The 288,358-nt window shown below is 47.1% G+C and overlaps 1 protein-coding gene across 3 annotated transcripts; it reads left to right on the top strand.

Moving 5' to 3' along the window:
• The first annotated feature begins 45,970 nt into the window (after window positions 1–45,970).
• LOC119437102 (LIM homeobox transcription factor 1-beta) lies at window positions 45,971–277,341 on the top strand. 3 transcript variants are annotated; one of them, XM_037704174.2, is made up of 9 exons: window positions 45,971–46,316; window positions 137,052–137,203; window positions 159,084–159,393; window positions 255,894–256,198; window positions 257,158–257,345; window positions 264,358–264,435; window positions 268,212–268,374; window positions 270,152–270,244; window positions 274,905–277,341. In XM_037704174.2, exons 1-9 carry the CDS (start codon window positions 46,273–46,275, stop codon window positions 275,153–275,155), a joined length of 1,584 nt encoding a protein of 527 aa, XP_037560102.1. In that variant the 5' UTR covers window positions 45,971–46,272; the 3' UTR covers window positions 275,156–277,341. The 3 variants fall into 3 exon arrangements, with proteins under 3 accessions (XP_037560102.1, XP_049516245.1, XP_049516247.1); XM_049660288.1 differs by lacking the exon at window positions 45,971–46,316 and adding an exon at window positions 132,459–132,560; XM_049660290.1 differs by lacking the exon at window positions 45,971–46,316 and adding an exon at window positions 136,555–136,651.
• Window positions 277,342–288,358: the final 11,017 nt, after the last annotated feature.

Below are 288,358 nucleotides of genomic sequence, written 5' to 3'. Positions count from 1 at the left end.
GTTTGTTCTCTGATCCACACCACTCTCTTCCTGTCTCTTAACGTTAGTCCTAAGATTTTTCGTTCCATCGCTCTTTGTGCGATCCTTAACTTGTTCTCGAGCTTCTTTGTTAACCTCCATGTTTCTTCCCCGTATGTTAGCACCGGTAGAATACAATTATTGTACACTTTTCTTTTCAACGACAGTGGTAAGCTCCCAGTCAGGATTTGGCAATGCCTGCCGTATGCCGTCTTGCGGTAAGTGAAGTATAAATTAAATTGTCTGATCAGAAGAGAGTGAGACGTATTGAGGACAACAGAGTGGCAGCAAGGGTGCTTAAATGGCCCCTAAACCAGCTCAGATATTCTTTTAACATTTCAGCGACTACTAGCCAGCGCACTTCAAAACTTTAGACTTTAAGCCCACCACGCATACGATCTGAGTGACTTTTCTGTAACTTCAACAATATGAATCACCTTTTCTTCATTTGACCTCACATCGCCACCGCGCCCTCCCTCACCACAACACGTGGGGGCAGATGAGGGTGAGGAAGGCCATCGTGAGAGCTCGCCCTCGTGAGGGTGCCCATGTCTGATCATGAACATCATAAAGACTGCGAGAGCTCCTACCAAGCTAGAGGGAAATTTGGCCAAGGTCTTCACCATTGAAAGAACTTGCTAGTTCACGGTAATGCTGTCCTGGATGACAAGCGCAGAACTGTATACTCGACGAACAAAGTACAATTTTGAGCCTCACATGAAACCTGTATATGCGCTAAGCCTATCACTTCGCATAGCCAGGTATATGCTTGTAAATAACTGTTTCGATGTTTTTAGGATTCTATCGCCAACATCAGGTCCTCTGATGCTCGTCTGGGCGGTTCTAGATTCTAGACGTAGTACGTCTTTGGTAAGTTAACTTGTCCAAAGGAAAGCGTAAACAAATAATTTCGGATAAGAAAGGCTTATTTTTATTACACCAAAGAGCATATATTCAAAAATACATCTGTGAACAATTCAGGAAAATTGTAAGACTGAAGAAAAAAATGTCCGTGGTTTAGGACCATGCTGTTGGTCTGTTGATGGCACATAGGCTTGATAAAATTTCAACCAGTATTATCAAGCCTATATGTTATGTGTGTCTCCCATTACAGAAGCATAGCGCGACATATACAGTTCCTATAAAAATTTGCAAGGTCACCACAACCGTGGCTGTAGCGAGCATGGTCTGCAATCGCGCTTCTGTTATCGCTGTCTGCAAGGATACAGAGTGTGAGTGGGATGCTCACGCTTGCTCTCGAGTCCCCATGATAATGTACAGGGTGCTTTTTTTAGGCAATACAGATGTTTATTAAAAGGCTATAAGCACAGCGAACGTGGCTTTTTGCAGAGGAGTTCCTAGGCGAGGTGGACATACTTTGCGGCTAATAACGTGAGCTTCAGAATACTAATTAAGAAAAATTCTTAATTGACTTTTTATTAATGCCTGAGTGGCAGTGTTTAAATGGCCAATTTGAAGGCAGTATATTCTAAAGCGCCCTAATTTTTTTTTATCTTGAACGTCGCACCTAATTCGAGACAGTTATCATCGAATTTCAACGATAAATCCAGGCAATATCGGAACCGAGCGCCGTGGGAGCGCAAAAATGGCGGCCCCGCTATCATATCAGACCGAAATACCTCGTGACGACAAGCGCGAGGAAGTTTGAAACCGAACGGCTCGGCCAGTCGCGGCAGCTACCGGCGGCGCGCTCTCATTCAAACTTTACCCGACATTTCTTATCGCGGCGTCGGCGTGTGACGCGCAGCCCTGCGACGGCTTCGTCCTTCTTACACGTTTTATGCTCCATGAAGGCCGGCTTTTAGAGTTTTGGTGGAAGAAATCTGGCAAGAAATGAGGACGGGATCATTACAGACAAAGGTAACTTGTCGAGATAAAGCAGAGATATGGGCAGAATGCTAGATTACGATATGGTAACACGTAGAGAGAGAGATAAACGGGGTGGTAAATGCGGGAAGGTTAACCCGAAAAGATTCTGATTTGCTGCCCTTCACTGGGGGAGGGGTTAGGGGAAATGAAAGACGGAAAGAATAGCGGAGAGAAAAAGCAATGTCAGCAATGTCACAAAAAAGTATATCGAGTAGGTTGGGAACATTCGTGATAACTATAGTCTCTCTAATAGGCCACTCAAACGCAAAAATTTCAAGAGTGCCTTGACTGATTTGTGGTGTGACGACCGTATAAGGCCGGCGTTCCAGGACTGTATGCTCCGAAAACGACCGGTCGTCAAGACGCGCTAGCGCGGTCACGAGTGACTGTCTGTGTGCTCTGTATCGAGGACAACGACAAAGAACGTGTTCGATCGTTTCCATGCTGCCGCAGAGTCACACGCAGCACTAGCTTCCCTTTTCATGCAGAAAGCAAGAAATTTTGTAAAAGTGACGCCAAACCATAGTTGGTAAACCGTTGTCTCAGGTCGGGATAGTCCACGTGGAGGTCGAAGTCGAAGACAGGGGTCCAGTCGATGCAGACGTGTGCGCTGAAAACTAGGTGTGTTCCACAACGATTGTCGTGGAACACACCTTGTGGAGCAAATCAAACTTTTGCTGATCTTGCTGCCCGAAAAATACAGCGATCATACCCATTCCTACACTGCAGAACCGCCGCGAATGGTTCTGCAGGATCAGTGATATTTCCTGCGAAAGTCATCACCTTGAAGTTCAAGATGTCACACCATACGACATCGACAGCCGCGGAGTTTGCTGCTCTTCGTAGCGCACTTCGCATAATTAGTGAGGAACCACCTTTAAAATGGAGTGTTTTCAGTGACTTCAAGGCAGCTCTACATTGCTTGCTTTCCGCCTTACGCAGTCGACCCTACGAACAACTAGTTCTAGAAATTCGAGAGCTCCTTCATCGCCTCGTCGAGCAAGGACACGACATCACAATTCGGTGGCTCCCTAGCCACTGTGGCGTAATAGACAACGAACATGCCGATGAAGCTGCTCTCTCTGCTCATGAAAACGGTGTGCAGGAACCAATCCCGCTGTCAAGAACAGATGCCGCAGTGAAACTTCGAGTGCTTGCAAACTTTGCCACACAATCGTTGTGGTAACACGTAAGTCACTCACACAGGCTAGTGCGACTGCTTGTCGCCACCCCGATTCAAGGGAGATGCATTCGATAATAATAATCATTGTCATCGTCCTCGTCGGGCCAAGCATTCCATGTTGTCACCGTCAAAAAACTTTTCCGCTACCAGACGGCACACAAACCCCTATTCCAGTACTGCGCACACCAAATTCGGTGCCTGTTGTAGGGTCGCATTCATGTTAACTCTTTGTTGCGTGAAACATAATGGCCGGCGCAAACGGTGCATATACTCGTACGCGTATGTCACTCCTTTTCTAACGTTGCGCATCCGAAAACGACAGCAAATATATTTTTGCTAGGTGTCAAAAGAGTTTTCTACCAAGATCGATCCAAATTGGTCGCGAAGCTTCGGGCGAAAAGTGATTCAGAACAAATTGTCACCGACATCACCAAGGGCGGTTATGGAAGCAGCGACTGAAGTGCGACTATGTGAGGAGGGAAGAAACATTCGGAACTAAAAGAAAAAAAAAACGTTTCTTAATTAAAACGAGACACATTTTGTTTCATTCAAAGAAAAAAAATTCCTAACAAATTTATAAACTCGTGGTGAGAAAAGAGAACTCTATTTTAATTTATCATTATCAATAAATACCCTTTTGCAGCGCCCACAATAAGAGGGGGCGTTGACGCCGCTATCACTTGCAATGCTATGTAGCGCTTGAAGTGTGCAGGAAGGCGCGCTCGTAAAGTTCACCTGTTAAGGCTGATTCACACTACACGGACACGAGTGTGATTTTGGTCTGCTGACTGATTACGCGAGCAGCTTACAGGACAGAAAATGCTGTGTGGCCAGTGGTTTAAAGGAAAGAAAACGCTGTCGACAACAGTCGGCAGAACAAAGCCGGTGCCGTACAGCCTAGTGTGAATCAGCCTTTACAATACGCCCCTCTCGCGCGTTGTGTTGTTTTGCTTATTGAGGTTTATCTGAATTAGGTGGCGCGGGTGGTTTCATCGTTTCACAACCTGTTCAGTCAAAAGTAGTGAGCTACGACTGTTAGATAACTGATTACTTTAGCTGTTCTCTTGCGGCTGCGCTGGCCGCCGGGCTCGGCGTCCGACGATGGGACCAGCCCTCTACACCCAAAGCTTTCGTCGGCCTCCAAAGAAAGTATGTTCTTTGCAGAGGTGCGATTTCGACACCTGGATGGCTGACATTTTGCTGCATCGCTTTCCGCTCTGAAAGCTCGAAAGGCCTATCAAGTCGAATGGCGGGGCATTTGAATGTACAGCTCTAATGGCACGCCATCAAAACAAATTTCGCGTCTTTGAGAACAAAATGACGTCATTTCTGTTTTAAGCGAATATCATCTCACATTATTTTTTTTTTCGCCGGGAGTGTTATCTCGTCACACAGATGGCGCTAAGCCCCATGAACCGCTGATGAACCGCCATGGTTTGGACGTATGAGCCATGGTTTGGACGTAAGCTTCACTACCAGGTACCTTGTTTGTACAGGGTGTTTCAGTTAACTTGGGCCAAACTTTAAAAATATGCAAATGGCTACGTAGCTATAAACAGAGCCAAGGTAATGTTGTTTGCCGTCGCTTGGAGATACTCAGACTATTTTTTGTATTCCGCCTAATTAGATGATTATTCTTAATTAATAATCAGCTTCTCAATTATTATAATTAGATGAAAAGTGTCAATGAGAACATTGTAGAGCAACATGAGAAACACCCGATACAGCTTTCTGTTGCTCAATACGTTCAACATAAAAGTGTTTTTCCGAGCGTGAAGAAGCCCGCGAATACTCGCAAACTTGTCGCGCAACCGGCCGCTCGAGGCACTTCGCGTATTGACCCTTTTCGCGAAGCAGTTTGTTTTAGAAAAACGAGATGGCGCTCACGGCTGCGCGCCATACGTCTCCTCAGCGACCGCGCATGAATACGAAACCATTACCGCTTCTACCTTGCTTCTGTGTGATCAGCTGTCGGAAATGCAACTGTGTTTTCGCCAACACACTGTGGATCTTGTGGATTGAAGACGTGTGCAGTAGTTGGCTGCAAAAATAATAACTGCAGGCATGTTAAGGAATGGAAGGAACCTGTGTGGCCAAGTTCGCGGACCGCTGTTCCAACTGTCCGAACGTGTTACCGGCACTTCGAGATGTACGGCTTTCTTCGAGGATACAGAAATTTGCTCATCCGCCAGCCTTGTATCGCTAACCTTCAAAGAAAGGGCTTCATCCCCAGAACGTCATCAAGAGTGAGTACCGCTCGTTAAGGGAGTAGCGCCGCTTCCTGCCATAGTAAGTTTCACGCACGTTATCTATACACATGTGTCCCAATAGGCAGGAAAACTTACGCCGACTCTATCACCGACGTATCAAGAATAAGTGAATGGGCGCTCACTTGAATATATGCCTACTGTATACGCACAATAAATGACGGACTACACCGATGGCGCACGAATGGTCGAAGCTGAATATTTCGGGACGGTCCACAAGAGTGAGCGAGTTACTAGCTGTAATATATATTTGCTACAAGGTATTACAATGTACAAAACAGCTACGTCTCAAGCCTTGTGCGCAGCAAGAACAAATCTATCAGAACTATCAGCGATAAGGCCGAAAAAAATCCTGATTGGATTCATGAGCGGAATGTTTGGATAGCTGGGAATACATATTTAGCCCTGCTTTTAGCACCGCTTTTAGGAACGGCGCTGCTTGCGCCGTTTGGACATAGCTTAATCAGCTTCGAAAGCGCTTGTGCATGTTCTCTGAAGCTGTGATCAAAGCTTCGTGTCCTCTACCTAGTCACCGTCTACGATATCTCCGAAAACAGAGGTTTTCTAAGCCGCGCCGGCGTCATACAGTTCCATTGTAAACAAGGAGGCAACGGAGGCAGTTGAGGCAAGCAATGGACGCGTCACCACGTGATCAAACATGGCAGCGCCACTGGATCGCCGCGAAAAGGGTCAATATTCGCGGGCATCTTTCACGCTCGGAAAAAACGCCTTTATGTAGCACGTATTGAGCAACCGAAAGCTGTATCGGTAGTTTCTCATGTTGCTCTACAATTTTCTCATTGACACTTTTCATCTAATGATAATATTTGAAAAGTTGAATGATTAATTCAGACTAATCATCTAATTAGGCGGATTGCAGAAAATAGTCTGAGTATCTCCAAGCGCCGGCAAACAACATTACCTTGGTTCTGTCCAGCTACGTGGCCATTTGCATATTTTTAACGTTTGGCCCAAGTTGACAGAAAAACCCTGTATATGGGTGGTTTTGCGTTGGGTGGTGCTATTCAGGCACGCGTGCAGCCACCTGTGCGCGCCACAAATGATACCGCGCCGCGTATCACATGGCCGGCCCTTCGAGTCAACTTTGCTATCACGGAGATATCGCTTCGATTGCAAGCAGCATGAACAAAAATCTGGTACTTTAGCGAATGGGTGGTGCCTTTCGCGAGCCGCTATCACTGGCTCGATGCCAGCGGAGAATGTATCGGTGCAGGCGCTTGATTAGAATCAGCAAACCACGTTTGACAAAGGCCTCAAGTCGTCATGAAATCTGCGCCACCGGATGTGGGGAGAGTGTACCCTGAAGGCTGATTCACACTAGGCCGACATGGCACCGACTTTGGTCTGCCGACTGTTGGCGATAGTGTTTTCCTTCCTTTAAACCGTTGGCCACAGCGACTTTCGTCCTGTAAACTGCCCGCGTCATCAGTCGGCAGAAAAAAATCGCACTCGTGTCGGCGTAGTGTGAATCAGCCTTAAGGTAGCAACCGTCTTTGTCGGCCGACAGATCCGCCAGTTGCTCTGCTGGCGCGCGTTAAAGGGACCATAAACATAACCACTAAATCCGTTTAGACTGATAAAATATTCTTTCAAAACTACATTTTCGTTAAGTTCGCGGTAAGAGGTTGAATGCTATGAGAGACAATGATGGCTAAACGTTTTATTATTATTATTTTTTTTTTGCGCCGCAACCTCAGCGCCGGTACGTCAGTCTGACGTCACAAATATCAAAATACCTTCCTCGTTAAATCTTTGATTCCTTTAGAACACAACGCAGTTAATATTTAGCAACCGTTAACTAGAACCAAGCAGTCAAACTCCACGTCTTGAGGGCTAGTTGCTGCGGGAACTTCATGGCGTCGATAGCCACCCGTATTTCGTTGTTGCCTCTTTTTTTTTTCTTTGGTTTTGCGGCGAGATACTCAGTATGCGTATCGCAGAGTATAGGGCTAGTTTTTTGCACGACAAACATGAAGGTATTCACAACCCGCTACTGACAGTCACGTATGGGCTATAGTCAGTAAGCTTTAGTTTATTTTCTTTCCATTACCGCAATGATGCAGAAAATTATGCCGGAAAACATTGTTGATTAACCAAATGATAGATGCAATTAACCTCGAAAGCTTTTTCGACCTTCAGTTATAAAACGTAAGCTATTATTAGGACATTGGTTAGAGAGACGAAAAAAAAAACCCACACCAACAATTCGTACGGCTCTAAATTATTTACTGCGACTCGGCCAGCTCTCACGACGACATCGCCACCTTAATTCTCAAAAACTTGTTTCCACTAAGTCGTCTGCGTCCGCGCTTATGTGTTGCCTGCGCTGGCGCGTGTGTCGGACTTTCATGCCGAACCGATAATTTCCTCATAAATGTATTTCTAATGGATGTCCACGTAAAAGATGGTTATGATGTTGATCGACTTGCGACCCGATTGGTACCACATCTTGGTGAAGTACTTGTCCTTGCCACCCTTCTAGCGCAGGATTCGCTTGTCAAAGAAAACATTTTCCATGGAAATGCGAATAGCGTATTTTATGCTGCCCCTTGCCTGTGTGTCATTGTGCTACCATTGTTACTAATCACTAGATTTCATATGTGGTGATTTGTTTATTGAGTCAATGTGTCGATCATTGTTAGTGTAACGAGCTCGATGATGATGAACGGTGATGGTACTTGTGCATGCCAATTGTCTTATCTGTAAAAAATACAATGACAGAATAAAAACTGACGGTACCTGAATGACTTGGGCCTCCAGCTGCATATTGCCGTGAGGAGGGTAAAATTTTGTTTCTCTTCGCCATCTCGCTTGGCTGAACATGAGGATAAGGAGGTAGCCTGACGACGATGGTGCCGTAAGGGAAAGTATATAGTCGCAGACACAGAAAACAGTTCCCAGCTTTCAAGTGCTGTCGCAGTAAAACGTTTAGGATGCTTATGCTACACGCCAGCAGTCTACTTGATGCAGCAAAAGAGTGGGGGACAGCGCTTCATTTCGCTGAAGTCGGGCTCATCCATTTAAGTTGAAAGTTCCCGTTCCCAGGACACCAGCGGTGTCCAAGGCGCCAGTCTTGAATAGCGCGACTTGTAGCAGCGTCAAAGGATCGTATTTGTGGCTTATACAAGGTGGCACAACATGCATAACCAATGTGATATCCGAGATCATTTGTCCTTCATAACAGTGCCGCTACCCTCACCTCGATTCCACGACGGGATAACAAGGATAAGTAGCGTCACCACGTTGCTTCCAAAAGCAAGGCCATCGTAAAACAAGGGTTTGGGGTGCGTGTAGGTAGGCTCACTCACAGAATTAGTGCTGGGGTGGTTCTCGCTCGCTGCACCCTATTTTCCTGTATTCTATCTTCTGGATGTAAAAAACGTTGGATTCGTCAGTTTGTGATGGAGCCAGGTGATTGTGGGATACGCCTCTGATAAGGCAACACCGACGAAACATCCCATGCATGACAATGTTGCTATTTGGCCTTGATGGTCCATGAGGGGGGTAAACATAGCGCGTTGCAGAGAAGAACAAACAAACAAACTACTAAACAGAAAAACAATAAACAAACAAACAAGAATGGCCCCAAGAATGCCAAGGTAACTCATTCTTTGTTTAGACTTGTCTCCGGCGTGCTTCGTTTGCTGTCTGTAAACGAAGCGCGACAATGGTCCTGTGACTGACGCACTAGAAGGAAGTCGTAGATAAAGATTACATTGGGGTTTCAACGAGTTACGTCATTAACGGTCACGAAGAAAGAAGGAAGCAGCGAACACTGACCCCAACCACGATAAACACGGCAAGACAAAGGGCTAATAACAATAATAATCGTCCCTGGCATCGGCGAGCTTGAAAGAAGCGTGGTTTCTATGGGAGAGCGTTGGCTTCTCGGAAACAAGCGAAGGCACAGGAGGAAATGTTCTGAGGAACTAGGATTTTACGCACTCAGCCGTAACATGCACGAGCAATGGTGAATTTAGCGGCCGAAAATCTTTTCCAACTTGCATGTTAAAGGTTTGTAGCATTGAAGACCAAAACTTAAAGATATTTTTTCGCAGACTAAAACGACTTCTCAAGTGCGGTTCGAGCTGGAATGTTTTATGGGTTTCAGAAAGTTCCAACTCTCCACTTTGAACTTTTCAAAACGACGAAGTGGTTGTTACAAAATTGCTCTTTTCGTGTCAGTCGGAAAGACAAGTGCAGACAGTTATATACAGGGTGTCTCAACTATCACGCACCAAGAATTAAAAATATTCAAATGTCACGTAGCTGAACAGAATGAAGCTAATGTTGTTTGCCGTCGCTTGGAGATACTCAGGTATTTTTTTCGCATTCCGCCTAATTACATAATTATTCCTAATTAGTCAACTTCCCAATTATTATAATTAGATGAAAAGTGTCAATGAGAAAATTGTATAGAAACATTAAAAACTCCCGATACAGCTTTCTGTTGCTCAGAACGTGCTGCATAAAAGTGTTTTTCCGAGCGTGAAAGACGCCCGCGAACACACGGAAGGTGCCTCGAGCGGCCAGTCGCGCAGCAATTTTGCGCGTATTCGCAGGCTCCTTTACGCTCGGAAATGCGTGTAGGGGCACAAGGGTACCAAAATGACCTCGCCCCCCCCCCCCCCCCCCCGCCCTCCCTTCCTGCGGGTGGTGTCTGGGACTGCCCTGTGCCACTCGAGCTCGCCGCCCTCGTAGGTGGTTGTGGTTTCTGTGCTTGCACTCCCCACGAGGACGGACGTGTTACGCCCTGGTCAAAGTGGTTGGATATTCCTCTCTCTTGCTGCCCGAGTCTCTTCACGCTATTTCTGGACTCCGCCTGTCGAACGCAGGGGCACCATAGCCGAGCAAGCTTGAAACGTGTGCAACAAATTTATGCACTTGTAGGCCTTATAACTTCTGACGAGCACCAGTTTTAGCTTGGTGAATTCAACCTACTAGGACATAGTGAGCTCTCTCAAATGCCGGCCACTCCCGCAGGGATCAACAAACGTACTACCGAGCTGTATGCCTTCTCTGAACGCCGAGAAAGAGGTTACCGTTAGCTTCGATTGCCGTCGTGCACGGCGCGACAGCGGCAGCAACTGTGCACGCGGCACATGCATGATGGAGTAATGGCTTGTTTCCACCACACAACGATAGCAAAGTATAAGGCACGTGGGTAGCGCGGTTGCAAAGGTACGAGTGATAATAGCATAACGCGTTTTCGTAATATGCGGCTTTGTCAAGCGACCTCTCCTGGCCCAGTTTAAAGACGTTCTCACGAACCTCTGAACGAACCGAGGCGCTCTTTAGGACGTGAACAAGCTGTTTCGATGACCTAAGATCAGACTCGCTCATTTATTCACTGCTACTCGTTGCGAAGGCCGATGTAGCAGCGAGTGTCAGAGAGGGTCAAAACGTCGCAATGTCATTCTCCCACTTACTGGGTAGTGACGTCACGACACAGTATCTTCCTGAAAAACGAAGTGAGGCTTGGAGCCTATTTTCCTAGGATTTAGAGGTCTGGGGGGGGGGGGGGGGGGGGGGGGCTTCATTTAATGCAAGAAAATGAGTAGTCGAAAATACCATGTCGGTATACCTTTAGAGAACCTCCTGCTGTTCAGATAAGGACAGACTAATTAAGGGGGTCCCGACTATTTTTAGTTTTCTGCGAAAGTTTTATATTAGGTGGGAAAATGCCTCTGTAGAGTGGGATCAACCTTCGTTTTGCGAAACTTTGCCGGGTTATCATGCAAAAGGATTCTTAATTCACTAAAAGTGGAAAAGAGCGTTTTAACGACTTGCAGATTTTACAAATTCGAAGGCCTATCACTCTAAAATTGACGCATTGTACCTCACAAAAATTGTTTCGGTAAATTTACACCACTAGAACTATTGGCTCACGGGAAGGTAAATTTATGGCCCCCACACGATGTCTTTGGAATATTGCCAAACTTTGGCTTTTGAGCAACTGCCTCCGACTGACCCCGACATCATGAGGTGTTTTTTTTTTTTTTTTGGGGGGGGGGGGGGAGGGCTTTTAGCTAAGGCGATGGAGCTGGAAGTTATTTCTGACAAAGCTTCAAAAGGCTTTCTCGCAAACTAAAAAAGATAAGTATGCAACTACACCATAGATTTAATTCGTAATTAGATCCCCAAAACGCCAATATCTCAAAAATAGCGAGAATTTGAACATTTCATAGACGTTTCGAAAAAAAAGGATCCTTGCCAATTTTTATGACAATTTTGTAGAATACCCACCCATGACTGGCAAGTCAAGTACGGTGAAAATATTTTGCAATATTTTATTTAAGTGAGAAAATTAAACCTATTTTAATACACATGTATAGTGATCCCAACGATGTCTCTAATATAAAAAAATCAGTCATGTTGAATTCTGAACTCACTCTTTTTGTTGCAGTAATGAAGAGTGGCTCAGATTGTGTCTTTCTTACCACTTTTCAGCCATGAATTGAGTTGAGCTTGAGTTTTCAGGCCTCCTGCATCCGTATTCCTACTACGGTATACGTTGAGGTAGCAAGCACACAAGAGCATGTACAGCAAGTTTTTTAAGTCTAGTCGGGTGAACCTATCTCTGTCATTGATCTATAATTATATCTGCTATCTGAAATGCTCCCCCTGTACATGAACGATGCACCAGCCTAGTGGGAAAGCGCGATGACGCTATTGCAGTGGATGAGCCAGCTCGGTATGTTCAGATAAGGACAGTAGCAAAACGGGTCACATAAACATACTGTGGGTGACATAAATTTAACTTCCCGTGGCCCAGTACTACTAGTGTTGTAAATTTACCGAAAAAAGTTTGGCGGGGTACAATGCGTGAATTTTAGACTGATAGGCCTTCGAAATTGTAAAGTCTGGAAGTCATTAAAACGCTCTTTGCCACCTTTAGTGAAATAATATATTTTTTTTCAGGAAATCCGCGAAAAGAAGGTTTATTCCTTTCTACAGAGACTATTTCCCATCTCATATAAAACCATCGCTGACAACTAAAAACAGTCTGGACATTCCTTAGTCTCTCCTTATATGAGCACACCCGTCGGTGAAAACCGATCTGGAGCACACCCAGATTAAACATCACTCCCACTACTGTGCATCTGATAGTTCCTGTGTGTGTTTGAGATGTTTACCATCGATAAAACGGTAAAACAGCGATGCACTGAAGCCAGATTTTATAGGGCGTCAAAGCAAATCGCACAGTATATATATATATATATATATATATATATATATATATATTGCGATCCCACCTAACTTTGTTGTATCTTTATTAGTTTGTATTCACTGTGCAGGCGGCGACACCGAGTATAGTATAGAAACATACTTAACCTCCTAATACCCCTTGTACAATACATTGCACATTTGGTTGGTTGGTACAGCATTTTTCGACATTCACTCGGAAGCGATTACGCAAAATATTCGTTCTGGGTATGAACTACGCTGCATGCGTAACTATAGAGAAGTGGTTTACTCATATTCTTGTCAACCGCTCTCAATAAATTTTACACTAAGTTGATCTAGACCTCTGTGTCGTCCCCGACGGCAGAAATCAACCTTGATCTGCGTTTCGAATTCACTGAGATTGCGTGAAAACACCGGACGTGGCAGCAACATGTCAATGTATTACATGTAGTTCCAACTTCATCTCTGTGTTTAGGCAATGAAATGCAGTTTTTGCCACAGCAAACATGAGGAGATGATGGAGATAGTTATCATTTTCACGTACATGGCGACGCGTCTTTTGGCATTCAACTATGGTATTTAATTTTAAAAATTGTTTTTCACCTTCGTAACATACCAGTAGACAATAAAAACCACCTTGAACAGCCATGAGATGTCCCATAACTGTATTGGGGTCTCGAGAGGGTAACGTGAAATTTCTAATGCTTTCATTTTATGGCATTGTTTCGCTGTTGCCGAATACTATAGAAGCTGCTTATTTTTGACTTGATAAGAGCAACGTCTTTGGGGAAGAGTATAGGAACGGTGAACAGTGAAGTGCGTATGAAGTGGCGTTACACACGACCGCCACCGGAATCGGTCTCCTATCGATTGCTGCCGCGAATGCTATCCAGCCTCTAAGGTTCTTTTGATGATCATCGTTTCATCATCTCGAACTGAAAGCACGTGCTCCTTCTGACTATATTGATACTTGCCACCGCATCCTCGTAATCGCATGATCGACTGCAGGGTTACAAGCCGGCTAGTCCTACAAATGACAAGCTCTTCAACTGGTGGGCTTCCACACCTGCACACACTGTCGCACTTTATCTCTGCACTGCGCCGTACCTGACACGTTCAGTTTATACGCCTCGTTCCAGTCACTCATTGATAAGCGATATTTGTCTGCTAGTGTGCAATGAGCGATCAAGTGGGGTAACTTCGCTTGCCAGAGCGGCCTCCCGGAATAGTCTTCGGGAGACGTCTGAACCTTTCGAAATGCAGGAGATTTCCAGGAAGGAATGACAAAAGGCTCTCATCAACGCCTTGTTTTTTACTTTCGAAAAGTTTCTGGCTAATAAGAGATCAAGCAACAGAAAGCGGAATTTCTTGATCCGTGCGACCATGGCCAATAGTAAGTGGCCCTGCCTGTAGAAAGAAGGAAAAAGGAAGGCAGGAAGGAAGGAAGGAAGGACGGACGAACGGACGGACGGACGGACGGACGGACGGACGGAAGGACAAGGAGGTCAGGGAGGTCAGCCGGTTCTCAGACCGGTAGAGAGAATGCGTGAGAGCTAAGAAGCCAGCAAAAACGCGGAGCAGAACAAATTAGCTAACTTCGAATTACTGTCGAAGTACGGTTTCTTGAACTGTCTTGGGCACTCCCAAGAGTTAGCCGTATTGTCTTCACTAGCGTAGCCTTTGCCGTAAATGCTGCAATGACCAGCGGGCTGCGCCCAGGGCATCATCTTGCACAACTACTGGAGCAGTTTTGACATCACTGGTGAAGCCATAAGCTTTCATTGGGTGGCACGACGCACGGGGAACCGGCATATGCATTAAAGAATTGCTGTGGCTTGATTCCGTTTGTTGCTTTCAATCTTCAGTCCAAAATGAGGCACTTAAAGAGCCCAGCCTGGGACGGGCGGCGCTGCGGACGCTACTGTGCTTGCCGTACTAATCGATTGCATAGATATTTCAACGGCTTGGAATAAACCTTCATGAACAGCATTTATAAATATTATGAGAGCTTACGACAACGTGGACCGAGAATTGCTATGCGATCTTCTCAAGGATGAGGGCATAGATGACTATGTCATGGAGCTGCTCGGGGTGATGTATACGGAGGGACAAACGTGTACAAATCGCATGGGAAGGCAGGAGAGGCACAGAATTAGTAGAATTTCACCGAAGACTGAAACAAGGATATGAGGATTGAAACTGTCTCCGTTGTTGTTCACGCTTTAGTTAAAGGCGTAGAAAGACGACTGAGAACAGTGGATTAGGTTTTTAACGCGACAGCGTTAAGGGCCCCGTGTAGCATCAAATCCGGCGTCGGCAACCGGCGTGCGATGTCGGTGGGTGGCGGAGAAAATCATCCCCAACCACGCAGACCCTCAGAATATATTTAGGTACATGTATGTGCCACGCCTTCGTATATGACATGCGGTATATGCGGGTTATATTGCCACACCATTCTATCATTAACGTTGCTCATACCTTGTCTTGCATTATTGGCAAAGCTATTCCTCGGACTTTTGAGAATGACAATCCACAAACAAATGCCATGAAACAAAACACCCAGAGCGCATGCCTTTTATGTTAAATCTTCTCAGACTGTAATAACAAAAGTACGAAACAAAAACGGGAACCTGAAAATTATGCATTTTTTTGACGCGGCTGTGCAATATCTCCGGGATCGCCCCACGCAAGAGGCCGCGTTTCTACCAGAAAGCTCGCCTTCGTGCATAGCGTTCGCCGCCAGTGTTTCCCGGAAAACCATTACGGTTGCTTAAGCTGCAGTTGTCGGGAAGCGTGAGAAGCAGTCAGGGATATTCGAATTCTATCGCGTTCCACTCTTAAAAGCGAAGCTTAAGCGTCCTCCAATTTTTTATTTATCGTACCTATGTAATGAGCATATGGTGCAACAGAGGGTATGTGAACGACATAATGCTTCTCGCGGATGATGTAGGAGATTTATAGCTACTTGCGTATACGTGTGGCAAAAAAGCGGCATATCTAGGCCTGAATTTTAGCACAGAGAAATTGATAATATTGACATTTAATGCAGACGTGGTGTGAAGTCAACAGCAAATCATTAGCATAGTCAAGCAATATAAATGCCTGGGTGTATACTTACGAAGGAAATTATCATCATCATCAGCCTGTTTTTTTGTCCACTGCAGGACGAAGGCCTCTCCCTGCGATCTCCAATTACCCCTGTCTTGTGTTAGCTGATTTCAATCTAATTCCACTTCTTACGAAGGAAATATCTACGAAGGACCTACGAAAGAAATTCCAACTTGGAAATCCACCAAGATAACCTTCAAGGTAAATACACCTGGTAGCGAAGCTTCCATAGAAGCCCATAGGTTCAAAAAATGGCGGTTCATCGGCGGTTCATGGGGCTTAGCGCCATCTGTGTGAGGAGGGAACACTTCCGGCGGAAGAAAAAATAATGTGACGCCATATCCGTTAAAAACAGAAGTGACGTCATTTTGTTCTCAGGCGCGAAATTTGTTTTCGGGGGTCTGCCATTAGAGCTGTATATTCAAATGACCCGCCATTCGACGTGATGGGCGTTTCGAGCTTTCAGGGCGAAAACCGATGCAAGTTCAACCATACGGGTGTCGAAACCGCACCCTTGCGCAGAACATACTTTGTTTGGAAGCCGACGAATGCTTTGGGCGAAGAATGGTCGTCTTTTCGTCGGACAGCAAGCCCGTCGGCCAGCGCTGTTCCACGAAAACAACTAAAGTGAACAATTATCTGGCGGTCACAACTCACTACTTTTGACTGACCAGGTTAAGAAACAATGAAACTACACGCGTCACCAAATTCAGACAAACGTCGACAGGCAAAGCAACACAACATACGAGAGGGGCGTATTGTAATAGGTGAACTTTACGAGCGCGCCTTTCTGCCAACTTCAAGAGCTGCATTGCATTGCAAGTGATAGCGGCGTCAACGCCTACCGCAATCGGTGGGCGCTGAAAAAAAGGTATTTATTGATAATGATCAAGTAAAATAGAGTTGTTTATATACGCCATGCCTATATAAATTTCATTAGGAATTTTATTTTCGCTGAATGAATCTAACTGTGTCGCTTTAATTAAAAAACGCTTTTTTCTTTCACAATGTTTGTTCCCTCCAAACATAGTCGCTCGTCAATCGCTGCTCCCATAACCACCCTTGCTGATTTCGGTGACTATTCGTTCTGAACCGCTTTTCGCCCGAAGCTTCGCGACCATTTGGATCGACCTTGTAACCTTAGGCTAAAGGGGAAGCGGAATGCATGCAGCTGTAATGAAAGCGCAATAAATATGAGGTGGCGTGAGGAATCTGAAAATAATTAATGGTGCAAGCACTAACGTGCGCAGGTGGACTTCTGTGCTTAATATCAGAGATCTTGTCGGGGTTGGAAGTTAACCAAATGTCCTTGAGCCGATTAGCATCGGAAGCCCACGGTAAAACCACAATTCAGGCAATGCAGGGTGAGATCAGTTGGGCCTTTTTTAATGTCACAGAAGCGCAGACCAAAATTTGTTTTGAAGAAAGAGTTAGGAACATGGACGAAAAGAAAAGGGTGGCTAAAGCGCACAACCACAAAAGCGTCTACAAGGTCAAGAAAGTTGGCAACCAAGTACGGGGTAATTGAAAGTTCAAATAGACAACCCGGAGTCATCCAGGATGAAGTGAGAGAAACAGAGACGGAAAATTGGATGCAAGGGAACGAAACAAAAAAAAAATTCCACGAATATTTACAAATACTGCAAGAATGAAATCAGGAGAGAAAATCTGTACTTGTGGTCCGAGCTAGCTGCCTGAGGACAAAAACGTACCATAGCAAACATCCCCAACAGGATGAGGTATGTGCCTGCTGTAGCAAAAGGTCTGAAGATAACTCACCACATCGTCATGGAATGCCAAGGTATTCACCCACAAGAAGCGTAGGGAACGGCAGTCTTAAGAAGCGCTGGGATTTAGATTACTTTAGATTTAGATCAAGTATTAACTGGTCAGCGGTCGAGATAAAGAAGAGACGTCTAGAGTATTGGTGCAAGAAAAGCAGGGAAAACACAGCCGGATAGTTACAGGCATAGGTCCCAGACCCGAGTATCGCAGCATTGAGTAACCATGCACGCACAATCCTGTGGGCAAGATGTTCCCACGTTACAACAGAGCCCTTCTCTGCCGAGCGCACATCGAATGAGTCTTAGTGTCGTGCATCTGTGTGATAAGAATCACAGAGTTCGTCGGATGCGCCTTAGAGGTGGTCTATCGTATTCCGCTGTCATGCGGTGAGATGCTACGTAGGCCAAACCGGAATATGTATACAGGGTGTCGCAGCTATCACGCAGCACGATTAAAGAAAAAGAGGAAGGGCGTTACGCGAAGCAAACCAAGTGCGTATTGTTTCCAGTACAGTGGAGTAGCCGCAAGTAACTTTTTCGTTAGTGAGATTTAATTAGGTAATTGTAATTAATTATCTAACTCGAGAAGTACTGTCCTAATTATCAAAGTGTCAATGAGAAAGATGTAGAGCAACATGAAAAACTCCCGATACAGCTTTCTGTTGCTCAGTACGTGCTATATAAATGTGCTTTTCCAAGCGTGAAAGACGCCCGCGAATACACGCAAAGTGCCTCGAGCGGCCAGTCGCGCGGCAATTCTGCGTGTATTCGCGAGCTTCTTTCACACCCGGAAAAACAGATTTATGTAGCACGTATTGAGGTGTATCGGGAGTTTTTCATGTTGCTCTACAATTTTCTCATTGACACTTTGATAATTAGGGCAGTACTTCTCGAGTTAGATAATTAATAACGATTAGCTAATTAAATCTCAGTAACGAAAAAATTACTGGCGGCTACTCCACTGTATTGGAAACAATGCGCACTTGGTTTGCTTCGCGTAACGCCGTTCCTCTTTTTTTAAATCGTGCTGCGTGATAGCTGGGAAACCCTGTATATCAATGAGCGCTGAAGAGAACACAGGAATAAGGTACAAAGTGTATCAGGTGACAATTTTCTTGCTTTGCATTGCAAAACGTGTCCATTGTGCCTTCTTCTAGATGACACCGCTATTATAGACAGGGATAAGCGCGAGTCTGTAAGATTAATAATAGAAACTGAGCAAATTCTCTCGGCCGCTGACCAATGTACCAGCAAACTGTCGCTCTGTTTGTCCGCGAGAGAGTTAGATTATTTGCGCACGCCATAAAATGCTGACCGCATTTGCAATGCACCATTTATGTTTCTTGGTGCTTTGTTGATATACAAGTTTTAGATTGTTCTCATGCCGTCATGTACGTATCTTCAAGGTTTAATACGCTGTACACGTGGTTTCTTTGGTGTATAAGTACGACCGATTCCGGAAATAAATTTCGTTGCAGATAGTTAGCGCTTGTTTTCGTCTTCGTTTCTTGTTGTGTCCGTGTTTTGCTGCGCTATCCAGATACCATTCCACGATGTCCCGGTCACTCTTTTTTTGCGTCAAAGCATAAAACAACGTTTGCTTTAAAAATATAAGTGGAACAGTTGTTCATATTTACCGCAAGTTTCACGGCGCATATCTAGAAACCGTTACCATCATCAGTATTTTCTCCAAGTGGATATGCCTTGAAAACCTATAGGTATTGAAAACCTGCCGGGTACATTTCCCAAATTGCAATATGAACTTAAAGTAAATAATTTAGAAGTTAATCAGTGAATTTCTGTAATTATTAAAATATGCATTTTCATTTCTCGTGTGAGTAATGTCCGTCGCTTCGAGCAATCAAAATCACGGGCTGCAATTCTGCCACAGGCGATTTTTACACATCCTGTATGATGTAAAAAAATTGTCGCAGTTTCACCCGAAAGGCGAAGCATCAATTGCGATAGAAAATTAGTAGAGAACTATACGGAGTAAGGATAGTAGTTTTATCAGCCGTATAAACTTGGACATGCAGCAGCAGCAACGCGCAGAACTGTTGTGGGCGCCATCGGCGTTTTGCCCGCGTTCGTACCGAACGCGCGCGGAGTTGGTGACTGTTGCCGGTGCCTCTGGGGGCGTCTCGGAGGTTTTCGACGAGATCAGAACGGGACACTCGTCGACCAGCGTCGGAAGTCTTATCCACCTTCTCGCCTCGCAACGTTTTTATATAAATACGCATTTGGTGCCGCAGCTACACGTCGCCTCCCCTCCCTCCCTCCCATCCCCCCACGGCCTTTCGCTCGATAGAAGGCGCGTTTGCTCTATATATATATGGTGATTGTAGAGGAGGAAAGAGACGTTTAATTCTGCAGCCCTTCAGGGAGCACGGCGCAGAACGCGCGTTTGCTCTCCGCCTTGCGTTCGCTCCCCGTGAAAGCGCGCGTCCCTCGCTCCCTTTCACTCGCACATACAGCATCCTGCGCGCAGCGACGATTTTATCGCCTTTGACGTCATACGGAACCTCACGGCGACGGCGACGCCGACGGCAGAAATCCGCTTTGGAGTGTCCATATAATTGCTATCGCAATAAAAACAAGAAGAAAACAGCAACTGTATATCGAACAATTAGCAACATCTGCGTTTAACGGCCAAAAATTTCTGTCTATACCAGAATATACATGGACTGCACTAAGCGTAGAAGAATTAAGCAGCAGCTCTTATCACCTATGAAGGCCGCTTAAAAGTACTTCCAGGAGTGAGAGAGAAGGAGGTATAAGAGAAAAACTCAAAGGTCGGATTTCTAAGAGATGTGTGCAAATCTGAAAGCCTGCCATGTACAGGCGATCAAGGCGTTGCTGCGGTACGCTGACTGTAAGGAGGAGGTAGCCTAAGTGCATGTTTTCATCTTATTGGACATAGTAGTTCTCGCCAAATTTAAGTGCTGAATGTTGCGCTGCATGTGCGTTTTTTATGAAATGAAAATAAAAAGAAAGAGATGTAGTTACCCTATAATGGTGACGGCTACTCCTTTTCGCATAGATAGCTTGCTTGAATGATAATGTCACCAGTTACGTTTAATTGGAATAATGAAAATTAATTGAATTACAGTCATCGTTACCGAGTAAACTAAGTAATCGTTAAATTACAAATTTACCACAAAAGGTAATTGATTACAAGTACTTAATTACATGTAATTCGTTACAAGTCAGGGCTGGACTGGCGGCAGTGCGCGGTGCGTATCGCCGCGTTCTGTGCACTGCAACGTTAGTTCTCCAGCGAGTACCCTCGCTGGTACTACTACTACTGTCTGGATCCGACTGGTGCGTGTAACTGTTCCCTAGTTGGCTGTTGCTATCGATGGGGCGCTAAAAAATTAGCGTAGCTTGCACTGGAGGCGCAATGCTAGAGACAGCGGAGCTGATGGGCACCTAGCTAGTCCTGGCTTTTGGGCTAGGCTAAGCACTACCAAGTCATCCCCATCATTTTGCGGAATATATTGATTATTGTCGATTATCGATTAGGTATTGATTCGCTATCGATTGGCTATCGCAAGGTATTGGCCACGTATTTGGGCTAGGCTAAGCACTACCAAGTCACCCCCAGCATTTTCCGGAATTTATTGATTATTTGTCGATTATCGACTATCTATTGATTCGCTAATGATTGGCTATTGATTGGCTATCGCAAGGTATTGGCCACGTATTTGGGCTAGGCTATGCACTACCAAGTCACCCCTAGCATTTTCCGGAATTTATTGATTATTTGTCGATTATCGACTACCTATTGATTGGCTAATGATTGGCTATCGATTGGCTTTCGCAAGGTACGTATTGGCCACGTATTTGGGCTAGGCTATGCACTACCAAGTCATCCCCAGCATTTTCCGGAATTTATTGATTATTGATCCATTATTGATTAGATATTTATTGGCTATCAATGACTGACTAAGCTTAAGTAGTCCCATGCATACTTAGCTAGGCATAGACAGGCTCGCGTCGCTAGTTCACAGGAGTATGTGCCATTGCGCTTGGACCCTTTCTGCCCGGCCGCCAGGATCGGCCCACATTTTTTCCGACGCATCACGGACTTACGGCCGGCTTAAACTCCTGACACACGGGCAAAAGTAAAGTCCTTTGCAGGAAACCCCTTTTGTTACTCCGAAGGACCCTTTGCAGAAAGGTTTTGCGCCGATGACACACGGCACCGCACTAACTTCTTTAGGTGGTTCCACAGATAAACGCCGAAAAAAAAAACATAAAAAGAAAAACAAAACGCGTTGCTTGTTCAAGCAGCAAGAGAGAAAACATTTACAAAAAGCTGCTCATGTAGGTTACATTTAGTGATTGTAGAACCTATAAACGCTTTTTTTCCCATTTTTGATGGCTTTTAATGCGCATATTCGGAATTCAACATGACGGCGCTAGCGACGTGGTGCGATCTTTTGAGAGTATAGCTAGAGTAAATCGTTACTGTTTGGCAAATCGCATTACCGCTAAAGATTAACACATTTTCCAAAGTAAAAAAAAATGACAGCAGATCCACGAGGTGAATGATGATGAGTGGGCGAAGCTCCGGAGGGAATCATCGGATCTCCCGCTTAAGGGGACGCTTGCACAAACGCGTTAGAAACGTGCAGTACTCTCTAGTAAGGGGGAGCGGCCACAGCGTCTTACGCAGCCATTTACACATGCCGGAATCTGCACCGCGTTTGCCGACGCCATCACATGACTGCTGAGAGAGTATACCCCCCGTATTCATAAACGCTCCTCGACTTGAACTTGACTTGCTACCGCTTTGGGCAGCGCGTTCGAAACGCGTTGAAGGTAAGGTGGAGAGGCCACAGCGTCTTACACCAGCTTCTTACACGGGCCGTAACGCGCTAGCACAAACGCGTTAGAAACGCGCTAGAAACGCGGCCTTTCGTTAATGTTGGGTATTTATAGCCATCGTGGTGCGTTTGTCCATGTCCGCTTCGTGGCGTAGTGGGCTAACGCCGCGCGCTTGGAAGCGAGGAGTCCCTGGTTCGATTCCGCGCTACGGACACAACTTCGGAATTTTTTTCTCATTTTTCTCAGACTGGTTACACACTACTACTACCACTACGACGGGGACGGAACGGGTGCCGCCATAAGGAGCTTCGCCCCTAAAAAAAACTTACGGGGCACCGTAGTTATATAACACGTTTTCGCCTACTGATGAGTTGTGCACGCTGTATGCGACAGTACACCTTTCCGCTCGAAAAGTAGATGCCCGATCTTCTTTCCCGCAAAGGAACTTTGCCGGGAGGGAGATACTTCTTTGTCGTGTGTCACTGCGCTTGAACGTCTTTCCGGTAGATGTCCCCTTACCTAAAGGACTCTAGAGTGCCCGTGTGTCAGGGGTATTAAACAGCTCCACTGTTAAAAAGGATTTACTGTTGCACCGGGCGTGTTAGGCAGCGACTAACTGCTGCATCAATTGCTATACGGCCTGCTGGCGCTGCTTCCCGTGTTGACCAAAGTGATCCATGGCCTGTTGCTGTCGTTGCTGCCTGCAGAGCTGTCAGCATCTGCTCCCAGGTTACGTCGGACTGGGCAGGTTTTTGTAGCTCGTTTTCGCCAGCCTGACAATGAAGCATCTCGTGTGGGATTGCGACGACCTGGTACTCTATGGGCACCGCTCACTGTTCAGATGGCGCTACGACATTTCATGTTTCGCCAGTATTGCCGACGCCGGCCGCTAGAGAGGCGATGAAAATGATACGCCATTCCGAACGACAACGGCTTCCTTATCGTCGCTCGTTTGAGAGGTATGCCCTGCGCTTTGACGATATCAAGCTCACAATTGTTCCCGCTGCTCATATCGATTGTGAACGCGTGCTATCATAGGCAGAGCACGCGCACTTTGATATTTTCACAACTCGGACAGTCTTCTTTCGTGATAAGCGATCGAAAGTGTCATGGCGAATGTATACAGCGTCTCTCCAGTTTTGCTGGTTTTGACACTGGCCGTCCCAAAGCTTTACTTGTAGTGGCACATAGATCGCGCGCAAACTGCAATGCACGCTGCCTTTTGCGACAACTCCGACATTCTATCGTAGTAATGTGTTATCGCATGAAGATTAGACAAGGTAAATACACCTGTTAGCGAAGCTTCCATAGAAGCCCATACGTTCAAAACACGGCGGCTTATCGGCGGTTCATGGGGCTTAGTGCCATCTGTGTGAGGAGGGAACACTTCAGGCGAAAAAAAAATAATTTGACGTCATACCCGTTAAAAAGAGAAGTGACGTCATTTTGTTCTCATAGGCGCAAAATTTGTTTTCGGAGGCCTCCCATTAGAGCTGTACATTCAAATGCCCCGCCATATTCGACTTGATGGGCGTTCCGAGCTTTCAGCACGGAAAGCGATGCAGGAAAAGGTCAGCCGTACGGGTGTAGAAATCGCATCGCTGCACACAACATACTTTCTTTGGAGGCCGACGAACAATTTGGGCTGTAGATTGCGTAGAGTGCTCGTCCTTTCGTCGGACGCCAAGACCGTCGGCCAGCGCTGTCGCACGAAAACAACTAAAGTAAACAAGTATCTGGCGGTCGCAACTCACAACTTTTGACTGCACAGGTTAAGAAACAATAAAACTACCCGCGTCACCTACTTCAGACAAACGTCGATATGCAAAACAACACAACATGTGAGGGGGGGGGGGGGGGGGCGTATTGTAACAGGGTAACTTTACGAGCGCGCCTTTCCACACACTCCAAGAGCTGCATTGCATTGCAACTGATAGCGGCGTCAACGCCCACCGCTATCGATGGGCGCTCTCACGGTGGGTGTAAAAAATAGGTATTTATTGATAATTATCGAGTACAGTAGAGTTGTATCTTCTTTTCTCGCCATGCGTATATAAAATGGATTAGGAATTTTATTTTCGTTGAATGATTCTAACTGCGTCTCGCTTTAATAAAAAAACGTGTTTTCCAGTGTTTATTCCCTGCAAACATAGTCGCGCTTCAATCGCTGCTCCCATAACCACCCTTGCTGATGTCGGTGACAATTGGTTCTGAACCGCTTTTCGCCCGAAGCTTCGCGACCTATGTGGATCGACCTTGGATTAGATTTCAGCCCCACCGCAAGCCAACATTACTCCTGTCCAGCAATCGCTCTCAGATTTCGCCCGTGAAGCAGGAATCCTCGCAAGGATGTAATTTTACGCCTTTTTCATATTTACCCTTTCCACAACATAGAAGAGTATGCCATCAACTTTAATTCAAATTACCCTTTTCGATATAACATAAGCCAGCGTGATATCAACTTCCATAATCAAGTTTTTTCATTCCATTCCTCACCAGAGGTGCAGTTTCAGACAGCACCAACACCCTCTGCTTTTGACACAGCTATGGCCCATGTTGTCAAATACAGAATGCGATGCGACTTCTACAGAATGCAAGAACGATGTACAGAATGCGATATGACTTCTTGGCGGCAACCTCAAGAAGGCTGTAGTCTGACGTTATTAAGTGCGTCAGACTACTCGTGAACGAAAACGTGTTAGTGACAGCGAAGTACTTATCGCAAGTTAAAGACAAGATCAGTTACAGCGCCAAACTTGGTACACGTTTAACTCGTCACCAGGGCCTCACAAGCAACCTTGCTTAGCCCTTCAATGGACGCAACAAGAGAACGGGTGGCTTTGTGTCTAAAGCATTACGAGTGTGAGCTTGTGCTTACCGCTTGATTGTTCCCTAAAAGTCAAATCTGAAAGCTGACAGGCATATTGTACGGTGCAAAAACGCTTAACCTTGCACTCGGCCGCGCAACGCTTGAAACAGCGAAGCTGGGCGATCGTAGCCCAGCATTTTCCGGAAATGCGCCCGAACTTTTCATCTTATTACTCATGATTGAAGCGTGCTCAAACAGTTGAAGAAGAAGAAAGACAGAATTTGTAGTAAAGGGGCAGGGGGTCAGGGGAGAATAAAGAAGAAGTTAGTAATGGCGACGTGAAGAGTACTTTGTCTGTTTATTATGTGCGGGCTTGTTACATAATTTGGCGCAGCCGACGACAAGAACCAATATGTGGGTGACTTTCTGTTCAACAAGCTGGTGTTGACACCAATAGAAAGAACTTCATCTGATGAGCTAGCGACAGTTCTTCGAGCCATATCAATTCAACAACAGCAAATTTCGCAGCAAAGCTCCTAAAGCTTTCCTATAGCTTTACTTTCGGAGTTTAGCGAAGTCCATGTGAATAACTTGATATGGTACGCTCGAGTGCGGCGGTAATGTCATCTGTTGGGTTGGTTGCTTGAACAGTGACATTTCCTTTCTAAGCCGAAAGATGTTTGACAACGTTAAAGTTGTAGTGTCAGACAACGGACCTGCCTTTCGGAGCCATCACCTTAAGCAATGGGCCGAGCGACGTGGAGTTACGGTCAGGTTCACAGCACCGTATCACCCAGCAGCTAATGGGCTAGCTGAGCGAGCTATTCGGGACATTAAACAGTACATAAATATGTATCCAGACTTCCCTGGTGGATGGAAGTGCTGCCTTGAAGCGGCGGTAGCTCATCATAACCGATCCTATACAACAGCTCTGGGATGCACACCGCTCTTTGCTGCTACCGGGAACCCAACCTATCTACCAGCCGACACGTCTCTAGGAATTCAAGCAGCGCTGCAACTGACAGAAGAGTGAAGAAATGAAGAGAGCGAAGTTAAGTACCGTGAAAGAATGAAAAGGAACTTTGACAAAAGACAAAACACAACCATACCAAGAATAGAGGTTGGAGATTTGGTGCTAGTAAGAAAAGGGCTGTCGAACTCATGCTCAAATCACAGAGGACCATTCTCTGTTGTCAAAACAGCAAGCCAACAGGGAATCTTAAAGACCGTCTGGTATGTAGGCCCCAATGGCACCGTTGAATCAGCCTCTATAGCAAGCGTTTTTAAATACCATCCCAGGAGGGATGAAAACAATGGCGGGGAGAGTGAAGCGTGCTTAAGCAGTTGAAGAAGAAGAAAGACATAATTTGTAGTAAAGGGGCAGGGGGTCAGGGGAGAATAAAGAAGAAGTTAGTAATGGCGACGTGAAGAGTACTTTGTCTGTTTATTATGTGCGGGCTTGTTACAATGATTACGATAATAGAGAGTTTTAGAATAGGGGCCCCAAACGTTTTGGGGCCCCAAAGAAATATCGATACGCAAACTGCGTTTGGGTTTTGCGTCGGGCGCGCTATTTCACCGATTTAGCGGCAGCCGCAATAGCGGCCCACAAAGCTTTGTGTCAACAAACATGGCGGCCCCCATCGAAGCCACGGCTCTCACCGAGCACCAAACTAGGCTCGATTCGTGGTAACGCGTGAAATTCGTAAGCTATAAGTGACTGCGTTTATCGCTTTCTCTCAACTAACGTCTGTAATGAAGACTGATTCATTAGACACCGCTGATTCCAAATTCGATTGTCAATTTCATGGCTCGTAGGCCTAACATGGATTAGCTTGGCTCGTGAAGGCACGTAAAGTTGATTACTCTAAATTAAGCGCTACAAAGCGCTTGCTGTTATTAGAATAGCCTCTAAAATTTTATTAAACGATAAAGCGCGAAAGTCAAAATTACTCTTCTTATCATACAATGGTATAGTTTATCTTAATATTTGTAATAGTTTCTCTTTGACACCGTAGTGGCGCTGCAAGCGCAAGACGCTATTCGCAAACGCAAAGCCCTATCCTAAAGCTCTTCACTCCTGCATGCCCCAACACTAACACCAGCAAAGCTCTTTGGCGCCCCAAACTTTTGGGGCCCCTATTCTAAAACTCTCTAATTTCTTTTCGCGCGTTGTGGACTTACAGCTGTCACTGCGCTTTGCATAGCGCAGCTTGCAACACCGACACCGCGTTGCAATGTTGACACCGCGTCCTACCGCGTTGCATTACCGACAACGCGTTGCAGCAGACCCGCTCCATGAATGCGTCTCTCTCTTTCTCGCTCTCATAGCGCGCAAAACCTCTTCTCCACCTCACAGAGCACGAGCGTGCGAACGCGCCAGTTGTGGACGAAGACGACGACGCTCGAACGCAATCACATAGTTCGCATAAATGCATGTTCTGCAAGCCAGGCTGTATAGGCTAGTGGTTGGATGGTCTTGGCAGGCCATCTTGGCAGGACGAACCTTTTATAAATTTTGTGTCTGAAGCAATACGCGATGTTAAACTGGATGGTAACAATCACATAGGTGTAGACTGGGAACTACTAAAACAAAGCTTTAAAATAAAGGCAATTGAAAGAAGCAGCGTGCTAAAATACCGAGAAAAGATGGGAGAGAGCACGTTGAAAGCAACATTGCAGAAAATAACTGCGCTGGAGAACAAACAGCCTTGTCTGCTTAAAGATGGCCTAATCAAGATCAAACAACTAGAGTCTCTATGCCTACGGAAAAGTACCGCCATCATTTGAACAACGCCGCTTCTCTCTCTCCTGTATCTCCAATTGGACGATGACAGCACACGCTTTCACTTATTTATATTTTGTTTTTGTTTTTCCGCCTCACAGCCAAGTTGAAAGTACTCTGCGTGCCCGGCCGGAAAGCTTCAACGGAGGCTTTTGAGGGGCGCCACCGTCGACTTGCTTTCGCAAGCAAAAAGCAAAGAAACAAACAACAAGCGTTTTAGGAAAGGAGACGGTGGAGGAGAGAGTAGATGGCAGTACTTTTACTTTATAGGAACTTTAAAAACACCAGCTGGAGCAATTCGAGGAGCACCGCTATCGCGGCGCGCTCGTTCGAGCCAGAGCAGAAGCATGGGCCGTGGGTGAAACGCCCACGAAATGCGCGCTAGGTATCGAGAAGATGCATGCACGCCGCAACGAAATAGAAGTGATTGAAGAGAATGACCAAGAACAGAGTGACCGAGAGAACATCGCATGTGCTTTTAACCAATATTACGAGCGGCTCTTTCCATACGAGCCGGTGTATATCGAAGGGTACAGAGAAAACTATCTGTCACGTATGCATCAACTATCAGCCAAAATGAAGTCACTTCTGGAAGCACCCATTACCCGTGTGGAAATTGAAAACGCTATAGGTAACCGGAGTCCTAATAAGTCGCCAGGTCCGGATGGTCTTAGTGCAGCTTTTTATAAAACATTCAAGAACGATTTGGTGCCTTTGTTGAAAGCGGTGTATGACGAGGTATTTGCGAACAACACATTACCACCGTCATTTTCGAAAGCACATACAGTCCTTATTCCTACGACGGACCAGAAAGCAATGCTGAGACTGGTCACATCATACAGGTCCATTTCATTAACCAACACGGATTACAAAGTTTTAATGAAAGTTCTTGCAGGTCATTAAGGATCTTGTAGGACCACACCAGACTTGTGGTATAAAGGGATGCACTATCGCCACAAATACAGGGTGCTTCAGCGAACACTTTCAAAAATCCTTAAAGGTTGCCTGTGGCAGATAGCACAATTCTAGTTCATGAGTTGGTGTACTCGAAGAGGCGGACATTACTTGCCGCTAGAAATTGAAATGCATAATCAATTAATTAACAAAAATTGACTAATTAAGCTTCTAACTAATTACATGATGGCCCATATAGCAATTTACAAATTGTAGCCGTGGAGTTCGCAAGGCGGATCCACTTGGAACGAATTCTCAGGATGACACCAGTTTCGAGATATTATTTCCCGAACTATGCGGAGAAATGCATTGGCGTTTTAGTTAGTTTCTTAATAAAACGTCGCTTTATACATTGAAGCATAAAACTAACTGGAACGCGAATGCATTGCTCCGCGAAGTTCAAGAATTATTATCTCGAAACTGGTGTCATCCTGAGAACTATTTCCAAGTAGATCCGCCTTGCGAACTCCACGGCTACAATCTGTAAATTGCAATATGGGCCATCAGGTAATTAGTTAAAACTTAATTAGTTAATTCTTGATTAGTCGATTATGCATTTCAATTTTTTGTGCAAGTAATGTCCGCCTCTTCGAGTAGACCAGCTCATTAACTAGAATTGGGCTATCTGAGATCCCACAGGCAACCTTAAATAAAATATGAAAGTGTTCGCTGAAACACCCTGTATACACACGATGAGAGGCGTGTTGGAATGCTGTGACGATTATCAGTATGCCGTTGCCATTCTGCAGATATATTTAGAAAAGGCTTTTGATTTTGTCCCGCATGATATTTTGTTGTTAGTTCTTGAACATGGGAATGGAGGAACAATCATCGCTGATGGAGTAGCTGTGGCGTACCGGAACTGCTCAACACGGCTGATTATTATTAAGACAATGGGGGCCCCCATTAAAATAGAGCGTTAATTCCGTTCGTCAGGGATGTCCACTGAGCCCGCTTTTGTATGCCATCTATCTAGAAAGCTTTTGTTTGACAATCATTCAGAACAGTAGCATAAGGGGCTTCAAACTCATGGAAGCCGAAGTGAAACTCTTAGCATATGCAGATGATGTAGCGGTGTGCTGTACATCGAAAGATAGCACTACAGAAGTAATCACCATTGTTAAACATTTTGGAAACACTACAGGGAGCACTGCAAAGTGGAGCAAGTGTCTTAGGTTTTTGGCATGGTGAATGGCAGTCAACACCGGAAACGTTCGCCAACATTAGATGGATTAAATCGCCAACTGAATACTTGGGCGTACCACTCGAACATTACCGTCGTATAGAGGACTACTGGCTCGAAGAACTTAAGCGAATCAAGGAAAAAACAAATTGGAAAGGCACTCATCTGTCAATGTTTACGAAAGCCACTGTGTACAACTTGTTTTTAATAAGCTAGATATGGTACGTAATGCAAGTTTTCTGTTGTTATCGCATAAATGTGCAAAAGATTCACAGAGTTCTTGCTGTGTTCATTTGGGCATCATAATGGGAGAGATGTAGCCGTATGAACTGGTTTAAGCGAGTCAAAGACTGGGGCCTAGGCCGGTCACATCTTTTTGTGAAATAGCTAGTGAACAGGTTTACTTTCTTTCGAGACGCACGTGACCCCTTTCTGCGCACAATGTGCCAGTTGCGACTGAGCAAGCATCTGCCGGCTTATGTGGTAAGCAATTTAAGTATGCCTGGTGCTCTTCGAGGGTACCTTAGGGAAGTAGTTGACAGTGTCCGTTTTCTGTCCGTACGCTTTTCTAATGATTACCTTTTTTTTGGCGTCACGGAAGAAATTATGCAGGGATACACTGACATGCCATAAACAGTGGAGGACAGGGCCATGACGTTTTAAAGCGTGTTAAAAAATGCAGGTGCTGCCAGGTACAAAATCTTTTTGCTTTAAGTTACATACCGAGACTTTGCCGGTACGAGCCTTTTTACAAGAGAAGGGTCTTTATTTACCCTTTACCCTGGGGGGGCAAAGGGCCTTATATGTAAACAACTGGAAACAATTGACCACGTTTTTTTTTTGCATTGTTGGGAAGGGGTTTATTTTTGGGACGTTCTTGGAGGAAGAGGAAGTTACAAATGAGCGCGGACGCGGCTGCGTCCGTCCAACGCTGCCGCTTAATTATGTCGGCATCCAGAAAATTCACACAAAAGTCGGCGTTTCGAGGTCTCTGCATACGTGGCCGCGCCGGAAAACACTTGCAAAAGGGTCATCAGGAACGTTGACCCCTCGATAGAAGAGCATGCCCTCAAAAGCATGATTGTAAATCAAAGGAACCCGACCGCTATTGAAGTCAAGAGAATCAAAAACACGCATGTCGTTGTGATCTTCTTCGATGGACGTCGAGTCGCAAACAACGCCATGTGCGGAACAGACCTATTGCCATGTTCGCTTTACAAACGACAAGTCGACGTTTGTCACGCCTGCGGCCGGGTCGGGCACAGGGCCGACGTATGCCCCAGCAGCAGAGAAGAGAGAAGTAAATGCCACAACTGCGGAGAAGCACTCCCAAACGGCGCTGCAGAAGAACACAACTGCACCCCGAAATGCAAGCGGACGAGGTTAACGACCCTGTGGCCATGCAGCAGGAGCCGGCTCCATCCCCAAGCAGCGCTTCCGCTCCAGAGGGCGCTCCCAATCCAGAGGGCACTCCCAATCCAGAGGGCGCTCCCAATCCAGACGTCGCTCCCAATCTAGAGGGCGCTCCTGCTCCAGGGGCCGATCCCGGTCGAGATCCAGCTCCAGGCGGCCCGGCAAGAAAACGACCTGGGCCGACATGGTCGGCAACAAGGGCTCTGCACCGCCAACTTCAAAGCCAGGTAAGGCACAGTCAGAGCACGTGGCAGACCCGCGAATACACACACTAGAGCGGGAAAACAAAGCACTCAAACAGGAACTAGCTGAACTCAGGGCAACCCTAGCGAGGCTAGAAGGACGTATCTTAACAACACACCGACACCCACCCCTCAATCTTCCTGGACCGTGGTCGCATCGTGTAGCACACACAAACGCAGGGCCGTCCTCATCCAAACCGATGACGACACATCCGACATGGACGGCTTTATGTCTGATGCCAGCGAGGCTCCTTCTAACGCCTCGGTCAGTGACAAAAAGCCAAGAAGCGCAGCAAGAAGAAGAGCAAGTACAACGCATTTCAATCGGCAATTACTGAAATTAAGGAGGCACTCACATAAATCTGCGGCAGACTAGACCGCCTAGAAAGACCAATCGCTCATTCCAAAACCACGAAAACAATCCCCACGCTGGACACAGGGCCCATGTCGGCTCTGGGACCCCACCTGCGCCGCCCGCACCCTCCAAGCCACCAGGTCCAATGCGTGATCCCAGCATAAGGGGGGCCATGCCAAACCAGTACAATGGATAATGCACCGCAATATTTCAAGATATGGCAATGGAACTGTAACTCATTCAACAAAAAGAAAGCTAACCTAAGGCAATTCGTCAGATCATGTAAAGAAAAACCACACGTCATCATTCTACAAGAGTGCGGGGCGGAAAAGAACATTCAAAACTTGTCCTTCTCGGGGTACAGGGTTTCCAGGCCAACCCTGGACCCCGAGTTCAAACAAGCCAGGGGAATTGCCACTCTCATCCGCAAAGACGTCAGCTTTGTGGAAAGGGACACCCCGACATACACGAAAGGCCTGGAATCCATGCTCACAGAAATCATTCCCAGTCGGGCCCGAAAGACCAACCTTTACATATTAAACGTCTACAGTTCCTTGACTGACAGACTCAGGAACTTTAACAAACTTCTTACATCGGCCGCGTCGCAAGCCAAGGATAGGCCGCTGATCGTTGCCGGAGACTTCAACGCGCACATCACCGTCTGGGGCTACGCCACCAATGACAGGAAAGGGATTAACCTTGCCGAGTACGCGGACACCCTAGGCATGAAACTCATCACGGACTCAAGGTTCCCGTCGCGCAGAAGCAACTCGGTTCCGAGGGACACCACCTCGGACCTGACGTTCCTCGGAAACGCGGACGGGTCGTGGGACAACCTGCAAGAGGACCTTGGGAGGGACCATTACATCCTAGAAATCAACGTCTGCATCACACCCACTTCTCCCAAGACGTACGTACACCTACGTCGACTGGCACCCCTTCAGAAGAATCAGGGGTAATGAGGACAGACAAGGAGAAACCTTCGAAGAGCTCCTGGAAAATCTGAAAGTTACGGTAGCCAACGCCACTAAATAAATAAGGACGGAACTGGAGGTTCCAGCCATGGACTCCAGACTCACACACCTCCTGGAGGCCAAGAACGCGCTAAGAGAAAGGTGGAAACAGCATAAGCTGAACAGGAGGCTGAGGTCTAAATTAACGAAAATGAACAAAGAGATCGAAGAGCACTCCAGAAAGTTGAATGCGCAGCAATGGGACGAGGTGTGTAATGAGGCGGACGGTAAAATGAGAAGGGGCAGCAAGTGGAGCCTTCTCAAGAACCATCGCTGACAGCAACAAACCGACCAAGAGTAATGCCCGACTAACGATCGAAAGGCTCGTTCATCTTCACACGAAAGAAGGCACGAGTCCGCGGGACTTTGCTGATGCCTGACACACATCTCCCTGCCGGTAGAGCGCAAATCTGTCCCGTGGGACGACCCGACACGTGAGTACAAGGGGACACCTCAACTCTCGCTGGATTGTCCTTTCGAAGTCTCGGAGATTGTGCACGCCCTTCACGGCCTAAATGGACGCTCGGCCCCCGGCCCAGATGGACTCACAAACAAACTACTCAGAAATCTAGATGACAAAGCCATACAAATCATTACGAGCAAAATTAACGAGGTATGGGATGAAGGCCGGGTGCCGGACGAATGGCGAACTGGCAACGTAGTCCTCATCCCCAAACCCGCAAAACCGCTCCATGCAGAGAATCTGAGGCCCATCTCCCTTACGTCGTGCCTCGGGAAGGTCGCGGGACATGCCATTCACAATAGGATTGGAGAGCACATTGAAGAAAACGGCCTATTCCGCCACAATCTCATAGGCTTCAGAAAATCACTATCCACGCAAGACGCCATGCTACTCATCAGGAGCGCCGTCATAGACAACAAATCCAGTGATGGAAAAGGCATCCTGGCGCTATACCCAACCGAGGCCTTTGACACGGTCAGACACAAACACATCTTCAACGAAATCTCCACTTTAGATCTCGGAGTAAACTTCCACAACTTTGTAAGATCGTTTTTGGATAACCGAACGGCCACTATAAACGTCGGACAAATCAGAAGCAGAAAGCACAGGCTAGGTAACATCGGCACCGAGCAAGGGTCAGTGCTTTCGCCGCTTCATTTTAACATCGCAATGCACGATCTCTCAAACAAACTCTCGAAAGTCCCGGAGGTAGGGCACGCGATTTACGCGGACGACATCACCATTTGGTCCACGAGCAGCCCGCTAGGCACTCTGGAGCAGAACCTACAGCAAGCACTGGACACCACGGAAGCTTTCCTTACAAACACGGGACTGAAGCTCTCCCCCAGCAAATCAGAGCTCCTCCTGTGCAAACAAGGCCCCAGGCAGAGACAGCCCCTTAGCTCCCTCCCCGTTCACCTACACACCACGGACGGAGGAAAGATCCCCAGGTGTAACACAATCAAGGTCCTGGGCATGATCATTGGGGCTTACAGCAATGACAACGCGGAGGCACTAAAACGCATCGCAAAGAGCACCCTAAACTTCACCAGGGTCATATCACGGGTCGCCAGCACAAGGGACGGACTAAAGGAGGACAACCTCATGAAAGCATTTCACGCCTTCCTCATCAGCCACGTAAGGTCCCTGTATTTTTCAAAGGTAGCGCAAACTCTCCTCTCCGCGCCGTTTCCTCCTCGCCCAGTGAGCGAAGTGCGCGGCCGCTACCGCCCGCTTGATATCGTATGGCATGCGGAGCGTTGAAGCGCTTGCTTGAAACGCGACTGTTCTGGGCGAATTTTCACAAGGCTATTCGTACGTGAGATGTCTACGTAAGATATGTAGTACCTTCAATTATTAGTAGAATCTGCATTGCTCAGACGAGGAAAACGAAGGGTACAACAAGTTAAACGCAATCCTAAGCAGTCTTTACTACTGCTGATTGTTTTTGGGAATCGAATGGTGTTCTGTTTACCTGACGCATTTACGAAAACAAAGAGGTACATCAAACTATGCACACACAACACGGCGGAGACATTTATGTTCTAAATACCCTCAATATGCTTTTTTTTATTTCCAAGATGCATCCGCGCGCTTTTCTTTCCCCGTCAGTTATATGCTTTGATTCCCGTGTGTGCGCGCGCTTTCTGAGTTTTGCTCTTTAAATGTCGACTCTTTCATTATGCTCATTTTATTAGAAGTCATGCTGGTATTATTATTGCCAAAATGTGCCCTTTTGTTCGCCGCAGAGCATAAACCGGGACATTTTTTTTACTCAGTTGTTGGCAGATGGTGAACTCGCGAACGCACGCACCTTACCGCGTTCATCACTAACTGGGTGAGAACAGCGATCAGAAACCCCCTTAGTAATGACCTCCCTCGGTGGGAGTCAAATATCTTTCTTCCGATACGGTGGAGCCATATCGCTCGCCGTTTGAGGCTTCCTTTGCCACGAAGAACCGCAAAAAGCTTGCCCCCCTTGGCAATGCTATTCGAACATCCAACAGCACAGCAAGTCGGCATCGTGCTGCAGCCAAGCGCGTCTTCAAAAATATAAAAAGCCTACGCTCACGCACAGCGCCCATGTGTCCCGGTGTTTCTACGCTCACTAATGGCGCCGTTTTCCCGCGATAACGAAAGCCGCGCGGGTTATTCGTCACGTGTCAAGCCTCGTCCAATGGGAGAGCGGAAAACGGCGAAGAAGTCAGGAGAGGGGTAGAGGGCGGGGAAGAAATTCTCCTTTCCTATTTGAACAATGGTTTGCGCTACCTTTGGAACATACAGGGACCTTACAGCCACGTAACCTACGCCGCCCCCTTCCTCAACTGGAAGAAGACGGAGCTGAACAAAATCGACACACTAATCTGAACAGGAATGAAAAAGGTCCTAAGCCTCCCTAGAAACACTAGCATGGAGCGACTCCTTCAATTGGGGCTACACAACACGGCAACCGAACTCTTTGAGGCACAGCGAAACGCCCAAATTAGTCGGCTCTCGCTCACAAGGATGGGCATCGAGATTTTACAAGAGGCAGGCATACAGCCCCTCTTCGTGCCACCAGAGAAGTCGCAACTATGCACAAACGCTAAGAGGGCAATAACTGTTGATCAAATCAGAAGAAACATACACCCGACCCACAACGAAGGGCGGAGAAAAGCTAGAGCCAAGGCAATCCTAGACAACATCAAACGTAACGAAGCGTAGGTCCTCTTCGTTGACGCGGCCAGATATTGGAATCGCGGCGCCTACGCGGTCTTTGTGGTGGACACCCATGGCTCACTCGTCAACGCAGCCACGGTAGTTACCAACTTCACTCACGAAGCCGAAGAAATGGCTATCGCGGTGGCCCTTCGAAGCTGCAAAGGAGCCTCCGTCATTTACTCGGACTCAAGAACAGCCATTATGACCTTCTCGGTGGCCTTCATCTCTATGAAAGCAGCTAAGGTTGTCAACAAAATCTTCTTCCAAGAAATGGGAGGAGACAACCTCACGTCTCTACACATCACATGGTTCCCGGCCCACATGGGCAACATTTCCGGAGCTCGTGACTGTAATCCGAACGAGCGGGCACACCAACTGGCGCGAGAACTCACATTCCGCGTCTGCGGTCCGCCCCCTCGCTTCAGCCCAGCCTGGAGGAACCTAGACAACAAAGACCCGCTCGTGTCATACCAAGAAGCACGAAGAAATTTTCCTCCTCCTCCTCACCCAAAGCTCAAAAAAGTACAGGCCGTCACTTACAGACAGTTGCAGACTAGAACATACATCACACCAACAACTCTAAGCAGGATCAATCCTGACTTTCCTACTGAATGCCCACACTGCGGCCACGAATACAACTTCGAACACATGCTCTGGCTGTGCACTGCCAACGCGGGCACGGACTTTCCTGACCTGTACTCCTGGGACTCCGCGCTCAGAAGCACACAGCTCATCGCTCCACTCAAGGCTGTTCAGAAGGCCCGGGTCATCGCCGAATGACTTTGTCTACTGGCCCCGACCTGGGTGGAGCCGCCGGATTGATTGGCGGGGCCTCCGGCCCCGCTTTAATTATTTCTCTTCAGGACCTAAATAAAGTTCGTACTCACTCACTGGGACGTTCTTCAAAGAACACTACAGAAAGAATTGCCCTTAAATCTATTAGGTATTAGATTTTTGACTGTAGAAAATGAGGACGGACTGCCTCCACACGTCATTATGCTAATGGGCCTCCACTGTTTGTGGCGGGTTCGAATGGCTGTTTCTTTTTTTTTGTGAGCCTGACCGAAGGCCTGCACGACTACTTTTCCGGGAGGGTGTTTCCAAATTCATCGACGTAATTAAAGATCAAGAATGCCCCCCGGATTGGCTGACGAGAACTGAGCCCCTCGCAACTTTAAAAGAATTTTAAACCTGACATGACAGTGCCCAGCCCTGCGCCTCTATTTTTTCAATGCCAGTGCAATCGCTCGCTCCGCAATGGGAGCCGTTGGTGTGCCTTAGTTCATTGAGTTGCCGCGGTGTGACGCTACCCAGAGGGTACGAGTAAAATCCCTATATAAGAAAAGTACCGCCATCCTTTGATAAACGCCGCTTCTCTCTCTCCTGTATCTCCGATTGGACGATGATAGCGCGCGCTTTTCACTTCTTTATATTTTCTTTTTTTCCGCCTCAGAGCCATGTTGAAAGTCCTCTGCGCAGCCGCAGTCGCCGGCGGCGGCGGCGGCGCGCGCCCGGCCTGAAAGCTTCAACGTGGACTTTCTAGGTGCGCCACCGTCGACTTGGCTTTCGCAAGCAAAAAGTAAAGAAAAAAGCAAGCGCTTTAGGAGAGGAGGCGGCGGAGGATAGAGTAGATGGCGGTACTTTTCTTATATAGGGATTTTAGGTACGAGTGCTTGCGCACGCGTGCATCTGAGCCACTGAGCGTGCGCCGCTGCTGTTCCGGTAGAGGTGACCTAGAATAATAGGGGAGTGTCCAAAGTGCCGGCTCCGGAGAGGACCTTTTTCTGTGAACTGCCGCGCCGCGCCGCTGCGACTCCGACCCGTAAGGACCCGTGGGCTTTTCGCGCTCACGAAGCGCGCGGGAAGCGAGGGTCGTCTGCTACGCGCTGTAGTTTTTTTGGGTTCAGTTCCCACGCAAAGCACTTAGTCTATTTAACTTCAACAGTGTAGTGCTGCATGGAGCTCACCCATCTTTGAGCGTTGTCTTTGTGCTTGGGCAGCAAGAGAATGCAAAAACTAACGCGTCAAACTCATCAGCGCGGCCTAGCTCCGGTACTAGAGTTCGGGAACGGTAATGCGGTAACTGTGCGTGCGTAGAAACGCGCTAAATGAGCTCGCGCAAGGAAAGAACGTAAAAAACGGTATTCGCATGGGTACGCGGGCAATAGCACCATGCTTGCAGGAATAAGAGTAACGAAAAAAGTAAATTACTCGCGAAGTCAAGTGAAATACTTACGCGCGTGCAGTGACCGCTTCGCTCACCACTACGCGCTTTTCAGTCGCGGTCAGTAGTAGTTTAGAGCCATATGCATATGTACATATTCATGAATTTTTTAGCCCCGACAATACTTTATTATGAACAGAGCACAGTAAGAAGGTGTAAGGGAAATAAGAGAAGGAGCAGAGACGGCCCTAACGCCGCAATATTGTTGGCTTATTTCGCTTCAGAGATAGCGTACACGAACAATTGTTGCTGTACTCTATCTCTTCAATACAAACTTCGCGCACGATGTACTTTAAGGTTCACCGTGAGCGAAGCTCGTTTCAAATTCAGACATTCTAAAGAAAAGCCATTCCAGCCAATAGGTAAACAAACATAAAAAAGTTGAACAAATATATATTTTTCTACATTGAAATGCATAGATAGCTACTACTGGCCTAGCCATTTACTCATTTGTTATGCAAAAGTTATTGCTGCCATATCCTTGTTTTAATAATCCGTGAATCCTCTCTGAAATTACCAACGTGTAACTTCTCATGATATCAAAGTTATTGCTTAACGTGTGATTTTTTACGTAAACAAGCATTCATGGCGCGTGACGATGTTTGTGCTTGCATGATATTGAGTGGAAAATCGTCTTGAATATTACCGTCTTTGATCCACTAAAAATATCGCTATTGATTCTACATATCCCTAAAATAGTTACCTTCAATAACAGTAAAACAGGAAAAGTTTATGTTCTGGTGATAAGTTGCGTCTTTCACTACTCAACTACAAGTACGTAATTATTGATCAGTAAGTATATTTGCATGCTGTGTACGAACCAGCGAGAATACGCAATAAATATTCCTAAAGTTACTTTCATGATAAAATTCGCTTAGTGTTTGCGCTGTGGCAGCACAAGAAGGCGAAAGACGAATGGCACATCCGTAATGCATCACGTTCGTTTTCTGACGTTCGCTCGTAATTATGAAATGAGGTGTACGTACACAATGTTTCACTGTTAGCGTTTCATTTATATTGGTTTGTCTTGTTTTTTTTTTGCGCGTATATTTCTCGCGTACCCTTTACCTACACGCCGTGTAGCTTAGTGGCTTTGGTAGGTTGGACTGCTAAGCTCGAGGACGCAGGTTCGATTCCCGGCCACAGCGGCTTACATTTCGATGGAGGCGAAATGCATAAAACACCCGTGTACATAGATATAGGTGCACGTTAAAGAACCCCAGGTGGTCGAAATTACCGGAGCCCTCCAAAACGGCGTCTCTCATAGCCATATTGTGATTTTTGGATGTAAAACCCCAGAAATTATTACTATTATTACCCTTTACCTGTGCTCTCAGTTCTTCATAATATATGGGTAAGTTCGACACGTCGAGATCGAGATTGGCATTCAACCCATTCTTATCGTCACACCCACACCATCAGAGAGATTTCTGGACGAAAAATGCGGGTTTGCACCGCACGTTATATTGTTGTCGTTAATCACGACGTGAATGCAAGTATGTCAAGTTACTAATGCCATGACCCATCAGTCATCTTAGTCACACGTACATTTGTGCCTTTCCACGTTATACGTATATATACGAAGTGAACGAGACGCGAGAGTTACGCGGTTTGTATTTATTTTTGGTACCGCGGCCCCGCCGACGGGCACATTCCGCTTCCCAAGAGCCCGTTAAGGATTTCGCCTTAATACAGAAACAGCAGAGCGCGCGAGGAAGTCTTGTAAAACAAATCAAATGCATGAAATAAACGAAAGGTAACGATAGGGTGTAAAAGCGTTAGCATGAGCTAGCCATATCTGCCACGTTCTCCTGGTTATCATCGCGATCTCCAGCTTATTTTACATAACTAAATGAAGTAAGCGCGCGGAATCCGTTACTCAAACTGCCGCGTAAGCGCGGATCAAGCGAGCTAGAAGGATATAGACAATTCACAGCCGGCAAGCGCGTTCTCTGTGCGGTGAGTCACTGATGTATTACCTTGCGGTGACGTGGTACTTAATATATCCCAAATCATCGCGATGTTGGCTAATAGCAACCAAAATATCAGGCTCGTAGCAGACGTCCGCCACCTTGGCGCGGCTTCCGCAGCGGAGAAAGCCCACGGGTCCGGTACAGCAGCGCCGCGGCGCGGGAGTTCACAAGAAAAGGTCCTCGCTCCTCCCATGCATTCGCGCGGCGCTTTGGACACTCTCCAATATTCTAGGTCACTCTAGTTCTGGAGGAGATGCGATAGACATTCACGCGTCTGTCAGGGTTACTTCCTCTGACTTCCGTCGTGAGGCGCCACCCAGAGGGTACTCTCGCCCACGACTACGCGCAAACGCTAGCCGACGGGGGAGAGCAGGAAAGGGCAATTGGAGAGGGTGGTGAACCGTTGGATTGGCCGCATCTGGCTGGCATTGAAAAAATAGAGGAGGCGCTGGCCAGCCAAAATGTGGCTGACCGCACAACATGTATGCTTGCAAGTTTGAAAGTATGTTTTATGCATAATTATGCATTGCTTTCTTTGGCAAAAATTGATGCAATTGGTGTTTGCAAAGTGAAAGTTCCGGCAATAAAGAAAAAAAAGGCCTAGTGGTTACGACGCTTGCCTTGGGACCGTGGGTACGCGGGTTCGAATCCCGGCTCGGCAAGAAAGTTTATTTTCTTTTATTTCTTGGTAGTTTCTTGATACGAACCACAAACCACAAATTACGGCTGGCTTCAACAGCTTCGCTGTTAAAAAGTGGGGCGTGTGTATGTTGTCACGTTGTAGCAACGGTGAAGAAACAAACACACGCAGAAGTGCGAGTTTATATCACAACTCTTTATTGGGACGAACTTGTGCCCAGAATGACAAGCGACGGTCGTCGCAGAGTCGTCGTATCTACTCTCACGTGTGAAGCGCGTTTGCTATTTATAGACGTTAGACCGGCCTCCTTATCTATAGAATTGGCAGCAACGTTCAAGGAACTTAACATGCAGGCGTGCCTTGCGCCCATCAACAACGTGATAACAGTTGTAATCCGGTGAAAACGACCATTGACAAAAAGTGAAACAACGAGGCGAGGCAATATGTCCCACTATCCGCCGAGGTCATATTCATCGAGGAAGGCGTTACGTGCCTTCGTTAACCACTCCTACCTCCTCGTGGCTTCCTGTAAAATGATCAGAAGTATCCTTTGTACACTACTGGAAAACTGAGTAGCACTAAAGGACGAGACCAGACATCAGAACGACAACACACTGTCCTTGTAGTTCCGCGCTACTCAGTTATTCCAGAGTGTGGCAGCTCAATTAGCTCGATTTACTGCTTGTGTACACTATACACGCATATATTTTGCATATTTTCTTGGTGATTATCAAGCATTCTTCGCACCCGAATCGTCTTCCAGAGATTCCCACTATCGCAACAGTTCTCAGAAAACAGATTCGTCTTAGAAAGCCTCAAAGGCTATGTATTTCTCAAATATAGCGCTGGGATGTATGCGTGGCGCTAATAAATGAAGGATACATTGTTGGTATCTGCGGGCAGGGCAAATTGAGATATCTAATCCCTACGAAAACTGTAAAAGCACACTGTTGTCATAAAAGCACGTCCAAGTATCTACAATATTGAATATGGGGGAAATTGGCTTGGTATTTTCCCGTGTCCTTACTCTAGTGCAAGAAAAAAAAATTGGCACACTTAGCTGTAGTTGACGTCTACGTAATGTGAAGTATTAATTATTTGTGGAGAACGGTTGTATGAACAATGTAACTGTTGTGTAGCGAACGGTTATGCAGATAATATATGCTGTATAATGTTTATATGCATAATAAGTGAGACAACGTTTCTAATGGCAAGATATAAGATTGAAAGATAACTAAAACCGAGGGGCACGTACCCAGTGGCACATACCCAATGCACATACCTAGTTGCCCCGGGCAGACTTGTACGTACTGAATTACATGTAATTAATTTCTTGTAATCAATTCAATTTATTGGCAGTTTTGTAGCTGAACGATTACTTTGTTTACCTTATAACGTTCAATGCAACTCAAATACCTTTACCGGTAAGAAATTACATGTAACGAATTACTTTATTGACGAGACAAGCTGTAACAAATGACGCAGATTTGAGAAACTGAATTGGACGAAAACTACAGAACGCGCGAGATCGTGCCATGCAGGACGATCTGAGTTGCCCTGGATGGCGTTGCCGAACACTCTCAGGGCTAGCTCTAGTACACCTAAATACTCAAGTTAGTTGCCGGATTGATGGCCATTGCTGTATAGCACCATTGGCAGTGCATCGCACGCGTAATGCGAAGGCTGTAGGTTCGGTCTCCACCGGCGACAAGTTTTCTTTTCGTGCACTTTCATTTCCCCTTTCCTTCATAATCTCTTACATTTCAATTTCTACCACAGCTTGGCTTTATTGCCACCTGTCTTTATATGGTCGTGATTAACAAAAATCGAGCCCCTCTATTTCCCTTCTCTCTCGTTCACACACACACGCACACACACACACACACACACACGTGTGTGTGTGTGTACATACATACACGCTTTTCTAAGCTCTCCCATCCCCTGGTTACCTGTACCACGTGACCGGCTTCCATACTTTACACACTAAGTTTCCACTTTGACATTCCTAATGCTAACACACTTAAAGATGAAGTAAGCAGTAAGACGCAACCTTGCCGCCTTTTTCATGCAAATGGAACTAAAGGACAAAAAAACTGCCAGCCCTTCCACTGGGGTGGAGATGGAAGACCAGCGAAGCTGTACTATGGTGGGAATTATGTATTTACAATTGTGACTATTAAGATGTGATGGTGTAATTGGTTATTTGAACTAATAAAGAATGAGAAATATATATGATCCGGTGGTTCTAATTTATTTAGTGGCCACAGGGACCATGGCCTTATGGTCGCTACGGTACACCGCCATAGGGTATACGGCAAAGGTTGGCACGTTCTTGATAAACACGTCACCAACGCCGCGCGCGTTCGGCGCGAACGCGGGCAAAACACCGCCGCCGTCGACAACCGTTCTGCACGTTGCTGGTGCTGCTCCCCTCCCTCCCGTCCCCCACGGCCTTTCGCGCGACGGAAGAAGTCGCGTTTGCTCTCCGCCGCTCGTTCGCTCCCCGTGAAAGCACGCGTCCCTCGCGCGCTTTCGCTCGCACATACAGCATACGGCCAATGAGAGTTTTTTACACGCGGACACGGCCATTTTAGACTGAGCCCTTAACAGCGTTTGCTCTCCGCCGTGCGTTCCCTCCCCGTGAAGTGCGCGTACCTCGCGCGCTTTCACTCGCACATAGAGCATACGGCCAATTAGAGTTTTTTTTCTACACGCGGACACGACCATAACAGAGACTGAGCCCTTAACAGCTTCGCTGTAAAAATTTCTGACGAGGTCCAGTAACGTAGACGCACAGAGAATTTCAATCGTAGTTGTACGATAGTACCGCTACGGCTCAGTGAAGTTGGCCTGAAAAGTGGGACCGATATGCCCCAGTATCCATCAAAGGGTTGAGCTGTAAACCATTGACGAATGCCTCCCCGTCACTTCCCACCTTTATCTATCGTGGCCCATCGTGGCTGCTTTTGGATGCGCATACACACATGAGTTCAATGCATTCAACACATGATATTCAATACATTCAGCGCAACGCTAATGGAATTTTCATATTGGTAATTATTACTACTTCTGTTTACGACTACTGGCAGTGATTTCGTGCTGGTAGTTCTAAATGTATACTCGACGCCGTTATCATGAGGTGCACATTCGGCGCGACTATGATGCATTTCATGATGCTACATTTCAGGCAGAATATTTGCATTTAAGAATAATTGAAATCAAATAACTAATTACGACTAACAGCCGAGGCGAATATATTGCCGCAAATATCAAGGAGCAATATCATTACCTTCGTAAGGTGTTCTAGTAGCGCAAGCGAGCACAGACAAAAGAACAGACGAATGCACACGTGCAATGTTGTATTGCCGTTGTTGCGTTTTTTTTTTCTTTTTTGTTCGGGAGGATTTGTGTCCGTGTTCATGCTTTGCCTACTAGGACGCCTTACGATGCCACATTAACAAGCCCACATTGCATCTCGTCGACGCTTTACCTTGCCAGGTATTCAACAATAATGCCCAAACAATTGCGATTTTGAAAGTAAGAAGAAAACTCCGCCATCAATTTACGCATTGTGACGCTTTACAACGAAACTGACCGTTTCAAGCATGGCGGAATGATGGCAAACCGAGCGCGCACCGCAACTTCTGCGAGAGCTCACGGCGGGGACCGACTGAAGCGATTCCAACAATTTACAACTATGGCTTCCAATATAGAGCATGTGATTTCGGAGGCCAGGTTGCAACACGAAACGTTCGTGGATCTCCGCTAGGGGAGTGGGCGGTGATGACTTGTAAAGGGAAACTTCAGCTTGAAAGCAAATTGTGTCTGCTAAAGACCCGTTAAATTAGGGTGGGCGTCACAATAGCAGGGTGTCCTACTTATCAACTGACAAGTAAACCGCGACCGAGAAAACCGAACAAAACGGGAAGGGAAAAAAAAAAACGGATCGGGAGAATAGGAAAGCGCATCTACCCACGAGTTCGGGGACATCGCTAGCAGAAACAAGATAGCAAAAACGAGTGTTTATCTTTAATGTAAAAAAAAATGGTAAAAGAATAGCTTAATTTCCAAATATTTCGCGAATGTCTCCAAACGCTTGCACAGTGCTCATTACTGTTTCCATAAAATTGTCTAAACATTAGCGCAGAACTTTCTCAGCTATGGAAGCGAACTCGATCGTAAGATCAATCGCGAGGAATGTCGTGTGAGGTTATATTTTTACCGGGTGGCAAATTTGCTCCAGCAGGTGACCACCCCCTGGTTCTCAATTTCCTTGAGTATAGAAGATGTTGCGTCCGCGTGAGGAATTCTCGTTGCCAAGTGTCTATAATGGCTTTTTGCTCATGACCACAAACATTCTTGGGATGTGAAGAAAGATTTGATTTTCTATTTTAGCATTTACATTTTGCTTTAGTGCCCCTTTCAGTTTAGAAAGGAAAGTTACGTCTAGCTGGCTCAGTGCAGGTAACCCACTGCCGGTCTCACAGCACACACGGCGACTTGTGAAATGTGCTGGCGACTTCTACCACGTATAGTTCTTCCGATAAGATTATCAGGTGCAGTGGAAGGGCCTTTCGCTCTCCCAAGTGAAAATAAAAAAAATCATAGATATAATGACGTCAATTGAAACCACCTGAACCAGCAAGATCTGTTAAGCAGACCCTTTGCACGCGGCCTCACAAAAAACGGGAAGGTGTGAGCGTCAACGAAATCGCACATTCGGATGCGCTATGATATCACGCCATGTCATACCGATAATAATGCGTGGTACATAGCCAGAATGGTGCTCACACGGACAGCGGCGAAGGTGCCGATAAGACACTCTGGCAGGGACACAGAGAAGAGCGGGAAGGAAACGCTGTAGCAAAATCTGATAGCATAGCGGCCCCGATAACGGTTCCGTATCGCTCCGAGTCCTTTTGTCTGCTTGGTGTATGTGTGTTATACGTGCCCGTGTGCGTGTTTTCAGGCGCAGGTAGTGCGCAATGGACAACCGCTGAATATGATACGCGCTCTTTCGCAGCGACGTATCTCGACGCAACAGCGGGTTGTGGCTGTGCCAGAAGAGCAAGTTGAGCTGCGTCTGTGCTTCTCACTGCGTCGCAAGCCAGCAGCACAGCACGTGCCGCGATGCTGCGCGTGTGACGAGGCCGCGCTGCCGGCTGCGGTGCACTGAGACATCTGCATGCTTCTTGGCTTCTCTCTTCCAGCGTCACAACGAATCTCATCATGTGCATCGAAAACATCAATAGACACGTACTGGAAATACAAAGGTGAGTCCTACTCCTCTAGAGACCTGATGGCGTCCATCCTTACAATGCCTAGCTGTGAAGTCTTTGTATACCAGGGCATGAGTACATCAAGATTCCTTATTATCCAGCAGTTACGAGTCTTTTTAAAGAGCAGTGGTGACCCATTATTTGAGGTTTGGTAAGCTCTCAGCGCTTGGTAACCTTTATGTTTGAATTGCTCCGTCAATGCGAACGCAAAAGTGGTATTCAATGTAAGATCACAGAAGTTGTTCAAGGCGAATTTCTATTCTTTTCGGGCGCTGTAAAATTCTTGCTTGCGATAGTTGCGAATACTCGTGCCGCGGTAGCGGTTCGCAAAAACCGACGACATTTAATACGCGCGATAGAGAGCAAAGCAGGAAGGAAGCCAATTTTGGGTCACTTATTACCTACGACTAGTTGTTAAAGATTGAAGGTTCTAGTGCACAGATGAACAGAACTATCTCCGTCAAGTTGTGTCGACACATTCCGTCCTTGTTCCCGCAATATCCATTCACAGAGGCGAGGCGTTGTATACTGTACAAATAATTTGCGCGTATGAAAACGCAGTGGCTCCGTAGCATTGTAAGTTTGAGGAAACGCCGACTGTGTTTACTTTGTCTGCCTAGTTATTATACCCGTTGCGAACAGCGCGACGCACGAGAAACAGACGACACGATGCTCGTTATGTCTGCGCACTTGCATGTATGCCCGTGTCTCGTAATATATACAGCATGATGGGAGTTCCAGCGTGGCTCAAAGAAGGTTTAGCCTTTCAAACTTGGCCGGTAATAGCTATGCCTGAGCGGCGCTAACGAGTGCGCAGAGTTGATTCCACAAGTGTCCAGAAACCCTGTGCGGAGAGGGAATGCAATTTAAAGGCGTAATGTTTGGTGCACTAGGGCTGCTGCTTCGCCAACGACTGTTGCCGTATATGCTGCAGCCATGCAATTCGTGTTCACCTTCAAGAGTGAGATTGGCGACGGAAATATCTTGCCACATTGTGTTCAGTGACAGTGAGGCATCATGCGGCCGTGGCAGAAGCATTACAAGATGTCAAACGTTGTCGCGTTATTATGTATCTACCGCGTCTCCCGCCTCAGCCGCCACCAGCCTCACAGCACGACCATCAGACCCTCACGTCTTAGTGCGAGAAATCGCAGGTTAAGAACACTTAAGAGCATTGTGGGCAAGCGAGTAAGCCGCGCGAGAAAACAAGTAATGCGGCCACACGGGACAAAAGTCGGACGGCACAACACAGCGTTTGCGTTCTGCCGCTGAAAGAATAGTGCAATGAACAACGTTTAGGAATGAAAGCCTTTGTTATCGGGAACTCGAACTTCTTGAATGCCCTTGTGGCGCTTGGCATTCAGGAAGCGCTAGTGCTAGAGCAGCGTCGTATTACGACGAAGTGGTAGCACTCCACGCTATGGTGCATGTGGTTATGCCAGGTGCTTCTGCGAACATTTTAACCAATTTTAGATAACCACCTGAGGCACATAGCACAATTCTAATCCTTGAGCTAGATTTCTCAAAGGGCGAGACACTATTTGCATGAAAAATTGAAATACATAATGATTAATTCACAAAAAAAATCCCTACTTAAGTTTCGATCTACTTACCTTGCGGCACATATTGCCATTTACAAATTCTAGCCGGGGATTTCGCAAGGGGGATTCACTTAGAATGAATTCTCAGGATTACACGCACCAGTTTCGGGATATTTGTTTCCTAACTTTGCGAAGAAATACATCTTCGGTCCAGTTACTTTTGGGCTTCAATGCATAAAACGGCGTTTTGTTAAAAACATTCAGTGGATATTTAGCGAAAAGGCGAGATAAATGCGTAAGCATTACGTCGCGCCTTCTTTAAGTCCGGTATTAATGATTTAAACCGCGTTCACCACATTGCAAAGGGATGCCAGGAGCTCACTCGACGCATGTCCTTCCTGTCTTAGTAACATTTTGTAGCGGGCTAGTACGTTCATCTTCAGGACTATACTCAAACAGCACGACTGATATAAGGACACACAGAGACACATATACCACAGAACAAGCGCCTCTTCGTGGAACAAAGTGGAACTGACGGTGGTCCGGAGCAGACCACCGTTCGCTGCACTAGACACTCCTAATGCTAACGCATGAAAGAGTGAGTGGAACGACAGTGCATTTTTTACCACAAGTTTGATGGCACATGTCTCGAAAATGGTGTCATACACATAAATATTTTCAAGTGGATATGCCTTGCTGTCTCACCGGCTACAATTGGTACACTGCAATGTGTGCCGTAAGGTAATTAGTTATAAACCTTATAAGTGACTTTTTTTAATTCCTTGATTATAGATTTTGATTTAGCGTGAAAGTAGTGTCCACCTCTTCGAGGAGATCAGCTCAAGGACTAGAATTGTGCTATCTGCCACAGGCGATTTTTAACCTTTGCCTATTGTATTCGCAGAAAAACATGGTATATCGAAATCCAGCATTGAGTAGACACAAGCGAAGTTGTATGAAAAACAGGATAGGAAAGACTACGAAGCCGCAGTATATAATTTGTAGAGCTTTGCAAATTAGTTATGTAGAAGATGATTCGCTTTTTAACGCGTCGCCTCTTCCGTATGTGCTTCGGTCGCTGTGTGAAACGGCAGCTTTTCTTTTTTTTGATTATGTCAGCATTTAAAATGCTCGAAAGAAATTTGATGTGCCCTTCCGTCCTTTCCGTGACGCTGTCGTCGCCGAGTCAACTCCTCCTGTTCCTCAGATTCACCCTCGTGATATGGCGAAGAAAAGCAAAACTATGCCCACCATCATGCACTGCTGGGATGTGCCAACCACCGCTAACGGCCGGGTGTGCTAACCACTAAGGTTGACAACGCAACGTTCCCGCTTGTCAATTTCTGTGGGGCCTTGACCGGACATACTAACTCCGAAGGTGGTAGCGTCTGTTGGAAGTCCACAGCAGGAAATATGCTTTAGAGGGACGAGGATGACAATATTGTTCGCGTCGCGTAGAAGTTGTTATTGAGAAGGGGGCGATGGCCGCTCCGAGAACCTGCTGCTGATGCAGTAAGTGAGTTGGAAGTCGAAGGAGCCACTAAAGTGCGCAGATTTTTTAAACAGATGTTTGTAGCATTCAGCAAATCAAAACTTGCTTCCTGTATATACAGGGTGTTTCAGCAAACACTTTCAAAAATTTTTAAAGGTTAAAGATAGCACAATTCTAGTTCATGAGCTGGTAAACTCGAAAAGGCGGACATTACTTGCACAAAAAATTGAAATTCATAATCGACTAATTAACAACAATTCACTAATTAAGTTTCTAACTAATTATCTTATGGCTCATATTGGCATTTACAAATTATAGCCGCGGAGTTCGCAAGGCGGATCCACTTGGAACGAATTCTCAGGATGGCACCAGTTTCGAGATATTAATTCCCGAACTTGGCGGAGAAATGCAATGGCGTTCCAGTTACTTTCTTAACGAAACGTCGTTTTATGGATTGACGCACACAAGTAACTGGAACGCCAATGCATTTCACCGCAAAGTTCGGGAACTAATACCTCGAAACTGGTGTCATCCTTAGAATTCGTTCCAAGTGGATCCGCCTTGCGAACTCCGCGGCTACAATTTCCAAATTGCAATGTGGGCCACACGCTAATTAGTTAAAAACTTTACTAGTAAATTTTTGTTATTTTTGTTAATTGGTCGATTATGCACTTAAATTTTTTGGTGCAAGTAATGTGAGCCTCCTCGAGTAGACCAGCTCATGAACTAGAATTGAGCTATCTGCCACAGGCAACCTTTGAAACATTTTTGACAGTGTTCGCTGAAACACCCGGTATAGGGACAGTGCGGCTGCCTGACGTCTTTAAGCAGTTAATTAAAGAATTTAGAATTTTCTAATCTGTATGCACCTGCTACAGATAACAGAAATGGGATGAATTTAGAACTTTTACGGCCGGAATACATAGAAACGCGCTTTTATTTGCGGCATTTTCTTTTTCGTGACTTGTCTTGTGCAACCCGAGAACAAGGACTTGTCTTTTTCAAGGCCTTGAAAAAGACAAATCGACTTGTCGAAACGTTGGCTCCTGCTCTCACCTTGTTCTCGCATTGCTCATCGTCTTGAATTTCCATCTCACCCATTCTCTTATGGGAATCTTGTCTCTCATTATCTCTCTTTTCTATTTACACGATAAAATAAAGATATGAAGGTTAGAGATTTGGGCATGTTGGTAGTTCATGTTTAAAATAAGAACAGCCCGACAGACGGGGACAAACGAATAAAGACACACACACAGCGCTGTTGTGCGTCTTTCTTCGTTTGTCTCTGTCTCTCGCGTTGTTCTTATTTAAAAAATGAACACTTTGGCGCGGAAATGCGGCGCCGGCTACTCATCGTCTCACGAATAGGAAGTTTTCTGCACAAATGCTCGTCTACATTTACGCACATAGTTGGTGTATTGTAGTAGAAAAAACGTCTTTGTTGACGGGATGGCCGTGAAAATATCCCCATGCTCATTTATTCACAGCAGGGAGTCCCAACCGGCCTCCTAGATGTCAGAGAGGAGCGTGCGATATGTGTTGCCGTTCAGCTAAGTCTGTAGGCAGCTTTTTCATCTTTCGCATGGGAGGCACGGGGACGTCTAGTACTTGCAGTCGCTGAGCAAGTCCACAGTAAGTGTGATGTGTTCCCGTTACCATCATCATGGTCGCAGAGGGAGAAGCTAATGGTCGAGTTGCTGGTTTCAGTGGCGCTGTATACACTGAAACCAGCAACTCGACCATGAAAACAGCAGGGCAACGTTAAAATGCGTCTCCCAAAACAGTGTGAATAAAATCATTCGTATTATGTGTAGCGACACCGCTAAGCGAAATACCGGGCGACAGCGCAGATAAAAGGCACTGACATGGTAAAAATACATTTTATGTGAGAATTTGTTCAAGATGGTGTGCTGTATCCGCATTCATTAACAGGGCCCAACGTTCACCCTGTTTCTTACGAATGCCATTAATGACAGTATCAGTCGGTGTCTTAGTGTATAATAATGTGTGACTTCTATATTTTGTTGCTCCCAAGTGCTTTTATATAAGAGGATACAGTCATATGTGGTTCCAAATGAATGCATTTTCTTTAAAAAATTTGAGCAAAATTAATTTTGCCTACGCAAATGCCTTGGCGAATACGCAAAAAAATATGCAGTTTGTTCCATGTTAAAACGCAGTTTTTACATTGATGTCTGCCATTAAGACAAATTGTCATTGACGGTCACTTCTGAAACATTTATTGCAGGGCTTTTGTTAGTTTTAAATGAGGAATTCTGTTTTTTTTTTCCTATCAATTCAGTCCGAGCACTTCGACATACTCAATGAAACTTTGCACGACTGCATGGCCGTGCTGACCCGTACATATTTATCTTGATAATATATTATTGTTATTATTATTATTATTATTATTATTATTATTATTATTATTATTATTATTATTATTATTATTATTGATAACTTTCAAAAGATGTCCTGCTTCGTGCCTTCTCTTGAGTCTTCTTTCTAGCTGGGCTAGCTCCTCCCCGGTCTTCTTGTAGTTTCTCATTGAATGTTCACTCCAGGCCGTGGCCTGGTGTTCAAGCTCTGTCACTGCATTGTGTGACCATTGGAACGGGGTGATCATTTTTTTAGTTTTGCAAAAGTTTTAAAAATCGCCTGTGGTAGGTAGCATAATTCTTGTCCTTCAGCTGGATTATTCGAAGAGGCGGATTTTACTAGCACGAGAAATCAAAACACATATTCAACTAATAATTGAAATTTTCTAATTAGCTTCTTACTTAATTACTGCGGCACACATTGCAATTTACGAGTTGTAGCAAGTGAGTTTGCAAGGCATGTCCATTTGAAATGAATTTCCAGGACGACACCAGTTTCGACATATTGTTTCCCAAAGTGTTGGACGAAATACATGGGCGTTCCAGTTACTTTTGTGCTTCAGTGCCTAAAGAGCGTTTCGTTAAAAAGTAAGTGGAACAACAGTACATTTTTACGGCGAGTTGGATGGCGCATATCTACAAACTGGTGTCATTCTGGAAATTTCTTCCAATTGGATACGCCTTGCAACCGCACCGGCTACAGTTCGTGAATCGCAATATGTGCCATAAAGTAATGATTAAAGAAGTTAATTGGTAATTTTTTGTTACTTAGTTGAATATGTGTTTTGATTTCTGGCGCAAGTAATGTCCGCCTCTCTGAATAATCCAAATCCAGCTGAAGGACTAGAATAACGACATCTGCAACGGGCGACTGTTTTTTTTAATTCCGTAAAAATTGAAAATGATCACCCCGTATGTCTGTACTCTGTCTCTCCATTTTGTCCTGTTGCAGGATTGCTGCTCATTATGTACCCGTATATCCCGTTCTTTCTTTTAATGCGTTAGCCACCTCATGGTACTTCACGCGCTTTCTGGGGGCTATCTATGTATGTGTCAATGTATGTTTGTATCTAACCGTTTTCACAACAACCTGCGTCACTGGGTGGTCCATGGACGAATGAGTAGCGCATCGGGCTACTAGTGCCGAGGTAACAGGGTTAGAAACCAACCATCGGACCAACTTGGGTCACTGAGTACGTGGCAGTGTGTTGCTTTTCAACGAACCCCTTTCCCGCCAACGCTTTAGCGAGCTGCGCCATTAAATTACCGGGTATGTTCCGTTCTTCAATGAACCTCTTGCCGACTTGAGTCATTGAGTATGTGCCGCCGAGTGTGCGGCAAGCGAGGGAACAGTTATAAGCGTTCGCAGTGATCGGCGCGCAACGCTTCTCGTCTCGGAGGCCACGTGCGGTCTTCTCGGCAGTGCCACTAGAGGGCGCAGCGTGTCCACAAAGAAGCACCACAGGGGAGCCCGGTTGCCGCATGACGCGTTTCGCAGCGTTCGCACTCACCGGCGCGCCATGCATTTCGGAGGCCACGCACAGGCTTCGAGGTGGTTGCGCTAGATGCCACCGATTCGTCTTAGGGAAGCGCGAAAGAGGAGCGTCGCATTTTGATGGGGGCGAAATGCAAAAAAAAAAAGAAAAATTAGCGTAGCTTGCACTGGAGGCGCAATGCTAAAGAGACAGCGGAGCTGATGGGCACCTAGCTAGTCCTGGCTTTTGGGCTAGGCTAAGCACTACCAAGTCATCCCCAGCATTTTGCGGAATATTTTGATTATTCATTCGATCATCGATCCATTAGCTGTCAATTGGCTATCGCAAGGTATTGGCCACGTATTTGGGCTAGGCTATGCACTGCCAAGTCAAGCCCAGCATTTACCGGAATTTATTTATTATTGAATGATTATCGATTAGCTATTGATTGGCTATCGATGACTGACTAAGCTTAAGTAGTCCCAACCATGCTTAACTAGACATAGCCAGGCTCAGCTTCGCTAGCTCAGAGGGGTATGTGCCATTGCGCTTGGACCCTTTCTGCACTGCCGCCAGGATCGGCCTACATTTTCTGTTTACGACAGACAGATTACGCTCGGCAGAAACAGCTCCGCTGTTAAAAAAAATTCGGCGGCACCCATCTCACGATGTCTGTCGACAGTAATGTGTTAGCATTAAATCAATGTAGTGACACAACGTATTGCCACCGTCGAAAAAAGTTTTTTTTTTTTTTTATGAGGCGTATAACACAGCGGGACTCCTATCGATATAAGGGCAATTCGGCAAGGAACATTATTTTATTAAAGAAAACTGCTCAAGGTAACAAAATTGTTTTTGTTCAGTGTATGCATAAAACGTATTACAACAAGTGGGCGAAATCTCGTGCTCAAAATATTGATTTATAGGGGCGGAGATAATGTCCCTTTAATCAGCAAAAACAGTGTTTTCTAGAAATCGCCTTTAAGTGTTCAGTTGTAACGCATCAAGCCAAAAAACCTGGAGGGTCTCAATAGCTCGTATCATTTACCAGTCATTCCTTTGCAATATATTTCCTGGTAATAACTATAGCTTTTCTCTTTGGATTGCTTTGATTAATTGAGCGGGACACCAGCGATCTTCTTGGGGGCCCACCGTCGTGAGCGGGGCTTGACCACGTTGTTGACGCAGGGTAACATATTGTTTCCGTAGAATTTGCGTTTTTTCGCACGATATAATATATCAGTGGTTGCCTAGTAACTGTGGCACACATGGCAATGATCAAGCGGACGGGGGCGTCAACTGCATTGCCATTCCTCTTTCGAGAGCCGACGCAGCGAAGAAAACTTTCCAGGCTTACGCTTTAACCTAACATTGGTTCAGTGCAATTCATCCGACTCACAAGTGCCCACCTTCATACCATGGACCCTAATTTACGGCTCTGTATTCCGCCTGACCTTCGACGACGTGACTGCATCCTTCAAGTCCGTCTATGGCTTGGAGTAGCTTTTTCAGATGCATACTCCTTTCTCATCGGAATGGCGGATAGCCTACTTTAGGACTTCTGCGGGTGCAGCGAAACGATCGCGCACCCTCTTTGCGAGTGCCCTCGTTTCAACCCGAAGAGAGCAGCCCTCTCAGTCACGCTAGAGCAACTGCATAAGCGCCCACTTACGGAAAACAACATTCTTGTACACTAGCCTACACGAACATTAGCGCGAGCCGCTATGAAGGCACTGCTGCGTTATTTAAAAGAAACCGGACTCTGTGACAAGTTGTGACTGCACTGTGTGACGTAGAACGTAATAGAGACACGTTGACGCTGTGTGTGTGTGTGTGCGCGCGCGCGTGGTGAGTGTGCCTGTGTGTGTGCGCGTGTGTGTGTGCATGGTGTGTGTGTGTGTGTGTGTGTTGTGTGTGTGTGTGTGTGTGTGTGTGTGTGTGTGTACGTGTGTGTACGTGTGTGTGCGTTAGCGTGTGTGTGTGCGTGTGTGTGTACGTGTGTGCGCGTTAGCGTGTGTATATATGTGTGTGTGTGTACGTGTGTGTGCGTGTGTGTGCGTTAGCGTGTGTATGTGCGTGTGTGTGTGTTTTCTATTCGTAATCCTTTTCTCTCATTGCATACCTTTCGCCCTCCACCAGTACAGGGTAGCCAACGGGAGATATTCTCTGGTTAACCTCCCTGTCTTTCCTTTGCCTGTCTTTCTCTCTCTCGTGCGCGCGCTTTTACCTCAGGTTAATGAGTCATCTTCTGAGCGGTAAAAAAAAAGTAAATTCCAGAATTTTACGCGCCAAACCACGATCTGATTATGAGTATTGGAGGACTCCGGATTAATTTCGGCCACCTGGGATTCTTTAACGTGCACCCAGTGAACGGCAAACGGGCGTTTTTGCATTTCTCCCCAATCGAAATGCGGCCAACGCGGCCGGGATTAGATCCCGCGACCTCGTGCTCAGAAGCACAACGCCAAAGCCACTATGCAACCACGGTGGGTCTTCTGAGTGGTGCACGTGAATACGACCATTCTGTTTGTATTAAAATGTTTTAAATAACTTATACTACGCGATGAACAAGATTGGTGATGCACAAACAAGCGGGCTGCCGCCAACGGTCAGTAATGTCATTTTCGGTGAAGCTAAAATCAGTTACGAAGCCACAACTATTAATGGTAAGAGCAAAAAGAAACAACAACTTTTACATTTTTTCAGCTCTTTTGGACAAGTTGTGTCAAATCGGTACCAAGCCAAACTGAATCTGGTAGGGGAAAGGTAACTTTGGCGCCATGTTTGAAGCACTTCTATAGTTCTCTTTTCGACATGAAGTTTGAAGCAAATATTCTTCAATAAATAAAGTATTTTTTTAATATCAGAATTGAAAAACTGCTTTTTGAAAGTAATTGTATACCATGCATCGCCCCTTAATGCCTGTGTTGGGCTCGGTATATAATTAGCTCATACACTGAACTGTCTGCGTTCGTGCACTTGAGCCAATGCGCCATATTCCCTTTTCGCTAGGAAATGCAAAGCGCTTGATCGCAGCTAGATACTGCGGTCTTTGCTTTTATTCGGCAGCAGCCGTGAAATGTATACTTATTCGGGCACCGAAAAATGGTGGAAACGGCATTATTTGTCAACAACGCTCGCTCGATAGCAAGAGATCTCAATGACCTCACCGTTGACTGTCATGTGAAAAGTGTGCCGCAGAATTAACCGTGCATGGAAGTGGCACTCCCAGACGACGCTGCTCTAGTGGAGCACTCGATCTCGTCCTTTCGTATATTGCGCGACCACGCGCTTCCCGGCAATCGGCTTCAGGAAGAGCGCGCTTGTCTGCCCGAGCGACAGTCACTGTTACAGTGCGGCAAAAGGCGTCCCGCTCATTTCGCGTCTGCATGCAACTGCTACACACCGCTTACACGACTGAAAAAAAAAACGCAGGCAACGACGCGAAACTCATGCAAACAAACCGTAAAAACGGCCGAGCTATCTTCGTTTCCACGCTCCTGTTGCGACCAGCGCCTCCTACGCTTTTTCATCGCTCTGGTGGCTCTCTCGTCTTTGTTGCATCGACCCAGGAAGGAAGGAAAGAGTGGAGAAGGAAAGGCAGGGAGGTTAACCAGTTCAGCACAACCGCTTTGCTACCCTAAACATGGGAGCGGGATGAGGGGGAATGAAAGATGGCATCGACCCAGGGATGCCACACTGCCCATTATTCTACCACGCTGCAACGCAGATGTGCACAATCGCCGGGTGAATAAGCAAAGCACTTACAAAGTGCAAGTAACGAAGATTCCACCTTGGGCCCTATGTGGGAAAAAGGTAGAATAAAAAAAATACTTTTTTTCACGTCACATCAAGCGCACCAGGGAAGCGAAATAAATAACGAAAGGAAGAAAGAAAAAATTTGGAGGACGCTTAACCTTCCCCTTTAAGAGTGGAACGCGCTAGCATTCAACTGCTTGTCACACTTCCAGGCAACTGCAGCTTTCTTTTTTTTTCTTTTTTTCTCTCCACCTTCGCCTTCGCGCGCGGCTGCCGCGGAGGCGAGTGCCATCTGGATGGTGGGCGAAATGCGAAAACACTCGTGTACTTAGATTTAGGTGCACGTTAAAGAACCCCACGTGGTCCAAATTTCCGGAGTCCCCCACTGTACGGCGTGCCTCATAATCAGATCGTGCTTTTGGCGCGTAAAACCCCATAATTTAATTTAATTTAATTTAATTTAATTTAAAATCTGGATGGTGTTGTTGCAAGGAACCGAGCGGGCGCCGCTGTACTAATGGTAGAAACGCTGGAAAAGGGGTTTGTATTTTAGTTTCCGCGTAGCAGAATTATGTTTTCTCCTATATTCAAATTGCAGTCCGACGCTATCATGTCTGTAGGTTATGTTTTAAGTTGTACTTTACGATTTTTCTATTGCATTTTACTTCGAGTAATTCAATTAGTTCGGAATCGCCTCTGCGCCACGCGGAGGGCTTACGTGGTTGAGGTTCGGAATGATTTTTCGCCCAACGACGGTCGGCGCCGACACCCGATTTTTTTTTTTTTTTGCGACAATCTTTTTTTTTCGGCAATATTTTAACGCTCTCGCGTTCAAAGATTGCCGGTTCGCCGCCAGGGAGGCGAAGCATCAATTGAGATAGTAAGGCTTAACGTTGCGGTGGAGCTCCTCGCGCGGTGTTCTGACCATACGCGAAGGCGACATGGCACGACGCAGCACGCGAGGCAACTGCTGCAGTGCAGAAGGTGCAGCGCCGTGTCATATACGATACCAGGCGTGTGACAATAACGCTCGCGCCGCGATGAGGAACGCCGGCCGCGGTGTTCGGTGAAAGGATTAGCTGGATTTAGCTTGGCGCTTGCCGTCCGTTCCGCTCCGACCGGTGTATGCACCTGCGGTGTGGTACACACGCATCAGCAGGAGCGCTAATGTGTGCGCGCACAACACTCGTGCTAATAGAGTGTCTTAGCTGAGCGCTTGCTGTCCGCTCCGCTCAGACCGGCATATACAAGCAAATGCCGCACAACCGCTTAGCGGGTACGCTATTGCGCTTGCGCACAACGCTCATACCGGCAGCGGAACGCCTCGCTCCGCTACACAGCCGACTGAGCGGAGCGTGACAGCGTGTCTACTTGGCCTCTTCGTCGTTTTGCAGCCGAGTTGATAGCGCGTCGCTCACGTCTCGGCAAGACGCGCTTATCAAATGCGAAATATACGCAGTTCCCTGCAGTATACCAGAGCGTGAAACGTGAGCGGAGCGGAGCGTAAGCGGCACTCTGCTAAAACTAATAGCAGGCTGCCCTGGATCTGGGTGCAGAACCGACGGAGCGGAGCGTGTCCGCGCGTCCACTTGGCTTCGCCGTTTTGGCAGTCGAACTCACAGCGCGCGCCTCTGGGAGCCTTCTATGCCTCCCCGTGCGGGCCGCGCATGCGCCGTCGCATTTAGGACAGCAGATGGCGCCGAAGGCGCCTCGAATTTCCATGTAGTTACTATCGCAATAAAGAAGGAAGGAACATAGGCAAAAAGGAGTAGCCGTCACCATTATAGGGTGACTCCGTCTCTTTCTTTTATTGCGATAGCAATTATATGGACACTCAAAAGCAGATTTCTGCCGTCGGCGTCGCCGTCGCCGTCGGCGTCGCCGTCGCCGTCGCCGTCGCCGTGAGGTTCCGTATGACGTCATTTGGAGATGAAATCGTCGCCGGTGGTAAGTGGTTCTTGAGGGAAAGGGAAAGGTTGGCGCTATCTTCTGCAGCCCTTCAGGGAGCACGGCTCAGCGCCAACGGGGAGGGGTAAGTGGGAGCGAAAGAAGGGATAGAGTGGAGACGCCATGGCTGGGCGAAGCAAAACCGGCAGGCATAGGCGGCACGTATCAGGCCGAGATGGAAGGCCTTGGCGTGCCGCAGAGTCTGCAGGGTTGTTGTGCCAGGCCGGTCAGGCCCGGGGTGGAGTGGGAGACCGTGAGGCCTTCCCGCTTGTAGAAATGTCCTTAGAGGCGTGCGGAGAGCCCTGACGAGTCAAGGAACTCCACGACGCCTCGAAGTGCAGAAAGGTGCTGTCGGCCGGGGAAGAGGAGATCTTCCTCCTTGCCACAGGGGAGGCCCAGGCGGCGGAACTCCTGCAGGAGTGGGCCCCGCTGCTGGAGGTACGCCGGGCAGGCCAGCAGGAGATGTTCGATCGTCTCCGGCTCCCCGCAGGAGCTGCAGGCCGGGGACGTCGCTCGTCCCAGTCGGTAGCTGCGTGCTGCCGTCCAGCTGCAGCCGATGCGGAGCCGGAGAAGGAGCGAGGTCTCCCTGCGAGCCAGGCCTCGCTGGGGGAGTGGTCGTGGGGGGCATCCCAGTGCCACCCGTTTGTCTGGGTGGTGGGTCGCCAGGTGTCGCCGCAGCCTCAGTCCTGTGAAGTCGCCCTCCGTCACGGCCCGACTGAGGGGCACAGTGGTGTGGTGGGCGTCCTTCGCCAGGGTGTCGGCTGCCTCGTTGCCCGGGATCCCTACGTGGGCGGGGATCCAGTGCAGGGACACCGGGTGGCCTGCGTCCTGCAGCGCTGTCAGCCGGGTAGACAGCAGTGCGACTCCAAGGCTGGCGCTTTCTGGCCTCTGCAGGCCGAGGAGGGCTGCCCTGGAGTCGCAGAGGATGGCCGCTGGTACCCCAGGAAGCTCCTCAGAGAGTAGGTCGACGGCCAGGTGGAGGCCTGCCACCTCCGCTGCAGACGAGCTGGCGTGTCTGGGCAGTCGACACTGCCTGCTCTTCTGCAGGGCTGGTGCCGTGCAGGCCGCCGTGGCAGAGCCGGTGTCCGGTACCACCGAACCGTCGACGTACACCAGGAGGTGGTCTCCGAGGGTCTCGTCCAGGAGGCAGGCGGCCGTCTGCTGCAGGGCGCAAGCGGGTGAGCGCCTCTTCGAAATCCCGGGCAGCTCCGTGGCGATGGGGACAGGAGGCCTCTGCGGTGGGGGCAGCTGTACCGCATTCGGCGGTGGGTTGCCAACCACCTCCTCGTAGAGGCGGCACAGCTGACCCATCCTTGAGGAAGGCCGGGACTGGAGGCGACGCAGCAGGCCTCTGCCATCAGGAGCATGGTGGAGGCGGTCGACGTGCCTCAGCCCCTGCTGCAGGAAGAGGAGCGACAGGGGCCATGCTCCAGCCTCCGCAAGGGTAGCGGCAATCTGGGAGCTCCGGGGGACGCCCAGGCAGAGTCGGATGGCCGCCCGGTGCTGCAGCTCCAACTTTTCGAGGCGGCGTGGCGGCAGCGCCACCAGCGGGAGGGCGTACCGCAGGCGTGATGTGGCCGCCGCCTCGTAGAGCCGCAGGGCCCACTTCACCGAGCAGCCCTCTCCATGAGCAAGGAGCTGCGACACGGCCTTGCGGACCCTGATGGTCTGGGTCTGCATGGCCCCGACTGCCGGTCGCCAGGTTAGCCGGTGGTCGATGCGCAGCCCAAGGTACGACACAGTCGTACTCCATGGGATGCGCACGCCTTCCAGCTGCAGCCGGGGAGCTGAGCGCCGTGCCGCTGCTCTCGGGTGGACGAGGAGGGCCACCGTCTTCCCCGTCGAAACCGAGAGTCCGATGCTTCCCAGGTAGGCGGCCGTGGTGTCCAGGGCTCTCTGGAGGGCCAGGCACACGTGGCGGCTTGACTGTGGCGGTCCCCGCACCCACAGGGCGATGTCATCCGCGTAGATGGAGCACTCCACCTTGTAGTGAGGGTCGGTCGGCAGTGCAGCAGGCAACCGGGCCAGGGCGAGGTTGAAGAGAAACGGGCTCACCACTGACCCTTGTGGTACGCCTGCTGCGACCGGACGGGGAGTGCTCCTTGCATAGCCCACGCGGACCCTGAGGGTGCGGTCGTTCAGGAACGATGACAGGAACCGCCGCAGGTTGCCGCCAATGCCCAGGAGGTCCAGAGCCTGCTGGACGACCGCATGTGGGAGGCCATCGAACGCCCCCTTGACGTCGATGAGGAGGAGCATGGCGAGGTCTCCGCTGGCCCTGGCGTCCTCCAGGGTGGAGACGACGTCTGCGATGGAGTCCGCAGTGCACCTTCGGCGCCGGAAGCCTGTCTGCTGGTCCGCGAGGAACCCGCAGGCGCGGGCCACCCATTCGAGCCGTGCCAGAGCAATGGCCTCCATCACCTTGCAGGCAGCGGAGGTGAGAGAGACCGGTCGGTATGAGGACAGCTCGTTAGCCGGCTTATTGCTCTTCAGAATGGGGGCCACGATGGCTGTGCGCCAGGCCTCCGGCACCTGTCCTGACCACCAGATGTTGTTGTAGCAGTCGAGCAGGCGTCGTTGCTCACTGGTGGCCAGGTTGCGGAGCATCTGGAGTGTCACTCCGTCTGCTCCCGGTGCACTGCGACGCTTGCCCCTCCTCAGGGCCATCTGCAGCTCGTGGAGAGTCAGTGGGTCCTGGCAGATGGCCGCGATCTGGCTGGTCGCCCACTCCGGATGCAGCTCCAGCAGGCAGGTAGGCGGATTGGCAGGGGGAAGTCCGACCGGCAGGATGGCCGCAGCGAGGGCAGCCGGGGGGGCGAAGTGGTCCGCTAGCAACTCCGCCAGGGCCGCCTCGCTGATGCCCAGCGAGATAGCCACCGCGAGGACGGGGTGGCGGTTGACCTTCCTGCCGGTCAGGGACTTTAGGAGGCGCCAGGCCAGGGGGCCCTTGGAGCGGTTCTCGATGGTGGCGCAGAGGCTCCCCCAGCTCTGGCTCCTTCTGCGCCTGGCCTGTCGTCTGCAGCGGGCATCCGCTCTCCTGTATTCGGTCCAGTGCTCTGCATTGCCCGTCCGGATTGCTCGGCGCTCCACGCGTCGCCTGGACGCACGGAGGTTGAGCAGGAGCAGATCCGGGACAGGAGTATCGGGCAGAGCAGAGCACTGGACTGTGGCTGCCTGGGCGCACTCCATGATGGCACTCAGGAGGTCACAGCCATCTTCCAACTCACTGCAGCGCTTCCTGAACAGGGACCAGTCTGTGACGTGGTATGTTCGTGACCTCGGCCTTCTCCCACACCCGGGGGTGATCAAGATGGGGAAGTGATCAGATCCCCAAGTGTCGGGAGTTGTAGCCCAGTCATAGGAGCGCTGCTCGGTGGTGAGGGAGAGGTCGATGGCTGTGCTCACCCCACGGCGGACGTACGTGGGTCCTCCTCTGTTGAGTACCACCAGGCCTGCTCGGCTGATGGCGTTGCAGAGGTCCCTGCCTCGGCGGGTGCAACCTGCGGCTGCCCCAGTCGGTGTGGTGGGCGTTGAAGTCACCGCACAGGACTGCATGTCCGCCGAGGCGTGCTGCAAGCCGCACCAGGCTGGAGGGGTCCCACTGTTGTCCAGGACGAACGTAGACGCTCGCCACAGTCGTGTCCTGTCTGTCAAGGCGTACCGTGACAGCACAGCACTCCATGGCGCCGCCTACGACGTCCGAGACTGGGGTCACCGAGTGGGCCAGGCTGCTGCGGACGTAGATGGCAGTCCTCGGCTTCCCCTTCTTGTGGGCACCCTGCAGGCAGGGAGCGTCCGTGCAGCTCTGCGTCGAGCAGGTGGTGGCGCCAGAGTAGCCCGTGTATCCCGGCAGCCGCAGGTCCTCGGCCACAGTGTACACCTCCTGCAGTGCGAGGACGTCGAAATCACACCGCAGGAGGTGCGCGCACAGCTCTGCATGCCGCCGCCGCAGTGAGTTGGTGTTCCATTGGAGAACACTCGGGCGGCGACGGCATTTCCCAGCTGTGGCTGGTGAGGGATCAGCCATGCTGGTTGACTGTGGTCGGGACTGCCACTGCCTGCAGGCAGATGGCTCGGAGGGGGCTCTCGGCACGTCGCCGCGCGCCGAACGCTGTATGTGCGAGTGAAAGGGCGCGAGGGGCGCGTCTTTCACGGGGAGTGAACGCACGGCGGAGAACAAACGCGCGTTCTGCGCCGTGCTCGCTTAAGGGCTGCAGAAGTAGGCGTCTCTTTTCTCCTTTACAATCACCATATATGTAGAGCAAACGCGCCTTCTTCGGACGCGCGAGAGGCCGTGGGGGAGGGGGAGGGAAGGGAGGCGACGTTTAGCTGCGGCACCAAGTGCCTATTTATATCAGAGGCTCCAGCAACAGTCACCAACGCCGCACGCATTTTGAGCTAACGCGGGCAAAACGCCGATGGCGTCGACAACAGTTCTGCGTGTTGTTGCTACCAAAGCCGCTCACCTTACTTCGTATGACATTGCTGTGTTGCTATCGCATTCATTGCTTCGCCCTTAGGGCGAAACTGTGACATTTTTATTTTCGTTAACAAAAAAAAAAGACAATAGAGAGAATGTTACTGGCTCCCTGTATTGAGCCCGCGCATCAATTAATGCTGGGTTCAATACAACATTTAAGTTGTATCCCCGTAATTAAAGACACAGAGAGTGGCGCCCGGCCGGTGCCGTATAGCCTAGATAGTTATCGCTGCAGTGCAAATTTACTCCGCTTCTTTCGTATATGACTTAAATCGGTTTCCGTGTGTTCAAATGTCATTTCCTATGCACTCAACATGCGTTTGCCGCAGGTTTTTCTGTGCGACATGTTTGCGCCTGCTGTCTTTGTAAAAGCGGGCTGTCAGGCACGCTGATCAAATCACACTATGGGGTTTTACGCCCCAAAGCAACACAATGCTACTCATGACACCAGCGCAGGGTTCCGGATTAATATAGATCACCTGCAACGTGCACCCATATCTAAGTATAGGAGCGCTTTTGCATTCCGCCTTCATTGGTATGCGGCCACCGAGGCTGGTAATTGAACCGCTGACCTCGTGCTTCGCAGAAAAAAGAAAGCGCCATAACCACCCCGCACCGGGTGCTGATGTTGATTGTCACCGAAATGAGTAATACGGCATTTAGATTCCTACAACTGCTAGCGCAGGGCTGCTTCTGCTGCTGTTGTGATTAGATGAAAAACTATGAAATCATGCATGCGGACGTGGCCATGTATACTCTTTTAAATCCGAACACTGTATGGAACGCAATTTTTCTTTTCATTTTTTATGTTGTTGTCGTTGTTGTTGTCCTTAACGTTGTCTCTAACAGTGAAAACAAATGCAGGCATAACAACGCTACTATGTAGAATTACCTCGTCAAAAAAAATAAAAAATTAAAGGAATCACAGATTAGCGACGAAGTGAACGATGCGACAAAGCAATCGCAACGCAGTTAGTGAGAGACGGCTGCAGGAGACGCGAAGCGCCGTTAACAGCAATACATGCGATGTTGATGCTTTGAACTTCGTCGCTTCTGGTTAGTAAACATATCCCTAATGGCTCGTTCTCACTTTCCACATCCCATGCCCGTAATTGGGAAATCTGCGTCCGACAGCTGCGACACGACCGCTATTCCACCAAACGTTCATGTGAGTCCATATAGGAGAACGAGTGGTCGTACACCGTATGCCTTTCAACTCCGTGAACGGATGCTAAGACATTTCTCCTTGCCAGACGTAGGTGACGGTGCAATATAGCAGCACGTCCTGACGCGCTGAATGAAATATTCTGTACTACTTTTAAAGCGTGCGCCAAAGCTAAAAGGAAAGAGAAACAGAGCTTTTAGTTTGTGCATAGCTGCAGTGGTGTTCAGAACGCCTGGCTACGTATGCAGCGCTTCCCTAAACGAAAGACGGGCTCTACTGCAAAGCAGGGCGGGCGAGTGTTGACGTCCGGGAAGCGCTTACACAGCCATGCGATGTTTCATTGGCTAGTTGCTTGAGAAAGTCTCCGACTGACGAGGGAGGCGGCAACACTTTGCAGAACCATGACCACTCGGATTCGAACGAATGCTCAAGTGCTCAAGGGTTCAAGTAACGGAGCAAGTGAAACCGATCGATTGCATGCCTCACGGAACGACGAGTCTCGTACGCCATCGTTTGGGCCGCGTCGCGTGGAACCGCTCACATTAGCAACTATAATATGCCCCAACGTGCGTCTTTAGGGTAATAATTATGACATTTCTTTCCCTCTAGTCATTTATTTCATAGACTACCGACCATACAACTGTGAATACAGAGAGCTTAAGAAGCTTGTATCAAGGAGAGCAAATGTTCGGGGTTCCTATTGAGCCGTACCCATGGTGGCGCAGTATTCTTATGCGACGGCTTTCACCTGCCGCACCTGATCGTGCCGGAAAGGTTGTGAGCACCTATAGGTTTACAACGCCAGGGGGCGACCAAAGTTCGCCGTGCAGTGGATATCATCTAGACTATGCAGGCACTGAAGCTCAGTAAATATGTTTACCGAAAGTATTGCCAAGACCACTGCAAATGTTACCTCGGTTCGCTTAACGCATGTCCAGCGTCTTGTTTTTGTGGTCTCGAAGAGACGGGCAACGATTAACCGGATAACCGGACACGTTCCACCGATATCTTTTTTTTTTTGTAAATAACAAGGCCACGCCATTCATGCTCATAAAAAAGTTACTCATTTTTCCCGTGTGTTCCACGTATCATACCTTAAAACATGCCCAGAATTGAAAGCTTACGTCCGGCGTTCTTCTATGAAAAAGAGAGAGAGAGAAAGACAGAGCTATCAAATCCGTCTCACCTAGATGTAATTTTAAATGATGAGAAGAGGATTAGTGTTGCTTGCTTCACCTCTCTCCTAAATATCCAGTGTTCTCGTGGGAATAAAATGTGTACTCGCGCTTGTGCGTGGGTCAATTTGGGGCTTCAGTCCTGCTAAGTAACAGTTTACGTTCTTCATCAAATTCAGAACAATTTTACAAATAATGGTTGACGTCACCGAGTACTTGACAGTGAACACACGACGCTGATGCGCTAATTTCTATCTTGCACCACCATGTTGTAATTTGCGCTAGCCCACAGATGTCATAAAGGACATATACGGTATGTCGGTCGTACGTATCTTTAGCCAAAGACCATTTTTAATGAATGCTGAATATATTGAAAGGTGACGATTCCGTTTGGTCGATACTATTATTTTTACTATATATCCCTCATGACCACCTTATGCTGGTGATAACGTGGGCTGAGCGCCACACGCATCACCGACGAAGCGCAAAAAGCAATAAAATTTAAAAAATCTCGCAGTTTCACCCGAAAGGCGAAGCATGCATCAACTGCGATAGAAAATCAGTAGAGAGCTATACGGAGTAAGGATAGTAGTTTTATCAGGTGTATAAACTTGGAAATGCAGCAGCACCAGCAACGCGCAGAACTGTTGTCGACGCCGTCGGCGTTTTGCCCGCGTTCGCAACGAACGCGCGCGGCGTTGATGACTGTTGCCGGTGCCTCTGGGGGCGGCTCAGAGGTTTTAGACGAGATCAGAACGGGACACTCGTCGAGCAGCGTCGGAAGTCTTTAGCACCTTCTGGCCTCGCAACGTTTTTATATAAATAGGCATTTGGTGCCGCAGCTACACGTCGCCTCCCCTCCCTCCCTCCCGCTACCCCACGACCTTTCGCGCGACGGAAGAAGCCGCGTTTTCTATATATATATATATATATATATATATATATATATATATATATATATAGTAGTTCATTAATAACGTCCGACAAGAAGACGCGGCCTCGGTCGCTGAGCAGCTCTCGCGGTGCGCCGTGCCGTAAAATGAAATGCCGTAAGAGGAACGCTGCGACATCGCGAGCAGCAGCCGAAGCAAGAGCAGCAGTTTCGGCGTATCTTGTTAGGTGGTCTACTGCGACAATTATCCAACGATTGCCGTGAGCAGTGCATGGAAGGGGCCCATAAAGGTCGATCCCGACTCGGTCAAAAGGACGTGCAGGACACGGTAAAGGTTGCAGTGGGCCTGGCGTATGAGGAGTTGTCTTGCGTCGCTGACAGGCTGCACATGACCGAATGTATTTGCGCACATAAGAATACATGCCTCTCCAGTAGTACCGCTGGCGGAGCCGCTCGTACGTTTTCAGGACGCCAGCATGTGCTTGTTGTGGGTCGGCGTGGAAATAAGTGCATATGTCGGAACCACGGAGCAAGAAACCTTTAGGAGTGGAAACTCCGCCAGTTGCGGCGACCAGATAATGTCACAAGCCCGCGGAGCCACTATCATGCTGGCGGCACCTGGCGGCCGAGAAAGAAATTACCGCCGTCTTGGTTGCAACCGGTCACGTGTGTTTCTCTCGTTCGCGGCCGCGCGCGTTGCTCCCGTTCGGCCGCGCGCCTCACAACTTCTACTGAGGGCACTCACGCATCCCACCTGCATTCCATCTTAGGCTAGCAATTTCCGAACAAGGGTACACTGCACGTATCAGCGCTGTTAGTATTACGGCCCTCGAACAGACATCGACAAGAACAGTTACTGTTTGACTTAAAGGCCCACAAAAACAACGCTACGGCGTGCACGCTGAAGCGAACGCCGAACGCCTGTGTCGTCTACTTTGAGTGCGGGAGACACGGGCGCCGCCGAAGAGAACGCGCCCGAGCGGCACCACCGATCCACCGGGCTGCTGCTTGCATGACGTGCCGCAAGGCGCCGCCACTGCATGCGCCCCCGTCGGCGCATAATGATGTGACGTTATCTGGTCGCACGCGAGCGCACACGCTGACGGGAGTTTCTACTCCTAAATAATCTTCCTCCGTGGTCGGAACGCAAATGGCGAGGGATGACGAGCAGCCATTTGCGACCGTCTGGCTGATAGTTCCGGCGGTACAAGATGGCGTTCCGCAGCACAAAATGGGTGGCTTGGCGGCGAAGGGCTCGAGGGCATGTATCCGTTGAAGAAGTAGTTAGAATGTCAATGAGAGACGCAATCCACGGATCCTTTCTCTGTTCAGAAGGCATGTCAGAAACAGTAAGCGCAGCAACCGGGCAGTCCGTGGATGCGGGTTGCGTGTCGTCGGATCGCACGGGTGACCGGGAGAGGGCATCCGCGTCAGAATGTTGACGCCCGGAGCGATAGATGACGCGAATGTCAAATTCCTGGAGTCGAAGAGCCCAACGTCCAAGACGCCCCGACGGGCTCTTTCAGTGACGCAAGCCAGCACAGCGCGTGGTGGTCTGTCACAACGTCAAAGGGATGGCCATACAAGTAAGGGCGAAATTTGCTTAAAGCCCAAACTATAGCCAAACACTCTTTTTCTGTTACAGAGTAATTGGTTTCTGCCTTTGTGAGGGCGCGACTAGCGTAGGCAACCACATATTCCGGGAAGCCAGGCTTGCGTTGCGCAAGGACGGCTCCAAGACCAACGCCGCTGGCGTCCGTGTGAACTTCGGTCGGAGCACTCGGGTCGTAGTGACGGAGAATGGGCGGTGAGGTAAGTAGACGACGCAGAGTGATGAAGGCTTGTTCACATGCCGGAGTCCAATCACGAAGGTCACCAGGCCCAGCCAGGAGCTTCGTCAGAGGTGCGACGATGCAGGCGAAATTGCGCACAAAGCGATGAAAATAAGAGCAGAGACCGACAAAACTTCTGAGCTCTTTCACTGTAGTCGGCCGCGGAAATTCTGCGACAGCACGAAGCTTGTCAGGGTCGGGGCGGACGCCGTCTTTGGAAACGACGTGACCAAGTATGGTCAACTGGCGGGCAGCGAATCGGCACTTTTTCAAGTTAAGTTGAAGGCCGGCGGTGGCAAGGCAAGTCAGAACTTCGCGTAGACGAGTGAGGTGAGTGGTGAAATCAGGGGAGAAAACTACTACGTCGTCTAAGTAGCACAAACACGTCTTCCATTTGAGGTCTCGCAAAAGATTGTCCATCATTCTTTCGAATGTCGCTGGTGCATTGCATAGGCCGAATGGCATCACCGTAAATTCATACAGGCCGTCAGGCGTAATGAAAGCTGTCTTCGAGCGGTCGGACTCATCCATCGGGACTTGCCAATAACCCGATCGCAAGTCCAAAGAAGAAAAGAATTCGGCACCATGTAGACAATCCAGGGCGTCATCTATACGCGGTAGAGGGTAGACATCTTTTCGTGTAATCTTGTTTAGGCGACGATAGTCCACACAGAAACGAATCGAGCCATCTTTTTTCTTAACCAGTACCACGGGAGACGACCAAGGACTACATGAAGGTCTGATAACGCCACGTTCAAGCATGTCCGAAACTTGCTCAGTAATGACACGACGCTCGGTGGATGACACACGGTACGGTCGCTGGCGTAATGGTGCGTGTCGCCCTGTATCAATGTGGTGAGAAACGGTACTTGTGCGGCCTAATGACACTTGGTTCAAGTCAAAAGAGGCGTGAAAGTCAGTTAAAAGGGTAAGTAGGTGCTCACGTTGTGTCGGGTCGAGGTCATCAGCAATAGAGCGACAAAAAACATCTGGTGAGATCCGGTCAGATGGGACATGGGGCGTCAGTGCTGTTACGTTAGTTGTAGCCTGGTCGTCGGCAGCAGGGAAAGACACAATAACGTCGTCGTCCACAGTCTGGATGGTGCGAATAGTCTCGCCATAGCGCAAAGCCAAAACGTGCGAATTTGGGTTAGAAACCAGTATTTCCGCAGCACCATGGTGAACCGTGAGGAGGGCGAAAGGCAATGATATAGGGTGGCGGCGACTCAAGATGGCAGCGGGTTTGAACAAGACCGTCGCGTCGGCAAGCGATGTGCATGAAAGAGGGACAAATACAGCGCTGTGTGGAGGAAGGTCAGTATCTGAAGCTACACAGATCCTGCTAACATCAGGAACTTGCAAGTCGTGAGTTGGCAAATCGCACAGAACGGAGAACTGAACCTCAGCACGTGCACAGTCAATAACGGCATGATGGCGCGACAGAAAATCCCAGCCGAGAATCACATCGTGGGAGCAACAGGTTAGCACAAAGAATTCAATCGAGTACAAAATGTCTCGAATCAGCACCCTGGCAGTGCACATAGCGACGGGCTGAACTTGTTGAGCGGTGGCTGTTCGAAGCGGTATTACCGAAGGCGTCATGGTCACTTTACGTAATAAACGGCAAAACTTTTCGCTAATCACGGATATGGCGGCACCTGTATCGACGAGCGCAAAAGATTTGATGCCATCCACTGGCACTTCAATAACGTTAGCGGGGGAGAAGCGAGGACTTCGATTTTCCGACGACGACGCAGTTCGTGCCTCAGGAACTGCGGAAATCAGTTTTCCGCCTCAGTACTGGCGCTGGGCCGACGACGCATAGGTGAGAGGGAGCGGCGGCGAGGGGAAGGCGAGCGACGAGCACCAAAGGACTGGTACTCCGCAGCTGGTACGTCAGCAGCAACGTAGACTTCCGGTGGCGGCTGTTGTGGCATACGAAATGGTCGGAATCCGTAGTTGGGGGCTCGCGTGGTGCCCATGAAGGCCGGGAAACGCCGGCGGCAGAAGCGCGCTACATGTCCCGGGGTGCCGCAGGCGTAGCATATGGGGCGGTTATCAGCAGTGCGCCAAGGATTTGTATCCTGCTGTTTTGCACCGAAGAAGTGAGCCGCCGGCTGCCGAGGCAATGGCGCAGGAGAGAACAGCGGCGGGCGAGGCGCTGAAGGCGGAGGAGAGAACACCGGTATGCGAGGAGCCCGTGCAGCCGCCTCAGCATACGTCAGAGGTGCGGCCACGGGAGCCGGCTGAGACGAAGATGGAAGAGCTTCGGTCACTTGCTCTTGAATCATCTGCCGGATCGCTGGAGCCAAAGAGTGAGAAGGCTTCTCCGTGGTCGGCAAAATGGAGAGCTGTCGCGCAACCTCCTCCCGCACAAATTCTTTTATCTGAGTCAGCAAAGTTGTCTGGTTGTCGCCAATAACCAATGCTGCTAGCGAATCTTCCGTGGGTGGTGGGCGTCGAGCTAAGATGCGTTGTTTCCGTAGCTCGTCAAAACTTTGGCACAAGTTGATGACGTCAGCCACAGTACGCGGATCCTTCGCTAACAACATTTGAAAGGCGTCCTCATCAATGCCTTTCATAATGTGTTTTATCTTGTCCTGTTCAGCCATTGACGAATTCACCCGCCTACACAGGTCAATGACATCTTCGATATAGCTGGTGAACGTTTCACCGTGAAGTTGCGCGCGCCCACGTAGGCGTTGTTCAGCGCGAAGCTTGCGCACAGCGGGACGCCCGAACACTTCTGCAAAACTGGTCTTGAATGCAGTCCATGTGGTGAAATCGTGTTCGTGGTTTCGGAACCAGAGGTTCGCGACGCCGGTAAGGTAAAACAACACGTTATGCAACTTGCTGGCGTCGTCCCACTTATTGTGCCGGCTTACCAGCTCGTACGATGACAACCAATCCTCCACGTCATGATCATCGGTGCCGCTAAAGACGGCAGGATCACGCTGGCGCAACACACCAGAAACGATGACCGCTGGAGGCTGAGGTGTATCTTCCTGGGCGGTGTCGTCAGGCATGGTCGTAGCAGTGGGGAGCGTCCGGCTTCGGAGTTCCAGTTTTCGAGGTTACCCAGGACTTCCACCAAATGAAAGGGGGATTTATTGAGACTCGTCCGAGGGATCGCAAGTAGCTTTGTAGGCAGTCCTAGCTGTTGGCATCCGTAGCTCGAGCTCGGGTCTCGCGCCGAAGCGATGGCAATGCCCACGGCGCCTACATGCATATTCCCCACTACAATATATATATATATATATATATATATATATATATATATATATATATATATAACCTCCACGTAATGCGGAGGTTGCGGGTTCGGCTCCCGCCGGCGACAAGTTATCTTTTCGTCCACTTTCATTTCTCTTTTCTTCATTATTTTCTACATTCCAATTTCAAGTACACTTCATTTCCCCAATGCTTTCCTTGGCTTCGTTCTCTGTTGGCTTAATGTGGTTATGACTAATAAAAATCGAGCCCCTCGGTTCCCATTCTTCTTTCGTATTTCATTACGAGGGTCTCGAATCTGACAGCCTTGATGTCATTAGGTAGCATGCGAGGGTTTATTAGCCACGTGCCTGCTCTCCCAAGATCACGTGTATCGTGACGCCATCGGGCTAAAAAGGATGTTCCACATCCGCCCACCATGGTTCTGAGTGGCGCTGGCTAACACTCCTAGGGCTAGATCTAGTAAACATAAATACCCAAGTTAGTGGACGAATTGATGGCCGTCGCTGTAGCACAATTGGTAGTGCAGCGCATGCGTAATGCGGAGGTTGCGGGTGCGGCTCCCGCCGGCGACAAGTTATCTTTTCGTCCACTTTCCATTTCCCTTTTCTTCATTATTTTCTACATTCCAATTTCAAGTACACTTCATTTCCCCAATGCTTTCCTTGGCTTCGTTCTCTGTTGGCTTAATGTGGTTATGACTAATAAAAATCGAGCCCCTCGGTTCCCATTCTTCTTTCGTATTTCATTACGAGGGTCTCGAATCTGACAGCCTTGATGTCATTAGGGTAGCATGCGAGGGTTTATTAGCCACGTGCCTGCTCTCCCAAGATCACGTGTATCGTGACGCCATCGGGCTAAAAAGGATGTTCCACATCCGCCCACCATGGTTCTGAGTGGCGCTGAGACGGCGTCCATCGCGCGCTTTCACTCGCACATACAGCATACAGCGCGCAGCGACGATTTCATCGCCGTTGACGTCATACGGAACCTCACGGTGACGGCGACGCCAACGGCAGAAATCCACTTTGAGTGTCCATGTAATTGCTATCGCAATAATAAAATTGTTAAGTTGGCCCGTCCGAAAAAAGAGGCAGATTTTAGGCCTTTGCATAGTTCGTAAAAACATCGCTGCTCAAAGACGAGGGCCGTTCAGTGCTTATCTTTGTCCCACCTGCGATCAAAATGCGGTACCATCTCGCCCGAACCGCCATCTTGTTGAATCACTGCTCCAATCATGCGGTATAATATCTGAGTGTATTCCATTATCCCGATAATTTCTCATTTATCTCCAGTTTCCACTTAAGTGGAGTGTACATACTGCATAGTCCCGAAGTGAAGTGATAGCGGCTGTGGCTGGCACATGCGAAGCAGAAGCACTCTGTGGAAAACGGTGGATATGGCCTGTGCCTGCGAAAGCAATGTTCAATCAAGCGCTCATGTTGTCATCGATGTGAATCATGCGAACTTTCATTAGAGCTATAACACGAACAGGAAGAAATTACGTCGTGCGGCTCCGTCATTCATAACACTGCACGATAACGCATTTCCCGTGACACCGTGCAGCCGCGTATAGCCGGCATGACAATCTCGATTTTTCGCGGCGGTCCGAACGGCAGAAAAACAAAAGCAGGATAATGCCGTTATGTCGTTATTAAGCAGTACGAGGTTGCACGTATACCGTGCACCCAGTGCTGGCAAAATAAATATCGCTCTTATTTCTTCTTTCTTGTTCGTCATAAACTATGCCAAGTATACGTGGCAACTTGTCTGTACTGTCTGGTGGAGCGTCCTTAGGCTAATGAATTAACTGTGTATTTTAATGTCAGTGCTGCTCGTACAAGGAAGCCATATTAGAGTGGACGTTCCGTTTCTTGCGGCAAAGCACGGAGAGACATTGGCTTCTCGTTTTCCCGAATCTTTGAATTTGAGACAACAAGCCGCGCTACCTAGCAGATGCCCGATGAAAAAAAATGAAAAAAAAAGTTTCTGGGCAATTTGTCTTTGTATTCGTTTTTTTTGACAATTATTATTGACAAGACTAAATAAGGAGATGATAGTGCCGAGAGACCATGCCGCGGCTACTCCTTCTAGCGTGAGACATAACAATATTTCACAAGCAACAGACATCGCTAATACAAAACAAATACATCATGAGATGGCAAAAACACAACAAACCGTCAGATAATCAAATTTAACAATTAAAAAAAAGAAAAATGCTTAAACAGACTCAAGCACTTTAGGTACTTAAAACGCAAATAACACAAGATAGAAAAATTTGTACACATTACTGATCTAAAATGAAAATGAACTACAACCTACAATGTCATTATCAGCAGACAAAAACGCTATTAATTTCTTATTTTAGCATTGGCCAACAATGTCACTCAAGGAGTTTTTGGAATCGAGTGATTTTTGGCTAATGATTCCTGTCAGACGACGCATACTGCAATGGCCACCTCTTGCTCCACCCGAGCGTCTTTCACAATATCACTGTGGTATTTCACCACATGTCTATGCAAACCAGTATCTCTTGGGAATGCTAGAAGAAGACTTGAAGCTTCTTTGCGGGATATTATTGATCTTTCTGGCAACACAAGGTGTTGCAGGCACGCATACGGAAAGCCCTTCTGTTGTAGGTTCCCCACAAGAGCGACCCTTTAATCTCGGTATTTTGGGCATGAACCACACATGGTTCCGGTCCCGTCGCATGCAGCACAGTTCGGAGAATCGATACGCCCCGTCTTAAATAACCATGCTGATGTACGAGCAGACCCTGTCCTTATTCGATATATATATAGAGAGAAACAACTTTATTGAAATAAAGATCGTGCTTGGTTACTGTGGGTGGAGCCCCTCTTCCAGGGCCCCACTGGCTATTGCGGCGCGCCGGGCCTGGTCGAGGGTCGCCAATTGGCTTCCCAAGTCCAGTTCGGAGAGTCGCGCCTCCCACGACCAATTGCTAAGTGTATCGTTAAGTAGCGGCGAGACGGCGTCTGCCGGACGCTGCGTGCATTGGTAAGGGATGTGTTCTATATAGTGTCGGGGTGGAGTCGCACGATGGACATCTGTCGCTGTGTTTTTTTGGGAAACATTTTGTGGAGTCTATGTAAGTGTGGGTAGGTGTTATATCGAATAAGGTGAGACAGCGACTCCTCCTTATTCGATATAGGAATGATGCTTCCTGTGGATGAAATTACTTGGTTACGCAGGGCATATATTGTGGAACCAAAAGCGACCCTAAATGACTACAGACGTCAGATTCTTTAACTTGATTACTGATTGGGGCCTTTACTTTAGTGATTTTCGCTTGTAGTCTCTTTTCTAGTGATTTTGGAAGTTCGCCTTGCAGCAATTTTATCTTTTACGTTACAACAAGCGACGCTTCCCTCGCAACGGGTCCATTTACATGTGTGTACGGCACACAAGGGCTTCAGCAGTTTTTTTTTTCTTTTACTTCAAATTCTGATCTTCTTTCAGCAACCATTTATTTAATGCTCTTGGAAAGCTAGTTATAAAGCAACCATTCATTCTTGGAAAGCTTGCTCGCCACCAGGTTCTAAATATGTTGAGACGCTGTTCATGCGTTTTTTAGTGACAATTAGGGATCTTGTGTATAAAAATCGAGCCATTGTTCTTGATAGTTGAAGGTCTTTTTTGTTCTAGTGAGTATAGGCGGGGTACCTCATTACACCGAAACAAATATTCCTATTTTAAATAAATGCGTCTGTGTTTGACTATACGATTTTGGATTCGATATTCGATGTTTACTATTCGTATTCGAAAAAAGTTAGATTCACTCACCTCTATTATTTAATTATTAATTAACTAATTCATTGACTCACAGATTTTTTTTCTGCTTGGGAACAGTAGCCAAAACATTCGGGCATATCTTGTTGATTGGCGTCTAAGGCAGCGAAGAGCTGCCTTGTGAAACCTACAGATTCATTTCGTTGCATCTGCGGATCGTTCATTACACGCTGACCGTAACAGACGAGGCGGAACGCATTCCACATTGAAACCTGTGCAGACGCTGAAGCTACTGAGAGCAGCGAGCCCGTTCTTGGCCAATCTCGCAGAATGGCTATCTGCCATTGTGAGACAAGGGAGCATAGACTCCTTAAATGACTTTCATGTGCGTCGCACTGCACTGTGCATACACCCCTTATCAACATCCTATATATACATCCTCGACATGCATCATACATGGCCTCCATCCTCGTGACACTAACAGCGAACAGGCGACGATGCCGTGCCATCCGCTACGGCTGGTATACCTCACTAATTCAAACATGCTTCTTTAGATTACAACATTGCGTCACATCTGCGTGTTTATTATTGTTATTAAGCATGAAAACATATGTAAACAGCACGCATACACCGACGGAAAGAGAAACTAACTGGCAATGCCTGATTTTTTTTTCATGCGATTGGTATTTTTAGGTTACTTCATGCACTTTCCTAGGGCCAACTGTCTGTCTGTCTATCTATCTATCTATCTATCTATCTATCTATCTATCTATCTATCTATCTATCTATCTATCTATCTATCTATCTATACATCTATATATATAATCTATATATATATATATATATATATATATATATATATATATAGCTAGCTTCGCATATTCGGCAGCATCATGCTGCCGCACGTTAAAAATTATTCATTTTTACTCTTTCTTCGGCGGCTACCACCTTTTTGGTGCGGATAAACAAAATGCTACTTGTAACGTTAATTTTGACGAGGAAGTGCGAGTGCGGTCTCTGTATTTTCGCGCTCATTTCTTTGCTTAAATAACTAAATGCCAGAGTTTTATGTGCCAGAACTACGATCTGATTATGAGACATGTCAAAGTGGGGGACTCCGGATTAATTTTGACAACCTGGGGTTTATTTATAGGCACCTAATGTAAACACACGAGAGGTTTCTTTTTTTTTTGCGTTTCGCCCCATCAAAATGTGGCCGCCGCGGTCGATATCGAACCCGCCACCTCGAGCTCAGCAGCACAACGCCATAGTCCCCAGGCAACCGTGGCGGGTCCATTTCTTTCCTTACGCGAAACTGGCAAAATGTAGGCTCGCTTGACCATTCGTTACAGCATTCTCCCGCGTTGACAGACTTGCAGCCTGTATACATGCAAAATCATGGCCGATGGGCTGCATAGTCTATAGGTCACTGGGAACAGTATACAGACTTAAGTCTAGAGACCCCATTAATGTGGTATACATCAATACTGACCCCTATTAGAACAGAACTCTATTTCTGCATGTCATGATGCGTCTCTTCTCGTCTTAATCAGTGCAGCAGTTCTCTAAGGGAAAACATTGTAATTTTTGTATCATACAAAACTGATTCTCTTGTGCAATGCGTTCAGTGCTCCTTAATAGCTTCCTCCATCCCAGGCAGTGTTATGTATCATGCTTCACAAAGCCATCTTTAGTTCCATCATGTATTGGCCATTAAAAAAACAAATACTAGGACGTGCAAAGGGGAGGGGTCGGTATTCTATTCGAACTGAGAGAACTCCAATTCGAACTGGCGACGGCATTTGGCGGCGGCGCATTTCGCTGTATTGTTGAAACGCTGACAACGTTTCGATAAAATACTTGCGTTACGTTGTGCAGGCAGCGACAGACTAGCCGTTGGATTTTACTTCAAGCAGTCGTTTTTGTCCGTCCATGAGCTACTTCTAGCCGACATGACCGCGCCGCAACCTCAGCGGTGACTCAATCCACCATTCGGTTATCACTTTCAATATTTCGCCAACACCTAAGGATATAAAGCCGCATCATTTGTCTCTTTCTATCATATTTGATTTCCTTCACTCCTTACCCCAGCGCACGGTAGCCAGCCGGTCTATACACTGACTAACCTCCCTGTCTTTTTCTCTGTCTCTCTTTTAAAAATGAAAACTGTCGCAGCATACATCCTAATTTTTTATTTTACTTCTGACAAAGCTAAAATGTCCAAAAACAGAAGCACTTCTCCACATTTTAGTCGTTACTGTTGCGAATGCCAGGGCGCTTTTCCTCACACTAATTAAGCAACACTAATGCGACGGGGCTTTCTTATCTACTCGTCCCTTCGGTGAGGGGGACAATAAATCGGCGAGTAGCCGTTGGAGCCAGTTCATTATTTATCTTAAATTCAATATATATATATATATATATATATATATATATATATATATATATGTGTGTGTGTGTGTGTGTGTGTGTGTGTGTGTGTGTGTGTGTGTGTGTGTGTGTGTGTGTGTGTGTGTGTGTGTGTGTGTGTGTGTGTGTGTGTGTTTAAAGTTCCCGCTGCAATAACATTTTCACAGAAAAGCTCCGGAGTGGGCTAAAGCAATTACCACGATTTTGCAACCTTTGTCAGGAAGGTTCTAGGGCTGAAGTCATAAAACATAATTTACTCAACTTACAAACTAATGGCTCTATAAGTCTTGGCAAAGTACTCCCCTCGGCTAGCCGCACACAGCTGCCACCGTTTCTGCATAGGTATTATGGCAGTAAACAGAAAAAAACTTCGTCCGATGTGCTCTTCGGATGAAGCTGCTGTTTCGACAGCAATCGAAACAGCAGTTTCGATTGCTGTGATATTACGGTCGATGTCGCGGTTGATAGATACATCAGACAAAGGCATAGTAGAAAAATTGATTTTGCTCAAGTTGATTCTGAGAATAAGCTTCAGCTGCTGAGAGAGGCTGCCGCTTGAGGGCCGCCAGTGTAGACGCTCTTCACATGGGCACCGCGCCAAACTGCTCCAAAGAGTGCAAAATCATGTATCCCGGCAGCAATCGACCAACATCGGATTCCGGACCACCCCTGGATCCCGTGGAGACCAAAATTCTGAAGGTGGGCCCATTTCCGCCAAAATTATCAACTCTCCAAAATCCGAAATGCCACGGTGAGGCTTAGCTGCGCAAGTCCCAGCATTGAGCACGGCAGCCGCCGCCGTCGCCGACCTCCGGCGAGCACGGTAGCCGACGCCACGAGACGGGGAACGCGGACGCAAGCCCGACGCCCCCGCCAATGTCAAGTATGGATGGGGTAGAAGTGACAGGCGAAGACATCACGTCAGAGTGATGCAGGAGCCAGGTTGGCTGAACGTGCACGTAAAAAAGAGTACCAAGAAAGCTGCCGAGGTCGCAGAGAGAGTCGCCATTGCCGAGCGCGGGCGCGGAATCTCCAAGGTAGCGCCGTGCATGCGCAAACCGACAGCGCCGCGTAAGCCCCAGTTGCCACCGGAAGACCTCAAGGTCGTGCTGCGCCCTCGCGGAGGCTTCGATGCGACGAAGCTACCCACCGTCGCTGTGCACGATGGCGCGCTGCGTGCGGCTGAAATCACTTACGACAAGGCGAGCGGAGACACGCTACGCGTCAACTTCAGACAAAGTACGCTCACAATGAGCACTCCGAGCAAAGAAAATGCTGTACTCTACAGCAAGATTACCACCATAAGGATCAATCCAAATGACTATGAAACGGTGGCGTACGTTACTGCGCCAGAAGACACCAGCAAGGGGGTTATTCATGGGATACCGGAAGAGGAAACGCAAGAGGACATAGAAAAAAGTCTCGTGAACGAGCGCAACCCCGTCATCCTCGACGCGCGAAGGATGGGAAAGACGAACATTATCATCATAGCGTTCGAAGGCCAACACGTCCCCCACTACGTCTTTTACAGAGGCGCCGAATATCGGTGCCCGCTGTACAAGAAAAAAACATGAAGTGTGCCAGCTCTGCGGGCGCCTCGGGCACAGAGGTGACGTGTGCCCAAATCCCAAGAATATGCGATGCCGGGGCTGCCGCGCAGCTAACCCCGGAGAAGACCACAAATGTACGCTACGTTGCGAGCTCTGTGGCAAGGAACACCAGACTGGAGACAAGAAGTGTAAGGAACTCTTCCGCTCACTCTACATCATGAAGAAGAGGTAATGGGAGCAGCAACTGGAGCGACAGAGCCGGCCGACGGAGCGAGAAGTCAGCGCCGCCCCCGGCCGCAGCAGGAGCCGCTCGAGGTCGTTTCCACGCTTGGGGGCAGTGCGGCAGGGGAGATCCCACTCAAAGTCCAAGCCGTGGCACGGTGCGAGATCGAAGTCACGCGACCAGCCACGATGGGGCCAGCAGCCGTCACCGAGGACGACGCTGGGGAACACGCCAGACTCACAAGTAGGCCATGGGCGGACAGGGTTGCCCAAAAAGCACACGTTAAAGATGACGGCAGGTCCGCCTTAGAATCTAAATTGACTCAAATCCAGGAAATGCTCAATCAGGTTTTAACAGAAAACAGACAGCTAAAGTCAGAGATCGCACAGCTTAAAGCTGAAAAAGCTGGTGTTCGTAGTAGAACACCGTCTATTAGTAGCGCTGGGACTCATACCCCTGTTCCTACGCAGAGAGAACCCACAGTAACTGCACCGCCACAGAAAAGAAGGGCAGAAGAGGCCCCAGATGGTCAAGGCGCACTTTTTGAAAAGCTAATGGAAACGGTGCAGGCAAACTTTGACAAACTCCATGTCAAAATCGACAGAATTGAACAAAGAACAACCGCATTGGAAAACTCATTTGCAGAACTCAGACCGGCTGCACGGCCGATTAAAGCTAAGCCATACCAGCGGCCACCCGAAAAGACCGCTTGAACACCATCCAACTCGCATTATAAATGGCTCCAAAAACCACCAGTTATAAAATTTGGCAATGAAACTGCCGCGGGTTTCGCCGAAAACGGGGGAATCTGCAGCAGTTCCTCGAATATTGGCAGAATTCTAAAAAAGAAGAGTCACCCGACGTCATTGCCTTGCAAGAGACCGGCGGACCGGCAAAATTAATGGGACATAAATAATTTGCCTCTAGTGGCGCCGACTCTCGTGTTACGACCCTGGTGAAGCGCAACTTAACCGTTGTTGTACATGATGTCGCGGCGCCTAACACGGAACACGTCCTCATTGAAATTATACCAACCAAGAAAAGTGAGCGCAGCCTCTTTGTGCTAAACGTATACAGTTCGCCGAGAGAGCGACAACGGTTCGGGCCCCTGTTGCGCAAAACATTAGACATAATGAAGCATAACACCTCGCCCAACGCACTACCTTACTAAAGCATAACACCACCATCGTTGTTGGGGATTTCAATGCCCCGCATCCGACATGGGGTTATCGTAAAGACACCTTTAAGGGGCGAAGCCTGTGGGCGGATGCGCAGCAGATGGGTCTCACTTTAATGACCGACCCCCAACAGCCCACGCGCACGGGTAACAGCGTGTGCATGGACACAACACCCGAACTCACATTCACAAAGAATACACACGAACCCCAGTGGGTTAACACACAAGAAAATTTGGGCAGTGAACACTTTATCATATCCACAACACTACACACAGGGCCAGCTAAAAAGCAGGGGCGAAAGCTTGCAATGGTAGAATGGGACACTTTCAGGCAGATACAACACGAAGACGATGACACTGACACAGAGTCCACCATCATTGACATTGATCGACACCTCAAAATTACATAGAGCCGTCAAGGAAGCCACTAAGGAGATCCCCGAGGAAGCCGGTCTAGAGGCAGCTGACAGCAAACTCCTCCATCTGTGGGAAGCGCGCAGCAGCCTACAGGAACGGTGGAAGAAGCAACGGCATAACCGCAATTTGAGACGGCGAATTGCGAGGCTCGATAGGGACATCGAGGACCACGCCAATCGCTTATCCCGGCAACAGTGGGAATCCACTTGCAGTAGCATGGAGGGCCAGCTGGGGCTGAGTAAGACGTGGAATCTCCTTCGATGTCTCTTAGGCCCGGACAACACTCACACAGTGCAGAGACAAAACCTTACCAAAATCATATATGGTTACCCAGGGACCACCGAGGAAATATTAAATGAAATTATAAATCGATATATTGGCAATAAACAGAAAGAGACACAGAAAGACTACATAGGTAAGGCGAACCCCTCTTTAGATGAGTACATTACAGAAGCTGAAGTGAGGGCGGAAATTATGCAGTTACGCACGAAATCGGCGCCAGGGCCAGATGGTATCACGAACAAAATTCTACGAAATTTGAATGATGAATCGATCACGATCATCACTAAATATATGAATAAGTGCTGGGCAGAGGGATCAATACCGCAGCAGTGGAAAACTGCACACGTGGTGATGATCCCGAAACCTGGCAAGAAACTCCAAATTGAAAATCTCCGGCCTATTTCTTTAACATCGTGTGTCGCGAAGCTGATGGAGCACGTAATCCGTACGCGTCTCCAAAATTAAATGGAAGACCGCGGGCTGTACCCTATCTCTATGATTGGGTTCATACCGCAACTCTCAACGCAGGACGTCCTGCTCCAAATTAAGCGTCAGATCCTCGACGCTAGGGGCCGGGGTACAGGACTTAAAGCCATCTTGGGCTTGGACCTCACGAAAGCCTTTGATAACATAAAACACAGTGCGATTCTGAGAATCTCCGGGATTTGGTGGTGGGCCACAAGGCCTACACCTGCATTCGGTACTTTCTCTCTAAGCGCACTGCCAAAATCACCCTCGGGGATATTCAATCAGAAAATATAGAGTTGGGAAGTAGGGGTACACCACAGGGCTCGGTCTTTCCTTTTCTGTTTAACGTAGCAATGATCGGCTTGCCAAAAATTCAAAGTAAGATCAGGGGCCTCAATCACGCTCTCTATGCCGACGACATCACTCTTTGGGTGACGGGCGGCAGCGAGGCGGAGATTGAGGACACATTACAACACGCAGTGAGGGCAGTCGAGAGCTATGCTACAGAGAGGGGACTTAACTGCTCGCTGCAGAAGTCTGAGTTACTACTGGTGTACCCCACCACAAAAAAAAAAAAAAAAAAAACCAGTACGGAGGACAACCCAACATAACACTCACGGCGAACGGGGGCCTGATACCCGTAGTGGAGCAACTCAAAGTACTCGGACTCCGGGTGCATGCGGAGGGGAGGAATACGGAGACCCTCAAAACTCTAGAGATCAGCACACACCAAACAATACGATTAATTAAGAGAATAGCCAATAGACGGTATGGCATGAGGGAGGCCAACCTGGTTCGCCTGGTGCAGGCCTTCGTCATTAGCCGTATCGTCTATGTGGCACCTTACCTAACATTTGGAGCCGCAGAAAATAAGAAGCTTGAAGCCCTCATTAGGAGGGCATATAAGCAAGCGATTGGCGTGCTCCTCACTACACCAACTGACAAACTGTTAGAGCTAGGTATACATAACACTTTAGACGAATTAATAGAGGCGCACACAATATCTCAATATAACAGGCTGACACTAAGTCCAACGGGACGACACATACTTAGCAAACTACACATACATCATGAAGAACGGCACGGAACTAAAAAAGACATCCCTAATCGAATAAGGAAGGATCTTCGTACCCCCCCCCCCCCCCCCCAATACCAAAAAACATGCACCCGGAGTATCACAGAGAGCGCCGGGAGGATATATAGGGCTCGTTATGTTGAGCACAATTATCAGGCCGTGGAGGACGTGGTCTATGTGGACGCCGCAGAATATAGGAATCAGGTGAGTATGTCTATGGTCGTGGTAGACACGGAAGGGGAGCCCCTCGTCAGCGGGACCGTCACCACAGACAACCCTGTAACAGCAGAGGAGGCAGCGATCGCATTGGCAATTGCATCGACAAAATCAAAATTCATTATCAGTCACTCAAATATCGCTGTCTTAAACTTCGCCAGGGGCCGCATCTCCATGGAGGCGCTCAAAATTTTAAAATCATATAGTGACCAGCGACGGCGCGGGACGCTCCATGTCATTTGGGCACCCGCGCACTGCTCGCTTCCTGGTAACGAGGCGGCTCACACAGTAGCTCAAGGACTTACTCGCCGAGCAAGTGAGCCAGCCCAGCCAGGGGCCAGAGGAGATCGAATGGTCACATATAAAGAAATTACTGATCACTATCGGCTGGGCCGGGCCCGGTATCCCCGGCTCACCCTAAATTAACTAAGAAACAGGCAGTTGTGTGGAGGCTCCTCCAGACCAACATGTATCCAAGCCCAGTGTCCTGCAGCCGGTTTTATGCCGGAAATTATACAGAATTATGTAAAATATGTAGTAATAGAGTGGACCTGCCACACATCTTGTGGGCATGTCCCCAGGCAGAACCATTCGAGGGCCGCCAAATAAAAAATCAAGGGCAATGGGCAGCCCTGCTGCTCAGCTCAGACCACCACGAGCAAGATTGGGCGACCCGACTGGCCGAGAGAGCTGCCGAGATACAAGATATCTCAGCCGTCTCCTAGGTGGAGCGTCCTCGACCCCCCCCCCCCCCCCCCCTCTTTTGTAAACAATAAAGTGGTTTTCTCTTCTCTTCTCAGCTGCTGAGCTTTCTTAACTGCAGCAAGCAAGGGCAAATAACAACAGCAAACAAGGCCAAATAACAGCGGACGGGCGCTATACACTAAACTGCGCTGCGCTAACCAAAACGTATCTGTTATCACCTTTAGATCGTCTGTTAAATCGATTGTCTGTAAGGTTATGCGAATACAAGTCTTTCCTGAAAATGTAACAAAGTTCGCGCCCTAGTTCTTACAGCCTTGTGTTTGAAAACTTGTAAGTAAGCTTTGGTCCAGTCTTAAACGCAACAACTAACCATGTAATCGACGTAGCTGGAACATTTATCAAACTTCATCAAAAACGCAGCTTAAAACACGCGTCAAGCTGACATCCTTGCATCAAAGATAGATTGTAGGTCTTCGTGCCATATCTGGGCGATAATCTATAGCGGAATATTGTCTGGGTGTTTACCCTTTAACATTAGACCATAAAAGTCTACCGTAACATAAGACCATTGATCTATATATATGAGACTATGAAAAATTCGTTGCGCATGAAGAAAGTCGTTTTGATCTTTCTGTGAGATCCATGGCTCGATTCGAAGAACCAGTGTAATCACTGAAGTACACTTTCGCCTTGGCGTTAAGTCGCTTCCCTATATCTCCTTCCTCATTCGCATCATCGGTAGTATAGTGTGTCACGTGTTCAGCCTGTCTTATCGCCACAAACCTCCGTTGATGGCAACGGCGTGATGGCAAGGGTTCACGTGAGCTCAGTTTTCGACTTTTATCGTTCGTATCAAGGACAATTCAGATATACAAGTGTGTGTGTGTATGTTGCGTAAGCATTGGCAATAAAGGCACAGCATCGAATGATATAGGCTTCAAGGATCGCGAGTCACATGCCACGAGACGCTTGTTCGTGGGCATGTTGATATACCAACGTGTTGGGCTGTGTGTGTGCCTTTGTTTTTGTATGCTTAGTTTAGTACGAAATAGGAAACCACGTGATCAGCTCCTCTTTCTCCAGACTTACAGTGTTGTAGCTGAGTCTACATATATTTGTACAAAGAGCCCTTTGGTCAGCTCCCCGGCCTTCGAATCGTGCGGGGTCGCAGCACTGCATGGTATACAGGGATTTTCGTTTTAGCTGCACCAAATTTTAAAACATTGCCTATGGCAGATAGCACAATTATAATCCTTGATCTAAACTACTTCATGAGGCGGCCATTACTTCCACGAGAAATCGAAATGCCTAATTGTATAATTAACACAATTACATTAATTAACCTTCTAATTAATTATTTTACGGCACATCTTTCAATCTACGAATTATAGCCGCTGAGCTCTCAAGGCGTATCCACTTGGAACGAATTCTCAGGACTGAACCAGTTTCTAGATATTCATTTTCAAAGTTCCCGACGAAATGCATTGCTGTTCCAGTTAACTTTTGTGCTTCAATGCATAAAACAGCGTTTTTATCAAAAGGTTAACTGGAACGCCCATGCATTTCGTCGGACACATTGAAAATTATTATCTCGAAACTGGTTCAGTCCTGAGAACTCGTTCCAAGTGGATACGCCTTGCGAACTCAGCGGCTATAATTCGTAGATTGAAAGATGTGCCGTAAAATAATTAATTTAAAGTTAATTAGCGTAAACGTGTTAATTATTCAATTGGGCGTTTTCATTTCTCTTGGAAGTAATGGCCGCCTCATCGAGTAGTTTAGATCAAGGATTATAGTCGTGCTATCTGCCACAGGCAATTTTAAAAAATTTGGAGCAGCTAAAATGAAACACCCTGTATATAGTCATTCATAACGCCTCGATCTGTGACGCTTCGGCTTCTCCAAAGCGAGGATATTACATTCCAATTGGTTGGAGATGGGTATCTAACATCCCTTAATGCACTTTGAAGTCGCATGTGTCCACTCCACAAGGGCTGAAGTCATTTTATACCCTCTCGTTTCATCATGTTGCAAAAAGCGTTACATGTTACTTTTTTCAATAAGGAAAATGCACTGATAAAAAAGGGAGAATTTACTATGTAGCATGGGCTCGTTAGCATGAGTGAGAGGAACTGACCCAAATTTGCGGTGTGTGACGTACAAATATGTACAAATGTTACAGGCCATCGAGGCAGTATATTGTGGCTACAGCAAAATCTAGATGACCGAGATTTGAAGTCGTTTCATAACACAAATTGGTTTACATCATTTACCCGCCGCGGTATAGTTCAGTGGACCTGGCGCTTTGTTGTCAAGTCGAAGGTCATTGGCTTGATTCCCGGCAGCAACGGCCGTATATATTCTGATCAGACGTTAAGCGCTAAAAAACGTTCCTGTTCCGAGCTTTTAGACTGCGTCAAGCCCCAGGAGGTCAAAGTTAACTCAAAGCCCTCCACGACGACGTCTTTAAGCCTCTGTGTCACTTCGGGATATGAAATGTGATCACTCAATCAACCTTTCGCATTTCGTTTGGCGCTAACGTGCTGCCACACACCTATATACTCTCGCACGATATTCGCCCGACAAAGCTTGAGCAAAGTTGTTGCACTTGAAGTTTTGAACGCAGGCATCATTTGCTGACTTAGGACTCAAGCCCTCCTGCTTGACCACGCAATTTCATTGCGACGATGAATACTATAATGCAAAAAGAAAGTCGTGTACGCCCCGTTATCGTTGTTAGTATAGTGGTAAATAACTTTATTGAGCGGATGGCCTTATGGCCTGCTATAATAGGGGATGGAGTAAAATATTGCCACGCTCATCTGTTCACAACAGGGAGTCCAAACCACCCTTGCACATGTAAGATAGGAGAGTGTGATACGAGGTGCCGTTCAGTGCATATCTGCAGACCTTTCTCGTCGTGAATGATCACTTTGGGTCCGAAAACATGTCCGCTAAAAGGCGTGCGTTTGTGCGTGCGTGTGTGAGCGATTAAGCCCGATCAGACTACAGACGTGTCTTTTTTTTCCTTTACATATACTCTTGAATAGTTCAACGGAATAAGAACTTTGTCGTTCCCCTCATGCAAGCTAGCGGTTTGAAACGTTTGGCGCGTGCGTCGCATAGCGACAATTTACCTATATAGACGTGAGTGTGCGCCAGTTTTACCCATTCGTCTCAGTGGCAGCTGGCGCTTTGAGACGCCATATATGGCATTGCACCTCCTTCGGGATCGGCCCTGTTCGAACCATGCTGCCGCGAGCCCCTGCAACTGTTGCGTCTACTTCCGTAGCGCGATGTGCCTGTGAATGTTTCCTCGTTCCCTCGACGTTGATGTATCACGCTTTGTACTCCAGGTGGCGTTAGGCGTTCCCGCAATGTATTGTCCCTATAGTATATGCTGAGCATATACAAGGATCGTACCTCAATCGCAGCGTTCGCGCAGAGCCCGCAAATTCCCGTTGTAGGCAGGTGTTAGAGAGTGACGTCGCGCGTTCCCTCCCCCGCTCTCTCTCGCACACAGCAGCGTCCGGTTCAGCGCCGCGCGCGTGTGTGGGGTGTTTCCTCGTTCTCATTGCGCTCATGTACCGTGTTTTGTTTACTCGAGATGGCTTTGCGTGTTCTACAACAGATGATGTTGGGGAGGTTCCCGTCACAGTCATGCTGTATAAGATCGAATGCTTAGAAGGTATGCGTTAGTCTGCTTTTGATGGCCCGCTAGCGAGTACAACAGCAGATATAAAGTACAGACAAACCGAAACGTTTAAACATTTCATCAGATGCGTTCAGCGGCAAAAAGAAAGAACATAAAAGACATATATTTCCACAATGCCTGGGGTATGCGTAATATTTTGTTTTACTTATCTTCTTATGCCCTCAGGAACACTTTGAGGAGGAAGCGGTTTACAAGGTCTCATGCATGGCTAACGCATTCTGAAGCTCAATCACAGTCACCAACACAAGGTGTTGGTAATTGTGAACGCGTCAAGACGTAACGCACACACATACATACGTACTTACATGCGTGCGTACCAGGGTTGGGCATTCATTAAATATATAAACCAATTAATTGGAACCTTTTAATTGATTAACTTTTTAAGTGCATTTACGTAACAGAGACTGGAGTTTTCTTCTGCTGTCTTCAAACGTGCAAGATTTGCTGTTGTCCTTGAGAGACCCACAGGCGCCGTCTTACTCGGAACATTGTCGATCAGTTTGTCTTTCCGGCCTTCCCTTCTGCGCAAGTGAAGCGGAAACGTCGCTACTGTCACTTGCCTGATTTCGCTCATGTGTACCGAACCGATTAATCGTGAATAAAACATTGGTCGATCAATCGGAAGGTTAATCGATCAATCGCCCTGCCCAGTACACACTTATACGTATACGATTCATACGGATGTAACACATATCTACCATAACTATGTACATACGCAGTATATTTACCACTACCAACGTAGTAATTGGGGCAGAGCAATTGCTAAGCCAACAGGGAACCACCTAGTCAGGGAACATTTCGTAATGTATAATTGATAATGCAGTTCTTCAGCTTCATCAGAGTCATTACCCTGGCCTACACCACCAGAAAACAAAAAATAACTCACGTCTTCTTCACCGTCATTTCTCGTAGACACAAAATCCTACCTGAAACTGCTGGCAATACGTACAAAATCCACATATTTTGCTCGCGCAAAGCTCGTATGTTCATTTTTTTCATTTGTTAGTAGGCTCTATCAAGATATTCTCTGTGTGTTGTAATTAATAGATTCGGTAACGCGATGCGCACTTTCCGAAGTCGGCTCTACATTCCAGTGACAAGCCTATATCGACTGCACTGACTATTAAGGTTTCTCGGACATCCCCAGTAAAGAAACCTTTAAAAAATAACGGTTATAAAAATATTAACGATTTACTTTTGGGCACTAGTAGGTTTGGTGATTTGTAGTATTTGCATTCCTCTTTATTGCAATCCGGTTGGGAGTCTTCGCTTTCATTGCAATGGGTCATGCTGCCTAAGAAACTTTTGTAAACCTCAATTCTTAGTTGGCGCGTTACTTATTCAGTGTTAAAAAACTTTAATGTATAGCGTGTTTTCTATGGAGATGTTAACTGGATGTGTCTTGACTGCCCACCTTTTACAGAGATTAATAAAAAAAAAAGAAGGCAAGTTACATTGGCACCAAAACAAGGTTTTCATACCCAGATCAAACAGCGAACAAAACGTGCGATTTATATATAGTAGTCACTCCCAAAGTCACAGTTCTGAATGCGCGCACCCTATAATATGCCCATTATCAAACCAGCTTTGATGCATGCTATATAAGGCCTATCAATGCACAAACAGGCATGCTTTCGTGTCCCCAGGTACTCACAGTAGATAGCACTGGGAACAGAAATGCGATAAGCCTTTGCAAGCGTGAGCATGCGGAAGTAGAATGTCCTCACCCAAGCGGCCGCGAGTGCCGGATTGAAATAAAATATGGAAACATTAACTTTTGCCTTATCGACTTCCGCTCTTTGTTAATACCAAAGCAACGTGGATGTCGGTAACAGGATGCTGAAGTTCTTCGAGCGCGTACACATTTATCATTGACATTGCAGAGGACTTGATGGTTGACCTTGACGGTGGAGGTCTTACCGCGGCTTTATGCACAAAAATCTATAACAGAAAACCTGCTATCTGAAAAATGTGAGGGGTATATTCGTAACAGCAACAAAAAAGACAGCATTTCGGCTCAGTGTTTATCGTCCTCTTCATTATTCACGAGAAATTCAGTCCCGCATAATGTTTCCCTATCCGGCTATATGCTAACGATATACCGAAAGTCTCGTGGTATCAAAATCTGGCGAGCGCCTTTCCTAGCTCCGTCAGAGCTAGCCTGCGTATGAGGACAGCTGGCAATGGTGATCGTCGTGGAGTGCGTGAGTTCACTTTCTTTTACGCGCAGATTTTGCAGCCGGGTGCAATGGCACTCTTGCGACTGCACACCTATACATCGCACTCGGTATACAAGTGCTAAATCTTGTTTGTTCTAGCCGTTCAGGGACGACTATAGAAGAAGCTCTGGTGGCTTGCTCATTGATTCGAGCGGCAGCAGAACGATACAGACCAGCCTTTCGTCGTAGGAGAGACAATGCGTGGACTGCTCGTATTCGAAGCGGCAGATCGTGCGCTCTACAGCAGTTATAGGTATGGATGCGCTGGCTCCTTTCCGATTCGCACGAATGCGAGCGAACGTTCTATCCCTACGTTTTTCTTTCCCCGCTGGCAGCGAAAGAACCGCCGTTCGCAACTTCTTTTTTTTTTTTTTTTACTTTCCTGCTCCTCCCATCCTCACACGCGCACACATACAAACAGTGCAGCCTTGCCGTCACAGCACGTGCCTCTAGATCCACTGACAACTGAGGGAAAGCGAAGAAAGACCCCGTCCCCTCCTCCGTTTTCTTTTTTTGTTCTCCTCTCCCGAAGAGCACTCACCCAGTGCTGCCGCGCCCTCCCATTGGCTGACTTCTCCGTGCGACAAGAGCCAATGAGCGCTTGGAAGTTTGGTAAGAGAGGGAGTGAAAAGGGGGGAAAGGGGCGGTGCTCTGACGAACTTCATTCTTTTTTTTTCTTCACCCCGGATCGCGCGCCACGCGTTTCGCGCGGCAGGAGCCAGGCTGCCCAGCCTCAGCTTCTTCTACTCTCACCCTCCGGTGGTCGCTCTCATCGCGCGGCAACCTCCTTCCCCATATCCAGCTATTCTCTTCCCTATTTGCTCCTCCTTCGCGTCCCGTTTCTCCTCTCTCGGCGGGCGCTCTCGACTGCTACCACCGCGTCGTTCCCATCCTCTCGCGCTCCCAGTATTCTCGCATCCTTTTCCCTTCTTTTTATATGTTTCTTAATTTGGACGGCGGATTTCTCGATCCCGACTTTTCGAGACTGGTGCATCCCGCGTTCCCCAATTGCGCGTGTCCCACCGTAAGCCGCGATCATGGCGCTCCGACGTCCCAGCCCGAGTCTGCACGACCATGAGGTGTCGCCGTGACCAGGCACCAGCCCCAGCCGAGCGCCCCGTGGGCTGCCCCTGCGAATCGCCGTCCCGCCGTGTCTACCCTGCCGCGACACTGTTTCCCGCTCTGCCGTGACTGCTGCTGCCGCTGTCGCCAGTGCGGTCCAATCCGGCCCGCCGCACGCCCCACCATATCCGAGCGAACGCGCGCCCCGCGACACGTTCTGCTCGGCTCGACTACCGCCGGAATAATCTGCCACGCTTCCTCGTCAACCGTCTTGCTCCCTGCGCCGAGCCAAGGTAATCGTAATCTGAAACCATTCCTTCGCCTGTGGTGTGTAATTCTCGAGTTCGATGTGTTTGAGAAAAATCAGGAGCGCGTCGGGCTGATGACAGGGAAACCCGCACGTTCACTGTACTGCCGTTGCCCCGTGACAAGGGAACAAGGACTTTGTGCAATGGCCAACATTTGCTCGGAGCAGCATAAGCCTGCAATATACGAGTGGGCTCATGTTGCACCGGCGGCTGCCGCTGCACGCACGTGTTACCTGCGATCAGTGCCACCTACGGGCTCTTCAGATAACTTCGGGGCACTCCTTCCTTGCAGACTGCAGTGAATCAAATGATGCATATGTGTGCTTCGAATTCTTCTCAGCGAGGGTGACACGTAATCATTACCCGTTTGTCTTTTGACTGTCCTTCCGCAGTGTTCAACGAACAAACCTTCTACTGTGCGGTGTTATTGTCCAGGCGTAGCCGAATGCTGCAAGTTTAGATGTTCTGGCAGCCATTCTTTTTGGCCCGAATCTGTTTCATTATTATCACCTTCCACCACATCTATCGGCTGGCTCTGTTGATAATGTGGACAGCGTGCCGCTCGAACACATCTATCGGCTGGCTCTGTTGATAATGTGGACAGCGTGCCGCTCGAACGTATTGAGAAAGGGCAAAAAGCAGCAGATTGGATTGTAATTGGGAAGTAGGGTGGTTGCATCATTCCGTCCCATAAGATAGCGCTGCGAAGCAATAACACTCAGTTACAGACAGAGACCATGCTCCATCCTCGCCGTCGCGTTCAAGCGTACATGTTACAGAAACGTAATTTTGAGCGATACGATCGTTTCTCGCTCTTGATTTAAACCTCGAATCGTCGTGTTAACCGTGATGCGTGCTTTCCTGGGCAGGGCGTGCTCATTTGTGAGCATGCTTATTCCCCTCTGGATGAAGGTAAGGTGGAACATAAACGCAGAAGGCGTTTCTAAGAAAACTGCACATAATTGGCCGTTTTTTTTTTTTCTTTTTGCTTCCCCGTTCCATTTCGCGCCTCCCCTAACGTTGCCTAATTGAAATGCAGAAAAGTAACTGGATTTGCCTCTAAATGCACCTAGACAATCGCTAGACACAAATTGACATAGCTAAAGAAGCAGCTGAATAATCTGCTTTCGTGATAACTTTATTTTCACATTTATAATGTTCTTGCAGATTTCTTAACGTCGCGCCTTCTGTCTTTTGTGCCCCTTTTTATACATTGCGCAAAAGAAAATGCTAATTACATTGCATTCGATTCCATATTTTGCAACTGACTTCTGTCACAGAAAAAAAAAAGTACGCAATCACCCACACATACCACATTCTCGGACTTTTCGCAGCCACAGGTCAGGGCTGAGAATAGGTAAATTATATTACTTCTGGCACTATCCTCTCGGCTGTGCGAGAGACAGGATGAAAAAAAAAATGTTGTCCTTGGTGACTAAATGATATTACCAGCTCCTCAAATACTTTACTGATGGGTAGAAAAAATACACTTTTCGATGCCTCCTGCCTATTACTGAGTGGTGCATGTGTAACGTTCTTATATAGTGAACCCGCATGTGTTACCGCTATGCGGGCATAGCGCAAAGAGATGCACATTTTATCATTTTATTCACTGCATGTCTAACCCACCATGTAACGACGTTCGGGTTAACAGTACAAATGAATAAAAACAAGAGTCATGTTTCCAATATAGCCCCCATAGTGGTTCATGTTTTTCGGTGGTTTAGTAAAGGTGCTTACAGTGCGAACACGAATATCACTCTAAGCAATATTATTGTCCGAAGAACATATATTTAAAACTGTGCAGGAGCCTATAGCTACCGACCTTTAACTTAATTTGGCAAGCATTAAGATGTTGTTTTTGTCTCTATAAATACGGCATGTAAGCTCAAGCCACTCTGTCGAAGAAATATCCTGTCGGATGAACGCGCACTATCGTCGAAGACTATATAGTGTTGCTTCTAACTGTTCAATCTGCGGACTTGTGTGCTACCGAGCGCGGACGTTTTAATGATATTGAAAAGCCTCAACAATACTGCAACTTCGTATAATGCTGATTTACAAGGAAACATTTTCATTTTCTGCCCCGATAAGTTCAGTCTAGCCTGGTGCTTGCCTATTAAAATTATATTACAAGGGCTCCATTGCCTCCATATATAGCTAGCTGTCAAGCTCATTTTATGCGCATGATGCATTATTAGATAAAAATTTGTACAGAAAGTCGCACATGAACTCGAAAACTAGCAAGCAGAGTATATAAATTAAGACAACACCAAAAAATACGAACGAAGTTAAATTTCTGCCGAGAGAAACGCAGAATACGTCGCATATAGTATATACTCTATCCTTGCGAGCGGACGCATTGAAGACGAGTCGCGCTGTGAGATTCGAAATTATTTAACCGGGAGACTCAATAAGATAGCCCTGTGGAAGCACTTGGAAACAAGTTGTGTCATTAGGTAAGAAACATATAAGGGCTGCACGGCACGACTAGATTTTGCAAAGATAACCTGTAGCTATACTTGTAGCTGAATCACATTTCTTGCGGATATAGGTCAGTCCAAAAAGTCGCTGGATCTCGCTAGATAACTTCTAGCGCCGTCCAAAGTTCAAAAGTGGCTGCAGTAAGTAACGCATTACTGCGTGTATAATAGGATGCACACTCTCGCAGTATCTCACTGCACACTCTCACACTATCTGCCACTATAATAACTGCTGAATCGCAAACCTTCCTTCATCTCGGTAATGATTTATTGCTGTGTCGTGCACGGTAGCGCTCACCGCGTCAACTATCTGTTCATGCTCTCAATTTATGTTGTTTGTGCTCGCGCGCCTCATTTGGCACATTTGCTGTCAGCGTTAATGTTCGAAAGTAAACGTCTAAGCATCGACAATGGCGCAGAGTCCATCTTCACTTCATTCTTCTCATTTTTTTTCTTTGATAGGTCGACATGGCGATGACCATTAAACCAAGGCTACCGTTGCGCAACGGCTCACAGTAATTCCGAGACAGCAGAAGATTATGTCCCCATTACAGCGGTCACTGTGCTACCACTGAAGTAATATAGCACTGCTCAGCTTTTACATTTTAAGAGAAGCTATATGTTATCTTCCACTTTCAAGAAATACACTTGACTGTGCGCGGCACCCTTTCTGTACCTTTCGAGGAAGTGGAAGCTTTCACGGCGGTACTGTATACGGCTTTCAGATTATCGTGCACGCATACTGCAGTGATAAAAAAAGAAGAAGAAAAAACGGAGCTAATGTGATACTTGCCCGAATTGTCAATTCAGCTAAGAGAACCAGTGTTCCTTTCCGTCAGTGAGGCACTGAGTCGCTGAATTCTCTGGAGCAGCGTGTAGGAGCCTTTTCGCGAATTGAATTCAAAAATTGATGGGATTATATAGTCTCGTGTCCGGAAAGCTTCATTCCGATATCTGTCTCACACTGACGGAACTGCGTCCTCGTAGAACGGAAATGCTGGTCCATTATGCAACTAAGGGTAGTGCGACAAACCAGGAGGGAGAAAGAAAACCCGGAACATAGAATATACTTCGTCCTCATTTGTCGGGCTACCGTTAATTCGTAATGCATTCATATATATATATATATATATATATATATATATAGCATTGTATTCAAACGTCAACCATGCATACTGAAAAAACAGTCGCAGGTAATCGTATCGGCAATGATTCTGACATCTTCGGAGGCACTGGAACCTGAATTCACTATTTCGATCTGCACAATAAATACTCTTGAGTCGAAGATATGAGTTTTACGCCAAGGATATCACATGAACGAAAGAGGCTCCGTAGAGTCGGAAACAAAATGATGCCAACTTTCTACTACAAATGAAACTTCGCGTTGTTGCTTTCGAGGACGAAAAAGTGACTCTTACTGCTATGTAGTACTGAACTGTGCAAATTATTGCGAAGACATAGAAATTCGCAGCCAAATAACGGCGCAGTTGGAGATTGTGTTGCAGCATGACAACGCGTACGCCCGCGCCACCGGCATTATCATGAGGTTGCTGTAGTTCACAGTGGCTAAACTTAACTGCTCATCAACATCATTCTGTTCTGCGTGGAGTAAGGTTCTCTAGCCATGTAAGAGCTGCTCATGCCTATGAAAATGGACTTGCAACTGAAAAAGAAAACGAATGAAAATGCATTCTTGCAAGCGATTCCTGAATATTGCTTTGAAAGAATGCATCCAAGTGCGTAGAACGTTCTGGTGATTCCTTCGACATAGTTCGATACACTGATCCACAGATGCTTCATTTGTTGTCCAAATGTTTTTCTATTAATAAACAGCTGCATTTTTCGCACTTTGCATGATCACGTAAATGATATGATGGCACGTGTCAAAGCTGCGCAATAGAGACGGGTTATATGTAAGGGACGCGGTAGTAAATGTGTTTGTATCAATTAGGCCCCCTGGAGACCGTGCACCGAACTCGTGTGCGGGAGGGGAGGCCTTGCATTACGGCGCCACCGTAATGCGACCGCCACGGTCGTCAATTGCTGTCCTGACCTCGCGTTCAGCTGTGCAACGCCGTAGTAGCCACAGCTGTGGGGTTTTACAAGGGGAGCAGAAAATCGCACCAACGACACAAACCACGGCTCCTGCACAGCACAAGGAGATATAGTTTGCTACGTTGATCCGAGTACTCAAAGCGCCTGTCTCGCCATCCTCGCCAGCTCTGTCACGCCAGCTTCATTGAAAAATTAACAAGTGCGGATTTCAATATTCTGAGTGGTGTCTAATGTACTAATGTATCGTCATACCTGCTGGCTTACTCATTACGTTATCTTGTCCCACAGCCTTGATTCTGCTTGAAGTGAGCATGGCAGGAAGATGGGGCTCTGCAAATACATTCGATAAATGCCTGTAGCTTTCATATCTGCGTGTACAGAGGCTTTCCCTATGCACCGGTCAGTGTTATGAGGATTCCAGGAAACTCCAGCTTATGTGTGTTCTTTATGATTGTAAACTTCGTTTTCGATACAAAATTTGAAGCGACTTGGGAGAAGCTATTTATGTGAGCTGCAAGTCGTATGCCTTCAGCTTTAGAAGCGCAGCTTACCCTGACGAAGGTCACTAGTGAGCATTTCAAAGCAATCGATGGAATTAGAAGCACGCGACGGAAGAGCGGAGAAGAGGAGCAGTCTGGCCCTCCTCTTCTTCAACCAAGCCCAGACGATAACATTTTTTTTTTCGCTTTCGATTAACGCATATCCCGCAATAGTTCTGTAAATATTTATATAATAATCTAAGTGGATAAGGCGCCCTCTGTAGATATTTTTCTTATGCATGACTATGAGTTGCATTATCCTTATCTTATGGCCTCAATTTTGGCGCGGTCACTGCGAATTTTCGAACGTGTAACAGAGAGCAATCGCTCTCAATCGTGTTGATGGAAGCAGTCGCGCATCCGCACAGCCACGCTAACAGTTCAATTTGTGCACTTTTTTCTAACAGGAACAGTTATTTGAACTGTTAAAAGTGTCCCTGTTATCCCAATGTAATAAACTGTAAGGCAGGTTGTATTCAGATTGCGTAGCGTGGGTGCACACTCTGAGTTATCACCGCATAGACATTACGAGAACAGCGTAGTACGTCGTTCTTTGATGGTCAGTGTTGGATAATGGTCTCACCAGACGGCAGCTGTGCATGCTTAACTGGCGTCTGGTTACAGTAAGCATTATGCCCTCAACAGTTAACATCATATACGAAAGTTCAAATGAAGCTTAGGAGAGGTTTCCCGTTATGCAGAAAAGGTGAAGAGAGACGGAAACAGGGGAAAACGAAACTATACGAAAGCCGACCAGACGACACGCTTCCTGCCGCATTTGGAGATTTCACATGAACTCAGCAGCCCATGCAGTCATCCAAGCAAGCCTTGTCGGCCTGTCGGAGCTGAAATTATCCTGTAATTGCTCTCATGTGAGAACTAGCCAGTCGGGATGAGCAATCTTTGTGTCCAGCAGGGTTAGCCCTTCTGCACGGGACAGGTTGACTTAGTTTGACCAGCATGACGAGGTGCACGTGTACTCACGGACAGGTCGTCGGGTCGATCGATGGTTCTCAATTATCTAAAGCTCGGCTCCAGCGTTGATAAAAATGTGCAAAAGTAGGTTCGCAACGAAACGTTGATAGACCACAGATAAATTAAAGTTCGCGTAGTTAAAACAGTAGCTCAAGTTATCGGTTCCAAGTTATGCAGTGGACATAAATATAGGCTGATGATGATGATTATTATCACTCTAGTGCTCTTTCTTGGCTTGATGCAGGCCTTCTGGCCGATAAACTAAGCGAGTGAAGTAAGCTAACTTGTTTCATTTCTTTATTCCTGTTTAAGTTGCGTTTTTATGCAATTCTGTGGAGAAAGTTCATCACCTTTGGCAACGGAAAAGGATTAGCACAATTGACCGGCGATTGGAACAGCGACATTGCGATACGCGGCGCTGCAGATGACGGCACGCTGCTAGCAAGAGTACCGGGCCGCTCCTACTCCTCGCACTCGAGGCAATGTTTGTTAGTCATTTGCGGTTTGGGAAGAATTATTTTTCGTTTCGAGGGTGTTGGCCAACATACGAACGCGAGATTGAAAGGTCATGATATTGATCCGCGATCGCTCAAACGCTGTTGCAGACAACAGCCGACCTCCCCCGCGCTGCAGACATGGCAATAGCCCAGCACACTCTCTATCTGCCTATTGCTGCACAGCAACGCCGTGTACCGTAATTTCGCCGCTCCTGTCGCCAGTCGCTTGCCCTAATCGTTTTTCAGTGCCACGGTACATCGATGCTTCAGAGTTCTTTCTCGTTCTCGCTACAATAATCGTTCAACCACATTAGCAGCTTGTGTCATGCAGTGCCGCCCATTACTGCGTAGAGAGTGCATCTATAATCCAACTTAACAACGAACTTCCCCAGCAAACAGAAAAAAAAAACCTTGAACAGACGTGTTGCTAATGACTTGTCTTCCTTTCTTTCTTTGTGTGTTTTTTTTTTTTTTTTTTTTTTTGAGGGGGGGTTGGGGGGGCACTGTATTGTTCAGTTTTTGCTCAGCAAGATGAATACTGTTTTCGAGAATCTCTGATGTGTTCCCTCTGTGCACGAGATTTCTATGAGGTGCGCTACTACAACACCTCCAATTCCAATGACAAATGTAAAGGAGAGAGATTCATTCCTCCCAGACCAAAGCGACACTTTTTACTAACTGCATAACTACATCCTGTCGCAGTCAGCGCGTACTCGGGGGAATATAGGCACCGTCGGCTTCACCAGGTGGTACCACTAACGGGCAGCGTTGAGCGCGGCATGCCGCCGGTCGTTCTCACGTCCCCAACTGTTGTGCTCTCCCATCAGCGCGCGCCTCCCCGCATAGCTTCTTCCGGGGCTTGACGCCGTTCTTGTGGGGAAAACAAGCCCCCGATAATTCGTGCAAAATATTAGGCAGGGGAAACGATGCGATGCGATGCGATGGCCCCCGAAAACCCGCGAAAAGGAGTAAAAGATTTACTGGCAGCAATAACGCGGCACTGAGATATATAGCTGCGGTGGTGTGCCTCTTTGATGGCCGCTTTTCGCGCGAAATTCAAGACCCTTATTGACGTGAAGTAAAGAAGGTTACCACGCGCATTCCGCCTCTACGACATCCTTATATACCTAAACATCTGGCCTCCGCTACCTATATTGCTGTCGTAGGTTTGCCTAGTATACTGGAATTTTCCTTCCTGTATTTTTCGCCTGCTACCCTTCTGTCATTTTAATTTTGCGAGAAAATTCCCGAGCCTTTTCACCCATTGTCCCTCAGCAAGCTAAAATCCATAATTGTCTTGCTTTTCTGGATACCGTGGGATGTATGAGGGATGTGGAAATCTGGGATTTGAAAACATGGCTCGTTTTATTGCGACAACAGCTAGAGGGGTCCTGAACCACCTCTAGGGCTTGGTGAAAAAATCCGCGGGTAGCATACGCTGCTGTGAACACCTCAGCCAAATTTTGCAGTCCTAATAATAATTACGTACTTCTGGAAGAAGCCGACTATCAACTGCTCATGCTCGGCCGTGGCCGCCCGCATAGGAATTACACGTTGGTCATCCTCCTTGTCGGTGTCATAGCCGTCGGGTAGACTTGTTTTGAACACTGAACTAGCCTCGAACCAAGAGAAACTTAAGGTCAGACCACACGCACGCTTGCCAGCGCGCGCTAACACCTGGCCGCTCCTGGTTAGACTCCTTGGCAGACTTCGCTTAGTATTCAGCTATTGACGGCGTTTCAAAATGCGCAAGTTGGGTGTGGCTACTATCCACCGGTCAAGCTGGCACAGGACAAAGCCGGTCTGCACCATGTAGCACGGCCAGACTGGAGCATATGAACGCGAGCGCGCACTCAAGCCCTGTCGGGCACAAAGCAGACGCTGTGCATACGTACTACAGTTGCGGTCTGCTACGTAGCGTATAGATACCGCGACCACCGCGGGGTGCCGTGACGAGTCCGTTGGCTGAGCGCATTGCTAAGGACCATAGCACTGCGGCCCGCTGAGGACAACCGCGTTTGGAGCGTCGTAGGCGCCAAAAATCGGAAGAAAGTGGCATCTACGTGAACACCTATAATCAAATTTTGAGCTGCACGCCACGGTGACTTTCAGTACGCGGCGCGTTGTGGGGACGCCCCGCTCCGCTCCAAGTCATTGAAGAAGGAGCGGAAGCACCACGCATTGGATCATGCGTGAACTCTGATTGCGTAACTCTGCTTCTGGTGAACGCATTGAAGTACTTTTCGCGGCAAGATCTTCCTGAAATAGTCAGTTTAAACTTCAAATCAATTTCTCCACTTCGATAAAAAGTGGTTCAGGGTCCCTTGAAAAAGCTTGAAACAGTCTGCTGTGTCCATCGCGCCATTGTCGTCAAGTGAGCTCGTCATCCTCACATTCCTCTTCGCGATGTGGCGAAGAAAGAAAATACTTTGCCCCGCCATCACTGGGAATCAAAGTCAGGCTCCTGCAGCATTGTGCAGCTGGTTGCCATCTGCGTTACCCATTCTGCTATCACGCTACTTTTTTTTTTAATATGCTAGCATTATAGGCGGGCTTCACCCACTTTGGAGGTAACACGTTCCTCTCACGAAAAATAAGGGCTGATCCCGAAGGCAGTGCAGTCTAACGCCGTGTCTCAAAGAGCTAGCTGTCTCGAGGGAATAATGCGAGAAACATGCAGGTGACGCACGAGCCAGACGTTTCAAAGAGCGACTTTGGCACGAGAGAAGCACGCGTGTGATCGTGGCCCCTATAATGATTAGAGCATTAAGCGGCTGTGCAAGAACACGGAGGTTTGATCCCACCATCGGTCACGCATTTCTTTAGAGCAATATAAGCGGAGTTTACCAACTTTGAAGGTAACTCATTGAAAACTCGAGGTGTGTTGAGCGTACGTGAGCGTGTCACAGTGTGCACAAGTTTGTAAAAGATACGAGGTATACAGAAACGTCACTTTGATAAATGAGAGTGTCGAGACGTCACAATCTACAAGTATACCGGGGGTTCATTTTTAAGTTTTACGGAATTTTTAGAAATCACCTGTGGCAGGCAGCATAATTATTATCATTGAGCTGGATTATTCGATGAGGCGGACATTAGTAGCACGAGAAATCAGAACACATATTCAACTGATTAAAAATCACTAATGAACTTCTTAGTTAATTACTTTACGACACATATCGCAATTTACGAATTGTAGCCGCTGAGCTTGTCAGCCGTATCCACTTGAAATTTCCAGAATGACTCCAGTTCGGAGATATGTGCCATCAAACTCGCCGTAAAAATGCACTGTTGTTCCACTTACTCTTTTACCAAAATGCTCTTTTATACATTGAAGCACAAAAATAACTCGGAACGCCCATGTATTTCGTCCCGCACTTTGGGAAATAATACCTCGAAACTGGTGTCGCCCTGGAACAGGAAGCAACTTTATATTGTTAATTTGGCTTATAGGAGGGGTGGCTACCAGGTGATGCCTTACAGTCACCTCCTCGGCTCTTCTGATGGCCCGAAGTTGAACCTCCAGGTTCGGGTTCATCAGTATCGCTTCCCACGCTTCAGGCGAGGGAGCGGCCAGGAGATCTGGGGGAAGGGGGGGGGGGGATCTTCCCTGCAGTCCCAGATAATATGATTTAAGGAGGCTATATGGACCCACATAATGAGCATCCTGTAGATGCGAGTTAGCGCTGCTAAATACTAGCCTAGTTCATTTTTAAGCGAAGCTTTGTAGGCTCACAAGTGTCGACGGCGGTGGTGGTGGTGGTGGTGTCACGGTAAAAATTGGACCGATCCTGGTGACAGTGCAGGAAGGGTCCAAGCTCAATGGCACATACCCCTGTCATGTGGGCCGATCCTGGTGATAGTGCAGAAAGGGTCCAAGCTCAATGGCACATATTCCTGTGGGCTCGGGGACCTGTAACGCGCCCTTGAACTACCCTCGTCAGACGTGGTACCCAAAGAGACAAAATCACCAGCCTTTCGCCTGTCGAGAAAATGAGGGTAAGCGAAGCCGTCTGATTCTAGCGTAAGGGCTTCCGAAGCCCAGGCGAAACGTCAGCGAAGAGCCGCGGACCCCGAGTTGCGGTAGCGCGATGTTGAGGCCAAACGTCAGCGAAGAGCCGCCGACCCTGAGTTTAGGGCAAACGAAGCGGGATGCCTGTGACAGTGTCGTCTTGCCACAAGCTTCGCTTAGCCCCATTTTCTCGACAGGGAAAGGGCTCTGAATTTGTTTTCTTTTTTTCTCCCCTTTTTTGATATTTATTACATTGAATAGAAATGGTATATGCGCGGGTACTATATATCCAGTATTGCGAGCAAGAGATGGTCACAACCAATGACAGGAAAGCCAGCAGTGCATACAAAGAAGATCAACATCATACAAAGCCACCCTCAATCGCAGTAAAAACGAGAAAGGAGAGCTAAACACCCAATCGAAAGTGCATACCAATGCGGCTGGCATTCAGTTCGATTATAAACATCCTCCACAAATTTCCTAGCGCCGAAGATGCGCGATAGCGGCATCGTCATACGACAACGCGCCGTCGCGTAGTTTCGGCACTTGGAAAGTTGTGCGGGGTTTTGTGCATCATGGAGACTCCGAGAATAGTGGCATCTGCGCATGTATTTCGGAGGTGACAGCAGACAATACTGTTTTGGACGAAGACGAAGTTGTGGGCATCTCAAAAAAAAAAGGGGGGGGGGGGGGGAATATAGCCGTGGCCGCTGTGAGAGCCTGCTGCTGTTGCAATAAATGAGCTCAGAAGCGGAGGAATCGCTCAAGTTTGTTGGTTCAGTGTTCTTGTACCTGCACCATATTTCTTTATGTAAGAGTGCATTTGACGTTAATAAGATATTTAGCACTGTTTTTATTGCACCTATATTATAACTTAACTTAATAACTTAACGCATACCGCTAAGCTAAACGCAACGGGACCCCGAGAAATTCTTCGGCTTATTCATGAGCTCGGCTTAAATGTATAATCCTATAACGCATGCATGGATTTTCCTAATGACCTTTATTAACAGCCTTTATTTCGCTCTAGTGATTGAAAGTAAGTTTATAATCTCCATTGCAACGGACCGCAGGGCCAAGCTATATATATCTTGCTGAAGCTGAGGAGGTGGAGGCATCATTCAGTATCTAGCTGCTGGAAATATCCATACCTAAACTACGGTATCCCATACCTTAACCACAATACCCGTTGACGGGCAAATTGCTGCTGCGCGCCCGTTTAATTCAATAAACCTGGACGTTCTACAAGAACCTTCGGCGTTGAAATACGCATCCTCCTATGTAACGAAGAGGTGTTTTATATTTGGCGCCGGGAAAGTTCTTGTTAGCAAAACGTTTAGATGGACCCAAATCTGTGTTTTCTGGACTGCATATGCAGTGGTTCAAAGCGGTTAATTAAGCAGCAAGGCATCACGAAGCCAATCCATTATTTGAGTCTTAATGATGAAACCGAAATAGTGATTGTTTGGAATATTGTGCCTTATCTTCTAAGCAGATATAAAAAGCAGAGTGACCATTCGTACAGAAGAAGAGGATGATGGGGGTCGCTAGGAAGAGAAGAGTAGAACGAAGTGAATGTGGGAGGTCGTAATTAGTTAAGTTGTTAATAATGTTAAATGCTACTTTACAGGAATATTTACTGAAATCACGAACAAATGTGGTCATAACGACAGATGCCTCGCAAAACGACGAAAAAATGTGGTATTGGTATATTCAGCCCTATTCTCGAATGGTCATTTTCCCTTCGGCTTCCAAACTTTGTACCAATCCTGCAGGATGTTCAGCGCTAGTTCTGACCCTTCTTAAGTTGAACCCATCAATAAATTCTGTAGTCACTGTAACTGATTATTTGTCCTTGTGTACTTCGCTCACAGCACCTAATCTCTCTCAGGTTTTGCGAGTGCTTAAATCATTAATACCTGAACACTTAACTAATATCCATTTGGTCTGGGTACCTAGGCACAACAAACTCCTGGGGTTTTAAACTTATTGTACCCCGGGAAATGTTATCCATATCAAACGATAAGAATTGAAGTGCCTATTAGTAGGCTACACTGTCGCATACCTTCTTTAAATTTTTATTTACACAGGACTAGTCTTGCAGCCTCACCGATTCGTTTTATTTGTAGGGAAGGTGAGACTATAAAACATTTTTTTTTCTTGTCGATGATTTATTTCGAAAAGGAACCTTACAAAAACCACTCCGCCTTCTTGAACTAGATTTAACTGTTTGAAATTTACTATCCTTGAGTGTCTCTACTTTTGGGCACAGTGACGGGAGGGTTAGCGCTGCCACCCAAAATTTTATTTTAGGATCAATGAGATCTAAACTCGAAATTCAACATTTTAAGCTTCTTTTTCTTTCAACCAAATTGCATTTGAGTGTCTAATTTTTTTTGTTCTCACTGATGCGTTCTTTCATTTTCATAAAATCAGTCTCTTCAATCTCTATCTTTCGATTCTAACTTACCTGTATGAAATTTTGGCCTCTTACACTGTACGTTACTTTGACCTACCTGGTTCTTGGCCAATCCCCAAGAGTGGGTACGTGCCAGTATTTCCTAGGATCTACATCTACATGAGTTGATTACTCGGCAATATTAGTAAAGTAGCAAAACTTACATCGTGTGTTGGAACTACAGTGCAGTACAACTAACGTGGCTGAAAACGATCACTATCCGCATCTCCTCTGTCACGATACCTGTTGTACTTTGCATCATGCCGAACTTGAGTACTATTTCACACTTCGAAAACACGCAGAACTTACTTGTGGCAATATTTAGACTTTATTTAAAAGCTCGACTGGCTTGCATTCGCACCCAGACATGTTTCAAATGCGACTGGCATAACGTAAACGAAGTTTTCTAACGCACCACGCATCCGCTGTTTCCGAAATCAGCGCAGCTTCACGTAGCCGCTCCGAGCTCACGTGCTGTCCCCTTTATAGTCTGTTAGCCATTGGATCAGTTGGGTCTATTCCAAGAGAGTCTTTTTAAATGCATAAGTATTTCTATGCCTACCCAATGAGGACATCCGTCCGTCCGTCCGTCCGTCACATAAGACGATCGCTTTCAAGATAGGGCCCGCAGCTGCGAGCGAATTGACCTTCGCGCTGCCTCTCGCCTCAACGCGAACTAAGCGGCGAGAACACAGGGCACACGAAGCTATCAGCACTCGGCGCACTCTGTCCCCATAGCAGATCGCTTTCAAGATAGGGCCCGCGCGGCCGCGCCATATACGCAGCCGCCGGAGTACGGCTGCTCACGGTTGATAACGGTTCGGATCGAGAGGAGGCAGCGTCATCGACCACGTCTACGTACGAAGTCTACCAAACGTAACACTTTTCAAGTTACGTCACGTACTGTATACAGCACGCATCGGTCAGTGCTCATCTTCCACGAAGCAGTGGTATCACCCAAAGGCACCATTACATAACATGAGTGAGCGTTCCTACTACTCGCCTCTCCTTCGTCGTATCATGCTGGTCTCAGTTAACATTTCGGTGTTGCAACCACGCTTCTCCGCTTGACGATTCTTTCGTGGCGTTTCTCGAAATTATAGCAAACACAGCACATGCGACGACAAAACAGCAGGTGATTAGTAGCAAATGTTTACGCATCATTTAGATAACTCCCACTGGACATTCTGCGCGTAATTTTTTTATTGAAATGAAAATAAAAGAAATAGATTTAGTCACCATATAATGGTGATGGCTACCTCTTTTCACATAATGGTAACTATAATAAAAAATATTGTACTATAAGAAGAAAGAACGGCATAGCTTGAAAAAAATCTAAAGCAGAGTTTCTAAAAAAATAGTAAATGAAGTTCACACATACAGTCCCAGGCACACACGAACATACACAGACAAAATACGAGGAAAAGTTTCACCAAACAGTACACTGTGTCCCGACGTATACGCGTACACAAAGTCCCAAACACATACATGAGGCCGCGATGCCGTCTGAGATGAGCAGCTGCACAGATGAAGATACACAGGGGAATTCATGTACGCACAGGATACTATAGTCCAAAGGGAACTTCATCACACAAGACGCAAAAAAAAAATAACAAAAGTATGACACCCGTAATATACAAGCACACCTAGATCCAAGTAATGGAAGCGGGTTGTGGTTACATTAGCGTGTCCAGTGCGGTATTTAGTACACATTAACTATGTCTGTGCCCTCGATGACGGTCTTCATTTTTATTGTTTTAAGGTACCTCTATTCTCTCGCTCCTTTCTACAGTAGCAGTGCGGATGTCCCTTCGGTTAAAGCCCTTGCGGCACCAAAAAGAAAACAAAAAGTTGTGTTACTTTTGCGTTCTTCCTCCCAGTTGGTGCTTGCACCAGGCTGCGTGGGGCCAGTGCAAGGCGCCCATGGGGTCCTCGTCGATCTGTCGACTCGGTACGCCATGTGCGCCAACGCTAATTGACAGAAAGCAGTGCCTCGGAGATCGCAGAGCAGGCCGGAATGACAAAGCGAAGAGACCCACCAATCCGCGACCGCTTCGATCATGCCGCAGTGGAGATTCACTCGTCTTCGGTCATACATCCACAGAAGTTCGCATTAACCGAAAGGTTTTTCTTCTTCGTCTTCTCCTCCTCCTCATATTTTTTTCTTTTACGTTGAAATAATCAACCAAGTTTTTTTTTTTTCGGAAACGTTTGGCATATCCGAAGGCTTGGCTTAACCGAGTTCGGCTAATTGGGAGCCTAAGTACTGTACTTATGGCTTTGGGGCCAAGAAAAAAAAAAATTTTCTTGTGCTTTTTTTAGTCTCCAGTATCGGTCTCACATGCATTGCTAGTTTGGTCGATATTTAGCGCTCATAACGACGCACGACCCACACCAGACGGTAGCTATACCGTATACTGTTTCGCATTTACAACATTTGCTATATGTCGGGATTCTCAGCACATTCCCAAAGTCATGCACAGCGACATATCAAAGCATACAATACAAATGAACGGCTAAATTATATATGTCTCCACTTTGTGGATCAATACCAGTAGGCCTTTTACTACAATGACACGTATATAAAAAAAGGAAAGGAAAGCTTTCCAAGGACAGGACGTACAGGTGTATTTTCTAGTATCCAGGTCAGTCATATGTCCGTGTGTATGGCCGCAACCGTTTGTGCCGTTGTAGTCTTTTAGGATCACGCTTCCCATAAAGATTTGTTTGTGCGGTTCCTTGTCCGCATCTCTATATGAAGTGGTGTTTTTAAGGTAGCTAGAGAACATGGGGTCAACGCTATTATCGGAATAAAATACTTCACTGGCTGAGTAATTTCGATGGAAACAAAAAACGCAGAAAAATGTTACCTATAAGCCATGTGAACATATTTTTATATGGTATTAAGTTTTCCAGAGGCAAATGACGTATAAATACGTCATGTGTGTATAAATACGCACCTTAGCGATCTGGAAGGAATTCCCGAAATATTAAGCAGCCGATGTTTTTTTCGCGTACTCCATGCACCGCTTTCTTTTTCAGTTCGTGTCGAATAGCAGACGGTATAGTTTGCCAGCTCTACAGCAACGGCTACCGTGACAGCTCTTATTGATTTTCCAGCGGCGTTTGCTGCGTCGCCGTGGATCGCTGCTGTAGCTCTTCAGTAACTATACCCATTATACCGTTATGGCACAGGTAAAAAAATATATATAACCAGGAAATGTCTCAGAGGGTATAGACCTTACGGGATCTCCACTTCCAAATATAGATGCTTTAATAATCATCCCTGGAACAGGGACATCCATGGTGTACGACCGTAACGGGGTTGCCTCACGAAGCAGTGGTCATCATTAGCGCTGCGCTGCCAGAGATAATAATATGCCAGCACTGAGGTGAGAAATTGAGCAGTTTCAGCCGCAGGTAGTGAAAGGTGTTATAAGAAAGGAGGAGGAATAAAGTTCCACGGTTTTTCGGAGGAGATTCTTGGCACACCACCGCGATTTTTAAATGTGTAATTCCCTGGCCATTTATGCATGTGTACGTGCGTGCGTGCGTATGTGTGTGTGTGTGTGTGTGTGTGTGTGTGTGTGTGTGTGTGTGTGTGTGTGTGTGTGTGTGTGTGTGTGTGTGTGTGTGTGTGTGTGTGTGTGTGTGTGTGTGTGAATGTGTGTTTGTGCGCGTGCGTGCGTGTCTGTGTGTGTGTGTGTGTGTGTGTGTGTGTGTGTGTGTGTGTGTGTGTGTGTGTGTGTGTGAATGTGTGTTTGTGCGCGTGCGTGCGTGTGTGTGTGTGTGTGTGTGTGTGTGTGTGTGTGTGGGTGTGTGTGGGTGTGTGGGTGTGGGTGTAATGGCATTCTGCTGCCGAACACGAAGCATCAGGTTCAAATCCCGGCCACAGCGGATACATTGTTATGGGTTCGCAGTGCAAACACGCTCGTGTACTATGTATGCGTGTAAACGCGCAAAACGCTGAGGTCGCAGTCACCGACGGCGCATCAGAGCCTGAAGGAACAGGCCTCCAACAGGTCACTGCATCCGTCAGGCGAAACAATAAACCAAAAAGCGCATAACTGAGGAGTCATTTGTCCGTCCTCACAGTCACAGTCAAAACAGGAGATGTTTATCGATCGAGGCATTGTCGTGGCTGTAGATACGAGGTCGTAGCCTCGATATCTGGAATGCGTCAGGAGTGGCTATCACGGTCTTGTTAAGCGTTAAATGGGATAGCGGTTACTCTCCCCCGTTTCCCCCACTCAGAAGCCAAAAAGTAATGCCTCCGTGCATGAGCGTTAGAGTTGTCCCGAATGAATTATGCGCTGCGCAACGCTCTTGGTCCGATAACGAACTGATAACGAACTGGCACCCGCCGCAGCAGCTCAGTGGCTTTGGCGTTGTGCTGCTGATCGCGAGGTCGTGGGTTTGATTCTCGGCCCCGGTGGCTGCACTCCAAAGGGGGGCAGAAGGTAGAAAACACTCGTGTATAGCGTGCTGTGAATGCATGTTAACGAACCCCAAAGTATAGAGTTAAAATTAATCCGGAGCCCTCCACTATATACGGCGTACTTCGTAACGCAGTGTGGCAGCCTCGGTACGTTGAGCCCCCCCCCCCCCCCCCCCAATTAATAAATAAAAACAGCGTTGTGATTACAGGACTCGTTTGCGTGAGGCATTTGACTCGTGGGTGAAAAGTTTCGCGGAAGTGACAGTAAGTTGCCGCGCAGCAAGTGGCAGACGCGACAAAGAACTTCGTCGTGAATTGTGTTTGTTTGTTTTTTAGCCTTAACTTTGCCTTTGTCACACGGCGTCTTATTGTGCATTCCTCGGTATTGCGAGAGCAGCTGAAAACTGTCGCATGTAAACATCTACCAAGTCTTCTACTCAGGCATACCAACACTACAACACATTACATGGGATTGTGAATCACACCCGTTTGATAAAACACGCCACACAGTGGAGCAATGGGAGGCACAGCTAACCAGCTCAGACCTGATGGGACAACAGTCCTTCATAGAACGGGTCAAGCGGGCGGCCGAGGCCAGTGGGGCCCTGGACTAAAGGGGCTCCAATCATTCCACCAAAATGCTTTTGATCAATAAACGTTTTCTTCTTCTTCTTCTACTCAGGCAGTTATCGTATCGCACATGAACAGATTGTTAAGTACCACTGCTGGCTGCCAGCGGTATATTCTTGTCACGTACACAAAATTCTGCCAGTATACCCTGAAATGCTCCCTAAGACATACTTTCCTTTCCGGAAGCTGATTCTAGGGGAAACAACGCAGCAATTAAAAATAGCATATGCTATAGCGAGACATACACTGTGGTCTTTCGTTATTAAACATTACTTGATTTGTTGTTGGAGAGAGGTCACAGGACAATGCCGTGCTTCTATCGCGCGCACGCAAAGTTCACATTATAAAAGTGACCAAATTAACGACTAAGAAATGAACTATCGAAATTGACCAGGAACTACTCTATGAAATTGACTATAACATGATTGCGTGTTTGTAAAATAGATGTGCCCTTCGGTGTATATAAGATAGCGTCCCGAACCGACGGACTTTATGATGCACTGTCTTCTGCATGTCATTTCCACTAATGGCATACTAACTGTCCCTATGTTCCTGTTTGGTCCTCTTCTCTCTTTAATATAATTGTTTGGATGGTTCGTTCACAAATTAGACTAACGCTTAAAAAGCGTCGTTGTTCACCAAGGTCGAAGACATCAACAACCGGTGACCTGTATGCGGCCTCGAGCAGAAAACAGGCGCGGTGTCAATATTGTTGAACGTCGTTTTTAGTGAATAACTGAACACACAGGCCAACGGACCGGAAGTGCTCATAGAAAAATTGATTCTCTACGCCTATTCGCACATCACGCATGAGCGGTTCTGTTTTCTGCGGCCGAAAATGTGTCCGGAATTGTGTACGAAGCTCGAAACATGGAAGTCTTTCGAAATCGTCGAACTTTGAAGACCTCTCTGAGCGCAGAAATCTCTTTACGAAGAAACTTCGAAAACCAATGTTTCCAGTTAATCTTCCCTTTTTTTCTGGTTTGATTATTCAACTTTCAGTTTGTTGTAACAGCGCTTTTCTAAACGATCAATAAGTAAGAAAATTTATGTTTTCGTATGTCGAAGTCACAAAATTCAGCGCAGAAGATATAAACCTGTTTAGCGAGCCGGAATGCTTGAACGGTTTTGACGATCGGCGATCAAGTTTTTCAATACGGGTAGGCTTCCCGAGCTCAAAGTATTTTTCTTTTTGCTCCCTTCGCCGGTGGTGTTGCTCTTACAGTTCACCGTGAAGTCGAGCTTGGTGAAATAGGCCATTGCAAACTGCCTGGATTGCCGAATCTTCAAAGTCAAGTCTCCCCCACGTGGTGTCAAGCTGTAGCAGACTCCTCTAGAAAAAAGAAATGAAACCATTCTTGTGAATTAAGCTGCGTTGCCACTGACATATATAAATTTTACTAAGCCGTTCTGTCCAGACGTTAAAGTGAGCTTCAACTTGTATAGTATACTTCAAACTTCGACAAATGGGCAGTACTCAGTGCACTTCAACAACGCGCGTCGTTCAGTTACACCGAGTACTGCCCATAATTAGGGAAGCGAGTTACGCTTAAGCCATTACATTCAAGGCAAGAAAAAAACGTGGCCATGAATTTGGCGAACTCTTCGGAAGATGTCCAAGGGAAGTATATTTCTACTGTGTTTGCACGCCGTTCATTTGCTGCACATTGTATGTGATTCGCGTTCGATCATACACTACACGCAACCTGGGTCGTTCTTGAACTTCCTGGTGACAACTGCGATGGTCGTCATATCGTTCAACAAGGATCTCGACTTTCGCTATAAATGCCGCCGCTTAGGTTCTGCCTTACGTTGCAATGGGCCCGTGTGTTGTCGCTGCGCAACTCCCCGGTTCCGCTAGTAAATGTTTGTTTGTTGTTTGTTTCTTGTTTCTGGGAATATACAGTTAACATATCGCTCAACGGGTGCCCAGACTGTCGGTTTTTCGTCAATTCTTATTATATAATTATTAACAACAGCACGTTCAGTGATTCCTATACTGCACTCAACTCATTCACTGTGACGTACCGCACTTACGTCCCCCATCTCGCTCCAACGATTCCAAGATGTTTGAAGTTCATGAACTCTTTTGCTATATTCCACAAACTGTGCGCAGCCTTGCTCAATTCCATGGGTACCCACTTTGTTTCATAATTCTGTACAAACGGCCCCAGCTTTATGCAGGCACTAAATAGCTAAGCACTCAGTTATCGCTCAACTTGCGTGGTTCCTGTGTTGTGAGTTGTTTGTCGCATGCGCGACACAGACTCAGAAAGCGGTGGCATTATCCGTGCATTGAATTTAAAAGGCACCTGCATGCCGCTAACGGCAGGCTACGCGCAGGAGTGAACAGAGGGTTGTTTAGCTCAGCTAGAATAGAGAGTATTACAGTCCACCCCACTCAGACAGTTGAATCCGTGCAATTTCCACACGACCGCTCAGTGGGAATGCTATATAGTACGTGGTCGCAAACTCTCATGCCCGCATTGAAATTTAGAAGGTTATACCTTCGCTCCATCACGCCCCACTGTCATTGAGTGGAGCGCGATGGTGCGTCCACTTGGCGTCATTGTTCTTTTGCAGCCCATCTTACTGCGCGTCGCTTGCGTCTCTAGAAGACACGCATTATGAGAAATGAGAAATCAACGCAGTTCTCTGTAATGCCTGAAACGTGAGTGGAGCAGACCGTCAGCGGCGCTCACCTAATAACTGTCTAATATCGTGCAGCCTTACGAAGACCGGCCCGATTCATTTTAACGCGTCGGACGACTCATTAAAACTTGCAAACGCATCCTTGGTTATCGCCGGTGCTCTCGTTCACACCCGCCACGTGAAGAATACCATTCTTTGTGCTAAAGTGTCCGTTTGCGATCGCAAACATAAACGCATTCCCACGCAACCCAGAATTCTATCTTGTTCAAAGTGTTACAGTCCCCTTTCTTTTTTCGCTTCTCTGCGTTTGCGACTGGCTTCTTCTTCGGCGCCTGCACTATGGCTTCAGCAGCTATGACTCTCGTGGTCGAATGGCTTACCAGGAGATCAATGGCGAAACGTGGCCTCGCAGCTGCCACAGAGACACGCTTACGTCACTCTCCGACGCAGCTAACGGAAAACCTGAAAGCTGGCAACTAGGGCGTCACAATAGTACACTGACTGCCGACACACAATGACAGAGATGCGCGAGCAAACGAAACGATGGTGTTCCTCACACCGGTACGTTTCCTCTCACCATTTCTTTTGTCCTCCTCATTCGCTATGTGGTTTCGAGATGCTGTCTCTCTCTGACTTTAAATTCTGGGGTTTTACGTGCCAAAACCACTATCTTATTATGAGGCACGCCGTAGTGGGGGACTTTGGATTAATTTCGACCACCTGGTGTTCTTTCACGAGCATCGAATGCACGGTAAACAGGCGTTCTTTTGCATTTCGCCCCTATCGAAATGTGGCCGCTGCGATCGGGATTTGATCCATGCAGCGCTCTCGGGCTTAGCAGCGCAATGCCAAAGCCACTACGCCACCACGGCGGGTCTCTCTCTGACTTCTTTGTTCAACTACGAATGCCTTTCCTTCTATGTGAAGGACGTTTATTGAATTGAAAATGGCTTGAGCGCGTTTATAGAGAAACCGAGCAGGCGCACAGGCTGAAAATGTTTGCTCCGCATGCATTTTATGTGGTCACTATGTGACCACATAAAGGCTTCAAGTGCTATGTGCAGAATTTCAGCATACAAAAGCCTATAGTAGATGAATTGAACTTTCCTGAAGAACTTCGTGCTTTAGAAAAAGAAGTGGCGGTACGACGCGGAATCTTCGGGCTTGCGCTACATGAGCAAAAAAAAAAAAAAAAAAACAACAACAACAAAGAGATGGATGCCACCGTGTGCATGCTTTGGCGCTGTTAGAGCGAACTGAAAGGCTAAAAGCGTTATGGTATCAACGTAATAGTCAAAGTAATTCTTTATGGTAGTATGTTCGTTTGATAATATTGAATAAGTTCGCCCGACGAAAATGGCTGGCGAGGTCAGATCGGTGGCAGGCGTCAACTTTTCTGACGACGCGCGTTTGGTGTTCGCCATCGGACGAAGTTAGTCGCTTCGACGCCGATAATTCGCTCCATGTACTCCGGGCTTGAATGTTTATTGCCTGTTAGGCAATGACAGGCAAGGAGATAGTTTGGAGGGTTTGCTTCGTCTTCTTGCGTCACCGTGGCGGCTCAGTAGTTATGTTATTGTAGGGTATGCGGTTTCGATGCCCGGCCGCTACATACGGCCGCATTGCAATGGTGGCAGATCCCGAAAACTCCTGTGTTCTAGTTTTCGGTGTGAGTTGAAGAACTCGAGGTCCTCAAAAGTAATTCGTCCCCCTACTTCCGCTTCTTCACTATAGCGTCTCTAATATATCTTAAACCCGAAGACAGCTCAGTGACATAGCTACCGCATTTTTTCGAATGTAGGTCTACATTTTTTTTCTTTTTTTGAAAATGTTACCCAAACTGAGCTATCGATCTATCATCATTATCATAATCATCAGCCTATTTTTATGTACATTGCGATCTCTAATTACCCCGGTCTTGTGCTAGCTGATTCCAAATTGCGCCTGCAAATTTACTCATTTCATCACCCCGCCTAATTTTCTGCCGTCCTCCACTGCGCTTCCTTTCCCTTGGCATCCATTCTGTAACTCTTATGATCCTATCGATGTTCGCGACGAAAGAATCTCCACTTATATTCATAAACAAAGCTAGCCAACGTACCTAGCTAACGCAGTTACTCGATTGCGCCCGCCATACAGCCAGTCTCGAGATTATCCAGATTAGCGTTAAGAAATGCTGCATATCCAACGCACTCGACGGCACCGAAGATGACGTCATTTGCGGTGCTGAGGCCGTGTGTGCAGCATACAACGAGGATGATTCAAGGTAAGTACACCTGGTAGTGAAGCTTCCATAGAAGCCCATACGTTCAAAACATGGCGGTTCATCTGCGGTTCATGGGGCTTAGCGCCATCTCTGTGAGGAGGGAACACTTCCGGCGGAAGAAAAAATAATTTGACGGTCATATCCGTTAAAAACAGAAGTGACTTCATTTTGTTTTCAAAGGCGCGAAATTTGTTTCCGAAGGCCTGCCATTAGAGCTGTATATTCAAATGCCCCGCCATTCGACCTGAGGGACGTTTCAAGCTTTCAGCGCGGAAATGGATGCAGGAAAAGTTCGGCCGTACGGGTGTAGAAATCGCATCGCTGCACGGAACATACTTTCTTTGGGGGACGACGAACGCCTTCTTCTTCTTCTTTCTTGGGTTTTACGTGCCAAAACCAGTTCTGATTATGAGGCACGCCGTAGTGGAGGGCTCCGGGTTAATTTTGACCACCTGGGGTTCTTTAACGTGCACTACAACGCAAGCACACAGGCGTTTTTGCATTTCGCCTCCATCGAAATGCGGCCGCCGGGGCCGGGATTCGATCCCGCAACCTTGTGCTCAGCAGCGCAACGCCTTAGCTGACTGAGCCACCCCGGCGGGTACGACGAACGCCTTGGGCGTAGAGTGCTCGTCCTTTCGTCGGACGCCAAGCCCGTCGGCCAGCGCTGTCCCACGAAAACAACTAAAGTAAGCAACTATCTGGCGGTCGCGACTCGCTACTTTTGACTGAACAGGTTAAGAAACATTGAAACTACCCGCGTCACCAAATTCAGACAAACGCCGACAAGCAAAGCAACACAACATGTGAGGGGGGGCGTGAACTTTACGAGCGCGCCTCTTTGTCCACTTCAAGAGCTGCATTGCATTGCAAGTGATAGCGGCGTCAATCTATCGGTGGGCGCTCTTACGGTGGGCGCTGAAAAAAGGTATTTATTGATAATGATCAAGTAAATTAGAGTTGTTCTTTTTGCGCCATGCGTACATAAAATTGATTAGGAATTTTATTTTCGTTGAATGAATCTAACTGTGTCTCACTTTAATTTAAAAAAAACGTTTCTTTCTTTCCCAATGTTTGTTCCCTCCAAACATAGTCGCGCTTCAATCGCTGCTCCCATAACCACCCTTGCTGATGTCGGTGACAATTCGTCCTGAACCGCTTTTTGTCCGTAGCTTCGCGACCATTTGGATCGACCTTGTATGATTTCTCTGGCAGTTTCGACGACGATGCAGCCTCTGGCATCGACTAGAGAGATTTAGTAGCCGAGCTTACGGTAAATAATGGTGCGTTGTGTTTAAAGTTTTTGGTTTTTCTAAAAAGATATGGGTCGGCCTATATTCGAATGATATATTTTTCTCAGCGAGTTCAATATATAGGAGTCAACCTATATTCGTGTTTGACCCATCTTCGAGTAAATATGGTAGTCGCTTTTCAAGTCGCTTTTCATTACCGACTGGACTGTTGCGAACGGGGGGAAAAAAAGGACGATTAGATTTCGAAAGCAGTGCCACCAAGTACGTGGTAAGAGCAACCGTAGCCTCATGTTTCGTGTTTCCTGTGTTTTAACACAGATATGAAAGTGTATGTATCATGTGGTATGAAAGGGAAAAAAAAATAATCGCGTGGTGTGCTGGCATGTTGTTTTTATGTCAACTAGCAGTATTCAAAACGCACTTAACGGATGTTTTTCGCCGTCAGTGATGCCACAACTAGGCTTATGAGTGAACTTCGAAAATGATTGAAGGCATGGCCGGTATTTTGTAGCGATGCGTTATGCTTTATTCTATACTAGTCTTATCATCCACTGCTCACGGCCGGCTGATGCCGTTGATAACGTGAGCGGACCGTCGCTCTGACCACTGACCAAGCGCGAAAAGCGCGAAAAGGCATTAGCATCGGAAAGGCATCGCTACAAAATACCGGCCATTGTGTACTATGGTGTACAAGAGGTTCCACGAGAATGTAGCTGTGTGTTGCTTTGGGACGTTGAATTGAATCATGTAATCGACCATCAATCAGTCAATTACCTTATAATGTCAAACTTAGCGTCACGCCGATGCTACCAAAGCAGCGAAGATAGTCATCAGCGCCCGGTGTATCTGTCGATTGCATTTCATTTTCATCCGCTACGCCGACTGGGCGATCCCAGCGATAACCGTGTTGCGGTGGCCTTCAGTTCATGAAACAAAAGCCGAAGGGAACCGTAATGAAATGGAAGGTATGTCTGATTTGAAATTTTATCTCGGAACATGCTTTCGTTATTTGCTGCTGTTCTTATACGACTACCAGTTAACGTGCATCTGCCGTAATAATGTTTTGAAAATCCCGTGACTTCCCCTACGGCAGCACTAATAAACAGTAATGCTGTTGCAATACCCGAAACTGTTAAGAAAGATCCCTCGAACTGAAATGGGACTGGGAAAATATATTTTTAGTTATGCTTTATTCGGGCCACAGTCACAATAGAGCGATCTGTGTTCATGTTCTAAAGGCTTTAAACGTAGATTTTGCGCATACCACCCCTTTGTTCATCTTCAAGTTTCACAATAAGAATGAATTCTCAACATCGACCGGTACCAGTTCACGTTTGCGCAGAAACTCGATTTTACTATGGCGAGGTGCGCATACGACGTCGTTTCCTTTTCTTTCTTTTCATTTATCTTTCTTTTCTATTACTTCGTCTTTTTTTTATGAATACAGCAGGCAAGCACAAGTTCCAAGTGCTTTTTTGAATGATGCGGAACCAAGATTGGCATCTTTTGCCAAATTTCCACGAAAACAAAGCAGGCGTTCAGCGGAAAGTCTTCGGTCATAGTTGGCGGAAAAAAATCGCAGGTCCCTGTAGAATTGCTATGCGCGTCTCTCAAGGCGAGCGAACAGGTAGGTTGATGCAAATTTTGGCGTAGTTACAACAGTAGTCATAATAGCCCGAACGCAGATTTACAAGGCTGAGACTAGTACTTACGAAATGTCTGAGGCTGTACAGTAGTAAGGAACAAAACCAAATTTAGAGATGCAGGTACGCGAATGCATGTAAACGCGTTGTGTTTTTGATGCGAAAGCCTCAAATGGCCCATTGAGCGACAAAGCCGGCGCATGTCATCTGCAGGAGCGAAACGGCACTTCATTTCTCATCGGCTGCGACCCCACGTCACGACCTCACCTCGACGGAGCAGAGCGGGCGAAAGGGTACAGCTGCCGCTGCTTTAGCGCGCTAGGATTTGCGGAAGGGGAGAGGGCATTGCCGCGACGCCACGTCACACTCGCTCTCGGAAGTCTGTGTTTCCGCGCATTCCTTGTCGGCGCAAGCTCTCTCCTGCGTTCTAACTGCGCCTTGGTAAGGTCAAATCAAAACGCGCCAAGCGTCTCAACGCGCTTGCTTGCCCGCGAGGAGTTCATAACTGAAAGTACCGCTCAGCGGCGTTCCACTGGACATTAATGCTTTCACATTCACAACTCATAAGAAGGGCTTAGGTGTCCTCCGATTTTATCCATCGGGAATTAAACCACACACGCGCGCGTGCGCGCGCGCGCTCGGTCAAGCTAGGGGTTCACCTTACTTAACCCCTCCACGGAAATGCTGCCTACCATCGATAACAATGTATCGTGAAGTTTCTTATTTCTATAGTGAAGTTTCTTATTAGTTGGTAAATACGCTTTCATATCGGTTTCTCAGTTCGTTTCATGATGCTCGTGCCCAGCAAAGTTATTGCAATAGTCAAGAGAGCCGCTTTCCGAAAAGTTAAAACTACAGCTAGTTTATATTTGTTTTAATCGATTAAATTGCTCACGAATATCGGTTTATTCAATTCAGCGTACCATGTACCATTCCACATGGTAAAGACGTGATCATGAAGGTTTCGCAGCTAGCGCTTATTTCAAGCTATGTCTAATGAAAAATGTGGAAATGCTAATGCAGAAATCAGCAGGATCATTTTTTTTACGAGCAATGTGCGTGTAAGAAACTTTGGATAATGAAAAATAAGATAAAAATGAAAGGCAAATGAAAGTCGGAGCGAGTCAAGGTATATTTAAGGGAAAGAAAGAAGGAATTGAACAACACCTGCTACCTTTTATCGGCACGTTATAAGTCGGAACACGTCAATAGACTAACGAATGAATGAAATGATCAATTATATGACATTTATTTGGCCTATATATTTTAACCGACACTCGGCCCTGAACGGTACGGTAGATGAACGGCTTCATTTGCCCTGCTTTACAATACAACCGTCGATGCGCATTACTTCACCGACCTGCTTAAATTCATACTCAGTCCTTTTTTCTCTTCGTGACGAGAATTTCTCGCCGCTCCTCACGAAGAGAGAGCGACGCCCAGCTGGTTTACATGCAGTGCGGAATGAAACAAAATATAAGAACGCGGACGATCCGAAGACGCGGAGCAAGTGTCGGCGTGGTGCCAAGCTGTCTCTGCAACGCCTTCCTGTCGCCATGGCAACCCTGAAAGCCGCAGACCGAGCAGGCGCGCGCCTGCTCCGTTGTCATGGCAGCGAGTGACTTCGTTCTGCGAGGCATTCGCTGGGACTTAGAACTAGAGACAAGCACACGCGCAAGAAAGAGAAATACGAACGTAAGAGAAAAATAGAAAAAAAAAGAAAAGAAAAAACGAGAAGTATCACGCGGTTTTTCTTTAGACCTCGACGCAAAGCCCGATCGTCGGCGGCATTGAGGATTTCTCAGATCTTCCTTGCAATACTGTTAGATCATCTGAAGAAGAAGAGAACAAAAGAGAATTTCGATGCTCACGCACATCGCTGCCTTAACCCCCAACAAAGCAATCGCAAATACATGGCTGTAAAGAAAGGTCAAACAAGGTTCACAGGAAGATTACGAGTTGAAATGATCGAACAAGGCACATCTCTTGGTCAGCTACTGTTGATCTTATGAAGACTTTAATAATAATAATAATAATAATAATAATAATAATAATAATAATAATAATAATAATAATAATAATAATAATAATAATCAATCAATCAATCAATCATGTTTATTTAACGTGCCCAGGAACAACCCTAAGGTCTGAGTGCTGGCGCACACATACATTACAAACCAAAAACAAAACACTGCAGGGGAATATCATTAAAAAATAAATGATTAAAAATAAAAATTGTGAAAAGAAGAGAGTACCGAGAACAAAGCGCAAAGTAAATACAAAAGAAAAAGGAGGAGAAGGGCACTTGAACAATGCATAAAATTATAACACAAGGCAAAGCTCGGAAAAGAATGATGACAAGGAGTTATGAAAGATATCAAGATCACGAAAGTAAGCATTGTAAAGACTCTGTATCCTGTGGACGGTTGAGTGTTCGTGATGACAGGCAGGAAGATGGAAAGGTCTATGTTCTCTGGTGATCTTGCGTGGGATACGAAACATGACACAGCTGAGAAGTTCGGGGCACGTGAGGTTACCGTGAATGAGTTTGAAGAGAAACAGGAGGTCAGCGCGATTACGTCGGTCGCGAAGGGAGGGCAACGACAACAATCCAACAGTGCTAGTACAGGGTGCAATGTCCAGGTTTGCAAAGCGGTGATTATATATGCTTAGAAACTTTTTCTGGACACGATCTATAATGTCACTGTTGGATCTAGAAGAGCCATTCCAGACGACCGACGCATATTCGAGTTGAGGAAGACAGATGGTTGTGTACAATTTGCGGAACGGAGTAGGAGACTTGAATTCCCTCGATAGTCTGCATACAAAACCTAGAGAGCGCATACCCCGCATTGCAACACGTTTAATGTGCGCCGAAAAGTGTAAGGTTGCATCAAAAAGTACACCAAGATCATTGATCTCGCAGACCTTACACAACGGCACAGAATCTACAGAATAAGAAAAAGAAATACTTGCTGTTTTGCGAGTGAAAGTCATGACTTTGGTTTTAGCAGCATTCAAGGTAAGCTTATTATCCTTGCACCATTTAGAAAAGAAAAACAGGTCAGACTGCAGGGCGCGGCAGTCATCAACAGTGTGAATTTTCTTTAAAATCTTGATGTCATCGGCATATAGAAGGAAAGAAGAGTTCCGAATAACAGAAAGAACGTCATTAATAAAAATTAAAAAAAGGAGTGGTCCTAATACTGACCCTTGAGGGACGCCGCTAGTTGCCATGTAAGAAGAAGATGTTTGGCCATTGACGTTAATATAACACGATCTATCAAGAAGATAACTGCGCAAGAGGTTCACAACTGACGAGTCAATATCAAAGTGCGTAAGCTTCATCAGAAGCAGTGAGTGGCTGACTACATCAAAAGCCTTGCTGAGATCACAATAAACGGTGTCAACTTGCCCCCTTTGAAGTACCGGCGTGGAGATCTGTGTCATGAAACTTGTGAGACTTGTGATAGTGGAGCGGCCGGCCAGAAATCCATGCTGATTCGGAATGAGCGAGTTCTTCACAGCAATAATAATAATAATAATAATAATAATAATAATAATAATAATAATAATAATAATAATAATAATAATAATAATAATAACGCAGATTCAACTAGCAATGTTTGAATCTATGTTAAGCGAAGCTTTCGTGAAGCGGTTAATGAAACACTATAATGCACATTTCATTCCTGGGCCTCTGGCGCAGAGGAAACTGTCGCACGCATGTGGTCTCGCGTACCCGTGTTACGCAGTGTGCCTAATCTGATACAGGCTTGTGTTTCTTCGTTTCTTCTCGTTTATTTTAAATGTGCCGGTCACTTCCTTCCCCCGTATGTGCCATAGTGTGGAAATCACAATCATCAACACGCTGCGATCACCTCACAAGAGCTAGTTGGCGCTGGTATACGATATGTACAAGCCGCTTCTTGGCCAACCCCTTTGCGTGGGTATGTACCATAGTATGCCAATCTTATAATAGTATAAAATAGTGTAAAGGTCTTCCTCATTTTATATCTCATATCTGAGAGTTTAAAAAAATAACAGGTTTAACGTCCAGAACTGGGACAGTGTGTTATGAGGGACGCACCGCAGTTAAGGGCGGTGGGTTAATTTTCACCACCTGCGGCTCTTTAGCGTACGCCTGAAAGCGCGTTACACGAGTGTTTTCGCATTCCACCCTCAACGAAATGAGGCTGTCGGGAGTCGAACCCGCGACATTGTGCTCGGCAGTAGCAGGCCATAGTTACTAACCCGCCGCGGCGGGCAATATCGGAAAGTAGGATGAGCAATTGGTCTCATTTGTTTTACATGACGCGAGTATATTTTTATACTTCTTCCTCTTCGCTCATTCGCAAGCTATCACGATTTCCCACTGACATTGATGCCAGTAATTCACTTCAGAAAAACAAGCTTCCAGCCTGCACATATGAGTAGTGCGCTAGTTTACCTTTTTTTTTCTGTCATATTCACGTTCGTCTTCACCGCACGATTCCGCCTCACATGTATAGTTTAGGGCTTGCTTTAAAAAGGGTGTTGGGTGTTGTACAGGATGTTGTACAAAGCATCTTTGTGCAGGGTGTTAAGCCACTGACGTCTCCAGGGGTGCTATAAAACGAAATATTCGAGAAAAAAAATGGAAATTTTGCAGGCACATAGTGATAGCAGTATAGCGGATATCAGAATTTGTGCGAATGTCGCCACTGCGGCCATTATTCAACCTATTTTCATCGATTAACATTTTTTTTTCTGAATAGATGCGTTAGCGCTGACATTGCACTTGAGAAATTGAAGCTATTAAGTGCTCGAGCCAAACGGACTAAGAAGGAATCCTTGTATTATAGTTCCCGTTTCACGATAACCTACCGTGAAACCTGCGGCGAAATGCATAGGCGTTCCGCTGATTTTTCTATAGGAAGCCTTGCTTGCGCACTGCATGAACAGACCTGTGTAGAGCACCAATGTGTTTCTTCGCGGTCATTGGCGAAGAATATCCAGAAGCTGGGGCAGCGCCAGGATTCCTACTGGGTGGGCATACCGGAACACTCTTTTGTTTCAATCCTGCAGTCGGGGTAAATGCGGTAAAGTATAATGAACTTCACAAAGGCCTTAGCAGTTAGTTATTATTTTATCTGTTATCATCGCACAATTTTTTTCTGTCCACCACTGCCACGAATGTTTGCAAAAAAAAATATTTTGTCTCGTGTGCCTTACCTTTCATAATCGTCATTGAAACATCTGGCATACAATTTACCATTTGCCTCCAAAATAACCGCTAGGTCTGACATTTTGTGTGGCTTGCAGTGGTCCACCATGCATAGATGTACAGCGCAGGCATTGGGCGCGTATGAGAGCAACCGATTTTCGTTAGTTTAGTTTTCACTGCAAATGCTTCTTGCTTGTTGACTTGCAATTATGTTAGAAACCTAGGGCCACTACTCAGTTGAAGAAGTCTGCCTCTGTCATATCTATTAAAAAAAAAAAACGAATTTGAATTCCGCCAACAAACAGGATGGAATTAATTTGTTTTATTTTGGTGCATGGTGAATGGGTAATTTTCGTGCTGAATTTGCGTGAGGATACATCTACGTTCATGTAGAATTGCATTTACCGCCGTTGCTTTTGCGCTCATCGGAGATATTGAAAAAATAGTCCATGAACCCCTTAATCATGAAGAAATATTCCTGACGATACTTCCTCTTGAGCCGCGTAGAGCCAAGGCAAACTTGAGCACAAAGCTCAATAAGGCGAATGATACGAAACCTGGAATAAGCATAAAAACGGTGAAAAGTAAAGTAGACTTTTATAAGAATATCTCGGTGTGACGTTGCAAATGGCACCTCCCCCTCGGCTATGTGCAGGAGGTAGACTATTTTGAAGGCCCACAAAGTGCTAACAACGTTCGCGCGTAGTGTTAAGTGATTTTTTTAAGTAGTAAATTTTTAGTGAGAAACGGAAGGATATCAGTCGGCCATTTCAGTTATTCTTGGTGCCGTTCTGCATGCCTCTTAGTCATAGCGTGCACGTCGCAGCCCTCCCAGTCTGGAATGCGCACCCTGCACATGCCACATAATATGTCGGTGAACTCACTTTTGGTTGGCGTGTCGGACTCTTAGCTGCACCTGGTACCTGTGGCCAGTGACGTACAAAACTACTTTGCTCCGTCATTTGATGAACGCGTTGTTTGCGCAAAGTTCTTCTGTGCTTTTGTTGGATTGTGGATTTCTACCGCGGAGCCGCACATAACATGTCCACACGATCACTTCGACATGATGCTTAAGTGGAGAGCCCTAGGCCACCTGACTTCAACTTTTCGACTAGACAAGGGATTTCACGCAGTAGGTGGCGTCGACAAGTTATTTTCGCTGAAAAATGCTTGTGCATGGGATCTGATGGACACTGGAGCGTTAGTGTTCGTCAGAAAATGTTTTCACGACTGTGGCCGTTAAAGAATCACCATTACATCACTACATTATACACGGTGTTTCGAAATTTGGAAGCGCATTATTTCAAAGCTGCTTATGTCTGCCAGTTACTCAAGGACTACCTGGCTGGATGAATGAATTAATTTTTCCTTCGTTATTTGGATGTCTTAATTAGCGGGGCTTCAATCGGGCCTGTATGAAAACTAAAACTTGAATAAATCAGCGCAGTGTCACATTCAGGAGCCGAAGAACGAAACTGTGGATGCACGAAAACTGAATTATAAACATGACAATACACTCTAAAAACACTTTACACACTTTGGGGCATATATTTGTCCTATAGAACAATAAATGTCATTAGTCTGCATGGCTTGAGCTTCCTTTCTTGAAAAATCTGCACTCGCTACTTTTCTGTCAAGAATGCTGTGTCACGCTGATAACACGCATGTCGTTCGTGACCTGGAAGTACCGGACGCGCAGCGTCATAGGGAGTAGTACAGACGACGGTAATTGTTGTGGGACATAGATAAACACCCCAAAGGGCGTGCAGAGAGAGCGACAGAAGAAAGAGGAAAGGCTGGGAGGTTAACCAGAAGAGAAAATCCTGTTTGCTACCATACACTGTGAAATGGGGGAGGGGAAGTAAAGAGATAAGAAAGCAGAGAAAGAGAAAGGGAGCACAGTCACACAATCACAGCCGGTCACTATCGCCACATACTGTCACCGCACAGTAGCACTTGTAGCACAACAAACATCAGTTCAGGCTACAGCCGCTTACCCAGGCCTGCTGACCTTAAAAACTGCAACAGCGGCCTTGTCACCCTCCGTTGCGATCGCTTGTGAGGTCGGCATTCTAAAATAATTTTCTCTCTTAACGGCTTTTGATCAAAGCGCGCTACCGCGATTGCGAGCGATCGTCTCTGTAAATTGTAGCAAGAACAGTCACACAGAACGTGTTGATGAGTCTCCTCGATACCACAGTCATCATACGAGGCGTTGTCGGCCCATGTGATTCGGAAAGCAAAAGATTTCGTAAAAGCTACTCCTAGTCATATTCGACAAAGCAGGGCAGCTTCGCGTCGGTATATAGAGTCCAGCTGGGATGCGAAGGCGGAGATAGGATGCCAGGTGGTGCAGCCGGTTGCCTTGAACCCCCCCCCCCCCCCCCCTTAAGGTGTTCCACATAAAGAAGGTGATATCTCATGCGAGCATTGGAATTTTTCTAGCGGCATATGACCTTGATAACGGTATCGACTCCTTTTTGCTGCCTTGAAGAGCAGATCGAGCAGCGTTATCGGCGTGTTCGTTACCTATGACGCCGCAATGACTTCTGAGCCACTGCAATATCTGTAATATCACAAACAAAACACAAACAAATGGTACACAGAAAATAGGAACCTAAACAAAAAAAAACATTTCTTCAGCAATTTTTTGAGCATGTGGTGGGCTCAAACCCAAATTAGGGTATTCTTTTTATATTTTTTGCCACGGTATAAAAGGAAAATACTGCTAGTATTTTGTTTGAACATGATGTACTATATCGTAGTGTGGAATTGTAATCATGTTTTAAACACTCTGTTTCTGCTTTACTACTGTTTTTTTTTACTATCAGTGCATTGTACATTTGAATTTTACTTTGGTCTTGCGTTTAGTTTAATTGTAATTCTGTATTGTGTACGGTTCCTTGATTCATGATGTGTGTGAAATTGTATTTTTTCCCTTCACTGCTGCCATTTTGTTAATGGGCCCCGGACCCCGTCAAGCTGCTTCAAGGCAGCTTTTTGTCCCGGGCCTTTTTTCTCTAGGAGAAATAAAATTAATCTTGAATCTTGAAATATTAGTTGTCTAATCTCGAATGCCGGTCCTTGGTGTGGTCTTCGCCACATGGCTCATAGTAAAGAATGCAGTTCTTCCTTCTAGTCGCTGAATATTCACCATCTTCGAGGTTGTTCTTGGCTGACGAGACGGATTGCAGCGCGAAGAGCTGCAAGTTATGCAGCTGTCGATATCGTTCGGTGGCACGTCTTGAAACTGTATGACGGTGGCTCTCGCTGAGAGTATAGGGGCGCGATCTTGTACGCGTTCCAAAATGGAACAGAGGCGGTCCGTTCCATCGAGCCGCACACGGTTGGTCAATTTGAACTGTGATCCGCACACGATTGGTCAATTTGAACCGTGACGATCAAATTGACCAATCGTGTGCGGCTCGATGGAACGGACCGCCTCCGTTTAGAACGCGTACAAGATCGCACCCTAGGTTACGGGTGCAAAAGCCACTGCCGGCGTTTTAGCACTGCTAAAAATGAGTACTGTTGTTTTGCGGCTGTCCAGATGTCCAGGCTGTCCAGGGTGTCCCAGATAAAAGTAGCCAATGTTTTAAAAGAGACGGAGCGTGCTAGGAGGCTCAAACCAACTCAGTGGTGTTGAGGATCGCGTGTCCTAGTCTGCGGTAGTTTTTTTTTCCTTTTGCAAAGTCAAATAATTAGTATAAACTAATTGCCTAACTTCTTAAATATTGGCTTCACAAGGAAAGACCAATACGAAAGTTGTAGATCATACTTAAAAATGACCGACTGAGGTGCTTCCAACTAAGTACCATTGATGGAGCTTCTTGTAATTGCCTTTAAAGAAAGCCCGTGAAATACAAAAACCACGGGATAGCGCCACTATTTCAGCGCTCCCCCAGACGATCATTTTGGTCATCATGATTTCTTTTGGTCAGTTTATTTGCTCCGGTGACGTCACGATTTGAGTTTGTACAAGTGGGCACATAAGTTGAAGTGCGTTTTTAATAAGCAAATTGCAGCAGTTTTAGCTTTAGGTGCAAGCGAAACGGCGGATCTGCACTTTGATATGTGGGTATACAGGGACCTTATTTTCAACGATCCATCTATTTCTCCATTCGTCGGAAAATGAAATCGGTAGTTGCAAAATGCAGCCTCGGATATAGCTGCATGTTTTAAAAGAGCCTAACTAAAAGCGCATTGCGCTCATGCCAGTCGTAAAAGCCATAGCATGGCATGACGCACACACGTACACACACACAGAGAGAGAGAGAGAGAAAGGCCACAAGGGGAAGCTGTATTTCGTAACGAATACACCCCCCCCCCCCCCCCCTCCGATTACAAAGCGCGCATAATCATTGCGACAGACGACTCCACCTTGGAGAACGCTTGAAACGTGCACAGAAACGAGCAGCTGGGCCATCGAGCTCAGTGGACACTGCGATAAAGATTTTGTGTAGTTAGCGCACGATTAAAGATTAAACCATGCAGTACTCGCACAAAGCGCTTCGCGCGATCAAGAACTGCGCAGCGTCAAGCGTTGCGCAACTGAATGACGAGCGGCGAGCGTGAAAAGAGAGGGAAACGCGCTCGGCCACAGGATGTGCCGCATTGGCGTTTTTGCAAGTCGCAGGCGGGAAAATCTCTCACGCGCGTGCGTGGCGATGCGCACGGACTTACCGCTCATGCGAACTGCGCCCGCCGAGTGGTTCCGCAGACATCGGCGTTTTTACGCACCGTCACCGTATGTCGCGCGGACCGCCTAGGATCGCAGCGCGAAAGTGCGCATATGCGCTTGACGGCACGTAGGAAAGTGCGGCCCGCTGCGCTTCGTCATGACAGCTTTCGAGTGTGGCAGCGGCGGCAACGGGAATCCCACATTTCGGCCTGCTAATTAGCATGCCGGCGAGTCGCGCTTTCGCCGTGGCCGCAAATTCTTTTCCCGGTGCTTGGCACCTCCTTGCTGCCCCAGTCCCCTCCCCTCAATCCTGCTGCAATGCGTTGTTTAATTAGTGAGGGGAGAGTCAAAGCGCGGTGACGCTTCAGTACTACGGTTATGCGCTGTGCACACATGCAAACAGCGTGTTAATTATTTCGTAACTTTCATAACTAAGTACTTCGTAGCGCTGATATGCATCCTCAACGAACGCTTGGGCACGAGTGAAAATAAGAGCCAGCGCATTAACAATGCGAAGTCCGTTAAGTAATTTATCCCTAATTATGGTGCCATAAACTGAAGGGAGAGAGAGAGAGGTTCTTTAATGAAAACTGGAGACGTTTGCCTGACGTCATGCCTGGCATGGTATACTTCATTTGAATGTGATGATAAATGAAGTTATACAGGACGTACGATGAACGCATAACACACACAAAACACACAACACGTGGCATAAAAAAGAATCTCGTTGAGACCAGTGTGTCGCAGCAAAGCTGAAAGGCCTTCTTAATGCACTGAAGGTATCGCAGTGTCGCATGCAAATTGCTTAATCCTTCAATAGGGTTTCAGCTACTGATATGTGGGCCCTCTTCGCTCAATCTGTCTAATGTAGCACCTGGTTCATGTTTGCTTGTTGGCAATGGTTGAAGCAAAGGATAACGTTAAGTAATGTTAGACGGAAGAAGCTGCGCTGGCAAATACACATGAGCGCATGAAGCATGACTGTGAGGACTGAACGTCGTCAACAGAGGCTGCAGTGAAAATGTGGGCAGCCTTGCTTCGGCAGAGCAGGGCATCTCTGGAACAATACCGACGGGTTGGTGGCCCAGTTGAAGTAACCAGCTAACCGTCGTATTCGGAAATGCATCTTAACTTGAAATCTATGCTTGACTTTATCTAAATGGCGCCTGTAGTGAACGTGCCCAAGACGCTCATTGCGTTTCCTTCAGCAGGTTCACGACAGGCGTCATTTAGATAAATTCAAGCATGGGCTTCAAGTTGAGATGCCTTTCTAAATACGGGGGTTAATAATTGCGTCGGTAAGCACAATAATTAGTCCTATAATAGGCGCGTGAACGCAGTCCAGAGCCCGTTTGCTATAGAACGCCCATATACCAAGGGTTAAACTTACACGGGTCTATAGAATGGGGAAGTTAGTGGCAGGCATCGTCGGGGTTCGGTACCTGTAAGAGGCCTTAGGCACTATGGTCACCGGACCCTGGCCAGATGGCGTTTCATCTGTTGCAGCTTCCTACACGATCTGCCGACTCCAGCCGCTTGGGCTACGACGGAAGCGAGACGATTTTCTGAACAGATACCCGCGCGCGCCTGTTTAATGCCTTGCTTGAACTCTATATCCTTGCTCGAACCTGATAAGCAAAGCATGTTGCCCGATCCATGTCAGCGTTCGAACACATATGGCCACAAAAGGCATGGCTGGTCGAGAGCGCGCCCCTGCCCATAGCGCCCTTCTGGCAGAAGGCCGAGTCGAAAAAAAATATTTTCGAGGTTTTGTCCACGCAGTTCATGTCATGCTTGCTTCCTCCAAGCCGTTCGTTAACTAGCTGGCTAGCTTAAGGGCCTTAATTCTAGCATTTCTGAGAACCGTGTAGTAAAGAAATGCGCAAAAAGAACTTCAGCCTTGGTGGCAGTGCACTATATCCTTCAGAACACTTCTAAATTAAATTCCGGGGTTTGCGTGCCAAAACTACCATATATGATTATGAGGCACACCGTAGTGGGAGACTCCGTATTAATTTTAACCACTTGGGGTTCTTTAACGTACACAAATTGCAGGGTACACGGGTGTTTTTGAAATTCGCCCCCATTGAAACGCGGCCGCCGTGGCCGGGATTTGATTCCGTGACCTCGGGCTTAGCAGCGGAACGTCGAAGCCACTACGCCACCACGGTATGTCAGAACACTTATAAATGGCTAAGCAACAACGTTTCTAGACTTCAAGGCTGATCAACGTTTCTGCTTGCTGAATGTGTTTTATGCGCGATTCCTGTATTTACACACATGTGCTCATGCAACCTTTTCATCATGTGTTATTGTTCATTTTTTTGTTTGTCTTTTATAAGCTCTGCACCTTTTATTAAATGACTTTTACTATGCCACTTACCTCATTGGTCGAATAAAGTAACATTTATCTGATGAATCCCAATTGTAATAAGAAATATGATTATAAATTTCCTTTCGTTTTTCAATATTCATTTTTATTTTGTACAACCAGTGTCCAGGAACTTGGGACTAAAGGCAGCATATCTACCTGACGGGGTCTCGGGAACCTGTCAACGCTCGTGAGATACTGAGCAAGAAATAGTGACACAACAGCAGTGACAAGCCACGTCAATGGCGTAACCACAAGAAAACTACGTGTTTTTTTTTTTCTAAGAAGCGTGAAAATACAGAGGCAAAAGGCTGTGGTAACAAATGTGAAAGTAATAAATGACAAATAACACCAGAAAATACTGCTAAGTTTGCATGCTAACAGTGAATGTATTTGCACGCTTTTTTAAACACTTGAGCTGTTTTATCATTTTGGGATAGGTGAACAGAAAAACGGTAACTTGTTCAGGAACCACTGCGATGGCATACTGTGTTAGTTGTGACCCATACTGTGTTCTAATACGAGGAGTAACAAAATGTCAAGTTGCAAAGTTGTGAAGGTTTTGTCTTACAAACCGTGATAAACGCTACGAGGTCAGAACTGATTTGTTTACAAACACTTATTGCAAGTTTAGGTTGTATAAGATAGTTAAGGGGAAGTACTTGAGCTCTAATAAAATAAGGCAAAGTATGATCAGTTCGTTGAAGCCCATAAATACTTCAAATTCCGGGTTTCTGTAGCTTATGTAACATATGAAGGTTACTCTTTGACGTAGAACACGTAGAACAACAAAAAAAAAATGGGTTGGAGTGCATACGGCAGGCATAACCAAATCACGACTGGGAGCTTACCACTGTCGTTGAAAAGAAAACTGTACAATCATTGCATTCTACCAGTGCTAACATGTGGGGCAGAAACTTGTAGGTTAACAAAGAAGCTCGAGAACAAGTTAAGGACCGCGCAAATGGCGATGGAATGAAACATGTTAGGCGTAATGTTGAGAGACAGGAAGAGAACGGTGTTGATCATAGAGCAAACGGGGATAGCAGATATTATAATTGACATTAAGAGAGAAAAAAATGAGCTGGGCAGACCATGTAATGCGTAGGATGGATAACCGGTTGACCATTAGACTTACAGAATGGGTGCCAATGCTAGGGAAGTGCAATCGAGGGTGGCAGAAAATTAGGTGGGGTGATGAAATTCGGAAATTTGTAGGGTGAAGGTGGAATCAGGTAAAGCGCAAGAGACGAGTAATTGGATATCACTGGGAGAGGCCTTCGTCCTGCAGCGGACATAAAAATAGGCTGCTGCTGATGCTGCTGCTGATGACTATACCATAAGGCAATACTGCAAACAGAACTGTATAAGAGCGTGAATTTTAGTCGTATGGGCAGGTAATCTTTCATTTTTCTTGCGCTAAGTACTGCAAGACGCAGTACCGCTTCGGGTCCGCTTCATATCCAATGTTCGTTTCGTCCCTGTTGCGTCCTACAGCACTTAGCGCAAGAAAAATTAATGCACACCAACGAGCCCAATTCGTAGCTCTTCTTCAGGTAATCTTTATATTTTTAAGAGAAACCGAAGAATTTTGAGATGAATGGTCGCCACGTGTGCATTCTAGCTAAGATTCTCATCAAAAACAACTCCCAAAAAACTTCTGCGGTGAAACGTGCTCTAGGGCGCTGTCTTCATAATGCAGGTTGAAGAACGTATGAATTTTTTGTCTTTGCTAGAAAAACACGATACTTTGTTTTACGAAGCCGGACTCAAATCTTATCGATTTGATAATAAAGTTTACGTTCTTCTTGTTTTACGAAGGTTCAACTGCAGTCTGTGTGTAGAAAGTTGCGCGAGCCAGACGTTGCATTCTCTTTCCGAGCAGTGACTGTTTTCTCAGGCGAAAAATATGTATGTGTCTTCTGCATATTGAATGGCTTGCTGTGTTAAATGAATGTAATTTAAGTCATTTACGGCAAGCAGAAACTAGATGGGTCCCAGAACCGAACCTCACGGAACGCAATATTTGACGGCGACTGTTTGCGAACGAATTTTGTTTACTTCGATACACTGGCAGCGATTCGTCAAATAACTGTCTATAATTTGCTGAGCTATCCATTGAACTCCATACTTTGCTATTTATACAGTAAAACGCCGTGCTTAATAGAATAAAAACGCTTTCTTGAAATCAAGAAATTCAAAGCCGCCCATCTAAGTACTTTGCAATGATGTCTTGCCTGCACAAGCACGTCTTGTGATGTTTTCCTAATAATTTCGTGTATGAATACACGAAATATATTCAGCGCCAAGATATCGTGCTACATCACCAATTATCCTAACCCTTCATGTGGCGTCTTCGCCGGACTGCAAGCTGTTTCGGTGTCGTATAACGGATCGATAATGACAGAGCCCTGTTCATTCGTCCTCGAGGCGTTTGGGGCATATATGTAAGACGTTATCTCGGCAGAACTGATTGCGTCACCTCTGCAAAGAACGCACTGAATATCGGGAAGCCGCGAGGCGGAGTGGGGAACACTGAGAAGCAGGTGAGAAGTTCTCCGCTCCTGAGATTGTGCACAAACTGAAGAATAGGTGTGGCTTGGCGATATGCACCTGATCAACCGCACGAGTACTGCCTTGCAGCGGTTCTTGTTTTTCCCTCGCGCAATAAACGCCGCAAGCGGGTCATTGCCAGCCGTGGAATTCTAGAAAGGCATGCAGATAACATGATTGGTTAACTTTCGATGAGGTCATATATGTATACTGCACAACGCACGCTCTTTCTAAAAGAGCAAATGATAACTAAGATACGGGATTCCTGATAATAGAGCATCCATCAGGTCGCTTTTAACACGGATCGTATGCCTACCTCTCGCAAGCGGAAAAAAATAATAATACAAATATAAAAGAGAATGTAGCGGATATAGGCTTTGATAATGTGCGATAGCATGTTTGTTGGTTATTTTAGTGCGGTGGCCACCGGACTGATTTTTTTTTTTGCCAAACAGTAAAATGTTTTCGGTGTCATTGCCAAGGTCGGTCGACCAGCAATGAACGTGCTGCGTATATCTGGCTCAATGTGCTCCTGTGCGTTCGCTGTTTATACTGCTCACCATGAAAACGCCGTGTACTCGAGGTAGGCGCTATAGTTATCTTTCACGTGATTTTACTATAACTTGTGATGGTTGCTTGTGTGCTAATGCGGGAAAATATATTGAATTGTGGATCTGAACGGCACTAAGGAACTCACTAGTCGAGAGCAAAAACCCATGCGGAAAGGTTAAGGTTGCAGACAGCAGTGGGACGTCCTTTTTTTCCCCCCGACGTGAACGTTTATTAACACGCAATCGTGCTTCAAGTTCAACTCGCAGGCTATGATGTAGGGTTGTGGCTCCGCATTATTTTTCATGACCTAGGGTTCCTTGACGTGCACCCATACAGCACGCTACACGCGAATACACGCAAAATTGCCGCGCGACTGGCCACTCGAGGCACTTTGCGTGTATTCGCGGGCTTCATTCCTGCTCGGAAAAACACTTTTATGTAGCACGTATTGAGCAACAGAAAGCTGTATCGGGAGTTTTTCACGTTGCTCTATGCAATTTTCTCATTGACACTTTTCATCTAATTATAATATTTGAGCAGTCGATTAATTAATTAGGACTAATTGTGTGATTCAGTGGAATGCAAAAATAATCTGAGTATCTCCAAGCGATGGCAAGCAACATTACCTTGGTTCTGTCTAGCCACGTGGGAGTTGCATATTTTTAAATCTTGGTGCATGATAGTTGGGGCACCCTGTATAGTCATATCACACGAAGTCAACAAACACCAATGACACCAAGGACAGCATAGGAGAAATTACGTTCTTAATTGAATGAAAGAAATTATAAATGAATGGAAATAAAATTGAATGAGAAAAATCACGCAGAAACACTTCTGGGAGTTGTCTAAATATGCTTATACGCATTGTGCCACTCACATGCTAATCGCTACGCAGCTCGGTGTCATTATCGGTGTTATGAAACTTGATCCGGTCAGTACAAACGACAGCGCTGCAGTGGCACGAACTGGTGTGGACATCGGCGCAAGTTGCATTAATAACACAAGCAAAGTACTGCAGGTGGCGGCGCCAGGTGCGCTGATGACGTTCCGATCATTGTAAGCAGTTATCACTCTTTAGCTCCTTATCCATCCGCGTCGAACCATTATGAACCATGACCAAAAATGTTCCGCCGGTGGCTGCATATGGCACGGCCGCGCGGACGGTATCTTCAAAGGGATCCGCGATGGCGACAGAGAGTGCCAACTGCTGATAGCTTGGCGCGCTGTGTTCTCGCCGATTACTTAGCATTGAAGAGAGACGCGCGGGCCCGTATGTTGAAGGCGATCTGGGAAACGGGCAGAGTGCGGCGCGTACTGAGAGCTCCGTGAGCGCTGTGTTCTCGCCGCTTCGTTCGCGTTGAAGCTACAGGCAGCACGAAGTTAGTCTCTCGCTGCTGCGGGCTCTATTTTGAAAGCGATCGTCTTACATGACGGCCGGATGGACGGACAGACGGTTTTCTCGTTGGGTAAGCATAGAAATGCTTACGCATTTAAAACAACGGGCCGCAGGTGGGAATCGAACACATGTCTTCGCATTACGCGTGCGATGCTCTTATCAATTTAGCTACCGCGGGGCCCTTTTGCCATCCACTTTCTGGGGTATTCATGTTTATATACTTGAACTAACTCTGGGAGTGTTAGCCAGCGCCACCACTGACGGCACTTGGCGGCGAATGTGCAACATCCTTTCTGCCGCAGGCGTGAACTTTTTGGGTGAAAGCAGAAAGAGAGAGAGAGATAGATAAGGAAGGCAGCCATATAAATGCAACTGGTCAATAAATCCACGCATGCCACCTGAAGGCTTCAAAGCTGTCGCATTCGAGACCCTCGCTAAGCAAGGAACGGGTAGAAAGGAAACCGAGGGGCCTGCTTTTTACAAGCGAAGCTTGTCTATGTCTAGCCTGAACGTCCGTGTCCGTTCGCAGAAACTATCATCATCAGCAATAGCTCGAGCGTCGTCTTCTTCCACAGCTGGCTGCGTTGCCGGTCATCATTCTAGCGTAGAATTTCACTTCTCTTCTGTTGTCATAATGGGGAGGCCGCGTTTACGGGGGTATGAGCCATTGCTTAAGGGAGTACGAACCATTGATTGTCTTACTTGCCGGGCAGGTTTAATTTTGAAGCAATTTAATTTTGAGAAATCGCAAGCGGCAATGCCGGGCGGATGCTGCTAACCACGCCGCCGAGCAAACTCGAGACATCGAACGCAAGCGTTTGCGGTTCGACAACAACTTGTCCCTCATCAGTGTGATCCGCTCCGACTAACAGCAACACAATTCCTTGGAAGTGTTAAATGAACATTACGCTACTATTGGAGAAGACCTTGTTGAATTTAGAGTTTGCGGTGCATGTAAGAAATCTTTGATCAAGGAAAAACTGCCTGCGTTCAGCACTGTGAACGGGTACGTATACACTCCATTTGCTGTGATGGTGATAAGCTTCGCTTATCATCCATCTTCACGGAGTGGAAGGGCCGACCAATTTTTTTATTAGTTATATTGTAAGAAGCCAAGAAACAATGACACCAAGGACAGCACAGGGGAAATAATTGGCAGTTTCTAATTGAAACAAAGAATTATATATATATATATGTATATATATATATATATATATATATATATATATTGTCTGTTTGCTTGATAACATAGCCCATATTGGGTGACGTCTTTTGTTGTCACCTGACGATTGGTTTTTGCACTTCATTTCTGTGCATTTTTATGCTTTGTATTTTTAGATTAGGTGTTTGCAAACGCCATCTGTGTATACACGTATCAGCTGTCCTTTGAACGATTGACATGCATTTAGTTCGCACATTTTTATCGTTTATCATGTAAACATATCTCATTCGGTTGATATGCACATGTATATAAGCTGTACTGACGCCATGTATTGTATTCTGATGAAGGCCGGACCCCGGCCGAAACGTCAATAAACCGCTTCATACGCGCGTCTACTTCACTGTGAATATTTACCCGGACCCAGAATCGCTTTTTTCTGGTATATATATATATATATATATATATATATATATATATATATATATATATATTCTACGCGACATACAAATATTCTTGAATTGTAACACTTTCCACCTATAGCACGCGACACCACGTTGCGGAAACGTTAATGAAACCTGGCTGGGAGAAGTAGCTAAATTTTACCTCCTGTGCACCTTGAAGTTTAATATATAATAGGGAATATGTGCGGACCTTGTGTGCGTAGTTGTGATGAATACGCGCGCGCGTGCACGCGTGTGCGTACGTGCGCGTGCGTGCGTGCGTGCGTGCGTGCGCGCACGCGCAGAATCCTGTTACACGACATAGAGAAATGCAAGCAACGCGCATTGATCATGGCGAAAAATACTGTGACCGCTTTTATCACTACTTTTATCAATGGTACATTGAATTGCGTCAGCACCACACCGCAAGCTTACAATGTAGCTAGCAGTCTCCCGTGGTACTTCAGTCCATTCGAACACTCACGCATGCAAAATACGTATAAGCACAAGAATGAGTGCCATGTGACATCGCTTGGTACTCATGAAGCTATAACAGCGAGAGCTTCACTTTTGCTGGGGTCTACTGCTCATTACGGTAGGTTGGAATGTTCCTGATGACGCATTTTTCGTTCCTTGGTGCTTTATCGTACAGACAGTTCGTGGTTGGCACGGGAAGCAGAAAATTATCGCTTGCTGCGTCGCAGAGCGCGCATAGAGCCACCTGACTTGATGCAAGAGCTGATATGTGTGAAGCTCGGGGCTGCTTCATTCGCGCCGCCACTTTCATCGGTTGGCTTCCGCGCGCGGCTGTTTGAATCACGGATATTTAGCATTGCATATAGGCTTCCCTTTTCTTCATGACACTTACTTAAAAAGGTGCTGCATCTTTCTTTTTTTTCATGACGTAGTTATTAAATGGGTTGCACATGAAACACTATATCGCTTTAGGAATTTACTCCCGCAAGAATTTTACAGCCATAGCCATTATGGCCTCTTCAGTCAATTTTTGTGGCACGTAGCTATTTACAGCTAAATCTGCTGCAAGAATGTTTTCAAATGTTACACAGCCCATCAAAACCATGACGACATCGTTTAGAGGAGAAGCTACCCTGCTGCCATTAGATGTACGTATATTCTCACACCTTATAAGAAAGGACACGCCGATGCACCTACATGCGAGTTCGTATTACATCCCCGAAACAGGGAAATAAGGGAGAAATATATATATATATATATATATATATATATATATATATATATATATATATATATATATAGCTTTTGCGTATATGTGAATCGCCAGTCATGCTTCACGAAAAAGATTTTTTTTAACATGCTTTCGTTAACGTGTTAACGTTCCAGTAAAGCACTGGATGCCCTTTAATGGAGGGTTAGTGAAAGCGTGTTAGTTAAGCCTTCGCCTCCCTCAATCGTGCTTGGTTCAATCAAGGGTCGAAAGAGCCTTCAACCACTCAATGAACATTGTAGTGATCACTATCTTCCCGCGTTCCTGTTCCCTCGCAGTGCGCCACCAAGCGGCGTCGAGCTGGGTTCGCGCAAGAGAAAAGCCGTTCGGATGCCGAACCTGCAGCGCTGGGCTATGGACTCCGAGAACTCCAAAAGCACGGCGTCCGCCAGGGGCGCCTCGGTGCCGTCCTTCCGGGCGTCTAACACCGGTGAGGGTTTGCTCAACCTTTGTATTGTCTTTCTTCTTCGATATTGAGAGATAGAGGGAGAGGAACAAAATGTCAATTATGGAGGTATCATATAGCACGTGTTTGGATTATCGAGTGGTGCACTGTCGCAATTAGAGTAATTCACAGTGCGTTACTCGATCAAGACGACAGACACTTGCTGCTTGCTCGCCGTTCGTTCGTCCATTTGTTCCGTTCTTCGTTCATCAATTCACTCATTCCCACAATCTCATCATCACTGAGAGCGCTTTGCTAGAGCGGTATATTGAAAGCTACGGAACAAAATGCAGCAGTGATCCGCGTAACAGACATATACGAATATAATGCCGATGACGCAAGCTGCCACAAGTAATTGTGATGAGCAGAGCTGAATTTCCTTTCGCAGGGTGGGAACACCCTACGACGTGGACGACGCTTAAGAGAACGCGGTAACGAGACGTGGGTGGCTGCCAGAGAGGCGAGCTTCAGCTGTTAAATTGGGTTCTTAAATCAGAAGTACATGAAATATATGAGCGTAATTGCCTCTTCAATGTGTGTTGAACTATGTCATGGCGATGCTGCGATTTACACATACAAGGAAGACGTAAACTCGACTTAATGAAGCTAAGTTTAACATGTGTGTTTATTGAATCACAAGATGATACGCACGTGTTCTATAGTATACGCACTGCCTAACACTGCGGTTGAGCGTTCAGTTAATTGGTGCCGCAAGATCGACGTTTTCTCAGCACATTAGACAATTAAGGACGACAAACAAAAGGACACACACAGTGAGAAACTTGCTGCGGAACTTTCTTTTTTTTTCCTGAGCGATGCTATTAATGCACTTTGAACCGGGAAAACAGGAAAGAACAACACGAGTGAGTCACAAAAAAAATGCAATCTGCAGAAGACAACCCGCCACACGTGTCACGCGTTTTTTAATTATTATTTTATTGTCTGTTCTTTTTTTCTTCCGTTGCCAGTAATCGCTATTAAAATAACTCAGAGCAATGAACACTTCTCGCTGCCTATTCCTGTGGCGATGTCATTCAGATCTGTTGAAAATACCCAGCGAAGTCTTCATTTTGCGTGAGAAATCATTTTGCTGGAGAGAAGGTAACGGCGATATATGCAATTTCATTGGCTTTCAAAACATATGCGTTATACAAGCTAATAACTAGCGGCAAGGTCTCCGATTTACATATGTCTATTGTCTCGCCACCAAAAAGGTGACACTTCTTGCAATGATTCCATGCAATGTCACTTTACTCGCATGATTCTATTTATTTGTGAATGCATACAGTAGTTGCTAATGTACACACATCTTGAGATTGTACACACCTCATTTAATACTCCTTGACTAGGGGCATTTGAGGTAATCGAATAAAAAAATGAATAAAATAAAAAAATCAGATCAAATAATATTCGGTCTTCCACGCCAGATCTTTTAATAATTTTACATGCCCACGAATTATCATAACCATTTTCTTGGTTGAAAATGACTGAGCTCAAACTCGAACAGCGCTAATTGAATTGATAAATAGCTGAGACTACTGGCCTGCTTAGCAGTTCACATCCGTTGGTGGTTGGTAAGGAAAAGGCAGCCTTCGCTAAATTGTATTCATACGGGACGTTGTCCTCCACCACAATGTTCATTTCCGCCTGAGCCCGCATTTTGTAACGTTCTGTTGCATTTCCCTTTCTTCTTTTCTTATCACGCGACGCGCTTAGTCGGCGATTCCAGTGATAACGGCGGCGTGGCGGTGTACGAGTCATGTCCTAGCCAATGACGAAGAACCGAAGGTATGAAAAATGAAATATAACATTAGAAAATACCGCCCCTACCTAACAACGGACAAAACTTCTACAGACCTCGTTAAAATTTCAGCGCTGCATACCTTGCCACCGGTGCTATAGAGACCGGCACTTAGTGTGGTCCATCTATTCACAATAACCAAACCCACGAAGCAACCTTAATTGTACAGATAATTAGATTCCCAACTGTACAGAACAATACCGGAATCGGCTCAGGCGTGTTCAAAACGATGCCTATATCTCTTTGTGCTAACACAAAGCCTACGCTGGACATCCTGCAAACCCACGGCCATAGCTTGCGAGCCACGCCAACTACAGTTGTCCCTCGTCCGCTAGCGAATCGCAGTCCGTGAGGGAAGATAAGCACTATCACCAACTGCGGCTTCTTCGCACTGCACCGTGCGATAGACTGGACAAGAGATAACAAACAGCCTTTCGAAACTCCGTGCGTTCTACAGCGGAGGTCGCTTCCGGTGCCACTGATGACCTCGTACCGCTCGCCTCCGGTTGCATTCGGTTCACATTTTGCAACTCCCGGATTGCTACCGATCTGTTTGCGAGTCACTTGCTACACTTCCTTCCGACTCGTCTCCGAACTATACGCAAGATGCGTTCGCTCCGCCTTCCGCGCTCTTTGTGGCATCACTATAGCAACGTGCCTCTGCATGAACGCGGCGGTCATCACCGTCAGCTTCCCACACGCAGCGCGCCTAGTGCTATCGGCGTCAATTGTTTGCGGAGCACAGAATATGAGAGAAGGCTGAATTTTCGGGAAACCTGGGCACCAGCGTTTGGAAACGAGAATCGCAGTTTGTAGTACAATAGCATACGCTCGATAAACGCAGTGTCGCGGCTAGCGCACAGAGCTCGTTTAGAGGCTTCATGCGCGTAATAAACTTAAGTGGAGCTTTTTCTTTTTTTTTTTTTTTTTTTTTGAGGACACAACTTCCAGTGGGCTTCTGACGCCGGCGATGCAATCTCTTGAGCCCCGGATTCAGGAACGAAATATGCCAGATTCCATCCAGGAAAATGCGGTTCTATTTATTTATTTATTTATTTATTTATTTATTTATTTATTTATTTATTTATTTATTTATTTATTTATTTTCATTTATTCATTTATTTATACCGACGGTTACGGCAGCTGCCATACGTCGTTATACAGACACATAGGAATGTAGGCCTAACGGCGTTCCCATGGAAAGGTTGAAAGCAGCATACTTCCGGCTTCTCTATTTCACTTATTGCAAAAAATGCAATAGAAAGCTCACGTTGATTGAAGAGGAAAAATAAGTAATGGCGAAAGTAGACACTATTCGTGTTAACATTACCTCGCACTTGCAAGTGAAGAGAGGGCTAAATAATTCTTAAAATGAACAATTGCAACAACAACAAGTCAACGCAAGTCGCAATTCGTGCACATGCTACAAGTAGCTCATAAAAGAAACAAATACAAAAAAAAGACTTTCACAGCCATGAACGCTGGCTCTGTTTTCAAAGCCTCAAGCAGGCCACGGCTCAAGTGACAATGGGGGCTTGCTCAACAGTCTCAGTTTGTCGCGTAGCTACCGCCTTTGCTGCACAGGAAATCAGCATTCCAACAACAAATGAGCTATGTCTTCAACCCCTTCACCACAGGCGCATCATCGAGAGATGCCACGATATATTTTAAAAATAACGTGATTCTTGAGCGCTACACCCAGATGAAAGAGATGAAACGCGGCTCCCAAGTGGCGCAGTTTAGTACAGAGAGAAAACCTGAGTCCACTCTCTACAGTATATATAAAATGTATTCATCATAGTCGAACCTTATAGAGTTCATGACCTTTCCGTATAAAGTTTTTGCAATATGCTCATCAGTGGAATCAATTCCACTGTTGAGCATCAATTTGCTCAACAGTGGAATGATTCACCCTTATCCGCTGCTCGTGAGAATGTTTTACAAGGTTTCCGGCTTTTTCACTTCCGAAGTAAGGAGAATGCGGCAGGGTAACTATTGAAATGTAGTCCTATAACTGCTGGTCACTTGTTCGGTGGTCATTGGTGAAGCTTCTATAGATATGGCAAACTTCGAATAAACGTCGTATCGCTAATGCGTGGACGAATGAATACCTTGCACTGTTTTGAGCACACCAACTACCTGTGTACGCTAGATTCTTGTCGCAGTGCTCGATTTAAAGTGGACGCATTACAAGCTGGCCTCGACAATGGGCGTAACTTCGAATTTCTATTTCATCCGTTCTATCTGCAGAAGTTCCTATAGCTGGGGGTAAATCGGAGGCGGTAGCATTTCATCACATGTAGCCTCGATGAATGGTCACAATCGCCTGATAACGGGGGAATTGCAAACTCAGGCTGCAACCACTTCGGAGTGGCAACGCCTCTGTTAGCGGATGTCGGTCATGCTGTGTAAATACGACATAAAAACGGACAATAAAATAAAACCGTAATGTGATGCCTAGCTCTCGTTCCCACCACCGATGCCATTGATGTCACCAGAACATTGAAGCAAACACGGAGACTTCTTGCGATCAGTAAATGCAGCTTGTCCGGTAAGAGCGACATTTGATGAAGTACTCGTAACGAATATAGGACAGCTAACCACATTGAAGGGACGGGAAGCTGCCAGAAGGCGTCCAGAGAGATGGCCTATGAAAGTTTAACCAGATATTGCAAAATATGTAGAGAAAATGCTCTTCGCTTTTATTTTTAGTGTTTTCAAGCGGTGAGCCCTTATACGATGCGGTGATCAGGGACAATAGGAAAAAATCAGTATGATGTTTACATACGGAGGCATGGTCATCATGACGTATGTTGAAATAAACTAGCCGCTTCAGAGTTCAGTGGCTAAACGGCAGCATTTTGGAATCCGATATTATAAAGTTTCAATACCTGCGTTCAGACTATTACGCAATGCCATGAATAAAGTTAACAATCCAGAGCCGTTGTACAAATAAAACTACTCTGCATACATACATACCAAACAGTATTCTGTAACAGACCATAAGGTAACCGAGCTATGAGTGCGTTGAATAACGCGCGATTCTGAATCGTCTCTGTTGTAGAGTCCTCTGTATCATTGCTTGTTCAGATTGTCTTCCATTGTCAGTCTTCCGAAAGTATTAGAAATCAGGTGGAGCGTTCTTTCAAAGCCGTGAGATTCTCTCCTTCCAAGAATGTGGGCATGATTACCCGCGTTAACTACCTTTTTAATACCCAGGAAAAATTACAGTTAACTGCGTATTTGTTGCCAATGCTCCACACATGTCTCTAGACCAACGGTGATGTCCATAAAATACACGCCGAACAAAAAAAAAAACTAACTTCTGTGGATATGAATTGTGCGCACCATTCTCCCAATATAAGTGTTTTTAATTATATTTTAATGATTTACGAGATTCATAATGTCAATATTTCTGTATATGTGAATAGCTTCTTAGGACTTTTATTCAGGCTTCAGCAGAGGGACCACTGGGACAGCTTCCAAGAAGGCGGTACCTGTTAGCTCCTCTAGATGTCGCTCATAACATATTCTGCACGTCCAGAAGAGTTGACGCTACGACAACCAATGTTACACATCGTACCAGCTGTGTCATTGTCATGCGTGACTTATTTAAAGCACGTATGAATTCACAAATTGAAAATCTTCGTGAGAAATTTGTGCACCTGATTTATGCTATTCCTCGACCGCTGTTAGAGCCAGCCCTAATGCTTCACAATGTTTTACTTGGTCGGAAAAGTAAGAACTGAAATTTCTCAGCAACAGTGGTTTCGATTCAATTCCATTCAATTCAAGATGTATTTACAATGGCAGGCACGAAGGATACCTTTACAAGAAAACTCTAAGAATACAACTTCGCAAGGCCAAGGTGCCAGGCAGACGGAAAATACCGGACAGACGCAACAGCATACAACTCAGTCGAAGAACGAAAAGATTGTAGCTGTCCATCAGATCTATCGAACGGCTCGTACGATTTAAAACGACAGAATTAACAAAACAGGGCTTCTTCTCCCGTAAACCTTTTTTTCTCTGAGAATCCAGTTTCACCGGTGATTGATACATACTTGCAGACACATTTAGGGCCGTGCCGACGTAGTAAATAGTATATAAAGTTGGCTGAGCTGGTGTTGGTTAATTCTTGCTACAGAGCGAAAAGACGGGATGTAAACAAAGAAATGTCAAGAGAGCGCTATTTGGTCCTGCCTTGTTCTTTTTTTTTTCGAGAATGTTAAGACATGTACGAGGTTTTTTTAAACGGCTCAAGCTGTCAAAAGTCGTTGACAACGAGTGTCCTGTGGCCTCGTGGCCAGGTATCAAAGAATCCTGCGTTCAAGAACCCTGCTGGAGCATTGCCGTGAAATTATTTTCACCTTCGTTTATTTCTGTATGGCCCTTTACAAAAAATGCCTTGTTGAATTTCACCTTGATCACAATGACTCGGTGAAATTAATGAGAGCCTTGTTGTCCAGCCAATACGTTCTTGAGACACCAATAAACCGCGCAGACTCTGCAACGGGCTTGCTGTGATCTGAATAATACTACTTACAATTATTTTGCGCTCAGAAGATCTGTCAAGCAGCCAACATTATTTTCAATCGGAAAAATTTACTTTCCTGAGCGCTAGCTAAATTTTTTTTTTCTGCGTTCCTGGCGTTGTTTTCAACGTAAACAAGTTCTCATATGCGCCTTATCTGGGAAGCGCTCTGCGAACAGAATGCGCGTAGCCACATATCAGACTTCACATGTGAGACGTGGCTAGGTTTTTTTTTTGTTTTTTTTAGGTAAATTGCTACGCGAAACAGCGCAATCTTCGCAAAATTTTGCACTGAAAATACAACTATATGTATAAAGCGCCTCGCGGACTTCAAGTATCGGGACATTCGGACCTCGGCCATCTGTCAGCTCTAATGCTGTAGCTGTGCAGCTCTTCAGGCTGCTCTTGCAAAGATACCCCAGTGCGTACTTCGCAGAAGGCAACATGCACCTTGCGCGGGGTCGACGCTGAAAAAACGGCTCGGCCAAGTTTCTGGCGAAGCAGTTAAGTCGTCTCAGCAAAATCGAAAGTCGTTAGGAAGCTGGAGGAAAGGAGAGTAAAAAACGAGCGATAAATCGATGCCATGGTTTTACGTGGTCCGAAAGCAAAGGCTATACGTCCGCCTGTTCCCAGCGACAGTGCTGCTTGTTCCTGGGAGTCGTTTCATGTTCACTCTTGAAGCGTATTTAATCGTGCATGCGACTGCGTGCGTGCGCGTATGCATGTACGTACACGCACCCATATCCGTACGCATACCATTTTTTCAAGACCAGTGGCGTAGACACTGAGTAAAAGAACGCGCCACTTTGCTAAACCAGCCATCTTGAACGTGAAGAAACGGAGGAGGCAGGTGTACGCTTACCGACAGCGCTGCTTTCAGGTCACTCGATCAGTTTCCCAATGAAATGACCGTACAGGAGACAAAAGTTTTGACGTCAGCAAATTCCAGCCAGTATACAGCGAGACATCGTGCTTCATGTTACTTTCAACATGGTGAAGTACGCAGATGGTGGGTAAATAAACTGGGCACTTATACCTGTTTTTCCCGCCGGCTACGCTGTTCGCTATACTGAACGCTAACTTCGTAGTGGTTGGAGTAAACAATCAATAGATGATACTACCCCAGTGTCTGGAACACGCAGCAACTGGTGAATGATAAGTACACCTTCTCTAACGTGTCCTGTCTAAATCTGTGACCACTTCATTCAAAAGAAAAGAGGTGCATGCTTTTTACTTTCCGCAGAGTCTCACACTTTTATGGAAGCTTTTTTGCGTGCTAGCTTAGTGTTCTCGTGAGATTCCACTGACGCCTGGTAGTGGATGATTATGCGCTTTCTTAACCATTGCTTCAGTAAATCTCATGCGTGCACGGTATCTTAGTTCTCGAAGCCCCTATAGTCAAGTCCCGCTGATTTCTCGCATTTTGGCTTGCTGTTTTTGATATGTCACAGTGCAACCGATCGCATGAGCGATTGTCCGTCACCGGTCAACCGGTATAATATCAAGCACCGATAACGCACATTTACTCATAAAAACTGACAGTTCAATTTCCATTCATGCATGATATAATATGGCAAAGTGTTGCCACACCATTCGAAAACCGCTGATGAACCCAGGACCTCTAGGTAACGAGACTGGCGGTCTATCGACCTGAGACACTAGTTTGTCGGTGTCAACGTGCGGTTTGAAGAACTGCGCAACTTTGCATACCGGAAGACATGAAATAAAATAATGAAGACCACAGCAGGAGGAAGGTGACCGCTAAATTCAAGAAAAGAGTGTAATTACGGTAACTAGTGATGCAAGAGGAAGCAATGACGCAGCCAGAATCATTTCACGTTTTATTTAAAGCTGGCTAATAAGCGAACAAAGACTCCAGTTCGTCGAAAAATCCGCTGTAATGCGAAATATAAATGAAGAAAGGATTCAAAATTCCAAGTATTTCTTTATGCGTGTTTATTGCCATTTTTCGACTCCTAAATTTTAAAAGGTAATATGCTGAAGGGGGTTATACTTCTTTATTAAAGTACGTTCATATTTTTAACAGAGGTGCTAAGAGGACACGCAACCAAAAATAATAACGTACTAATTTGAGCTAGTCGGTGTGGATTGACAGTATACGGGGTGTCCCAGCTATCACGCAGCACGATTAAAAAAAAAAAAAAGAGGAACGGTGTTACGCGAAGCCAACCTAGTGCGTATTGTTTCCAGTACAGTGTAGTAGCCGCCAGTAATTTTTTCGTTACTGAGATTTAATTAGGTAATTGTAAATAATTATCTAACTCGAGAAGTACTGTCCTAATTATCAAAGTGTCAATGAGAAAGTTGTAGAGCAACATGAAAAACTCCCGATGCAGCTTTCTGTTGCTCAATACGTGCTACATAAATGTGTTTTTCCAAGTGTGAAAGAAGCCCGCGAATACACGCAGAACTGCCGCACAACTGGCCGCTCGAGGCACTTTGCGTGTATCCGCGGGCTTCTTTCATGCTCGAAAAAACACTTTTATCTAGTACGTCTTGAGCAACAGAAAGCTGTATCGGGAGTTTTTCATGTTGCTCTACAACTGTCTTATTGACGCTTTGATAATTAGGACAGTACTTCTCAAATTAGATAATGAATTACAATTATCTTATTAAATCTCAGTAATGAAAAAAATTACTGGCGGCTACTCCACTGTACTGGAAACAATAAGAACTAGGTTTGCTTCGCGTAACGCCGTTCCCATATTTTTTAATCGTGCAGCGTGATAGCTGGGACACCCTGTATAAAAACGCAGCACATGTGACAAGAAAGTACGGTGATGGCCAACGCTGATTTAGGCGCGATCACATGTCCGCCAGTTTCAATCTGCCTACTGCAGCGGCAGTGGTCTCCGTCGTGTTGGCGCCCCTGTCACAATGCTTTGACAACAACAGTCTGCAGACGATTCGGCTACCTGATGCGATTGGCGTGGAGCTTGTCGCCGTTGATTTCGATACGCATTGCCCGATATTTTATCGCTTCACAAAATGACGTTCCATGTACATGCTCGCTACAACACATCTGAGCGTACAGCTTTCTGCGTTTGAGATACCGAGTTACGGAGCGCAGAAATTCACCGGCAAAGCGCCGAATCCAGCCCAAGCACTGAAGCGCAGCGCATACGTTTACGTCGGCACGCGCGGCCACCACTCGTCATTGTCATTAAATATAGTGAAAAGAAAGCCATCTTCTCAACAAGCCACGTCAAAATGGCAAACACACATATGTGTGCGTATATTACCACCGTTTCATCACTCTGAGATGCACAGATATGATCGATGATGGCAACCTGGAGACCGTATTGTATACGCGCTGTTGCTGACGATTTAGGTAGCTGTATAGCTCTTTGCATACGCTTTATGATAAGCAGTGTTTGCGGGATTGATAGGGTATTGTTAGCGGAAACTATACAAGCATAAGCGCTCATTTACAGGACTTACGCTTTTCTTTAGAAAATTTGGATCTCAGTAACTCAGTACTGATACCGCTGACACCTGGGGTGGTATTCTCGGACGATCACTTTCGGGGATACTTTCACTTTTGCGAGATTTTCCGTGACTATATATGGCGCTGGACACGTCGGCGTCTACGAGCGACGTAGTGTCTGGCCCTGGGCTAAGACAGCATGCTTGGCACTGTGCTACGTATGCTGTCCCTCGTAGACGCCGATGCATCCGGTGCTATAGTTACGAGAAATCTCGCGAAACTGAAAATGTCCCCGAAAGTGATCGTACAAGAATATGGCTCCTGGGCAAGTTTCGTGCATTCGCATCGAAGAGGTCACTACTTATTACCCGTTTCACATAAGATGCGAACAATAGGTCCCAGAAAACAATGTTTAATCGAGACATGCAGGAAGTACAAATATGCAGGGTGTGCCATAATTACCGCCACACACTTTGATCGACAATTGTGCCTCTAATTTTTCAAGAACCCTTCACATCGTTTAATTCTTCAAACATTTCTTCAAACATTTCTTCAAACATTCCTTCAATATTTTTTTTTTCATATTTCGACCGTGTTTTATGCTGACTTGCTTATTTTTCATAAAATGACACGCCATAAATCGCATCGAGCAACAATCTCGTCGCTGAGCGCAAGACCCGACACTCTCCTTCCGAGGTCGCCAAAATTCTAAAAAATTACCTGAAGATTGTTCCAAGGGCTCTCAAACGTGGCAGCCTTAAGTAATTAGCCCTTAGTGGTCGTGCTCTCTCTGCGCCACATCCGACCAGCTACAGATAAACATCAGAAGGCTGGCTTTGGAGCTGAATGTGTCGGCAACAACAACGAGAAGATCTGTGCAAAGAGACCTCAAGGTGTTCTCCTACAAGTTACAGAGAAGGCATGGACTGACAGAGGTGCATAGATCGGAAGATGGGGAAAATGCCGGTTGCTGTTGGCACGGGCCGTGCATGGGGAACATTAGGCAACTGTCTACACCGATGAGGAAATTTTCACGGTAGAGGCCCGTCACAACACTCATAACTCTCGAGTGCTTGCTCCGACGTCAGATCTTGCTGATGCAGCCAGTTTACAGTTTTTCGAAACTTACATGCGGTGTCTGTCGTGGTTTTAGCGGGGGTAACCACCACTGGCCGCAATCCTCTTGTATTTGTGACAAAATTAAGGCGCAAAGATCGACACTCGCACGTCCGTTAAAGGTATTCTAGGGCCTCATTCGCTTCCCTCATCCCTGTCCCACTTCTGCGAGTAGTCTTGGACTTTTGCGGCAGGACGGCGCCCCAGAACACCAATCCAAGAGCAAATCAGCACCACAGCTGCGGTGTCGCGCTCTCACGCCCGACTTCATTCCAGCTGAGGAATGGCCGGCGATCTACACCTACCCAAACCCGGTGGACTTCTGTTTGTGGGCTATTCTTGAAAAAGAGGCTCCCGCCCATCAGCACAGCAGCATGGTGGCCCTGAAAGCATTGCTGGAGAAGAATTCCGCCTAGGATGCCTTGCAGGCCACGATTCAAGCGCACCCTGAACATTTAAAGGCCGGGATCAACGCGAAGAGCGGACACATTGAATAAAATGTTGTTGTTGTTCTTTTAGTTTTTGTTTGCATTCCTCATATATCGGGTAAATTCGCTACCAAAATATTAGGCGTAAGTGTTGTGACAGTATTCATGGCGCATCCTGTAAACACGCTCACCCCTGCTTCTCTGAGTGATATGCGACACAGGCGAGTGTACAGCAACGATAGCCTACCAATGTTTTCGGCCCACCATATCGGCGCTTCCTGTTTCTTGCATGCGGACCCCGCACGATGTGAGTGTTAAAAGGTGGGTGGTGGTAGTGGTCATGATGTTGAAGCAGGCGGGGTTAGCCTGGCATGCATAGCCGGCAATTGTTCCGCCTGATCCTCCTTTGAGTTGATATCAGGGGTGTGCACCAGGTATCGATGAGCCCCGTGTCTCGCAGGAAGGCTATCAGCAGTCGTTGCGCTCTCTTCCTGATTGCCGCGGGCCCTCCGGGGAAAACGACGTCTTCAAAGGTCCTGTGCGTAAGACCGCTCTTTTGCAGGCTGTCGACCATCGCTTTTCTTTATGTGTCAAACTGTGGACGTTTTTAAGTCATTGTAGCCAAAACTGAACAGTAAAACCAGTTTTCTCGATCTTACTTGCTTCGCCTTTAGCTCATATACGCCTGTATGGCGAAACAATGCGCTGAGCGGAGCGCGGTAGACCTAACCTGTTAGCTCCACTGCATAGAAGCGAAAGTGGCACACATTTGATGTCGGCGACTTGCGAGTGCGTAAGTTCGTGAATTTGAGTTTCTAAAGAACATCCCGATTTATTTTGCACACAACTAAATAATGAGGTACAAACTCAGGCATTGCAATGTCTGTGCGATGTTTTCACACAGCGGACGATTGCACAAAGACCGGTGGAATGACGGTCGGCAGGCTGGTCATGTCACCGTCTTCGGAACAGAATACCGACACTCGGCGATAACAACGAAGTCTTGCTGCCGTTGGCCGCATCGGCGTCATTGTCAATCTATCGTATGACGAAATATTCTTTCAACGGCAATGTCGTGCTTTACAATTAGTGGGCCAATTATTGGCGTTGGCGTCTTGTGGGCGCCGCTAGCTGTCGGCAACGCTGCTAGAAGTCTCAGGAGCCGCGACGTCCGATTGGAGCACGCCGGCAAGCGCCTTCCGGCGCGCTCTTAAATATCTGGCATGGGCAGATTTCCGCGCCCCCACGCGTGGCCATGCGACACCTTGTCCGCGCTCGCCTCCGGTAGGCGCAGCCGGCGCGTAGGCGGGCGCTGGCGCACGCAGAAGCCTGCTGACGCGCACTTGTGGTTAGCGCTTCATATTGGGCTTCGTACTTCCTTTGCTTCCACTGAGTGCATATTGTGCTGTTCGCAGCTTCCCTAATGTGATGTCAAAATTCAATATAAACTTCGCGTGGCTTTCATGGTTTCACTCCTCTTTTGGATGACACTGTGCCTGCATAAGCACGTTGTACGTCATCTCCTATTCTTCAATAGATCTGCCGTCCTTCTGTGTAGAAAAATGGGATAACTATCGGAGTTGAGCGTAAAACTTCAAACAAGCAAATGTTAGCGTCTCTCGGAGCTTGTAATTCTCCTCGTCGTGCAGCGGTATCATTATGTAGTCACGCCTCACCTTCCCAACAGTAGTTGTCAGTTCATAAAGGCAGTGGTAAAGAACAGAACGCACGTATTTCTATATGGCCATGTCGCTTATATGTACACGAAAGAACGTGTCCCTTCGCAGAAACGCGAAAGAACAAACATGCGCTTTGCTTTTTCTCGTGGAAACAAATATGCCGTTCCTCTCTCTAACTTGAGACTGCGGGTCTGACGTATTGACTTACGCTTCTTATGTATAGATGGGTGAATCACAAGGGTAAAATTTGCAGCGATTGTTTAGTGGTTCGTCTAATGTACGTATTCAGTGTCGCTGATTGGCTGTTACCCCGCGCAACCTTTTTTAATAGATCCATTGCTACCCTTATCGGCTGTGGGTGTATGTGCAGCTTCACCCACTTTTTCTGCATATTATTAATATTATTATTATTATTATTGTTATTATTATTATTATTGTTGTTGTTGTTGTTGTTGTTGTTGTTGTTGTTGTTGTTGTTGTTGTTGTTGTTGTTGTTGTTGTTGTTGTTGTTGTTGTTGTTGTTGTTGTTGTTGTTGTTGTTGTTGTTGTTGTTGTTGTTGTTGTTGCTATTACATTCCCATGATACTGCTAAAATAAAACATCCCATCTCACTTGCCCAGCACTATTGCAAAAATAACCGACAAAGTTGTCCGCTAGCTTCTCATATTTTGCGCGCACATTGTTTTGATTTATGACGGTGACCGTTTTTCATCTGATTGTCGCATTTGTGGATTTCTCGCTCAACGCAGGATGCATATACTGCGTTCGAATTTTCTTGAATGTTGTCGCCGGTTCTGTCACATTATATGTACCGAATAAGTCTTGTGCAATCTGATTCTGCACGCAATGCGAATGATGTTGCAGATTATCGAATGTACGCGAGCGCCAGCGATTACTTTGGAACGTACGGTGACACATGCACACATAGCAGACGTAAGTGACCCGCGAGGTCAGATTTCGAGGATGGACGACTGCGCTCGCCGCTATCGTTAGGCTTTTGAGTGCCGCGCTTGTTCTTTTCTTTTTTTTTTTTCAGGACACAAATTTGCGCATTAAAGGGTTCAATTTTTAACTCACAGTTTTGACAGTGTTTGCTTCGTTACCGTCGTTACGATGGGGAAATATATTTTCACACACCATGATCGCTTTAGGCATACGAGTTGAGCGAACGCATTTGCAAGATAAGATAGTTTTATGGCGATCTCACGAGGTTCGCAAGGAATTCTATGAGAGCCGATGCACAGGGCTCTTTAACGTCGACGATACCGTAACAATATCGCGTTTGGTCGTGCGCAAAAGTAAAAGTTTTCGGCACTCAGCAAAAGAAAGCGCATAATTTCAAAACCAAAGAAAGAAGTATTCCAACACTAAGGAAACTTAAGAAGGGCCTTGCCTTTTCACGCGCTTATTCTTCCTGGACAACGTTCGTTGTATTAAAAGAAAACCAAGGAAAGAAGCGCGTTCTTTTCACGTGGTCATGCTTCCTCAACAGCGTTCCTTCGTAACAAGCTTGCCTTGAAGGCTTCAGCTTCGACGATAGGTTCGCTCGGCTTAACCGGGCGCACGCTCATTGATTCCACGGCGGCGCAGCAGTCTTTTCTGAACGGGGAGGGGGGGGGGGGGGGGGGGAGTAAAAGCGAGGATAGAAGGAGCTCGCACACCGGAGAGAGAGAGAGGGCGCGAACGGGTGCGGGCAATCAATACACGTGGACCCTGTCCATTGTTTCCGCTTTAGGGGCGGCACTGGCTAGCGCAATGCGCCCAGCTTCATGTGACTCTAATGGTGCCACGTGCGTGCGTGAGTCGATGAGTGTGGGAGCGCACCACCCTATATATTTATATATAGATATAAATATATCGGCACGCGTGCGGAGCGAGATCTTAATCAACCCGCCATGTGCGAGCCAACGGACGTGCCTTCTCTGGGGCTTCCTAGTTGCGCTCGCGTAGGCTACGCGACACGCCTGCATGAATGTGGGCGCCATGGGGAAATTTTGAGAAGATGAAACAAAAAAGAAGTTAATAAGGCGTCAGGAAGCCCTATTTTTGATATCGGCCAGCCGCGTTGCACTCAATTTATGCATCGTTAGTCGAATAGTGGAGCTGCTAAAAAAAAGGAAACAAAAGAAAGAAAGAAAACGGTGGTCTTTGAAGGTGAATGAAAAAGAAGAGAAAAGGCTGAATGGTTTGGGCTATGAATAAGTGATTTGTGTAGGTTATGAGCGTTACTTTTTGAGGCGTCGTTATTGCTCAATGATTTCAAGTGAGGGCACATTAAGCGAGATGGAAAAGACTCCTACAATGCTGCAGCCCTCTGAAGTTTTATTGGTTTGTTGGGGCTGGCGCTTTTGCATTTTCATTTCCAAATGTTCAGGCGTGAAAACTAAATGCTTGGCGGTGTCGAGCGTTGTTGAAAAAAAAAATTTTTTTTAAGCAGCGCAAGTGCGCAATACAGCATCGCCTGAACATCGCCTTTATAGTATTGAATATCTTAGCTATGATTTCGGTATGACGAGCTGTTTCATTGCCAAATTTTTGACATGTTTGCCGCTAGTAAACAGCCGCAGCATCAACAGCCAAAAATGGAAGTGGAAGCTTGGAGAAAGTTCTCGTAACGGCTGCACTAAAAGGTTCTAGGACAAGGGGTGGGGGCTGTTTCCGACAGCCAAAAAGCCCCTGTAAAAAATCAATGTTCGAGACTCTCTAATAGAGGTATCTGATATTGCGTGACAACTCCCCCTCCCCCCCCCCCCTCCTTCTGTTGCTAATACCTTACCCATCTACTAGTGCTTACCTAATCGAACAAAAAATTAATGAACAAGGCCTTTATTTGGAGGAGAAATGGCTATGTGGCTTCGCTAGGGAATGTGGATTGTTGGGTGGGATTATGAAGGCAGTTGCACTAAAAGTGCTGAGGTCCAGTCAGGTCTGTCCAATGAGTTCGGCCTTTGTGGAGAATACCTATATTTACAACTGACGACGTTTCTGCATTTCCAAGGGATAGAGATAAGACAGTTGGAAGATCTACTCCTCGTATCTGGTGGCACCACATGCTCCGGTAAATTTCTCTCTAGTATCTTGTGAGGCGGGACAGTCACAAAGCTGGTGTTTGATGTTTGGCTTGGCTTCTCCTGTGCGGCATAGTGGTCCGGATACCCTAGACTCCTCAGGTGCGTGTGTGTCCTCTTTGGCATTGGCAGATGTGTTCCTTCTTGTGGAAGCCCGCCATCAATCCGTATCGTTGGGGATCGGTACGGTTAAATATCTATTTTTTTTTTGCTACGGATTAAATAGAAAACGAGACACATGTGGCCACAAATTACGTGTTACGAATCAGCATTGATATTCGTGTAGGCAGAAAGAAAAGAAGAGAAAAGAAACCGTTTGGGCGAGTGCTAGATGTATGGCGAACCAGTAGCCGTCGGGCTATATATAGTAACAGAGAATTCACCCCTGCTACCCTTTTCCACACACACACAAGGGAGAGAGAAAAACACGAGTTCTGCTGTCCGTTCGTTTTCCTAGTCTTTACTCTGGTTCTTGGTTTATTTTTTATCTCTTAGAATTGTCGGAACCGGGGATGGACACCTAGCCCCAACCGTGGCATGCTGATAGTTGATATTATCTAGAAGGCGTTACCTGCATGCAGGCCATCTGACACTGGCGGGTGCAATTATATGAGCCCCGACTTTTGGGATAGTTGGTTTTGCATAGCAGAAGACGGTCAAGCGAGCGCGCACAAACAAGGACAGAGGGAAGTGTAGACAACACAGAGCTAGAAAATCAACCAAAAACCAGAATAAAGACTAGAAAAACGAACGGACAGCAGGACTCGTGTTCTGCTTTTACGTACGTAGTTTTACGTATTTTAACGTACGGGAACGCAAACGTAAGGAAGACGTTCAAAGACAGGGTACCGTCTGAGGCCTTGTGACAACGTATCCAAGCCAAGACAATCCATTAGGAAGCATTCTGTTGTTGCTATGCGGACGCGTCTCGTCAGGCTTAGGGACGCCGGAATCGCCGAACGATCACAGAAACTGGACGCGCTGTGCGCTCATAAATAAAATTTCAGGTGAGTATAGAGGAAGCGAAAGCTCATTTCAATAGTTACTGGCGATCAACGAGAGTGAGCGCATAACCATCACGGAATTCACGGTCAAGCTGGAGTCATGGTTACTGCCATGTTCGACAACGCTATTTCTTAGCGTCCGTACTTTGCGTGCGTTAGCGTTGAACGCTAAATCCCGAAAAGAGCGCACGTGTGTAAGAGCTCCAGCTCCGTTTACGTACAGCGCACGCACAGTGCGCAGCACGCAACGCTAACGCTATACCAAAACTGTCTAGTATCCTCTTTATCGACGTGAGACTACAGCGCTGTATTTCTTTAAAAAAGTAAAGATCCGACGAGACCTAAGCACTTCTTATGGGTTCTGAATGCAAAAGCTATATTGTCCAATTCAAGGCCACCGAGCGGTCCTTCGACAGACGCCAGCTTTTCCACTCAATGGGCCATTTCACGTTTTCGCATCAAAAAGTGATGACAAAAGCACATGGGTTTGTCAATTCGAGTGATTCAACATGGGGTAACTGTCACTCCTGTACGCGAACTGATGCAGGCGACGTGAATAGCCGTCATTGGTGCTATATATATATATATATATATATATATATATATATATATATATATATATCAAATGCTCAAGCATCGCGTTACACCGATTCGCATAAGTACATGTTTCTGTTAACTTTCTCACTACCGACTAAAAATGTTGGAGAGTAAATGAGTAACTTTTTTAACCGTTTAATTGCACACTGTTTCAGGAGCTCGCAGAAAAACAAATTCCTGACTGGTTCCTAGTTTCCATTTCGGTATGCTTTTAATTGAGGAGTCTATCACCAAGAGCGGTGACGGGAAGGCTTTTGTAATCATTGCTAAGCATATCGGTATCGGAGATTGGACGTGAATTGGTTGCTGTGAAACCATCTCGCCTTGCGCTGGACATGCCATTTGGTAACAGGAGATGATGTCATAGTAGTTCCCCATTAAAGCGCTCGACAAAGCTACAACAGCAGCGACTCTTGCAATACGTGCCTTGATACAACAGTCGTTGCAGCGGTTATGCACACCGGGCTGCGCTCGCCGAGTGGGCGCCCATATCGCGACACGTGCACTAGTTGGAGAAGATTGTGTTCATCTGTGGGGTTAGCTCCTCGCTTCAAGCAACCTCCGAGCGACGAGCGGTGCTTTTCTGAACGGCCGAGACAAGCGAAGCGAACAGATCGGCCCCACAACGCGACCTGTGTCGCAACTTGTCGCCATCGCTCTTTCTGCCTCGAGCGACACCACTCATCATCGTCATCATCAGCCTATCTTTATGTCCACTGCATGACGAAGGCCTCTCCCTGTGATCTCCAATTACCCCTGTCTTGCGCTAGCTGATTCCAACTTGCACCTGCAAATTTCCTAACTTCATCACCCCACCTAGTTTTCTGCTGTTCTCGACTGCGCTTCCCTTCTCTTGGTACCCATTCTGTAACTCTAATGCTCCAGCGGTTATCCGTGCCTACGCATTACATGGCTTGCCCAGCCCCATTTTTTTTTCTCTTAATAGTCCATTAGAATATCGGCTATCCCAGTTTGTTCTCTGACATCACTCATACTATACAGTTAAAATCGTTTTCGACGACAGGAAGCTGAAAGGGATGTAGGCATGGATGATGGAGCAAAAAGCCGAGCTTATTGGGACGTATCCACGACCGATCGTTCCAGCCTCCTCGCTCGTGTCGCCTCTTGTCGTCTTTTCGTTCAATTTCATAAACGTAGTGTAACGTTTTTATACCGATTATGTCGCCATAACATAGCCAGCTGACCGCATTACTTCAGCTTCCTGTGTCGAGTTTTACGGAATGCTAGGTCATACGATATTGCAATACGGGTCCGTTGGCATGAGTTGAAAGATTTAGAGAATTGCGCGGCCTTTGCCCACCGCCCTGTAATACCCGTCCTGTTTCATTTCCAATGTCTCTTTGAAGTTCAACCGCAACAAGACGAACAACGCTTTCAGCGTGCTTCGAGCTGGCTCAATTGTCCACGTGCGGTTCCCCGCAAGAGCAAACACCCTCTTTTATCTCCCTAACGCCAGCTTCTCTCCAACCGCATGCCTTTGTCCCGTTGCTTTGAACCATGTCCCATCTGTAGAGAGGGAACATTTTTCCTTTCGATTTAAGCCTCGATGCGCAGATGAGAGTTCACAGTGATGCGACAAATATTACGAGCTACGGCGCGGCGCTTTCGAGTGTTCCCGAAAACTTGCGTTCTGTAATATCACAAGAAAGTCAACTTTGCAAAGTTCTCACTACTCTGGCAACCATGTTGGATCTTAAGGGGCACCGCGTATCGCTCCCAATTTTGTCCAAGCCACCGCAGAAATGGAGTCCTGCTTTGTAGCCTACCGAACTCCTAAATTCGAACTCTTATAAAGAGTGGTAAGAGTAGAGGCAGCCGCGGCGGTTATAATATGAACCACCTCGGTCTCTGATGTGGGGAACAGGAAGCGAAACCATGAGAGAGGCGGTGACCAAAAGGAACAATCGGTTTCGAAGATGATCACCGCTAGAGTCGAGAGCTTTAATAGCAACGGGCCGGGAGTGCGCGACGGTATGACAAGCAGAAAGAAGGAAGGCCGGGAAACGAGGAATGGAACTGGGATGGCGCACTATACACGTACTTGAGGTTTGCGCCTTTAGAACCCAACGCAAGCAGCCTCGCTCAGGCATGTGTTTTCCCCGTGGGAACCTCTGAGAACTCTAGTGTCGGTAGAGGGAGAGAGAGAGAGAGAGAGTGAAAAGAGCGAAAGTTTTACCTTTCCCATCCGGCCGCTTCAAGTGGACTCTTCGTCGACCCAGCGTTGTCCAGTTGTGCCCGCTCGCACGCTCCTTCTCTTCCTCTGCTCTTTGAAGTGGACGCGGGACACAAGCCGAGAGCGCAGAAGGGTCGGGCTCGAGTGGCTCATCGAGGGTGACCGGAATTCGTGTGTGCGCGGGGCGGCGGGCGGGTGCACGGCCGTTCGGCTTGTAGAAGTGTGGATCCAATAGGCCGCGCGACAGATACAGAGGCGAGCGTTCCCGAGTCTGCTGGTGTAGCTGAGTGCTTCGGTGATGCCATTTTGTCGGGCGGCCGTATAAAAAGAATATAAGCCCGTACATGTTGGACATTTATTTCCTTTGGTTGAGGTTTCCGGCGTCCTAACTTGGACGTCAGGCGGAACGACAACAGTGTAGTTTCTCTCGTGCAGTCGGGGAAATTAGATATGGGATCTTGCGATTTTCCCGATGGCTGGGAATAATGAACGCTTCCCTCGTCGTACAATAGGATAGTGGTCGCGTAAGGATGAAGCTGCTGCTTCTTTAAGGACGGGAAATGTGCACAATTTCCAGACATCTTCTTGGCGACCATCTCTGACAGGCATAAAGAGCTGAATGGACGACGAGAGTCAAAAGACCGCTGTATCCAATCAACTGAAATGAGCCTTTTACAAAGTATACAGGTACAGGATACCGCGTTCAGTCGCTTCATTGAAAGTTTTTTTTTTCTTTTCTGTCAGTTCCGTTGGCTTCTAGCATGTTTTGACAACGTTCCTTGCCTCCTCACTTAATCTATTATGCTGATAACGAGTCATCATATGACATGCACGTCCGATATGTACAGGGCCCGTATTCTCAAATTCACAGAACTTCTCTTTCCCAAGTGCCGTCAGCGATTGTTCATCGCAGCGGTGATCGCCTTATTATTACACCGATCGCCATCATGAGTGCCCGGTGCCCGAAAGCTCGCCAGTGAGCAAACTCTCTATTTTGTGAATACAGACCAAGGCTCTCTCGCTCTCTACAAACAAGCTGCCATGCATCTAGGAAGTACGCAACCGTGTATGCGCCATCTTTTTCTTTCGCCTTCGCAGGAATGCCGGAATCCCTCTATCACAACCACATAAATTTTAAAGCGGACACTGAAGCGATCACGCCAACGTGGGTAGAGAAGATAGTTTATATCACAATAACAATAACGCAAAAATGGCGTTGATTAGGACACAGCATTCGACATTATTTGCTTGAATTGATACTGCTGCTCTCACTTCTCTGGCTGCAGACGTTAAACTATGGGGTGTATTGACCACACACTGAGTTCCAGACACAATGGAACACGCTCAAGTCAGATATCAACATGATCAGTGTAGTTTTGCACTGCCTAATTCCACACCGATCAACATCGTGACTACCATACAGTGCCCCTCACCGGTTTCGACCCCATGTAAACGCGCACAATGCAAAATAATATTACTATAAACATCATACTCAATGATTCCAGTTGTGTCCTGTGAGTTAATGTTACGACGTCTTTGTACGGGCACGCCACACACACACACATGCGCAACAGTCTTCAATCTCTTCTTTGGAACATCGCCCCGTTTCCATCGTAACCCAAATGGGTACGTGAGTTACAAAACTACAATGAAAGAGAAGCCTTGTCGGCAAAAATTGCCTTTACGAGCTCCCACCCTTCGTATATATAACCGGCACCTCGTGCTCAGCCATTAAGCCTAACGAAGCTTCTTAAGTACGTGCTTTTTTTTTTTTTTTTCTACCTGCAGGAAGAAGGGGAGAGAGCTGCCGCATAAAGCTGAAATTTAAGTAGTGCTAGCACCTTACACATTACACCTCAGTTGCCCATTCAGAGTCGAATTACATTTGGGCACCAATTACACACTGCTGAAAGGACGAAATCGATGGCAGCCAAGCAGCTCGATGAAGTTCCAGGAACCTTGAATGAGCCCGGTGCGTTGCTTTGGGACCATGCAGGTCCCGAGAGCCGCATGCGCAAGGGCAGCGGCTCTAAGAGCCCCTCGTCATCGTCGGGGGCACCGGGTGGCTGCCCCGTGGCTGGCGACGACGCCCCGGCGACGGCCGCGCCGGCTTCCAGCCATCCGTCGGCCGCTGCCGCCTCCCTGTGTGCCGGCTGCGGGCTGCCGATCGTGGACCGGTACATCCTGCGCGTCATGGAGCACTCGTGGCACGAGGCCTGCCTTCAGTGCTCCGTGTGCCACGCGCCACTCGAGCAGTCCTGCTACTCGCGGGACAGGAAGCTCTTCTGCAAGGCCGACTACGACAAGTGAGTGGTGATTCTGCTATCCCAAAACGAACTGCTGTCTGCATAATCGAGCCAAGGTGAAACCATTTCATTCACAGAGATGGTCTGCCCCTATCACTGTCTCCTATGATAACGTGCCACGAGCCGAAACGAGCAATTATCGAGTGACCGCGCGTTACACAAAACGACAATCAGAAACGTTCGTTGAAACGAGCATTCGTGGAAGAAGTTGGTGCTGTCGCTCCTTCGGCCGACCTTTATAGCTTGTGGAAAATTATGAGGTTGAGAAACGTTGGTTTCCGGAGGCGTGGTCAGCTTGTGAAAGGGCTCCTGGGAGAAACGTCACGTGCGCCGGTGTCATGTATGCACTGAACGCTGTCTTCACCGTCAAAGCCATTTTGCCATCATGGCCGAGAGAATGGATAGAGAATGGAATTGTTACAAATCTTGGCACCCCGCTCACTCATTAGCGACGACATGCGACTGTTAAGTTGTCTCATCCGCGAGCCGAACTCTCTATCAATGACTTTGTATGGTATGCTTTCAGTTCGGCGCGACGTAGTGTCCAGGGGAGGTATTCTGTAAGAGTCCACCCAGTGGACACGTCCATTTCGTCAGCTGTTGAAGTTCTGATTGGCTGGACTGGGGTGCACTTCAACAGGAGCCACAGCCAATCAGCCCTTCAGCAGCAGACGAAATGGACATGTCCACTAGGTGGACTCTTACAGAATACCTCCCCAGCTGAACACTTACTGGAGCGATGAGCGCCATCTATCAGCGCAGTCGTCAACTGCGGTGGCGTGAAAATAACGAGCGTCAGATGTGTGACATTCATTTGGAGATATCGGTTTCCGCCGGCTTAGCGGATCCACCGCCACATAAAGCGATAACTTTAGATATTATTGATCAACAATACTGGTGAGCTCAGTAAGTGCCATCATGAGTGTAGATTTGGACTACGATCATGATGAACTTTTGTACTTCGAACTGATATGCCGTACTCTTAGCTGCATTTGACGAAGAGGTACTGACTATGCGAGGATTTTAGAGTTAAATTTCACGCTCTCTGCGAGTTCTTGAAAGCCAAGTCGAACACTCGATGAAACACCAGTTTTGGCACGATTATAGCTGCCCGAGCATATGCCATACCCGCAGAGCCGTGAATCCATTCGTGGTTATATATATATATATATATATATATATATATATATATACAGTCAGCCTCCAGAGTCTGTAAAGGAATACGTTTATCTAGGTCAACTACTCACAGGGGACCCTGATCATGAGAAAGAAGTTTACAGAAGAATAAAATTGGGTTGGAGTGCACGCGACAGTTATTGCCAAATCCTGACTGGGAGCTTAACACTGTCGTTGAAAAGCAAAGCGTACAATCATTGCATTCTACCGGTGCTCACATATGGGGCAGAAACATGGAGGTTAGAAGCTCGAGAACAAGTTAAGGACCGCACACAAAGCGATGGAACGAAAAATGTTAGGCCTAACGTTAAGAAACAGGAAGAGAGCGGTGTGGATCAGAGGAAAGGAACGAAAGAGTGGAGAAGGAAAGGCAGGGAGGTTAACCAGTTCAGCAAACAAACGGGGATAGCCGATATTCTAGTTGACATTAAGGGGTAAAAATTGAGCTGGGCAGGCCATGTAATGCGTAGGACGGATAACCGGTGGACCATTAGAGTTACAGAATGGTTACCTAGAGAAAGGACGCGCAGTCGAGAACGGCAGAAAACTAGGTGGGGTGATGAAGTTAGGAAATTTGCAGGCGCAAGTTGGAATCAGCTAGCGCAAGACAGGGGTAATTGGAGATCACAGGGAGAGGCCTTCGTCCTGCAGTGGATATAAATATAAGGTGATGAGGATGATATTGATGATATATATATATATATATATATATATATATATATATATAATTTGAAAAAATTGCAGGCCCACATTGAAAAGCAGTGAACCAACATTTAAGGTCGACGTTTCGGTCAACAAATTTTTGTTTTTGCTTTTCAACGTGCGCCTGCGCATTTTTCAACTGATTGAACACGGTATTCAAAAAACTACTGCCTTCAAATATATATATATATATATATATATATATATCAAACCAACTGTTGCACGATTAGCGTTCTTTGAAGTTCCAGTGGAACTATAATGCCATCGGTTTCTACCTATAGAGTATGTGTCACCGTTTACTCTTGTACGTGATTCAGCCATATTGTGGCATTAAGGGCTTTTTTCTATGGAGTTTTTTTTTTTTTGGTCTGAGATGTATTATTGGGTCTGACATGCAGATATCCTCTTATTTGACCTTCTCTCACTGGCACGAGCTGGACAAGGTCTTTGTTGCTGAGTCCCTGATTTTTTTAAATGTTCAGATTGTTACGTAAACTGCGAGTTACTTCCAAATAATGAACACATGCATACGAAGTTTTTCCGTGGAAACCTGTTCCCTCGAGTGGGGCCAGCCATCACATAAAAATGATGCCGAAGCATGTGCGTGTTCCACGGTATTTTATCGCTTCACTATATGCGTATCGGTCTCTATCCGTTGCTAGTAAAACGCTGTCTTTGTTCATTTACCCATCCTGTCTCAAATTATTCCCTCTTTGATTACTACACGAAATGCCTTCACGCGACGTAGTCATCTAAGCAGGAAGCACAACAGCACATATACGGGCTCCTCGTTCAAACTCGTCGCATACTGCGCGGTGCTGCCGGACTTAACGCTCATGTCTGCCTCCCAACTATAGTTGCCGCTTTCTCGCCACCAAACATGCTAGCTGAGGTCGACCTCTCTGCCTTTCTAATAAATTATATCTCTCTATCTTCTCGCCAAACATTTTCTTTCGTTTTTTTAGCTAACAAGTTAACACTAGTTGCTAACTCCTAGCGCGGTATTAGTAACAAGAAATTTATTTTCGTGTCTCCTCACCCTACACTTTCGTCCCGGATGCATGCCGACGCGAAAAGAGTGCGTGACAATGTGTATAGTGTTACGCGGTCGTATATATAGAAGCGCCCATCATCGTCCCCTCAAGAGGCCACGCGCCAAGTCGCCCTTCGCAAACGCCATTGTGTATACTATACACACTACATCCCTTTCGCGCAGTCGTCGGCCCTCTGTCCCGCAATTCTCTTCCATTCTCTGCACCTCTTGCGCGCCCGCTATCGTTCCTCGGCGCGGGCGGCCATATATATTGGCAGAGTTCGAGCGGTGATTCGAAGCCTCGATGGGCCCGATGGTTCCGCGCCTCCTCATGCCGTGCCTTCCTAATGGCCTCCTGTGCCCTGACTCCCCGCAGCCCCATGAATATATCTCGGGCGCCCATTTGGATCCTAACGGCACTTCCCTCCTCCTCTTCGCTGGGGGCGCGCGTGCGTCGTAATCGTATCGGCCCGCCCGCCGGCGCGCGCTCGATGCGAATTCCCCGCCCTCCAAATACGCGTCTAACCTCGTCTGTGTTCGGCCAGCGCTACATAAGTTGGTACGGCGGCCTTCTCGCCTCCAGGCGCGCGTATCGTGCCTAGTGTGGGTGTATATATATTTTGCCTGCACGTCCGAGGTCGACCCTCGAAAAGCGATGCCCAAGAGCGCGCACCAGAGAGTATAACGCACTTTGCGGGAGATCCTAGCGGGAGCCAGATTTACGATTTCGGCAGTGGCGGGCGACCACGCTGATGGCTGCGAGCGTGATGGCGAAATTTAAAGACAAAGGCGAGGAGATTCACCAACCCGCGCGAACGCTGATCCTGTGCGCGCGAATTTTCCGTGCTTCCCATAACTTCTTCTCCCCCTCCTCGGTCCTGTTATCGTCTCGGTCCTGATCGAATCTATTCGGTTCACTCTCCTCTAAGCATTAGACGTGCCCTCTAAGCAGGGAAGCCAGTTTTACGAAGCCTTCTCTTTTGATCTGCGCAAATTTCCTCGGTCATCACAAAGGCGATGAACCTGGCTCGCTAACGGCGTCAAAAAACTGCAATTTAAAAAACAGGAACTCAAATATGTATAGGTACTGTGTGTAGCAGACATTAAACAACTAAGCCCGTGTGATGCCAGCCAATCAAGATGAGGGACATATTATTAGCTAAGGCGACAGGCCAATGGGAAACATCACTACCGAAAGAAGAGCTTTGTGAATTTGGCAGCAGAAGTAAACAATGACATGATAATATGATAACATAACCTATTGCCAAAATAAACCATCAAACAATAATATTATAGTAGACGCCAAATGGACATCTGCAAGTGCAGAGCCATCCTTGGTTTCCTCGTTCCTCCGTGTCTTACGACACTTTTACCATGTTGTAACGATGCCATTCACCTCTACGTTCTTGTCACCTTCGCGTGGAATGGGCGCGTACTTCTGTACCGAGTTTCAACAGACATGACGGTTTGTAAAATACCGACGCAGAAATTGTTTCCACGCTGTTCAAAGTGCAAGTGCAGCAGGGATAAAATTTGAGAAGCATTCCTCAACGGGTCCCATTCTCGACTTTAGGCGGTTACACTGCGTGCATCTGCGCATTGTAGGAGAGTGTGCCCATGGCCGGTATTTTGTAGCGATGCCTTTGCGATGCTTAATGCCTTTTCGCGCTTGGTCAGTGGGCAGAGCGACGCTCCGCTCACGTTATCAACGGGATCAGCCGGCCATTTGCGGTGGATGATAAGACTATAGTATAGAATAAAGCATAACGCATCGCTACAAAATACCGGTCCATGTTTAATTCTTTTTCTGCCTTGACGATATGCTGCCTCCCTCCAGCCTTCACTCCCTGCGCACGCCCACCACCCAACAGCACACACGCGCAGAGAGAGGGAGAGGGAGTTAACAAAGTTTATGCGTCCCCTTTTACTGATTGAGTTATGATATGCGATAGTACTTACGTAGAAAATGAACGATGGTGAAGGCAAAGTTGTGTCAAGATGAGCGGCTAATATATGTTTTGTCTTTGGGATGCAAGTGTGTGAATGCGAACATATATTCGCAGTAGTAGTTTGTTGAGATAGTTCATAATAAAGCGTACTTAAGCAGTGCGAGAAGACTCGGTGCAAGACGGGCTGTGTGCGTGTTTATTCTCTGGTTACCTCGGCTGTTCTAACGCTCTTGAACGTCGTACATACGGTAAGAATATAATAGCAGCAATAGCACAGGAGGAGGGGGGGGGGGGGGGGCTATATGTGCGGACTTTGGTGACTATGCATAAGTGATTCGGTCGAAACCGGAAGACAGATCACTCAGTCTTTCTCTCCGCATGTCTCCGCCAATTTATGCAGCGTACGTATGCACGAAACAACGCGGACGATGTGGCAACTTAGCAACCAAAAAAGGAGAATACAGTACAGATCGAAGAACAGATGTGAAGAAAGTCGCCGTGGCAAAAATTACTTAATCGTCCCGCTGTGACCGTCCAACCCTCGGAAATATCAATCATACCCAAGGGTCCAGTCTTATACCCATCGCGTTGTCTACGGATTATTTAATGTGCAAACTTGGACATTTTCGGAAGTAAACCCAGTCCTGGAGTATGCGCATACAGTTCAGTACTGCTGATTCTAAGTGCAGAACCAGGAAAGGACGCAGACGTCGTAAGTAGCACGACATCTTACCATAAGCACGTCTTACCATATGCTCTTCATGGGCAGCAGCATTCCAGGTCGACAGCTACGGAGTCGCATAAAAGTACATTGAGAGTATAAAAATATTGAGAGCTTAGCGTTTCCATCGGTGTGAAGTTATTAAACAAAACAAAAAAAGCGTTTGCTACGAGAAAAAAATATAAAAAAGAATAACGCAGAAAAAAAGCACCTTTATGTATTGACACGTGAAGTCAAAAGATTGCACAGCATACTGCTGTATTCTTGTATATATATAGCTCGAATCAAGGCCAGCTACGTGTATATATTACGTGCAGAAAGAATCCGTATGAGAGACGATTTCAGTCTCATCTTATAGGTTCCTCGCAAGGCAATGAAATCAGTGAACCATTAATGCTAGAACGCTCGAAGTGGGAAGAAGGTAAAAAAGAAAGAAATCCCTTTAAATATCTCTGTTATGGCTCGGCTGAACCATGGTCTGGCGTCTTTTTCTAAACTTTGAATTCGCCTTTCCCGCCCCCTCATTCAATTGTTTAACAATTCTGCCCCGTCTACACACCACTCCATTGGAGATTTTTGCAGACGCTTGGTATATATTATAACACTTTCCCACTCCGTACGCCTGATGTATCAGAAACGAGACAGCTAGGGAGTCGGATAGAGCGATCCAGAAACATCAGTGCTGGAAAAAAGCGGCTGCCTGTGAACTTGGAACAAACGCGCGTATTCGGTCAACCACTTTCAACAGTGGTCCTCAAAGCTCAGCTCGCGGTCAACAAGATACCGTATAAACCTTTCTGCTTGTCTGGGCGGAGGTAGCTTTGAAAATAAAGTGCGATCATGCGGAAAGAATAGAAGGCCCAGGCGCAGATGATAAGCAGTAGCCCAGCTAGTTTTTCTATGGCGCGTTCGCAGCTTGAGCGTCCCCCCCCCCCCTCCTCCCCTGAAGGCGTTTTTGAAGAAAAGTTTCTGTGAAGGGTCGCGCTTGGTTGAGCGCGCAGCGGCGACCTGCGGTCACGCAGTCGGGGTGCACAAAGTGCGGTGGGGTTCGGTTTCAGCGCAGAAACTGTTTTGCTTCTTTGATTCGCGTATCGCGGTGAAACGCATATCTAGGGCGTATCACGCAATAGAAAAGTCTACTAAAAGCAAAGGAGACGCCGAAAATATTCATGATCTCTCTTTGTAGAAGGATCGTCACTCCAACACGGCGCCCTGCAAGCCTCATGCCGGTTTGGTCCGCGCCCTCTATTTTGTATACAGTTTAGTGGAGAAAACCTTACGTGCTGCATTAATTCTCAATAGAAGGTTTTGCGCTTGCAACGTAGTTGTGGCGAAGTGCCTTCAATATGAAGCTTTAATAGAAATTTCGAATGAAAAAAAAACAACACACCTATTCAGTCGCCAAAGCAAAATTACTGCATTTGCGATGGTGCGCACGACGCCATCTTCTATGCGCATTATTTTTGCCAAAAAGGTTTGAAAGAGATGAGAGAAAGAGAAAAGGCATAAAGGTACTTAATATGGAGGTCTGGTTTGCTACCCTGTATATAGAGAAGGGAAAAAAATGTTCGATATATATCTAGCGAAACTTAAATTTTTCTTGGTATTTGTGGTGTACGATAATACGACCTTGATTTCCTGTAAATAACAGTGTTAAATGTACAGCGCTGCCCCTAGTTATGGCAGTAGATGCAGGTGGTACATTATGACGAATTCAAGCCGGTAGTTTGGCTTCCCTGTGGGAACATCTCAGAAAGCGATGAAAACGTAAATCTAGTTTTCGCTGCTGCGCACCAACAGAAGCCTCCACTCGATCGTTTTATTCCGTTGAGAAACTTTAGTACGACAAAAAAAAATTCACCGACGATTACGATACTCCCTAATGCGAATTTGGAGCTCAGTGGTTTAGGTGTTTTCAATTCGCAATATAATGTGGCAAAAAAATTGATTCTGAGCGACAGGGTCCTCTCGGCGGCGGCGCTGAGCCTCTGCTCGGGCAGCTCGTTTAAGGTGGATACACAGGCGAGGGCAAAATCCCGCATGCTCCACGGGCCAAACAGTCACGTGATCACTTGAGTCCGGCGCAGCCGAGTTAGGTCGCATTCCCACAGCTGGAGCGCCGTTTGCAGAATCCGCGTGCTTACTCTCGACTCCAACGCTTAGCAGCTGCGCATTTGCATAATCGGCGTGCTCTATATTCCATATAGCGCTGTGAATCCCTCAACAAGAGCCAAAAAAGTGACCGTTGCCTCGTCACTTAGCGTTTTCTTGTGCTGCTCACTCATGTTGAGGTTACGCAGGTTGCGCGGTCTGAGTAAATAGAAATGTGCGCGCAACCACGACTCGCCTTTCCCGCTACACCACAACAAATGCACATGCAGTCACTGCTGCACAACAAAAACACACGTGGCTTCAAGCCGACAACACGCCATCGTAGACACGCCAATCCGTCCAATGTTGACAGATTTGACGCTGACTATGCTAAATGAAGTCAGACGACCGCCAAACGGACGGACGGAAATACCGGCGAGCATTTTCAATCCGGACCGCGAGCGGAGGAGGCCGGACTAGGCGAGGACGGCACGTTTTGATGACGCGCGTGTCACGTGATACGCCATCCGCTGCGCAAATTCCTCCTCCGTCCGGTCGTGTGAATGCACCTTTAGCAGCAGTGGCAGACGAAGCATTTCCACCGGTTGCGTGGCTCATTGTTCAGAAAGAAAACGTGAGCACGGGAATGCGTGGATCGCATTCTTTAGCGGCGCGGCGCAGGCGAAGTACCGCATGCGCAGTGGGTCCGAAGCCCACGCCAGCGCTTTGTTTAGACGCACTCGCCGCATGTCTGGTCGCCGCCGTGGACACGTCTGGTGCGGCACTCCGCTTTGCTCCTCACCCTTTCGCTGTACTCTCTCCCTCCGCAATTCCTCCCCATGGTTCCGCTGCACCCTCCTCCTCCGCTTTCCTTCTTGCGCTAACTTCGCTCTCGCCGTCTTTCATCCGCCGCTGCGCTCCGCGTTCGCTCTTTTATCCTCCGCTGTGCTCGTTCGCTCTGTTACGCCAAGGTACGACACCGAGGAACGCCGACGCTCCACGCAGGAACGGGCGCCTAAGAGCTGCGCTCTAAAATTGTGCCCACAACCTTCTTAACACAGGCGCGCGCAAATGTGTACCCTGTGCAGCAGGTGCTTGTAATGTCAAAGAGTGAAATATAAACCCTGGGCCATGCCCACACCATCTTTTCGTTCGTAAGAATGCAAAGCTTTGTTGGAGGGCAGCGTCACTTTCAACCCGTTCGTTCTCACCATTGATGGGAACGTCCGTTGTTACGAGCCATTCTTTGTAGCAACATCTTTCTTAATCGAAAAGGTGCTACATTTCCGCGTAATTTCTTTAATCGGAGATGCACTTATTTCTTGTACTCATTTACAACAAACACTATGAGTGTACTAGTGTCTATAATAAACAACGCACGTGTGCACCAAGTTCGCATTATCGGTAATTCAGGACGCATCGTTTAGCTCGTTGTTTCATGTTCATTGCAGCATATCAGCAACATTCCAATAAAAATGACATCTAGGTATTAAATGAACGAGGCAACCTAACGTCTTTTTGTGCAATACAGCTCACAGAAAGCGTGTTCTCAGTGTTGCACAAAATGTCAACGGTTGCTGAGAATATCGTCACACTATATCAATCCAACTAACGATCAAATTGAAACGCTAAATACCAAGTTTTCCATCCCAAAGCCGTAATTTCAGAATGAGAGGCACTGTAGGGCGAAGTTGCAGGTCAGTTAAATTGTGACCTCCTGGGGTTCTTTATCGCGCAACCGAAGGTCTGGTACACGGGCGTTTCGAGCCAGAAACCGAACCTGCGAACTTTGCTCAGCAGTCATCGTGGCAGATGATAACTGACGTAAGCAATATCGCGTGTTAGTAATTCACTTTGCGATGAATGATTTTCAGGAATACGTCTTGTTTTGATTTCTTGTAATGCATACTGGAACTCTTTATAACTGCATAAATTGCATATCTTTCTGCGGACGAGTGTTTGATAAATTTCCAGATACTTACGAAAGAAGTAGTATACATGAGATGAAGTAAAAAGCTAGCTTTCCGTAAGGATTACTGTTTACATTAAGATGGCTCGTGGATTGTTTTTTTTTTTTTCTACCGCAGCCTGTCTGCTTGACATAGAATCATGTTTATCTCCCCCCCTCACTGCTTTTTGTTTGTTTGTTTGTTTGTTTGTTTGTTTGTTTGTTTGTTTGTTTGTTTGTTTGTTTGTTTGTTTGTTTGTTTGTTTGTTGTATTTCCTGCGCAGATACCAGAAAGTAGAGGTTAGTAGTTAGGCCTCCCCATGTAGTTGCGACAGCCTGAAATCGAAGTATGCAAGACTTATACATTACAAATGGAGAGATACATACAGACAGACGCATACCTTAGGAGACGGCAGCTTTTTCTGGCGCAAGCACCGAAACGCAACTACTGGCGAGCAGGATAAGCAGCGCGAAACACTGGCACACACCGCAAGGCCCTCGGAAAACTGAAAGAGGTGAGCGGCACGTGAAGCAGCTAGCAAAAGTGGCAAAATAATAAAAAAGAAAGGCAGGAAGAAACTGAGAAGCTGAAGACCGGAACGCCACGCGCAGGGCAGCAACAAAAGCTGCGGACAGGAGTGACACGACGGAGGGAGAACGGGAAGAGAAGAAGGGGGAAGGGCCCAAGCTGTGGCACCGCCACGAACGGAGCCGGGGCCGCGTGGGGTGCCTCGCTCCATCTCCGCGACGAGCTGTTGTCCGACAGCGGAGCGACTTTGAAAAAGGCCGGGCCTCCGATGGCTGCAGCAGGGGAGAGGAGCCACCGGCCCCGCCGGCAGCCAACAACAGCTCTTCCCCTTTCGGCTCCCCGTTTTCTTCTGCTTTCTGCGCCTGCCTGTCGGTGCGCCCGCCGGGAAAGCCGAGGGGTGCGCCCAGTGGCTGCTTCCAAGACCGGGGTGTAGCGACGCGAGCGACGATGCCCATAGCCAGAAAAGAGCACGCTATAGTACTCAAGTTTTGTTGCCAACTTACTACGCAACTGCGAAATAATTTATACGCGTAAGTTATTCGAAGTAGCTTACGTGAATGCTCAAGCCTGCACCTAAAGCCCGAGTGTCTAGACCCACTTGCTTTCGTCGGTCCCTCGAAGGCTTTCTTGGTGACATAATGTCTCTGGTAGATCTTTGTCCCGACTGCGTCCTAGGCATAGTATTCGAGAGAGATTTCGGTATACCAGGAAGTTTGCTGAGGGTTTGTAGCCCGTTCTCTTCACCCTTCTTAGGCCGTCTTGATCAACGGTCTTGGCCATGACTCGTGTACTTGCTGGGACTCTGCGTTCCAAAGCCAGGCCCGAGCTATAGGAATGGAGGTCGAGTCGAGGGCTCAGGGTATAGCTGGCGCAGCTGAAGAGAAGTCTCAATATACCTGCTTTCTTGCAATCGGCGCCCATCGGAATTCGACTGACGAGCTACGAATCGAAGCCGCCGTCTTGTAAAAGCAGCAGAACGTCATACACGCTGAGCCACTGAAGCCAGATTCCTCGTTTTCGTTCTACTGAGGATGAAGTTACTCGAAGTTAAATATTCGTCAACTCACGAGTTTCGCCTCTTCGAATTCAGGACACTTCGCCACCTTCCATGCGCGTCGTGCTTCGCCAGTAAAATAAATCAGTAGCAGTAGCTCGTTCGTATACTTGGCTGATTTTGTGACATGGCTCAATCAGTAGATCGCAGGTTTAAAAAAATAGAGAGCTAGGTATGAAGGTTCGATTCTTGGTTCGGCCAGTAGTGGATTATTTTTTTTTTGCATTATTATCTGATGATTGATGATGGGGCAGTTCTTGTGTGGGTTGAGCTACTCCTGATAAATCTTAAACCACTGCGTTCACAGCGAAGGTGAAAGACAACAATTTATTTCATCGCAGCTGTATTGCGTCGTTTATCGCTTTTATTTTCGCGTTGACGTTGAGCCGGAAAGCGATTATCGGCGTTGGAGATTAAGATCGTAACGGTCGTTAAATGTTAAGGCTAGAAAGTTTTGGGGCATGTCACCAGGCTCTATCAAACACGCGCATTTGTTTTTTCGCCAACTCGCGTCGATTTTATCCGGGTTCATCTCCCCGTAAGTGACCCGGCCTAAAGTTGAAAGTTTATTCCGTGTGATGGCACGTGCGCCTGGCCGCCAAGAGATTTGTGAAAGCGCCCTTTCCGCCATTCACAAAGGCGATTGCCGAAGAACTTTCCCTGTTTTTCTCACTTAAGCTGTACCTGAATAAAACCAATACAGCGCCCCTTGGCACGAGTGCTCAAGATTCCGCCGGTGGCTCGCACATAACGCGCCACCAGCAGCTTCCACTGCATACGAGTATGTTCACGAAGAGTGATATGTAGAGTGTTTGTTAAAAGCGTACGGGCTCCGTTGCCTGCGACTGGCGAGAGTTCCTGGAATGTTATACTAGTTCCAAGGCCCTGGGAAATGAAAAGACGGTATACTGACCATATAGATGTCTGGACTGCCAGGAACGCCCCTCGGGGACAGCACCGCACAGCCGAAATACGCATACGGCGAAGGCACGGAGTAGCCTACATTCGCTTGACAAAGACTGTACTTGAGTGTGCCATTTTGTAGCCTTAGCTTAACAGGCAGTTTCTTTCTTTCTTTCTTTCTTCTTTCTTTCTTTCTTTCTTTCTTTCTTTCTTTCTTTCTTTCTTTTTCTTTTTTCTTACCCAGTGGAAGAACTGTGTCCTCTCAAACGAATACGAATACCAGTTTTCACTTTTTCGCTAGAAAAGCTGAAATACGCGTATGCCACAGGACCTGCCGATGACAGTGACGATTTCCTCGTATACAAGTAGTATACCTGGACGTGGCACAGAGAAATTGCGGACACGCCTGGACCACGTAAGCCTGATCGTGAAAAGATACGAAACCACTGTGGAGCGCTTTTGTTTGCCGTAGATCAAACGGGAAAGGCGGCCGGGATTTTGAAATTCAAACAACGTGGCGGCAAGTGACAGGCCTGAGTACGAAGAAGCTTTGGCTCAACGTTTCGTCGTTGTTCCCGCACTGCGAAACGCACGCGGGCCGCCCCACGACTTGCTATTTCCCAATTAAATAATCGTGGAACGGTCGCGATGAAAACGCACCCTTTTGTAACGCTCCAGAAAGAGCTCATAAAAGTCCTCCTTTTCTCTCAGTGCGCAATCTCCCACAAAATCGGAACGCAGGCTCTCTACGAAGCGAACGACGCACGGCGCATAGAAAAAATGCACGCAGGACAAGAAAGGGTATTTTATAGTTTTTTTTAAGTGCGATTTCCTTTCCTCTTGCCATTCTAATCAACCACTGATGACAGAGCGCCGCCCAGTTTAGCAAACCGCGAACGACGGCCAGCGGTAGTCGCCGTCGCTCACTGTTGTCCTCGCCGTCGTCGCGTGTGCCGTGACAGCTATTCCCAGCGACAACTATTCCCTCTCTTATATATTTTTTCCTCCTTCCACGGTTCCTTCTAAGCAGGCTTGGGGCGCAAAATCGCGTGACCACGCGGCACGTGACGCTCAAATCGCGCGCACGTGCGCTCGCACTGACGAACGGCAATACACCCTCAGCCTCCCGCGAGTGGCAGTAGCGATCGACTCGGCGAGCGTGGCGGGGAGTCTCGAACACGATCCGGAGCGCACGCTTTGGCGGCGGTGCGGGCCCAAAGCGGTATTGTTATGAAAATGGGACGCCAGTGCTCGGCGGTATAACAGCAACGCCGAGGAGGGGGGAAACAGCGCGTCACTCCCTCCTCATCTCGTTCTCCCACTAAACCTCCCCCCCCCCCCCCCACGCTTCTCCGTTGCACTGGGAAAGCCGTGGCGCAACACGCTGCCTCCTCGTCTCACCGCTTGCCGCTCGCTGGCTCCAGCCGTCGCCGCTGTCGCGCGGGCTCTGGCGTTCTTTTGCCGCTGCGTAACTCGCGACTGCGCTGCGCGCCCGAACGGGACGAAAAGCGCGAAGATCGGGAGCCTGGGTAGAGGGAGGGGGGAGTACAGAAGACAAAAGGAGTGAGCCGGCCTTTGGGGGTTAGCGAAACGAAAGGCACAGCCTTACACGCTTGTTTCAAGCGAGCGAGGAAGCATTGTACGACGTGGGAGGGTGGAAGTAGGGGGGGTTGCCAGCAGAATTACGCGTTTGCGGGCGGTAGGCGCGGGGGAAACGGCAGTATACAGTACGGAACGCGGAGCGAAATAGACGCAGCCGGTTCGGAGGAATATCAGCCCGGGTAAGAGGGCGTGCAGGGGCGGTAAAGCGCCGAGAGAAGTTGGAGCGGATTTCGTTTGATCGGTTCTTTGCTGCTGACTGTCATTTATCCGGTCGCCGCCGCTGCCGAAATGCGCGACCGGTGGTGTCGCTTCCTTTAGCCGCGCGCGCGCGGCGATACCGGCTGGAGAGCCGAAAAAGCGGGAAGCGAGAGGGTCGACGGGGAAGAGGGCGCACCAAATGGAGCGAACAATTCGGCATGGCGCGTGCACCACTCGCCGTGGCTGTTGCTCGCACGCGTTTCGTTTGTGTGGTTTACTTTTTTTTTTTTTTTTTGCCCGCGTGCTACAGTTTGCGCGTTCACGCATCACTGGATAGCGCGCGTCTAGCTTGCAATGATGGGCTTCGTCCGTGATAGGTCAGCCAAAAGGGTACGCGGGCGATAGGAAGAAAATAATTACAGCAGTGAGCTTTTTTCTTAATTTCCTTTTCCTGAAGTAATTTGTTGATGCAAAGGTTTATCCCCGAATTCTCAAATTTCTTCGCAGATTATATTTTACCTTATTACATTACATAGCCGTATCAAATGTAGAATGCAGTTGGAGGCACGGATTTTATTTTGGGCGTAAATTTCCGTAAAGGAAAGGCAAGCGGCTGTTGTCCGCAATGGAATGCAGATGGAAAAATTACCTTACATGCAGTGTCAACAGCTTATCAACGCCAGAAAGCGTTGTCGTAAAAGCAGGCGCATTGATCTCGTTGTCTCTGTCTCTCTTTTGACAACTTTAGATGTCACTAGTTCTTCAAGCGAAAGCTTTGTCTGATGTCCATCTACGGGAACTTCAGAACGGAGTAGAATGTCATTTTGCTTACCAGCGAAGCTACGCCCTACGCGCTAACCATCCCGACTAGTTCAACGGTTATGCATTGACGAAGAATCGCTACAATGGCTGAAGTATAAGCAGCCCAAAGTATCTGCGTCGTGAGGGGTACGTGAAGTAACTGGGCGCGCCCCACATCAGCTTGCACGATATACTCATTTCTCTTTTAGTCCGCGATCAGATACAACCTGAAGGTAAGTTCTGCTATAGGCACACATGCACTGCCCTACAGGGACAACTGAGGAAGAAACTATTATGTGAGTGTCTTCAGTACGCCAGTTGTGTGCTATGGGGCGACAGCGCGGGCCAGGAGGCGCTACGGCAGTTTCAGTGCTCGACTAAAATATGTTGACACCATCCGGTAGGGTGTCCACGAAGATGACACATTTTGATTTATAACAAGCGCGCGCCTGTATCAACGTTTGCTTCAGCTCGATGTATTCATGGTATGGTTTCTGCACAGCTGCACCGCATTCTATAGTTCAGGCCGCACTTGTGATTTGTAAAGTAGTAACGTTAAAGATGATGATGCCATGAAAAATTTGCGACGTAAGCAACCAAGCATGCTGATAGCTCTATTGATTATGTATTGAGAAAACACGTATAGCATACTTGATTAACTTAAGCAGGGTAGGTGACTATTTGTCACCGCTCCGTTTCAAAGGGGATGCCAATAAATAGTCATCATCGTCATCATCACCACCATCATTCAATGTGAAGTGTCCAGGCTAGATTTGCAGTACTATGGACACCTATGTAGGTTCCCAAGTATTTCCATTAATTCCTTCTGATTTGTATGTAGCTCATCATAACGCGAAGGAAGTACCTTGGGTGTCCCGAGTGAGCCCAGTGATGTTCAGCCAAAGCCGTGATGCAGTAGCGGCACTTCGCTCATTTGTATACATCCATGGCGGCGAAAATATACGGAACGGTTCAAAGCAGTCCACTAAATAAAGCACGTGTGTCACTAGGTGGCATAAATTGCTGCGCAATCGACGCCATGGAAACACGTCGCAAAGTTCCATAATCGAGTCATGTAGGTGATACCAGTCAGTAGTACTTTCTTTTTTTCCTTTGTAGCTCCGTGCATTGTTCTCACCGGGCGCAAAATTTTGTCGCGCATTGGTGTCACATTGAGTCACAATTGTGTCACAATTGGTGTCACATTTCAGCACAAACCACACCATCTTATGGGGAGATTACAGCAACAAGATCATCGACGAGCGTTTCTTGCATGCGACCACCATCCGCAAATTTGTTTCTCTGACGACCGTTACGTGCAACGAAACTCACTTGAAGCTACACTGTGTGCATCTGTGCTGCATGAAGAAAACAGATCACCACAACACTGGAAGGACTGAATTCACAAAGATTTCATTCGTACGTGCTTTTAGAGTGCAGTCTTAGGCGCCCGTTCCTGCGGCGAGTGTCGGCGTCCCTCGTAACCGAGCGAACGAGCGCAGCAGGGGATGAAAGACGGCGATAGCGCAGAGAACGCGAGGAGGAAAGCGGAGGAGGAGGGTATGACGAACGCGGGAGAAGAAAAGCGTAGTACCGCGCAAGACGGGCTCTGCGGCAGCGATGGCTACGACATGGTGCCAGAGTAGCGCGTGTCGTCAGTATGGAAACAAAGCGCTGCATGAACCAAGGTCTGTCAGCGGCGGCGGCTGGCTGTGAATCGCACCCACGCGTCACCCACGCACTGCCTCTCGCGATCTCCCGATTCGCGAGGCAATCGCGTCACCCTTTGCCCCATTTGCAACGTGTCGCACGAAACAGATTGTCCGCGCCAGCCAATATATCGCGAAATGAAAACACGTATAGAGCTGCACTCAAATTTTGCATTAGGGAGTATCATAATCGTCGGTGAACATTTTTTGGCCAACTAATATGTTCAAAATGACGATTGGACGGCATTTGCTGTTAGGAACGTCTCTAGCGTAAGAACGTTTTTATGAATACGGGCCGAGATGTCGAGCAAATCATAAACAGGCACCATTGGTAGCTTAAAAGGGCACAATGTTTTGCTTTCGTGAAGTCCCCTGTTCCGGGCCATATTCCTAGCCAGTAAAAATGAGTTTCCAGGGTAACTTACGTGTTAGTTCCAAAATTTAAAAAAAGAACAGTACGTGGTCTGTCTCAAGGGTTAATAAAAGCTACTTACATGCTGACGGAAGTATAGGTATCAACAGGGCAACATTCTCAGCACAGTATAGCTGACACGTCCATCAAGATCAGAGCTACCCCACGCGCTGTTCGCAGTCAAACAAGCACGTCCCCCCCTGTAAACAAGAAAAAAAACAATAATGCAGCAAAGCCGGTTCATTGAAATGGACATTTCTGACCCTCCATCTCGTGTGGTGTCGTGCCCTGCTGCCTGAGCGCCTGTTTGTTTTGGTTTTTGTTTTTGTTTTTTTTTCTTTACGGGCAGGGCGCACGTGGTCGCAGTCATATAAATTTGTCACGGCATCGCAACGATCCGAACCCACCACGACCGGCTGCGGAGAGTGTTTGGACTTCTTTTAACTTTTTATTTTTTATGTACACCCATGTTTTGTTTCACTCGCAGCAATGGACATGCAGTGTAGGTAGGAGTAATGGGCGCATCTATAGTCTCTCGCGTAGAAAAAAGACACGGGGGAGTAAACTAGGAAGGCTTCGGGGGTCAGGGTTCGAGTCCATGGCGAAGGGGAACACCCCACCCTTACCTTCACCTGCCGCCTATCCACCCGAGAGCCTGGCGGGGATCACGGCTGTGCTGAAATCCTCTAACCTACGCTCTCTCTCCCCCTCCTTTCCTTCTATTATTTTTTGACCTGTCGTAAAAGCCCTCCCATCGTCTGTCCCCGTCCTCGACCGGAAGCAAAGCCAATGACATCCAAAGCCGACAGCTCCCCGTGAAAGCCGTACTCTGTGCGGGCACATGTTGGCCCGCGTTTAGGCGCACGAAGAAACGGCTACGCGGGAACTAACAAAAGGCAACACTGCGTCCACCGTCGGAGGCACTAAAGAAAGGGGAGGTTACGTAGGCTGGTGACAGCATTGCAGAAAATGAGAATGAGAACTCGCCCTCCGCCATGCTTAGTCTCCTTCCACCACCATTCCAGTTATAGCCTGGCTCTTAATAAATCGACCCCCCTCGCCCCCCCCCCCCCCCGCCTTTTTTTTTCGTTAAATTTTTTACTTTCCAAGGTAAGCGGTTTCTCTTCACCATCTAGCAAAGTTTCCACCTGTTCGGGGTTATCTTAATCCGAATTAATGCCTAGACATATATATATTTCACTGGCGGCATTTGTATCTCTATCTGCTCCCCTCGGTGAAGGTGCTCGTTCCGCGATGTTTGCACTGTCGTCGCCGGACCACCCGTGCTTCAATTTTAATGCATCGATGTTGACACACCGATAGATTCAGCTTTAGGGCTGAAGGTGAAAGCCACGCGTGGGCGAAGGGTATAAAAAGCGGGGTGCAGTCTTGAGCTGGGTAAGTGCACTCCGTTCGCTCGGTTTCCTAAACCATGACAAACCACTAGCTTCTGCCAATGGTTTGTTTGCCTTTCTTCGATTTGATATACGCCCTCTGATTTAGCTGCCTTTTAATCGCTTTCTCTTTTGCCGAGGTATGAAGTTGGCGATAAATCTTCGGTTTATGGTTATTACGTTGAGCGAACGCCGATCTTCTTACGTATGTGTACGAATACGTTGATCGAGACGCGAATATTGTGTCGAGGGGTACGGCGGTCGACACCTCGCACCTCCACCAATTGTTACCGGGAGGAGCATTTACAAGATTATTTACAAGAAGAACGCGCGTGCCGCTGGGCTGCTGCCAGAACTGATGTCATCTCAAGCGTAACATCTATGGCGGCGTCACTAGATCATCTTCTGCTCCGGACAACGTAGTTGCATCTCGGCAAAAACCACTATAAGTAATTACAATAAGTAAGGTGTTCTTTGGCCATAGCTAGCCATTGCGCCATTAAACCCCACACATCACTATTAGTAATAACAATATGCGCGTATTCTGCGCCATGCGCCATGGTGCAATATGCGCCATGATGCCGAAATATGTAGAAAAGTGAAGCCAGTTTCAAATGCGAAAACAAGCTTGTGGCTTATCGAAGGCTTCACGTCAGCGCCTAAATCCCGTATTCACAAATGAGCCTCGACTCGAAACTCTTCCTTGATGATAGAAATTATTGGCATCCCCTTTGAAACGGGGCGGTGATAAATAGTTACTTTGCCTGCTTGAGCCAATCAGTATTATAAGCATGCACACCAATCCAACATTTTGCCTATCTCCCTTCGATATTTTCGCTTTTCATTTAAACCTCTATATCTATATTGTTCACTTATGAGGTTAAGTCTGGTTAACCTCCTTGCCTTTCCTTCCTCCGTTCTCTCTCTCTATCTCTACCTATGCTTGAAGCGACTCTCCTTTTATCCACATCTTTTATCCCAGCGCTTTTGGAAGGTGGACGTTTCCTATACGGGTCTTTCCGGGTGAATATCTTGGCATTCTGTTACGGCGTGCTGCGTTGTTTCTGGACTTTTGCTGCAGCGTACAGCGCAGCAAAAGTCCGACTCCAGAGTACAGCGCCACCTATAGGCTGAAGAAGACATTGCGCTTGAACAACGCTTCTCTATAATTCCTACAACACGCTGCTTGTAAGACGCGCGCCTTTACTCCAGTCAAGACGAGTAGATACGAGGATGCCTGGTCGCGAAATTTTCGCATTATAAATCGCCATTCATTGCAGTGACGACCACGTCGGTCTAGTGGCGGCGTTGCCGTTCACTTTCTGGAGTCGGAGGGGGGGGGGGGGGGGGGGGGGGGGTAAGTGTGTCTGACAAACAGCGATTTCATTAGAGGGCAGTTGACATGCGTGCTAGAGGAAAGGCTTAGATACAAAACTGCCCTCCAGAATAGGAGAGTCATCGCGAAAACGAAGCACTGAGAGAGTGATTGTTAGTCGGCATGCAATGTTACATTGATGAAGGCGTGCATGGAACCATTAGCTGTAATATAATGCATATGTGTATTTATAACTTGTATATATATTTGTTTACAATTATGTATGTTTATATTTATTGTACGTATGCATTTTTAGGCTTAATGAGTTATTTTTATTTTTTGTATGTGTCTTGCACTGCTGTCCGGCTGAAAGCGGTCGTCCCCTGTCAAGTTCATCAGAACTTTTTGTCCCAGCTCCTCCTCTCGAAGAAATAAATTTTAATTCGAAATTTTAATTACATACAGGCGAGCTATATCCCCCCTCCCCTTCCCCAATTTCCGTTTTCAGCTTTTCCGCAATGTAATTAACACAGGTATTCTACTATAAGCAAATTTGTTCGCTATGAGATTGTCAAGTTCTTGCTCCACGTCCTTCAATCTATGAGTTTTGAAGAATATAACACACCAATAGAAGGCGTAGACCACTCGGGTGCTTCCATGCTTTGCTTAACAGCTCCTTAAGCGGCGCTTACCGACTGAGTTGCCTTTCCAGGTAGGAGGGCAGACAGCGCTGCCAGCCCTAACAAGACTAAAGCGTTCCACGGCCGTCAACGCCACATCTAAAAACACGCTTCCATACTCCTTTATTTTGTCATTAGCTTTAAACATCATTGCATTGTGCCACTCTAGCCTCCTCCTGGCACATGGTCGATTCATCAGCCTTCTGTCTTAAACTTGTCCTCAAATCTTTTGGACGGTACAAATAGCACTTCCTCCAGCACTGGAAAACTGAATGACGGTTATTAAGGGCGTTAGCCGAGTACGCATGTGCTTTCCTCAATCGCTTCTCGTGGGGCGTCTTATTGACTTCAAGTGCAGATTATTGTGCTTTCGTTTTACGGCTTCGCGTATTACAGCTTCGCGCATTGCAGCTTCGCAATTCACGAGACGAAATGCTGCTTCCTTGCTGCTCAACACCACCTGCACATCCCCGTACACTAACCACGCGCCCAAGGGGCACAGCGGCGCTCCCTTTCCGTCCGCACCGCGACCGGCGTCACCTGTGCTTCCCCAGCCGAGAGTCAGCCGTGGTCCGGACGTCGGAGGGAAGGAAGGGAACCGCGGCTCGGTTCGCTGCTCTTCCGCCGCCGCTGCCACCGAGGAACGATCGCGCGACCCGGCTGGGGCTAACCGGGCGAGGGCGAGACAGGTGCGCTGCGATTTTCTCCTCGGCTGCGTCTGATTGGACACAGCGGCGCCGGAGCATCCGTCAAACGCGGCCGTCGCCGTTGCCGTGGAGACCGAGCGTCGTCACCCATTGCGGAGTCCCCCCCTTGCCTTCCCCGTTTCCCTTGGCGCTCCCCGCAGCGAGACTCGTGGCGTTCCTCGGCGGACACAAGTGCTCCCGACGACCACCCTCGCCAGCGCCCTTCGCTCCTCCGCGTGGCACACGTAACTGCTCCTCCTCCTCCGTCTAGGACTGGTCTCATCCTTTCCGTCCCCTAAACGGCGCCCGGAATAGGGGCGCGCTTGCTCGCTATCTCCTCTGCTCTCGTCGTTCCGTCCTCCGCTGTGGCGGGAATCTTCCCGAAATGATTTCGCGAAAGAAGCTCCTCCTCGTCTCCTTTCTCCTCTCTCGTTTCCCGCCCGCAACGCGCGCAAACGTATGGGCTCTGCTGTGGCGTCGGTTCCTTCTGTTCGCATCGCCTTTTCTTACCGATCGCATACCATTCCTCGCGCCTTACATTTTTACTTGCGTTTCTTTAGATCGTTCACGGCCTTCTTTATTCCTCTTTACTTTGACTTCTGGTCATTCGTTCTCTTTCGTGCCATCTGCCGACTTCTTTCTCTGCTTAGTTGCCTTTTTTTTTCTTTCTTTTTCTTCTCGCTGCTCTTCGTGTTTTTGCCTGTTTTCGTCATTATTCTCCTCCTCCGCACCATAGTCGTTTATTTATTTATTTTTTGCTGCCGCGTTGTTTCTTTCATTTCGTTCTCGCCTCAATCTTCTCTGTTTGCCTTTCGACGAGCTCGGCATGGCTGCTGCTGCTCGGCTTCTCCGTCACCGCCTCCCCTTCTCGCTTGTTTTGTTTCTCCGCTTTGCCTCCCTCCGAGCGAGCGTAAAACGCCGGGGCTTCTTTGGACGTCGAGTCTCTCGTGCGTCCTCTGTACGTTTTCCCTCTGCGGGCCCGACGGCAGTTTGGCGTCTTTTATGCGAACTTCTTTTCTATCCGAGTGTACATCGGCTTGCAGACTTTGCCATCATAACGATCTCGTTGTCGTGTGTGTGCATCCCTTCATTTCTGCGGTGACTTATTTTTCGTGTTTGTTGCGATTTCGTTTCTCAGCATGGGTACGAAAAGATGGCGAGATGTGCGCACTGGGTGCGTTTTGAGCGAACGGAAGAAGCCGTGAAGCGTTTTTTCTATATGTACATAAAGCTTCGTGCACACTTTCTTTTGTATTATACGCTGGTTTCCTTTCTTCTTTTTAAGACAGTCTTTTTCTCATATATATGAAGGTGCCGTTATCCCTCATTCGTTGCTGTCTTTTTTACCCTACTTGGGCTCAAGTTAGTTTCTACAACCTTAACGAACCCAGTTAGCCAGCTCAAAATGAAGTAGGAAGTCTTGAATAGGCTTCTTATAATATACATATATAACTGAGAAAGGCTACACAAAGCAGTAATTAATAAGCATGGGAGCTGTTCTGACGTTGTTACCCTTACTTAACCGAAAATTTATAGGCTTTATATACCGGTGTTCCAGCAAAACATCGAGCAGAATGTTTTGCTGCCATAGCGAAAAACACCGAGTAGTGGACGTTTTCATAAAACCAGTTTTCACCTTCGTCCCAGATGCATATTCTGCAAATCGAGCATAACTGACTAGACATGACACTTGCCTGGGGACATTAGGTTAAGCTGCATCAGTAAATAACGCTTATGCACTAGCAGAACGGCCACCCTTGCCCTGAGAGGAGACTTCGTCAGCCAGAAAAGATGCAAGAATGAAACATGAGGGGCGACGCCGCCATTACGCTTCCGCACCTGCTCGCCATGACGTCATAGACTTTGACAGCTTCTGCTCAAGTCTAGTAAAATGTCTATCGATAAAGGACTACATTGCAATCTAAACAAACCAAAGACTCAACCTAGCAAGTTTATACCCTGCGTTGAAAAGGTCCGAATGCAAAAAACTTCTTTGAAATTTTGGACGTCACGATAGCGCACTGGCGTTGACATTTCGGTGCGAAATTAGAAATAAGTTAAAAGTATTTCCCTTCATTCTTTTTGTGCAAGTGCTTTATTTTTTCTTCACATGAACATGATTACACAGATATCTGGACCGATAGCCAGGGAAGGCTAGCTTCCGGTCCAGTGTCAAAATATAACATACAGGTCAGGTGCCGAATTTAAGAGCAGAATTCTGGAACATGTCTTGATTTATAACACACAAGAAATATAAGAAATATTCCTAATTAGTTGATGCAAGTAAGTTAGAGATTCTGGTTGTCAAGAAATCCCGTGTGTAATCATTGTTTTCCGTCAAATGACTGAAAATTTAGGTTTAAATAACATTTTTTTTTGTCTCTAAACTGATTATTTCTTTATTCGGGGATTTGCCGCAGGGAATTTTCTGCGTTGTTTAATTTCCCTTTAACTACTATTATGTATATGAGCCACTTCGGCTTCATAAATTACTTGGAGAAAGCAGATATTGATAGTCTCTGGTTGTAGAGTCGGCAAACGATTCGCTCAGGACTCTAAACTTGCCTGTCGCGTGTTCGCCCGGCAAGGACATGCGAGGGAGAGCACAGCAAACAAGACGCCCACGCACACTCCGCGTTAGTCAGCGTGCGTGATCGTCTCTCGCCGGGGAGCCATTACAGGGCTCAAGGAGTACCTATAGGAGCCCTTTTCGGCGGATCATTACAGCCCAACAAAAAAAATAAAGAAAGAACGCGCGCAAATTACGAACGCACACGCCAAAGCACAGATGAGGCTAAAACCTTGGCCGCTGAGTGATTCGGCGAGCAAATGAACCCAAGGAAAACAAAAACACTGCGCTAGCTCGTGAACCTCTTTGAAGAGTTAAAAAAAACCAGCCCTGCTGTGAACGCTCATCAAGTAGAAAAGGTATGCGGTGACACTATGAAAAGGGAAACACTGAGGAAATAGCGCATCCCGCAAAGACAACAAAGTTTTCCCTCAACCGTGCCGGCCCGCAGTGGTCTTTAATGCCACCAGTACTCGTGGTGGCCACTGTTTGTCCTGCGCACAGTTGAGGTGCTTTATTTCGCGCGAAAGAGCCGAGCGGGGTGCGGAGATCGAGGGTCCTTCACCTGACGCGACTCGCGCGCTTGCGGCCGGGCGCCTAACGGGAGTTTTAAAAAATACTTTGCTTCGAGAGATCTTGAAATCGGCATGTATCTTTGTCGGCGTCACTGTTTGTTCTCGTGCTCAAGCCTCCCGAGTGGCATAAACGAACACGGGACTCAGAAGAGGTGACTGCTGCATTAGTTGGCAAAGCATTGCACTAGTGGTATAGCCCGAGAATGACATAGGACAAGAGAGAGAAACCACATGGGTCGAAGGCACAGGGTTGTTTTCTTTTTCCACGTATACTTTACGCATAAGGATTCTCAGTGCCACCCAATGTTCTTTTCTTTTTTTCAGGGTGCGTTGAAAATTTAAACTCGGGGACGTAGAAAGAAGTCGCAGTGAAAAAAAAAATAATAAAAAAGGAGGACAGCGAGACGGTGTTTTCGTAGTGATAAGTGATTCGCCAGCGAGACCATCAGCATGACGTGTGCCAACACGTCCAAGGTATAACAAAGGGCTCGAGCGCTTTCAGCCGTGGCGTTACGCGGGAAGGCAGCGAGAGTCCATTGAAAGCATGGTTAGGGAGAAAGATGATCGCGTCTCACCTCACCCTCCATTGCTAAGTATATGACCTCTCGACCCCCATCCCAGACGCCATGGCTCAAAGGGTTCGGGCCTTGTGCCCAAAGAGCGTGACGGCGATCGATCTGAAGGCTAGTACACTCACTCTCCCTTGAAAGCGTGTAATCAAGTATAGAGAAGGCAATTACTGACTAAATAACAAGAACAAATATCGGTTGCGAGTTCCAAGGAAAATACCCCAGAACCAAGTATATGGTACCGAACCACCGCTTTCCGCATCCGATGATACAATGCGCTGGAACTTTACCCGCGGTACTGAATAGCCAGCTTCATTTTAGATATCTTGACATGCACGGGTGCGATGCCCGTGTATTCATCTCTTTGCCAACTACCTACCTGCGTGGCTGAAGATTGTAGGTGCTGCTTCTATCGTTAAGCTTACTTCGTTTAATGTGAGGTACATAAGGAAGTCAATAAATCATGCTGAATTCAAAATCGCGCTGTAATGCTCACAACAGCGAGAGAGAGAGAGAGAACATTATGTGCGAAAGAGGTTAAGCGCCCGCTCATTATTATTTAGATCTTGGAATTAAGAGTTTAAAACACCTGCAATTTTTTTTTAAATGACAGTGTACAATGTAGAAACTGTACTGTGTAAAAGAACTTGAAAGTGATATTAAGTATCTGTCAATCAAAGCTTGCGATATAATGTCGGAGAGTAAAACAAGTGTAATGTTTCCAAGACATTCAAAGAAAATAAAAAGTACGTGAATGAGCTAGCTGATAATGAGACTGGTTTTTCGTGTTTCTTCGTCATAGAAGCTAGGTTTCTAATAACTGGCTATGCTGTTGCAGTTATGAAAAGAGACAGATGATTCGTACGCGCTCTCCTCACAGTAAACAAAGAGAAAATGTTTAGGCCGATAACCAATTTTTCGAGCCATTCACGTTTGTTTCGCCATTTAAAGTCCCTAAAGGTGATGTGCCTAAAGCAGCCAAAAAGTCAGGAAAGTTCGTTTTCATTGTTGCTACTGTACGCAGAGACTTGTGGAACCATTTCACGACTGGAACAGTTGAGCATTACTGCCAAAAAAAAAAAAACTATCCTGGTGATTAGCGCACACCAAAAGTTCAACAAATCCCGTTTGATGTATATGACCGCGCCACATTTGGACGTGTACCATAGCAAATGTGCACTTATTATTTTTTTATAGCTTGCGCCTCTGTTAACGAGCGCAATAGTTTTGCTACAGCGACGTACGACGGATAGGCTTCGGCTGTGTAAGTTAGGTTTAGAATATGTGTATATCATCCTGACCTGTATTCACCAAATAAAGTACTTATGCTAGAAACTAAACTTTCCTGACACTGGACATCTTATTAGCGAATGTGCATGGCTGGCTAATGTTAAGCAACATTTATGAACGAAGAGCTCTATGAATTCAATCAATCGATCACTTTTATTTTACTTCCAATGTGAAAAAAAGGAGAAAAGACAAAATGCTCAAACAGCTTGACGAAGGCCCTGCCCCCTTTTGTAGTCAACAGCATGTGTAGAAAACAGCATATTTCCTGAAACAACCTAATCGACATTTGAAAAACGTTCACAGCTTCTCAGTCTCCTGTTCTCAAAAGTGCCGACTAGGCACATCGTGAAGCCTTCAGGAGGATTTCTATAGTATTTTGCATAAAATTTACCAACACGTGCCCTAACCTGACCTATATAACGATCGTTCTTGTATTCAAACTCGGCATATTGCTTACTTAATTAAAGGTTAAAGCAAAGGTAAGCCTGTGTGTTAAAGGGTGTGTTACCATACAGCAGTACGGGCAATAAATATAAGAACTTGCGATAAAATTAGACACAACTACTGATAGGACTCCTAGTATCGTAAATGCGGAATTGCTAATTTTCCAATTGTCACAACGACGTTGCTCACTGTTTTTATTGCGCCGTCCTCGATTACATGCGACTGAAGTTGACGTTGTATATTCGGAGATGTTATCTCACTTCGTCTGGCCTATTTGGATTTATTTTCAGCTTGTGCAGCTTGGAGTACATATCACAGCTTTTCTTTCTTTTCTCTTTTTTTTTTTCACTGTCCAGAACACCGTGTTGCGCGCACATCAGCTGCCTAAGGATTAGTGCCTCCCCTCGCAGAAGCCTAAACTCGGGTCCCCCCCCCCCCCCCCCCTCTCCTTTTCTCGAGCACATTTGCACGAGTTCACCGCCGTTATCGCTAAGCCTAGCACTTGTGGCCGCGGATTCGGCGAGATGAACATGGAAAGGGCGTGTTCCCCACGCTCGCTAGGCAACAGCGGCGCCGCAGCCGTGACTTTTCCTCTTTTTTTTTTTTTCCGCGGAGGATTACGCCACTCGCGGCCGTCTGGCCTCTCTCGCCGCGCCACGCTTCACGCCGTTGGAAACAAACAATTCACGCAGCTCAGCTGGCTTCGCGAGAGGGGAGGCAGAGGCTCCCGAGCCTCTTGGCACTCGTCCTCAAAATCCGGCTAACCGCTTGCGCGCCGCCTCGATGCGATCTCGTCTTTCCTGCAACAGGAAAATGAGCATTTTTGTTACCAAGTGAAGAGTAGAACGGGACAGTTACAGAAGAGAGATCTTCGCTTTTAAGAACTAGTCTCTGCCGTTTTCTGCCATTCTTTTTTTTTCTCTCTCTCACGAGACCTAAGCTACACTACAACACGGATCAGCGCTTTGAATGTTCGTGCAGTGCGCATTAGGCGCCACATGTGTTGCGGAAGTTGTCACGGCGCAGACCGCGTTCTGCGGCTAACTTAAGCAATCACGTTGACTGCGAGTATTCGCTGCTGCGGTTTTCCGGCGAGATATTATAGAGAGCTACTGCGGCGATGAGGAAACAATGCGTCACGTTCTGTGCCAACGCCCGCAGTACAGTGCGCAGAGAGAATCGCCCTTCGTCGTGTTCAACTAGTTGGGTGGCCGGCCTCTGTCGAAAGAAATCTCTACACCGCTGACGGCACTTATAATCGCATCAGAAAGCCTCGTGCACGCGCTGCTATGTTTATTACAATCCACTGGCTTGTGTGAAATCCCTGTAATGAGAATTTCCTTCCCCGTTCTCTTTTTTAATCTCTCTCTTTCTCGCTCTCTCGATCCTCTTTCCAAACCCTATTTTATCCACGTCATCACAGGGTAGCAAACCGGAAACTCGCATCTGGTTTACCTCCCTGCCTTCCCTCTCTCTCTTTCCCTGCCTCCCTCTCTCTCTCTTCATAATTTCGAGCGCGATAACATTTATATACCGCTTAGCCTCGGTTCTTTGTCAGTTTGGTGCCTTTATTGCTATGTAAGGAAAGAGATAGTGAGAAGACAATTTGTCCCTCTGAAGTCTGTCAGGGAGGGGGATTCGACGTCCTGCCCCGTTGGAATTATGCCTACCTATACCGGTGACTGTGCATTCTTCTAGTAAAGGAGAAAGAAGACGGGAAGAGGCGCACGAAAACTCTCCGCCATCAGCAGTAGACTCGTCAAGGCGCCCAGCGAAGTACTGGCAATCCAGCTGAACGACTAGTTACGAATAAAAGCAATTGCTGAAAGTATAGTGCGGCTCTTCAAAGCGACGAGCGAGAGGAAGAGGAAAGGGTACATGAAGAAAGTGATTTTGTACCAGCAGTTGATTCGAATCAACAACACGTGCGTCTTTTATTTTTTTTTTGTCTACTAGCACGAAAATGCAAATCTAGTTCAGCGTACTTTGTTCGCTGTTAAACGCAGCGCCAATCTTTTCATACTTTATTTGTCAACGTTTACTCGAATACGGTCATTTTCACTTTTTTTTCTTCGTCATTTTTCTGTGTCTGTAGTTTCATTCGTCGCTGGCAATAACTCTTAATTTTCTGAGGAAAACACGAAAGAAGTAAGGGGTCGTAAATAGTGATGGCAGCATCATTATTTTTTCCATGTGGTGGTATTTACTCGGCTTATAGTTTCACTTTCCTCTTCCCAGTTCTGACCGATGTTTCTGTCCTCTCTTAAGTCGGAAGACAACGAGAAAGTCGTCCGTTACTCCTGCGATGCCAGAATGCGAACGGTACGAGAGGATGCCGACGATTCCGAGGCACGTCGCGAACGGCACGAGAGAATGAGCTGCACGCACTGACCACATGTGCCTTCAGTCAACTCCCGACGACGTCGCTTTAGGAGCGGCGCAAATTATGCACGACGCAGCCTAAAGAATGAATCGCGCATACTTGAAACAAATGTACTTAGTTATGATGCTTGCAGACTTTCTCATTAAATGGAAGACTTCACTGAAAAGAGCACCATCGCTGAGGCACTGGTCACGCCAGAAGAGGAAAATAATTGCCGTAATGATGCTCCGAAAATAAAATTATTTCTATATTTCAAAAATCATATTTCAGTTTATAGATTCTCTAGTTTAGTGTCTCTACTACGACACTAAACAGTATGCATTCGATTGTCAGTAAGGAGCATTTTATAGAAAAAATGCATTTCTTTCACCTTAAACGTTTTTGTCGAACTCGCTGATGTAGCAATATAACCTGAATGAAAGAATACAGCGAACAATTTTAGCAGCAGCAACTTTGGGTGCCATATAATGAATTAATTCATTTGCCCTTGCGCCAAAAACACCACATATTCATTCATTCATTCATTCATTCATTCATACTAGAGTTCACATACGTCCTACACGGTTCACGATGGACCGCCTTTAAAGCGTGCTCTGCCTCACTAATGGTCAATGTTAGGAGAAGACAGCTTTCAACATTCGTTTTTTGAATGTCGGTAGAAACATGGTGCAAGTATCCCTAGTAGAGCTGGAAATGAGCAAGAAAAAGACTCGTTAGTCTGTCTTTTAATAAACGTATCTAAGTGGAGGATAACGAGCGAGTGAGAGGAGGGCCGGAATGTTGGGCCGTACTTGTAGTTGGTGCAACAAGGACGCAGGTCCCGCAATAGGAACACTTAAAAAGGCAGCATTTCTTTTTTCGCGACATTGAACGAACCGGTTCTTCAATGGCACAGCGATATGGGAATGGTAAAAGGACTCCAGACAACATTAAAAACAAATGCTTTAAAACGGTGGCTCGGCCAAATGCGCAAAACTAAAGAGAAAGCAGAAGCTTGAACTCTGTCCGGAACGCGCTTGTCATTGAGGAACAACCTCGCTCACGTCAGCAACGCTACAAGGCCACGTGGTGTGCAACAGCTACAACCATCCATCCAATCGATTCATCCATCTGACATGCAAGTGTCATCGAAGGCGTGAGAAAACTCTTCCGACTACGGGGGTGCTTCCGCGGCGCCCGTTCCTGTGGTGCACCGCAGGTGGTCCTGTATAGCAGAGGCTTGCGTCCCGCCCTGTTCGGTGCTCGGGGTCGCGCGTTGCCGCGCATCGCCTAATCCATGGCGCGCGGTTAAGCGCCCATGCCTCACCGTTTCTCCCGCCCGCGCGTGTGTACATCGTTGCGGGACGCCTTTGTGGCGGCACGCGTCCAGACGCTGCGTTGGCAGCCGATGACGGCTTCGGCCTATAGTTATCCAGAGGCTGTGCCGCTTCGACCTTTGTCGTAAAGGCCACACGCGGTGGATCAACGCCCGTTTAGTGCTTGGGAAGTTAGCTCGACGCTCAAACAACTGAAACCAGTACTCGCAGTATATTTTCGACGCTTCGTTTCCTGCGTAAAGTGAACGTCATAGGCCTCGAAAGCCTAGACAAAAAAAAAATACCGGAAAGCCTCGGAGCGCCCTAAATATTTTCCTATGATTGCATTTATACGGCCAGTTTGGGTGTCTCTTCTCAGGAGGTGTATGTGTACTGACGTCATGACAACAGAAGATGGTCACGGGGAAGCAAGACGTTCTGGCGCTCGCTCCGGCTCGCTCGGTCGTTTGCTACCCTGTTACATCGGGCCTCGCAACCGGAACCGCATCATAATCACCTTCTCGGTCGTCCTCTCGCCAAAGGTGTCCGACGCTGGTCGAGCCCTACAATGCGACGCTCTCGGTTCGCCAGCTAGTGGGAAACACAGACGAGACGTTCTGCGTTGAAAATGCGGCTCTCTATGACATCTTTTCCCGCACGCTGAAGCTGATTACACTAGCATGCGAAGACCTCAACCACCTCGTGTCCGCGACGTTCTGGCGTCACAACCGGCCTGAGGTTCCCAGGCCATCTGAATGCAGACCCGCGCACTTGCCGTCAACATGGCAGACTTGCCATTGACATGGGTGCCTTTTCCCCCGCCTGCACTTCATGTCTGTCTTTGCACCCCTGACCACCCGCAGCTCCCAGCAGTACTGCGCCTTCACAGCACCTTTGCTCACCCAGCAGATTTTCTATTCCAAGAAAATGATGGTGACCAGCGACCCGCGGCACTGCCGTTACCTTACGGCGGCAGTTTGAGTAAGGCAGAGGGTTCGGCCAGTAAGGTTGTCTAATGCTTTCAGGTTAATTGTGTATGGATAAATAAATTAGATAGCGATTAGTATATGCCTCTTGGAGTATGTTTTATTCGTTATTACAAAGTTCAGAACCGTGATATAATAATAGCATGGCATTTAATAATGATGCGATGAATCAATCTCGTTGCTTTGACTCCATTTAATAGCAGGTGTGGCACCGCTGTTTTCGTCCCAACCGCTTCTCATACGACGTGGTGCCATGTAACTGCCCAACTACACGTAAATTCACCATATTAAAATTCACCACCTATTCACCATAAATAAACCATCGCAGCTTGCATTTGCGTGCAAATCATTCCCAATTCCTTCTACAGGCGTCACTCGCTGCGTTTCCATTGCTTTTATAGAGTGTGAGTGGATTTGTGACCCGCGTTTATATTTTAAGTGCGCCACAGAAAAGGCATAAACTCTAAAATAGGACCGCAGTACAACCGGGGGACCAACTTTTACTAAGTGACCGCATTTAAACAGCAGATATCACAGCAGCCAGGTAATATTTCCTCAACAATTTCTTGCCATATTAAGGTGCGACTTGAGGTCAAGGAAGTGCGGATTAAGCGGTCGGTGCAAACTCTACGCCTGGGAAAGGGTGCTAAATGCAAGATAGAGACAATGTCAAGGTCAGAGGGCACCTCAAGATATATACTCTTAGTTAGCGAGCTGCGTCAGCGAAGCGCTAAGGGAAGCTCATCCGACAGCGGAGTCGTACGAGCGACCCCCGGGAATGTAACCGCAGAGTTGCGCGCGTCTTTTTTCTCGCCTATCACAAAACAACGCGCACGTGCGAATTCAACCCAGGACTGACGAGTAGGGTAAGCTCTGCAGGGCTGTCATTCGCGGTGGGGTGGCCGAAGTGCCCCGAGCCTCGCCACGTGCCGATGCTTCCCGCCCAAGAAAACTATGCCAAAAAAAAAGAAATAAAAAAAACGGAAGAAGAAGGGGTGGGCGGCTCATTTTCACTCGAAGGCAGGGAGATATCCAGCCTCGCCATTGGAGCTGTCATCCCGGAGCTGGGCTGTGTAGAGTGCATCTCATTACTCCGAATACGCGGTGGGACTCGCACAAGTAGTCCTGTCGGACAATAGGGACGCCGCGGCGTTTACCGGGCCGCGTGGCACGGATCAGCGCGTGCTGCGCTGACGAGCGTGTGAAAGCGATACACGTAGTATGGGCCCTCAGTCGCAGCCTCGTGTGTCCGCGGAGACGGCGTTCTCGATGCAGCGCACCGTACAAAGCAGGAGCCATCCAGACGTACTTTGTTTGCGCTCATCTTGTCATCATCGCGAACTCATAGTTTCGGCGTTCTGCAGTGGTTGTTTGGCCGCAGTCGTCACTGCTGAACGCGTGATTGTTTCACGTGTAGCGCAGGGGGAGGGGGGGGGGGGAATATCGTGTAAGACGAATATCGTGTAATGAATAGATCATTCCCAACGCGAACGAATTTAGTCCGACCCTGGGCCTGTATTTACGAAAATGTATTACGCTAGAATTGTTCGTAAGAAAAAATTCCAACCAATTCTGTTACTGGACACAATATTAGCGAAGGCGGTTGGTTGATAGTAAAAATAGCCCCTGGTCTGCGGGTGTCATCTCTTCAGCGATATATATACAACAGCTCTGCTGCAAGAACTCTGAGGTGGCTCTGAGGTGGCTCTGAGGTGGCTCTGAGGTGGCAACTGTATGCGCGGTGAAAAACAATGTGCCTATGTTCGCGTGTTTGCACATTCTGCTGTTTTTCGTTCTCATTATCTTTATGCCCATTCGTTCGCGTTGCCAGTGTAATGTAGTAAACCGGTGTAGTCCTGATTAACTCTTATCACTGCTTCCTCTCTCTGCCTCTGACCCTATAGTGTTCCGACGTGTGTAACTTTTCTAATGCCATTTCTTTTGTCCTTCTTCATATTTTTTTCAAATTTCTGTGTAAGAGTGTTGCTCAATGGCGAGGTCAGCAGCCGGTCGCTGTCCCACAAGCCGCTGCGGCTTTGGCAAGCCCGTTCTTGTATTCCGCTAAAGCCTAGAAATAAATTATTATTAGACCATGGCTCTCGGGAATAGAGATTTTGTGGATTGCATGTAACGGTAATTCGGATGCGCCTGAATTTACTATACTTAAGGCACGGCCACATTACCGGGAAAACGCGCGTGGCATGCCGCAGGTGGCAGAAAGCGCGCCGCAAAAACAGGCAAGCAACAGTTTCCTGCTTGGGAGCGAATGCGTCTCAGAGCTATATTTTGCGCATCCCACTCGCTGCCAATCTAGGGAACCAAAGATAAGGGGCCAATTTATGTGCGTGGCCAAACTCCGCAGGGCTACATCCCTATCTCAGCCTTGATTATAACAGCCGCAGTGATTCCAGTTTAGAGTGAATCTATACGTATATCATGTGCTTGCCGCGGCGTCAAGGATGCCCAGAACTGTTACCACGTCAATGCTTGTGCGTCTTGAAACGAACGGCAATCGGCGCGCGGTTTTCCGCTAGTGCAGTCGTGCCTTTACACTTCAAGCAGCGGTAATTTCTCGCTGACTTCTTTTATTGCGATAGAAATTATATCAACACTCCAAGCGCCTTTCTGCTGCCGCCGTCGTCGTAATGTTCCGTATGAAGTCCAAATTCGATAACATCGTCGCCGCGCGCCGTACGCTGTATGTTCGAGTGAAAGCTTGCGAGAGTCAGCCGACGATCGCGGCTTAATCTCACGTGCGCGGGGGAGGAAGGCGGGCCGGAAGTGCGCCGACTTCTGTCGCGCGCGAGGCACGGGGGGGTAGGCGATGCGGGGGGGGGGGGGGGGGGGGCGTTCTACCGGGCGGCTACTGCTTACGGCGCGGCCGCGCAGCCACCGTATCTTGAAAGCGATCTGCGATGTGGAGAAAGTACGCCAAGTGCCGGTAGCTTCGTATGCGCTGTGCTTTCGACGTTTAGTTCGCGTTGAAGCGAGAGACAGCACGAAGGTCAATTCGCTCGCTGCTGCTGCCGTGCTCCCTCATTCCATGCAGCGTTTTGACAGCGAGTTTCCGCGGTCATCGAGCGAGATGTGTTCATGTTTTCCTGTGCGCGCGTGACACCGTGCTTGTTAATTCAGTTATTAAGCGATTTTCTTGCAAGTTTATGAGGCTGATAAAATCAATATCCTTACTTTGTATAGCTGTCTACTAATTTGCTTCGCCTTTCGGGCGAAACTGCGACATCTTTTTACTCAGAACGGCTGTCATGGAAGCATGAATAAGCTAACTTAATTCTAGACGATAAAAGTGGAGGATCGAAGGCAGGGCAGACCATGCATGTGACTGCGAGGCAATATAGCGTTCATGTTTTGTATTCTTTCGCATCATCAGTGCGCCCAACAGGCGAAAGTACTTTTCCTCTGTTCGGTGTTCGCTGAGGTCACTATGGAAGTGCGACGTCCGATCACCAATCATGCTACAGTTTCACCCCACGAAGCAATCTGCGTCGAAAGTTCGCTTCATGGCACTATGAGTTAGCTTAGTCCAGACTGCATAACGCATTAAATGCACCTTCAAATAAACTTCGCTAAACTGTTAGAGCTCTACCCGGACTGCCGTCTTGTATCCTCAGCTGGCTTTCACGTGCAGATGTGAATTAACTTTTGTCCTGACGTTTACTGCTCGGCATTTCAGCTGTCGACCATGACGCTGAATTTATTGATGTGTAAAGTTAAAGGCTTGAGACAATTCTTGACACACACAAAAAATACAGTGGTCCTGCTGTGAGTACTCCGTTCTTTGGCGCGACATTCGTGTAGGTCTAGGTCGCTGCAGCTGGCCCTTTCAACGTTTTCAAAGCAAAACACTTGAAATGCCCACCGACGAAACAATTTCGTCGTTTGTAGGATTCGCGAGTAAATGCGCCAGAACGCACCCAACCGGCGCTGTCTGTACTCGAGATACCGCTTCGTGCGTTCTGTCTACGAGTGTTTCATATGTTTTGCCATCTCATTGCGATGCATAAAGAGCAAATTACATCAGGAAACGAATTCGAGTATCTCCACTTCGTAGAGGTGTGCGAATATTCAGAACTTTCTAATAACGAATCGAATATTGTTCTATTCGTCTCGGTCTTCGAAATGAATAGTTACTATTCGTAAATCGGTATATTTTTCAAGTAGCTTTCGAATATTTAAGAATCGTCAAGTGTGCTCAATCATATACATGTATACATAAAATTGGAGCAAAAGTACGATAAACTTCATCGATAGCCATAGCATAGGCATAAAACATGACAAGTTACGTAGTGGAGCAGGATACATCACTCAGTGAGCCAGCTTTCACTCGCTAAACCGGGGTCATTTGCACTCTCCGAAGAGTCCTTTGTGTGCCAACCACATATCTGTTCCTAATGCTCCATTCGTGTTTTTAATAAGCAGGACTGCACGACGTGCAAGGTAATGGCAAAACCTCGTTTGCGTTATTGATACTACGACGTGAGCATTGTTTTATAATAATGCTGAAAACAGCTGTTCTTTATTCCAAACTGATGTTCGAAAGGTATTCGATATTGACTTCGTATTCGATTCAGTCTCAAAAATTACTACTCGCACGCTCCTACCACTTCGTTTACGAACTTTTCGCGGGCCCAGTTTTCTCGTGGCCTTCTAAAGTATGCCTCTACGCTGAAGTCCTGCCGGAAGTAAAACCAAGTTGGGGAAAAGCGAGAAAAGAAAGTCCATAACCGGGGACCATAAGACGGATTGAGTTGTCCGCATAAAGACAAAGCGTGGGCACTACGAGTATGGAGATGCAGGTGATCGCTGGATCTCTCTATAGTTTCCATCTTTTCTCATTTCTTTCTCTTATTATTTCTTTTTTACTCGCGTAAGTTGTTCTCGGCCATTCGCTTTCCTACGGCATTCTCCCCGTCCCCGGAAAATCTCCCCCTCTGGAGAATTAATTATTCCGCCCAGCTGGCCACTAAACGGCTGTGGGAGGTTTTGCGACAGCCGTTTCTCGCTACCTTTCCCCCAGCCGCCCTCTCTGGGGGCTCACAGAAACAAATCTATAACAAAGCACCGGCTCGCGGCAGTGCACGCTTGGGCATCGTTCCCTGTTCCAAAGAACGCAAGAAAAAAAAAAGTACATAGACTCAAGTAGATGGTTACAACTTTCCGGCTAGCGATTCGTCAGTGGGAGTGCGAGCAGGCGGCCGACACTCTGTGGCGGGGTGGGCTTTCCCCCAGCGCCCTGGACGAGACCGTGTGTTCAGGCATTCGCGCTCGTTGGAATGACGCCGCGAACTTCTCCGGAGGAAACGGTGCCGTTTTCGCTCGGATATAATTATGACGAAGGCGTTAATGTTTTGGTGTAGAAGCTACACTGCTAATATTTTACCGCAAAGGTTACACTAAATAAGTGAAACATTCTCGCGAAAATGTTTTCCTTACTTAATAGCACTTATGTTGCACGAGATTGGGAGTGTGCGCTTGAGGATTCTTGGTCGTTGTCCCTCGTTGTCCGCGTCCCCTCTCGCTCAATTCGAAACGGCAAAGCGAGGTGGAAAGCGTTACTATAGACGACACTACGAATGAGATTCACGAATCGTGCGGTTGCGCTATTCGCGGTGGCAGTGAAACGGCAAACATCCTCTTGTATAATTATTGGAGTGTCAGAAAGCGTGAATACTCAAGACGCTTTCACGCACTATAAAATCATTATGATTACAGTGGTTTGCTGTTTCACATCCTCCGTGTTACTTGCGTCATTTGGAAAAATGTTGACTTCATATTCGACAGACAGCAGGTAGTGGCACGTCCTGCGTGTCGGTAGGTCAATTACAACTTTGTCATGTCACCTGTAGTACTCTTTACCAAAGAAAGATTTGCCTCTCTAGAGGTAACGGTCCCAAACTAAACTGTTGTATTTGTTATATGTGACCTCACTAAGCCTTTCAGTGCCGTAAGAAATACACATGTGGCGCCCGCTTCCCCTGCCCCACTTATACTTTTTTTGTAGCTGAGATGTACGAAAAGTACTACAAGCAGTGCAGGCGAGATACTTCAGTGACTTTTTCTGGATCATTTCAGTCTCCTTGACTTGCTTTTAATAAGTTGCATACTTTATAGGTAAACAACCAATGAGCAAAAATACACGTATTATCCTTTTATCCGGGTAACAAACTTTCTGCATCGTAATAGGAAACGTGTAGCGGTTTCTGAATGCACAGCGTACCCACTCTTATACGAGTGTGCAGAATACCGTATTTATTCTCGTTATTCTCGCACGTTTTTTTTTTTTTTTTTTAATTCATGAGAAGTTTGGAGGCGCGATACTTGCGCGAAGCAGGCTTGTCGCCTTTGTCTCTGGCAACCAAGTTTGTTGTCCAAACAACGGCATTCTTACATTGCGGTGGGGATTGGCTTAATGCATGCAGTCTTTGTGCACACTTCAGACGTTTCCTGAATATACAAAATTCCAAGTGTAATTACAACGGCTTCGCGAGCTGTCCACTGGAAGGCAGAACGGCTACACAGACGTACCAAATCGATCGGCCCTCTTAAGAGAGTCTAGGCACACTCAAAATTATATTTGGCGTCTGACTGACACACCCCGGGCACGTTGCTAGAAATTCTGCTACACGTAGGCATCTTTCACAAGTCAGGAGCACTGCGCGAAAACTTTGGACATTCCGTCAACAGCGCTGCCTCATCAAGTCCTTTGCTCTTCATCAGGGTCGTCGCGAGGCCAACGTAGATGTACTTTTGCAGAAGGCAGGCACAAGACAAGTCCTAACACGTGCACAACTGTCCTGCGTCTGCCTTCGTTTGTCCTATGTGAGGTGTGTGCTCATTAAACCTGCAAGTATGAACCAATTAGTTTGCCAACACGTGCTGTAAAGCTGCTGAAGATTTCTGCGCAACAGTATCAGGCCCAGCATCCGATTGTGCGTTATTGTTCCCATTGCTACACCTTGCCCACAATATAGGCGAATGGATGTTCTCTTTTCTATGGAAGAGCTGGAGGCTTCTATGACTGCATGCCAGCGTTCGCCATCGCCTGAACCTGATAGAGTCCCGTATTCCGCGCATGGGAACGTCTGTCTAACAGGACGAGATAATATTTTTGGCCTGTACAACGAAACATGGCATTAAGAGTTAATTCATCATTAATGAAAGTCAAGCCGCCCCGTGCCGCTCATCAAGCATGTCAAGTTTTCTTTGGAGCCCTCATCATATCCTGCAGTCGCACTGACCAGCTGCGTAAAAATATGGCGGAGAAGATGGTGATGACGCGCCTAGACTGGTATCTAAAGAGCCACGATGACTCTCCAGATGGCTGGCTTTCAGCGTGACCGATAAATCAATTGACGACAATGTAATTGAGCTCGTGAGGTTGGCGCAATACCAGGTATGTTTGAAAGGACTGGCTGCGGCCACCACTATATTTCTACACTTCAAAAGAACGGCCAGCATAACCTCGCTTATCTGGCCATGTAGGGCACCTTGGAACCTGAAGGATTTTGCGGTCGCGTGTGCCGTAGGGTATCAACCTATCTGTGCGGGAAATATTATTTTTGTCGTGACTGAATATCGACAATCGTGATCTCATCCCACTTACCTTGGTGCGCATGGTTAAGATGCTGAGCCCTGCACTTTTCAAACTCGCGCTTGGTGTCTCTAACATGCAGACATATTCAAATGGGCGTCAAGTGTAACACGCCTACAAATTCGGTGAGGACTTCGAAAGACCGCGGCGAAGCTAGTGATATTCTTACACAAACGAGGCCTTCAGCATTCACTGGAAAAGTGCTGGTCGGTTGCGTTCATCCGCTAACTGATGGCATCGTATATCTTTGCGATCAACGTTCGAATGATCCCAAACAAAAGAATACACCGATTTAAGGTGTCATCAACGGTACATGATCATCATTATGTGCCACCTCAAGTTTTCTGCACCGATTTCACTTACCTTTCGCCTCTCTCCTTTCGCCTCTCTCACCCGCCGTGGTTGCTCAGTGGCTATGGTGTTGGGCTGCTGAGTACGAGGTCGCGGAATCGAATCCCGGCCACGGCTGGCCGCATTTCGATGGGGGCGAAATGCGAAAACACCCGCGTACTTAGATTTAGGTGCACGTTAAAGAACCCCAGGTGGTCCAAATTTCCGGAGTCCCCCACTACTGGCGTGCCTCATAATCAGAACTGGTTTTGGCGCGTAAAACCCCATAATTTAATTTTTTTTCGCCTCTCTCACTCATACTGTTTTTTAGACACATGTTCTTGTAACCCCCGTGCAGAGTAGCCAACCTTAACTGCCCATGGTTCACATTTCCCCTTTCTATATACCTGTGTCTTCTTTCTCTTTCTTTTCGCTCTCTCTCTTTCTCTCACATGCCACACGTAAAAGAATATTTGATTCTTCAGTACAATGAAAGTGGCCGAAAAAAAAAAAACAATATGATGCCGGTGGGAGTCTAATCCACATCATCAACTGTTCTTTCGTCGATTTTCATTTCCCCTTTACCTGATGATTTCTACATTTCAATTAAAACAATAAATAATTTCCCTTCTGCTTTCCTTAAGGCCTCATTTTCTATTGGCTTCATATGGTTCGAACGCGAGGAGATTTTAGCTCATTCTAATAGGCAATATAGAGCCACATTTTAATTCGGTATGAAGGTGGGTAACGGAAGATAAGCAGGAGGTAGGAATCATGTCGCGCAAGGGAGTTGTGATGCATCTGCCTACCTTCCGGAAGGTCCTAGCATACATTTGCTAGAAACCTCACGTAGAGGAAAATATTCAGAAAAAGTTCCATTATTTTATTTATTTTAATAGTATGGCCTCCTGCCACAGTTTCGTCGGTTCTTCCTCTCAATTTATGCATATCGGCACTGCATCCAGGCTTCTGTATTCTTGCTTTTTATTCGATAGACATAAATTGACTTGCAATCAGCAGGACCATCCTAGTGACAAAACAGAAGATCTAAAGACAGGCGCCAGGCATGTGAGAACTGCGCTATAACATTTCCTCTATGAGGCTGGAGAAGTGCACTGCGTCGATGTGTAGGATAACTTAAGAAAACAGTAAGAACAATGTATGCCGAATGCTCAAGCTGGACCCATCATGGATGCTTCATTCGAATTATTGCTTGCCGGGAAGCGGCGTAATTGTTATGGCTAATCTTTTCCTGTCGTATAACTATGACGAAGTTAACGGTTATTTATCCACGTTTATTGCCGTTTGCGTAAGCTTGGTACCAACTTAACAAGTATGCAAAATGCCACAATCGTGCCCCTCGAAGCGACAAACAGTGCCTATAGGTTTCCGATTTCATTACGTATGATTGATCAATAAATCCGGCCACACGCGTTTCAATTTCGTTTCGAGCATCGCATCCCGATGCTATCACTGTGAGACTCTCTGGCAACATGGGCACACGCAGGCGCGTAATAACTGCGCGAGTGCGGTACCAGCAGTTGGTACTAGGCAGGGTCGGCAGTCAACGAGGCATTTGCGTCCGCATCGGCCCGCCGCCCCCGCCGCCAGCGGTGACGTTGGCTGCGCAGGGAGGCCCTGCATGCGGAGCACGTTTCGCAGTTAGACGACGGGGCTCGTTGCCGCTCTGATGGATGCCTTTTGGATTGCGCGAGGAGGCAGGCATCGCCCCGCCCGTGTCGCAGGTGGAGGCAACCCCGAGTCGGGGTGAAGACTTCGAGCTCATAGCGAGCTGGCAACCGCTGGCGACGGGGGCAGCAAGTTTCGTTCCCCGTTTTTCCTCCCTTTGTGTGCCCCTCGCGTTTTATACAGCCTCCCGTTTAAGCCGCGCGAGTGGCTGAGAGCAACAACTGCGCAAACGGGAGAAGAGCGACGAGGGACGCAAGGCGGCAAAAAAAGCCGCGCGAATTCAGGGGACGGGGTGGTGCGCGTTCATTTTTGCCCAGCGTGCATGCTCCCGGCACTGACAGAACGTCAGTTCCGTTTGAGCAACTTTCAATCCGTGAATGAGTGCGCGAGAAACAGCGGTGAGCAGGAGCGTGTTCTTGCGCCTGTATCGTGAAACGATGATACTATTATGCGCGCAATTCGTGCGCGATGTTATATGCACTTTCCTCTATGGGAACCCCGACACTGAAGCTACGAGTACGATTGCTCGGGAGCGACGCTCGCACATTCTATGACTAGTAGGTCGCGTCTATCGGAGGCAGTGCATCGCGTGCCAGCGGAGAACAAAAAAATAAAAACCGTTCGCTTGCCTGCTCGCAACTTGGACTCAGTCTTATGAATGTCGCCACGGCTTGCGGATTTTTAAGCAACTCTACGAGAGGAACCCTTGATGAACGATCGCTCTTATTGCCCTGCTAAAAGACGGCTGTGTTTTTATTATGGACTTGCAGCGCAATGATTCACAGCGATGATGAACAACTAAACTGTGCGCTGACGTGTCCGTCAGTCTCATTTCTTCATGGAACAATCTACCTATAGGACCGTTACTGACTGCTATTCTGGGGGCATGCTACGTGCATTGCTTTCCGAGTACAACATCGCTATCACAAATTTTTCTTGTGTTTTCCTTACTCTGTTTGCCTTCCTGCGCCTTGTGCTTGTTTGGTCAACTCCAATATTACCATGTTCCGCCCTGCAACAATGCCTTGTTGGCGTTGCAGGAAACTATAAATAAATAAATAAATAAATAAATAAATAAATAAATAAATAAATAAATAAATAAATAAATAAATAAATAAATAAATAAATAAATAATAAATAAATAATAAATAAATAAATAAATAAATAAATAAATAAATAAATAAATAAATAAATAAATAATAAATAAATAAATAAATAAATAAATAAATAAATAAATAAATAAATAAATAAATAAATAAAGAGATCTTCAAATAAATGCGGCCGCGGTCACCTCGCTGCCAACCCCCGCAGTATAATGCAGTCGCATGACTAATGAACTAAAGAACAGCTGAAAAACTGATGCTACACTATTACGACTGAGCAAGAATGGTCAAATGTTACATATTTAGGTGTTAGTGCCATCTGTTTCTTGCTGTTCGACGCCGTGACTGTACTCTACTTCGCCATTACCAGTTCCCGTTCTTGGAATCTATTCATGTGTAGGAATTGCTCTGCGAACCATGCGGCAAGGCCCCGCGACCGGACTTTCCTTCGTAAGAGCCGTTTGTTGTTGACCGATGCCCTCGCTGGTATGTTCTTCGGTGTTGTCAACGGTCGGCAACCGTTCTTACGAGTCCCGGCCTTGAGGCAATATTCACAAAGCCTTTTGTTTGTTGTTTACTTGTAAGAACTGCTTGGCTGGTGGCCATGGTCGCTATCACGATTTGCCGCTGTTTGTTGACTTCGTCGCGAATACATTCCTTGGGGCCAAATTCACAAAACTTTTCATTCGTATAAAGAATGTCCGTCGTTGGTCGGTGACTTTGGCTAAAGATACGTTTGCCTTGGCTGCTGACCAGCGGCTGTATTACGATGCTCTGTACCGTATAAACTACGAACTGGTGTTTAAATATAAACTTGGCGCTGCGCAATGACCAATATTGGGGCTGTTGCTCCTTGCAAACAAGGGCGAAGTATCAACATCTTTTTGTGCAGTAGTAAATCTCATACACTATGTGAATCCTCTCTCTCTATATATATATATATATAAACACCCCACACGATATAGTGCGCGCCGACTGTTATTTAGCCGTTTTCCTTATTCAGAGCGGTAACTGCTTATACCGCTTTGTCCAGGCAGTCTGTGGGACTCAGGCTATGAAAGGCCGGACAGCGGCACTATAGGCTATAGCCACTGTTAGCAATGGTTACTGACCACTTTCATCATCGGGAAAAGGCGCCGCTGCTTGAACTGTTGGAGTTTCGTACAGTAGGTCGAAATAAGGAAAAATCTGACAATATAGTGCTATACAACTTCTTAATGATGAATGATAAAGGCAACAGATAGAATCCATTTGTTGTTAATCACGACTATACTAAGCCAACAGGCAGTGAAGTCAATGAAAGCATTGGGGTAATTACCTATGGTTAAAATTATATATATATATATATATATATATATATATATATATATATGTAAGTAACTGGATGTTTCAATAGAAAAATGAGAAGCACAACTTCGCGGTTATCTTTGGTATTTACCCAACAGTTTCGGTCGGTGCACCGACCTTTTTCAAGGGATACAGGAAATTCTCGCAACCGTCTTTTTATATCTTCAGCTGGAGAAAGAAGATGCCCAAAACGAGGGAAAAGAGAGAGAGAGAGAAAGAAAAAAAGGAAGAAACAAAAAATCTCTCTGGCCATCGGCTCTCTTTCTTTTCTCTCTTTGTTGGCGTGTTCTTTCTCTACCTGAAGCTATAAAAAGACTGTTGCGAGAATTTCCTGTATCCCTTGAAAAATGTCGGCCCACCGACCGAAACTGTTGGGTAAATAAACCTAAGATAGCCGCGACGTTGTGCTTCTCATTTTTCTATATATATATATATATATATATATATATATATATATATATATATATATATAAGCATGACCGTGTAAAGCCAACAGACACTGAAGCCCAAGAAACTTTGGTAATGGTGATATGGTAAAGCAAACATTGTCCGTTGGCTTTAAATAAAGAAACAATGATGTCGTTACCGATTACGTCGCTATATATGGTTATGATTAACCAAAATAGAGCCCCTCGGTTCCCTCTTCTTTCGTATATATATATATATATATATATATATATATATAGAGAGAGAGAGAGAGAGAGAGAGAAAGGAAGAGAGACATATGAAAATGTACTTTTGAAAAGAAGAAAGTTTGGCATGGGGATAACAAAGGTTTTATATTTTACGAAAAGCTTGGTAAAACCAAGGAAGTGGCAATACTCACCTAATGTAATATCTGTTTTTGAAGCGTTCATTTCTGCATCTCCTTTGCTATCTCTCTCTCTCTCTCTGTCATCGGTAAAATATAATGGCCAAGCACTCATATTACACTGAATAAGACGCTGGCGTAATTCAGCTGTTTCTTTCGGATTCGGTGTCACTCGGCTTGTCTCGCTTACTCTGGCGTGGAGGCCGCGCTATGCGCGCCACTCGTGAGACCGAGAGAGAGAACAAAGCTCGCGACTGGCGTTCCGGGTTGTTAGCGGCCGATCCAGCCGCGAAATTAGGCAGACGGCTATTATTGACGCGTTAGCGCGAGCTGCTGCGAGGGAAAAGGTGGGGGCAATGGCCATTGAAAATTATAAGGCGAGTGAGCCTTGATGATGTCGTTACCGTAGAGCACCTCGCGCCGTGCCCACCCCTTCCCCAATCCTTTCCTCGTAATCTCTCCTTCCCTTCCTGTCCCGTGCCGCCGCTGCTGACGGCGCACTGGCCTGTGTTTCTCGACCCACAGCCACGCCCCCTTCGCCGCTCTGTGCATTCACGTACTCCCCCCCCCCCCCATCACTTTTTCATCTCTCCTATCTTGCGGCAATGCACGAGATGCTGATCCCCTCTCTCTCCATTCTCAGCACTTCATCCTCTCCCTACAGCCAGGCTCCCCCACGGGGTGGCCCGCGTTCGCCGGCCAGACCACCGTCGTAATGGGCCCTTAATGGTCAGGCATCATTTGCACGACGCCGTGTAGCAACACTTACGAGCTCAGCTCGTGAGGGCTCTCCTCAGCCCCATCCCGTGTGTACGTACAAGCGAGTCCGGTGGTGTGTGTGTGTGTGTGTGTGTGTGTGTGTGTGTGTGTGTGTGTGTGTGTGTGTGTGTGTGTGTGTGTGTGTGTGTGTGTGTGTGTGTGTGTGTGTGTGTGTGTGTGTGTGTGTGAAAGGCCGCCGTGCAGCGGTCGCCACATTGAACAGCCGTCTCTCAGCACCTCAGCACGCATTTTACACGGTGCGTTGGCTCCAGGGGAAAAAAATATTAAGCTTTTCTGGCTTACAAAGAAACTTCGGCGCATGTGTTATGGCCGGTGAAGTAGAACGACAAGCATGTAGAGAAAGCATGACGTACAGACAAAGGCGAACTTGCGTAGTGTTTTGACAGCGCAAGACATGGGACGAGAAAGGCGACGACACCAGCGCCTCGTGTCACCTAATTTCTTGTCCCGTGTCTCGCGCTGGCAGAATACTTTAAATTTATACCGATTATAGGCCAAATGAAATCACTTGTAATGCTAACAAATTCGAGACAGCGTCACAATCTAATGAATTTACACTGGTAGGGGTACTAGTTCAATCCAAACTTGAATTTGCAAGATTACCCGATTTCATTGCCAGACGACGAAGACGATTTGACAGAGTGGAGCCAGCCTATATGAAGGAGAAAAGTCTGACTGTGAGTGGTGCAACTTGCCTTCAGATGAAGAAAATCTCGCATGAAGATAAGCAGATATCGGCAAGAAATTATACGAGCAGCGGTAAGCACACACTATCATTCCAGGTGTTTTTACAGTACGAAAGAGCTGCAGTATTTCATGTTTGCGCGGTAAACCTGATACCTACGACCAAGCATAACTACGTGAAGTCGCGTACCAGTGCGAATACAGAAAACAGCTGATATGTGGTAAATGTAAGTGCTGATCTCTGGCCACTTTTCTGGCTTTATTATCGCTGCCGCTTTGTGTGTCATATATATATATATATATATATATATACACTACAGAAAAAGGAAATTTATTTTATTTTATTTCGTACTCCCGTAAAGGTTTACAACGGCGGAAGCTCCAATACGTCTGTAATTGCCAAGTTATTCAGACGTGCTTCTCTACCAACCAAGCTTTGGACAAATTATCACAAAGCCTGATCCAAGCCTGACTGCACAATTAACGTGCGGTACAAAAAAAAATGAAAGACTTCAGCGCCCCGCACGGTATGTCGGCTTATTCATTATGATGCCACCTTCGAGATGTGTTTCAATACTGTAACGATCATTCCCACGATTACCATATTTTCACGAGTACCAAGAACGGGAGGTGGAGTAAGTATGCCATCAGATATTGTAGACAGAGATGCAGTGAAAGCAAGTCTACCTGATTAAGTAGTTTCCTGCAGGCATACTACGAAGTCAGAGAACACTGACTTGCAGACTGGATTTAAATAACGACAATAATACATATTGTCGCATGAATATCTTTTCGCGAATGAAACCCATACGTCAGCAGCGCTGTCTGTGCGTGTACGTATGTGTCCTTGACATGCTTTTGTTTCATGGCCGCGTTGAAGTACTGTATATATCATAGATTACAAGCAATTTTGCATTTGGACGTGAAACCGTGACTTCGTCGCTTAAAAGTCAAAGACGTGAGAGCTGAACAATGTCCTGAAGACGAAACGTTAGCGGACAGTAAACACTAATTTGATGGCTCAGTGGGAGGGAGAAAAGTCATCGCTATAAGACTATCATATACGGGGGCCCATATTAAAGACGATCGTACCATGTAAAAGGAACATAGGTCCCAAACACCTATTGTGCTTGCGGGCAGGACGGTTATGTTAGGCAACTTGGTGGTGGACGTCCGAATGTCATCATACATCGCTAGACATTTCATGCCTATAATGCTCTTCTGGGTGTCAAGATGAGCCATCCTTCTTGTTTTTTTTTTTGTTTTTTTTTTTTTGTTCTTCTCGTTTAATCAAGAAAAGGCTTCGCGGTTTGTCAAGCAGGAAACGTGAAGCCCTCGTGAGCGCAGGACGCCACCAAGCGCCGTGGCCACGCGAAGTGGCCCCGCCACCCTCGTTTAGAGAGCGCGTGCCTTCCCGACCCCTGCCGGCGTTGCGTAATGGGCTTTTAAACGCACTCGGCCTCTCACGCCCAATTTCACCCTCGGGGTCAAAGTTAAGTTGACCGTGAGGCCGTTTTGTGTCGAAGCCGTTTCTCGGTGGTGCTGCGCCCCCGAAACCCCTTCCTCCTGTGTTGCAAGCGACCGACATCATCGTCGGAGAGAGAGGGTGCTGCTAGACCGCGCGACTGGTGCGAAAGCATCAGTGCCGCTGAAAGCTATCACCTTACAGGGAAAGGGGGGAGGGGGGGGGGATAAGAAGCAAAATTCGCCGGGTACATAGACGCTTTCTTTTTTCATATTTTACGGTTCGTTAGTTTTACGACGTCCTCAGATTCGCGACGGCCTATGAAACGCAACGTCAATCGACCTTTTCCTGTTTTTTCTGTATGTCGAACTGAAATACACGTCGTCGTATCAGCAAGGCGAGCTATGTTACCATTGTAAAAAAAAGGAAAACACAAACCAAGTTTAGAAAAGTTGCACCATTATTTTTTCTCTCTTTCTCCGTCCTTCTTTCTTTTTTTCTGCTTTTGTGTTGGCATTTTATGGTATAAATTCCCACTACTGCATAACAGTAGCTTCGACAGAACGTCCTAGTGCTATTTTTTAGGAAGGGAAATTTCTCACTGCGTTGAAACAAATCGATGGGTTGTCAAAATTAGATTAATTGAAAGGCTTAAAAGGGGCACATGGTTCATCATCTTCAGGGGGTTTACAATCATGACTTCTTCCGGGCATGAGACTCCTGAAAAAGTTGTAAACCATGTTTTCACATCTATATACAAAAAAGAGCGCATTATAAAAACTGTTTTCACATCATAGCCGAACCTACCACTACAAAGCCTGAACTGTGTGTGTAATTAGGTGCGTGTCATTTGATTCGCTTTTGTACTACGCATTCTAGATTTGGCTCTCTCATCCTCAAGCACAATCAAATGGCGAATATTAGCTTCGTGAAATGCGTGTCAATAGTCGCTTGGAATAAGCTGAGTGCACTGCGCCTACTTCTTCCTGTTAACTTATCCCAGGCGGTGAATTCAGTTTTTGGAAGCACTCAGCGTTCCTGTACCTTCACTCGTAATTGCTTCCCGTGCAGTTGTGGTGTTAATGATGTGACAGGGGCTAATGAACAAATTCTGAGCGAAGGAAAACTGACAGGAAGATATCAGAGGCAAAGGTTTTGTCCCCTCCAACTGTTCGTCCCCGGTCGGCTCAATTTGGTTTCGCGTCATGCGAAGTGCCGGTCATGAGCCTCCGGAACATCTGCAAGGATACTTCACCTTATACGGGATGTTGCCGCGGTGAAGCGTGGTTATGCCAGCCAGGAGGACACAAAAAATAAATACGGCAGAAAGTATCCACACGATGGGCTGCATTTCGCGAACACAATTTCACTATTTTATACCTTTCGCCTCTAGTTTTAGGCTCGGATGCCACCGTGTCAGCTTTATTGCCAGGATCGGGCACTTGGTGTGACTTATGATAGGAAAGTGCAATTAATCGTTACAACATACGACCCCAGTCGTATGGAAAAGTGATGTTCCTGCATACGGTAGTGCGCGTTTCTGCAAATAAATGCGACAAGCAAATTCATGAAGCCACTGACAACTTTAAATATGCACAGGCGAGCAGATAGTACGAATCACCTTCCCGGTGCACTGCTATTCCATCGGAATCCCGTCCAACGATGCGTCGAGGCCGTTACCGCTGGAAAACAAATGCCACGTCCGAAAAGAAGACAGTAGGCGTTAAGAACGCGCAACAGGTCCGTCATTTAGTACCTGCTTTTATCTTTGTTTAAGGTAGGTCGCAGCAAGTCGGAAGCAGTGGTTTGCCGTATAATAACGAGCGTGCAAACGCAACAAGAAACGAGACCGACACGGATCCTTTTCCCACCGTCAATGATCTTGTAATACGATAAAGAAAGAAACGAACATGCTCGAAAGCCGCAAAGAAAGCCCCTGCTCCTTCATTTCCGATCCGGGAGAACAAATCCGTGGCAAATCCCCAAATGACCGATTTGTGGCTCTCCCCTCACAATTGCACCCCCCCCCCCTCCGCACCTTTTCCCTCGAGCTTACACATCGAACCCTGGGGCAATCGGCCAGTTGCCCTGAATGAAGGGACCACCAGAAGAGGGAAGGAGGGGAACGAAGAGGTCCCCCGGCTGGAACGGCGTTCCTCTCTGCCTAGCAAGGAAGGAGTCACTGCTCTCGAGCATCTTTCGTACGCTTAACTTTTCTCTCCCTCCTATCTGCGCCCGCCTCTTTCCGAACGATCAAGCTCGCGCCGAAAACAACAGCCCCGCTCCGTCCGTAACGCTCATTTCGCCCTCTTTCCGTTCAAAGCGCCCGGCTCGGCGACAGACCGCAGCGGAGCAAACGCGGTATCCTCGCCCTTCGTTTTCTTTGTCGCTGGGCTTTTTTGGTTTCCTCGCACCGTGTTTCCCCCGGGCAAACGGCGTAAAGACCGCGGGCCCGGCGCCCCCTGTTAATCCTAACGACACATCTTACTCGCTGCCAAGCCAACGGTGTGCGCTCGAACGAAGAGGATCCCGCGACCGCGCACAGCTATAGTATAGAAACGCGGGCGCGCGTGCTTGCGCGGTGCCGACCCGCGTCGCCGAGTGATTCAGAGATACAATATTAATGCCTTCCCCCTCCTGACCCCGTCTACACACAAGAACGCGCGCGCGCACGCACGCACGCACTTCCTGCCACCTCCGCGGAACAGTGCGCGCGCGATTTTGCACGGACTCGCAGTCGGCGGCTAAGCCGCCGCACTCCGCGCGCTCTGTTTGCCCGGGAGCGTGCGAGCGGCCAAGAAGACATCCCGCAGCGCTCCGCGGCGGTGTTGTGCGCCGGCAGAGGCACCGGGAGCCCAGAGGAGGACAGGCGCGGGCTGGGAAAGAGAGGACGGGGGATAAAGGGAGAAAGCAGTTGGAGCGCGCTCTGCAGGCAGCCGGAGGCGCTCTGAGGTATTTACTTAACGATCTTGGGTCAACACCGGCTACTGCCGCGCTCTGGCAGCAATATAAACACGGGGGCCACTGGGCGGCCCTAAGCGAGACATGGGGGGAGGGGTGGGAGGAAAGGAGGGAAGTCGTTGTAGTCTGCGCAACAGTGCGTGGTGGGGAGGTGGTGTAGTCGAAAACGGAAAGAGAAAGAAATGGCAGAGTCGTGCCTTGGCGAGCGTGGCCCGAGACCTCTTGCCGCTTCGGTGGTTACTTACGGCTCGCGCGCATGCGTTCGCGTGAGGACGGGAGAGGTGCAAAGACGGCACGCGTGCGTACGCCTCCGGTTGTGTGTCGGTGCGTGCGTGTGTTTCTGTTCTAGTACGTGCCGGTGAGTGAGTCACTGTGCGAACCGTACCTTGGTCGGCACTTGCTCGCCCTTGGGTGCTCTTGCAAAGCGTTTTCGTCTGTATAGTACACGCGAGCGTGCATGCAAGTGAGTGCGCGGGTACGTTACATCGGGTGGCAACCACAAAGTCATTCGACGACAAACACTCGCTGGTTTATGTTCCTCGCACTTAGAAGCGTACGAAGGTTCATTCTAAAGGGCACGGTTACACCTACCACGTTATATGGTTTGTCATGCCAAACACTGATATATGTAGGCCGGACCCGTAGTATTTGGGTGCTAAAACTTTTCGTTTTTACCTTGACATTCTGAATCATCTAGATGATACGCCAGCACTGTTTCAAGCATGAAAGCACATTTGTTGTGCGTGTTTCTGCTTGTGAGATCTTTGATATACTACCGTTTTATGTTTTGTTTACTACACAGATTACACACAATTGATTTGCTGTTCCTCTATTGCAGTTGCCAATCAAAATACACTTGGGCTAAACAGAAGCCGCGCTTCCATAAGGGACACTTTCTAGTGTTTGTATGTCACTGTTGCAACTTGACTTTTCCCTTTCGATGCCGTTGGGCGAACATCCGAAAAAAAAACGAAATTTACCCCGTCAGTGCGCTGTGTGCTTAGCTAGTCGTTCGGAACAAAAGCTGTATATATATATATACCTAGTCAACTCATGTTTTTGTTAAAGTTACACCTGAACTTCAGGCGGCAACCAGAGTTTACTTTTATTCACGAAGGAGTTCAGAAGGGGTTGCCAACGAGAGTACGGGTCGGTCTCCCCTACATGTCCTATCTCCATCGTGTATGGATAAATAAATTACCATGATGGAAAACAGTACGAACAACTAGCTTGCCTTTATCCCTCGACCATGGCATGAACCCAACATAAATTCAAAATTTTCTGGTAATCAGATAGTCATCTGTTAAAAAGCGCCGTTTATTACTTGACCCATTATTATGTTAATAGAGGAGGTTTCCCTTTCGAAGTACACAGTTCGGCTATCGGAGAAGTCGTACAGTGGGGGTCTGCGAATTAATTTTCATGATTTGGGGTTTCTTGTTCTGTAAGTGGGGGCGGCCGGGGGGGGGGGGGGGGGGGGGGGGAAGCGCCGGCATCTCAATACATGTAGCATAGTAGAAGCGCAGTTCGTGCTAGTAAATGCTTGCTTCGCGGCACACACCTGAATTCACCCAGCATCGGTTGCATTCTCTCGACCCATCTATGCAACTGAGGCTGTTACCTGGACTTCCGCGAAGTGAGGAAACAATGCTGTGCCGCTTACGCTTGGGTGTTGCATTCACCAATGCATACACGTGTTTGATCGGAATGGCTGATAGCGCCGAGTGCAATGCCTGCGGTGTCGAGGAGACCATAGAACACCTACTGTGCTACTGCCCATCATTTCAAAACGAAAGAGATGACCTGTGCACAGCTCTCAATCAGCTGGATAAAAAACCATTCACCTTGAACAAGATCTTAGGACCATGGCCTCGAATGTCACAGCTATACAAAAGGCCACAAAAGTGCTGCTGCGATTTTTGAAAACTACCGGATTGAGTGACCGTCTGGGATCCGAACTGAGTGATCGCCAGTGATAGAGCAGAGATCTGTTGCTACGTCGACGATATCCACAGCGGACTTTCTATTCTTCTCTTAATCTTCCTCTCCCCTTTTCCCTTCCCCCAGCGTAGGGTAGCCAACCGGGCTCAGTCCTGGTTAACCACCCTGCCTTTCATTAATAATTTTTCTCTCTCGCGATCACACTGGCTATACCGCAGCAAAGCTCGCCTTCAGGGTAGCGAGGCTCAAAAGAAGCCGCACGAGGTGATCCCCCGGCCAGTGCTGCCGTTCGCTTGTTTTCGGACGTGGCACGCAAAATAACAAGAGGCTGACGGGAGGCCGCGCCGGGTCCCGCGCGACGTTTACGTGCGCCCTTTCTTTGCGCGAGTGTATGTTTGCCCGCGCTCTGAAGACGATAGAGTATGCTGCGGTCACACCGTGCACGTGGAAACCACTGCCACGCGCGACACCAGCGTTGGGCAGGGATCCAAACACTCGGAGTGGCGGCAGGGGCGGTATCTTGATGGCCCTCGGTCGCAGCCGCTTATTTATGTTAGCGAGTCGCCAGTGGCTGCGCCATCCAGCACCGCAGAGTGGCAACACTCGCAAGGCGGGGGAGGTTTGGCCAGAGGTGGAGGGGGGAGGAGGTGAAGTGCGGAAGGTAGCGGCGGCCAGCCTTTTCGTAGGAGGAGCACTTTAAAAGGCCCGTTATTAGATGGCGCCGGGACGGCCAAGGGTAGGGCGAGGGCACCATGCGAGAGGTCGAGAGAGACCCACTGCTTCCTCAGCTTCCACCCGGGCCTCCTTTCCTGCCCACTGTCTGGTCGTGCTGCAAACCCGCGTTGCTGTAGCCGTTCGCTTCTCACGGTGGCGCTGGCTGTTTGTATTACGGTCGTTGTGGCCGCCTGGATTTTATTTCTGCTCCCTCCGCTCATTTTTGTTGTATCGTCAGTTGCTTTCTTTTTTTTTTCCTTCTTCTTCGCGCTTCGTCGTGCCGCCAAAGGACGCGCGGACGCTCCGGTGAAGCGACCGGATGGCCCTGGATGGCTCGTCGATACGGGGGCTGCTCTCCGGTCGTTTACAGAGTAAGCAGAGCAAGCGAGCTCGACTCCCGGCGCAGCTTCTTGGCGTCGAGGGCGACGATGGCACCGCGGGCCTCTCGGTCGGAAGCGCTGGCCTGGACGGAAGCATGAGATCGCGCTACCTAGAGCTCGAGCCGAGCAAAGATAATAAACCTCGGCGATGTCGAGGAAACAAACTAAAATAAGAAAGTAAAGTAAAATACGTCCCTCTGAGATAGTCCGGCGCAGGTTTAATAGCGTATCTTGGTCCCTGCGTGCCTTTCTCTTCTTTTTTTTTCCCCTCTTTTTCTTGAGATTTCTGCATTTCCACGAATACGCTGTATTACGAAACCTCATGAAGCGGAGCCAAGGGACTTCTGTTGCTATACTGAGCCTTAGGCCACGGATTTCATTTTCCATTACCTGTGTAAACTTATTTCGATGGGCACGCATTGAGAAGCTGGAGGCTGTATTAAAATGCGAAGGACTAATCTGGTACAGTCCCCATTTAGACGCTCGTTGTAGGCCTCTCTATTTCAATTTCGATGTAGGACGTCACGTTATTACTCCTAAGCCCAAAGCAGGCAGCAGAAGCAAGCAAACGCCTGCGAACATCATTGAACTTGTGCTGCATGGAGTTCTGAGAGCCGGTCATTCTAGGTATATGCCCAATATATTCATCGCCTTTTCCTACCGTTATGTTTTTTTTTTTGGTTTTGCATCGTTTTGTTTTTGGTTTTCGTTTTTTTTGTTTTTTTTTACGCTGCCTCGTTCACTTACATTCATCGTAATCTCTTCGCGTTTTCTTCGCCTTCGTAAACAGACGTCGTCGCCTTCTAGCTCAAAAAGGGTAGGTCCGTATTTATTCCTTCATTCTGCCAACCCTACACTCAAGTTTACGCATAGGAGTTCACGTCTCAATAGACGCAAACGATGAGAAGCCAATGTGGACGAAGCTCGCGAGGCAGCCTATGGAAGCGAAGCCTTCCTCGCGTCAACAACACAGCAGCAACCGCATGTGTAGTCCGGTCGACCTCAAAGGGCCGCCGGGGTTTGTTATACAAGACCGGCCCTACCCGTGCTATCGACCCAACCCGCGCCCTTCCATTAGTGTGCTATGGCCAACAGCGAGAGCGTCGGGAAGAAGCGGCCCTCGTGAGCCGCGGAGCTGGTGTAGCGTGTGCATCACGGTGCATGTACGGATTCTCGAGCTGGGATAAAAGGTCGCGTATTCACTTGCTTGCGCTTGCGCGCACTCAGGCGCGTGTCCTCGATTATGCGCAGGGTTTCATCGTGATGCGGCCGAGGCTGCAGCAACAACTCAGTAGGGTTCCACGCATCTCGGTGTCAGCTTCCTCCACGGGTCTGTACTTCGCTGAAACCAAAGGCCATCCCTTCCTATAGGCAGTTCAGTTCGAACATCGACAGCTCGACTATCGTTTGAAAAGGGCACGGAACAAGAATCTCGCGGAGAAAAAGAATTTCAGGCGCGCGCCACGGTCTGTCGTGAGACCGCAAAGGCTACTTCAGGAAGGCAGAACTTTTGAAACATGTTGACCCGCCGCGGATATATTTAAATCATTGAGCCTGGGAAATAGCTAGGCCACGAGAGTTATGTACTACGTGCCGCTGAGACTCCGCTTCGTTATTTGCAGGTTAGCCATAACATCAGTTTCAAGCTGCGCTGGGCACTACGACGTGCCGCTGGTTAGGCGGAGGAGGCCTAACAGCCAGATCGACTGTATATACTGATTTACCGCAGCCTGCTTGCTCCTTCTTATATATATGAAAAGTGGGTGTCTCATAACCGCTAAAAATAAATCAGCTATGACTGTGCCTTGTAGCCCACCACACCTTTTGCCAGCAATATGTGCGCGCAAATTGCTAACAGGTTGAAATTTCGGAATAAATTTGGGAATGTTATTACACGCAATCGTTAGAAGAGAGCAGCGCTGAAAAGATTCTTGAGGGACACATTACAGAAAACTGCACGTTCATGACCTCACGTTTCAACATTTCAACACGAAAGCGTCACGGCCATTGCTTGAATAGCCAGGCGCGTTTAAATTTCCAGATGACGTACTTGGTGAACAATCACAGTAAGGTGAGAAGGTAAAGACGCATTTACTTTCAAAGCGCACTATTTCGCCCAATGAACACGTACATGTTTCAAGCAACTCTCTTGCTCCTCTTCGTTGGGAACTTGAATTCTTACGGGCCGCATCTCGTGTACGCCGACCTCAGTGCGGTTCAAAAAGCGTTTGCATAATTAGTTTCAGCTTGACGTTTACTGTCCCCTCCATTCAGACCAGTGTAGCTTAACATTTTAACTAGCGGGAATTCTAGTATCTTAACAATCGTAACTAGCAGGAATGCTAGTGCTTGCACGCACAACGCTGATGCTACTCGCTCCGCTGCCAAGCCGATTGTGCGGAGAGCGAGGGTGCCTCCACTTGGCTCCTTTCTTGTTTTCAGCCAAGCTGACTGCGCGTCGCTCTCGTCTCCGGGAGGCGCGCTTATCAGAAGTGCGAAATCGATGCAGTTCTCCACAGTTACTGAGCGCGTGAAATGCGAGAGGGACTGTGAGCGACGCTTCAGGCTGCTCACAAACTTCCCTTGGAAACATTTCTTGAAAGCGTGCTTCTCCGCAAACAGGTCGTTTATGAGGAGAAGCCCACTCCTGTAATTTTAGCTGCTTTTTTTTTTTTTTTTTTTTTTTTTTTTTTTAGAATGCGCATTTAGAAGTATTCGTGAGTGCGAATAACTGAGAACGTTGTCACGAAAACGATAAGTTTGAAATTAGTTAAATTTATTTATTTATTTATTTATTTATTTATTTATTTATTTATTTATTTATTTATTTATTTATTTATTTATTTATTTATTTATTTCAAACATATTGCAGTCCGTACCTGCGCCTTCTCCGTTCTAAGACTGGCACTCATTCACTGCACCGTCACTACATCATGTAGCACGTGTCGAAAATAATGTATCGCCTCGCAATACAGCGTGCGGTGCGTGTACGTCATGTAAACGCTGATGACCGTTGTGACATGTAGTAGCAGCGTAGTCGTGTTGCAATCGGGCACGCCGAAGGCACGGAATGCGGCGCAAGGACATAGGGAGAGAGAGAGAGAGAGATAAATGAGATGCGAAAGGCAGGGAGGTTAACCAGAAGGTAAATATCCAGTTTGCTACCCTACACTGGGGAAGGGGTAAGGGGAGACAGAAAGATAAAGAAAAATGCACACACCTAGATAGGGAGATTTAAAAAAACACACACACACACAAAGGAACTCAGGAGCGTCACAGTCGTTCAAACAGGTCGCTTGACCGGAGGAGCTTGAGTAGCGCCCTCGTCGCCTTCTGGTGTGAAGACCGTATCAGCCGGCATTCTAAAATCGTCTGCTCAGAAAGCGGCCGGTCGTCGAGGCGTGCCAACTCCGTTACGAGCGACTGTCTCTGGGCGCTGTAGCGGGGACAATGACACAGGATATGTTGGACTGTTTCCTCGCTGCCGCAAGTATCACAGGCAGCACTGTCAGCCATTCCGATGCGACAAGCAAAAGCATTCGTAAAGGATACTCCAAGCCACAGTCGGCAGACAGCAGTTGTCTCGATTCGAGGAAGTCCAGATGGAATGCGTAGTCGGAGGGATGGGTCCCAGCGGTGCAGTCGAGTATGTTGGAAACCAGGTCTGTTCCACATGGCTCGTGTGGAATCACGCGCGATTATGCGAAGCTGTGTTGCTGCATCGGACATAGGGGGTAGTGCGCAGACGAGCCTGGAGGTCCTGGGAAGTGTCAGGACAAAGGTGGTTGTGTATGCACCCTCCTAAAATAAAAGGCATTAATATTTACTTAGTATTTGCTTTGGAAGGAATGTTATACAATTTTTTAAAGCTTTGACAGTAAACTGACTAATATTTAGGAAAACTTAACATGTAATGCGCATGTTCATTATCTCAGGTCTAAGGTGGCTTACCCTCGTTGGTTGGCATTATCACGCGGTTAAGATACAGTTTTTTTTTTTTTGTAAAATGGAGATGACATTATAGAAGCGCGTATGGGTTTCTTTTGAAGTTTCGCGCTACGTAAAAGCTGTCCAGAGGGCCCGCTGAAGGGCTTGGCTTGACAGTGCCAACGTGGGAGCGGCCCGCCTCGACTTAGTCGAGCCTCCGTAACGTTTTACATACAGTTTTCACACACACGTTCATTCAGGTGGATGACAATTGTCCGTTTCAAGAAGAATTTTTTTTGTGACTATGGGCCTGGCTTTCTTGTTTTGTTCAGTAATTCCTACGGGGCCACTGAGATGTTTGCCACTATACTGTGCCAACTGTGTGTAATTTATCTTTGGTGAGACGTCCACTGTATATTTCAAATATAGGCTGCGTAATAACGCTGCATTGTTGCACGAGAGAGCCGGGCTCTCAGTCAAGCCCCCAAAACATTGCTTTTAGTCCTGACCCCTGCTATTAGGAAAGGAAACTAAATTCGACTTGAATTGAATCGTGGCCAATCGTAGGCTTATCGGAAAACCACCCGAACGGTAGTCAAGCATGAGCTAAATGCTATCAGAGGCGAGACGCAGGTCATCGAAGGCACCAGACGGCAGCGTTAAGCAAATCTCACCTAAAGTCCCAAGGGTCATGTTGGCTGTCAAATACAGTCCTTTTAAGTTCAACGGTATAGGGCGTACTATAGAGGCCGAATTCGAGCAGCTTTTCGTTCCTAAGTACTTTTTGCCATTGGCCGGTCGGGTTCGCTAATATATGTCCACCATCAGGTTTGGCTGGCATCCTTACAATCACTTTTGGCGCAAGAGCTTTTTTGTGAATACTAGCCGTCCGTTATCTATCCTTTATCGTAAACTTTTGTTCTCGTAAGGCCCGCATTAACGGTGTGGGGCCTTTTAAATCACGTCATGCTCCCTTAATGTGTGTAGGTGCGTAGCCGTGTTATAGTATTGATTATTTAGCCTGCACAACTCTTCTTAGTTTCTTTACCAAACTCTCGTATCGTGATGGATTCTGGTCGTACTTGGCGACCTCTGATTAGTTTCGCCGTGACATTGTCAGTGCGCATTGCCCTTTCTCTTTTTGTGCAGCTGCCACGTAATGAGATTGAAAGGCTGGCGCGTTGGAGGTGTGCAAGCTAGAGCCATGCGTTACCACTATGCCGCACACAAAGAGAGGATGCTAAAGTTCCATGAATACCCATCGTTAAAGAATTACATTTGGACGTACTTGCATGAACGAAACTAGATATTTGCCTTTAAGACAGGGCTGAGTCTCAAGTTCAGTGTCTGACTTTGCCCGTGGGCACTGAACCCGCCGTTCGTATTGCGAAATGCAACCGAAGTCGGGCTGTAATGCTGCACACTTCCTTTGTTTTTGTATAGGGTACGTGTTCACTGAATCGAATCCCAGTGATCGACGTAACGTAGCGGTACTTGTTCTTACGGGCTATCCATGAAAATTTGATATCTATTGGCTTGCATCCATTCAATCCACTTATCTCATAGCCTTTTCATTTCTTCTTTCATTAGAAGCACGGATAAATTTCTAACCTATAGTGCTATGTCATTTTTATTAAGCTTTCTTGTACAAGGAGCTCTCCGGCGCCTCACTTTATACTGACAATCTAGCATCTGATGATCTAGCAGCTGTCATCTAGCATTGACAATCTAGCATCTATCCGGCGCCTAACTTTAATTGGCAATCTAGAGAGAGAGAGAGAGAGAGCAAGGAGAGGAAAGGCAGGGAGGTCAACCAGAAGAGCATCCGGTTTGCTACCCTACACTAGTCGTAAGGGAAAGGGGGAATAGAAAGAGGGAAATAGGGAGAGAGTGAGTACTGAGTACACGTGGGACGATGTACAGGGACACTATACGCGGTCTCTTAAACTGGTGCACTTTAAATACTGTACTAATGCACGCATCGCTTTTTGTGCCAGTGCCGGGTGTAGCAACAGTCCGAGTATCTTTGACTCAGAGAACAGTCTCGAGTCCCGTCGGTTTAAAGTTGCCCTGAGAGAGAGGCTTTGTACGTCGTAGTGAGGACAGGTACACAATAGGTGCTCGATGCTTTCCTCGCACCTACAGGAGTCGCACATCCGGTTCTCGGCCATTCCCATACGATAGAGTAAGCGTTCGTGAACGCCACTACCAGCAACAAGCGGCACAGCAAGGTTGTTTCGCTGCGGGAAAGGCTAGATGGCAGTTGTAGCCGTAGCATGCTTGCTTGCGCGCGACAAACTATGTTCTCTTTAGACGCACAAGCTTATACTTATTTAAAGCCGCCTCTTTAAGCTAAGGTCTGAATTATTTTTTCTTGATTCCCGTAAGATTGCATGTGTGGAGAGCTCTTGAAAGAAAAACAAGAAACAAAAAAGTTTTCTCCTGGTATTTGGGGCACCTGTGACAGCTGCGATCCAGCTTTTTTTTCCTTAAATAAAGAATGAAGAAAAGTGGAAGCAACCGCGTCACTGTACTCAATTTTTACATCAGTACTCTGAAAGCAGAATTAATATCAGAAATCCAATACGCTGTAAAATTAGAATCGGTTGTATTGAGAGGCTGGCCAACGCCTTAACGCATCGAAAGGCACAAATTTAATTCCTGAATAAGATCACTCGTCGAAGTTCAAGTACAGTCACTGTAGCTAGCCTACGAAATCCTAGAAAATTGTCTCTGCCTGTGTGGGATATATCCGAAGATGGTAACCAGAAAAAAATAAAAAAAGGAGTTCTTTCTGCAGTCAATTAGTGTCACAACATTGCATACTTTATTGTTCGGTAAGGTAACTTAATTATTGCTTTTAGTTATAGTTATTCGTTTATTATCATGGCTGGCTGACAGGAAGAACTCTATAATGCTCATACCAAAAAAAATGCTTCAACTTGTGTTTACGGTCAAACGCGTAATAAATGACAGCGCAAGTGCGACTTCGCTGCGACGACATCTACCATACTGCATTACACAAGGTTCGGTGAACCGGAAAATTTGCTTGGCAAAGGGTGCTGCGACATTACGAGAAAAAAAATATTGCTAGTTCATTTTGCCCCTACACTACCGAAACTCAACTTTCATCCAAGCGAACAGCACTTCTACGCCTCCGTCTTTCATGCGTTAATAGCGACCCTTCCCTATACAATAAAAAAAGAATATCTCATAAGGAAGTCAACTATGAACGTCGTACGTGATAATAAAAAAAAAATGCGCAGACGACGCGGAGTTGAGCCCTGACGTCGTGCATATGAGCTTCGAGCTTCTATGCAGCCACCACGTATGGGGGCCACAAAATGTGAGAGGCATGACGACGTCCACATGAAGGAAATGACAAAGAATCTGCGAACCCATTGCTCTCCCCGGTTCGGGCAAATAAAAGGAAAGAAAGAGTTGTTGCACGCGGACTCAGCAAGGCGCTGCTGCACCACCGCTGGGGGGCCACGAACACAAAGGGACTAAAAGAGCGGTGGACGAAAGAATTATATAAGAGTCTACATGCTTACGCGTGGCATGCGGTGGAAGGGATTCTGCAGCTCATGGCAAGAGACGCGGCCAGGCAGGATGGCACAGAGCGTCCGAAAAGAAAGACCCCCCCCCCCCCCCTCCACATAACTGAACAGGCACCGTGCACTCGCGGGGACACCAGCCAGCGACCTGTCTGGCACGAGGACGTCAAGAAAAAACTAGAAAACAGAAAGAAATAAAAAAAACAGGCGGAAAAAAAAGAAAATGCGAGACAACCGGGGGAAGCCGGCGGTGCAGAAGCGCCGAGAAGGAATCTAGAAATGAAACGCGCACCACACGGGCCTCTCCCCAACCTCTCTCCTATACCGAGTCTCCCTCTCTCGGCAGCAGCGACCCGTCTGCCCCAAACTCCGCAAAGCCTGTGCGATGTCAGGATGTGAGGAAGGCGAAGCAGCGAACGGACTATCCGGGTAAGGGACAGAAAAAAAAAAGTTACGCTTCTACTAATAAAGGACAGCAAGAAGCACCAACGCGCAAACGGGAGCAAACAACGCCGTCTACCAGAGGAAGCAAAGAGCAGTTGAGCCGGGAGTCGGGCGAGAACAAAAAGCAGAGCGGGCAAGAAGACAAGCGCCGGCGCAAGAAGCGGGCGAAAGGAGAAAGAAACCTGCGAAGAGAGAGGAAACAGAAATATATATATATATATATATATATATATATATATATATATATATATATGTACAAAATATTGACGACAAAAGGTAAAAGAAACGAAGCCAGAGCACTGGCGAGGCAGGAGCCGGAGCAAAAGCAGCCAGCAGACGCTCGCTTTGCCGGCGCTGTCCTCGCTGGCTGCTGAGCGCGGGCTTGCTAAGGAGGAAGAGGCGGAGACGGGAGCGAGGCGAGTGCGGCGTTTCATAAATCGTTGAACGTCGCAGGAAGGCCCGGGCGCGAGCATTGTTCGCATTCCTGCCATACTTTCTCCCACCAGACGGGACGACGACGACGACGACGGCAAAGAGGCCGGGCTGGGGAAGGGGGCCAACGAGCAAGCGGCGGCGGCGGCGGCGACGGCGAGTCCCTCCCGAGGACGCTGGCCGCCGTCGACGCCGAGGCTTGCCTCCCTTGTTGGCCTTCGATCGTTGCGCCCCTACTACCCACGCTAGGGAAAGGCAAGAGGGAAGAAAGTGGGGTGGGGGGAACGGGGAGGGGGGCGAAAAACCAATATAAAACGACTTTGAGCCTAGGATATTGCGTTTCGGGAGGATCTCTCCGAGCGCCGCGCGCTCCCTCCTTTCTCCCCTTTTCCAAGTTCCACAGTGCCGTCCTTCTTCCAGAGCCGCCGCCCCTCTCTCCGAGCGCTCGCTGGTGGAATGCCCCGCGACCCCGACTGTCCTCGCTTGCTGGTTCGGCTTAGCGCACCGTTTATGCCGGGAGAGAAAAGGGCACCGAAACGGAGTCCCCGGGAAAGAAAGGAACGAACTCGACTCTGGCATCCCGCCTCGCCCGCCCGCTTGGAAGCCCCCCGCGCGTTTCACTCCTCGCGGCGGTGTACGGCGGCATAGTTTTCGGGGCAGCGCGCGTGCCGCAGCTGTGAATCGCCGGGTCGGCTGACGCGTGCCACGTGTGGCCGCGAAAGCCTCTCTTTCCTCGCTCGTGCATGGTCAGCTGACTCACGAAACCTGTGCCGTGCGAAATCGGAGAGACGAGCCCTTGTTTGAGCCCACCGCTGGCGTGGCGGTGTCGGGTTTATACCTCGTTTGAAGCCTATATTACGACGCCCGGCGAATTAGGAAGGGGAAAAGGCGAGTCGGCGCTGAAAGCGCGAAAGTCCCGTTGCCACGTGCGTCTCGGTATTGGTGAAGCGGAAGCCCACTGGGTCGTTGTTTGGCGACGGTGTTTAGAAAGTTTGCTCGCGAAGCGCTTCTTACAAGCGGGCCTGCCCACAAATTCCCGGCTTGACAGTTTGAACGGTTTTTATGGCTAGAAGGTCCGGGCATTTGAGCCCCATTGCTCGGTATAGCACGAACTGCACTCCGCAGTTTATTATGGCGAAACGATGGTTACGGCCTGCTTCGATATAGTTGAAGCCGTATTCGTACTACTGCTAGAGCCGCAACAAAAGTTCCAGCTAAGTGGTTTACAATTCTTGAAACTCTTCCAAAGATAGTGGAGTAAATATGTGAACCGAGAGCACGTGGTTACTATTCGTGAAATATTAAATATGCGTGCTAGCTGGGAATAGTCAGGCATTCGTTGGTGAAGGCACTTTGGGTGTGGTGAGTGATGGCATGTTCAAATGGCGTTTACAGCCCGAGTCACCTTGACTCAAAATCCACTGTCAGGAGGTCTTGCATTGCGCATTCGCTTCGGTGGACGTTGATTTTTCTCTGTTAGTGAACGACACTCTCACATACGCTTAAGTGTCACTTCCTGCTAAAAAAAAAATAGCTATCTGAGCAGAGACAAAACTGCCTGCTAGTCTAGATTACGGGTAGTATTGATAGATAATGCTGGTACCTCCGGATATACGCTCTTTCTCCTTTTAACATTGTTAATGCAAATAACTTTCAAAAGTTGTGATGATGACTGTAAGAGACGATATTATAACGGTAATGGGGCAATTACGAAGGCATGTCACGCATATGAGCTGGGTGTGCCAATAGCTACTGCTGTAATATAATCATATCTCGGTGATAAATCTCTCAAGTTACATGCGCAGTGAGCGAGAGCTTTAGCGCAAAAGTGTGGGGACAATAATTTCCCCGTGCGGATCAGTATCTACGAGTAGGGACAGATGTATCGCACTAGTCAAGTTTTCTGCAGGCAAAACACGGTGCGGTAAGTCCTTTATCTAAACAGGGTGTCTCGCAACTGTGGAGATGAAGTGATCACTCGAACGTCACGTGGATCGGCACGGCAGGACATGTGCACTTAGAACTCTGAATTGGTATGGATTCGCTACTGAAATAAATAAATTGATTGATTGACTGATTGATGGATTGACTGATTTATTTATTTATTTATTTATTTATTGGTTGATTGATTGATTGATTGATTGATTGTTGATTTATTGATTGATTGATGTATTGATTGAAAATGCTGGAAACTTTTATTGCTGGCTTTTTTACAACATATGATTTTCATATAGGCAACTAGGTATAGAACTTTTTTAAGCAGTGATGTTCATTTTAGGGCTGACACACTTGAACAACGGTAATCGTAGTGTAAGCGCTATGACAACTGGTGCAATAAAAACAAAGTATACACGTAAGCTGAATAAGCAAATAAAGGAAATGCTGGGATATATAAAAAAGGGAAGCAAGCACAAAGGAACTCCCAATGAGCTCTCCTTTGAGTTTGTGGGTAATTCCATAGCCTATAAGCACATTTCTTGCAGTAAAAGCTGTCATGTAAGCATCCGCTCTTTTGATAAAGCAACGTATTCCACCATAATGGAATGCTGTGTGCAATGAATGTGTTAATGGACCTTGACAGGCGAGAAAATAACGTAACAATGCAGCAATTAGCGCATTAGAGATTGAGATAAGCGGCATCAGAAAGCAACAAAGTGATGGTTCTCTCTGTTCTGTTGACGTTCCCGTGCATGCGCGTATTTTTAACTGTAATAGGTGTCACAGCAGCCACACCCTATTTTGCAGTGAAGCTGTTAAGAGCAAAATAGTCAGGTATACGCCTGTAGAGAACGGCGTTCGCTTAACGTGTGTTCAGAGTAGGCTCCCGCGCCCATGCGCAAGAGAGCCAAAAGTTGTGTAACGCCGAAACTTTGCAGGAATATGGAGTGCGTTTGGTAGTACGTATGTGGATATCTAATGTTTCTCTTTTTCTTTTTCTCTCGTTGTTGTTGTAGTCCGCTTGTCCGAATTAATAGTTTGTGAAAAAAACTTTTTTCTACTTGTTTTGCCTGGATTATTTTCTTTTCTTTTGTGTCTATATGCTGTGGATAGCATAATATTTCTGTGCATTTTATTTACGTATTCACCTTCACCCCTGCAATAATCACAGTGAGGGATTGACAGTATTTCAAAATAAGTAAAACAAAATTATAAATGGTGTGGGTTTACTGTGAATGCCACAAAAAAATTGATGCCAATGTATTGCTAATAGCAGACGGCCCTCACCAAGACATTTCAAACGATAACTACAACCTAATAAAAAGACGATACCGAATAAAACTTTAATGAATTATGTGGCATACGTTTCAGAACATACTGAAGAAGTTACAAAAGTCTGGGACTTTTCAGTGAGCCGGAATGAATGATGAAAATCGCACCAACGAGTGCGTAATACTGGTCCCGTGGAAATTATAGAATAGCTAAGAAATAGACAGAAAGTTAAGCAAGTGGCAGAGATTCATGGCTTCATAAACGTAGGCGTACAGTGTGAATCAAACTTGTCTAAAATGTTCGAAAAATGGCAACAGCACCTAGCTGTAGCTGCTGGGTTCCAGATCTGTTTCTTCTGCATATATAGCACATGCATATATAGCCTTATTTTTTTTAATCGGCTTTAACTTTTTTTTTTGCGCTAAAGGTGACGACGAGATCGGCCGCGTGCCCACTCTAGATTAGTCTGATTAATACCGTATAAAACACCGACACAAGGGGAACGTGTTGTTCCTCTTGTCCCTCTTTTGTCCGATGGTTTTGTACGCCTGCCTTTGTGCAACCATGAATAGAACAATAACAACTGCATATGAAAACTCATCAGGGTGAAGCTTGGTAGGAATACAGGAGGCATCGCACATCATCGATATGGAAAATCGTAAGTTTGTAGAAAAATTAGGGGGAGGCATGATGATGTAACAGATTACTGCGGAGCCAGCTACAATATCGCTTAAAATGGGCTTAGCATTACATATATCGCTATAAGCGGGGGAATAAAGATTTCGAGCGGAACATTTTCACGGGTTTACTTGAATACCTCTATGAGACGATGCGTCTATTGAAAATTGCTTTACAAAATGGTGAATATTTGATGAGGCGCATTAGAGCGCAGTTGACTCAGTGGCGGCTGCAGCGAGATCACATGAGCAGCAGGTGTGTCGTGGGAACGCGCGCGATAACTGCGGCACGGCTGCATGATCCTTTTTTTGGCGGAAAAGTGTGGCTTTTGGCAACGATTCTACATGGTCGCATAAGGTCTGCCATGAGTTCTTGCTGATAGTTACAGTAGGTTATGTTTAGTTAGGTTATACTATGCTAGGTTAAGTTGGGTTCGTTCTTGGCGACTTGAGCAACGGACGCCGCAGGGTAGAAAAACGCCGGCTATAGAAAATGACTTTATTTTTAGGGGGAATAGCTTTCTTGAACTATTTCCCCCGTTCGTGGTTGCTGGTCGGAGGTTGACGGTGTTTAGACTTTCACCGCCGGCCCATGCAAAGGCCGTGTGGCCTCGTGCAGCCGAGTTGCGAGGTGCTTCCGACGGCGAACGCCAACCATTGACCCATTTCGCGGTGATCGCGTGGGCGCTGTCATGTTTTATCACGTGGTGACGCGTCCATTGCTTGCCCCAACTGCCTCCGTTGCCTCCGTGTTTACAATGGATGTGTATGACGCCGGTGCGGCTTATCAAACCTCTGTTTCGGGAGATATCGTAGACGGTTACTGGGTGGGCGACACGAAGCTTTGGCCACAGCTTCAGAGAACATGCAAAAGCGCTTTCGGAGCTCATTAAGTTATGTCCAAACGGCGCCAGCAGCGTATATAGTGCTTGTTCCAAAGCGAGGCTAAATTTGTATTCCAAGTTATCCAAACTTTCGCTCATGAATTGAATCAGCATTAGCATGTTTTGCTTTTCGTTCTTTACTTGGCAAATATTTTGAAGCAGCGGCTTGTCACGTTTTTGACTCGGTAAAGTGAATTTCTCGGTGTGGCCACTATCTGATTATTTTCTGCCCACTCACTCGCGGGTATGCTCAGTTCCGATAGATTTATTCCGGCTGATGCACTAGTCTTGAAACGTAGCTGTTCGGTATATTGTAATACCTTGTAGAGAGAGAGAGAGAGAGAGAAAATGATGAATGAAAGGCAGGGAGGCTAATGCATTATCGCTAGTAACTCGCTTCCTCTTGCGGACAGGCCGTCACGAAACATTCAGCTTCGACCACTCGTGCGCTATCGGTGTATAGTCTGTCATTTATTAGACAGTTTTAGTATAGCGTTAAGCAGCAAACGCAAAGAGTTAGCGTTGCGTGCACCACACTGCGCATGCTCTGTACGTAAACGGTGCTGGAGCTCTTACGTATACGTGCGCTATTTTCGGGATTTAGCGGTGAACGCTATAACGCATGCAAGGGGAGCCTTACGTACGGCAACATGGCGGCGCCAGTCGAAGTGAGAGCTGCCCGCTTCGGATCTGTCGAGTCGTCGGCCTGCACTGTTCGGCTCATTCGGTCCCCACTAATGCTCGTGTTTGCTTTAGATTTGTGTGATGATGCTTCGACGGCAGCGTACAAGTGACAAGTGGGCGTTGTTTTAGATATACGTTCTCGATTAGCGGCGCAGTAGACTTAACGAGAGGGTTTGCTCATGTTTGCTGTATCCGCCTAGAGATGGCGCCCAAGTGTATTTGCGTTAGCGTTATTGCTCCGTTCCGCTATTCTAATACACTACCTTATGCCGCGCAGTGCAGCCTTTCCTTGCGTTAGAGTTGCGTCGCGCGCTAACGCTAACGCAAGCGTTTTGCGCTATACTAAAACTCACTATTGTGCGTATATAGTGCGCATGTATTCAAGTGTGCGCCCATTCACTTATTCTTGACACGTTGGCGATAGAGTGGGCGTAAGTTTCCGTGCCATTTGGGGTAGATGTATGTAGACATAGTGTCCGCGAAACTTAGTATGACAGGATGTGGCGCCGCTCCCTATGTCAGTGTTCAACGAGCGGTACTCGCTCTTGCCGGCGTTCCGGAGCCGAAGCTCTTTATTTGGAGGTGATAGCAATACAACGCCGGCGGATGAGCAAATTTTTATATTCTCGAGGAAAGCCCTCCATCTCGAAGTGCCGGTAACACGTACGGACAGTTGCAGCATCGGTCCGCCGAACTTGGCCACACATATTCATTCCATTCCTAATATGCCAGTCACAATTTTTGCAGCCAACCACTGCACACGTCTTCAATCCATATGATTCAATCCAGCATGATTGGGGCAGAGTGTGTTACGAAAACTCAAGTTGCATTTCCGACAGCTGATCGCACAGAGGCAAGGTAGAAGCGGTAATAGTTTCGTATTCGCGCGCTGTCGCTGAGGCCACGTGGGGCGCGCCGCCGAAAGCGCCATCTCGTTTCTTTAGAAGAAACTACTCCGCTAAAAGGGTCAGTAGACCTTTGAGACTCACGTGCAGTCCGCCCATACAACCGATACAGATGTGCTGGTTAACGGCTCCGTTCTCTACGAAATTGCGCAGTGAGACAAGACACACTGCCAAAATATCCTCACTGCAACAAATATACTCCTTCAATCGCATCATTACTTTAATAAAGTGAATAGCCTTTTATAGAAACATTCGGCTATTAGCTCACATTAACAATCATCGTCCATGGTTTTTGCACAATTTTTTCCTTGTTGCCAGATCTCGCGTCCGTATTTCATGCAGTAAATGGGCAAATGCGTAGTATTTCGAAAAAGAAAACGCAACCAATACTCCAGCACCCTCTTCGCGAGCGACAGGATCGCGGCTCTGAGAAAGCGCTATTTTACCTTTATCCACTCACTTCTTCATTACTCCTTATTTATCTGGGGTAAAATAACATATCCAAACCTAAACTGTTTGTTTGTTCTGCAAAAGAAAGCAATTACAGCAATCGCTAATGTAGCATATAAATCGCGTACTCAAAAATACTAGCAATCATTGGGGCTTCTTAACATATATGTCATTAACGCTTCGACAAGCAATAGAGGTACATTGTTTGATTCAGAGCAAAGATGACCTCAGTTCTTGTTCAGTTGCATTGTCTGATGCTATTTATGAACGTTTATACGTTTTTCGTAGGACTCTTGAAGTTAGAAGTAACTATATATGGACTTCAGACTTTTGAACGTGCCATAATCACCTTTCTTGAACGAAAACAAAGAAATTGAAAACCTAATAAACCAGTTCCCGAATAAAATGCTGTACAAGAAAAAAAGACTATTGACATATTACTTACATTATAACACAGTGTTTTTTTTTTCTTATGGGGTTTTATGTGCCAAAACCAGTTCTGATTATGAGGCACGCCGTAGTGGAGGGCTCCGGATTAATTTTGACTACCTGGAGTTCTTTAACGTGCACTACAACGCAAGCACACGGGCGTTTTTGCATTTCGCCTCCATCGAAATGCGGCCGCCGCGGCCGGGATTCGATCCCGCGACCTCGTGCTCAGCAGCGCAATGCCCTATAGCCACTGAGCCACCGCGGCGGGTACAGTGCTTTCAGGTACTGTATTTATTTTCGCGTACTATTTATGATGTTTCTTTTTCTCTTTTTTCAGCTGTAATTCAAAAGTGGTCGCTATTCTGAATCACGTCTATGTTGCACAATATGACTGATGATTGACGTCACCGGTAGCCTGCGATTAATATTGGCACTTACTCGACCTAACCGGACCTAACCTAACCTAGCTAACCGGCATCTTGAGCAGCCTATGAAATTTAAGACACATGGACGGACGCCAACGTCATCCTGGACGGCTAGCAGCTATGCACCCACTCATTCAATCCCTCGCTTGCGTGCTCACAACGTCGTCTAGTAGTTTGCGTCTACGCAGAAAAGACTGCTTTCGCCACCGACAAGCGCACAACTCCACCTCCTCAGACGATTCATCAACGCTTTTGATGTATTAGCTCTCACTGCACCGTTAGCGGCTGATCGTATTTTTCATATTGACATGCTACCTTATCTTTTTTTTTTCTTTTCCGGTTTAATGATTGGCACCAATATATATGTGACACATCACAACGTTTGGAAACACAACACGTACGGTGGCTTAGTTGCGTAGACTTGGCAGAAACGCGGATAAGACTGTGTATATTTGCCTACACGAAGCGCCAGTCGGCCCTTGTAAATGTTATTTTCTGTTCCCTGTTACTCGGTTCCCTGTTGTTGAATTTAAGCACAAACGTCGGAATGCATTTTTTTTTTTTTTGAAGCGATGAGGTTCTCGAAAACAGGCAGTCGAAAAACAGTAGCTGCGTTGTGTCAATAAACGATTCCCACAAAATCGCAGTGGCGTAATCGCGATATTTGACCGTGCGAACAGAAAAGGAGTACAACGGAAAAAAAATAGAAAGTCATAAGAGGAGAAAAAAAATAAAATAAAATAAATTCGACATTACGCAATGTTCTTTCGTCTGTGGAATCCGGCAGCTCGTATATCCGCTGCGGACTGGAAGTGCGAGTGGACGAGCAAAAATACAAACTAAGAGAGAGGCACCCCGAATGGTGGCATTGCAGGAAAGTCTGAGCTCGCAAAAAAAATAGAAGAGAGAGAGAGAGAGAGAGTAAAAGAACAGAGAAAGCAACAGATGCAAATAAAACCAAAGAGCATCAGGGAGAAAGACGCTCTACACTACCGAAAGAACGGAAAACTTGGGTGTCTTTTGATGGAAAGAAGGATAACTGAGGCGGAATGAAGAAGAAAGGGGGAGCGAGAGGGAAAACTGGGGGAGGAGGAGGGACTAGGGTGAGGGGCGCGACGTTTATACGCCAGGCGAGTACAAAAGGACGAAACTGAGGAGGACGGGCGAGGGAGCAGCTGATGACGCTGCTGCTGCCTCCCTGTCGTCGCCGGCGGCGACCGAGCGCGCACACGTCCCCCGCGTGGCCATCAATTTCAATTAACGAGATCAGAGTCAGGGTGAAACAGGGCGACCCCTGGTGGCGACCCCAAAAAGCGCCGCCCCTGCCCCCGCTTCACCACGCAGCAGGATCCGGGATATATTCGCTCGACGCTGCGCTACTGGGAGCGATATATTGTGCGCGCGTATACGCAGTGGAGGATAGAAGCACAAGTAGGAACGTGGGGGAGGAAGAGAGAGAAGTTCCGCCCGCTTTCGCCACGCGGTCGTATACATCGGTGTCGAATGCCGGCACTGAACGGACTTGCGACTTTCTTTGAGTGAGTGGCGGGCATCTTGACGCTATAGTGGGCGCTCCGGTAAAGATCTGAAGCAGTTGAAGCTGGTCAAAAGGTCGCAGTGGGCGCCTGCTGAGCCTGAACAACGCGCCTCGAATGACAAGTGGTTATCGTCTAAACGCAGAAGATAAAAAAAAGTCGGATGGCTAAAGCGCCAAATGCATCGGCCGCGATTTCGCGGCGACCGTTAGCCAAAGGCTGGACCGTCGTGTTCGTAGCGTGGGTGATGAGGCTTCGACCAAATAGTCCAAGGCCATTTGAGGTTCTTAAAAGATACGTCAATCTCGAGAACAGTAACCGAAATTAGAACTATACGTAACGCGATTGTTTTACCAACTTTCACTCAGTCTAAGTTTAATTGTTTTCTTCAGTTCAATAGTGCTCGGAATACTTCAGCATGACATCTCTAGTGTAAAACGCTGTTTCCTCCTGCGGTCCCCTCGGACGACCAATTTACGGATGGGTGGAAAACTGCGCCCATTTAGTGACAGTGGGAAATTCTTGGACGTTGCCCTTGCATATGTTTTGCATGAGCTCTGATACTCAGATCAGTAGAACAGCGAGTCAATGCCCTTATCAATGTTTCAAGGTGTTTTGCCGGCCGAAAATTGGGTTGTGCAACGTTGTCACTATTGTATGTGCACTGCGCTATCACAAGATGACGAATTGTCTGTCCCGTCCCTGTCCTTCACTGGGCTCTTCAGAGCAAGCTTTTGAAGCCTACGAGACGGCTCTTTCGTAATAGTCCCACCGACCTTCCTTTCGTTAATTAAAGTTGTTAAGATGAGCCGCCATTTATTTAGCCAACCGCCTCAATGTACAGCTCGTATTCTCCTACAAGGACTTGCACGCGACCATAGAACAATGCACGAGTACAGTTCTGGTGATTGCAGTTCCATTGACAAGTGGAAGGCGGGTATCCTCTGTGGGTGATCTCTGTACCAGATTTTTAAAAAGAAATTTCAGTTCCAGGAACCTCTGCAAAAGCTATTTGCTATTATTCGCTACAAAAAGAGACAGCGCTTGTTCATATTCACTTTAGCATACCGGAACCGGGCTCTAATACGGGTAAATGGCTTCCGTCATAACAAATATTCCACGCCCGCCTTTTCTACTACTAGTTTTTGGAAAATACAACCTGCCCCATGAGATGTCAACAACTATGATAGAACGGCGCGACCTTAGCCAGCATGGGGACCAGAAGCACGCGGCGTTATCACTGAAAATTTTTTATAGAGGATTCAAAGATTGAGGAGAAGTAATGAGTGAATATTTATGTGCTCCTGATGCTATGGCACTGTGCAACGGTGGTGTGCAAGCTACGCCAAAACTGCACACAAATAAATTCGATCTTATAGTTTTATGCCTACTCCTTGTTACATGTATCCAAGTCACTGCACGGCCTACCGGACCATTGTAATTTCAACTGGGATTCATAGCGCTAAAACAACACAAGGACGAGGAAGAACACGGGACGAGCGCTCGTCCCGTGTTCTTCCTCGTCCTTGTGTTGTTTTAGCGCTATGAATCCCAGTTGAAATTACAATGACCTACCAACACGCCCAAACTTCTTCCCTGCTACCGGACCAGTTGTCAAGCCGCTTTCTTTTGAAGTACGGATACAACTGAAACATGAAGAATGCTTTACTTCTATAATTAATTGATTGATTGATTTCTTATTCAAACAGATGGCCGTTTCTGTCGTCATTTTAGGTTTTCTTGTGTGTGATTTTCCTGAAAATTATTGCAAATTTCACCTAACAACATCAGGTGGAAGGGCGACTTGTTCTGTTTCATCGTGCACAGGGAAATGGAACACAGCTATAGCATCTGTTCTTATTTAGCTGTATTTAGCTTGTATTAGTATACTAGCCACTTCAGCGAGTCAGGTCCAATTTTCTCGATGGCAGCGCAATGGACATTAGCAATATGCGTAATCGCTCGCCTACTAATTAGTTATCTGTTATGCACCTCCATTAATTACTTTAGATGTTTATCTATGCACAGCCCAACTTAGGACGAAGCGCGTCTCGCCTCCCTTTTCGTTTTAATTTGCACTGCGCATTGCTGAACATGCCGTACCAACAAGACCGAATGTTTACGCTTTCAAATTACCTCAGAGTACAGGTTTACAATGGCGGAATTAAAGTTGTTCAGTATTCCAGGCATGGCCATTTAACAGGAATCCCGAGACTAGCCCCAGTTTCTGCATGTTAGCCCCAAAATCTTTTACTGAATGCATTGGTATCCCAGGCAATTATGACGCGCAGTGCGCAAGGAAGGCTTTGTAAGCAAAATTATTCAGGGAACGTCACTCCGTGTCACCACATGTATATATGGGGAAATATGTCTGGAAACGTATGCTTTAGTATCAGCATTCTTACAGAGCGTACATGCCTTGAGCGCGGACTAGCTACAAAACTGTCATTGTACGCTAGAGTAACCAATTTAGGTAGGTATTTTGTGAACTTTACCTAAATACTTATAACGAATGAGCGCACGTTTACTAATACTTGCTGCCGTTAACAATGAGTTGCCAAAAAAGGAGGACGTTGTCATTTCCACTGCACAGCATTTAAGCGTAAACTGTATAAATCACCTTCGCCGCGGTGGCTCAGTTAGCTAAGGCGTTGCGCTGCTGAGCACGAGGTCGCGGGATCGAATCCTGGCTGCGGCGGCCGCATTTCAATGAAGACGAAATGCAAAAACGCCCGTGTGCTTCCATTGTAGAGCACGTTAAATAACCCCAGGTGGTCAAACTTAATCCGGAGCCCTCCACTGCGGTGTGCCTCATAATCAGAACTGGTTTTGGCACGTAAAACCCCAGAAAGAAGAAGACAGCTGGTATGCGCGCTTTAACTAAGTGTAGTTAACAACTGCGCTTTAATCGGGCGTCTCGTGTACGGAATAGGTTTCAGAGATGGTCATCGGCGCATGGAATACCAAAGCATTTTGGTGAGCTTGTCCACTATACGCAGCGAGAGGCGACCTGACCGCCGTGGCGAGATTTTTCCCTGGGGAAAAAGGTTGGGCCATTTGGAGTGGTCACTCCAACCGCGGCCTCCTTATCGCGTCTCCCCAGCAAATATTTATGGCTTGCGCGGCTCTCCCGACAGCGTGCAAACAAGGCGCGCGCGTGGGAGGGAAAACGCTCTTATGGCAGAGCCAGTGTCGCCGGCGCCAACGCCAGTATGTCAAGCTGGCCCCGGGAAAACCCTTGCCGGCACCAGCATGCGTCGGCAGGCACCGTTACTCTTAGCAGGAACGCGTGCCACATGTATTGTGGCAGCTCGCAGTTTCAATGAATGGAGAGTATCTTTCACGATTGAGAGTATCTGTGTTCGCCGAATGCGTAAATACACGTGCGTGTAGGTATTATAGAAGTGCATGTTTGCTGCGAAATTGTATTTTCTTTTTTTTCGGCCCTATGTAAAGTGCTGTTTGCTTCATATCAGCGTTCAACTCGAGATTGCAGGGGCTAACAAGTAGTTCGCATCCCCCCCCCCCCCTCCCATTTTGTTATACGTGAAATGCGCACGAAACGTCGTATAAACTATACAGACTTAAAAAGAATAGTACGAACTTAGTAAGAAAGCCAACCGTTGTGCATCACACTTTGTGCCCAGCTATACATTTACGTTACCACGATGCATCACACTGAGTTGCTCGCGAGGTTAGCTACCCAAGACAGAGAGAGAGAGAGAGAGCGAAGCTAAGGAAAGGCAGGGATCATAATGAGAGCATGCGTCGGTAAACTACCCTGCACTAAGAATGGCCACAAAGGTGTCGAGCAAATGTACGCAATAGCACACGTATACGAAGGTAAGCTCAGCAACCGCCACAGCCTGCAGCACATTTCCAATGTCCACAAAAAACGTGACGACAACTTTCTGAGCAACATTTCGAGCCCTCTGCTCTGCCTTTCTATTATCGATGAAGCAAAGCCAAACACAATGTTGATGTGTGACTTTCTCTTTGGGGTCACAAACGTAGGCGACCCTGCTTATCAATTCGAAGCAGCAGCATCGAGTTCCTGCGCGCAGAAGTTAACGAACGCTTGTGCCTGTGTTGCTGTTCTCCGTGCTTCTGCAGCATGCTTTCGGCGCTGAAGCACAGAGAATGAAGTTAACAAGAGCTCGAGCGGCCAGGCAACTGTGAAAGCAAAATATTGAGCAGTATACATTTCTCTTTAGCCCTGCAGGACCGAGGTGTTCGCTCGACTCGGGTGGCGGACTCTGAAAACAGCAGCGTGACAGCGTTGTGCCAATCGCATTTATAAACGCTTTTTTTTTACCGAATGCCTGTATATTCACGCAGTGGAAGTGAATTCATATATAGCGCCAAGGCCCTGTTGACCGCTTCAAAAATCAATATCTCGCAGCAGTTGTGTGCATTCTCTATTAGAAGATGCGGTAGTTTGAAGATGCCACTATTTTCGTCAGTTTTCGCCGGACGGGCTTCCATTTGCATCCTCATGCTAGTCACCTTGCTTAAAGGAACACTGAATCTAAGATAATTAGAGCTGTATTAGTAAATTAGTGTTCTGCAGTAGCAAAAGAAAACAAAAAAAACAGAGAAGAATAAAAAAAAAGTTGTCGCAGTTTCACCCGAAAGGCGAAGCATCAATTGCGATAGCAACTTAGTAGAGAGCTATACGGAGTAAGGATAGTAGTTTTATCCGCTGTTCAAACTTGGACATGCAGCAGCACCGGCAACACACAGCACTGTTGTCGACGCCGTCGGCGTTTTGCCCGCGTTCGCACAAAATGCGTGCGGCGTTGGTGACTGTTGCCGGAGCCTCTGATACAAATAGGCACTTGGTGCCGCAGCTAAACGTCGCCTCCCTTCCCTGCCCCCCCCCCCCCCTCCCACGGCCTTTTGTGCGTCAGAAGAAGGCGCGTTTGCTCTACATATATGGTGATTGTAAAGGAGGAAAGAGACGCCTACTTCTGCAGCCCTTAAGGGAGCACGGCACAGAACGCGCGTTTGTTCTCCGCCGTGCGTTCACTCCCCGTGAAAGCGCGCGTCCCTCGCGCCCTTTCACTCGCACATACAGCGTTCGGCGGCGCGCGGCGACGATTTCATCTCCATTGACGTCATACGGAACCTCACGGCGACGGCGACGGCGACGGCGACGCCGACGGCAGAAATCTGCTTTGGAGTGTCCATATAATTGCTATCGCAATAAAACTGTTACCGTGAAAGGAGGCTCGGCAAGCCAAAAGAAAGAGTTGTGGTCCGGCGCCAGCTTGAATTTCCCACTCCAGCTCGCTGTGACGTCATGGCTTTTTACAGCATCGAGTTGGGCCTAGTTAACTTGTTATTAGGTAATAAATATGCACTTCATTGTATTCTACTTGACCCAGACACTGAACTAAGAAGTTTTCAAGATCTTTCACTAATCCACAACGGCCCAAATACTTGAAAACACTTTGAAATCCGTGACGTCACACTGACGTACCGGCGCTGGGGTTTCGGCGTGAAATTCAAGATATTGTACTTCGACCTCAATTTTATCATATAATAACTAACCCACTGTAGCAAAATTAACGAAATCAGAGTTTGCAAAAAATGCTTTATCAGTGTAAACAGATGAAGTGTCTTTCTTTATAGTATCCCTTTTTTAAAGGGTTCAGTGCAACGTATCGACTCGTCTTTTTCACTCGCGCGCACGCAGACCAGACGAACACACGCGTTCCCTCGCGCTCATTTCGGTGCGAGCGTGTGCCTATGCGATGTCGGATATATTCAGTTTTCGTAGCACTGTGACATGACAATGGTTACTCTTATTCGAAGCAAATCAACAAAAGCAACAGAGCGGAAAAGCGCTGTTCGCATCGGCGTCAACTTTCTTCTTCGTCGCTTTGTTGCTGCTGCTGCGCATAAAAGGCGCCGTTTAAGGAGACATTATATGCGCCGTGTTGACTGGAAACGAGCTCATGTCTTTCTTTTGCCATCTGCCGAAATGTCCTCGCTGTTTCCGCCCTCACAAAAGCTTTGTCGTTTGTTTGTTTTTCATCTCCTTTCGCAATTCCTCGTGTTTTGTGTCACTTCGCAGCAACCGTCGACTTGTGCGTGTCTTCTTCGCCGACCATCTGTTGCAGCCTGGTTTGCTATCTGTCCTTTTTTTATTCCCACGACATGCTGAACACTGCACGCCGGTGAATCCCGCTCGACACGTCTGCCGAAAGTCGCGACGGTCCAGGCGCGTAAGCGGGCGCTCATAGAAAGTCAAAATAAACTATAGCGTCGGCTGCCAAGTCACAGCAGCTCCTGTCCCGTCAAAGTCAGGCTTGCCCATTGCTACTCTCGCACTCGACAACTGTAATACATGGCAAGCGGTTGTCTAAGGTAGTAAGTAATATCATATCGACTGGCATTGCTATTCCGAAGCTGCGATAAATTAGTCGTTGCTTTAGCTGTTGTATGGACAGCAGCTAAACCGGAACTTGATAGTGTCACAGGTGGTCTTGGTCACACTTACTAATCCGTCTACACGTACCGATAGGTTGGGGAATGTGCGAGTGACGCTATATAAGGTCGAGCCCGTGTTAGCGCATAGCACTTCGTCAAATAGACGCATAATCGAACCCGCCGCGGTAGCCCAGTAGCTGTGGAGTTCGCGCTGCTGAGCACGAGGTCGCGGGTTCAATCCTGGCCGCCGCCACGTCGTCCTTGCACGACTTTCCGGAAAGAAGCAAAGCTTCTTTCAGCAAGTTTCTGTGTGTTTTCATCGATACAGTTCGCCAGTAAATCACACTGCAATCATATTCCTTGCGGGATCAGAGAGCTTCCGTACTTTTCTTCAGTCTTTTACTATTTCTTATCTTCTTAGAGCAGGACGTCAGTCATCGTGTATCTTTTGCCATGTCTCTGTCAACCTGTTAGTAACTCTTCAAAAAAAATGCTTGTAGTCCTACTCAGTTCGGCGGCGCTCATTACCCACCGCGCAGTTTTGGGACGTAAAGACCCGTATTAATTCATATCCACTCAGTAACTTCGGCTTCTATCACGCTTTACAGCACATCTTTTCTATGTTTACCGTCTTGGCTCCTCTATGCGCCTCAACTTACACATCATGTTTTCAATCCCGGAAACCGGCCTCAAACAACCTTAGCAGATGTATTCCAATCCGAACAACTCATACATCAAAGACAACGAAGCTGTACAAGGGAGTTTTCACACTTTTTGGAGGTCCTATAGGGGTCCGTATTGCCACTGCCCAAAATCTACCCAAGCCTTTGCAAGGTGTCATCATATCCGGTGAGATATTAGACACTTTCAGTTGGGCGTATATACGAAGCACACGCGTACTTAGCACACAATACGTTGCGTATACGCTGCAAAGGAAGCGCGCCACAACACTTTTAGTTTAACGTGACGTGATGAGTATTGCTCAACTAGACATGTCATATACGAGGTGTAAGCGTTTTTGGATGCTTATCAGCGCCGCCAAGTGTCAGAAGTATACTAAGTTTCACTAACAGCGTCACTTCTGCGATTAGCGCGCCGGACGATCGAGGAGGCCATGGTAACGGCCACAAGCATCCATGTCAAGCCGCTGCGTTGGCTGTATGAATTGTTTACGTCTTGCTTGTGTATCACGTAGCAAGACGCGCGTTACGCACGCAGCATCTCGTTATGGATATACGCCCGCATACATGAAATAAATTCGTTCCGTTCTGCGCATGCGCACTTCTTTCCTGCAGCCTTGCAGCATACGCATGCTTGTTACGTACGCCCAACTAAAGGTGTGTACTCTCGCTATTCCCAAGTACTTGTGTTTCTACTTCCTTCCATTTGCCAGCACGTTGAAAGAGATCGCCAGGCGAGCTGTGGCGATTACATTACTCTTTCATTGCCAATCTCCCCGATACCTATAAATTACAACACACACCGGAACGCTGAAGATAAATGTAGACGAAGACTAGCGCTTTATAATTTATAGTAACACGAAACCTTGTCTCCCCCCTATTCAGTTCGTGTACATCGGTGATATCCTTTCTCCAAAGCTCTTAATTGTTCGTATTAGTATCCAATCATTGCCGGGATTTCCTCTCCAGGAAAGCCAACTGGTCTACCCGGGGTAGGTTCCAGCACCGATGAGGCCTCCAGTCATGGGTCGTCGCTCAAATCTGGGGTGCGCGCTCTCAGAGTGGTTCTCTTCTCTGGAGATTTGCTAGCGGCCTACATCACACATTTACAGTTGTACGCTGCGAGTCGTTGCTCACACGGGGATTCGACGGTCTCCGAAGAAATCTTCCGATTCTTAGGCAGGTGACGCCGTAGAATATGAACCCTTCGGAGCCACCAGTGATCGCGAACCCCAAAACACGAACCCCGAGCACCAGCACGGCATGGACGCGTCGTGGTCGCCAGGCTGGAGGAACGTTCGCCTGAGTATTTTCAAGCCCATTATCTCTGAAGCCATGTTCCTGCATCCTACACGGGCTTTACCAACGCCGACGTCTTAGTGCGCGTTCCCACGGCAAGGTGGGGCTGCGGTAGTGGCTGTCCGACCGCTCATCACCGACACCGGCTGCGCTTTCTCACCGGAGCCCTGCATGGTCATACGGCCGCTCCGGGCCTGCGACGCAGGCTGCGCTGTTAGCTGTTGATTGATTGACATTTGATACCAAACACACCGTCACGAGCCGCCTTCGGCCTTCGGCACCGCCGCCGCGCGAGAACTGGTGTGGGAACTCCCTTTAACAGCTTCTCTGTAAAAGACCGCTATGACATCCTCTATTGGGTATGCGTTATACACTTGACGTAATAGAATATATTGTCATGTGCACAAAGGTGACTGAGAATGATACATGATATCCCTTCGAAAGTGTCAATACTTAATTCAAGTACTCATCTTGCCGAGCGTTGTCAGGACGCGTCTGCTATCTAGTCTTTTGCCCTTCTTTATCGGCGCATGTTTATCCTGCGCATACTTATTTCTCCTTCTTGCGTCCTATACCTAGTTTTGGCGCTGCCCAGGCTCGAAGAAGCTTCAGCCGTGCCTCCGATCGTGCCGCGTTGGTGTCTCCGTCGCAGATGGCGCTTCCGCTGACGCTGCTCGGCGTCGAGGGCAGCGCCTACCGCCGCTTTTAATTAAACGGCGGGGCGCGCACAGCCGAGCCTTCAGGCGGGGACCGCCGCTGTCCCGAGCCGAGGAGCCGGACCGTCGCTACTGGAAGTGCAGCGCTCGAAGCTATGCTTATTCGTATAGACGTTTCATACATTGCTATATAGAGATTCGCGGGTGCCATGGAAGCGGTCTGGCCCGCGGGCCCCCGGAGGAGACTGCTGGTCCCATTTCATTGCATTTTACATTTTGCGGAAAGCTACGAATAACTTTTATTCCGATAGCAATTACACGGACACTCCAGGCGCATTTCTGTCGTCGTCGTCACCGTCATCGTCGCCATGAGGTTCCGTATAAAGTCTACGGGCGATAAAATCGTTGCCGCGCACCGTATACGCTGCATGTGCGAGTGAAAGTATGCGACGGTGAAGCGCGAGACAGATAGTATGATCTTGCGTGCGATCCGTCGTACGACACACCGCATCGGCAGCCGCACTCAACAGGTTCTCAACAGATACCGCCGCATGTGGCGTCGGATCACACGCACAGCATGCGATCAACTTGCTAGAAATGGTCTCACGACTGCCACATCGGTCGGACGGCCGCAGCCAATGACAGCGCCGCTAGTGACTTCGAAAGTGACCTTGAAAGTGTGCGTGTTCCAAAACGTTGCGCCAAGTAGTAAATCGTTCGCGGGATATCGATTTAGAAGTGGTCAGCACAGAAGCCGCAGCAATCCTCTATGCGATGCGGCTCGCCTGACTGGCGTGTTTTCTCATCGCTACCAACGGCGTCGGGAAAAGTAATTGTATTCTAACTTATGAGCGACATAAATGTTCAGACGTTGATTGTGCTGACGAACATGGGCGCTTTATTACGAGCTGCGGACAGATCGCAAGGGCTGTCGGCCCCGGATCGGACGGCCAGCGAGCTAGGCCTATATACCGTCTCCCAGCGATCGCAGCCGCGCTGACTCACTCTAGTGTTTTGACAGTGTATTTTGGCGATCATCAATTGAGATGTCCTCATATTTGCTTGTGCGCGCGGGGCACCATGCTTGTTAATTTAGTTAGTGTGCCTATGTTTACAAGTTTACACGGCCGATAAAACTACTCTCCTTACTTTGTGTAGCTTTGTGTTACTTTGTGTCGTATTTGCTATCGCAATCGATGCTTCGCCTAAGGGCGAAACTGCGACTTTTTAACATGAAAGTGTTTTATGCCGGGTTTCACGAATGACTTCCTGCAACGGATGGAACGGATGTGACGTCGGCTATGGTCCGTCATGTAGCAGCAGTGAAGCGAAGTACTGCATCGTGACACTGACGAGCGCTGACAGGGAGCGCTTCGGTATTCACAGCGCAGCGGAGGCTCCAACGCGGTGTAGCCATTTAGAGTAAAGAACCAAGTGTAGCCTCGTGCACTGAGTTTCATACAATAATTGTACAATAAATAATCATACAATTAATAAACGTTATTAAAAGTGCCCGACGGCAGGATTCAAACCGAGGACCTGAATTACAGAAGCCCGATATTAAAACCATTACGCCACGGACGCATGCGACACGCAGCTTAGACGCCCTTATCTATTTATCACGGGCGTTAAAGCGCGTGGCGTGTTTCGATTTGGCCACCTCGACAGGCTGAACCGCTGCAATTAGTAGCAATTGTGTGTGTTCGCAGGGCATTCTGCACTTATAAAAGTATACATTGCTCTCAAATTTAAGACCGTGAAGGCAGATTAAGCGTATAATGATCAAAGCCACAGGAGCATCTGAATCCACAAGCACGAAGATCAGACGAATCCATGTATTTCACATCATTCCCATGGTGGCTGAACACTCGCGGCGCCAGAGTTCCCTCTAGTGATTATTGTATGAAACTCTATGGCTGACATGGATGCCGCCTCCAAATAGGAGCTGTGAAGCGAAGTACCGCATCGTGACACTAACGAGAGCCGACAGGGGGCGCTTCGGGAGTCACGGCGCAGCAGAGGCTCCAACGCGGTATAGCCTGCGTGTTGGCACTTTCCGCACATGGTTTGACTTTCGCGTCGGATCAGCCTGTGGCCCCTCGTCGCCTACGGAGTGCAGCTTCAACATGCATCAGCCGTGCTTACACGCCGCCTACTGCTTCGCTTGCGATGGCCCCAACTGAGAGAAAACTGCTGCGCTAAGTGGCGCAGAAACGCAACGACGTCGACGGGCGAATCTCCCTTTCGTCCGGCGAGAGACACGCCAGCGCGAAGCAAAACGCCTTCGCGCGTTCGCGGCGCACGCTGCGAACTCTGTCACTCGCATTCCTGAAGCTGAGTGCGTCGCAACTCAACTGGCTGCCCAAGACACTACGGAGTCGGACCAAAATGCTCGTACCGTCGCCGAAGCGACTCGGCAGCTGGACGCCGCTCCCCAACAGCACGCCGCGCGCCTAGCAAACATGCAACATGGTCGCCGGCCCGCAAATAGTGCGCCTTTCGCTGCAGCGGACCGTGAATTCACGAAGCAAACATGCAACAGCTTCCGTGAAGACACGTTTCACTTTCGTGTTCCACCGATTGCTATGAACTAGGGATCAACCATAATTTTTCATACAACTCTACTGACTACATGAATCGTTAAACTCTAGGCATGCCGAGGGTCCTCCAAAATTGGGGCCACACATTACATGTCTTGCCAGCTAAAATTTGCGAGCTGTTCGAAAGGGCAAAGCCGCATCGATACGCATAGCCAGAAGTCTCCTCGCAACTATGTTCGTAAACTGCGAAACCGTCCATGTCGACAGGTGCATGAGCCAGTATACTATACCACCGTCCGGAAGACTGAGCAGTGCGGTGCTGCTATTTTCCAACCAAGGACCAGGGCCCGCGCATTCACAAAAACTTCTCACGCTGAAATTTTTCGTAAGAAAGAATTTTAGCCAACCCGGATGCCAGACATATCATTACCGAAGACGGTCAGCCAATGGCAAAGCGAACTTACGAAAATAAAACTTTCTAAATCTGGGCCCAGATTTTTCAAAACCGTTTGTAAGCGCAGGAGTTGGAATTCGCGCGAACCGATTGCTGGCCTGCGCAGTGTCCAGCGGCGTGATCGCCATGCTCATTAGGATTACAATATAATAACCCTCTGCAGCGCAATACTAAACGTAAGTACCCGTCGTTTATTGCGTTCGTGACAACTTTAGTATATTTCTGTTACATGGACGCATTTTGACTGACTTCGAACATTATCCTAGGTCGGGGCAGAAAGAATAAATACAAATATTCCTCCTCCAGGACGTCAAGAGCGCGAAGACGAAGGTTACGGATGGCAAAAAGGTCTCGCGAGCTCCTAAGAACATTTCGCTTTGTCGGAAACATTCTTTACTGTGTCCCCCCCCCCCCCCTACAGATTCATGCGAGTTAAGAGAAAGCGCGAAACATAAATTCACCATGCATTGGCGATCAACGATAGCCAGAGCGCAGGCATCAGGACAATTCGCACTGAAGTGGGAGCTACCGTGTTTGACACCGCTTACGTCGATGGCTTTGATTACAAAACGAAAAAGAATACACCTTAATTCATTTTCCGACGAAGAAAATGAATTAAGGTGTATTCTTTTTCGTTTTGTAATCAAAGCCATGCCTACCGTGTGCCGGTCTCTCCCATGCTTCCGAAAGTCGCCGCGGCAAGCTGTCTGGCTGAAGTCGCGCATCGCTCGCGATATTACTTCAGAGAATAAAATTGCTGTTGCAGACAGTAGTTTGTTCGTTCTTCAGCTCTCCTGAGTCGGCGAGGTGCCCTTGCCCAGGCACCGCTCAGACTTACACGAGTGCGTATATTCTTTCAGCGCGTCGTGTGCGTCTAGTTGATCGGGGCATATTCGCGGCCACTGTCGCCTAGCTGTTTTATCGAGTACTCCGTGTTAACGGCCCTCCCGGGCAAATTATTTTATAGTCTCTTATTTCGTGGGCCCGGGTGCCAGGTAAACAACATTTAACACATTGTACCGCGAAAATTTTAGGAACAGGAAAGCTACCAAAACTTGTTTCCTCGATGTTTCGTTAGTTACCTGCATTGAGATGCACGATGGTGCGTCACACGTCGTGGCACACGGAGACACCTCTGATTGTGGTCACCTGAATGATACCTTAATAGAGGGACAAGGCTAGACATTCAATGATAACATGTTGCTCGTATGTTACGTGTCGTCAATGTTTAGATTTGACTCGCCTCTTATTTCGGTCGCGGGTAGAGTGGTGGCAGCGCCTTAGAGCCTGGCGCCGTTTGATATTGTGGCTATATCGGAGCCCAACGCTTAGTAACGACACGCTGAGAACTTTCTTAATCACAAAAATTTGTTTAGACCTCTCAGGCAAACGCGGAAACTTGCAACTCGTCATCAACGCACGTCCGCTGTACACTTTCCAGCGTGATCCCACCATAGATTTTGTATTATACTAACTGTAGAGGAAAAGCTGAGCGAAAGAAGTGGGAACCGCATAGGCGCCGCCGTGTTGCTACACGACTCATTTTTGTAGCACTAAAGATATTCAAGATATTATGCAAAAGCAAGCACTTCCACGTAGCACGTAGGCACGAACGGCTTTGAAGTTCATTCCCTTATTTTTCAGAGGGATCGGAAGGCTATTTTGAAAATTTTGATGTAAAATTTACGGTCTAAAAGTCTTCGGTTGCAGGCGCCTTAACTAGATGGCGCTACCCTACTGACGGCGGCTCGGGATCGCGTTGTTTGCGCGCCTTGCCCGAATCGCATCTCGTCGTCTGCGCCTGCACGCCTGCATGGGGTAGCAAAATGGCAGCGCCCTTGCGGTTCCTGATTTCAGTACACGGGCTCTATGGGGAGCTTTTCCTCTAGAGTTGGTTATATTAACTCTATGGATCCCACCATAGAGTTTCACACTATAAAACCTAGAGGGAGATGTGGCGCTGCTGCGCCGTGGTATGCAAGGGAATGCGGTATATTGTGGATTCGGATTGGCATCGTTCTTGGAGAGCCAGAACGCCTTGAAGACGCGCCTGGCTAGCACCGTTCCGTCTGTCACAATGATTAATTTCCTGCTAAAACAAGACGTAAAAAACTGCTTTAGCTTTATTATTACACAAAGACATGTTTTGTTTAATTTTGAGGGCGTACTATTAGATGCACAATTCTATGGAACGTAGAAAGTATCGGCTGGCCGCTAAAGTTGGAGGGCAGACGACAAGATTCTCGCTCGCTTTGGAACAACTTGTCGTCTGTTCTTGCTTTTCTTCGCTTGATGCTGCATTGTAGGTGAGTAAACTTTATTGAGAGATGTAATATGGGTGAATGAAAGCCTTTTATGTAGATTTTATTTTAAGAACGCGTTATTTGTGTAGCCATATCCACGTTTTAGACGAAGCCTCGTGCAACACCAGCCAACACAAGCCTCGCAGACACATATCCCGTCATTCCCATGAGGGCACGGCAGCCCTTTAAGAAACTCGCATAGACGGTGGCGCCAGTTTACCCTCCAGGTGTTATAGTGAGAAACTCTATGGATCCCACATACCAGCATGACGGCGTAATGCGCCAGACGATAGATGGCGCTGTGATTGCAAATTATATCCTTGACAAAGATGGAAACAAACTGGAAGGGGACGCGGCATTAAATTACGTTCGAAAAATAACAGCCCAGTCATTTCAGGGCAATGACGAGGTGGTCTGTGAGGAGAAAAATAGAATGAACGAGAACCAAACCGAAAAGGAGTTGGTGCTGAGCAATTTCAACTGGAAGAAAGGTGAAGACAAAATTCCTAAACGCACAGCCACAGGTTTAGACTAGGTTCCCGTTAGTCTGTATAATGAGCTAGGACCAAAAATAAGGAAGCTATGTTGAAAGCAGTAGAAAAATGCTTACAAGATAGGCGAACAGCAGACAGTTGGCGAGAAAGTATAATGAATTTAATTTATAAAGGTAAAGGGGAAAAAGGTATAATTCGCTCGTACAGACCGTTGACCATTATATCGTAATATACAGGTTAGCAATGCAGGCGATTAAATTGAAGCTGCAAGCATGGGCAGAGAATAATGGCATATTGGGAGAACTTCAGAATGATTTCAGAATCGGTAAGCGTCTGGATGACAACTTATTTGTCCTTACTCAATGTATTGAGATATCCAGAGAAGAAAGGAGCTCGCTATATGTGGCTTTTTTAGACATTACCGGAGCGTATGACAACGTAGACCACAATATTTTGCGGGATATTCTGGAAAGGGAAGGTATTGGCAACGACTGTATACAGCTATTCAGGGAGATTTACCGAGAAAATGTCGTTTGTGTTGAATGGGAAGGGATAAAGAGCGAGGATAAAGTTCATATCAACAAAGGACTGAGACAGGGCTGCCCTTTATCCCCGCTGCTGTTTATGATGTACATGGTAAGGATGGAAAGGGCGCTAGGAGGAATCAATATCGGGTTTAACCTCTCATACAAACAAGCCGGCACAATAGTCGCGCAGCAGCTTCCAGGTTTATTTTATGCGGACGACATTGTATTCCTTGCTAACAAGCAAACTGACATGCAACGTCTGGCTCATATCTGTGGTGAATAATGTGAGAATTTTTGAGTAAAATATAACGTTAAAAAATCAGGTTTTATGGTATTCAATGAAAACAGTGAACAGACAGTGTTGATACAGGGCCAGGGAATACCTCGGGTAAAATAATACAAATACCTGGATGTATGGATAAACGAAGGCGATAGATATCTGGAGACACAGGAGAAAACAATAACAGCAAAAGGGAAGCGAAATGCGGCCATAATGAAGCACAGAGCGCTATGGGGATACAATAGGTACGAGGTGCTCCGGGGTATGTGGAAACGTGTAATGGTACCAGGGCTTACATTTGGAAATGCGGTTGTTTTCTTGAAGTGAGGGGTACAATCAGGACTCGATGAGAACCAAAGGTCAGTGGGACGTCTCGCATTGAGCCCTCACGGGAAGACTACTAATGAAGCTGTGCAGGGTGATACGGGCTGGACAAATTTTGAGGTAAGGGAGGCTGAGAGCAAAAAATTGATTTTGAAGAACGACTGAAGAATATGGATGAAAGTAGATAAGGTGCAAGAGGGTGTTCAGGTATTTGTACAGGAAAAACATTGGCTCACAGTGGAGGAATAGAACTAGGAAGCTTACCAGCAAGCATGCGAGCGGTATGGTCACGAACATGACAACAATGAACGTCAAACGCAGTGTAAGAGAGGCTGAGACAATGTCATGGGTGGCGGCAATGTAAAAGAAACCTGCTATGACTAACTACCTCAAGGGAAAAAACGAAATCAGGAAAAAAACATATTTATGATAACTCAAAGGGAAGCTCCTTACTTTTCGAAGCGAGATCAGGATGCCTTAGAACGCGTAGTTAAAAAGCGAGTTACACGAAGGATGAAGACGCATGTGCTTTCCGAGGTAAAGCTAGGGAAACGTTGGACCATGTTTTATTGGAATGTGAAGAAATCTATCCAGCTGGCACTCTAGGCTCCTCTGACCTCCTTGAAGCCCTTGGGTTCAGGGATAGCGGGGGGAAAGTAAACATGTCCGCTATAGAGCTTAGTCAGAGGCGGTTGTAGGTTTGGTGGCAGAAAAGTAGGGAGACCTCGAACAACGGAAACGTACAGAAACAAAGTTCCCAGTAATGGTTCAAAAAGTTTGATGCTTGGAATTCTTTGTAGTTGTGCGTTTTCTCAAAAATAAAGGTAGGACATTAGGCAAAATAATAACAAGAGCTTGGTCGCGCAACCCACCACCCCGTTTCAAAGGGGACGCTCATAGCATCCATCCATCCATTCATGGCGGCGCCCTCGATGAAACGGTCTATACCGCTACGCCGCCTTCCAATGTACACCGAAGCACGTCGACTTGGTGTGCCGCTGTAGTGCGTATGGAGCCTTTTCACGGCGATCCTGTGGGTGCCACAATGTTTGATCACGTGGTGACGCGTCTATTGCCTGCCTCAGCTGCCTCCGTTGATTCCGTGTTTGCAATGAACGTGCATGAGGTCCGGTGTGGCTTAGCAAGCCACTGTTTCGGTGGGTATCGTAGACGGTGGCTGGATGGACGACACGAAGCTTTGGTCGCCGCTTTGGAGGACATGTAATCGCTTTCGGAGCTCATTACGCCTTGTACTCTTTATTCATAATAAAGGCCAGCTCTAAATTCCAATAACTTCGTTCCTGATTGAACATCTCTGCGCACGTGAGTAATATATGATGTTGCAACTTTAAGACGATAACGTGTAGTTGGGTCTTTCATGTAAGGTAGATGGGGCTACTATCAGCATCTGATTAAATTGAGACGAGTCCACGTGCGTATAACGACTAATTATCTTCTTTCTCCAACAACTAAGCTAAGTCAGGTCACCGTATGTTCATATTTTCAGTGCTTGTAATGATTCTGTTAACGATATGAGCTATTTCATAGTCTTTGACCTGCAGTTCTCGACGGTGTGTCGTGAGTTCCTATAAAATTATACGTTTCGGCCGTTGGACAAAATTAATTTTTTTGCCAATAAAACATGCCTTGTCTCTTCCCTGGCTTCTGTGTTAGCAGACAGCGCCTATACTTACTTATTTAGCAATACTGTTAGCCGTCTCTTGAGTGTCATTACAGAGTGCTCAAAACACTTGCGTACGCAACAATGCAAGTGCACGTCTCGGTATGCACATAACGCTGTTCGCAAGGACAGCCTAAACACGCCATTTTATTTTTTTACTCCATCGTATACGCGAGTATATGTGCATGCTTTTGCTGTTAACAGCTCGGGGCGCACGTGGTGATGCGGTAATTAAACAGCTTTATAGCTGAGCGTCGCGACAGTCCGCTCCACTCCCATTTCACTCGCTCAGGCACTGCAAAATATTGCGTTGGTTTTCGCACGTTTTAAAAGTTTAGTTTCCCCGGAGACGCGAACGAAGCGTAGTCAGCTCGGCTGTAGAACGGCAAAGAAAAACACAATAAATTCTGGGGTTTTACGTACCAGAACCACTATCTGGTTACAGGGCACGACGTAGTGGGAGACTCCGGGTTAATTTTGACGACCTGTGGTTCTATAACTTGCACCGACTGCACGGTACATTGGCCTTTTGGCATTTCGCCCTCATCGACATGCGACCGCCGCGGCCGGGATTCGATCCCGTGACCTGGTGTTTAGCAGCGCAACACCATGTAGCCGCTAAGCCACCACGGCGCGGGACAACGGCAAAGACGAGTAAGCCAGCTGGACGCATCTTCACTCTCCGCTCAGTCGGCACTAGTGATACATGCTGCGCAGCTGTGTGCCGAATTTTAGGATACATCGGCCTGAGCACAGCGGACAGTAAACGTCAAACTAAATTTGTCTGTTTAATATAAAAAGTGGCGCCGGTTGCCGATGTTGCTCCTAATCTCTAGCGCGCATACACGCACACGTACGGACGCCGGCACTGTCCCATTTCAGGGTTGCCTTCGTTTCAATTGAAGTTTGGCTTAGCTTAGTACGATATGCAGACCAACTTGCCCAACAGACTATATTTGTTGCTCCTCTATCTTGTCGCGTTTTTGTTTGAAGATCAAATGGGCGAATGATGACACATTAAGGTTCATGGAGTGCTAAAGTAAATTACTGGCTAATTTTAGATGTTTTACCGAACACGACATTTCTACACAGTTATGCCAGATGACGAAACCGAAGGTACACGTGTCGCCAATAAGCAAAGAGAGTACATTGTTTAAGACGGTTCACATAAATCACGTTAAATAACCTCCGCAGGCACTCAGGGTAGCTTGGTTTTTCCTCGCATATACATATATTCTGCACCTTTGATTGCCGCCACATTCGCACACTATTTTACGTGCAGCGTACATCTTTTAGCCTAATATTTGTAGCACTAAAAAAACAATAGCTACAAATTAGTATTTATGCTTTGCAACGGACAGCAGCCGCAAGTGCTACACAGCATTCCAAATCATGCCGAAGCCCGATGACTTGGTGCCGCTGTAATGCGGTTGGACGATTTCGACAAGAACCTGGACCCTGTCGTGCGTCATTCTTCTGGTGCTGTCATGCAGTTGCTATAGCGATAACATTAACGTCACCAGGACCAGCTAGACCCAACATCCGTGTACTGAATCATGGATGGACGTTAAAGAGCCTTATGGATATGCATAAAAATTTTGTCTGCACCACATAATTGCATACAAAGCGAAATGCAAAGCCAGAAGTATCCTCGTGCCTATCTTAGTAAGCGGCGAAACCGTCTATGTCGACAGGTGCACGAGCCGGTATACTACCCCCGTCCGGAAGACTGAGCAGTGCGCGCTGCTATTTTCCGACCAAGGACCAGATTTTCAAAACCGTTCGTAAGCGTAGGAGTTGTTCGCGCGAACCATTTACTGGCCTGTCGTAGTGCCCAGCGACGTGATCGCCATGTTCATTAGAATTACAATAATAACCCTCTGCAGCGCAATACTAAACGTAAGTACCCGTCGTTTACTGCGTTCGTGACAACATCAGTATATTTCTGTTACATGGACGCATTTCGACTGACTTCGAACATCATCCTAGGTCGGGGCAGAAAGAATAAGTACAAATATTCCTCCGGGAGGACGTCAACAGCGCGAAGACGAAGGTTACGGATGGCAAAAAGGTCTCGCAAGCTCCTAAGAACATTTCGCTTTGTCGGAAACATTCTTTACTGTTCCCCCCCTACAGATTCATGCGAGTTAAGAGGAAGCGTGAAACTTAAATTCGTAATGTATTGGCGATCAACGATAGCCAGAGCACAGTCATCAGGACAATTCGCACTGAAGTGGGAGCTACCGTGTTTGACACCGTTATATGGAAGTGTACGTAAGTATTACGTACGTTAAACTCCCCAGACAACGTAAATACGTTCAGTTAGCTTGCGTAAGAGACAGAAACCCAATAGCGTACGGAGCTTTCGCAATTCGAACACTATTTCTTCACCGTAAAACGCATCCGTGCGCTCGCGAGCGCTCTTGTAAAATTATACGTTGCAGTTCAAGCGGGTCACGTTACATATATAGAAATTCCTCTCAGCATCAAGGAGGCATGTGGAGTATGTTTAATATACCTTTCGATTGTATACTCGGTAAACGACGCCTTCCCATGTGAGTGCTTCCAAGCCACCTTGAACAACCTCCGCACATATTCAAGATACCATGTTACTTTTCCCCCTCATATTTAATGCTTGTGGCTACCGCAGCGTGTAAATATACTAACAAAGTGATTTGTATTGCAGCATGCATCTTTTAGCCTAGTTATTGCAGCAGAATAAAAAAAAGGCCACAGTTTCGCCCTAAGGGCGAAGCAATGAATGCGATAGCAACACAGCAATGTCATACGAAGTAGGTGAGCGGCTTTGGTAGCAATATGAATTGTAGTAAACATGAGCTGATTAAGTAAGCAGGTGTGCTGCGGCGTAAGTAGACCGACATGAAGAGAGACTCGATGACCACGAGAAGGCGCGTGTGAAACGGTAGTGTTGATGAGAAGCGCTTCCCGTGGGCAGCGCGTGCGAAGCGACACACCTGTAGCTCTGCACTGACGATCCGGGCAGCATTGCATGTGTAGCGTGCGTTGGAAAATGTGGCCCGACTATTACTAACTGAATGAACAAGCGTGGTGTGAGCGCGCACAAACAAACGTGAATATATCACACTGAATGACTGCAGACAACGACTGTCAAAACGCTGGCAGCAAGCGCATATATACGCCGCAGCGGCGAAGGAACATGCGGTCTATCGCTTCAACGGAAACTGAGCGGCGAATGCACGGCGCATAAAGGTCAGAGCCGTGGGGAGATAAGAGACGGTGCGGGCGAGACGAGCACGGTTGTTGGCAGAGTAGAAGTGCCCCCCCCCCCCCCCCCGCTTCCTCCGGCGCTGGCTTCCCTCTTCCTTGCTTGCGAGTGGGAGATAGAGTGCGTTCGCTCTCCGTGTTAGCGCGCGTCCCCGCACGCTTCCGCTCGGGCATACGGCGCGCGGCGAAGATTTTATCTATAGGGAACCTCACGGCGACGGCGACGCGAACGACGACGGCGACGACGACGATGACGACGGCGACGCCGACGGCAGAAATCCGGTTGAAGTGTCCATATAATTGCTATCGCAATAAAATAATACACAAAATAGTGTTTATGCTTTGCAGCGAAGAGCTACCGCTATAGACCTTTTCACCGGGCCAGCAGGAAAGGGCGCGCGGCGAGCCTTTCCTCCTCTCTGGCTTGTGCGAGCCGGCGGGGCGCTGCTTGGATGAGTTGCCGGTCGCGCGCTGCAGAACGATTTGGAGGTGTTTTAGTTAGTTCTGACTGCGATTTAGGGGATGCCAATTCTTACGAGATCGTCAAACAACCACTGTGTAGCTTTTAGGTACAGCAGTAGCTACAGTATCTGGAAACTTCTCTTGGCTGTGCAAAAATGCGACGCGCGTCTATTGTTTGTCTCAGCTGTGTCCGTTGATTCCATGTTTACAATGGACGTGCAAGAAGTCCAGTGTGGCTTAGCAAGCCACTGTTTTGATGGATATCATAGACGGTGACTGGATGGACGACACGAAGCTTTGGCTACAGCTTCAGAGGACATGTAAGCGCTTTCGGAGCTCATTGTGCCTTGTCCAAACAGTATACGGTGTTTGTACAAGAAGAGGGGCGAGAAATATATTCCAAGCTCTCCAAGCTTTCCGCTTCTGAAGCTAATCAGCATGAATGTCCTTCGCTCATCGGTATTTATTTGCCAATCACTTTGAAGCAGTGGCTGGTCATGTTTACGAGTCAGTTACTTTCCTCGATGCGGTCACTATCTGATCGTTTATTTTCTGCAGGCCTAATCGGCTCGCGGGTGTGCTTAGTTGCAATAGATTTGTTCTTGCTGCACACAAGGCTTGGAACGTAGATGTTCTGTACTTGGTAATAGCTTGTAGCAAACACGTATTATCGGTAGTCACGCGCTCACTCTGTCGACCGTCACGAAACGTTGAGCTTCAAACATTCGTTTGTTGTCGGTGTAATTTGTCACCCATGCTTCGGCGCATTGACTCAATAGTGCATCGATTCACTTATTCTTGATACGTGGGCGATTGAGTGGCCAAAAAGTACTGCATATATACAGTCATAAGTCATACGCGTCATATTCTGATACGCGTATATACGCCCATAGCTAGGACCCCATGTATACCCATGGACCCTCATATATACGTATGGATGTATACCTATCGTGTCACGCGTTACAGACAGATGGACGGACGGACAGCTTTTCGAGGGAAGTAACACTAGAATGCAACGCATTGAAAGTTTAAGTGTGAGTTGGGCTTGATGTGCGTAGATAACGTGCGAGAAGCCTACCATGCCAGGAAGCCGCGCTATTCCCCTTTGTCACTATGTAACGAGTGGTACTCTCTTGCCGACGTTCCGGGGTTTCAGTTCTTTGTTTGGAGTTTAGCGATACAATTAGCGCTGGCGGATGAGTGATTTTTTTTTTTTTTTTGTCCTCGCGGAAAGCCTTGTTCGCGAAGGGCCGGCAACACAGGCAGTCCTTGTGTGGCAGCAGTCTGTAAACTCGGCCCCACCGATTCATTCCATTCTATGCCAGTGAACATTTTTACAGCCAACTACTGTATACGCCTTCCCTCTACCGTTCCACAATTTGCAGCATGAATAGAGCACAGTGCGCTAGCGATGACTCAGTTTCATTTCTGACTGCTCCTTGCTAAAGCACACCCCCATTTTAAGACATCCTCGCCGTTCCCGCACGGCGCTCTGTCGGCGATATGTTTGCGTCGCGGCTGCGTGCTCTCTCTCTCTCTCGTTGCTCGTGGTGCTCGCACTGCATGTTGAACGGCAGCGCGTGGTCTGGTTGGGAAACGGCAATGTGTAGGCTACAGTGCCGTTTGGCAGAAACTGTACGACGCACAATGCCTTTTTCACGACAGGAACGCCAAGGCGAGCGTCTGCTGTGCCTGTCAGTTACGTACGGCGCCAAATAAAATGTGGACATATGACGTCATTACAAGCGCCCCGTATGTGTCACTCATCAGTGATAAGATCCGCAACGTCAAGCTTGAGGTTTACGCCAATTGAATACAACACAAGCCAATGGGCTTAGAAATGTGTGAACCAAAAACGAGCATTATTTATTTATTTACGATGTGAAGCTCGCTAATCACATACCTGGTGTGCTAATGCCATGCATTTTTTAGAGGGTGCGAAGGGTGGGGGAGCGTAGTTTGCGAAAATAGGCTACAAGAGGTATTTGCATTTGGAGACGGTATAGGCTTTTGCGCACGACGTAGGTGGCGGTGACAAAAGACAAGGCAAACACAAGCGCACATTGTCACCCTCTCCTAACTTGTGCGCAAAAACATGCCGTCATCGAATATGCGAACCACTCGCCCAAGCCAGTACCTATACATTGCATTCCGGTTTGGCTGTGTCCTTTGGAAGAGCTCGAGAGGTTTAGCTGGCGCGACAAATAATGAACGGCCCGAATATTGGATGCTCGATTTGCCATGTAGTTAGAGTTTTACGAAACACATTTTCGTATGTAGCACGCAGTTTTCCCCGAAAAAAGTAGAGTGTAATGAAATGAAACCGGCAGAGACCCCTCCACGCGCCCGCAGGTAACACCGCTTTCACGGAACCTACGAAAGCGTATACGAATGCACGGAACGTCCGTACGAATAGCCTAGCTTCGAGCAATGCCCTCCCAGCAGCGGCTCTCGTTCGTTATCGCAGGCCCCACTTGTACTTTCGGTTTCATCACCTGCATGGCATAACCCTGTAGAAATAACGTGTACGGTAGTGAATGGCAACTCACGGTAGTTCGCAGAAACAGGACCCCAGACATTCAACCATTTTGCTGGGTGGCTCGCTAAACACAGCCGCATTATATAGATCACTTTTCAAAAAAAGAAATAAATACAAAATAAACACGACACTGGCAAACGTGCATAGCGGACCATCAAGACATCACATCACATTGCAAGCAAGTTCTTTTTAAGAATATAGCGGTGTCCGCGGCGAGTAGCCTGCCACTGTCAAATGAGTTCAGAGCTGGGTGAGGTAGCTGCAGGAGAGATACCACCGTCCGGAGAGCTGAGCAGCGCGCCGCTCCTCTAATCTAATGTCCGGATGGTCAAAGCCGTTCGTACGCAAGAGCTGTTCGCGAGAACCGATTGTTGGCCTGCCGCTGTATACAACTACGCGATCGCCGCACCAATGATGATTACGATAATAACACTCTGCGGTACAACAACTAGCGGAGGTATACGCGTCGTCGACAGCGTTCTTGTGAATTTTGTCATATTTGCTGCTAATATGGGCGCATCTTGACACGCTGCGAATATCCGCAAGAAAGTGCAAATATGCCTCCGGCAGGAAGTCAACGGCCCGAAGATGCAGCTTAAAGGTGCAAGTGAGACCTCGCAAATTTTTCAGAAGACTCCGCTTCGTCGAAAATTTTGAACCCGCGACCTCGTTCTCGCTGAGCTACTGAGCTACCGCGGTGGCTCGTATATACAGAAACTTTTAGCACGCTACATAGACATATAGACCTTGTCTACCAATGAAGGATGTGGGGAGGGAGACGAGGAAAGTTTATTGGTGCAAGATAATCTTGCCCAGCACCCAGAACTTACAGAAGCGTAGAAAAGTCGCGAGCGAAGGGATAAACCGCCGAGAGGAAGATGGGGTTCGTGCGCAAATAAAGGCGGACATATGCTCTGCTGGGAGTGACGTCGACGGCGGCAACGCGCACGCAGCAAACAGGCATCAGTCATGCGCGGACTCGCGCGTGTGTAACAGCGGCCGCGAGGCGATCGTTGCGGACTGGCGACTTCCGCTGCCGCACCAGCAGCTGTCTTTGCGGTCGCTTTTCTGTCTGGTCCAGGGTCGTGCGCTGCACTCCTCCGTGTCCGCAGACGAATGGGGCGCGTCGGTCACGCTCTGGCCGTGAACAGCAACGTCCTGGGAACGGAGAGGCTTGTTCACGACGTGCTTTCAGACCTCAAGGCTTGCCCGCAGTGCGTTTGAACGCAAACAAACCGCTGACTATACTGGGCACTTGTAGTATCGGTGATCGCTTGTTCGATGCTGACCATGTTGGCGTTGTTCCCAGAACCTACCATCTGTAAAGAAAAAAAAAAATATATATATATATATATATATATATATATATATATATATAGTGGCTCTAGATCATCAGTGCTGCCACCGCTGATTTGGATTGAGTATATTATATGACGCGCGAGAGGTCGGTTTAACGTAGCAGCGTTTTGCTTTTTTTTTTCTGTAACGCATCAGTATCCTCCCTATTTTGCTATCAATGGACGCGTTGTAAAATGTGTGTTGCATCTGGGTTTTTTCTCTTGAAGTAACGTTCCTAGGTGATTTGTATTCCGTCGCGGCTGTAAGAATATATGATAACAGCTTCTAAAGTTAAAAAATAAAAGCTCTTGAAGGCTTGTTAGCTGGTATAGGGCAAACGTCAGGCTTTTTTCACTTGCCTTGTCTCGTGAAAACGTCGTTCGACATACTCAAATGGATCTTCCATCCGTGTATGTTTCTGTCGACTATCTCTGTGGATGCAGCGACTGAATAAGTGGCGGCAAAGAAAAAACAAAACAATAGTAGCAGTACTTCGTTTTCATTATTTTAAATTTTAAAAAAGGGAAAGTAGGCCTCTGTAGGGCCGGTCTAAAGCTGAAATATACTTACTCAGGCAAGAATAATAATTAAAAAAAAATAAAAACGCTGTTACAAAACCTATATCGTCACCTTGTGTAACAAAACAAAACTGTTTTGTTCTTGTCGTTATAACTTTACAAGGACGAAGAAAGGTTAGCGTCCACTATACGTGCGGTCATCAGGGACGACTGTCAACCATCGGCGATGTTGGCGCGAGGTAATGAACACTATTGGGAAATCACACACAGCAGAATACGTGGGCGTCGTCGTCTTTGTGGTTGTTTAACCGTGCACAAATGCCGCTTCGCGCAGGTTGTTCGGCGTCAAGTGCGCGGGCTGCCTGGGCTGCATCGCGCCCAGCGAGCTGGTGATGCGCGCCCTGGAGCACGTGTTCCACGTGGCCTGCTTCGCGTGCGTCGTGTGCGGCCGCACCCTGCAGAAGGGCGACCAGTTCGTGGTGCGCGCCGCGCGCCTCTACTGCCGGCCCGACTTCGAGAAGGAGATGGCGCTCGTCTCTATGGCGCAGCACCACGCCAACAGCCAGCCGTCGCAGCCGCACGCACCGCAGCAGCACCCGGCAGCGCATGCGCCCAACGCCGCCCTGCCCGGAGCCAGAGGTACATATTACACACACCAACACGCATCATCCCATCTATGCATAGTATTGTAATGAGCCACGGTGATCAGTGTGTGAGAGGTGCCTCATGCACTGCTTATCGAAATGACCACGTCGTATGTGGAGGTGTAATGAGAGCATCAAGTAAGCTTTCGTTTTTCCTTTCTTTTTTTTTTTTTTTTTTTTTTTTTTTTTTTTGGGGGGGGGGGGGGGGGGGTCTGGCAAGTTGCATCCTTCCGGGAAAAAAGCGAGTTTCCTTTAACTTAACGGAAAACCATCTAAAATATTTCCACGCCTCACTTTCTCGTTTCAATACGGGCAATGGGAAGAACGGTGTCTGTACTGTCATGGTCGAACTCGTCATTTTTGTTGGGAGTTCACCATCACATGTCCTACTTCCGAACGATCAATACCTCGTTGCGGCTGGGCAAGTGTTTAGACTGTCACGCGTCCTAAGTCTGGACGAACAAGAGGACGACATAATTGCAGGCGAGAACGCACGATACGCTACTTGTAACTTAACATCGCTCCCACCAGAGCTCGCGCTCGAAATACTTCAATATGTTTCAAGGTGTTCTACGCTACTATACGTGGCTGGCACTCAATAATGAATCAGCACGCTTCATGTCTACGCTGTGCACTTTCATTAGTACGCTTTACGTTCCTGATAACGTGTTTTAGCCACATTATCTTGAATTTTTGAAAAAAAAAATAATTCGCTACTTTAAATTCAGGCTTATGAACGATATGCCTTTGTGTGCCTGTTTGTACTCTATTTGGTACAGTAAAGTTGATTGATTGATTGATTGGTTGGTTGATTGGTTGATTGATTGATTGGTTGATTGGTTGATTGATTGATTGATTGAAACCGAATTCTACTAGCGACGCAGCGAAAGCTACAAATGCGCGTGGTGTGTAGTAGGCATAACAAGGGCACCGTGTTCCTCGTGTTTTGCACAGGCGAGAACGGTCCTCTGCCGGGCGGAGGCCCCAACGGCCAGCAGCCGGGCGCGGCGGCGGGTGGCGCGGCTGCCGCCGTTCGCCCCGACGGACGCCGGGGCCCCAAGAGGCCTCGCACCATCCTGACCACGGCCCAGAGGCGCGCTTTCAAAGCATCCTTCGAGATCAGCCAGAAGCCCTGCCGCAAGGCAAGTGTGCAGTTCTCAGGGCCACCGGAAAGTTTTTTCCCCCTTTTTCTTGTGAAACCAAGGCTTAATTTAATGTATTAGAGGGGGGTCTGCCTTCAGGGCTGGGAGGGGGAGAAGAGGGGAGGAGGTGAGGGGGGGGGGGGGGATTGTCCTTTTCTGCAATGGAACCTGTCCACTGCGCCCTCGGTTCCGGAGCCCCTGGTGTTCTTTTTTTTTTTTTTTTTTCAAAGAGTAATGCCGCGGGCATCGTAACTGCCTCACCTTTCAGTGGACACCTGTAGCTGAATTCACTAAACTTTTCGTTCGTATAAGCGCGCTTCGTCATTGGCTGGCCGCCTTCTCTAAAAACATGTTCCGCATCACGATTGGCTGACATCTGCTCCAGCATAAGAGTTTTGCTATTACGGGCCCTGAGCTGCTCGGCGGCCGGAGATAAGATACAACATCACAACAGATTTTATTACATCCAACCTTTCACCAAACGTTCTATCTGTAGCGGGCACATAACAGGCGTAATTAATGCGCGCGGCGTGCCTGTACTATACTTTACAACAAAGACCTAGAGACCACATTCACAAAAAATTCTCTTTCGGGAAAACCGACCAGTTGTCATGAAAACTGGTCAGATGTCATGCTGGTATGCTCGCTGCCCATGAGCTGTTTTGTAAATCAGGGTTGGAATTAGCGCGCGCGCGCGCGCGCACGCACGCACGCACGCACGCACGCACGCACGCACGCACGCACACACACACACACACACACACACACACACACACACACACAAAATATAAAAAACGTAAAAGAAAAAGTAAAAGGAAAAAAGGAAAATAAGGGTGTTAACCAGAAAAGCATCTGGCTGGCAACCCTACGTGCTGGAAGGAAAAAGGGGAATAGAAAGAACAGAGAAGAGAAAAGCGGTGAATGTGTGCATGTGCGCGGACAGCACCACGCAGTCAAATGCGTTCGCACCAGCCAGTCGTTTTCAAAGAGCACAAAAGTGATTTCATTGCCTTCAGGGCCGATGATCGGTGGGGACGGTGTTCCAATATCATCTGTACTCTCAATGGACGATCATCTAGCCGCCTCTATGCATTGGACATCGATTATCTTTGCATGTCGAATCTTAAGTTACAATGTTCATGAGAGCATAGATGCCAGTCAATCGTGGTGCTTGGCAAATGATTAGCGAAGCCGGTCGGCCATTATGAAACAGCACTCACGAATCAAAAAGCTTTGTGAATTAGACTTCAGGGGGGGGACTTTCGCCGGTGCAATTAATGCGCCGGAGTGGTTACCCGCCGCATTTGATTCTGTAGCCCGTGGCTTTAACAAGCGCATACGCCTACAGTATCGTATACAGAAGATAAACTCGACAAGAAACAGACTCTAACGGTGTTGACACTGACAATTTTACGTTGTGCGTCATGTAGTTTACTTGGGAGATTTAACTGCAGCCACTGCCCAAGGCGAGCAAGCCGAACGGTCAGATATTTGGCGACGGAGAGAAATTGCGGTGCTATTTCGTCATGCACTCCGTGCCGAAGAATTGACTAACGTTCAATCCTTGAAACGTTCTCTGGTAGTTCGTTTAGTTTACAGTGTTGTTTTCCCCCGAATGGCGTAAAACACAATGCGTGACCGGGCAGCATGCGTTACCTACGGGACCAACCTTTTCTGCTATGGTCGGATCAAATATTTTACAACGAAACTCGAATGACCAATCTAATGTTTAGTAGTCAAACAAAAAGAGGTCGCTCGCCGCATTTTCTTTTTTGGACCGATGAATTTAGTTGCGCCTCCACACTTCTTACAACACGAAAGCTTCTTTTTGTAAAAATGTTTTTGTGTATTGGAATTGGGTCCCCTGCTTATTTTCCTTGGTCCTTTGTCTCTCTTTTTTTCTCTTCCTTTAGGCTAAGATTGTTCAGCGCTTTTCGTACCTTTCGATGGTCGCGTTCCGTCTTCCACGCCATTAGGCAATTCTGGGGAGACAATATTGCGCCGGTGGCGTGTGGCTCGGTAATTGTGTCGGAACACAGAGAGAACGCGCTTGATGTATGCGTTCACGACGTTTTGTTCCTCTTACTGGAAAGGGCTATACCGCTAAGTATAAACACCTTCCCGCGCCTTTATTAACGCCTACACCACATTCCCCAGCACGTATACAGCAAAACGGAGGCACGGGCATTGTTGGCGCTCCAGAATTTTCGCTCCGGTATAGTTTAGGCGGGCCGCGTTTCATTTTGTTTTTCTGCACCCGAAATTTTCGCGGACTGGTCGATTTTTGCCGCGGGAACATTACCTCTCTATAGGCGCGCAGTGCGAACACAGCGTACAAAATTTTCCGCTTCTTAGCGCAGCGCACTCTACGTTTATTCCTTCACTTGGGGAACGTTCATTATAGAGCCGGGCTTGAGAAAAGTGTGTACAGAAAAGAAAAAGAAAGCGGCCGCAACATGAGCGTAAGTTCCATATACGCTCGCTAAGCACGCGCCAACTTCGGTTCTCGCTTAACACCCTGCCCTCTTGTCTCAGAATCCAAACCACAATAATGGCGAAAGCATACGCTCGCTCGAAATCGGAAGCATGGGCAGAAAAACAAACTTGTGATCAGGCAAGCAAAAGCGCAAGACGAAAACATGGCGTCCGCATCCGGCATTATGCGGGCAGGATGTGCAAATTTCGGGAGGGCGAAAAGACAAAGAAGAAAAGAACAGGAGCGAGGGCGAAGCGGGAAGGGAGCAACATTAAGCGTCACAATGAGGCCAAGCGAAGGGAGTATACGCAGGGGAGAGAGCCGTACACCGCGACGCTAAGACGCACGCGTGGTGGCAACACGGGCCTTGTTAGTGCCGCGCAACGAGTTCGCGCACGGCCGGACGGCTCGCGACGGATATGGAAACTTTGTCGGCCGGAATTCTTTTGAATAATGAGCCTCAATACGGCGACTCCCTCTTTACCCGCCGTTCCCTGTTTTTGCTTGTACGTTTCCCCCCTCGCCCGAAGTGCCCGAGGATGTTAGAATCCCCCGCACACGCGCGACAACGGTGGCAGTGAAATCGGGCGCATTTTTCTTGCCGTCGTTGTTTTGATTCGCGCGTTATTGGGAGCGGGCCTCGGAGGAGCGCGTGGGGAAAAGGTGGCACTGCAGGCTGCGGCGAAAGGGTTGATACATGTGGGCGTGCACGCCCGCGAGCAGTATTAGGCTTATAATAGATGCCGAACGCGGAAGAAAGAGCGAAAGCCGTTTTGGGGTAACGACAACGGCACAGCGCACCGACGATGCCGGCAATAGAGCGAGAGCATCGGAGGAAGGAGATGTAGGAGGGGGGGGGGGGGCGACAGTGGGAGGGGAAGGACCTGGTTTTCAGAAACCAGACCACGAAGGAGAGATAAAGCGCCAGCGCGTAGGGAAACAGGTGAAGAGAAGCGTGTGTACATGTATAGAGCGCGCCGCCGACCAACTGCTCCCTTGTCGCAGTTGAGCCAAGCTCTTCCGGACGTAGCCTGCCAACTGCACAGGGAGTGAGCTCGGCTGGGCCTCGAAGGCGAGGATTCGCCCGATGCGTTTCAGCCAGAGGCAGAGACACTAGAGACCGGTTGGGCAAGCAAAAGACAGAGCGAAAGGCGACATCAGCCTACAGCAGGAAACGGAGCGCTAGCGGCAACAAACAAGGTTGCGGAGCGAGCCAGCCAAGAGGAGGGATCTCTGGCAAGGAGGGGAAAAAAAAGGTGCAGGGGCGGTTATTTATCACTTGTCCCGGGATTTAATAAAGCGGCGACCACGGGACGCGGGCCGGGCTCGCTCCGCGTCGCGCGATCGGCTCCCGGCACCGCGGATAATGTCGCGAAATTAATATGGAGCTCACGCGGCGTGGTTGCGCCGAGACCCGCGTGCGGCGCGGTCGAAGCTCCGTGAAAAACCGGGAACACCGGGGGGAAAAGGGAAGCACTAAAAGAAAGCGGGCGCGAAAGGAAAGAGAGCGGCCAGGCGAGGGAATGAGGGAGGAAGCGAGCGGCATTCCTCGGCGAAGGCGCGGGTGTCCGCGCGGAAGGCCGTTAGTTGGCGCGCATTCGGTCGCGGTTTTTCCAAGAGAAAAGCGGAGGTGTAGGTGTCGCGGGTAGAGAATCGAGGCGTTACGTGGGCTGCTTTGCTTTTCGCTCCGTGCGCGCCAGTCGGTAGACTGTGGGCGTCGTCGAAGCCCAAGGCGGAAGAGGCGGCCGGGTTTTTCGGCGAAACCGGCGGGCTTCCCCGAGCGTGAAATGCGCCCCGCGCGCGCGCTTCGGTGCTCGATCGCTATACGACGCCCCGCGCCTCCCGACGCACCTGGCGGCGGCGCGGCTTCTCTCCAAGGCGGTCGCGTGTTGCGCCTCGGCTCGCCGCCGGAGAGCGTGCGCTCGGTCGCCCGACAAACAAAATAACGCCGGTCGCGAAGAAAAGCGTAAGAAAGCTGGCGGCGTGTTGGCGCGTGTGCGTCGGCGGTGAAAAGTTTGGAGCGGAAGGGGGGGGAACCACCGGTCGGTCTCCGGGGGAGTCCTGCGTGTAAAAGGGTGGAAGAAGAAGAAGTCTGCGCGAACCCCGTGGTTTCCTGTAGCGGTGATTTATGGGGCCCATTTATCTTTGATTGGGGCTAGGCACTGCTTCTGTAGACGTCCTTTCGCTTTTTCTTCGTTACATTATGCGAAATGTCTGTCTCGCCGAGCCAACGTTATGGCGGTGAAGAAGTCAAAGGGGGTGGGTGGGTGCGACTACTTACGATACGGGACGAGATCGAAACTCGGGCGACTCCTTCCAGTTGCTGGGCCGGTCACCGAGTTTCGTGTTCTTGACTTGTCTCAGCAAAAGTGCGGAATACACAGGTGAAACCTGAGAAAGTAAGATAACGCTCAGAAATTCTTGTTCCTTTGATAATTAGCACGCCAAATGTTGTACTCAGTTGTGCGACAGGTGCTCAGAATTTAAATGGCACGTTACACGTCCTAAAGAAAACCGGAATGCATGAGCGAAGTCACTGATGTTGGCAAGAAAGCACAGTGTTGATCGAAGCAGTTTGCGACTTGTTACGGTGGAATAAGAACTACGAGTTAAAGAACGAATCACCGACATTGCAAATCGTCTTATCTCTTTCTTCCTTTCTTCTTCTTTCTTTCTTCTCTCTTTCTCTCTACCTCTGTTGGCGCGACGTGCTGTAACGAAAGCACGCTTCACAAATAAGACAGCTGTAACGCAACAATCTGACATACAAATTGTATGGCTTCATTTTACTTATACCAACTGAGCCAACCGAGCACATGTTTTCATTGCAACGGGTAGCCTACAGCGCGAAAGATACTCAACGATGACAGAAGAGCAGTTTTGTAGTTTTGCTTGTTAGGCGGCACAGAACGAACATCATTTGGGACATGAATTTCCACTTGGCAATGATCAAACTGTGGCACTCTTAAGGCTGCATTCAAACTTATGCTCTCGAAGCTTTCCATACGGACAATCAATAACACCGCAATCATTGCGCGTTGCCACCGACAAGACGACCGAATCGAGTTTTCTTTAGGACTGCGTACGGACGTTTATAAATTTCGCCTCCATTTCCAAATAATATTCTGGGAATTAAACAAAAAAATGTGGTTGATCCCTCTTATATAGGAATCGGTATAGAACACGAAAGTGAAACGTGTCTTCACTGAAGTAGTGTAATGTTTATTGCACATTGATATATAATGTCTATTGGTGTTTTGTGGCTAAAGCGCCCTTAGGCGTTGATGCACCCACGCTGACGCCTGGTGGCACGTCTCCTCCATCACGACTACCAACGTCGATGACCATGAGCAACCGTCGTGCATATGGAAGCTGCACTACGCTGCACACGCTAGCACAACGCGAAAGACGAAGCACGTAACTGACACACTAATACAACGCGCAAGACAAAGCACGTAACTGAATCGTCACCGAGTCAAATCAGCGCGTACAGCGCGTCGTAATTGCAGCCTCCGCGATCAACTTCAGAAACATTTTCAGAGCTAATTGCGGAGGCCACGCTCCGCTGTGCTGAGTACGGTGAACGCCACCTGGCGTTGGTAGTGCTTCTTGATGCCAGCGTCCCTTCGAATGCTGGCATCGAGGCGTCGTAGTGCTGAGACCACCGAAGCGTTCACTGTCGGTGCGCGTTAGTGTCATAATGCAGTACTTCTCTTTTCTGCTCGTAGGCGGCGGCACCGCCCCGAGCAAGAGCGCGGGTACACGGAGGAGTGTTAGATATATAATGCGCGTCTGTGTAGCTCTCTGCAAATGCGTTTGTGGCGCAATGGGTTAAACGCTCGGCGATCTATCGTCGCGGACCGAGAGGTCGTGGGTTCGATTTCCAGATTTTGCATGTTTGTGGAACTTTTTCTTCTGGTTTCTTTCTTTGTATTATGTTCGTCTACATTGTAAGCTGACGTATTTCCGTGACGGAAATACGTCAGTGAAGTCTTGGTGGACCCCGGCATAAAACACTTTCGTGTTAAAATATTAGAAAGGATCACTAAATAGCGATGCCCTCTGTTGAGGTTACCACACGGCCCAAGTTGAAAGGATGCACTGAGAACGTGGAAGCAGGCCCCTGCTAAGTGGCAAGCTATGCGATGCTTCGCGTCGAATGGCCGTCTGCCGCTCTGCCTTTCTGAAGTAAAGCACTGTGCGCTGCTTACAGAGGGCTTCTGGAAGCCAATCTCAAGGTAACATACACCGCCGACGTCGCTCCAACGTAACGGTACTGTGACGGCATGTGGACACACGTTGACCTCTTTATTGCACTTGGGTGCGAGTTTCCTTCGGCTGGGTCAAAGCGCTCGCTCAACGCCCGCTCAGAAGCAAACGCAGCTGTGGCGCTTCAGTAGCAGCTGAGCTGTGCCTAAACTGCGGGCTACGATTATATCACTTCAATATTTCCCGTTCCAGGCATATTTTCTCGTTTTCAACGTCCGTCGGTTTGTAAAACGACCTGGTGTTAATCCCCCATCCTTTTCGGTGCAGGTTCGTGAGACGTTGGCCAAAGAAACGGGCCTCAGCGTGCGAATTGTCCAAGTGTGGTTTCAGAACCAAAGAGCGAAGGTAAGACGTGTTCCTTTGTCACTCATTACATGTGCCATCGAAGAAATGGAAGTCGCGAATATTTATTTCGAGGGGGATCCCTAACGATGTACCGATGTCCTGAAACAAAAAATAGCTTAGAAGTTCGTTGAATTTAGCTAGTTGGTGCGTATTCGTCTCCCTAGCACTTTCTGTGTCCGAGTTAGTTCGCTCTGTTTAAGGGAAATGAATATATATATATATATATATATAATCATATCATAAAAGCCAACACACATTGACCCCAAGAACAACATAGGGAAATTACTTGCACACACTAACTGAATTTAAGAATTTATATACATTAATGGAAATGAAAACGGATGAAAAAACACTGTCCGCAGGGGGAACGAACCCACTCTTCGCATTACGCGTGCGATGCTCTCACCATTGAGCTACCGCGGAATCGTTTTCCCATCCGCTTTCTGGGGTATTTATGTTTTACAACTAGAACTAACTCTGGGAGTGTTAGCCACGCCACCACTCACAAGCCCAGGGCGGATGTGGAACATCCTTTCTGCCGAGGCGTCACGAGCACGTGATCTTTTTTGGTTGATGGCAACTGGTCAATAAACCCACATATGCTCCCTGAAGGCATCATAACAAACATTGAAAACAACATGAATCTGCACAATAACTGATATTAAGAATATATAATATGGAAATGAATCAAAAAACTGTAGCAGGTGGGAAACGGACCACGTCGGCATTACGCGTGCGAGATGCACCATTGAGTTACCGCGGACGGTGCGGTAAGCGAAGCGATGGGAAAGTTAGTACCGTAAAAAGCGTTTTCTTAAGGTAACTAAAACAGTAACACCAATGCATTTCTCCGCAGAAGTTCCATAATTAATATCTCGAAACTGGTGTCATGCCGAGAATTCGTTCCAAGTAAATCCGCCTTGCGAACTCCAGGGCTACAATTTGTAAATTGCAATATGGGCCATCAGGTAATTAGTTAAAAACTGAATTAGTGAATCATTGGTAATTATTAAATTATGCATTTCAATTTCTTGTGCAAGTAATGTCCGCCTCTTCGAGTGGACCAGCTCATGAACGAAAATTGTGCTATCTGCCAAAGGCAACCTTTCAGAATTTTTGAAAGTGTTCGCTGAAACACCTGGTATATATATATATATATATATATATATATATATATATATATTGTGAGCATCATATTACCCCTTCATCTTCTTCATCTGTATATACTCATCATCATGGCCAGCGTCATTCTCTTCAGCGCGCGGCCTGCATAATAAACCGTCGAGGTTGAACAGCTGTCTCGCAAGTTGGTGGACGTGCGGGGTAAGCGGCGACCTGAACGAAGCTCCAGGGAAACTCGAAGTCGTATAGGACCAAGGGATCGAGAGCAGCCTGCTCGGCCTGCATAATAAACCGTCGAGGTTGAACAGCTGTCTCGCAAGATATATATATATATATATATATATATATATATATATATATATATAGCTTTGCTGTGGACAAATCCTTAATAGAATTAATCTTTTGTTTATTCCTTGCTTCAAGTGCACAAAGTCATGCCATAGAAACGACGTACAGGGAAACGCTGACACTGCGACTAAAATAAAACTGTGTCGACATTTAAGCTTATTTCGTTCGAACTTCGTCTCGGCAATAACATGCATACTGAAGTAAAAATGTTATTGAAAGCAGCTCGAATGAGCTACATCGCTTAATTGATGTCGAAGAGCCTGCTCTGTTTCTCTTTATCTTCCCAGAAGAGGTCCTCAGTCGACTGATTATTGCTAACCTCAACTTAGGCTTCTCAATAACATAGTAATTAAATGGTGGCCAAGCTACATTATTATATTATATTTATTTTATTGTATTTATATCCTGGTGGCATACAGTTTAGATGTGCAGGCGAAATACTCCGGAAGAAAACAAACAAACCGATGATTAAGAAAGTCTGCGCGGGTAGCGACAATAATGGTTAAAGTCTCGTTCGTCGAGGCACTGATAGCTGCTTCGTTGATCATCATTGCGTTGTGAAAATGTATTCGTGTAGCGAAGCCATTGTCATTTATATTTACATTGTGACTAATGCTACATACGTGCGAATACATGCGAACCTCCGGAGAGACATCATTTGACTACTTTTGTGTACAGCAAGGAGTTCGTGTACTCAAGCCATCTATTCTTTTGAGCACAATCCCCTCGCAAGGCCAAGCGTCCATGATCTGGGTTGTATAGTAACAGACTCGACGTCAGCTGTTGCCTGATAAGCCAGCGTCCGGTGTCGGCCATGCCGCATCATGCTCAAGATTACGTCAGTTTTGGTGGCATTATGGCGAAATTAGCGCGCATAATAGTGTAGAAGTTGAACTTCGATCTTTACCAAGCATTTTACGTCAGGGGAGGCTTAGCGTACTTGACCAAGCTGAGATAAACTGTGATAAATTATGAGGAATTACCTTTCACAAAGTATTATCAGTTCTCAATCGTCTTTGACAAATTACAAATTATTATATGCTATATTTTATCATGAACTACCTTCAGTGAATACCATGGTGTGGTGTACCAAAACCATCTTTAAGTTCCCAACAGAGTGTGCGAAGTAGACGAACAAACCCCAATTATATGTGATGCAGGCAACACAGATGCACCTGTTGAAAAAAAAATCGAGCAAATCATATGACTTCAGCTGTATTCTTTATAAGTTAGTTTCCAAATGCTCAATTTATATATATATATATATATATATATATATATATTGGTGAAGCTCAATGAGAAAGCTTGTGCAAGGAAGTAGACATGAGCTCCCAATATTATATACTATGTATGACACTGCTGAAGTCGGTGATTCCGCTTTAAGTATGCTATGTTGAGGTCAGATTCAAGAAAAGTTCAAGTTGAATCACATTTTAAAAAATAAAGCAAACTGATCTCCAGGCTAGCAAGCATATAAAGCTTGAGCACAACACAGGCTCCTGCGTCAAGTTACGCGGGATTCAACGCCATGCTACGAACCCTTACAACACTGCTGTTGACCAGCAGACACGCTCTCCCCTTAATCTGGACCCTACGCTCCGTCCCCTTCCCCTGCCTCCATCCCTTACCATAGTTCACACCCGTAAAAACTGCCTCCGGCAGTACACACGCACTTTTATCCCATCGTCGGTGCGCTGCTTCCCCGGCCACCTACCGAAGGAAGCTGTGCTTAAGAGGATGCGAGTCGCTGTAGTTCTTCGCACCGGCTGTGCCCTGTAATTGCAACCACCGCCGCACTCTCCATTGGGTATAACATGTCCCAAGTGACCCCCTCCCGTCTCGAATAACAGAATCTCACCGCCTAAAATGGGCTTGTCGAGCCTTCCAACCAGAATGCTCATGCTTTCTTCCGAATGCCTTTCTTATCTATACTGCCACACCAATTGTGATTGTTGGGTACACGCTAACAGGTGGCATAAAGCAGACCTTCCATTCAGACTTAACACGTGCCTTACAGTATATGTGTAAAACGTTATGCCGTATAAGAGCAGTAAAGAAAGCATAAGCATTATACTCAAAATCGCTCGCTCACCTTTCTTTACCTTGCTTATTTTCGCTTAAGCTTTGTTCCCTGAATGACGCAAGCGCGTAAGCCGCCAAAAGCTAGCTTTTAGGAACGATAGTCCAAAAATTTCCGTGCGCGCATGGGTTTCCAGCGCGAACGGTCCAGCGGCCATCTCAGTCCCCCAACCCTCTTTTTTTTTTCTGCTGACAAATAAAACGAGTGCCTTCCTCGTGGTGCGCAGTTAAAGAAGATCCAGCGCAAGCAGCAGCAACAGCAACAGCAGCAGCAGCAGAGCCAGCAGAACGCGGGGGGAGACAGCTCGGGCAGCGAGATGGCCTCCTCCACCAAGGACTCCAAGAAGAGCGACGATGGCCGCCAGTCGGCGTCGCCTGCCGACCTCAGCTGTGAGTTATGCGCTGAGCATGAGAACTTATCTCTCACTGAACGCGCTCCATAGTAACGAGCACCATAGAACGCCGTCTATATAGTGACGAGAACCACGGTTCATCGCGTACAGTGGCGGCAATCGCAAGAGCCGACGTGAGTGTGGATGAACCGACGTATACCCATGCACGATAGTGGCGCAATTGGAGCGACCATTCGCTCCAACTTTTGCGAGACTGAGCCACCTGGGTACACACCCCTGATATATATAATATATCGTAACCAGAATGCTACACACATGTATATATATATATATATATATATATATATATATATATATATATATCATTCTGGTTAGGCATAGTAAATGTCGCAAAAGTCCCCCAAATGTGTTTATAGGGTCTTACTCGTATATACTGAGTAAAAGGGCGAGAGTAAAAGGTCATTTCTTCTTTCTACATAACTTGCCACTCACTGCTCCGTACCACAGAAACACCACGCATTGAAGTGGAATCTTTTGTGAAGCGTAGCATTATATTAATTGATGCTTCAGTATAGCGAGAATTACAAACACGAGTTTATGGCAAATATTGTTGAGAAGACTGATTCTGGCTCGATGTTACCGTGCCAAGTGACTGAGGAACTATAAAAAAAGCGCAAATGTCAAGCTCTTATTACCTGTCTTAATAATTACTGCAAAGCTGTTCTAAGAAGTTATAGTTGTCGTTCCGGGGAATAGGCAGGTAATTTAAATTTTCGTCGCATATTTCCCACAAGGCACGCGAGGCAGCTCATTCGTCTACCATTCTACATGTGAACGCTTGTGCTGACGACGCACACGCCTTTTCACGTTATTTACGTAGTGCAGCTTTCTCGGGATTTCCGAAATTTGCTTTAGGTTGGGTCCTTCCACCTTAATGTGACTCTGATATCAATGCTGAGTCATGTATGTCGTCCCCGCTTCATTGTTAAAAAAACAAAAACAAAAAAAAACATTACCCCCTCTGGTGTGTTATTTTTAGACGCTTCTAAACGTATTAATCAGCGAATCACTGCTACTGCCGTTCTCAAGCTTACTTTTACGATTCAGCCAATATCACGTAGGATACTGAATTTGTATCAGTGACAAAACCCCATGTCACAAACAAGGCGTCAGAAATAGTCTTCAGGATAAGGTAGCCTTGCTTGCGAAAGAAAACGTGACGAATGGTGTCGCACATAGTAGTGTGGTATAGTAACCTGGCGACGAAGGCGTTACGCACGCGATGGTCCCTCTAAGAACACAACGGGTGAAGGGGTGAGTGCGATAACGAGAACTATATTAAGAGGGACCTTTAACTCGGGGCCAACTCCGATTTTCCTACTTATACACAATGTGAAACGCAGATTTGCTCTCATTAGACATCTGCCAAACCAAGCTGAAATTAATGTGTTCCATTTCAGAGACAGATAAACTCTGCAGTCTGTTGAAAGCAAAATTTTGATCGATGGCCTCGAAGCTTATCTTATGCGGAGGAGCGTATAACTGCTTGTTGCATATTTAACTCCATATTCGAGCACTCTCGCATTCCCCCAGTGGAATAAGTCCACTCTAATTGGGCCCATGAGAGGCAGACATGTTGCATGAGGGAGTTCGACAATTCCTGGAAACGGAGCTAGAGATGATACTAGCAGTTGCTCCACGCATAGATGAGTTAGTTGCCATGCAGCGCTCCATTGTTTCTTTAAAGTGAAGGGGCAGCGGGTTCTTGTTGACGACGCTCGTTTTCAAGAGGTGCCATCGTCTTCTTTTCGCAGCTCCGCCCTTCTCGAGGCTAGGCCTTCTCGAACCGTCTGCCGTAGGGTCTCCATACCATCTGCAACCACTCCCTTACGGTACGCATCACGACGGTAAGCGACTACGTCTAAACACACACGCACACTTTGCGGACAGCGAAGAAACGCTTGAGCAAGTGTTTCTTCGCGAAACGCAGCACTGTGTTTCGCGCTCCAAGTCATGCTTTAAGTTGAAGTAGTTTAAAGGAGAATCAGTGTTTAGTTTACTTTTATTTTTGCTTTCTCTTTCTTTCTTTTTTCTAGTCGTCTTGCCATGGGCTCTCTATAGGCACAGTCGTTAGTAATAAAAGCGGAGTTAAGCTTTGTTCGATGCTCTTATCAAACTCTTAAGAGATTTCATTTTCAAGTCAGGCTTCTCTGGACTGCTGTGTATCGGCTGGTGTGAACACTCCCAATACACAGAGCACATTCTCTACGTGCTGCTTTACCCGCCCTGTACGCTCACAAAAGGCGGCGACTGTTGCGGCTAACTGCCCTATGCTGAGTCTGAGCCATGAGGCACGCCATACCGCCCCTCGTACTCACGTCACAGCTGAACACTTACTGAAGAATCCTGCTATTGCGTGCCAGGATGCTAGGTCACTTGGTACTGCGGCGACCAGTTGGGAGCAGCCTTCATTATATCTTCAGTGGCGCTTCACAATGGCAACTCTTGCCGCTTGTTTGCTGCTTCGGTTACCGCCTCTCACAAGATTATTAGCGCAATCGCATGTCACATCGGAGAAGTCTTTATAAGGGACACTAAAGGAAAACATTCAATCAGTCTAGATTATCAGATTACTCTTCTTGAAAGTTCGCAAACTTGGTTTTTATCCATGAGGTGGCTTAGTTGCTGACCTTAGCTGCCGCGCAATAATTCCGCACTTCAAGTCACCCGCGACGAATGGGGTTACTTACGTAGAAACCCTACGCTGTGGTGGCGATCTCGGAGGTCACGCTCTACTGGGCGCTACCGCCTGCTTTGAGTCAGAGGCCCGCACGGAGAGGGTGCCCCGTTCCTGCAAATAGCGCCGAGAAGCGTATATCGGTGGTATGCCTAAATAAACGCATCACTGTTTTGATGATCCAAATATAATCTCACTATCAGGGAGGGAGCAGTCTACCTGACTGGAGCAGTATTTTTTTTATTTGGGGTGTTGCTACGCTGCGCTCCGCAACACCCCAACGACCGCCGCTTCGCGTCGGCGCCCGGCACCACGGCTGCCGCCGTGGCGCCGTGGTTCAAACGACCGCGCTGGCAAACAGACAGGAAAACAAAAGGAAAAGCGTGATAGAAGAAAAAAAAACCGAACCAGGGCGGGATTCGAAACCATGTACACATAATCCCGAAGCGAGCGCCGTAACCACTCAGCCATACAGCCACACTTGCAAGGCCTGCAAGCATGCGAACCATATGATTGCGTTCGAGCGCCCTCGGCGAAAGCAACCACCTAGAAACGCGGTACGCGCGAGCGGCGCAGCGTGGCGCCAGCGGTCGAGCGCTGTACGGGGGCGCAAATAGAAATACGCCGCCGAGAAAGGGGTGAGTTCTTCTGTAGGAAGATCGAATGATGGTGATGATGATGATGGCCTCACACTTTGGCTCGTACCCACACTGGGGGATTGGCCATGAATTCGCTGTCTGAACTTTTAAGTATTGTTTTGAAGATTTACATATGCAATTAAAAAAAGTAAAAAAATCGCAAAAGAAGAGAAAACAAATCAATATAAAAGTAATCATTTAAAATTTATTCGTTTAGTTGATTGCATGAAAGCACAAACGGCATCAAAGACATCTCTGTGTCTGAAGCCCAGAGCTGACGCACCGAACGTTAGTATTATTTCTGATGTTAAGATTAGCCCTAGTTGAGCAAGTGGAATTTCTAGAAGCCTTTTTCTTAATACTGTATAGCGGCGACATATAAAAAAATAGTGATCTATGGATTCTGTTTCCTGGCAGAATTGACACAGGGGTGATATCGCCAGACCAGTCCTGTGTAAATATAGATTTAAGGGGGGACACGGCAGCGCAGTCTGGTGATCACCACTTCCGATTGTCTTGATTGACACCACTGAATTTTCCACGGAAACTGGAGATGCTGAAAATCAGCGCATGTTGTTAATGATTCAATGACATCTCTACGGATTGAATATTTTCGATATCTAATAGCTGTTACGTGCGCAACTATTGGAAGAACCGATGTTATTGGTTCACTCAGGGATGCTCGCGCTAATGAATCTGCCATTTCGTTAAAATGCAACCCACAGTGGCCTGGTACCCATAATAGTTTTACAAAATTTAACTATGGAGGAACTTATGCTAAAAACGCACGTCTTTAGAGCTGGTGAATCGGATGAAACTATAAGCGAAGAACAGACAGAAAGCGAATCTGATATAATAACCACACTGATTTCGTTCAAAGGGAGTTTCCGCAGTGCTAAAATCATTGCCAAAAGTTCGGCTTCAAAAACGGGAGTATAATCTGGCCAAGCGAAAGCGAGAAAATGCCTACGCCCGCCTTATCATTGTTCACTGAAGCGTCTGTGGCTATTATGTTATTTGATGGTGCATGCGCAAGGCAATCTTGCAACCGGTTATTTAAGAACCTGACTGAAGCTTTGGGTTTCTGAGGAAAATGTCATCGAATTCAATCTTAATATTGCAATTTGATTCAGTTGAAGGAATTACCTCTCGAATTTTCATATTTAAACTATCTAATTGCTTTTGAACACGATCTGTGGAGTGTGAAAACGTGGCCAATGAGCAAGGAAGAAGGAGTCTGGATCATCAATAAACGCGTATTTAGATCGTCTAAGCGGAAAGCTGTAAAATTTTAGAATGATATTAGCCATACTTCATTTTCTTTCTTCTTGAAAGCAACCTCATAAAATTTTTATTACCGGTAGTTGGCTACAGTTCGCCAATCAAAAATGTAACATATTAGGTTATGGGAGCTGGTATCGTATTTGAACAATGGCAGAGCGAATCCTACCTTACGTTTAAGTCATTTTATAGCTTACAAAATATCTGAACTGGCAAATTGGATACCTCAGATATTTGCCTTTCATGACCCTCAATGGCTCCCGGACTTCGTTTATTGTTTCGCAGGAGGGATTTTTTTTTTCTTTCGACATGCATAGCGATCGCGGCTACTTCCACAGTATAAGATTCAAATGAGAAAGCGAGGAAAATGGAGAAACGTGAACTACTTATTAGTGTATACATACATGGTAGCGCCTGAAAGACAACTCACATCACATTCCCCTCGTAGCTAAGTTCCAATATACAACCGCTCAGAGCTCTCAGAGCGTGGTAGCCGTAAAAAAAAAGTCACAGGCCTGCGCGGCACACGCAGCAGTCACAGGGTAAGCTGTTGGAGCGGCTCAAGGGTAGCTCCAATTTGGGTACCACGCACACAGGGTCTTCGCGGCAGTCTGTTCGCCTCGTTTTGACGAGAACGATCTGAACTGTCTGCCTGGCGTCGATGGCGAGCTGCGGCTTGTAATGCTCTCTGTACAGCAGTCTGCTGAGCCCAATCAAGCCCTACAACTGCAACTCACATGTCGGGCACGCCGCATTTGCAAACACATTAACTAGATGGCGCCACCATACTGGCGGAGGCACGGCAGCTCGGGAGCGCGTTGACTGCGCGCCTCGTCTGAATCGCATATCGTCGTCTGCGACTGCGCGCGCGCTGCGTTTGCAGGCACCTTACCTAGATAACAGCTTACGCTGTAAAACTGTTTGTTCGGCAGCCTCTAAGTCAAGCATGCAGTCAATAATTGGAGAGGGCACTTTATACAGTTTCGTGTGCAATCTACCCGGTGCACCCTGTGCTTTCACCTGAAGTCTTTTCATGCTTGCCGCCAAATTTTTTTAATAGCGATAGAATTTGTTTGGATACTCCCACCCGCAATCCCGAAGCTGTTTAGCTATCTGGCCTCAAGGCTGTATGATGATGGTGATGTTTACTGGCATCCCCTTTGAAACGGGGCGGGGACAAATAGTCCCTAGCCTGCTTGATTAAATGCAGGTTTTACTGCATCTTCCAACGTGTACGCAGCGTCGCATGGTGACTCCCACCGTAGTCACCTCTCGTTCTAAGTCACGACAACCATCAACGTTCTCGTTAACAGTTGGGTTTCAAAGGAAGACAGTGAGGCTGTGATACGGACACTCTACCATTACACCACTGTCGTGGTGTAACGACTGCACTGCGTTGCCCCCCAAAATATAGTGAGAGACGTTGTTCTGTAACCTTACACGCAGCAACGTGTGTCCCATGTATGTACGTCTTCTTGTGTTGTGTTTTCGCTGTTTTCACCAGTTACACTGTGTAACAACTCACCTAGCAAACGGTTCTTATGAACCTCTATATAGGCGTTTGTCTTCAACCTTCTCTCGAAGGATATTTGTAAAACCAGCGATATAGGTACGGTCAACCAATGGAAAGAGGTACGGTCAACCAATGGAACTCACTAAATTGAAAGAAATTTTAATTCAACAGAATAGCGTCATAAATGCGGCCGACACCATGATGGATGAGTCCGAGTGTTTCTCAAAGTATTCGTGTCATCCTTGTGGACGTGTTTACCTTGGCCATTCTCGTAAAATCAGCTTTTACGGTCATTGTATTGATGAAATGCAGTGCACTAGGCAAACAAAGCTATTCCAATCTTCACAGCGTTTTTAACTTCTACTCGACCTTTCCTTCTTGTTTTTATTTCCCTGAAGGTTCCTACTATGGGCCGACGCATGTCGACCCGACGTACCTCAAGTCGGAGATCTCGATGGAGAGCGAGACGTCCTTGAGCGGCCTCGAAGACGTACTGATCGGGGCCGGGAGCGGCGGTGGGCAGCCTCCTCCTCCGCTATCGGACGCCATGTTTGCCTCGTCGGCCGTGAATCCCATCGACAAGCTGTACTCGATGCAGACCTCCTACTTCAGCAACAACGAGTGCGAGTGCCTGGGCGGCTCCAACTGACGGTGCCAGGGCGTCGCCGCCGCGCCGCGCCGCCACCGCAGGCAGCAGCAGCAGGGCAGCCAACGCCACTCGGCCGCCGCCGCAGTCAGGCAGTAATGCTGCCTTGTCCCGCATTGTAACGGCGCACACACCCGCGCTGGGCACTGCGGCGCGTAAACTTTGAACGGGAGGGGACCGCGGACGGGCTAGTGTACGCACTGCACCTTTTCAACGGCAATTCGATGTACGATGCCTGACACACTGTATATGATAGTGGCCGGCGAAACAAACACGGTGCTCGTAAATACGAGCACTTGAGCAGAAAGAGAGACCCAGAAAGGTCCCTTGTTCTTTTTTTTTTCTTTTGCGCCATTGAGCAGAAGCTGGCAAAGTGACCGCGATATACGCTGCCACAGCGTGGACCGGTATACAAGAGGATCCAGTGTAATATACTTGATATAATTTCCCGTGTGCTGAGCGCATAGCAGTCACTATTCAGAATGTGTGTTCGCTTTCGGATAGCAAGCAGCTGATCTCACGATGATTATCATTGCATAACCTTCCTTAGAATCAAGTTTCTGTGTGTTCAGAGCAAAGATAAATCTCTCTGTTCTGGGTGATCCTCACAACCCGTGAATGACACAACATACCTGTAGCATACCTCTCAACCCCTTCCTTCTTCCTTCTTTTTTGTCACCAGAAAAGAGTATTTAGTGGCGTTGTGGAGAGAGGATGCTCGGCGACCTCATATTTGCAAATATTACAGCGAATGTGCAGCCCATCAGGCAAGGTGCACATGCTTATAACAACTTTCGGCGAACGCACGTTGAAAAGGTGTATGATGAACGTGGCGGAAACGAAGCGATATCTGACACCAGGGAATGCAGCGTCGAGGTGAAGGAAGTGACAGTACGAAGCCGTGCTGCTGAAGGTTCAGGCCTTGTTAGCTATTGATATTGCTTGCAGCTCAGTAGCTGCGCTTTATAAATCAGGAACTACCGCTGGTGGCTACAAACTTGTGCACAAGCTGCGGCAGTCGTTGAGTGACAAGCACCACAACTATATCATTGGTAGTTAATGATATGATCTGATCGTAACCCTGTTTGGTTATCGAAGAAAGGTCAGTACAACGCACCAGCGAAAGGTAGGAGTTCATGTGACCATTGGAATGAGTGTTGACAACCAATGGCTGTATGACGCCAAGGTTTGCTTTAGTTAGTTTCTCTCGGCAGGTAAATTAGTCCTTGATGATGGAGGTATAACGTTACGCTCATACGCTCAAAACGTGATGCACGACGTCGTAAACGTTTATTATTAAAATCTTAGTTCGCAAGTTCTGTTGTCGGAACGCGCACTAAAAGTAAACCTCCGAAGAAAATTTGCAGTTCAGTTTACTGCGATCGCCAGCGCCTCTATCACGCTCCTTGTCGAATCGTTCGATCGCGTCACGCGGTGCCTCGTGCTGTCCCAGACTTGTCTGTTGCGCTGCCTTCCCTGTGTTACAAGACTGAACAAAAAATATATACAGTAGTGGAAGACGCGGCAGCAGGTTCCACGACTTGTTGACCATCTGGTTGCCGGAACGGAAAAAGATGCGCAGGTTCAGAGCACCAGATTGCATTATTAGACTCTTCATCTATCACCGATTTTTGTTAGCAACAGATATATATTCTGTCACTGTCTTTGAACGTTTTCATAACCGAGCGCTACTCAAGCACGCGCGCAGTTCTCTTGGTTGGCTCTGTTTTGTTCGTTTTATATCCTTCTTGCATCTCGCGTCCAAACCGCTTCATTTCCGCCCCGTACCGCTTCCGCGGTGCCCCCGCGCCGCAAGCGGTGGCCACATGTAAGCTTGTACATCGCGCCGACGGGTCCCCCTAGCGCGGAAACACTTTTCACAGCGGCGGTCGTGTTTGCGTAGTGCTGCCATCGATCGCTGCCATCGTGCGCATGTGTACGCGTGCTTGTGCGCAAGGAACTGCGACTGTGCGTATTTGTGCGTGAGTGCTTGTCTATACTGTATACGTTATGAAGGGGCTCGAACGAGTCAGGGAACCTTGCTTTCCACAAAACACACACGAGCATTTGTGCAGCGCGTGCGGCCGATCAACCCTGTGGAGTGCACCTTTTCGCCAAAGACGCAGCAGTGGCGCAGTTCCCCGGCGATCTCTTCTCTGCTGCGTGCCATGGCACCAGCAATGGGCGAAGAGAGAGGGGGGCAGGGGGGAGGGGGAAGGGGGGGCTACCTATCACTCCGAATGTCGTTTCTTCCTTGCCTTAAATAAGGCTATGAGCATAAGCGCGTGAGCATAACCTGCAGTTCAAGCGCCAATATCTTAAATCTTACTTTTCTATTATGGCGAATTTCACAGCGGTATGTGCATGACAGTCTAACGCATAGGCATTCTCAAAACTCTCGCACTCCTTGATTTGAGCTGAGTTGAAGATGTAACCGTGTGCGGCATTGGGACGTGTAGCATCTGATCCGGATCAGAAGCATGATGAAAAGCACCATCAGTTCCTGCAAAACAGGCATGGCGTTGTTCTCAAGAATTTTGACATCGGATCGAAGACGGACCTTCACCGCTTTCACAAGTCTTTAGAAAACGGTGATGTCATGTGGGACGAACAGTTTGTTCTTTTACCTTCATTTACAAAGTTTTAAGGCTTAAAGAAAAAAAGTATCCTATGTCACAATCTTTTATCCATCCAAAGACTGTCGTATTCGTGATTTCTTCCAAAGCTCCGACAAATTCAAGGACCTTTTTGTCGGAAATAAACACAGCGCAAAAAAGAAACGGATACGAGAGAGCCCACAGTGTTGCTCTCTCGTGTCCGTGTCTTTTTTGCGCTGTGTTTTTTTTTTTCCAATGAATCACCAACACGCCCAAGCTTCCACGCTAGACCTTTTTGTCCATGGCTATAGTAAAATTTGGGACCTCGACAACCATCAAATTTTGGGGGAATTTCCCCTTTCCGCGGCCGGCCAACTAGCATCGACCACTTGGTTGCGAAAGAAAATAAATTGCGAAAACTTTCTGGTTAGTTCAGAACAAATATTTTCTTCCTCAATCCAGCCCAGCTCTGGCAATGAAAACGTGTTTCAGAATTGGCGCTGCTCAGCTAGATCTGACATGTCCACTTGAAATGCTCATTTTGACAAAGTTCATGAAGGGCCACCAAACATGATATCGTTGTAGCCCAGGCACTGTACAGAACAATCGGGTGTTTACAGTCTTTCATTGCGCATTTCCCTCTACCAAAATAAGGCCGAATAGTAATGCGACATTATTTTTTTCAGACGGGGCTGCAGTCAAGGGTGGTAAGGTGTGCTCCAAATAATTTTCTTGAAAGACTAATGGAGATTTAAGCAGGGTTGAAGGCTTCCTCATCACGGCTTCACACTTGATAGTTTGGCCTTTGAGGAATCCGCATAAAAAGAAACACAAGGCTGTTCACTGTGCTGGCTGTCAAGCTGCTCTTTTTTATCTTTCGTTGGCTTCATTGCTCTGCGAATCTTGTGGCAAACCCCGGGCTTACTACGACTACGCGCATATGTAGCCATCAATGACCGAGATAAAATGTGACAGTTTCAAAAAACTGACTGCCAGTTGAGCATCTGCTTCTGGTGGTTGATGATGTGCTACGTTATATACCTGTGCGCGGAACAACTGCAGAGATCTGAAGATATTCCCAGACTGAGGTTGTTTCCAACAGACCAATTCAGGTGACTCCATTTTACGATAATGCACTCGGTCGATTTGAGAACTTCCAGTTGTTAATATCCGAAGCTCGCTGCCTTTGTCTCAGTGGACTTCTCGTCTGCTGCCAAGAAATGTCGTCACAAGGACAATACTTACTTCCGTGGGACGTCAATTTCCTGAAAAACAAAAGGAATTCAATTTTCCTTTCTTTTTGTGGTGTCACAACGACAGGGCGATATTTACTGCTATTTCTTTAATCACTACATAGTAGCATCTAAACAAGCGCTGATTTTTTGTGCCGATGTCCTTGTTTGTTTGTTTGTCTGTTTGTTTGCTTGCTTGTGTCTTTGTTTGCTCGTTTGTTAAACTTGGACAGAATATTGTATTAATATGGTAGTCTCCATACTGTTAATCGACTGCCAGAAAAAAAAAGAATTTTATTACCTTATCAGCGCACATAGTCAGATTTAGTTTGTTTCTCCTCTTTCTTTTGTTTTTATGTTGTTTTTGTTTTCTTTGCTTTGAAGTACTTTGTATTTCTTTCGCGCCACATCACATGACCTTCAACGTGATGTAAAATTTCAGATGGAGGAGTTTTCTCTCAGTGCTGCGCCGCTCGACCCGGTTCCCTAAGGAAATTCGTTTTTTTTTTTTCGTATAGCATTATTTGTATCCTTGTGAACGCCGGTGAAAACACAAGAGTATTTAATAGACGAATCTACGTCCGTGAAGTAATTTTCGTGTTAGGCGCATGAATCTTCTATCTTGTAAAATAGTGTAGGGTCATTTGCTAATGAAACTATCGTTTCGACACCTTGACACTGTGTCGCTCATTTGAGAATGCATAAACTGGATATGCTGCTGGGTTTCACATGATCATCTTCAATCGACGCGGAAAAGTGAACATAACGTATTGTGCCTTTTGTGTGCTTTGATTGTGTGCCGTCTTTAGAAAATTGATTTATATACTTTAAAAACTATCACACGAGTTGCTTTCTGTTTTAATCTCAGGGCAGAGTGTCCCAAGGTCAGAAAATTCGCAGTAATCTCACCTGAAAGCAACGCTGAATGTGGAACTTCGATCTGTATCACGCGGAAATGCCCCTGCTTTGTGTTTCAAGAGGTCAGAACTGACAGAAGAAACTGCAGTATTATGGCTACTAAGCCTCTTTTTAACTGATTGCCTTTTTCACGCCACTATGTGAATATTGTATTCCATGAAATGAGATTGAGCACTCAGTGGAGCGCACACATGCATACAAGCATCAAAATCTAGAAAATGTTCGCATTGTTTCACATTGCAACGCAAAATCCGCTCATCAGGCTAACTACCAATATTATTGAAAGCTGTGTAATACACGAGATAAGGTAGTCAGCCTGTACTTTGTGTTGCGCGCGAACCATGCTGTTCATGAACGTAGTGCTTCATGATGTAATAGTTGCGGAATCTACGAGCACACATGCACCTGTTACACATACACAATAACACTACGAGCAAAAGTCATTCTTAATATATCACACTCTGGAGATACAGCACAAGCCCAACCTGAACTGGTTTGAGTGAAACTGTATATCAGCATCTTTCGTTGTATCTTTTGCGCGCTGATTATTTTTTTCACTGATAGCGGCATGAAACATTTGTACCACATTTTGTTTTATGTGGTGATGGCTCACACATTGCATTAACCCGACGAGAAGATGTGCCACTGTGAGGCAGCGCTGACATTGCGTCAGAACATTTACCGGTACTGTTTTAGCAAACGCATAGAGCGGTGACTGTGACTGCGAGTGGTTGTGTTGCCGAGATGCTGTTCCTATGGTAAGAGCCCCCTCCCCCCTCTGCCACATATGACAATAAATCAAATTCTGCATGCCATCACGCTCGGCATATCATGTAAACCGCATCTGAATTTCATACAAAGACAGGTGAAGAGAACAAAATGAGGAAATGTGTGCTGTGTGATTCTAGTCATAAATTATTTCTTTCGAAATGCATCCGCTGGTATGACTGGATCTTTTTTTCTTCGTTCTGCCTCGTGTAATAAAAGAGATACTTGATCACAAAGAATGCCTTCTGAATGCCTTTTTTATTTTTTGAGTGTGCCCAACATTTACAAAAAAATGCATCACGAATACTAATTACATCTTATTAGTAATGCGAATACAGCTAGACAGCGCAGTTCAACCGTTCTTTATGGACGGTTTAGGACGGCTTGCATGAAGTGGCTCGATAGTGCGAGAAATGATTCGTTGCAGGGGAATAAACGTGCTCTTTTGGCGAGATTTATGCCTTTCATGTGAAAGCCAATGATACGTGAAAGTTCATGAAATGTTAAATTTCTCATCCATTCGTAAGTAGCACAGTGCCACGAAGGAAACCCATAGGGATTTCTCAGAAAGTTTCTCAGTGGAAGAAAAAGCTTCCTGGCGCGGAGATCGAACCCGGGACCAAAGCGTCAATATACGATCTATGTTAACCAGGAGACCAGCATACGGCAGCGTGAGGCCGAATAATAATGACAAATTGGCACCGGCGCCACGAGGCACCTCTAGTCGATGTCATGGTAACAGGCGGTGGCCGCGAGCGTTCGCATTACGTTCATGTCAGGCTACCTTTAACACACCGAGTCCTGTTGTCGCCGAGAACTGATATGAGGCCACCGCATTGCGCGCAGGCTGATGATGTCGTAAAAGGGTGAGAATACTTCGTGCTTTCGACAGAATTGACGCTATGCAACCTGAAGAAGTGAGTTGACATTTTCTTTGAACAACCCTGCTTTCTGGCACCAAGAGAGCCCAGAATGTCTGCCCAGAGAAGAAGTGGGTGTGTTGTCACTATGTGCGCACGTATAAAGGTTTGTGCAAGCTTTGACCCTTGGGGCCAAAGATGCAGTCTAGAGAATTCGTTCCGAGTGGATACGCCTTGTGAACTCACTAGCTAAAGTTCATAGATTGAAACAAGTGCCATGAAGTATTTAATTGAAAAGTTCATTAGAGTAATGTTAATTATTCAATTGGGTATTTCGGTTTCTTGTAGACGTAATGGCCGCCTCAACGAGTAATTTATATCAAGGGTTACGATTATGCTATCTGCGCCAGGCATTTTTTTTAAATCTGGTGCAGCTAAAAAAAACACCCTGTATACTGACCTGTACACTACCCACAGCAGCCACGCAACCTTCATTGGAAGTAGTGATGAACCGGATACCGAGGCGGTTTCTATAACTAGCGATGAAGTGAGAAAGGCCTTGCAAGACATGTTCCGGCGAAAAGCGGCAGTAGAAGATGGTATAACGGTGGATTTAATCAAAGATTGAGGAAATATTATGCTGGAATAGCTTGCGTCCCTTCATAGGCAATGCCTCAGGACTGTACCGGAGAGCTGGAAGAATGCCAACATTGTACTAATCCATAAGAAGGGAGACGTTAAAGAACTGAAGAATTATAGGCCCATTAGCTTGCTTTAGTATTGTATAAAATATTCACCAAGGTAACATTCAATACAATCAGGGCAACACTTGTCTTCAATCAACCAAGAGAACAGGGTGGCTTCAGGAAAGGATATTTTAGAATGGTTCACGTCTATGTCACCAATCAGGTAATTGAGAAATCTGCGGAGTATAATAAACCTGGCTTTCATAGATAATAAATGGCTTTCATGATAATGAAAAGGCATTCGATTCAGTGGAGATAGCAGTCATAGATACATTGTTTAATTAAGGAGTACTCCTTGATTACACAATGGAGGCATACGTGAATATCTTGAAAAATATCTTCAAAGATTCCACGGCTACCTTGTTTATTCATAAGAAAAGTAGAAAATTACCTATCAAAACAGAAGTCAGGCGAGGAGACACCATCTCTCCAATGCTATTCATTGCAGGCTTAGAAGAAATATTCAAGCTCTTAGACTGGGAAGGCTTAAGAGTGAGGCTCAACGGCGAATATCTCAGCAACCTTCGGTTTGCAGATGACATTGTCCCGTTCAGCAACACTGGGGATGAATTCATGACCTTAACCGAGAAAGTGTAAGAGTAGGGTTGAAGATTAATATGCAGAAGACAAAGGTAATGTTCAATAGCCTTTTTATTTATTTATTTATTTATTTATTTATTTATTTATTTATTTATTTATTTATTTATTTATTTATTTATTTATTTATTTATTTATTTATTTATTTATTTATTTATTTATTTATTTATTTATTGTACCCTCAAGACCGAGGTATTACAGAGGGGAGTGGTAAAAAAAGAAAAAAAACATACATAAGTAACTAACAAAGCAGCAAAAAGTGGTTTAGTAATACAGCAGAAATTGACTAGTTAATTATATCAAGGAGCGATGATGTCGGATATGGCCAAACGAAACTTTGAGTTGTCCTTGATTGCAACAACTGCGTGGGGAAGGTGGTTCCATTCTTGAGAGGTCCTGGGAATAAATGATTCTTGACAGGTTCTGGTGTGGCAATGAATTATTCCAACCTTGTGGCTATGATCAATGCGAGAGGAAATGTAGGTAGGAGGTGATATAAGACTATCGCGCAGGTAGCAATTGTGGAAATATAGTTTATGAAATAAAGCAAGGCGAGATCACTTACGTCGGACGGAGAGTAGAGGAAGTAGTAAGGAAGTTTTCATCAAGTTACGCTTGAAGTGCGACTATAATTACTACAAATGAAACGCGCAGCATTGTTTTGGATTAGTTCAAGTGATTGAATAAGGGTTTGAAGGTGAGGGTCCCAGATGGATGAGGCGTACTCCATTTTACTCCTAATAAGCGTTTTGTATAAGACTAACTTTAATGACATAGGAGCAGAAGAAAAATTTCGACGAATATAACCTAGCATGCGGTTATTATTGTTGATTACCTTATTGATATGTATTGACCAGGAAAGTGTCGAGGTTATGTGGACGCCTAGATATTTATATAATGTTACGGCTTCTAGAGGAGTGTTATTAAGAAAATAGTTCGGCGGAGGAATATTGCTGTGAGTTACACGCACACATTTACATTTAATTACGTTAAGTTGCATTAACCATACGTCACACCAGTTAGAGATAGCGTTAATATCGTTTTGTAGGAACTTGTTATCAGAACTGTCTGAGATTTCACGGAGGATAACACAGTCATCTACGAAGAGGTAAATGCTAGAAGAAACATCATTGGGTAAATTGTTAATGTAAATTAAGAAAAGAAGAGGGCCTAGAACTGATCCTTGGGGCACACCAGAGTCTATTGGGCTAAATGGGGATATATGGTTATTTGACGCAACGTACTGTGACCGATTAAGAAGAAAATGCGCAAGCCATGCAAGCAGGTTAGGATCAAGACTAAGTTTGGTAAGTTTAAATAGAAGCAATTTATGACACACATTGTCGAAGGCCTTGGCGAAGTCAAAGAAAACACAGTCAGCGAATGAACCTTTGTCAAGAATAAGATGAAGGCGGTGAGTAAAAGAAAGAAGTTGAGTTTCTCAAGACAAGTTTTTTTCGGAAACCATGGTGTACTTTAGTGAAAATTGAATTATTGTCAAAGTGCTTTGCTAAATGTGAGTACAAAATATGCTCAAGAACCTTACAAGGAATGCTGGTGAGGGAAATGGGGCGGTAGTTGAGGGGCGAATTTTTGCTGCCGGACTTGTGAAGTGGGACCACCTTCCCGACCTTCCAATCTGCAGGAAGCTGATGGGTGTCTAGAGATTGCTGAAAAATTCTTGAAAGTAGAACAGACGAATACACAACAGTATTTTTCAGAAATTTTGCGTTAATCAAATCAGCACCAGGACTTGATGACAACTTTAGACCTTTAATTACATTTTCGACCCCAAGAGGTTCAATGATTATAAAATCTATAGCTGGGTAATTGCAACACTCGAAAGTTGGAAGCACAGGATCAGTACATGCGACGAAATTGCTACAAAATACAGAATTAGGTACACGGGGACATACATCATCGGGTACCGGTGAACCACTGGAATCGATCAGCGTGACCGCATTATCTTTTGAGGGGTTAATAACACGCCAAAAACACGCCTTGCAAGGGAACAAAAATTCATGATTGCCAGTCAGCCTCTAGAGTCTGTGTAGGAGTGCGATTATCTAAGTCAATTACTCACAGGGGACCCTAATTATGAGAAGCAAATTGAGAACATATAATAATAGACTGGAGTGCATACGGCAGCTATTACCAAATCCTGAGCCGGAGCTTACCACTGTCGCTGAAGATAAAAGTACAATTAGTGCATTCTACTGGTGCTAGCCAGTAGAATGCACTAATTAGTAGAAGGCAGTAGACGGCAGAAGCTTGGAGGTTGACAAAGAAGCTCTATAACAATTTAAGGACCGCGCAAAGAGCGATGGAACGAAAAAAAAAAAAGAAGACGCAGTTTCGCCCGAAAGGCGAAGCATCGATTGCGATAGCAACTTAGTGGACAGCTGTACAAAGTAAGGATAGTAGTTTTATTGGCCGTATAAGCTTGTAAACATAGGCATACTAAGTAAATTAAAAAGCATCTCACTCGATGACCGCGGAAACTGGCTGTCAAAACGCTGGAGTTAGTCAACGTAGCAGCAGCAGTGAGGCAATTGAGATTTGTGCCGGTGCTCGCATCAAGGCGATCTTAGCCCCGAAAACGCAGGGAGGGCGGACTGTGCCCCCACCGCAGAAGCTTTCAAGATACAGCTGCGCGGGCGGACGCTCGCGGAACCTTTGTACGGAACCTCAGGGTGACGGCGGCGCCGACGGTAGAAATTCGTCAGGAGTGTCCATATAATTGCTATCGCAATAAAATGATAGGCGTAATGTTAAGAGACAGGAAGAGAGCGCTGTAGATCACAGAGCAAACGGGGATAGCCGATATTCCAGCTGACATTAAGAGAAAAAAAATGGAGCCGGGCAGGCCATGTAATGCGTAGGGCAGATAAGCGGTGGACCATTAGAGTTAAAGAATCAGTGCCAAGGGAAGGGAAGCGCAATCGAGCACGGCAGAAAACTAGGTGGGGTGATGAAGTTAGGAAATTTGCAGGCCCAAGTTGGGATCGGTTAGCGCAAGACAGGGGTTATAATTGGAGAACGCTGTAAGAGGCCTTCGTCATGCAGTGGACTTAAAAATAGAACCGCCTCACGTTCTAAACGTGAGGCGGCACGAGCACGCCTCATGCTTAGAACGCTGCCTAGTTGTCCCAATAGAGAGTTGCCCTTTGAGTATCTTGCAGTATTTATTCCGCTAACAAGGGAATAAATCGATTGTTGCAAGTAGCGCTCTGTCGTGTGTGTTCCTCATCTGTGTGTCTCGTCTAAAATGTTGCGCATTCCAACCTCTAGTATCCCAATAGAGAGGTTTAGCTTGTCCAGTAATCGGGTAAACGGCAGCAACACGGCAGCAACACGACTATTAAATTTTCGGCAGCAACGCGACTACGGCACTGCCGAAAATTTACAGCATCAGCGAAGTAGAATACACTTGGTTACTGCAATATTAGCTGTTTTTGTCTGTTTGATCTCTGCGCCACAAGGTGGCAGCACCATACAGGCCTCTCACGTTCACGGTTCCGCCACAACGCCCCAACGCCCGGTCCACCCACGTTTACCCGATTACCGGAAGAGCTAAACCTCTCCATTATCAGAGTAACTATGGTGCTAGTTTCTTGAACTTAATAAATCGTCGACTGCCACCAACGGGCTTTTGCAAACGAGTACGTATCCTAACCCGCGTCTCGTACACACGATCTATCCAGATACTTATACCGACAATTCTTGTCCCTCGTGCGGAGAAATAGCCACGTTAGATCACATGCTCTGGCGGTGTGCCCGGTCACACTCTACAATCGATAACAACTCGGCCAGGTGGGATGCGGCCCTACGCAGCCCTCTACTGGCCAACAAACTCTCGGCTGTCCAGCAGGCCCACGATGCGGCCGAGAGGCTTCGCCTTCCGGTCCTTACGTGGGAGCGACCCGCTGCGTGTTCAGACACGCCGCGTGTGCTCACGCCAGCGTTTTGACAGCGGTTGTCTGCGGCCATCAAGTGTGGTCTATTCATGTTTTATTGGGCGAGCTGACAAAATGCCTGTTAATTTAGTTTATAAGTAAATGCGTCCAAGTTTATACAGCCGATAAAACAACTATCCTTAGTCCGTATAGCTCTCTACTAATTTGCTATCCCAATTGATGCTTCGCTTTTCGGGCGAAACTGCGACTTTCTTCATACCATATCATACCAACAGGCTGTGCGGAAGCAACAGTATTCTTTCAACTACGCATGGATTGTATGATGCATTACTTTTCATTTCCGGACCTCCTGACTGTAATCCGAACAAGCGGGCACACCAACTGGCGCGAGAACTCACATTCCGCGTCTGCGGTTCGCCCCCTCGCTTCAATCCAGCCTGGAGGAACCTAGACAACAAAGATCCGCTAGTGTCATACCACAAAATCACTTCTAATTATAGGTTAGCACGAAGGATTTTTCCTCCTCCTCACCCAAAGCTAAAAAAAGTACAGGCCGTCACTTACAGACAGTTGCAGACTAGAACATACACCACACCAACAACACTAAGCAGGATCAATCCTGACCTTCCTACTGAATGCCCACACTGCGGCCACGAATACAACAACTTCGAACACATGCTCTGGCTGTGCCCTGCCCCCGCGGGCACGGACTTTCCTGACCAGTACTCCTGGGACTCAGCGCTCAGAAGCACTCATCGCTCAGCTCGAGGCTGTCCAGAGGGCCCGGGCCGTCGCCGAAGGACTCTGTCTACCGGCCCCGACCTGGGTGGAGCCACCGGATTGATTGGCGGGGCCTCCGGACCCGCTTTAATTCTTTCTCCTCAGGACCTAAATAAAGTTCGTACTCACTCACTCACTCACTCATGAAATCCATCAACTTCCTATATCTTTATCTATCTATCCGTAGAAATAAACAAAATCTGTCGTGTTTCATTTCTTGTTCTCAAGCACACATTCTTGTTTTATAGTCTGCAGAAAAAAGCGACCAACCACTCTTCATTTCAAGTTGAACCGAAAACAAAATTGAGGTAAAGCTTGTAAGAGTTTCGCTGCATATTTTTACGGAAATTGATTTCAAGCGAACACGTACGGGGCTTTCCGATAACACGTGCATCCGTAAAGACTCAAAAAAGGAAGGGTGTCGCAGTGATAATATCCGGAGTCATGGCTGTACATTAATTAAGAAAGTTAACAGATGAATGAACTTATAAACTTCATAACTTTTTAGTATGCTACTGATATTTGTCAGAAGTACAGTATGTAGGAATTTTTCACGTCCCTCTGACTCTATCAAGCAATCAGAACGGCCAAAAATTTCGGCGAACCTATACGTGTACTGCGAGCCGACGGACGCGCCACTGGTGGCGGCCTCCCTAAGTGCTCTCGGGAAAGGAGGCACCCGTCCGTCGTTGTTTCCTGCGTCAGTGCTTGTGCTTCTCTGTTCAATTCACGTTCTAGGAGCAAAATAAGCAACATCCTTCGTATGTGTGTGGTGGCCAAAGCAGCAAGGC

This window comes from Dermacentor silvarum, chromosome 1 (genome assembly GCF_013339745.2).
Source record: "Dermacentor silvarum isolate Dsil-2018 chromosome 1, BIME_Dsil_1.4, whole genome shotgun sequence".
Lineage (NCBI taxonomy): Eukaryota > Metazoa > Arthropoda > Arachnida > Ixodida > Ixodidae > Dermacentor > Dermacentor silvarum.
Note: the sequence above shows the minus strand (reverse complement) of the source record. Positions and strands in the feature narration are given on the sequence as shown.

Coding starts and splice junctions, on each gene's coding strand:
- LOC119437102 (XM_049660288.1), top strand. CDS start 132,475: ATGAACGTGCTGCGTATATCTGGCTCAATGTGCTCCTGTGCGTTCGCT. Junction 264,436..268,211: donor TTCAGAACCAAAGAGCGAAG/GTAAGACGTGTT, acceptor CGTGGTGCGCAG/TTAAAGAAGATCCAGCGCAA. Junction 268,375..270,151: donor GTCGCCTGCCGACCTCAGCT/GTGAGTTATGCG, acceptor TTCTTTTCGCAG/CTCCGCCCTTCTCGAGGCTA.